Source organism: Hesperophylax consimilis, chromosome 21 (genome assembly GCF_061612785.1).
Source record: "Hesperophylax consimilis isolate HC1 chromosome 21, BYU_Hcon_1.0, whole genome shotgun sequence".
NCBI classification, from domain to species: Eukaryota; Metazoa; Arthropoda; class Insecta; order Trichoptera; family Limnephilidae; genus Hesperophylax; species Hesperophylax consimilis.
Genome location: NC_142856.1, coordinates 10,360,931 through 10,623,354, shown reverse-complemented (window position 1 = coordinate 10,623,354; position 262,424 = coordinate 10,360,931). Strand labels below are relative to the sequence as shown.

The following is a 262,424-nucleotide window of genomic DNA, read 5'->3' as shown; positions in this document are numbered from 1 at the left end:
AATGAAAAAATCTGGAATTTATAAATTGAAGTGTAATGATTGTGGTTTCTTTTATATAGGAAAAACTTCGAGAAACTTTGAAATAAGGATTAAAGAACATATGAAATCTTTAAATAATAACAGTTTCTCGGAGTTTGCCAACCATTTGTTGGAAACTAGTCATACTTTTAACTTCAATACTGGAATAGAATTAATACATTGTAATGTCAATGGCATCCAGTTAGATAAACTAGAAATTTTAGAGATTAGAAAGAGTGTGAACGCAAAATTGAATATTATTAATAATCAAAAATTATTTTTAAATGACCCAATATTAAACCTATTCCCTTTGTAAATTGTTCCATATTGCCTCTCTTTCCCCTATCCGTTTTATCTTTTCATTGTTGTCATTGTTTTTGTCTATTATTTTTTAATGACACCATTGTCTATGTCTATTATTTATCTATTGACACTATTGTTTACGTCTATTATTTATAATTAGTTTTATCAAAAACCCTGAAGAAGTGAGCGTTGCTCATGAAACATGTTGGTAATTAAACAATAAAAGTGGTTAAAACGAAGTATTTTATTAATTTTTAATTAAAATGGTGCCACAAAATAAGTTTGCTGAGTTAGAAGAAAAAATTAAAGTGTTATTTTTACTAAAGAAACGATTCGATCGAATATAACTTAAAGAGTTTGTAACATGGCTTGCATCAAAGCAATATTTTAACCAAAAGTTTCCAAATTATTAATATTAAATTACCTACTGAATCCACGAGAAACAACATGACAAAGGCAGAACCTTATGAAGCGAGGAAGCCATTAAGAATTTTATTTGATCAAGCAATGGGCGTAATAATATGCCGTGAGCTTTTCGCGGCAAAATCGTGCATCCATTTTCCATTTTCAGTTCGCAGCGGGCAGCCGCCATGGCCGAACGCTTTTCCCGCTCCTTATCCGCGGCCATTACCGCGTCGGCGCACTACCACTGCCATTATAACAAAAATGGAACAAAACTGTCACATTGACATATAGGTTAAATTTCGCGCGAAAAATGACAAAACACACATTAATCTATGTTTATAACAAGTTAATTACATTCTTTGACGATTAGAGCATGTTTCTGAGTTCGGTGCATCGCGATGAGCGCGTTTTTAACAGTTTTCGGAGCTTTTGTGATGTAAATATATGTAATATTATGTTGGGCAACTGTCAATGTTCCCGTTGGGTTTTTGTTATTGTGATTTTTGTTTGTGTTGGGTCCTTCCTGCGCCCAGTTTCCGCCGTGGGACACTCGAAAAAGCACAAAGGTGAGTTATTTTAGTACCATTGTTAAAAAAACGTTCACATTATTGCAATAATTATGGGACAAATTCGAGGAAAACAGAGTACTTCCATATTGGGTAAGTGTAATTTTTTAACACATTTTTGTGAAAATCCTTTGGTCCTACCTACCGTTAAGCTAAGATAGCTAACATACCTACCTAAGCTAAGGTAGGATAAGGCTGTAAGATATTCAGTCCCCGATATGATTATAAAGTGTTGTCTCATAAAGGAAATGAACGGGAAGTCTAATGAGAATCACTGGTTTTTGATAAATTTTAGGTGCCTTCTTGGGGTGGCCCGTTACCTTTTAATGTTGGCAACATCCTGCTCAACTTATCCTTATTAATAGACAACCAAAACTGCTCCTTACCTTGAAAGCTATCCATTGATGTATGTTCCTCATTGACGATAATCTTGTGTTTTCTGAAACTGCCTTATTTCTCTTCGGCATTCCTTCGGCTTTTCTTCTATCTGACCAATTTTGATCTCCTCTGTCAGGAAAGTTCCATCGTGAAGTTTATTTCGAAGTTGTTATTAATTTAACTATTTATCATGTCAAACTGTAATAATCATTCCCGATCAATGAATTCCGAATTGGCTCACGGCATCAGACAATCAGAGGTCCTTGGGGAGTTGTTACAATCGGACAATCTGCAAAAAGCTATCTGATGGTTGTGCCTCCCACCTCCCTTCCTCAGTACAATTGAAAATTAATCAAATGGCCTAAAGAAAGAGAGCAATTTCCACCATCCTATCACCTTTTTATAGGATTGTTAAAAAACCCAGAAACGATAATAGTATTTTCAAAATATTATCTCCTTTTATTAAAACGTATCTGAATAAAATTTAAAAAAAAACACTAAAATGTCTTATTCATTGACACATTTTTTAATACAATTTCTTTAACATAAGTTCTTTTAAGTTCGAAAATAAAAATAATTTCTGAAAAAATTAACTATTTTAGCGACTTAAATTTTTTTTTATGTAAATCAAATTTAATAATGTTACTGCAAGTATTTTAGTTTTTTTATTATTGTGACAGCTGTTTCGGCGTCCAAGGCCATTTTCAAACTGTAGTTAGGCCACGTTATTTACATGATTCATCATTCTGGCTCTCTTGATTAAAATTCAAAAGTTTTAAATTTAGGTAGGAACCACTTTCCACTTAAAACCAAAAACTTATATATTGTTAATTCTGAATTTGAAATATGAGATCGACAAATTTGAAGACTAATAATTAGGTCCCAATGGTCGAGTGGTTACAGATGTTTTCCCGGTAAGACAGAGACCCTGTGTTCAATTTCCAGTTGAAACCTTTATCTTTTTTAATGTTGTTTCATGTTTTGTTTAGATTTGTTAGTATTGTTTCTTCTTTAACAAAAAAACTTATGTGTGACAATATTATTAAAAAGGAAAAATAATACAGACATTCTGACAGACGGTTAGTTTTAAGGAAATGCATTTAATTTCACATGAATTACGTACATAATAACTAAAAACAATATTATGTATAACAAGGAACAATAATTTCACTCTATTTGAATCTATTTATAAGTGATATTTATGTCTAACAATGGGCCACATAAAATTGTATATTTCCCCTCCCCTTAGAAATATTTAAATGCCACAACTCTGCTCACAAGTACCTACCTACCCTTTTCCCCTCGTGTTTATTAAACCACCCTCGTCAAATAAGTAACTTTATATGAGCTAGTATTACATTGCAAGCATATTATGTATCACCACTCGTTAGAACTTTGCAACCCTCTACACTAGCGATCAAATTCTTGTAAAAGTAGATATTCCATCGAATATCTTAGATTCAATAGAATATCTCAGATTCAATCGAATATCTCAAAATCATTAGAATATCTCAGATTCAATCGATATTCAGATTCTATAGAATATCTCAGATTCATTCGAATATCTCAAAATCAATCGAATATCTCGGATTCAATCGAATATCTCAAAATCAAACGAATATCTAAAAATTAATAGAATAACTCAGATTCACTCGAATGTCTCAGATTCTATAGAATACCTCAAAATCAATCGAATATCTCAGATTCAATAGAATATCTCAGATTCAAACGAATATCTAAAAATCAATAGAATATCTCAGATTCAATCGAATATCTTAAAATCAATAAAATATCTCAGATTCAATTGAATATATGAGATTAAATGGAATATCTCAGATTCAATCTAATATCTCAGATTCAATCGAATATCTCAGATTCAATCGAATATCTCAGATTCAATCGAATATCTCAGATTCAATCGAATATCTAAGCAATAAATCTAAAAAAATCGACAATGTTGCTCTGTTACTCTAAAATAAAAACCCTGTCCATCGACCATGATAAATATTCTTTTTAAATGCCTTATTCTCTCCGAGGTAGGTATTCACCTTTTGGCGCGTTTTACTACACAGATAAGTGAGTGAATCTATGTTCAGTCTCCAGTTCATTAAAAAGAACTTAAATTGGTCTAAAGTACCAAAATGAATCAACATTATTTTTCGCTCAAGGACAGTTATTTGTCAATTTTTAAATAATTTAATTCATTTTCGAAGCAATTTATTTTGACCTTGCCACCAGTTATAGTATATGTATAACTGGAAATTTTGATCTATTTGCCTGTTTATTGTAATTTCACGGTGCCGTTGTGTAAAATAGATTATTTTCCCATGGCTAAATCATTTAATGCCTGTGTAGTGTGTACTGTGTTTGTACGTCATTTTGTCAGCTGATGGCATGCTCAAAGACTTCTGCTACTATTTAAAATTACTCCCACACGTACGACCCATATTTTAACGTCATCTGATCCAGCGTTAATAATGTACAAACCCTTAATATATGTTATCTTAATAGGTGTATTGTGTTTCTTTAACATTTCTTTCTAAAAAACCCGTTTCTAGAAACCGTTTTAATCAAATTTTCTAGTTATTAGACTTTTAATCTAGGCACTTATGTCTAAAATCTTCTGCATGGTATAAACAAGTGCAACAGAATTCAGGTCTAAACTAAAAACTTACCTTTTTAAGATGTCATACCCTTAAATTAAATACACCATTCCTGAGAGAGAGTCAAATTATATCCAATTTTCCAATTTTGTCCCAAATCCTGTATCTAAATTTCGCTAATAAACAATTAGTTAATGTTAATGAAGTGTTAATCTTAAGTGTCCTACCTGGTAAGTATGGTACTGTATATTATCTCCATATATAGTTAGCAATAGCACAGATCATTCTAGAAATGTATTATATATTTGTACAGCGCCCTTGAGGTGATTTTGCACAAAAACGGCGCTAAACAAATCATCCAAATATTATTATTATAAAAACAATTGTTCTTAACAGGAATGCTCGATTTTTAATACTATATCAATCTCAAACTCAATCTCTGCAACTATACATAGTCCACTTATATTGAAAAAGGTTAACTTATTCAAATCTTTGCAACTATACATAGTCCACTTATATTGAAAAGGGTTAACTTATTCAAATCTTTGCAACGATACATAGTCCACTTATATTGAAAAGGGTTAACTTATTCAAATCTTTGCAACTATACAAAGTCCACTTATATTGAAAAAGGTTAACTTATGTTTAACTAGGTTGCCTAGGTTGGTAGCTAAGTATACACGCGGGAGCATGCCCTTACGTGTATACTCCGAAAGCGAGGACTTCCGCCTATCATAACGCGCCAATCAACAGAGCGACTCAACTACGCATTGACCATAGACATTTTCAACGTCACTTAGAGACTGTTCAGCAACTATCTTTTCACAAAATAGTAAAACTGCCCCCGTGACCTTTTATATAGGGTTTTCCAATAAGAGGTGTTATGTGTATTTAATTGCGGCCATAAAATGATTTCTTATGGCCGGAATTGGATGGTATTGATCTGGACAACGTTTACTTTCAACAAGACGGCGGTACGTGCCACAAAAGCAACGAAACCATTGATCTTTTACGGGAAAAATTTCCGGACCGTGTTATCTCTCGAAGAGGTGATCACAATTGGCCACCGAGATCTTGTGATTTAACACCTTGTGACTTCTTCCTTTGGGGCCACGTGAAAGAGAAGGTCTACGCCAACAGCCCAGCGTCGATTCAAGACCTCAAAGATGGAATTCGTAAGGCTATCGAGGGCATAAGGCAGTCACTTTAGCACCCTCTTGGCAGCGATTTGGTTATGGAAAATTTCATGAAAATGATATGATCCTGTAAGCGTGGTCGTGATGGTCATTTGACTGAGTTATTTTTCACTATTAACGGCATACCTTCCTTCCTCTTTATAGTGAAATAAACATTCGATCATTCATATTAAAAAAATGGCATTTTTCTTTGAATATCAAAATAACACCTCTTATTGGAAAACCCTATACTTACATGTACCTCAAATTTGTAATCTTCTCCATTATGTATTGGTACACACCCGTTTATGGAAAACATAAATAAATAAAATAAATTCCTTCTTAATAATGGTTGTAATTTATGGTTTGTGCAGGTAGATCGAGTTTATAGTTAATACTCGTACATTTTGGAAATGTATACTTTTATGTATTTACATAGAATGAGTTTATTAGTATGTTTAACTTTACTATTACGTCCGCTATCGTAATTTTACCTATAAATAAACGTGTAATACACAAAGAGGCGTGTGTGTTGTGTGTGCCAATACTACTAGGACTCCGTTATGGGTCGTTTACCGCGATTTTCCCTTTGTGAAATCCAATGAATAAAAAGAGCCGTTGACATTCCCTTTGGTATTTGGTCCCGACTGGCCCTTTGTTGCCAACCTAATTTCATATAATGCTGCCAAATTCGTAGCATTTTGTATTTCAAAGCCCGGTTATGTTGGAAATGTATTTGTTGACATATCTGAATGTCATATTAATGCCGATATCTCATGTATAATTGTTTTTAAAACATTGTTTTATTGAATTAGTCGTGAATTTTGCTATTCTTTTTTTTCATTTGAATTCTATTTAAAATTTCTTTTTAAATAATTAATTAATTTATCTTTATTTTCATTATATCAACAATTAAAGTCATTTGTTTATTTGCACATTTGTATTTATATTTATTTTATCTCATTAAAATCAACAGTTTGCAATAACGGTTGGTTTGTTCTTGTGAAATGTACTTAACTAGAAAACCAGTTAAAATATTACCTATTTTACAAATACATTGCATTTAACAAAATAATCTATTAACAAATGAACATGTATTACATGTATATAATTATACACAAATTTGGACTACCATAATACGGAGTGGTAGTGTGGTTGTCGAAAAGCTTGTAAAAAACTGTATTCAAATATATTTCGGAGACTTAAGATTTTGAATAAACGAACATTTATATAGATTTTCTTTCTGTGCGTATTATGTTATTTTCTATTGAAACGGTGTCAGTACTGTCCAAAGTAAATGGGAGTCAAGCTACCATGTAATTGTATTGTATAAACCCGAGAGGCTCACGTCACAACATTTTCAAGGTATGGGCCGAGGGTACTTGACAAAGTTTAATCCGGCTCTGTATAGAAAGCAGATCGATAGTATCCAGTATCGATTTGAGTAATGATAACATCAATCCAACTGATCACAGTACATTGTACCCAGTTATTTCTTACGAGGGTGAACCGGAACTAATGCTTAAGTTAAAAAATAGCCTTCAAATGGTCCCCACACGGAGAAAAATGAGTCCATTTCCCAGTAAATATTAGTCTATTCAGAATATATCGGAACACGTGTTCATGCAGGTGTCATCTTTCTAATAAATATAAAAACGAATTGTTACAATATTAGAATTTTTATGAACACCTGTTCCGATATCCTAATGACATATTTTTGTTTTACCGACAGTTTATTTGGAAACATGTCAATTCATTCGTTAAAGACTTGCAATCCCGTTTTTAACAGGTGTATGAATGATTTAACCAGATTTTTAATAAATTAGCAATATTTTATCTCAGTAAATTTTCTACTTGCATGACCCTTCTGTATTTCTGCTTTGTTGTGTTTTCCTGCATAGCTTTTCCAATTATGTGTACCATAAAGATTACGGTTCCATAATAAGTCAACACAGTGAAAATTCAACACACTTTTAAAAAGTGATATAAAGTCATTAGAAACGATGACAATTTTTTTAACCTAACCTAACCTAACCTACTTAACCCAGTTAATAAAGTTTTTGATTCATCACTTTCCATGACTTTATGTAACTTTTTAAAGATGTGATGAATTATCATTGTGATGATTTATCCGGTCACCAAAGATTACTTATATTACTTGCTCATTGACTGAGCGAAGCCAAGCCATTTATCTCGACTGTTTTGCATTTCGAATATCTGTAATTTATTTTATTTTTTAAAGAAATACAAACATTCCCGGGTCAAAAATAACCTGACAATATCTAAAAATCGCCTACAACCACCGTAGTTAGCGGAAAATGTTGCTTGTGTCGTGATGGAGGACTTAGCCTGCCGACGAATTGAACTCACGACACTTGGGTGGGACCCAAACGCGATGCCAACTCAGCCGTTCATGTTTGTTTTGTTTTTAATTGTTTCTATTCCGTTTCCGATTTAAGATGGTTGCCGTTTAAATGGTTCTGTAAAGATTCCATTTCATATGTGAAATCGTCCTGTTTATTTTGAAATCTTTGTTGGTATTTTTTCAATATTATAGTATCTACCTGCATGAAGAATGTTTTAAAACAAACAAAAAATTGTCATTGAGATATTTACGTTTATTTGAATAAATTGTATAATTTCATTGAAGAAAAAAAGTTATACAAAACAAAATTATTAAGTAACCAGGTTATTCGAAATTATACAAAGTGTACCTTCTTTGTCATACCAAGCAGTGGCGGCGCGTCACTTTTGGGTGTATCGAGTGCCAAAAAGATTTCCTGAAAAAAATTCCTGAATATCTTCATACAAAAAATCTAATTTTCGAAAAAAAAATAATTAATCGTTTTCAGCTACAACATATCAATAATGTCATTTTTTGTAATATTAGCACTCTAGTACGACAAAAGTCACGAGCCGCCACTGATACCGAGGAACGAATCACATTTAGTAAAGTGAATTCTGATCAAAACCTTGTACTGTACTACCGCCAGCATTAAATTTGCTTTTCCTTTCCTCAACACGCTCATGGAAGAACATAAATATATATTATTAAAATAAATATAAGACCGTTTATGTCCAATTTTCCAATTATGTCCTGTGCGTGCGAACCATATCTAAATTTCGCTAATAATATAAACAATAAACAGTGTTAATCTCAAGTGACCTACCAGCTAACTATGGTATTGTATATTATCTCTATATATGGTTAGTAATATCATAGATCATTGTAGAAATGTATTATATATTTGTACAGCGCCCTTGAGGTGATTTTGCCCAAAAACGGCGCTACACAAATCAACCAAATATTTTTCCGACTTTATGTCCGGGTTAAATCTTCCCCATAGGAAAAACTAAACCCTTCCAGGCCCGCGGGCTATAATGTGGCCCGCGAACGAATTATAATTGGCCCGCGTGAACCATTTTCAAAAAACCCGCCAATCCGCCAATTTGAAAAAGTGTCGCGGGCCTGCGTCCGAAATGGAATCTTGTAGCCACCCCCCCCCCCCATGGAATTCGAAAAATTGTTGTGGGGAATCACATATGATGTTTTTGGGTGCGCGGAATTTTTTCTCAGTGAAGTTCCGTAACAACCCCCCCTCACCATGGATTTTAAATATTTGGTGGGGAGCACTCATTTCGAACTTTTTTGTGAGGAATTATGTTTTATGGAAATTCTCTAACAACCCCCCCCCCCTCCCATGGAAATAGGAACCGTCAGGTATTCAGTGGCCCGCCAGTGATTCAAAATCGTCAATTTGGCCCAACTGTTAAAAAGGTTGGGCAGCCTTGATCTAGTCAATCCACATTATGCAAGTGCATTATATAAGCAAAATAAATACAAAACAATACAAAACAATACAAGAACAACACGTCAACTCACCAGAGATCAAATGGAAAAATAATTCCCCGACTCCAGATATTTTCATATCAGAGTGTTCGGCTCGGTAGAACTCCTAACAGGGCCTATAAATCCTACTGATCCCTCAACATAAATATTTAAAAAATCTTTTGTTATCCTACATGTATTCAAAATGACCGACTTTTGCATCTTTATATATAATTTTTTTTGATAGATCTAATACGCCTAAATTTTTAATTAGAGAGCTAGGTATAATGCCAGTAGCCGAAATAACGAATGGTAATATTTTTATAGTCTGAGAATGCCAAAATCTTTTTATATCATTTCCTAAATCTGTGTATTTTCTTATTTTTTCATTAACAGATTTTTGAATATTACTAGAATTTGGAATAGCGACATCAATGATATAAGTTATTTTTTAATTTTGTCATGTAAAACTATTTCGGGTCTATTATGACTAATCGTTCGGTCTGTTAGTATAGTTTTATCATAATATATTTTATAAAATTCGTTTTCTAAAAATGAATTTGGTTCGTATTCATAATATGGTATTATATTACGGCAGTCAATCAAGTTATGTTTAATTACCAAATTTTGGTGAAATATTTTTAAAACTTGATTGTGCCTAAATGTATACTCGGACGGTGCTAATATAGAACATCCCGATATTATTATTAATATTAAGTACCTACTTACAAGTGTTTTGATTTCATAAGAGAAAATTAGAAACGTACTCTTTTGGACGCGAGCTCATCTATACTGTTGACAGAAATGCTAGCAATACTAATAAGTAGAAATATTGTAAGTACCATTCTATTTCTTTACTCTTTTTGCTGTAAACTTATAATTTCTTTAAAAAAATTGTGAAAACCGTCTAACTGAGAGCATGATTAATGAATTATTATTAGGTATTAAAATACTGTAATTAGAAGATTTGCAGTAAAAATCAATTACTGTAGATACAATTGAAATTATAGATTTTTAATTTGGGACCTAGCTTTTGTTCCCCCCTTTTTCACATCAAGGACACAATAGTATCCACCTTGCCGGCGTGAACTCTAGCCGACCTTTTACTCACGTCATTCAGGAAATCCTTGCCCACGTGTAAAAGGTTCCAGCTATTGTTCCTATCTATCTTTGCCTAGGTGTAAAAGTTCCGGCTATTTCTCCTATGAATACTGAGTACTCGTACGGTTTTTTTTACCATTGACAGTCCAATATATTATTTATGATGTTTCACCTGGTAGGTTATATTATAGGAAGTTGATGATATTTTTACACTATGGTTGATTACATTTTATGGTACTTGTATAAGATTAGTTCCATAAAACTAGTAGTTTTGTGAACAGTTATGTAGACTTCGGATCCAAAAAACATGTTTCTAATTTTCTCTTATTGAATAAACAAAAAACAAAATTTCATCTAAAATCGTTATCATACCTACATACTAAATTATAAACAATATAATATTTTATTTAAAAAAAATTAAGGAAGGAATTATACAATTTGTCCAAAGTAACGTCACTCGATGACAATTCTTTTTACAAACTTTCTTACGGCAGGTAGGTACCATGATATTGAAAAGTTAGGTCAAAGTTAACCATCTAGTCAAAGTAAGGCTTGCTTGGATAATAAGGTGGATGCATCAGATGTTCTAAAACGGAAACGGAACGTACAAACAAATTTACAGACATATGAAATGCCAAACGGTCGAGTTAAAAACGATCTTTTTTATGGAAAGACTTGATACATGTCATTGAATTTATAAAAATAAAAATACAATAAATATCACATTTCTATGGTTGAATAAAACATAAAATTAAGGTGTACATTTACTTTGAAGATAAATTATCTATATAAAAACTAAAAATAAAATGTGAAACGAAAACAAAATTAACATTGAATGTTCAAAGGATGTTTTGACATGTAAAGTGATTAAAAATTTTAATAATCGTTTTGAATCTTTGAAAATAAACATGTACGTAGCTTTATAAGAACCATAACTCCATCACGGGTCGGTTTGAAATGAACATCACTCGCGTACAGCAAGAATGCGGGCAACGGAATTACGCAATACCGCTCCAGCGCTGCACCGACCCGTGTACGGGCGCCAGAAGAAATATATGGAACGTAGCGCTCTCGGTATTACGCATTCTTACTGCACTCGGTTTATGTTGATTCAAAATAATAAGACAATACGTTTTTTAGAAAAAGGAACGTAGAACGAAGGAAAAATCCTCCGAAGCCATTCGACAGTTAAGATAAATATTTTAGTAGTTACAACAAAGGAAGTATTTGTCGAATTTAATCTTTTTATGACAAGTGGCAATATAACTGCTTTTAACGGACATGTCGAATACTAAATCGATATGGTTTGTTTAAGTTCAAATCACTCCAATCGATTCAGTAGATATTTAAGGTCAAATGCTCAAATCGACATTATTATAAAGGTCAAGTTTTAAATTAAACATCATCAATAAAGGCATGTCTAGTTTTTTTCCACAATACTGATTGTACTTGACTTTCTTGCACATCTTTTGTGAATAAATAAATAAAAAATAGTCCCGATTCAAGAGAAAGTCGAAAACCTAAATTACAAAAAAAAACTAAATTGATTATAACTTAAATGTCAGTATTTTTAAAGCACGTAGTCATAGTAAAATATTTTTTTCTAATTTTTTTTTTAAACTCTCCGTAATGGCCCAATTAGAAGTACACGGAAAACATGAGTATAGCTAATTTATTAAGAATCTTTTCATTTTAATGGTAATCCGGTTAAAAACTTTTAGTAAATTCTTAATATATCAGAACACGTGTTTATGCATCTGCTTTTGCCTTGATAATATGTAATGAAAAAATGTGAATATATTAGGATTTTTATGAACATGTGTTCCGACATCGTGATATATTCGTATTTTACTTAAAGTTCATCTGAAAACCTACTAATTCATTCGTTAAGGGTCTGCAATCCTGTTTTTTACAGTATTACCAATAATTTGATGCGATTTTAATAAATTAGCAGTACTCATTTTTCTTCGTGTGGTAAGTCAGTGACGTCACATTTATACTTCGGTTATCAATCTCCCTTTCCGATGACGTCCCGGATGGTACATATGACGTCATACCGATCGGAAGCGTTTTTTTTAATTAAAATTTTATTTTAACTGTAAATAAATACTTACTTTGTTTTTATACAGTAGTCTCCACCACGTCAGGAATTTAACTGTGATGTAACCTGATAAATGTAGTACTTGCAGATGATATATTTATTGTACGAATAAAAATAATATGTTATAAATTAGATACAATTAAAATAGATATGTATTCAGAATTGCGTCTATATTTTTCATCACATTTTGGGATGTTTCTATAAATTTCTTTTTTTTTCATTTGTCTAAAAGTCCATAGTAAAATTCAACAGGTAAAGGAATTTAATCTACTCCAGCGAATGCTTAGTGTGTGTGTGTAGTAGGAAGTGTATGTGTGTGTGTGTTTGTAGTGTTAACTACAATAGGTTAGTATGTACAATAGGCTCTGTCACACGTACAACGTACACTTCGGAGCGGCGCACAGTGGGCTGAAAATCGACTTTCATGGACATAGAGACTTGAATTTTCAAGGGTATTTTTTTGGCTAGAAATGGATTCTGCTGATCATTAAAAATATGGCGCTTTTTTTTTTAAATCCTCAAAGTTGAAAAAGAAACTTTTTTATGTTGATGATTCATTTTAATGCTAAAATGCTTTACATATGAGTATGCTTTGTCTTGTTTACAATATTTTATTTACACCGCAAGCCTACTCATATGTAAAGCATTTAAGCGCTAAAATGAATCGTCAACATTAAAAAGAGTTTTTTTCAACTTTGAGGATTTAAAAAAAAAAGTCGCAAGTTGCGCCACAATACGAAGTATGTTAAAAAAATACAAATAAATAGTAGTATATCTGTGTGTAAGGATATAATGGCCAACCTTATGATTCCAGAGATAACCTCATTTTTAATGTCAGTGCTATACAAATTTTTCTTAAAAAAATGATAACTCCTTCATTTTTACACGCAATTGCTTCATACAAAATTTTATAGCATAGTAATAATCAGCAGAATCTATTTCTAGCCAAAAAATACCCTTGAAAATTCAAGTCTCTATGTCTATGAAAGGCGATTTTCAGCCCACTGTGCACAGTGTTTTGGCTTGTAGTGTAAATAAAATATTGTAAATTTGACAAAGTATACTCATATGTAAAGCATTTAAGCATTAAAATGAATAAATTTTTAGAGACACCCGGGTTCTCCAAGTGCTATACATTGCGTTGGTTAGGAGTAGGCTTGAGAGTGGGTCGGTGGTTTGGAGCCCACATCAGGTGAAGTATTCCCTCATGTTGGAGAGAGTGCAGAAGAAATTTCTGAGATTCCTCTACCTGAGGGAGTATGGCTACTACCCGTGGCTCTATCCTACTGACTTTCTCTTGGGCATGCTCGGTATGAACCATCTACGGGTCAGAAGAGATGTGCATATTGTATCACACTTCTTCAAACTGATTCGTGGATGGTTAGTAAATCCGACTATCATGGAGAGTATTAGTCTCTATGTTCCTGATGGTTATCTCCGTCACCGACAGCATAGACTGTTTTATCTCCCGGCCTGCAGGACTAACTTGCCAATGGTCATGCCGGTGGGGAGAGCAGTCTTGCTGTTGAACAGAATTAATTCGGATATCGACATATTTAGCATCGGTGAAGCTGCCTTTAAAAGGCAAGCTCTATTGATGCTGGTATAGTTTATACACCGCTAACTATTATGTAATACCATTTTACAAATATACTTAAAAACGAAATAAAATGTAATTTTGTAATGTTTTTAAAGGAATAAACAAATTGAATTGAATTGAATTGAAAAATCAACATAAAAAAGTTTTTTTTTCAACTTTGAGGATTTAAAAAAAAAAATCGCAACTGCGCCACAATACGAAGTACGTCAAAAAATACAAATAAATAGTAGTATATCTGTGTGTAAAGATATAATGGCCAACCTTATGATTCCAGAGATAGCCTCATTTTTAATGTCAGTGCCAAACAAATTTTTCTTATAAATGATAACTCCTTCATTTTTACACGCAATTGCTTCACACGCATATTTTATAGCATAGTAATGATCAGCAGAATCCATTTCTAGCCAAAAAAATACCCTTGAAAATTCAAGTCTCTATGTCCATGAAAGGCGATTTTCAGCCCACTGTGCGGCGGTACCACGCGCCACTCCAGGCCGTCGCACAGAAAGGACACAAGCACACATTGACTTTACTTTTCTGCGCATCGGCTTGGAGTGGCGCGTGGTGTACTGGGTAGCTCCGAAGTGTACGTCTAATGTACAATAGTTGGTACAATCGGACAGCGAGGTGACCGCAATGGCGGGCAGGTATTTGGGCGTGGAATTGTACCGGACTGATTGACGATCCCGATAGTAGGTAATAATGTTCTTTGTCCCCGGCGCTAAATAGTTAATGTACGAAGTTGGTACAGTTCCCAAAACCCTGGCTTTTATGGCCTTTAGAAAGCAGATCGGACTAACCTCTTTAGAACATAATGATATGTGTCAAATTAATCGTCATTATCGATGTTACTTCTTCTGAACGCCTCAAGGAAACTCCAGCCGTCTCCTATATTCAATAATTAGATCACAATGGACCTCGTCCTAACTCAAATTTAGATCTCGCGACACTTCTTTGTCTTTTAGGTTTATTAAGTTTCTTTGGTGCTCACACGGAGGAAACTTACTGACATAAAATAATGTAAATTTATTAAAAATCTAGTCAAATTATTCGTTTTCCTGTTAAAAACGGGACTGCAGGCCTTTTAAGAAAGAATTGACAGAGTTCCTAACTAAGTGTCAGTTAAAAGCAAATGTTTTATATGTTTTTATGAGGACTGCGGAAAACGTCTTCATACAAATATTGATATTGATATTGTGACAGTCCCTTGTGATATTTATTAGGAAAAGAAAACGTGTTCTTGATTTTTTCTGAATGATTAATAATTTATCAGAAAATTTGCATGCTATCACTTTTTTTAAAATCAATATCTTCTATCTTCCATCCATGTCACATGTCCATTTCTCTATCAATATCTTCTATCTTCCATGAGTGTTACGTGTCCATTTCTCTATCAATATCTTCTATCTTCCATGAGTGTTACGTGTCCATTTCTCTATCAATATCTTCTATCTTCCATGAGTGTTACGTGTCCATTTCTCTATCAATATCTTCTATCTTCCATGAGTGTTACGTGTCCATTTCTCTATCAATATCTTCTATCTTCCATGAGTGTTACGTGTCCATTTCTCTATCAATATCTTCTATCTTCCATGAGTGTTACGTGTCCATTTCTCTATCAATATCATATATCTTCCATGAGTGTTACGTGTCCATTTCTCTATCAATATCTTCTATCTTCCATGAGTGTTACGTGTCCATTTCTCTATCAATATCTTATATCTTCCATGAGTGTTACGTGTCCATTCTCTATCAATATCTTATATCTTCCATGAGTGTTACGTGTCCATTTCTCTATCAATATCTTATATCTTCCATGAGTGTTACGTGTCCATTCTCTATCAATATCTTATATCTTCCATGAGTGTTACGTGTCCATTTCTCTATCAATATCTTATATCTTCCATGAGTGTTACGTGTCCATTTCTCTATCAATATCTTCTATCTTCCATGAGTGTTACGTGTCCATTTCTCTATCAATATCTTCTATCTTCCATGAGTGTTACGTGTCCATTTCTCTATCAATATCTTCTATCTTCCATGAGTGTTACGTGTCCATTTCTCTATCAATATCTTCTATCTTCCATGAGTGTTACGTGTCCATTTCTCTATCAATATCTTCTATCTTCCATGAGTGTTACGTGTCCATTTCTCTATCAATATCTTATATCTTCCATGAGTGTTACGTGTCCATTTCTCTATCAATATCTTCTATCTTCCATGAGTGTTACGTGTCCATTTCTCTATCAATATCTTATATCTTCCATGAGTGTTACGTGTCCATTCTCTAACAATATCTTCTATCTTCCATGAGTGTTACATGTCCATTTCTCTATCAATATCTTCTATCTTCCATCCATGCTACATGTCCATTTCCCCATTCTTCTTGTAATGCGATGGCTTTATACGTGCCAAAAAAGTTCATCTGTAGTCGTTACCACGACTTGTTCAATATACCATACGGCAGAACAGATATTCTAGTACAGCATAGCAAGAGGAGTGGTGCTATCGAATGAAATTTTTAAAAAGAGAAATATTTAATTACTCTTTAAATAACCATAAACTTTTTTGCATATTACCTTCATTAAAACAAGAAATTTTGTAGGTACTGTAAATAGATAATTAATCTGTCGCACAATAATTTATGCAAATAAAAAAAATCAACTATAATGCATCTATTTTAAAATGTCTTTAAAACATACAAAAAAATATTAAACCTTCCTACCCAGGACCTGTAGTCTACAACTCTACCAACCTCGCCACATGCCGATCGGGTAGGAACGACATTGTCATCCGATTTCAGAGAAATGCGTCTATGTTCGCGTGTGATTGCCACCAAAAGTTGAAAGAGTGCATTGTCATCGACAACGAGTCGAGTGGCGAGTTTTCGAGTTGTATGGGTTAATTTCCACTTAATTTCCATCAAGATTTGCATTCATACATTACCGAAATCAAAAGATAAATGCAAATAGATTTATTTAAAAATATGGTAAAAATTGTCCTACGAAGCGTAGCCGTTCCAGTTCAGTTTTATGATTATTGTTAACTAGAGTCTGTAGGATTGGAGTTTCGATTTGTAGACAAGTCCTATCCCATCTAATAACATTTATTAAAATACATAGTTGATGTGACATCAGTACCTGACTATCTCCCGTGACAGTGACGCGTGAGGGCCAATAGAGCGTGATGTGTGACGGGCAGTTGGGAAATGTGTCTCCGAGTCACCCCGCGTACCGTGTTGTCACCGGTCACCACGGAACACGGAGTGACCTGCCCCTCGCGCACGGAACACGGAGCACTAAACATGTTCCGTGTCCTGTCCGGCGTTGTATCTATATTATAATAGAAGTGGTCCAACTTGTTACTCCGACACCGGTCCAGTTTTGGTCTACTGCGTTGTTTCCTGTTGGATATGACAATACTCCACACACTCAAAAAAACTTCCTGATAACAAAATATTGATAATTTATTGAAAATCTTTTCAAATTATTCGTATTTCTGTTAAAAAAGGGATTGTAGGCCATTAACGAATGAATTGAAAGGTATCCTAAAAACTTTAAATAAAATACCAATGTGTTTTCACGATGTCCGAACACGTGTTCAGACAAGTCCTAATATTTTTGAATTTCGTCCTGCACAGGTGGATGAACACGATGTCCGATATTATTACGAAATTACTAACACTTTACCAGGAAGCAGCTTTCAGTCCCGTTTTTAACAGGATGACTAATAATTTTAAGAGTTTTTCAATATTTTAAAATTATTAAAATTATTTCTTTAATGTTCTAAAATTTACGTTTTTAAATAGATCTACTTGAATTTCACTTTTGCTTTTTTGGAAGTGGAAATTTACCCACTTCCCGACATCCGATCAAGCTGAAACTCGGCAGATACACTCGTTGGCAATAACAATGCATTCTATCAACTATTTGGTGGCAACCACGCATACACACCTGGATATAAACGCATTTCTCTGAAATAGGATGATGTTACAACAGTTAATATACAAAATAAATGTTGGTCCTACCCGATCGACATTTGGCGAGTTTGTTAGAGTTGTCTACTCCAGTTACTAGGTAGAACCATTTTTGTGTTTTAGTCGATATTTTAAAATAGATACAGTATTATAGTGAAAAAGCCTTTGTTTAAAGTTTAATGTTGTTTTAAATAATATATAAAAATATTATTAATATTCGACTTGGCTCGGCCCTTACTACCCATTGTGTTATCCTACTGTTTACATGCTAACCCAACAATTACGTGAATGGCTGTCTGACAATGTTTTACATAATTATTATCTCTTGTGGCTTTGTTTACATATTCTAGCATGAGGTAGTTGTGATTTGAACCGTGAGTTGAAGGAATAAACATTTCCTAGTAATAATAGTAATACGTGTTTTATTATCTTTTTTGTAACAAATAGATATAATGATATCCTCACTGGGATCTCCCGTGCTGAGGACTGCATTTACATATTATGAAATTTTAGCATTATGGAAAGTATAAAAGTCATTATAAATATATTGAAAAGTGTTTTTTTCTGAAATAATTATAAATATATAACAAGGTGTTTTTTTGTTCAGTTGAGTTGTTTCGGTTTCAGTCTGTTTTTTTGTCAGTATGTTATCTATTTCTGATCTCCCTATGTTTTGCGTCTAACTTTTTATTTTAGATTTAAATGTTAAATATTGTAGTGAGTTTTGGATGAGAGTGGGATTATGTTGTAGAATTTTATACCATAGTATAGCATTGCTTAGTATGTTTTCCATTTTTATGTTTTCCAACTTTATTACCAAACAGAAATTAATGCTTCTCACTTAAGTTTATCACCGTGTTTCATTGTTTTTTGAAATTACCAAAAAAAAACAAAGTTAAGTTAAGTTAAAAAAATTAAGTTTTTCAAACATATTAATTTTAGATATGATCTGAGATTTTCACGGCCAAAAGTATTATCGTGATTAATTTTTGGGATATTACACCAAAACTAAACGCAGAAAATCACACGAAATTTAACACTTGAAAAACGGTCTCACCTATACATACATAAACACACATGCGCATCACCACAATCTACACATTTGACCTGATGATGGACACTCTAACGCTGATAGAAATGTTGGCTAAACTGGCTGGCTGACGAAGTAACCCAAAAATTATTTTACTTCTAAATTTAAAAAAAATTGTTTGATTTTTGCCGAAAAATTGTTCGTAGCAATAGATCAATCGTTTATCAATATATTTCGTCGATAATTAAAATTTGTGAATTATAGATACCAATTATAATTATTTAAATTCTGACAAGAAATCTCAATTTCATGAAATAAGTCAACATTTTTCAGGATACATTCTAAGTTATCATTATGTGTACCTACTGCAATTATTTCCTTGATAAAAAAAGTCGATTCTATCATATTTTTGATAACCATTATTTGTCAATCAAGGTAAGTGTTAAAAAATTTCCAGTAATTACACGGAAACTTTGAACACGGAACTTCTCATTCCCAGTGGGTAGTCGGTCAACGACCCGCACTTAACCCAATGGGGGCGATATTACTACACCTGATCGGAGCAGACAAACAGGTGGAAAGAGAGGGGGAGGGGATGGTGAGGTGTTGCGGCAGTGAGCAGTGAGTTGTAGCGATGAGTCGTTCATGAACGAGCCGCACAATTGATCTAGCTCTTTATGATAAGCCGTATTTGTACGACTCCCGGTAAACCGTATCACGTCTCAATTGAACGGTTACTTTTTATTATGAGATGTAAGAAAAATAGTGCCATTAAAATTAAGCATGTATTAATTGTTATTACGTAATGAGAGACGTTAACGGCATCTTACGGCTGTCAGGCTGTCCGACATCTGGACTTGGACATGTAGGTACTAGAGGTGGATCCTGTGAGTACTTTTCTTTAATGGGTACAGTGAGTACAGGTACAAAAGAATACCGGTTACAAAATACTCAAAAGTATTTTATACCCACCTGAGGATTAATTAATAATAAGTAATTTGTAAACTGTATTCAGATAATTTCTGCCCACAACGATTCCTTACACATTTTCAAAATATTTTTGAATTCGTGCCCCCCCCCCCCCCCACGAACTGAGGATTAATTAATAATAAGTAATTTGTAAACTGTACTCAGATAATTTCTGCCCACAACGATTCCCCTCAAATTTTCTACGTGAAATTGATTCCCCCAATAATTATTCGAATCCATGGGGAAGGGGTTGTTAGATAATTTATGAAGGAAGTAATTCCCCACAATATTTTTGAATCCGTGGGGGAGGGGGTGTTAGGCAACTTCTGTAAGAGTTTATTCCCCACAAAAATTTCAATTTGTGATTCCTTACATTATTTTTTCAAATCCATGGGTGGGGGAGGGTGGCTACGAAATTCCCTATCGAAAAATTCCCCTCATTTTTCCTATTAAAATCCTACTAAAATTACCTGTTAAAAATACCTAATCAAAATACCTATTAAAAGTACCCACTAAAAGTAGGTACCCATTAAAAGTACCTATTAAAAATACCTGGTAAAAGTACATATTAAAAATACCTGTAAGTAATAAATAATTAGTCCAGTATAAAATACTTGTGAGTATTGTGGAACCAGGTATTTTGGAGATTTGTCACAAGTACAAAGTATCGCATGAAAATACCCGGTACTTTTACTGGGTACGATAAATACGCCTCTTCTCTAGTAGGTACCTACTCACATCTACTAACCATCTAGCATCTTTCGTTAATCGTTCGTACGCTTACCTATTGGGGGAGTCGTATCGGGCGAGCCCAGAATTCTTATTGCTCATACTCTCTGAGCTCACGGCTCTAGTTCAATTGAGCCGTCGTTCAATTGAGTCGAGTCTTTGAGTCGTGGCTCCCGCTCTTAATAAAATGAGTTATGTACCATCGCTTGTGAATAGCTCCAGACTTTCTATACACGAAGGAATCGGACATGAAGTGTGTTGAGTGTGAATTATTAATTCGCGCCTTGATGCTGTCCATTTCGCTATAATTTTGTAAGTTTCCTGTTTAAAGGAGGGTAAAATTAACGTGAACCTGCTTGCGCATTTGTCCGACTTGTGCTTACAGTTTCTGTAACAAAATGTAGTTATTTAACAAACAAAAAACTGACGACCCAATGGAATTACGGTATTACCATTAAGAACCGATCGATCGCAAAGCAAAATTTGTTCGATCCATACAATTATGAAATTTGAAAATAATTATATTTACATATTTTAATTTTTTAACAAAATAATATCCTAGACATAGGATAAATTGGTTTTGCTGTATGAGTGCGCTTATCTTATGTATTTTGTAGTACTAGTGGACCCCGAATAATACCATTTAAACCACTATCTAAACAATCCTGGCACTAATTAGAACAAATTTCGAGTTTTGCGAGCACAAAAATAAGTAGGCTGAATTTTTATGTATTTAGATTAACCCTTCATTTAATGTGTTGTGATAATATGATGGGAAAGGAAGTGAAAAGTGGAGGAGAAGAGAAGGGGAAGATTTGGAAGTAAGTATCTGGCTATTCAGATATTTTATTGTCACTAAACATGGCCTAAGAAATTTCAACTACAAATTAACAACTTTTCGATTCTGCAGGCGGCTACTGAAAGAAACTCGTAGGTACTGCTGTATTGATATGATTGTCCTTATTGTTTATTCATATTCTTCAGATGACATATCCTATCGGAGGTTGGCTATCATCACGGCAATCTTCACCCTTCTGCAATATTATAATCCGTAGAAGAAATGGCACGGTCAAGCGAAACATATACATGAGTTCTTGTTAACAGTCAAAAGAATATGTATTAGACTTGCGAATGTAAATGATGAGTACGTGCCGATACAGAGTTGTGTGGCAGTCCATCCAATCTGCCTACCTCTGCAGAGAAACGGCGTGATGGTTACCTCATAGTATTATTATTATTATTCAAATGACTGTACAGTTTTGGATAGTTGTAAATGGAAGTGGCGCCCTCTGTTATTTTCAAAAAGAAGCGTTGATGTTTTCAAACTTAGAATGCCGGTTTTTATCGGCTAGTTCAGTTAATTACTTATTTAATCCGTATTCTCTTTGGTCATAACTTCTAAGCACTCGGTCAGACGAAGAAGTTCAATTATCAACTCATAACTTATTTTATTCTCCCCAAATTTTCTTTCCTCGTTCGTGAACACTAAAACAAACTATGTTCTACATTATTTTTCAATATTTTTTCCGATGTTCAGAATATTTTTGTATAATTTATTCCACATTTTCCCGTGCCAGACGGCGACAAATCCCGTCCCCGGCCGAAAATTTCCCGGAAAATCAATCGTTCCCCTCGACCAGAGACATTCCCGAATTTCCCCGGATTTGGGCACCGGCTCGCGGCTGGCACGGACCGGCACGAAGCACGAACTCGACTCCCGGCGCGCAGCAATGAGCGGAGGTAGTGGTAAGAAATAGGAAAAGAGTGGATCCGTGATAGCCAATTTACCTGATTGAATGCTTAGGCCCGTCGTGAATTTGTGGGGGGGTAATTATTTTTTGGACACGTCACGCAAATGCCAATGAGTTAGTTCTATTATGTAATCACTATAGTGTATTGACTTTCTTTAAAATTTACATTAGGCTGATTGTATAATATTTTTGAAAAAATGATACGAATTTCGATAGTGATATATTTTGGAAAAGGCACTAAGGGCATATATTTTTTTTTAATTGTAATAAATCTGATTGTGTGATGCGTCAAAAAAACTCTCGAAATGTGAGTTCCGGCGATATGAAATTTGCACTTGCAATTTTTCTGTGGGAAATTTTTTTATCGTCGTAACTATTTTTGGGCACAAATAAATTTTTAAATGTGAACAGTTTATTTAATTATTCTACCCGTCAAAAATCACGGGCTATTATAATTACAATTTGGAAAAAGACAATATTATAATAATTTTCTGTTAAAATATTATATTATAGGTAGGTACGTGACATGAGTATTGAGGCAATTCAAGAGACATATTAAATCATTTTAAAGAATTATTTTAAAAAATCCTGCGTCTTCGTAAGTGCTATATACATTGAGCTAACAGTTTTACACAGCACTAGTCCATTTTTAAACAAATCTCCATACAGCGCACGAATAATTTTTTTTCAGTTTCGAAATAGTTTTACAATGCCATCTTGTCGTTGCATCTAAAAATCCCATGAATGTTCATTTTATACAAATTCTGTTGTGTTCATTAATGATTCATTAAATAAATAAAATAAATATTCATAATTCATTAAATTCTCTGCTTATTAAAAGTTATTTCAAAGTCCTAAAATGAAAAATAAAATGTCGGGAAGTTTAATTTGCACCTGTCAAAAATGTTATTTTTCGGCGCGTTACCTAAATTATAGTAAAAGTAAAAGTAATGTTTGAAATTGTAACTTATGTGATTTTTAATACTAATTCGGTTAGAGTGATTCATAACAAATAAAATAAATAGAATTTTTATTATTCTAGGATAATTTTTAGTCTTATAAATTACGATTGAAAAATTATTTGCCACGTGAAAAAACGAACAAGCGATTTTTTGTTTCCTCAACTACATTATAAATTTAAGAAAATATGAATGCGTAATGTTATTATAAATATAGCGTTTCAAACCTTGTTTTCATTTCTATTGGTTTTTAAATACAAATTTCCTGTAATAAGTAGTACCACTTTAAATAATTTTTGTTAACATTAAGTTAAATTAAATCATTTACATTAAATTTAATTTAATCATTTCCATTAAATTAAATTTAATCATTTGCGTTAAATTAAATTAAATCATTTGCTTTAAATTAAATTAAATCATTTATATTACATTAAATTAAATCATTTGCATTAAATTAAATCATTTGCATTAAATTAAATCATTTGCATTAAATTAAATCATTTGCATTAAATTAAATCATTTGCATTAAATTAAATCATTTGCATTAAATTAAATCATTTGTATTAAATTAAATCATTTGCATTAAATTAAATCATTTGCATTAAATTAAATCATTTGCATTAAATTAAATTAAATCATTTGCATTAAATTAAATTAAATCATTTACAATAAATTAAATTAAATCATTGGCATTAAATTTACAAACTACGCGTTTGGGAATTTAATGATTTATTTTTATTTGTATAAAACCTACAAACTTAAGATAAATTACAAAATATAGGTAAATTCATTGACTTTAAACGACAGTTAACAGTTTATCTGTTTTCTTATATTGATACGAAAACAGCTCCGAAGATTGATTCAGAGGTATGATTTTTTTAATTAGCGTGGGTGGGCGAATTCAAAACCAAGCGTACAAAAATCTCCAGCGATCAACGCATTTTATCGTAAATATCTTAGCGCTCCAGTGGCTAAGCAAACAAGATCTTGTTAACAAATATCATTTTAGAATAATGGATAGGGCGACATAAATGTCATTCAAGGATACGGGTCAGTGATGAATTGGGGAAAATGGGGATTGCGTTTCGGGTTGATTGAGGGGGAGGGGGAGGGGGAAGGGGAGGGGGAGGGGAGAGGGTTTGTCTTAAAAATCAAAAATAAGGCTTGTTAGAATCGTGCAGAAAAGAAAAAACAATATCCTAGTTCCATTGAATTGAAAATCAACGGAAACTAGTCGTATCTTGATTTAAAAAAAAGTCATTTTTCCCCCTTTACATTTAGGCGTTCAAATATGGTTTGAAAGGGTGATATTTAAATAAGAATATTAGAGGGAGCGGGCTAATATAAAAAAACTATAATAACTAGATTTTTATTAGACTTGTCTAAGGCATTTGATACCGTATCCCACGGTTTACTCTTAAAAAAACTCAGTTCAATGGGTATTGTTAATAAATCTTTAGATTGGTTCAGAACATATCTTGAAAATAGAACACAGAGAGTAATAATTAATGATCACATTAGCTCAAATAAATCAATTGTATATGGTGTTCCTCAAGGTAGTGTTCTGGGTCCAATTCTATTTTTGTTATATATTAACGACCTCTGTAAACTGAAATTTTCTGGATCTTCAATTGTATTTGCAGATGACACTGTCTTGGTGTTTGCTGCTGACACATGGAATGAAACGTATGCTAAGTGCGAGGCAGGATTAAGGGCAGTCAAAAATTGGCTTGATCAAAACTTGTTAACCTTAAACATGAACAAAACTAAATATATTACTTTTAGCATTTCCTCTGTAAATCAACCATATTTGGAACGTTCATTAAAAATACATTGTTGTGTGCAGGAGTGTAACTGTCAATCTTTGGAAAGAGTAGACAACATCAAATACCTGGGTTTAATTATTGATAAAAATTTAAAATGGAACAATCACATTACTATATTAAGAAACAAAATAAGAAGGCTAGCCTACATTTTCAAAAATCTAAGAAACATATTGGACAAAGTTACATTAAAAACTGTATATTATGCTCTTGTTCAATCAATGCTTTCATATAATGTTGTCTGTTGGGGTTCTTGTAACAAGACTACCTTAGAGCCTTTGAATGTTGCGCAAAAATTAATTTTAAAAATAATGTATAAGAGAAATTTTATGTATCCATCAAAGTTATTATATAGTGAAAGCAAAATTATGACAATAAGGCAGTTGTACATAATACAGGCTCTCTGTAAATTTTTCAACAACACTATTACTGCTAAAAGATCTCAACAAGTGCGCCGCACTAGAATGGGTTCTTCTTTAATGTATCAGGTATACCAGAACATCCTTCGGACAAAGGAGTTTTTCATATAAAGCTCCGTTGCTATATAATATGCTTGGAGAAAATATAAAAAACTATAGGTACGTTAAATTCATTCAAGAAAATGGTCAAAATCTCCGTACTAGCTGAGAGTGATGATTTTGGATCACCCATGTTGTCGCTTATATCATAATTCCTTGTGGAAGCTCTGTTTCGATACAATCCTTATTTACTTACTGCGCATGTACTTATTTACTTCTAAAATAACTTTTGGTTATTTATTATTATGTTACTTATTATCTACTTAATTATCGTATTAATATTTACTTTAATTATTGTCTAGCTAAATTATTTACTAACTTACTTTTTATTATAATATTATCTACTTACCTATCGGTTATTATTTACCTATTTTTATTTAGTTATTTTTTCTTATAATCTATTATTCATACTATCCATGATGTTATTGTTAGTATGGTTACCCTATGCTTGTGTCTGATAAGCCAGCACAAGTACCTTGTACTTTAGTTAACAGAAGAATATTATTGTTGCCAACTTACCTACTAATGCTTCTTTTGTTGACATTTTGTTTTTTATTTTTTTCATACATTTGTTACTAAAATTTTGTTTATTTTTGTCTACCGGTCTCGAAACGTCCGTGTCATAAACTTTTCTTTTTTGGTTTAAATTTAATTTAATGTTGTTATTATTTTAAATTTACATATATGTATTTTTTTTAAATGATATTATTGTAAAGCTGCTCATCTTGATACAGGAATGCCCTAGTGAGATGTGCAGAGCATGCTTTTTATGTAAAAACTGTTTTTTGAATGAAATAAATAAATAAATAAAACTAACTGATGATCAATGACTCGCTTGCAACAAAGCAAAATCTCTCGACAGTTGCATTTAAAGATACCCTGTGAATTTTTTCATGTCTATAACATATTTAATACTTTGCGATTTTTTCTATCGAGGGAATTTCATATAATTAACGTTTCGACATAACAAATGTACTTAACGAAAAAATTGTTATAAATCGGTAGCAATTGGGTATGCGGAAATTGGGTACCTACGATTCGGGGCGTCATTTTCAGAATATTACACAAACTCAAGAAATTCCTTTGCCTGTTTCCATCGCAGTTCTTCGAGATGGACCCAAGGATTTTATTTATTACATAATAATTTTCACTTCATATATCTTCAGTGGTTTCATTCTTTGTTTCCCTCCTTCATATAACCTGGGTCTCTACAAGCCTAAGTTAAGGCAAAGCTTAAGGCGATGCCATACGTAGTAATGCAAATTCATGTTTTTTTGGTTTGAAAATTTGATCACTTAGAAATGTTTTAGATGCTTTAATTAAATACTGCGAATAGAACACATCTTGGCCTACTACTGATGATCCAGTATTTTTTAGATAAGTCTTTTAATAAGCCTAGAAAACATAATGTATCAGGCCTAAAGAACTGTTTTAAAGTTCAAAATCTCCTACTTACGAACACATTTTCGGTTACGGATTTATTGTATAATCTGGCAAATTAAGTTCTTTATAAAATGATCGTAAAACAATTAAATATTTGTGCCAGAACGTCCGCAAAATAAAATAAAAGCCACTTTTTGGCCATGTTTTTTTCTTGTACTTATCAAAAAAGTCGGATGGTGTTGAACGGGAATTTAAACCTTATCGCCATCTACATAAGGGGTGTTATTGTTAGCGGCTTGATTCAAAATGTCACACGACGTATGGCATCGCCTTAATGCCAAATCACTATTTTGATTAATCTTTATAACGAATAACGTACATTATGAAAATCATAAAATATGATTTAGTTAAATTGAAGATTTTCCTATCGCTTCGCTTGGTTAGAATACAAATAAAAAAATAATTACTCAACAAAAAATATAAATGCAAACTACTACAAAATTTTTTTTTCAATAGAAATGAATGAACGCATAAAGGAAACAACTTTAAAAAATATGCTTAATAACTAATATTGTCTGTGACAGTTTCACTTCATTAACTTTTTTGCTTTCTTATAAAATTATTTACAAAATAAGTAAAAACCAGTTTTGTGCTTGAAATCGAACGTTTATAGACTTCGTTTGTCAGAGATTTTAATGCCTATTACCTACGAACCAAGAATATACACATTTTTTGCTTGTAGCTTCCTCTTAATAAATACCTTTCTGCAGCCCCTACCACGCTGCCCGATCGGGTGGCGATATAGTGATATAGTTGCCCAGATAGGGGCGCTCAGCAAAAAAACAACTACTTCCTGTATGAAAGAGACGGCACGAGAAAGTGAAAAGAAAATTCTATAAAAATGGTTGTCAAGTGTCTCTTCTTCATCACCTCTTCTCGAAATAAAACATTGTGTTAATTACAGCCTTTTATTTCGTCATCCAAATGCATAGTACAGGGTTTTCCAATAAGATGTGTTATTTTGATATTCAATCGTAAAAGATCAATGGTTTCGTTGCTTGTGTGGCACGTACCGCCGTCTTGTTGAAAGTAAACGTTGTCCAGATCAATACCATCCAATTACGGCCATAAAAAATCATTAATCATCTCTCGATAGCGTAATCCATTCACCGAAGCCACCGAGGTGGAAATGGGCCTCATCACTCAAGATGATTTTTCGATGGAATTCTAATATATTAATGAATAATAGTGAATTTTAATAAATTCAATGCGTTGTTGAAGCATGTCAAATGTCAAAAAATGACAGCTTCAAAAGTATTATCTACCGAAATAGCGGGCTATTCAAAATAACATCTCTTATTGGAAAATCCTGTATAATAATTAAAATTACACTTTCCAATATTGCTGTCTGACTCGGCTGACCTCTTTTTATATGTATTTCAAGAAAGACCACTCTTTTCTCTCAACAATAATTATTGTCTGTTTCGTTTAGCCCCCGTGCACATAGTGGACGAGGATGTGCCCGAGCTGGACCAGCAGCTGCTGTCGGCCCGGAGCTACGCCCTTGAGGACTTCTTCTGGACAGGGTCGGGGGACGGGGCTCCGCCACCGCAGGGCCCCCCTCAACCGCAGCACACCACCACGCTGCTGGCCACCGTGTTCCTGGACAAACCGGGACCTGATGTGAGTATTCTGCAGTCAGTGCAGACCCCATATTTTTTTTATTAATCTTTGGAAAATCACCATTTGAATCTTATAATTTTTTACATATGTATATGCCAAAAATACAACCAATTAGATTTCCTCCTTATGTTAAGACATGAATAATTCTATTCAGAAAAGAATCATATGAAACTAAAACTATATTACCTATAATAGGAAGACAGGATGTACCTAAAACAAAAATATAAAAGTTATATCATGTCAGAAAAACACTCATAAATGGATTTTTTATTTATTCAGCTCACAATTGAAAATCTCCAATTTTGATGTTATGTTGTTGTGATTATTACGACATAGTCTGTTCAATCAAGAATTTTGTTTACAATTTGTTTTGCATTGATCCACTCTGAATAGGACAGAAGAGCGTGTGGAGCGCGCAGGTTGTTACATTAAATTAGACCCTGTATATCTTCTTCTTCTGGTGCCCTCTCATCTCACAGGTTGACTAACCTATGATCAATCTGAATCCAACAGACATATCAGCTTGTAGTAATAATAGCAATAGTAAATAAATTGGTGTAGTACCGGTCACTTACGTTTTAAAACCTGAAATGCTGCTGTATCTTTCTGGACCACGTCTTCAATCACCTTTTCCTGGATTATCAAGAGATTATCACCGTAGGTACTTGGCTGCTATGCTGTTGTTACTAGTAATAAAGAATTCAGGCATAATTAAATTATCCTCGTTGTAAGATGACGTTACTATTTGAACAAAATTGGAGACCATCTTACATTTCAGTTTCTGGACCGTTTCATTTATACATGCGGTTTTGCTTAATTTGATTTGCTCTCTCTGTTTGCAGGGGCGTCGCTAGCTTCCAAGCTAGGGGGAGGGCAGCTTAATTTTTTATAGAGCTTACAGGGAAGGAACAAGGAAGGAACTAGAAATATTTACATACAAGCTGACATGTACTAGGCGTTGCTAGGGGTTATAAACATGGCCGTCTTAAACCGTGAAGGGGTCTATGGGCATATGAGTTTGGGGACCCTTTTTGAAACAATCACAATTTTATCTATAATGTTATTGAAGGTCCAAGACAGTGCTATGCCACTTAATCGTGTTTTGGAGATATATGGGCATCTAAAAGTCTAAAATAATTGAAAACATACCGCTATTTAAATGTGTAGATTACTACATACAAAAAAATATTTAAATTTTTTTATTAGTGTCTATTTAATTACAGGTTTGATGAGAGTTACAATACATGATAATCTATAATATTTCATCTGTTTGTTCTTAGTCCTCCTCACTAGATAGTCCTGTGCTGAGGCGGACTGGAAGATTTCTTTGATTTTCTGTTATTTAGTTTCTATGATGTTTTTAATACATTTTCTAGTATGTCTGCATTAATTTCTTTCACCCATGTTTTGATTTTTTCCTTTATCTTATTATCTTTTCTATCTTTTTCAAACTTGGAGGAAGGATGTTGTAAAGTTTGGTTGCCAGATATATGTGGTTTCTTTGGCCAAAACTTGTCTTGAATTTTGGAACATCTCGTATATCCCTTTTTTGAGGCTCTTGTATCATGTATCCGAGTTTCATTAGGAGATTTTCTGTTTTTAAAATTATGAATTAAAATATTCTTGGCATATATTTGTTTTAAATTTAGAATGTCAAAACACTAAAAATATCTTTTGAGGGGGTTCTGATGGGTAATTTTAGTATGGTTTTTATAATGCTCTTCTGGGCAATATCTAAGTGGTTAATATTATTTTCTGTAGCAGATCCTCATACTAGAATTCCGTACTCAAGACGGGAATGATATAAAGCATAAAATACTTTTATGATATCTTTCCTAGATAGTATGTTTCTTAGGTTTTGAAGAAATATACAAGTCTCGTAAGCTTTTTAGTGATTCCATTTATGTGTATGTCCCATCTATGGTTTTCGTCTATTTCCACTCCTAGATACTTAATAAGAGCATTCCACACATTAGTCCCAGTTCCACAATAACCTCGTAGCCTCTAGAACTATGGGATCCCCAACTGGAGTAAGTGACGTGTACTTCCTTGCTCCTTCCCGTAAGCGCCATAAAAAATTAAACATCCTCCCCACCCCCAGATTGGAATCTGGCGACGATCCCTGGTCTTTCCTATCTTCCTAAATTTCAACATTATATTTGTACCTATAGCTTGTAAGGATGCTCTCTTCAACACTCGATGGCATTTTCTATAAAAGTGTGTTTATAAATTAGTTTTAAAGTTCATACAGCATATTTTATTTTCTCCCTTCCCAGCGCCCCCCATCCTCATCAGAAGAAGAAGAAGACTGCGTCACCGAGTGCCCCATCTCCCCGGGCCCCGCGGGCTCCATCAACCCCACGGGGGCGGGCCCTGGCGCTGGCCTGCCTCCACCCGACCAGCGCTACTGGCTGCTCACTGTGCTGCGGGCCCCCACGGCCCCCGCCCTGCCAGACCTGGACTCCAGGCTGGCCAACCTGTATAGGAAGGCGTTTTTGAGGTTAAAACACATATTTACCTATTATTATTTTGTTTGGCTTGGTTTTATAATTTTTTTATTTTATTTTAGTTTATTGGAGAAACAGTTTTACAATTTTATATAAATAATTACATTTTACATTAATTAGTGAAGTTTCCACATAAAATTCATGTTACTCGTACATGTAGAAAAAAACATAAAAACACCTAAATGAAAATAACTCAGATATCTTATGGTACGTATACATTTGCGAACTTAAACGCGAACCGAGCCACGAATTAGGGAAAGGAATGAAGCATCTGCAAGCGGCGTTTCGCGTATAAGTTGAGTTTCAGTTCGGCAGTTCGGCTCGCGTATGTATACGTAGCATTAGATATCTTACACACAGCAGAAGGAAAGAATACGTAATTAACAATTTGATTTAATTTTCTCCAATATGCATTTAGTAAACTGAACAATTAATGGAAAATATGTTTTGGTTAGTCCTGCCGCTGAGAGATCCGTTATAATCTCTATTTCTGTTACAGTCCCCTCAGCTCAGACTTATCTGATATTGATTGTAAGGTGTGTTAGGCATAGATTATAAGAACAGACTTAATGAAGTAACGAAAAATATACAGAAAGTTTTTGAAAATGATGTTTAGAAATGCCATTGAATGGAGAATAACGTATTTTCTTTAGTCATTGAGAAATGCAAAAAATGTTCGTATAAATTTGAATGGAAACAAATGTGCCATCGACTTAGTACCTTTTGGTTCTAGATCGTTTAGCACGCGGTCTGTCTCTTACTGAAATTGAAACTTACCTGAAATTGTATATCGGCATCCCATTTGAATTTTCGTAATAAACAGAGTTTTGTATGGAAATATAGGCCCCGTTTAGCCCTATAATAGGATCACGAAACACGCCCACAAGGCGCTTCTTGTGTTATTCTTTATTCTATGGATAAAATAAAAATGAAACAATATTATTAAAACACGTAACATAATGTAAAATAGGAACTAAAACAATACTATAAGACAAATAACTAAAACTACATCACCTACGCTACTTTAAATTGTAGATTTCAGCCAAGTATGGATTATGATTATTTCTATAACAAAAGTCAGTAAATATTTCAATAGTACCCTCAAAATTGTTGTCCAGATCATGCATCCTATTGGTTAGTGAGTGTGTCTGATAGTTGGATGTGTATGTATTGCAGAAGAATGTTGCATTTTGTCTTGTGTTCCTACCCGGAAAACGGAATTTTATAGTGGCGATGATGACAGGGTTGTCAATTAAATTGTAAATGACTATATGTAATACAACCAGGTCTTCAATGAAATGTAATAAGTAGTAAACTAAAAAAAATACGATGTTTATAAGAAAGAGGAATCAAAACGGATGGTGATGATCTGGCTTGTAAGCCACACAGACCATCAGGGAATAATTAATTACCTATGAAAAAAATGGGTTGATTACAAAATTCACTCTGCAGGAAAGGTAACAAATTGTCATCCAGCCACCAAATACAAAAAAAAAACAGAGAACTCACCAAATATATCACTCGCATTGAGATTAGCAGCGATTCCTTAATCTCCAAATTCGGCAGCGGACGGCAATCAGCACAATAACACATTCATTCGCATCATGAAATAATGATCTGTCACGACCAGCTGTCAAGAGAGTAGAATTTAGAATAAAATTGAATTAACACCTTGTACTTCTAAAAGTACTGTCACTTTTTTGTGACAAACATATTTAAATCTTTTAGTCTTTAATCCACCAAACAGGAATAGTGGTGCCCTCTTTTGTCAAACAATATAATTCAGATGAATCCAGCTGCTGCACAGATGACTGTATTTCATTGTCACTTTACCTGCAGAGCAAAATCTATGCGAGAATACCCAGAGAGGTCTATAATATCACTATTTTTAATTTTAAGTTAAGTAAGTTTTAGTCTACTGCTTCTTCAATGGATCTATTAACTGTAGGTATAGGTATATTTAGTCAAATTTAATTTAATCAATTTTGAGGTTGTATGTATTTGTTAACCATGTGAGAGTTCTAACTGCTCGCAGCCAGTGGCACTATGGCATCGGCAAATTGGGAATGTTGTGAAGTTAAGTGTAAGTGGGGAGGGATAGGAAATGGGGTAGAGGAAGGTTGGAAATTACCGGGATATTTAGATCTGGTCACAATTTCAATCATGTAATCACGTTTCGATTCTGAATGGTGGTATTTTACTAGGGCGATACTAAGAGTATCTACCAATATTGTGAAGCTTAAGGAAGTATGACTGGAAAGAGGAAGGTTTGGATGTATCTGGCTATTCAGATCTAGCTACTAAACAAAATGGTCTCTTACCAGGACGATACTGAGACAATGATAATATAATTCAAACCAAAGTTTGAGTAATATTTTAAAGAGCACTTAAGTAAGCTCAAAAATCAATCATCTTGTCCTACATATTTGACATATCAAACAACTCAAAAGACTGCTTCAATATTTGAGTAGTTATTTTGATACTTCCCAAACCAAGTGCCCTACATCCACTCCTTACTAAAGTACTTCCCATGTGATGTTTGGTCAATATTAGATACCTGCCTTGTTTGATGGCTCCAGAAACAAACTTCAAACAGGATGATATTTTTTATATAGTTACCAAGTTGTTATATGGAGCACCTATAAATATTCAGCACTTTAATCACATTAGTTAATTAAATTTATGTAAAAATAAATGAACCAATGGACCCACACAATAGCGGCCAAATTCTTGTAAAATACAATATCTAAAATTCAATCGAAGATTTAATCTATAAATCGCTAAAAATTAAAAATACCACCAAGTATCCTATTGTATATACATTTTTTTATAGATTACCAATCTACTTTGTATACTTTGAGGTTGCTGAAAATGTGGAAATGTTCATTATAACTTAGTATGTATTGTTTTTAGAAGTTTTTTTTTTCATTTTTACATGAATTTGGCCACTAAAGTTGTAACATGGAAGAAATTTTTCTATTAGAAAATGACACGTTGGGGCCATAGTAACGTAATTTGAGAGCAAAGCAAAAATTACAAAAATTAACAAAGTAATTGTAATAAAAGATAATTACCAAACAATGAGATGACAAAACCAGATTAGGTTTTCTATAAGACAGGATTGCATTGTTAAAGAATAAAAAAATTTAAAGTTAACAATATTTATTAATTAATAATTAGAATCATGAGACTCAATAATATTAATAAACGATTATAATAACTCAAGGCCGTGTGCCAGGTCGAAGAACGCTAGCAGCTAGGAATTTAAGATGTAACATTATGAATTCGCAAAAGTGACATAAAATACCAGGAGATTAACTAACCTGTGATAAAGTATAGGGCGCCATGCGGAGATGATTAATCTCTACAAAATTTAGTAGTAATTTTAAGAAGACAGTGTCCAGTCAAATAAAAGTGAAACTAACTAACGCAACCGTTTCCGTCCGAGATCCCACGTCCAGTCCTTTCAGAATGTCTTCTCCGGCTGCTTGCCCGCTTGAAACTGAAGTTCACGTTGCCGGCGAAAACCCATCTCTCTAGCGTTTAAGTCGTCTTCCTTTAGTTTACGACAGCGACAACGTTAACAGCTTAGTGTTGGTGATGCCAGCCAGCAGAGATAAACGTAATAGTTCTATCTTGCAGGCGAGGCAAATATAACTGTTACAACGTTAGTAGTCGTTAGTATGAAATACATTTCCAAAAAGGATAAAATATACATTTCTTATTACAGGCAGCAAGAAAGGCACTTAGGAATAATACCCACACCACCTCCAGGAACAAGAAAGAAACATCAAATATCGGCGCATCATTTCGATGAAAACAATAATTCTAGCATCGAAACTCATAACAAAAGTGATAATCATTTCAATATCTATACGACCACTAGTAACATAGGTTTAAACACTGAGTTCAGTACTTCACCTCAAGAAGAAGAAATCTTCGAAGACATTGAAGACAGTTCGATATCGACAAACAGCGATCTAGATTATTCCGTGGACATTTCGTTTGAGTATGTTACCAAGTATTTGGAATCAACACCGTCTAGTGTGCTGAGAGTTAAGCGTTTAGCCGAGGGTTGGGAGAAGTCACCCGATGGTTTGGCCAGCAATAGAAGCACTGAAGCAAATGTATCCAGTGAAGTGGTGAAGAGAGATACTTCTAAAAATGGCCAGCCCATGGTTGAGGTCTTCTTGCAGAATATCACAAAGGTAATATAATAATTATTTTTAGTTAGAGATTTAAAGTAGCGAGTACTTTGTGTAAAACACGCTGAATGAACTATGTATATTAAAACCATTATTTGAATGAGTGCTATGCATAATACTAATATTTGCAATATGATGGTTATTACTTTAATATTTGATTCATATGCTAGAATTTTTATAACAATGAGCAGTAAATTATAGTTGTAATGTTTTAGGAGGGCAGCGAAGAGTTGAAGGTGGTCTACTGGGTGTCGGTGGGAGGAAGACCGGTGCCGGCAAGAACAGCGGCTAAGGATATGAAGCTGTTGGCTGATTCAGAAGTTGTAGCTGAACTTGGATATCCCATCACCACCAAAGCAGAGCGTAAGCTTTTTTATATATTTTCTGTTGCCACATCTACACGATGTCCGATGTCATATCAAATGTTCGTAAACGTATTCATCTATTATCTGATAGTGATAGTGAATAAATTTTGTTACGAATCTAATTTTAGTATACATTTTTTTACACAGTATTGCGTAAAACGTATCCAATGTGTAAAAAGGGAGTCCAGTGTATATATATCGAAATGCTCAGTTCTCTATTTGATTTAGATTCACTAGTTTTTAGCTTGTACTACGAGTTCCCGGACACCATGTATATTCATTCATATATCTTAAAGGGTGACCGGATAAATCATCACAATGATAATTCATCACATCTTTATAAAGTTATATAAAGTCATGGAAAGTGATGAAACAAAAACTTTATTAACTGGGTTAAGTAGAATAGGTTAAAAAAAAAAAAATTTTCATCGTTTCTAATGACTTTATATCACTTTTTAAAAGTGTGTTGAATTGTCACTGTGTTGAGTTATCATGGAACCATCTTATAGATGGACAAATTTATGTCTCAGCACAAATGAAGATAAAAAAATCACTAATTTCTGCTACACTAATAACACTAATTTTAGGTATTTTTTTTATTTTTTTTTATATTTACTCCACACAGGAGGCCCTGAAGAAAATAATTTCCCTCAGGGCCTATGTCATCTTTGGGGATGCTGTGTATGGGGATGCGATGTCTCAACATCCTGTATACCGCAAGCCATCAGTAATAAACATAATTGTTTTTAACTTATTTTCAGCGTATCTCAAGTTACCCGAGCACCTGAATGGGGCCGCCCGCGCTAGCAGCATGCAGGACACGTGGCTCATCGTGGGCGGCATCATCCTGGCCTGTATCCTGCTGCTGGTTGCCGCCGCCTTCCTGGCCTGCCACCTTGGGGGGCGCCGCAAGGGCTCGGGGAGCAGTCGGGTACTGCGTGAGGCCAGTCGTACTGAGAACAACACCACGGGCAAGGAGAATATGGCATACCAGGGGGAAAAGGATGGGAAAGTATGAATGCACGTCTTAAGTCCATTTCTTCTGTATTTTAATCTCTACTTTTGTCGTCGCTTCACTGATGAACCAGGTTCCTTGATTCCTGTACGGTTCTGTGCCGCATAGAGAGCCACAAACTCAGATGTTTCCGGACATCTGTGGTACTTGATCGCTCCAACACATCGGTGATCTTCGTCTGCTTCTCCCGCCGAACACTTTACGAGCATCTCCAGGTTTGAGTTCTCAGTTTGGAGAGCGACAAATCCAAAGTAACTAATGATACCTTCTAGGCAGACTGCCTAGTTCTTCCAGCATGGGTAGATAGCTCAATTAATTTCATACTAGATTCATCCCTGGACACAATACTTTGGTGCTTGTAATACCACCTAAAACGCCAGCATACCCTTTAGGTGCAGTATGATACCTTATGCCGGCCTTATAGGCGTGCCTATATAATATATAGACTGGGCCATAGGAAATACGCATAATCTACCGGTACGAAACTTGATCACTGCATGGGCTTGGTTATGACACTAGAAATATTACTTTTCTTTTTATTTAGCATGTATTTTGTTCAAATATAACGAGAAACAGTTTTTTACATTTATAAAACACTTACCTGGGGGTTCAGGTCATCTCTCAAGGAACCATCAAAATGAAAACACTTTATACAGTTATACTGATATACCATTTACTTTACAACAAGGTTATGCATAATATTACTAAATTAGCTTAAAATTATTGTATGGAACAATTGTACGCTGGAAGTTACTGGCTCTGTTTTATAACTTTGTTAGAGGTACCATATATTTAAAAGTGCTTACTGCTCTGCATCACTGTACACTGATGTGGGACGTTTGTGTTGCTTCTCTCGTGTCATCATCACGTCGTTCAACCCTCTACAGTAAATCTGCATTCCGCCTTGTGGGTAATAACTACCCACACAGCGGACGGCGGCTCGTTTGCTCTCCCACCTGAAGTCCACGGCTCTCCGCACTGAAGTGAGGAGTTCTCCATAACTCAAGTACAGTCCCGCTGTGTGTTACCGCTACCCCTGTTTCATCTCTCCCCCTCTTCTGAAGTTAATCATTCCTTTTATGGGCATGATTTTTGCGATAGCTCTTGTTGCTCTTCAGTCGATCACCATATAAGGTGATTCTTCTGATTGCACATGACGAAGGCATATTTTACAAAATATTGCTGCGTGGTCGATGTGATGGTGTATCCTCTATTTGTAGTCATAGGGATACTTGATTAAAGGAGGATATGGGTAGTTTTGGTACAAAAAATACATACTTTATTTTTCCATGTATTATTGAAACTATAGAAAAACAATAAACACACCTAAGAGTTTTTTAATGTCACTCAACCTATTTTTATGATATTCTTGTTTTACTACTCAACTGCGCTTTTGTTCTAAAAAAATAAATATTTTGTAATATGTTATTTCAGTTGGTGAGCGTGGTGTCACCGGGGAAGCAGAAAGGCACGCAGGTGACTGAGGAGCGTTACGTCAGCCCGGCACGCCGTTATGTACGCGGGCCTCACTACCTCGTTAACAGGGTCAGCTCAGCTGAGAGTTCAGCCAGGTAAAATTATACATACATATATTAATGATTTTAATCAAGAATTCTTTACCTCAGGGAGTATAGAAAGTTTAAGTAATGAACCAGATGAACCACGAAGTCGGCATTATTTACGGAACATAAATAGTTAACTGTTGTCACCAATCAATCCACCTTCTCGACAACTAGCTCTAGTTGGTCCCTGAATCATAATAATTTTTCTTTTGCACATGCCTCTACTATTCTTGACCAGAGTTAATCGATTATGTTCATGAGCCTGCATAGCTAACTTGTCTACGCTGGTGGGGAGAGCAATCCCGTTGAATCCAATCGCTTCAGATATTGACATATTTTCCATCAGTGGGATTGACTCTTTTATCTTTAAATATATACAAACTAGTTTCACTACCTTACTTCATAATATTATGGATAATATATGTAGATTATATCCTTAATTTTTGTCAAAGATGGAATCACTGTTTACAACACTTAACAACACTGCGTTTTAGTTTATCCCATCCTCCCTCTGTAGTTTATCAATAAAAAGACAATTTACTTTATAAGACGTTTATTGTGGACTTCTTACATGTTTAAACCTTAGGAGCCGGAACCCTGCATTTGCAGTAGTGAATAATTGTGCCCATGCACATTACGAAGCAGTGCAATTGCAATGCTGACCTTAGATATTCATTTTGCCTTTGGATATGACTTCTGCTGGGTTTGTTCACAACACAAACACAAAAATCAAAACGTAACTTTATCAAGTATGGTATTGTCTACATGTTGGCCTTTACAAAAATGTATTTTTATTTATTGAATATTCTTGCCGGCTCCTGCGGGTTAAAGGCTCGTGTAAATTGTGTCAACATTGTCATCTTATAGGTGGCGTTGATACATTTCTACCAACTAACGGAATACATAAATAACATCATTGTGGCTTTAATTTCAGTACATCGAGTGGCTCAGATCTGTCCCAGATGAATGCCACCTTGAGGCAGAGACAGAGGGTGTTTGAGCAGCAGATGCAGAATGAGTATGCTATTGTCAACAAGAAGAATAAAACTAAGCACAGAAGAATACGATCCAAAAAAGGTACCTTTTAAAATTTCCTTGGAAATATCACTAATGGGTTTACACTTCGCAAATCTAAGTCTTCCATCATTAAAAACCTGCATTCAATACAAAACACTTAAAATAGTGTTAACTATGTTTAGTGAGCAGATCTGACTAACCAGACACCTAATGAACTTCTTTCCCTACTCTTCCCCCCTTCTGACTTTACTTACTCTCAAATTATCTCTGCCTCTTTTGAGTGTACACAAAGTTACAGTGTTTATTTCCAAAATATTAAACTTCGTCCAGACTGTTCGTCCGCACAATGCACATGAACCATTACCAACTAGCAAATAAATAATGAAGCAGTCAAAAGGGTAAAATAAAGTTTACGTAATCATTTGTAATAACTAGTAGTTTTGTGAACGGTTGGTAGACCTTGTGCCCAAAAAGTAGGTTTCTAATTTTTTTCTTAAATCAAAACCAAATTTCCTCTGAAATCATAAGATTTGTAAGTAGCTACTTAAATACCTACCAACTTAATTAATAAACACCAGTGGCGGCTCGTCTACAGAGGACTTTTGGTCAATGACCACCCAAAATATGCTGCAATGGTTTTAATATAAATAAAAGATTTAACAAACTACCCGATTATTAATTTATTTTTAATAGCATATTCGTACAGTAATAGCGAGTTTCAGTGCCATCTAGCGTCCAAATGAGAAGCTACTGTATGCACCTAGCGTGGGTCACATCAAGTTTTGTCCCTAAGCTATCTACTTTCTTTCTCTTTGGTATACAGACAAAGGAGGTAAACACTATCATGTCTGACGTATGCTTAGTATCATACAAAATTTATTTTAAAGGGATTTTCGGACATGACCATGGTGAGATAGAGATATCTACGACCTAAGATTATTAAGGTATTAGAGGGAGATGTGAAAAAATGTCAGTCGTAAGTTTTTAGTGTTTTAGAACTTGAATATTAGTTCACGAAATTGTTTATCCATTGTTGACGTAATTTGCGCAGAATCATTTAAAATGTCAAATTCTGTGGATATCATATTGAAAGAAATCGCAAACAATTAATTGATTCATGACAAACGTATTCAAATAAAGTGACAATTAGTTTATGTTACAAGAGAGAAAAATAAAGTGGTTAAAAACAAAAGTTATCATTTTTATCAGTGCGTTTGCGGGTGCAATAAAATGAATATATAGGTACTTTTGCTTTCATTGTTTTTTTTTTAAGTCTACTGATAAACAATGGACTGAGTTTAAAACTTTTAATAGGAAAAAAAAACATTAATTAGTAATATGTGTAAATAAATAATCTTAAATTATTCAATATTGTACTACCGGCTTCACAATAGGTGGGTACCGGCAAATTAATTACATACATTGGCGTTTTTATAATATTCATTACGCATTAGCAATATGTATTAACATTTCATATTAATTTTTTTTCGATTGACCTTCCACTTCTGCAGCCGCCTCTTATAAACACAACAATTTCAGAATTTAAAAGAGTATTTTTACTGAACCATTAAAATGGTAACCGTCTTAAGTCGGAATGTAATAAACAAATTCACACACAGTTGCTCAGTCAATAAATTCGGGCCTTTCTATTAATGTTCAAGTATTTATTAATTTACTTACTAGTTGGGAACGGCTTATGCACTAGTTTCTCTGCGTCTAGACGACACCATTAAATTTTGTTGTAACAATCTTTCCAGTGGGAATAGCAGATTACAGCCCCCGCGCCGTGAGCCCCGAGGATATACGGGGCGACGGCTCCCTGCAGAGGTTCCTGGTATCTGGGCCCCCCTCCCCCGCCTCTCCGGGGGCCACCAGCCATGCCTCTTCCTCTTCCTCCTGCAGCAGCGTGGCTGTGCGACGGCCCCGAGGGGTGGTCAGCCCTACGTCTTATCTATCCATGCCGTCTGTCAAGTCCTTTCCTAGGTAAGGAATGTTGTAACGTGTTGAGATTACATTTACTTTACTTCTAAAACAACATCCCGTCTTTTTAAACGAAAGAAAGGAAATTTCCACCTAAAGCAGGTAGGTACTGCCCATTTTTTGTATTTTGTTTATTGGCAACTTTCTTCTTTTAATCGCTTGAGCGCCGATGTATCCAAATGGATACGGCTGAGCAATCAAAAATATTATTTCTCTGAGCTATTATAGAGAAATTACTTATGGTAATTTCATGCTATTTTATCAATATATAAATACATTATCTGGTAATACGGTACAATTTGCAGAAATATTTTTTTGCCAAAAAACAAAATAAATAAGTTGTTGTTACGAAAATAGAATCAGCTGGCAATGGCGAAAATTTTGAGTCAGAACACCCAAAAGTTAATAAATGTCGGTTAGTAATTAAAGTTACTGCGTATTTATAAGCATATTATTAAACAAAATAAATCAGTTTTGGCTAGATGGGAAAAATATGGATTACAAACAATATTTTACAATGTACTTTATATGCGCCTAATATTATATAATTTCTCTAAATTAAACAGTCCTTTTCTTTTAATATTTGTTCTCCTGAACAAAATATTACAATTTGTAACTTACAGTTGATATGTATTCCTAGATGTAAGTTAGGTTGTTTAAAATATCTACAGAATAATGTACACATAATTTTTCCCTATACGTTATTATGTAGGCACGTGTGAACATACTCATAGAGGTTCTCAGGCAACTAAAAAAGACGTACGACGTTATGTGGGAACGGGCTATTAGAGTAAAAACACTTTAAAATGTCACAAAATACAAAATATTGTCAGTATTATATAAAAATAAATTATATTTGCATTTCAGAAACAATGCAGTGGAACCTCTATCCAAAGTGTTGGAGCCCCTCTGCGTTAGACACTTGGACATGGATTCACCAGTCCACCAGACTAGAGCCGACTCATATCACCGACCCCACGACCCATCAGTCTTCAATCAGCAGACTAAAGTCACCAGGAAGGGGGACAGTGGCAACCAAAGGGAGGGAGAGCAGCGGAAGAGCTTGCCGAGCATCATGAAGAACACTTCGGGACTAATTCGGCTGGGCAGCTTGGACAAGGATCCGGGAGTCGTGAGTCCTATGGTCTGGGATATGCATAAACAGAGAATTAAAGGTAATCTACTTACTACCACCAAGTATCTAAGTACCTATGAATCTTATGAGAAAGACACTTATCCCCTTACTAATAAACTTTTTCTAAATTTTACACAAGTGATAAACAACCGTTTACCCCACATAAATGATTGTTTATCAGTTGTGTAAATTTTTTTTTTTTTTTACTTTATTTATTTTCATTTCTTTACTTATATTATACATAATAATAGACAGTAAATAATAACATAATATACAGGGTGTATCGGCACTAACCCGACAAACTTTAACCAGCTATTCCTTAGCACATTTGGAGTAAAAAATGTTATGGGCACTTTGCTGTCCGGTAGCATTTTTTTTTCAATTAAAAACAAAAAATTTCCACACTACATCACTGTCATTGGCTTTGCGTTTCGTGTTCAACAGCTGTTATAAGCAAGTATGTCAAAAAGCGTCTTCGCTCTTTCGCACACACTAAATAATAATAGTTAAAAATGAGACGAATGGTGCCGTGCCATTTCGTTGTGATGCTAAAAGTGCGCCAATATAGGTACACACATGCATTATTCAACGGAATTCGAATAAAATATTTGCCAGATGGGTTTTCAAACTTTGACAAAGGATAAAACAGTGGTGACATGTGGTGAAAAAATGAATAGTAAATTTTTTATTAAAAAAAACGTTACCGGACAGCAAAGTGCACATAAGATTTTTTACTCCAAATATGCTAAGGAATAGCTGGTTAAAGTTTGTCGGGTATGTGCCGATACACCCTGTATATTACCAAAATTGTATACACAAGAAATGAAAACCCACTAAGGCACTGCCTGAGTGTGGGTAATATAAAACCATTACTATATTTCAAGTACCTAAGTATAATATAAATAAGTAGAAAAAGTTTTTTTTTGTTTGTTTATAGTTATTATAAAAGTAAAGAGAAAACATTATGTACAATAGTTTATAAAGTTTCAGCAAGTGAGTTGTAGAAAGGATTAATAAATTTATATAAAAAGCGTTTCAATATCTGCGTCATTCAGCCATAATTTTACCTCCTTAACATATTCTATTGTTTTATTTATCATTTGAGTTTGTAGTGGTAGAAGGTTAAATGTACGAGGACCAATGAAACTGCTATGTGTCTGCATTAATTTAGTATTTGTTTGGGGGGTGTAAAATATATTATTTGTTCTTTTGCTCATTCTGTTTTCATTTATTTTGAAATAATTTTTGTTTTTAAATAAATATTTCATTGTTTGTAATATAAATAATTTACGAATGCTAAATAATTTAGATTCTTTGTATAATAGGTCGGTCGAGAATGTTTTATTTTTGTTATATATGACTTTAATTATGTGTTTTTGAATTATTTGTAGGGGCTTAATAAATGTATCAGGTGCACCACCCCATCCTATTTTGCCATAAGTGATTGCAGATTGCACCAGGGAGAAGTAGATCATTTTCAATTTTTGAGCATTTAAAATTTCCTTGAGTCTATAAAATATGTAGGTAAGATATCTTAGTTTAGAAGTGGTTTGATTAATATGTGATTTCCAGAGATGTGCTTTATTTCAAATAAATCCATTTCAAATGGAAATGCAAAATGGGTATTTTGCATTTTAAATGCTTTTCTAAAAACCATTTTGCATTTTGCATTTTAAATGCTTTTCTCAATGCATTTTCCATTTTAAATGCTTTTTTGCAACATTCTTCCTACTATCTCCACTCATCTTTTTTTCATAAGCGCCAAATATCAGTCGGTCCTCAACTTCGCTATGAGAGATAATTTACATTTGTCAATTGAGTGATACCATTACAAAAAATACTGATTCAAATACTGAACATGGCCATGACGCTGTAATATTAAATGTTAGATAGCAGTTTTTATGTTTTTACGTTGGCAACATTAGTCCCGCGCAAATTTTTTGTGGTTTCATAATCTGTAGTCGTGGTGTTTTTGGATTTACCATCATGTAATATGTTTGTTCTACATTGATGTCCATTATTAACCCTCCGTCGGGCGCAGCCGGCCTCAGAGGCCAACAAAAGACATTTTTTCCCTCTCCAATTCTCAAAGGCGGCCTCCCGCCCTTCCCTCATTTTACTCGCCTAACTTTAGGAACCTTACATGGCGCCCGTCTTCAGTCGTCGGTCTTTACGCAGCTCACTTACACCTTACACTCAGCTTCACAGGCCGCCTGCGCCCGATTGCATCACAATTTCGAAGGTGACCTTTTTCAGGATATTTTTATTTGCAGTTGTTCATTATACTCAATTATGCCTGTTCTGTATGAAGTTTATCAGTATCTTGAGAAATAAGTTCTGTATGGGACCCTGGCCTTTCAGGCAGAGTGCACCCGATTGAATTATAATTTCAGTTTTAGGCATTTTATATACATATGTTTCTGCCGAAATGGCTAGAAAAGATGATCTCTCTCAACGCAATGGTGCTGATGATATGGTGACGTTTCTTCTCGATGATGATGCTTCTGAAGATCCAGCTTTGGTTGAAGATTTAGGCGATGAGAGCGACATCGGACAACTAGCTCGGCGAAGTCTGAATACAAGTGGAATGCCGATTCAGTTGCAAACTCACTTCCAATAAAACACATCCCCTACAACACCTCAAAAAAGGCAAAAGTGTGGAATATGCGTGTTTGAATCAGGATTTAGGAGGATGACGAATTACGAATGTTTAGGTTGTCATCAACCGATCTGTTTACTCCACGTAAACGCGCTGTGCCAAACTTGTTTTTCGGCTGCTGATTTGGGAACCTCATCGTCCATATCTGGCTACGGCTGCAGTCAGTAGAGACTACCACCTACCTTACCTTTAAATTTTTATTACTTTAAAACTTTTATTACTTTTATGGAGCTCGGTTTGAACAATTATTTTGAACACTGTTTTTGGAAAATTGTTTATTTTAGTTTATGGTTGGTAGTGTTTAATAAACTGGTTATTTTGTGTTATATTTGGTTTAATTCCTTTCTATAGATCCTAGTAAAGACTACCCGACAAGTATTTTGTATTAGAATTAATATAGTGGAAGGTGGGGGCTAAAAATATATTGGTGGCCTCTCAGGCCGGGTGCGCCCGATTTCGGTTCGCCCATAGGTGTGCCTGACGGAGGGTTAAATGACAAAATTGTTTAAAAATTCTATAATTATTTTAATTGTTTCAAAATGCATTTTCAATGCATTTTGAAAATAGGTATTTTGCATTTTGCATTTGAAATGCTTTTCTAAAAACCATTTTGCATTTTGCATTTTCAAATGGAAAAATTTTGACCCATTTCCATTTTGCATTTCAAATGGTTTTGGGTACCCATTTTGCACATCTCTCGTGATTTCCAATTTAGATTAATATCTATTGATACTCCTAAATATTTTATATTTTTGAAATTAGCGAGTTCGTTGCACAGGAAGCACATTTCGTGATTGCAAGTTGTATTATGGATTCTAATTTTAAGGTTGTCTTTTGGTTTGTTTTTTATGTTTTTGTAAAAAGGTAAGTAAAATGTTTTGCTGTAGTTTAAGACAAGTTTGTTGTATTTTAACCATTTTGAAACAAGTGAAATACATTCAGTTGCTTTCGAAAAAGTTTCTGTCCAATTATTTCCATCCACTATTATTGCCGTGTCATCGGCGTAAGAAACAATTTTACCAGGGATGACAAAATTACATAAATCATTTATATAAATTAAGAATAAAATCGGGTCAAGCACAGTTCCCTGCGGAACTCCGTTTTTTATCTGTGTCTCTGAACTATAATTATTCCCAATTTTTGTTTTTTGTGTTCTGTCTGTAAGATAGTTTGATAGTAGTTTTAGTGTGTCTTTTTTGAAGCCCAGTCGAGTTATTTTTTTAATGAGTAAATTATGATTAACGGTGTCGAAAGCTTTTCTTAAATCTAGGAATATGGCAAGACATTTCTTTTTTTTATCGATAGACTTGTAAATATTTTTTGTCAATTCATATATGGCATCCTCAGTGCTTAAATCTTTACGAAAACACATTTATTAGTAAAGGGGTCAATGTTTTATTTACTTTTTTTTCATTAACTCCACACGGCCTATGTCATCTTTGTCAGGTGGTGTGGAGGGTTTTTTTAGGAAAAGGAAGATATGGAAAGAAAAAAGGTATGAGGGGTGGGTAGGAATCTGGAGGTCAGTGTGTCCAGGAGTGACGGACCTATGAATCCATCTCTCCCACTATGGTGCAGTCCGGTGGAGAGGCGGCAAGCGGCTTCTCCCGATCCGGCCCGCCACGTAGCTGATGGGCAGAAGCACCGCCGCCAAGACCTAGATAAATCTCTGCACCCATGCACCTCTGATCAAACGTAGCAAACTACTTGGGGGTGACCTACGGAAGAGGTATAAAGGATAACGCCGAAAACCCATTTTATGAATTCCAGTTCATTAGCATCTACCAATAATGATTTTCCTTTTAATATTCCAGACAGCAACATGGACCCCAGAAACGAGGCAGACCCGACCAGTGGCGCCAATATCTCTAAGATGCGACAGCGCTTCAGTGAACTAGTGGACGATGCCTTTAGTTTATTTGGCAGTGGAGCCACCACCCCCAAATCTACCGGGTCCGCCCGACCAGAGACGGTGGTGAAGAATCTGCCCAGACCTGATCAAATGCCAAGTTCACTGGACTTAGATACGGCCAGGAGGCATTCTACCAAAGAAGGGTATGTTATCACCATCAGTCATCAACCAAGTATTATCTAGATAGGGCGTGCCAACTTAAAATTAATGCCGAAACCAAAATATTGGTTCAAGAAAATATTTATCTCGCAGTCGAAAGATCGGAAGAAGCATTGCTTTTAGCCTTTTTTTATAAGGGCGGAGACGGTTTACATATAGTTCCCGTGAGCACTTAGGCCATAGGCCCATTGTGCTATCTCCCATTTTACCTCAATCCTTTAACAACAACCCAGTCCCTTTAATAAAGTTCCCCAGGGTTGTCATTGGGTATGTGGCTATGTCTTCTGGTTCTACTGTATGTCTCCCCAGGTATCTGAGCCTAGTTCCCACCAGGGCAGGACATTGGCACCAAAGGTGAATTGGAATCTATGTCTATATCAATATCTGCATGTGTCTCCTGAGATGGCAGTGTCCCATTAGTAGTCCTTTTTTTTTGATCTGCACGGAGCAAATTCGTCTTCCAGCAAGTTCATCTCATGTGGGTTGTGAAGATCATTTTTGAAACACGAATTTGAGATAGTTAGTAATTTTTCAGTAGGGGCTATCGCGGACTCTATCATCAACAATTTAATGAATATTGAAAAAAAATATACCTCACAGATGGCGTAGAGGCGGCATATCGATTAAAGTAATAATTGATAAAAATCTTATCTTTTGCTACAAAATGAATGATCTTCATTTTGTAGCAAAAAGCTTTTTGAAGCTTGAACAACAAGTTTACATCAAGTTGGGTTGTTAAGTTCATCTCTATGCCTTGTGACGCAATGCCTTTCAGGCCTGCTATTGGTGGATAAAATTAACAAATTTGAACATTGGATTGAGCAATAACTTTGTGCTATATATACTCTGTTTATATTATGGGGAACTTACATTTGTATTTAGGCTTTCGAAGCGAGGCATCGGAATTCGATGGGGAGTTGTGTTATGAAATTACTCTTAGGTAATGTTATTTTAAAGCTGTCACCAATCTTCTCAGTCACCACATTTTCACTGATATCCTAGTTAAAATTATTATTATAATTAGCTTATACCCAGGTACTTAAGTCATTTATTTATTTTAAAAAAACAGTATGAAAACTAATGCATTGCAAAACCTATAAAGAAAATTACAAAAAAATAAAGTTAGCTTAACAAATAAAGTCTATTCCAGATGTATTCATCTGGAATCTCAACTCTTATTAAGAATTTGACTGAATTTAAACAGGCTTCAAAAACAAAATTATTTAAAAAATTTAACCATTTATAAATCTTAACTTCTTTTCGATATTTTATAATAAGCCATTTTCTAAAACCTCCGGTAATTGTTTGCTTTTGGTTGCCTCCTTGTACCTTTTAAAATGTCTGTTCAGAAGATTCTGATTTCAATAATTTAATACAATATTCCTCCTAGAACTAAGGCTATGTCCTCCCTTTTTCATTCTACTTCCTCCCCCCAGTTCCTCTAGCCTAACAACTTCCTGAAATCGGGATGCTATATCCAAGGTTCCACTGGTTTCGGGGTAGAAAATCTCTGGAAAATAAACCAGAAAAAAATAATAAAATAATATATTACACGAGACAAATAGGTACTTTATTGGAAGATTTTTACTTCACAGAAATTACCCAGTAGGAGTGCACGCATCTGAGGCGAGATCAGAACGTCCTCTGACTGCCTTGCCTCCACGCCCTCCCCTACCGAGACAAGGAACTGCCTGGGGCTCCACCACCATGGCGCCAATGGTGAGAGGCTTTTGTCATTTAACCCAATAAAACAATCAAAATTCAAATATATTTACCATTCCAATGAACGATTTTAGACATTAAAATTGGTAACTTTGCATCAGAGCTGTTTAAATAGTTGAGTTGTCATAAAATACATAGTAATATTGTGCAAAATATCAAACAATGTAGCAAAGTAAGCTGTATCCGTATGTGAAAGGAACGGTACACTTTCACTTTTTAATTATTATAATGATCGGTGATAGAGCACTTAGAAGAGGTTTCTTTTTTTTTGTTATTGTTAATTTCAACGCCAAAGTTTGTACATGATGTAGGGATAAAGAATAAAATAAGTGTAAATTTAAAAAAATTCACAGGGTTTCCTGTTCTGAGGCGGTTGAACTTTCACTTGTGAAAGTTCTATTCAAGTTCTGTTAGTACTGTGAAACATCCAGCCCATGATGAAATAATAACGAAACTTGAATAGAACTTTCACAGAATTTGAATTTTAACTTGAAATATGATGAATTGTTCAAATTCTGTGAAACAACCCGTCCTTGTTTAAGTTAAGATTATTGGCCACCTTTAAATTTATTCTAGGAAATGCCTCCAGTCCTGAGTCTGAGGATGTCCACCTACGTTTAGGCCTTTCAACACTTCTCACCGGTTTCTTTTAATTCCATTTTCTTCTTCAGTCCAGGTCAACCAGTGCGGGGGCACAACGCCGCCCAGGAGCGGGGATAATCGGGCACGATCCCGCATCACTGTCTCCCAGAGACCCGGCTCTGCCGCTGCTGCAGGCTATCAGGACCGAACTCGGCAAACTGCCGGGCACTAGCGACGCATAAATAAGAACAAGTTCAGAACCTTGGTGTCAAATAATATTATGTTATAATAAGAAAGCTATAAACCCTAAGATTTAGAGTACAGATCTTTTCAGAAAGTTGGGGTGTTCCAGACTCCTTTAACATACGAATGTTTAAACACCGAATCTGAGCCCGTTTTCGCTATTCTGTGAGCGTTCTACCCACCGGGCTATCGAACCAAACCACCTTATACAATTCTGATTGGAGTTCTTAAGTTCGTAAAAAGACATTTGGTTTAATATTTTAAATTGGTTGAAAAAATGATTATGAAGTTTGTAAGAGTGACTCTTTGTATGTAGTAAAGTTATGTTGTGTGTTAGGTAGATGACTTCACTGATTTTAAAGTTGAATATTGTTATGTTAATTATTTGTTTAGAGCAAGATATATGGCGAGAAACAAAATGTGCCTTGTGTTTTAAAGACATTCTTGAATTAGAGTTTTAAAAACAATGTCTTCATTTTATTGCAAAGAATGTACATATTATAAAATTTTAATAATATGAATATACCCTTTTTATATTAATATGTAACCATTTTTTGTCGGTTTTATGAAACAGTAATGTAATTTTTTTTATTGAGTGCAATTTTTATTTCAAGTATAATAGACAAATCAATATAAATTCCTTATATTGATGCTAATTCCCTGGTAGAATAGGCCCTCTAAAAATGACATAGACCGTAACTTCTTATTCACCATATTATGTAAGATACATATTGTGTTTAACAAGATCAGCAGCCATCTTGGCTGTATTGTCCGGGCCTTTTATACAGGTGACATTAATATGTTGTAGTAATGTGTTTTTTGCTTCAAATACAGACTTTTACATATTCTCAATTTATATTACAAATAAAACCAATCAAAGTGTTTAAATCCAGCTCCATTTTTACAACATTGTAACTCAATAATCCTTTTCTTCCATAAATATTCCGCAACCAGGTTTTGCCCCGAAAACCTAAAAATAAAGTTAATTAAACATTCCATTTGTAGTTTGCTTTAAAAATATAATAATGACATAAAATAGGAAAATCCGTCCATAGGAAATAAGAGAGTTTTTATAATACAATAATTTATTAATCCGTCCGTGTTAATGTGATACAATGTAAAATTTTAGATTGTGAATTAAACATTTACACAAAATTGTGTTTTATTCAAAGTTTGAAAATTAACATACCTCAATTGAGGAGCTGAATGCAATACAAGGCCGGCCCTAAGCCAAACGGCGTCTGGCACAAGTAAAAACCCCTAGGGCGCTGTATAAGCTGTTAGGTATTATCAGCGCCTTGGTTTCTTGACTACTCGGCGTCTTGGCAAATCAGCGTCCAGAACAAACTGCTCTAATTGTGCCTGCACAGGGCCGGCCCTGATGAGTAGTATTCACTTGCAACTTGTGACTAGTGTCCAACGTTTTGTGTAAAATGCAGAAGTAATATTTGCATAAGGTAAGTAATAAGGGATTGGAGATACCAAATAGGCGATGTGAGTAAAAACAGGTCATCTGCATTAAAGTTATTATTACATTCAGCTCTTCAATTATTATAAATTTTAGACATTTTTATTGAAATTTTTTTGTGGTACCTATACACATGCAAACTTATAAAGAAAGAGAGCGGACTGACGGTCAGGTAAGGAATGGGTAGTGATAAATCTCACTTATACTCGAATGAGACAGTCCAAAGTGCATGATGACTGACATGAACTTTATTAACCCTTCTCTTACGGTGCAATAAAATCCCTCGAGCTCTGGCGCTGTGTACTAGTAAACAGTCCTAACACATCGCCCTTGAAATTATTAACCCTCCCTTATAGTACTATAAAATCCCTCGAGCTCTGGCACTGTGTACTAGTAAACAGTCCTAACACATCGCTCTTGAGATTATTAACCCTTCCCTTACGGTGCTATAAAATCCCTCGAGCTCTGGCACTGTGTACTAGTAAACAGTCCTAACACATCGCTCTTGAGATTATTAACCCTTCCCTTACGGTGCTATAAAATCCCTCGAGCTCTGGCACTGTGTACTAGTAAACAGTCCTAACACATCGCTCTTGAGATTATTAACCCTTCCCTTACGGTGCTATAAAATCCCTCGAGCTCTGGCGCTGTGTACTAGTAAACAGTCCTACCACATCGCCCTTGATATTATTGTTTAGAAAAACGGCGCTACACAAAAATACAAATCAACAAGAATATTATTGATTACAGTGATCACCTGCATAGACGTCTACTGGTTTTGATAAAGGGTGTCAAAATTTCACTTGCCCCAGGCACCATTTGGTTCAGGGCCGGCTCTACTGGCAAGAAAGGGTTGAAAGAGCCTGGGAGGTTGCCAAAAGAACAAGGTTAATAAGCAGTGCAGACTGTCTATGTATCAATAATAACAGTACATATTGGGCAAGACAATAATATTAAATAAGGTACATAATTATGTAATTTATTTTATAGAAATATATTAAAAAACAAACATAAAAATAATTATGACTGTGATAAATTTTAGTTAACAAAGATTCATTAGATTTTATCTAAAATGTGCATAAATTTTATAAGAAAGTTTTTTTTCATCGCTGGAAGATTTACAAAAAGCATTCTCACATTCTGTAGATTTCGAATACGGCATTTAAAAAAACACTGAGCTTTTTTGCTAAGTGGCCCCCACCTGGAGGATTGGTATAGTCAAGAGGAATGCATCTTGCAAGTAGGAACTTCCCTTTCTGGCCTGTAAAATAATGAATTAACTTATTACAAACAAGGAAATACAATCAGATAAAGAAAAATAAACTTTTGAGATTGGGAATGATCTCAAATTGGCTAAGATGCCAAGTTGAGTACTTACTTGGTTACAACCAGACATACTTATTATAACGCTACATTCTTGGAGGGATGGGCGATTTGGTCCCCTCCTCTTCACACAACGAAGTCGTTGAACAAAAGAACGAGGTGAAAAACAAACCATTCTCTTGCAGTAAATGCCAAACGTGTTAAAATATTGGGCACGAGTTTGACATAATATCTTCTAGCTGTGTGTCGATGCAAAAGGGATCAAAGACGCTAGTTCTTCAGAGCACCTCCATTGAAACACCGGTGTAACAAACACAGCATTTCCACCTGACATTTATGTCCAAAATATTGCAAACCGTCGGTTAAACCTTTTGGCCTAAGCCGTTTTCAGCTTAAAAACATTGCCTAAAAAATTTAACAATAATGTTTTACGGTGTTTCCTTAGTCATCGTCTTTAATATTATGGTATAAGTCAAAGTTTACTGTGACAGATCGGTGCTGTGATGCTCGATCTACTGTCGCAGATCGATCAGAGCTCTGAGGTCAAGGGGTTAAAATAGGGAAATCTACCAAAGGGATTTCCATTTTTGATTCTTTTTCAGATATCATTCACACATTTATTTTTTTATCTGGTACAACAAGTTACCTGCCACAACTCAGTCCCTAAGACATTTGCTAAGTGTTAAGTCCAACTTACCTCTAAGAATATATTGGTGATGAATTCATTGACTGTCTCCTGGTTCTTGCAAAGCTGAGCCATTTGATGGAGTTTCTGCGAGTAAACTGCAGCCACCTCGCCAATATGGGAGGAGAGCACTGCAGTAAGCCTTCAAAATAACAATTGTCAAGTTAGTCCCTTTTTACTTCTAAATGGATAGATACATAAACATCAAATTACTGATCTCATATACAAGGTTGTATCGATAAGTATGTACTCGAAAAGACAGATTATTATTAATTTTTTTTTTAGAATGATGTGTTTGTGTGATAGCTTGTGGAAGTGGACAGTAATAAATTTTTGCAAAAATGGAAAAAAATTAGGTTTGTGCAGTGAACACATTTTATGTTTTAACACATTTGCTACCAGGAACTTTTGTTACCATTGTTGGGTCACTGATTTCAAAAGTCGTCGGAAGAGCTGTGAAAGAACCCCATTTTGCCAAGAAATATTCTGGTTCACACGCATCTGTTGCAATGGCCAAAATCCATGAATTGGGATTTATATTATTATAATTTCATACATACTCTTCTGTTATTCTGACTCCTGATATGGCCTGACTCAAGTATTTGATTCTCTTGATTGTGCCATGTCTCCTTCAGGCATTCCCGACACCATTACACTCCTTTCTTTGTACATCCATTCTGCATGCCCAAAGCATTTTTCCAGATTTCCGCATTTTTAACACGGTCCTACATCTTTAAAATTAGTTCGCAAATAGTGAAATATTCATACTGTGTCAAGCCGTCTGCTTCATCCGCAGTTGACCTCCTCTCCCTCACACTCAGCAGCGCCGTGGACTTGTGCAATAGTTGGACAGAGAGGGCGGAGCACCGGGCCAAGTTGCTGATGGCCGAGTGAGACAGCTTCTCCGCAGCCTCTCCCATATCAGGTATCTCTACCGGTGTCTGGGGTTCCGTTGGGTCGCTCTCCGGCTTCAGGGGCTGGCTGCTTTCCACGAGGATTTCCTCCCAACACCTGAAATGATGATTCAAAATAAATATATGTTATGTATATCGCCCATACTTCAGTTGTCATCACTCCCTCTTTCTCATAAACTATGCTTCAACAAAACCCAAGGATTTTACAAATAGGTATTATCTCATACGTATTTCTCAACCTGATTTGCGCAGCTGTCACATATCGTCGCATTAATTCGTAGAATACGTAACCACCAAATTTAAAATTTTACAGGAGGCACAAAAAACCTCGTAGTGAAAAAAAATGAAAGACGGCTCATTCTTTTTATTTATGTTTCGAACATATAATATATTTCGAAATTTATTTTCAATCATTAAACTTTTGTAAGTTAAAGCTTTCTATTTCAAATCGGAGTTAGGAAGTTTACATAAAAACCGAGAATGGAGATACGTATTTTACAAAAGATACATACTTTTCTGCGAACAGTTTTATGAACAACCTAGCGGAAAATTTGGGAGATAGGAATTTTCCATTCAAAAAATAAAACACAACAATGTATGCATATGTCGAGGCAGTCTATTTAGATGCATTTTAATGATTTTAATGATGCGGAAGGTTATCGTAAAAGGAGTGGTAATCCTTTTCTAATGTCTGTTTTAAGTCTTGTAAATGCTGGTACTTTTCCTTCCTTAAGGGATTAAATTTGACTCTCAAGTGAAATCTTCAAACTCTGGAGATCATTACAGATTCAGCGACGGTTTTGTGCTGGGTGAGATCTACACTGATCGGGAGTAGTCGTGTCAGAGATGCTCGTTAAGTGACGCTTGGGGTTGATGAAGGAGATTGTAGAAGAATTTGATCTGCCATTGTCGATCACCCTTGTTGTCCTGTAGAAATAAAACTGATGTACTTACTAGGGTTTGCAAGGCCCGGGCAAAGAGTAGCCAAGCGGGTAATCTTAATGTTGTGACAACCTGGAGTCGCTTGGCAGTTGATGTTACTCATTCCGATAGGAAATGTTTACTCACATTTATCGATTGCGGTCCAAGTAGATTTGCCGTGTGGCGGGAAATCGAGTCAGATAATGCAGCTTCGATTATCAGACATTTGGAAGAAGTGTTTCGGGAAAGAGGCCCGCCCAAAGTAGTTCTCATGGACAATGGTACTGCATTTTATTCCTACAGTGTTACAGATAAGTGTAAGAGATGGAATGTTCGTCAAAGATTTCGCGCGGCATACCGACCAGCTGGAAACTGTATAGTTGAACGACATCATCAAACAATAAAGAGAACTGCAGCCAGAAGTGTAAGCGATCCCCTGCAGGCAGTGTTTTGGTACAATCATTGGCTGCAAAAAGTCAGGATGATCAAGGTGTTGCGCTGTCTAGTATAGTTCACACTTACTCGTGGAGACACCCTTCTGCGCAAGTGAATATAGAAGAGGAAGTATTGACTGAGTTCTAAGTGGGCGATCTTCTTGCCGTTAAGCCAGTAGATGGGAGATGCACATCGTGCATGGAAGGGTGACAGGACTTACTTCAGTCAACAACATCGAAGTAGATGGCATACCAAGACATGTGCTTGACCCGCGGAAGATGCCTGACAGAGAACGGACTGTGCCTGAGGAGAGACGAGATGGAATTGCCGCACGTTCCACCGTCAATATTTTGGGTTTGTTTGAAGAGGACAGTAAAGAACCGGATCCGGATATGCATCAGGAGGAGATCCACTTGCAAAGAGATGGTGACCTTGAAGAAGAGATAATCACAGAACAACGACCTATTAGGTAGGACGCGAAGGGCTCCGGGTTAGTTAAATCAATTCGTGCAGTGATGATGACATCAGGAGGGCATGTGGTGATAAGCAGGTACCACTGTAAAAGTGGTGAACGCAACCGCAGAGGCACATAAAACAAGAGAGCTACGGCAGAGCGTCACACGGTGCAGAAGACGTCAGTTTAGACTTCAGATACAAAACACTATTCGTGACTTCACAATTAAAATTAAGGTTATAAAATGTTCAAAATTGATTAATCAACTTATCTCAGTTAATTTCACGGTAAAACTATTACACCGTAAATAAATTTCCTCAGTCAAAAACACAACAAGCGTGCACGGCTCACCGGCCAATACTGAATTAAGGAGTTACGAAGTATTCGCGAGTAAAAATGGCACCATGATTTTACGCAGTTTCCTAATTTGTGTTTATCTAAAAGGTTATTTTTTTTTTAAATTTTCGAGTTTTACTAGTCGATGCGGGACTAATTTTAACCCCAGATGGCATTAAAAACGTATTTTCGAAAAATTTTGAGTTACGCAGTCTACGAATTAATGCGACGATATGTGATCCATCGGCGAGCAAATTTTGCATATGTGATCCATGAATACTGCCGAAAACGTGCCGTGTGTTTGGATAGATTTTGTTGAAAAGGTTAAAGTGGCACTGACAGCTGCTTTTATCAAACAATACTAAAATGCTAAGTTAAGTTAAAAAAAATAACCCTTGGTGGAACACAAAACTGTAACTGATAAAACACCGGCTCTGGCAGTTGGGACTCTTGTGCAGTATTCACATTTAAAGAAAAGATGCATGAAAAGAGGTTCTTCTTACTTCAAAATGGCTTCAAAGCTGAGTGGAACTCCCAGGTCTTTGGTAGCCTCTTGCAGCTTGGCTCTGAAGGTTTCAACATCGAGTTTTCCATCGCTGTCATCATCTTCATCATCGGGGTCCGGCAATTCACAGATTTCTATAATAAACAATAAACAAAATATACAGATAACATTGAAAAGATTCAACGGAAGTTTCTAAGGTTTATAAATTGCATATTCCTATACAAAACATAAATTACAATTACCTCTTGGATAAAATGTCTCTATTGAAACTTTCAGAAAGAAGAATAAGCACAGATTTAATACTGTTACAAAGAATACTACATTTTAAAATTGACTGTCCCGAATTACTTCAATGTATCAATATCCATGTTCCCAAAAAATCATGCCGACATTTCTTACCTTTTTACTTCAATAACACCAGGACACTAGCTTACCAAAATTCTCCGATTCCGAGACTTCACAATCTCGGAAACATATATTCTGATCTGGGTGATATATTTCATTTGAAAACTAATCAGTATAAATGTTGTATATTCTATCACTTTTATTCTTCTAGACACAAATAGACCTATGTACCCATATAACTTCTCCGCTTCTACTATTATGTTTTGTTGAATCTTTTAAACTCAATTATATGCGTGAGGATTCATTTTTGCCATTATGTTTACATTCTTCTTTATTGTATTAATTTTTAAGTGTTTACTCTGATACAAAATGCTTGTATTTTTTTTTAAAGAAAAGCCCACTAGGGCGTGTAATAAATAAAAAAAATAAACCTTACGAAATAAAACAATTTTTTAATATTTTTAGATCTTTAACGTTCCTGAGATATGTAGGATAACGGTTGTACATGGCACATTCATCATACATTTTCTATGAAGTAGCGTAGCACTGAGGGCAGGGTTCATTCGCAAACATATATGCACCCGTAGCGACGAAGAGGTTAAAGTGGATATTGTGAGAAAATAATGTTACCTTTGACTTGATTAAGTGTTTCCTTCAATTCAATCAGCTCCGTCCCATTGGCTTTATTCAACAAGGTCTTTATCTTCATATCACATTGCCTGGAGAGCATTTCCAAGGCTTCCAAATGAACCAACCCTATAATTAACAGATCATTATTTATTAAAATATCTATGAAACCAACTACACAAAAAGATTGACTTGAAACTAGTTTTTTTCCTAAAAACATTGAATTGGAAATAAGCATGGCACAAATAAAATTGTCATTTGTTAACCGAGGTACTAAAAATGTGTACTTAGTCATAATTAAAAATGTGTACTTAGTCATAATAAAAAAAGGATATTGGTCATAATTAAAAAGTGTACTTAGTCATAATTAAAAATGTGTACTTAGTCATAATTAAAAATGTGTACTTAGTCATAATTAAAAAAAGTGTACTTAGTCATAATTAAAAATGTGTACTTAGTCATAATTAAAAATGTGTACTTAGTCATAGTTAAAAAGGTAAAAGCTTCATTGATTTTATTGACGGTAAAACCATAATGATAACCTATTTATTTATTCAATATTTTGTGGATTCTCATTATAGTTATAACAAGATTAACCCCTCAGGCCTTTGGCATATTCTGACAGAAGGTTGGAGTATTTCCGCTTTGCAATAAAATCCAAATAAATGGAATATTTCTGAATGTATTCGAAAACTAAAAACTGTTTTGAAAGGTAATGAAATACACTTAAAATTTTTATTTTTAGAAATATATAATTTTTGAAACATTAAAATTTTTTAATGCAAACATAAAACAAAAATAATAGCTTACTTTTTTTGTAACTAAAATTACTGATTACGAAAAAATATATAAAAACACACAAATTTTATTAGCACGCACAAATGTATAATTAAAGTTATTGACACCTCTCTTTTTTTGACATTTTATATAAAAATTATTTTAAAAAAATTCACAAAAAGTTTAATTTTTTTTTTCAATTTGATCGGAACCTTTGCTTTCATAAAGGTGCAAATTTTAATTATTTTGTGGTTAACTTCTAGATTTGAATATAAAGCATAGTGTTTTCTCTTTCTGACACCGTTTAGATCAGAGGTTCCCAAACTTTTTTGCCCCGTAGACCACTGGCCAGATATTTTTTTTCCGTAGACCCCCTGCCTGCCGAATATTGAATTTTCCTAAAACTATTAACGTCCCGTGTGATAATCATTTATTTTTTTAGTAAAAAGATTCCCTTCCCTTGTCTGCCCAACAACCGGGTGATGGTATAGTTGCTCTGTCTTTACATTGTGCAGACAGGGGCACCCTTGAGAGGTATTACACCAAATGAAAATGAAGCAGGATAAGCAAAGGAAATTTCTTTCTGTAGCTGACCCTACAGAACTACCCCTTAAGTTCTTTGTCAGTGCTTATTCCGGTCATTTCTTCTTATCACATGTTTTCCAATTCTTCAACGTTCCATTTCGATAGTCAAAATGTCCTCAAACTTAGTTTTGAAGTCTGTGTAAAGTACATTTAAATGTTGAACGTCATTATTAACCTAGACGTTTTTCAAAAACAACTGAACTAGGAAAATTCGTGGCTTCCAATGTGCAATGTTTTGCTTGAATATATTAATTCTGACGAGAAAAGGAACGTTGACTCTATTTATATACCTCAATTAACAACTTTACGAAATATAAAAATACAAATATCAAATAAGTAATTTCTTAGCCTCTTATATTTGTGTTCTAGCAACTAGGTCTATTGTGTCATTTACGGAACTCCTAAATGTTGACTTGAGGTAAATGGAGGTTCGCTCGTATGTACCCCCTTTTGAATTTCGTGGACCCCCAAATTTTTCTCTCGCTGACATAGACCTCCAGCAAGCCGATATCGACCCCTGGGGGGTCCGTATAGACCACTTTGGGAACCTCTGGTTTAGATCATATTTCTCATTATGACAGTATAATAGTAAGGGAGACACACAACTTGTTCCCAAAAGCGAACAAATAATCCTGAGGGATTAAACATTGTAAAACAGCTGGGGTAGATGTAAAAAAAAATTGATTTACTTTAACAAAATTTTCTTGTTTTTAATAAAATTGTATATCCAAATAATTTTAATCATTTTTTATTCGCTTTAGACTGGGTACCAAATGAAATAAAAGGGTGGTGTATTGTGCCTATAAGACATGAATCGTTTTTCTTTATGAAAAAGACTGAAATTTGACCTTCATCTCTGGCAATAATAATACAAACCTTGAAAATCATCAAACAGAGCTTCGAATCTCGGTGCTGTCTTATTCCTGTTTCTGTCTTCATCCTCTGACTTGGGGGGTCCTTCGTCCACCCGGTCCTTAGCCTCTCTCAGCAGGGTGGACAGTTGCACCCTCCCCCCCGGCTCGTCTCCTTGGATCACTCTCATAGTCCTTTTGCCGATCTCCTCGAGAGTGTCTAGACCTCCAGAAACCACAGCGGTGCCTGGAATGAATGAGGATTATATTATAATTAAATAGTTAATAGTAAAATTAGTTACAATATCTCCAAAAATGACAAAGTTTCGAGATGTCTGCCTCCTGTTTTAGTTTTAATGTTCTTGTTTTGTCCTGTCCTGCTGTTATTGTTATTCGTATTGTAACGAACAACTACCGTCAGGATCGACGCCACGACTTGCTCTGTATTCCACACGGCAGAACAGACGTTTTGGCCCAGCATAGCATGACAAGAGGTATGGTGCTGCTAAATGATACCTCTAGGTCTCTTGACATTTTCAACATTGGCCTTGAAGATTTCAAAAGTCATTTTAGGCAAGAACTCTAAAATATCAGATATTGTAAAATATTTAATTTGAAGCTTTGTATATTTCATGTGTATTGTAATAGGATTACATCAATCTGTAATGCACAAAAAAAAAAAAAAATTCTAAGTTTTGTCATGACTTTGTACAAACAGTATATTTAGTGTTATAATATTAGATCTGTATTGGGTAAGGCACACTGTAGGAATGATTTTAAGAACATGACCACTAATAAATGCTAAATTACCGTTTTTAAGTTTGTTATAGTAAAGCGCACTTGAAGTGAAATGACATGTTATTATTATTAAATCTTTGGTATTTTCAAAAAATTCTAAAAGTTCTGTCCTCAGCGTGCTCTAATTAATATGATACATTTATAAATAACATGAAATTTTGTTGTAGGAGACAAACTCATTGTCTCAAGTTAGAAAATAATTTTTGCTTTATACAATACGGAAGTTTTGAAGATAGGTTAAAAAAGTTTACGTAATTACGTAAACTCTGAAAATATGTAGGCATTGGTAATAACTGAGACTTTTCCAAAAGGTGACCAATTCTTAAAAACTATGTATATGGTTTATATCGTTGTGATTGTACTGGACACCTACGCCAGTGACATCGACTGTAAATGCCGGTTTCCTCTCGGGGGTACCTTGGGTAAGGATTTGCAAAGAAACACAACTTGCGAATGTCGTCGGACAACTGACTGGTTGTGCCAGTTGTTTGCATATTTATTGAGTTCAAATTCAACACGTGTTAATGTACAGCAATTATATTACTTATCTCTAAACAGAATGCATGAGAGCATTAAGGAACCAAGAAAAATAACCAAATTTTAATTACTACGGTTAAATCCCATTTGACACATGATACGTGTCCGGTGATAAGCTTCAAAAGGGATTCAGCGTCGTTAAATGCGTGATAACAGTAAATATTAATTTCCTTAATTATTTTAATAATTATGTGTGTACATCCACCTGCTGTCTGGTACACTGATATTACATCAGGTGAATTGGTCATGTATTAAGAATGCCAGAAGACCGAATTCCACTAAAAATACTAATAAATGAGATTTCAGAAGGAAGATGTCCAGTGAATCGCCCAGGTAAAGTTGGGAGAAGCAACTCCAGAGGTTGTGTGAGGAAAGGCTGAACCCACTATGGATGGAGGCCGCCGAAGTAGCACAGGACAGGGACACCAGGAGGCGCCTTGTCAAGGCGATGGTTTCCCAACCCGAATAAGATAAGGTGAAAAAGGTGAAATGAGAATATGAAATAATAAGTGATATGTATTCATTTACCTAATTCGGATTCATTGTTTAATTTAGTACTGCAACATAATACTATTGCTATATGTATTACTATTATTTGCGGAACAAATCATTTCTTTCTAATAATCATTTCTTATACAAGAAGCAACAAGTATTTTTGTGCCTTTTAGTACACAGTACATCGATAGCAGTAGAGTTTTTTTGTGCCCTTTACGATACAAACTAAGACGGATTCATAAAAGTTGTTCTATCTCCTTTTGAATTATGGTGAGATACCTATATGATTTAACTCTTTGCACTTGGCCGTATCAACTGTTGTTACGGCAAAAAGTCTATACTCACACGCGGCTGTATCAACAGTTGATACGGAAACTTTGACGGCCGATATCCCAGCGCTCTTTCGTCATAAATGAATTTTTTGCTCACTTGGACATTCGTAGAACTATCACGATGCTGACATCTACAAGAATTTCTCAAAAATAAAAAATTTCATAAAAAAAGATTGATAATCAAGTGCGCCTCTTCGCGCCTTTTAGTCCTTTAGTTTACATTTTTGTCAACGGATGGCGTTAGTACTAGTATGTCATTCACAACTTTTCATAACTAAAAATGATAAGTGATCATGGTGTCTCACTTGTGTCTATCAATGCAGTGGCCTAGGTAAACACACGCCGAGTGAATGGGGGGACCACATTCAAAAGATATGGTACGTTTTTGTATGAAATTTTATGTTTTTGTTTTTATAAACATCTAAGAGTGTTGACACACGAGGATTTGTTTTCATATAGTGGAGAATAATCTGTTCTGTCTATATAGTCCAATAAATCATGCCAGAATGATATAATTTGACATTTAATTGCGTCCATAGGTATTTGAAAATATGTACCGCGTACGGGTATAGATAAAACGGAGCAAATTAACGCGTTTAAAAGGTTAAGCATTGTTAGAAAGAGGCAACACCAGGCTTTGTATTTTCATTTCAAAATTTAGAATAGGCACTTGCAAATAATTGTAATATATTCCAAAAAGTCAACAACCGTGATTGCTTTCATGTTACTTGCAAATATTTGTCAAAGTTTGTGAATTTTTTATAAATTATTTTTATATGAAACAAAAAAAAGTGGTGACAATAATCTTCATAATTGTACAAATGAAGATATTTTTTCGTTTTATTTAAAATGGTATCTCTAAATAGTATAAAACAAATATGATTTAAGATTTTCACGGCCAAAAGTATTTTTGCTATTTGTTTTTGGGGTGTTATGCCGTGTCGCGCTAACTCTTCTTTAGCCAACGTTACAGTACAAATAAACAAAAACAAAAAAAAGTATAAAACAAAGTCGCTTTCCGCTTCTGTCTGTTTGTGCGCTGAGTTCTTCTAAACTACGCAACGGATTTTGATAGGGTTTTCGCCATTATTTAGAGAATTTCTTCCGGATACATGCATATTATATTTATAAAAAGTTGATTTTTTGTAAAAAAGTTGTAAAAAAACATATTTTGGGGCGCTTACATTGCTAACGCTGGCTAAATCTTATAAGATACATAAAAATAATGTACTAGAGAATTGTATATCTTAAAAAGTCATCCCAACCTCCAAACTTTACCCCAAACAATTTATAAGTCCCCGGACAACGCCGGGTGCAAGTCAGCTAGTTTTGTATAAAATGGTATGGTAAAAGAATCTTTCATTTGCTTTCAAAAGAAATGTTATTTCATTTTGGGATAGATTCAAAAACAGAAAATCTATTTTTAAATTAATGTCAACCGGGAATATTTGTAAATTAATAATTTCTCTGATCGGTCATTTAAATTGACTAGACGACAAAATCTGAAAACATCCAATGGGTTTTAAACTGGATTAAAATCAAATATAACAAAATCCTCAAGATGACATAGGGAAAATGTTTTTCTTAGGGTTTCCAGTGTGGAGTTGATATTTAAAAAATATGGTGAAATTATATACCTGTTGTCTCAACGAGCTTTGTTACACTGGAAACCAGTTTACCGAACTTGAAAACTCCGAGAGCATTTGAATCATCGACATCTTCGGTTGATCTTTGCTGTTGAACAGACTTGGTTGAATCTTCCTTGATATTGTCACAACTGGTGTTATCTTGCTGGCTGCTTTCTGTTTTGTATTGTTCCTCCTTCAGTTCCTTCTCGATCCTTTCCCTGGACGCTCTCTGTATCCGTACCAACTCTTCAGGGTCTGGTGCCCCCATTCCAGACTCTATTACATTTGAAACTGTCGTGAAACCCTGAAACACGAGAATAATGCAATTGATGGATTTTACAAAAACAGCTTATGTCGTAAATGTGATAGTTCTACCTAGGTAACATAGATGGCTTTAGTTGCTAGTAGCTCATAGAGTTTATAGAGTTATCCAAGAGATGTCTCTAGCATATAGGTTTGCCCCTCCATGTTCAGAAACGAGGTGGGTAGCAATTAGGTTTCTAGCAACAGAGAGAGGACGTTGGCCTCCAGGTCGTGCTACACACACCTTCCTAATTATAAGAGTTTTTAGTCTAAATAAAGAAAAATTGTTTTGTTGTGAAGAAGGCCTCATATTTATCAAGAACCATTCACAACAAACTGGAACAGCCGGTAGGAAAGGACATTTCAGATAATTAGTAATATTCATAGATTTAAGGTATCTTCAATGGTACCTTCATAATAATACTTTGTTAATGATAAAAAATACTTCTGATAACTGAGAATAGCTACAAAAATATATATACGCTCTAATAAGATGTTAACCCATTGGCATCCGAATTGTTTAGCTAAAAAATTGTCCTTCACATCCGAATTAATTTTGTACCAAGTTTTAAATCTGCAGTGGTGTACTAAATCTTACATAACTTTTAAACTAAACATGAAAACGAACCAATTTCTTTTAATTTACTTGTGCATTGAATCAAGGTATATAAAAAATATATGCAATGTTTAAAAAAATAATAATAATGTTATTAAACGAGGATATAAAAATATTTTTTTACAAAAATCAATTTTTTATCTTCATTTCTTTATAATTGGATTAAGAAAAGTTGTACATTAATCATACTTATTAAAATTTTTTTTTTTTTTCAATTTGGGATGATGTTAGCCGCCCACTACGCGTTTTACGAAAAAACTTGTCAATTCCCGAACCACACGCCATTTTGAAAAAAATTCAATGACGCTGAAATATAACAAAATTTCAATCGTAAATATCAGGAAAAAACTGTACCAACGGAGTCCTGCCAATTAGTACGAAATGAATGTTTAATTATCTCCAGAGTGATTGGCATTTAAAATTTTAAACACAGATGTTACTAATGTATCCCTTTTTCGTTTTTAAGCCGACAGACATCAGACCCTCAGTCGTTTGATTTTAAGACACATCGCCGTACACACGCCGGGACGGCGTCGTTTGAGGCCAATGGGTTAAGTATAAAATGAATGATAAATACATATATTATGTATGTATATATATTCAAAAACATTTTAGACATTTTTAGACTAGTTTGTTAGTAAAATGAGATATTTTGTTCACAGACCTGAGACACGTGAGAGGTGAGCTGAGACACTCCGCTGGACAACAGGTTGGCCCCCCACCCGCCCCATCCCCCCCAGCCTCCCCCACTCCCTCCGGGGGTGGTGTCCCCTTGTCCCAGCGAACTCAGCCTGTCTGCCAGGGCCTTGTACTCTGTGTCACTGTGTTGGACGCCGCTGTTCGATGAAATCTGGAACGAGAGTAACATCGTACTTATGCATACTCTGTTGGTTATAAATAGACAAAAATAGCATGGAATCAGTAATGGTCAAACCGCTGGAGGCTTTCATAAACAATGGACGCACGTAACAGATATTTGAATTAGTGTTATTTTACATAAAATAATTTTTTTAATGTGATATAATAATATATGTGAGTCGTGGAGTTGCAAAACCCACTCTTGAATTATTTGGTGATTTCGAGATGGTTGTGAAAAACTGTTTGTATTTATTTATTTTTCAAGGGAGTGGGAAAGGGACTGCGATGGGGCATTTTTTCAAGGGAGTGGGAAAGGGACCGCGATGTGGCAATTTTTCAAGGGAGTGGGAAAGGTAGGTACTTCCCAACCTTCCTCTTTCCCATCTCCTTCCCTCCCCCACTCTCTCCAGTCTCACAACACAGGTCAATCGGAGTAGCCATCAGTGGCGGTCCGTGACTTTTCAGTTATGACTTACGTTATGACTACCAACATTTAAATAAAGGCTTTATTTATTATCTGCTGATTCTATACAAACCAAAGATAATATGGTATTAATAACAACATGGTCCTGCCGCTGAATGCTCTGTTGTAACTTCTCTTTCTGCAACATGCAGTCTTTGCGAGAAAGAGGGAGAGGATACAATGAAGCTGTCAATGGTAAAGTATAGATAGTGATAAGATAAAAAAATAATTGAAGTGGGGTCGCATACTTAGGAAAGTTCATCAATATATTAATTACAATAATACAATTAGTCACACAGAAAGAAAATTGACAAATCAAATAATAATATATTGTTATGCTTACTCCCAACCAACTCATGTCAATTATATCATGCTGAAATCATTACAAAAGTCCTTGTAAACAATGAATTGAAATTCCTTGTGAATTATGAACAATGTCATCTACAAAAAATATCTCAATCTTTAGAACATAACTAATGAGATATTAGTTATAATATTAGATATTAAATGGTGAAATCTATGTGAATTCATTGGCTTTAAATGAAAGTAATCAGTTTGTATATTTCCATATAAATATTTGGAGGTATGATATTAATTAAATCGAACGGCCAAATCGAAAACCGAACACCCAGAAATCTCCATCGCTCGAGTGGATAAAGCTCTTTAAAGTTTGGTGTTGCTTTATTCATAAAAATTTAAATGATTACAGTTTTTTGTTTTCTACAGCCACCATACTAGAGACATGCCCATATTATGGTAGCCATATTTCTTTAGATTACAATGTTAAGATGTTAGGATAGGGGCCGTTCAAGTATTATGTAAGCACTATAGGGGGGCAGGGGGTCTTTGCTTTGCTTATTTTTGATGACATGGGGGGGTGGGGGGGGTCGAGATAGTGATTAGGTCAGCACTGTTCAGCAGTAGTTATTTGTTTTTACACATTGGCAACCCACACATTGTCTATGTTTGAAAACCGAATACATATTCGGGGATTCACACAAATAATGAATACGTTTATGTACTCGCTTAAAAAACAGAATACATTAACAGAAAAATGCATAGAGGTACCAATTTTTGCGTGAGCATGGGAGGGGGGGGGGGGAAGAGCTTTGCTTACTTTTGGTGACAAGGGGGAAGAGGGGGTAAATAATTGTAATAAATCTGCTTACGTAATACTTGAACGGCCCCATATACAGAAATAAGAGAGAGAAAAAAAGATATAAAAATAAAAATAAGAAGAAAACATATGAATATAATGGAATAAAAGAGCAGTTAATTTAATTTAAACGAGACATTCTTTGCAATAGTTCCTTCCCTTTACCAATAGCCAATTCTGAATATTTTTTATATAAAGATGTTCAGTTTCCGATTTTCTAGTATCTATACTAAGTGAATTGAATATCTTGGGAGCAATATAGGAAAATTGTCACTGGACAAATGCTGTTTTTTATTAAAGTTATCATATCTTCTAAGTATACCATAATATAATTTTCTAACAAAACAAATGGATGTTCAGGTAGCATATCTAAAAAACGCTATATATTTCCTGTTCTCGAAAACACTATCAACTTTCAACGTGGCATCAAATACGAATGTTAATGAAATTAGAATGTAAATGCATTATTTTTTATCTCCCCTGACATGTAACTAGTTTTTTTTATTACAGTAGATGTGCTGAACTTGTGTCTAAAGGTATGACAGAGACATTCGTGAACGAGATAGCATGATTATAGCAACGTATAATGGGAGTGTCTGCTTTGTATCTTTTTTTTTAATCGTCACCTTTCGTTAGTAACTTGTGGCACAGTGTATAAATTCTACCAAAAGAGCATATTATTTGACTGGCCTTCAAATATAAATTTACTCTGTGATTGAGCTCTATATCTCAAACGAGCGATGACCACAGTAATTGAGTTTAAAAGTGCTATTTCAATAAACTGTAAGTATTAACTTCTCAATCACTAAAAGTACCAATCGGATACGAAAAATTTGTACCCGTTGAGCGCCGCCTGTTTGTGGGATTTTTACCCTCGGCACACTACTATTAGGTCTCAGGTGCTCGGCATTTCAAAGTTCAACCCCTCAGGCTAATTTGTTCGCTTATAGGAACAGCTCATATGCTCTTACAGAAATTGTTATGTCTCCCTATCATGGTTAGAAATATGATTTATTCATCCATTTATTTATTTTCCAAGCTATTTTGTGCGGCCCTCAATACATTTAATATCAGGAGGTTTACAAAATCTGGCATTCTATATCACGTTAATTTGAGATTAATTGCGTCTTTGACGTACAGACATTGAAACCCGAAGAGGAAAGTCGTTGTCGTGTCAACATCAGATCTGGTATAAGAGTGTTGCTACTGCACACGCTAGATCTATCACCAAAAAACAAAGATATGACAGACAAATATGCGCGCAAATAATTTTGCTCGTGGCAACACATAAATTTTTGACAGCTCCAAAGTTAAATGAGTCACAGTCACAGTGTTGCCAAAAAAACGGGGGTTGTGGGTTTCATGATATTTTTTGTCATACCAGTCAGTGTTGCCAACGAAGGCGATTTATCGCCATTTAGGCTACTGAGAACGAGAATCGGCGACGAAAAGACTTATTATGACCAATTTATGACATTTCATTTTGACGTTTTGTGATTTGCTGATAGTATTTTTGACGGGTATTTTTAGTAGCTAATTTTGACCGGTATATTCGATGGGTATTTTTGATGTGTATTTGTGTCCGGTATTTGATATAATATTTTTTGCGACGGGAAAAATGTGAGGAATTTTTCAAAATGGAATTAGCTACCCCCCCCTCCATGGATTTCGAAAAATTGTTGTGGGGAATCACATATGATGTTTTTGGCTGTGCGGAATTTTTTTTTCAGCGAAGTTCTGTAACAACCCCCCCCCCCCCAATGGATTTGAAATAGTTTGTGGGGAGTACTCATTTTGAATTTTTTTTGTGGGGAATTATGTTTTACAGAAATTCTCTAACATCCCCCCCCCATGGATTTCGAATAAAAGGGGGGAATCAAGTTCACGTAGAATATTTGTGGGGAATATTTGGGCAGAATTTATGCGAGTTCATTAGAACACTGATACTAGTATAGTGTTGCGGCCCGCGTAGCTTTACAAACATATGAATGTGGCCCGCAGAAGAGAAAGGTTGAGTATCATTGATCTAAACGGAGTTAAAAAGAGTAAACACCATGCTTTATATTCAAATCAAGAAGTTAACCACATATAAATTAAAATGTACACCTCTATGAAACCAAGGGTTCAAACCACAAATTCAGAAAAGATTATGAAACTTTTTGAATTTTTTAATAATTATTTTTATGTGAAACGAAAATAAAATGAGGTAACAATAATTTTTATAATACAACATGTGCTTTTTCGTTAGCAGTAATTTTAGGATAAATGTACAGAATAGGGACACGGTTAATACGTCTATCAGTTAGATAACAATGAGAAGTGAGTATTTCAGTTTCCGTAAAAGGAAAATAATGCATTTTAGTCGATATTTAGTAAAAAATAAAAACGGATAATTTGACGTCTTTTCTTCACGCCATGTTTTGACATAATAATTTGGTAATTATACGGGATCACTGGCCACACTAAAACTCTTTTGATTCACATTAATGAAAGGCCACTATTTGCATTTGGGAATTTTTTTAATTTTACCATTCCAATTTACAATTAAGTAAAATGAAAATTCATTGTTTTTAGGATGACAGCTATTTAGAATAATTTCTGCCCAACCTTACCTTACCTTTTCTTACTTTACCTTACCTCACCACACCTCACATCACCACACCTCACCTCACCACACCTTACCTTACCTTACCTTACCTTTTCTTACTTTACCTTACCTCACCACACCACACCACACCTCACCTCACCACACCTTACCTTACCTTACCTTTTCTTACTTTACCTTACCTCACCACACCTCACCGCACCTCACCTCACCACACCTTACCTTACCTTACCTTTTCTAACTTTACCTCACCTCACCACACCCCACCTCACCTCACCTTACCTTGTCTTACTTTACATTACCTCACCACACCTCACCACACCTCACCACACTTCACCTCACCACACCTCACCTCACCTCACCACACCTTACCTTACCTTTTCTTACTTTACCTTACCTCACCACACCTCACCTCACCACACCACACCTCACCTCACCACACCACACCTCACCTCACCTCACCTCACCACACCTTAACTTTTCTTACTTTACCTTACCTCACCACACCTTACCTCACCACACCTCACCTCACCACACCTCACCTCACCACAACTTACCTTACCTTTTCTTACTTTACCTTACCTCACCACACCTCACCTCACCACACCTCACCTCACCACACCTCACCTCACCTCACCTCACCGCACCTCACCTCACCACACCTTACCTTACCTTTTCTTACTTTACCTCACCTCACCACACCTCACCTCAAAACACCTCACCACACCTTACCTTACCTTTATTTTATTTTCAGAGTTTCGCCAAAATCGTCCCTACATAATATGCACAGATTAAATGGTTACAACCTCTCTTCTAGCCCCTCGTGTAGTATCAGGAACATATGAAAATATCATTCACATAAATTATTGCTAATGGCTATAATCCCATACAATGAAAGCGATTTTTCATTTCACTTAATTAAAAATTATAATGTTAAAATTTACAATTTCCCAAAAGAAGAAAGTTTTCTGTGTTCATAGATGGCGTTAAATAATTTATTTTATTCAAATACGCTTTTTACGAAACTAGTATTACGAAATTTAGTATTAATTTTGACCGGTCGGTGGCCGAGTTGACATCGCGCTTGGGTCCCACTCAGGCGTAGTGTGTTCAATTCCTCGGCTGGCTAAGTCCTCCATCACAACACAAGCAACATTTTCAGCTTACTGTGGTGGTAGTAGGAGATTTTTAAATACTGTCAGGCTATTCGTAACCCGGGAATGTTTGTCTTTCTTTTAAAAAAAAAAAATTTTAATTATGTTAATTTAAATTTAAATAAATTAAGTTTAAATAAATTAATAGTTTTGTTCGTTTAAAAATTGAATTGTTTCGAGAAAGGCATACAAATACAATATTGTACCGATGATTCAATCCAATATTGTATTTGTATGCTTTTCTTGAAAGAATTGAGTTTTTTTACAGACAAAACTGTTTATTCATATTCGTATTGCGTACGTACAGGGCGTAAACAAATAATTTGTCTTAATATTGTAAAGTAATACCTTGCAAAACGCATATTTGAATAAAATAAATCAATTAACGCCATCTATGAACACGTAGAATATAAAGAGTGTCGCATTTAACCTTAATAGTAATTAAATAATTAGGAATTAATTTGGGCATGTAGAGCGAATGAGCGAAGAAAGGAGAATAAGGAGAATATACGATGCAAATGTGAATGGTAGCAGAAGTCGGGGACGCCCGAGGAAGACATGGCACGACCAAGTGAATCAGATACTTGAGTCGGGCCATGTCAAGAGTCAGAACAATAGAAGAGTATGTATGAGACGATGTATGAATGTGAATGAGGCAAGGAGTGTGTGCCAAGACCGAGTTGTTTGGCGGTCCGTCCTCTCTGCCTACCCCTGCGGGGAAAAGGCGTGATGGTTAGTTAGTTAGTTAGTTTAAATAATTAGGAATAATTTTAAGAACATGACCACTAATACTAAATTACCGTTTTTAAGTTTGTTATAGTAAAGCGCATTTGAAGTGAAATGACACTAAACTGCACTATATAAATGCCATGTTATTATTATTAAGGTGAATCAAAAGGTTTTTTTTTTTAATTTGTATTAACCATAGATTAAATATAAAAATCAATGCTATTAACCCTTTAAATGCCGAAAGGTATTTTGCTTGGACGTACCGCCAGGCCGCGAATTTTTTAGCAAAAAAAAAAACTTGCAGTTGCTTCGTTCCATTCCCATAAGTTGAGGTTCAGTTCAGCAGTGTATTGGCGTAATATGTCCTCATCGCCCTTGAGATTATTTTCGATATTAATGTTGGGTCATGTCAAGCAGGGCCGGCCCTATGCGGGCACAACTGCCAAGGCGTCAGGCCTTGATAATACCTAACAGTCCCGACACATCGCCCTTGAGATTATTTTCCATATTAATGTTGGGTCATGTCAAGCAGGGCCGGCCCTATGCGGGCACAACTGCCAAGGCGTCAGGCCTTGATAATACCTAACAGTCCCGACACATCGCCCTTGAGATTATTTTCCATATTAATGTTGGGTCATGTCAAGCAGGGCCGGCCCTATGCGGGCGCAACTGCCAAGGCGTCAGGCCTTGATAATACCTAACAGTCCCGACACATCGCCCTTGAGATTATTTTCCATATTAATGTTGGGTCATGTCAAGCAGGGCCGGCCCTATGCGGGCGCAACTACCAAGGCGTCAGGCCTTGATAATACCTAACAGTCCCGACACATCGCCCTTGAGATTATTTTCGATATTAATGTTGGGTCATGTCAAGCAGGGCCGGCCCTATGCGGGCACAACTGCCAAGGCGTCAGGCCTTGATAATACCTAACAGTCCCGACACATCGCCCTTGAGATTATTTTCCATATTAATGTTGGGTCATGTCAAGCAGGGCCGGCCCTATGCGGGCGCAACTGCCAAGGCGTCAGGCCTTGATAATACCTAACAGTCCCGACACATCGCCCTTGAGATTATTTTCCATATTAATGTTGGGTCATGTCAAGCAGGGCCGGCCCTATGCGGGCGCAACTGCCAAGGCGTCAGGCCTTGATAATACCTAACAGTCCCGACACATCGCCCTTGAGATTATTTTCCATATTAATGTTGGGTCATGTCAAGCAGGGCCGGCCCTATGCGGGCACAACTGCCAAGGCGTCAGGCCTTGATAATACCTAACAGTCCCGACACATCGCCCTTGAGATTATTTTCCATATTAATGTTGGGTCATGTCAAGCAGGGCCGGCCCTATGCGGGCGCAACTGCCAAGGCGTCAGGCCTTGATAATACCTAACAGTCCCGACACATCGCCCTTGAGATTATTTTCCATATTAATGTTGGGTCATGTCAAGCAGGGCCGGCCCTATGCGGGCACAACTGCCAAGGCGTCAGGCCTTGATAATACCTAACAGTCCCGACACATCGCCCTTGAGATTATTTTCCATATTAATGTTGGGTCATGTCAAGCAGGGCCGGCCCTATGCGGGCGCAACTGCCAAGGCGTCAGGCCTTGATAATACCTAACAGTCCCGACACATCGCCCTTGATATTATTTTCCATATTAATGTTGGGTCATGTCAAGCAGGGCCGGCCCTATGCGGGCGCAACTACCAAGGCGTCAGGCCTTGATAATACCTAACAGTCCCGACACATCGCCCTTGAGATTATTTTTCATTAAAAAGGCGCAAAAAAAATACAAATCATCCGAATATTACAATGATCACCTACCTAGGAGTCTACTGATTTTGACGAGGGGCGCCTTAATTTTACTCGTGCCAGGCGCCGTTTGGCTCAGGGCCGGCCCTGCCTCTTACTCCGTTTATCTGGATTTTATTGCAAAACGGAAATACTCCGACCTTCTGACAGAATATGCCAGGAGTGCGGCAGAATACTGAATAATTACTGATATTTGTAGCTTAAGTTCCACCATGAAGTTACATACATATTTTTTTAACTTACGTGGTCTTTCGGATCCTCCTCTCCCCAATCCTCAAACCCATCGTCCCAGCCATCTTCTTCCTTGTCTTTCTCTGGTTTCACACTGAGGGAGGCGGATTTAACATTCAAATAATCTTCGGACTTCTTAGAATCTTCTGACTTAGGATCTATATCGAAATCATTCCAGTCATTATCCGACAAATCCTCCTCTCGTTTTAGTACAATGGGCGCGCTAGACGTATTTACGGATGATTTTAGTTCTTCTTGTGGTTTTTCAACAGTAACCTCTTTCTTTATTTCACTGGTCGACTGTTTGGCGGGTTTTGACGAGCCAGCCTGAGATTTTTCAGCGAGTTTTACTCCCAATTTCATCGCCTGTTTGGGTTTTCTCTCAACTGGTTGTCTTATAGGTCGTTCTTTTTTCTTCTCTCGGTTAGACGCTACCCCCGCACTGGGTTCTCTGAAATCGTCATCCGTCGACTCTGTTCGTGTTTTCTTAACAGTATTATTCTCATTATCCTTTGCGGACAATGTTGATTTGACAGATAATTCGTCAACATTGCCTTTTTGTTCGGCTGTTTTTTTGTTGGTGGGTTTATTTATATTGACATCCAGATCTTCATCAGCACTTTCGAAGTTTTCACTGTCCGAAGTCGTCATATTTGAAACAATGTTTTTTTCCAAAACAGTTCCAATAAAATAAACAATATTTTTTGATGAATTTACGTGTCCAATGACAGAACGATGACAGTATATGACGTATTAAGTGCTTCTATGGTTTAAATTTTCTATGGTTTAGATATGTATGGCCACACTCATATCTGGGAATGCTATTAAGTACCTACCTTAACAGCTTTCGGATTGCCGCGGTTATTTAAATTAGAAAACTGTATGATTTATTATTATTTTTTATTGAATTTTCGTTTGCTGTATCGCAGGGGGTATTGATCCGAACCGATCCGAACACCGTACGCACACAAATGTATTGCTTGCATATAGCGTTTTTTCAAAATTGTCATTCGACTTCAGAAAAGAAAATTCTATCAACCTATATACCTACTTGATGTTCCAAAAGAATAAGTAGTTATAATCAAGTCAATAGGCTGTTCCTCAGTGACTTTTCGCAAGGACATCACTGTCCTAATTATTATATGAATGTGTCAGTCGCCTCAACTTTGATTGTTCATCCTATAAATTAGATTCCAAAATTACTGTTTGGCGTGTTTTTTCTCCCTATACACAGCATGAACCTGAAAAGGTTTATTGGGTCCATTGTATACAGTGACGCGGTCATGTCATGTAACTGTCTTGAATTTGTAAAATCTGTATATTTTTGTGAAATATTTAATGTTGGTCAATTGCTTGGTTTGTAATAACAACATCGTTTTTTATCGCGGTAAAGGTACTTAATTATTTAATTTATTCGACCGTTCCAACTAACCACGTCGGATGAGCAAATTGGTAACTTTGCATTACAGCTGTTTAGTTGCCAAAATATATATTTTTAGCCGATTAAATACATAGTAATTTATGCATAATATTATAATTTTATCGAAACAAAGCTAATGTATATAAATTTCATGTGCTCAAAAGATTAGAAATTTAGACACTAAACACAACTAAACTCTAATAGTTAATTCTAATAAAAAGTTACCAATTTGAAAATCTGTCATAGTTTAATGGGATCTAAATAATATTTGGGACCTTTGAGGAATCGAATTGGAAATTTTCATAAATAATTAAAATTAAATAATAATTGTTCTTTTTGTTGACTACTGCCATCTATCGATCTAAATAAGAGAGTGTGAGGAAGTTTTCTACTATTTTGACATACTTAGTAAAAAATATACAGCTCGGTACGACCATGGTACGACCTTTGCTAGTGGACGCAATTTTTTCTTTTAAATTCATAGATTTTGTGTTTCCACAAATCTACACTAGAGAGACTTCACTGACTGCAAAATTACCCTTATCAAAATGTACTTGGCATAAAGCAAGGGTGCCCAACCCAAGGCCCGCGGACCAAAAAGTATCTTTGGAGGAAATTCAACTGACCCGCGGCTCTCGACCAGCTTTCGTAATAATAATAAATATGTACATTTCATGTATTTTCAACCCGAAAATACGAGATAATTATTCCGGTAAGTAGTTTTACCGATATTTTTGAAAAATAGTTAATAGTTGGCGTATAAAAGTTTCAGAAACACAGTTCTGTATTTGAAATTTAAGCAAAGAATGGTCCGACTTTTGGATCACGAAACACGCCCACATCGCGTATCCTGTGATTTGTTTTGTGTTTAGTTGGGTTATCATGAGTACACATCACCTGTGCCCCCATCCTCATAAGGTTGGGCACCCTCGGCTTGGTTGCGCGCAGAGCAGATAATGCAGATAGGAGTAGTATGTATAGAAGGCAGTGCAGTACAGTACGGACTAGGAGTAGAGTAGGAGATCGGTCGGTAGGAGTAATGGCAACGTCAAAGGCAGTCGCCGATACATGGCCGCGCGCACCGGTCGCCGTTCACCGCGCGGACTACTTGCTCGCTTGTCGCTTGCTCGCTCGCACCGCGCACAGGGAATAGAGCGCCGACATTCCTCCGCCGGCCCCGCCGCGCGATTGGCCGAGCGCCGTGACGTCACGCACTATAACGAGCTATTCCGTCAACATGGCCGTATAGCTAGTTTCGCGTGTGCCAGTTCCTATTCGGTTTGAATGGATTTAATCAGTGAAATATGCCAAGGAGAAGAAATGGTGAGATACCCTTACCCGACGGTTGGGATTTCGCGAGGGACTACGATGGAAAACTGTATTTTATCGACCACAACAGCAAGAAAACTACGTGGATCGACCCGAGAGACAGGTAGGTTCAGTGTGTTCACCCCGCGGGGCCCCACGTCACATTCCAGACATGTTTTGTGTATCTGGCGGCCGATTCGGGCTCCCAGGGGCCCTGAGCCCTCGGGGGGAGTCCCGACTGCCCTCGTCTTCCTGTTGTGTCATTCCCCAGGCCAATCCGCTATTGTTTATGTGTTAAATCAAAAAACAAACCTCGAGTTGCGGCGGAGGTGCTGCCCTCGCACTGAAAGCACGCGAGTTAGGCCGTTGATTTCACACAACATTCTTGCCTCGTATTTTCGTAGCGATAAATAGGAATATTGAGTTCTGTAAACACGGGCGGGCGCATTCCTCAATGCCGCTACCGCTGCTGGTAGCTGCTAGCTGCCTCGACTTGTGATCAAGTCCGAACCAACCGACATCAGGGCTGTGTGCTGTGCTATGTTCTGCTGCATTCCACTCTTCTACCAGCCAGTTACCAACTTCTGTTACTGGATGTGGCGGCCGCTCGGATATTGCTCAATAAATGTAATTGACTCATCAAAAAAATTCACGAGCTAATGGCTCCAGGAATGTCAATGTTTATTATTTAATGGTCGGTTTCGCGTGAGTCAATTCGTTCACTATTGACACGGTACTCTTTAGAAATAACACTAGGTATATGTTTGCTAAGACTTCATTGCGCGATATTCAACGATTGGAATTCAATGTGTAAATAAAGCTCTAGCAACATATTTAGCTGATGAACAATAAAATGTAATATAGCTGAATATTATTTATTCGCCATATTACAAAGCTAGCTTTTTCTTTAGTTAACATTCTAACTTATTTTCGCCAATCATCAACTTAGCCTTGAATATTATTGACAACGTATATTATAATATATCTCTGCTGTCCCAACAATGTGCAAATTGGTAATTTTGCATCAGAGCTATTTAAAGTTACGTGTCTGTTTTGATATATCGCATAAACCATGAACCCCTATTTAATTGTAAAAATACGTTCTGGCAACCTTGATAAAAGTTACCAATTTGCACATCTGACATTGTTCGAACTAACTGTACGTTAAATTGTCATTATTCATTATAATATTTAGAAAAACTATCACAAACATTTAAATTCGAAAACTCATGCAAACATCTTTAATACGCATTCGTCTGGCACAGAAAGAAAGTCTCCAATTGTTTATAAATGTATAAGGACATCAATAATTATTATTGAGGACGGACATTGCAAAAGCCACATGTCAAACTTTCACTAGTGTTGCCCATAAATAATATTATTCTGTCGTACCCACGTGACATAATTATTTACGAATATAATATGCCAACCTGTTGCGTCTCCAACCATATTTTTAAAATGACAATACATGTAACACGAATTAAATTGTATCTTATTATGGTTTTTAATGATTTACTATAAGTTTTATGTATGTACATTGGGCGATGGATTAATTGGGTATTGTTTTTTTTTATTGAGACCAGATAATCTATGAATTTACATTCTATCTATTACTTTATCTGTCACATTGTTCAACAATAAGACCTTAAGCCCCCTGCATACCCAATTTTTACCGATTTATAACAAGTTTCTCGTTAACTCTTTAAGATCCAAAAATAATATTATTTTGCAGATAATAAATATATATTTGATATGTCGATACGTTTATTACATGAAATGCAAAAATGAAAAAAATCGCAAAACACGTTTTGTTCTGTTATTTAATATGTTATAGACATGAAAAAAATCACAATGTATCTTTAAATGTAACTAAAGCATTTATCGAGAGAATTTCGCTCTATTTCTTTTTTTCAACATTTTCGATCAATTATTATAGTTTTTTTAATATTAACGCGCTCCCTCTAACATGCGTATTAACATATCTCCCTTTCAAACCATCTTTGAACGCGGCGATGCCATACGTAGTAATGCAAAATCATGTGTTTTTGGTTTTAAATTTTGGTCGCCTAGAAATGTTTCAGATGCTTTAATTAAATACTGCGAGTAGAATACATCTTGGCCTTTGATATAATCGAGTATTTTTTAGATAAGTCTTTTTATAAGCACAGAAAAAAATTATGTAAAGGCCTATGAAAACTGCTTTAAAGTTCAAAATCTCCTACTTACGAACCCATTTTCGGTTATGATTTTATTGTATAATGTGACAAATTAAGTTATTTATAAAATGATCGAAAAAAAAATATTTATGCCTGAACATCCACAAAATAAAATAAAAGGCACTTTTTGGTCATGTTTTTTTCTTGCATAAATCAAAACAGGCGGATGGTGTTAAGCGGGAATTTAAACCTTATCGCCATCTACGTAAGGGTTGTTATTGATAGCGGCTCAATTTAAAATATTACACGACGTAGTGCATCGCCTTAAGAACAAATATATTTTCCCACGAGCAATGTCGGATGTGCAAATTGATGAAAAGATCAGTTAATTGTTTTTTTTTGGATTTAAGTTGTATATGCATGAAATAATAAGGTTTATACGTATAATATGCAAAATATCATAACAATGCTATTGTTCTTGTTCTGAAAAATAATATGGATGTAAATACGTAACTTTTAACAGGTTTAATGCTGTTATCGATTTGCGCATAAGACATTGTTAGTAACAGTCGAAATATTCAAAAAAGTGTTTTGAATTTCGAATCTTTTCAGAATACGACAAAGTCGTACGAATTTAAATAGAAATTATAATATATAATTTGAATGTACATAGGTCATTTTTTACAGGTGAAAGTGGGAAATAATTCAAAGTTTTAATATTGAAGAATAAAAACATGGCGAGATTTTGCATTGTCAATACCAGCGTCACGACATTCCATTCTTATCAGTTAATAATATTTATCTTTCGTCGGAAAAATGGTCGTGGATATTGAATCATCACGATTATTATAATAATCATTACAAGTGGCACATCATTACGCTATGAAATAATTAACATTGATTTAAAAATATATAAATGTGCGTTGTTTTTATCGTTTTTGGCAATGTAAACAAACCGTTTTGTAACAGGTATACATTGACGCATGTAAATATGTATTTATAGGTTATACGTAAGCTTCCACGTAATTTATTAATTGATAATTAAGCAATCAATTGATTAACTTTCTTTTTTTCTTCAGCTTTACAATTGATTTGAGATTTTCCCGGACAAAAATATTAGCATGATTTATTTTTGGGGTATTTGGGGTTTCCTCCTTTAGCCAACGTTTAGGATAGCTTTACAGTGTCCATCATCTGATTAAGAGTTTTAATTTTTAATGTACATTTGTTACCTAGTTAATGGTGAAGAAATGCAAAAAAAGAGATAATCTTCCTTTAGTGACTAGATCTGAACAACCGGATACATCCCAACCAACATCTAACTCCTCCAAAGATAGATGATTCACCTCTCAGGATTGCCCTGGTGAAAGAGCAACATTCAGGACCGTAACGTTGCTTGAAATTGCTTTATTTATGTTTAGTGATCAGATTTTAATAGCTTCATTTCCTCCAGCTTCACAAAACTACCCACAGGAATACTGTTGCTTATATTAATTTTATAAAACGTCTCTGGGCTGAGTATTGTAGGTTATTTTATAAAGCTCCCTTTACACTTATATACCACTCCAGTTAGGAGTACTTCTGTCCCGGTGCGACAGGCACACCAAGTGCGTTGATTTGCTAGAACTTGGAACACCTAGACATTCAATTTGATATACCAGCCCATCAAGGTAAGGGAAACAAACCAAGTTGTGAGATACTAGGAGGTGGCGTAATCGCCTTTCTGTAATTTTTCAATAAATTAATCTAACAGTATACAGGCAACTCGCATTGGAATATTACTATTTAGATAAAATGTGGCGAATTGCTGGCTGCCTAATGGACGAGTGCAAATTCCAAATGGATGTCTATGGACCACCTGCTTGAGGATAGGACGGAAATTGGAATTTAAACAATATGTATTTATTCTACGCGTTAACTTGGGCCAATTATAGTAATGTGTTTTTTAACAAAAATATTACGGGTAAAAAGGGGTGAATAGAACGGCGAGACGGACTTTTATTTGTAACATTTTTTTATCGTCCGTTCGAAAGATCGAAAGCATTACTTAGATAAAAATGGATTTCCACGTAACGAAGTATAAACAATGGCCGCCATGATGCGAGCTATTTGTAAGAATTTTTGTGAAGTAATTATTTTTCTAGGCATCTGAGAAACGTACTTGGAAATTCTCAATCTGCTTAGCGTCGCGTTGTTTTTCCATTGAATTCCGCGTTGAAACATGGAATTCCTGAGAGCAGGATAGTAGTTGTACTTATTATTTATAATGAAATAATGATACATTCATTTATAATGAGATTAGCGAGTTGATTGTACTGATATACAGTTTTAATCTCTATGATAATTATTATCTATGATCCTTGACATTGTGTTCTGATTAGTTATCTGGTTTAGAAGGACGTTTCATTAGTACCTACCCAACTTCAATTTGTCAATATTACAATCTCCACTTCTTTTTTAAATTATTATTGTATTTAATATTTCCAATAATCTTTGGCATCAGTGCATATTTAGACCCATTTCCCCATGAATGCATATTAGAACCTTATTAATCGTTAGTGCATATTTGAGCCTTTTTGATCGTCAGTGCATATTTGAACCCCCTTTCGCCATAAATGCATATTTGAGCCTTTTTAATTGTTAGTGCATATTTGAACCCCTTTTCGCCGTGAATGCATATTTTAGCCTTTTTGATCGTCAGTGCATATTTGAACCCCCTTTCGCCATAAATGCATATTTGAGCCTTTTTAATTGTTAGTGCATATTTGAACCCCTTTTCGCCATGAATGCATATTTTAGCCTTTTTGATCGTGAGTGCATATTTGAATCCCTTTTCGCCATGAATGCACATTTGAGCCTTTTTAATCGTTAGTGCATATTTGATCCCCTTTTCACCATGAATGCATATTTGAGCCCTTTTAATCGTTAGTACATATTTGAACCCCTTTTCGCCGTGAATGCATATTTGAGCCTTTTTAGTTGTTAGTGCGTATACCCATTTACGTCATGAATGCATATTTCACCCATTTTATTCATCAGAATAGAGCTGCATATTTTTACACCTTTGTACATTGTACTCTTTACTTTATACATTCTACAATACAAATACATAACATTTTTTGGACACTTTCATGTTTTTATGGTATATTTTGATATTGTTGGTGCATAATTGAATGTAGGTACAGGCATTTTTTGTGTATATTTTATAATCCGATGTCTTTTGATCATTAAACCCGACTAGAACCATTTCAATTCTGGCAACTTTTCGAATTTGTAACAAAAAACACAGTGTCTTTGGTTATCTCTTCTGGCGGACACAACATTACACACCGCATTGACAGCTAGTTGGGTAGGTGTAGGTACTGCTGCGGTACCTATCCACGTCCTTGACATACGCCGCGGTGCGTACGGCCGACGTACGTTGTTCATGTGCCCCTTTTTGTTGTTCGGCCCGGGGTGCCCAGGACAAAACAAATAACTAGCGGTGTGCGTTGATAATTACGCGGACCGCATTCCGACGGACCGCGAGCCGTACAGCTCGATTTTCAAAATGTACAAATTGAAAAACGAAAGTTGGCAGTCTTGCGGAGGTACCTACCCAACTACCTACTGCTAAATGATCGAGGAAAACCCCTCGCCTGCTGTTTTTGACAATAAAAAATAAAACATTCCACTGATGGTGATGAAAATGTCAATAAAAACACACAATTACTTGTATATTAGTACCTACATAGCGAATAGAATAAGTGATGGTCTTGCCGATGAGATGTTACAAAAGTACCACTGGTACATTTATTAGTTATTTCATAGTGTCAATGCAACGTTTTTTTTTAGTGTCTGTTGCATATTTATAAAGTTCCAATGAAAATTGTCGGATGTGAAAATTGGTAACTTTGCATCTTTCCGATAAAATAAATAGGGGTTTATGTACAATATAAAACCGACTGTGCCTTCAAGCCAATAAATAAGCTATATGAGACGATATAAACGAATATTTACAAATTAATATAAGTAATTAAAAATCTGGAAGCGTGCGATATGTGAGTAGTAATTTGTTTTTTTTTTTAAATATTGCAATTTAAAATAAATTATTAGTGATTTGAGGGTTGAGTAATTTCATCGACGGTTTTCTCGAAAGAAAATAAGAAAAATGTTCTACTTTGAAGACTATATAAAAATCAGTCTGTATGTTTGTGCTCTCAAAACTCGAAAAGTAGTCGACCGATATCGCTGAAAATTTTAATGCTTGTTGTTATTAGTATCAGGAGAGTAGTTTTTAACAGTAACATTGTGGTATGCAGTATTGAATGGTGGAAAAAGTCGGAGATGCCCGAGGAAGACATTACGGGGTCCACTAGTTCTATATGAAACCACTGAAAAGTAACATTCCCCAAAAATTTGTCTTGAAGGTTTTTTTTCCAAAACACGGAAGATATCAAAGCTATATTTCTTGCGCTCAAAAACCGTAAAATGTAGACACAAAACTTTAAGGCGATGCACTACGTCGTGTAATATTTTAAATTGAGCCGCTATCAATAACAACCCTTACATAGATGGCGATAAGGTTTAAATTCCCGCTTAACACCATCCACTTGTATTGATTTATGCAAGAAAAAAACATGGCCAAAAAGTGCCTTTTATTTTATTTTGTGGATGTTCGGGCATAAATATTTAATATTTTTTCGATCATTTTATAAATAACTTAATTAGCCACATTATACAATAAAATCATAACCCAAAAAGGGTTCGTAAGTAGGAGATTTTGAACTTTAAAGCAGTTTTCATAGGCCTTTAGATTATTTTTTTTTGGGCTTATAAAAAGACTTATCTTAAAAATACTCGATTATTTCAAAGGCCAAGATGTATTCTACTCGCAGTATTTAATTAAAGCATCTGAAACAATTCTAGGCGACCAAATATTCAAACCAAAAACACATGATTTTGCGTTACTACGTATGGCATCGCCTTAAAACAGTTGCGACAGTCCATTTTTTGCAAATTTTAAAACCCTTTAAAGTGCCTACTGTTCAGAGAAAATGTCAGAATTGCAATATTTTAATAACAAATTTTACCTTGTGGTCATCTTGCAATGTCCTTGTAGTATTTTAATGCAGCAATCGTTTATTACCGTTATGGCTTTCTCCACACACACAATAATATATCTAATTGGACGATTATATTAGTAGCTACCTTACAACGGGCAGACTATAATAATATTACATTCTAGTTGTATGGTCAATAATAATAATTTGATACTTAATGTAACACTGCACATCTCTAATGTCTGTTTCTTACATTGGAAACTAGCTGAACTAGTCTTTTCTCTATTTTATAAATATAATATGCATATTATATGATATATAAACCTTCCGGAAGAAATTCTCTAAATGATAGTGAAACCTCTATCAAAATCCGTTGCGTAGTTTAGAAGAACTAAGCGCACAAACAGACAGACGTGGATAGCGACTTGTTTTATGCTATTTAGAGATGTAAACCTTTATGTATTTGGATAATTTGCTTGTGCCACTGGAACTGTACTCGTACCAGTCATGTGTATTTTGAAGCCATGAATCTTGTACTGTTGCCTATTTATTACAACAAAGAAAATTGTATTGTGGATTAAATTTAATTGAGGTTGAAAAGCACATTTAAAGTAAAAGAATTATAAATACGGTCCTTACTAATAAATGTGTTTTAAATTTTACACAACTGATAAACGACCATTACCATATATCAGGGGGTTAGTCTAAACGGAAAAATACTGAAAAATAACATTTTTTAATACATTCTTAGGTATATTGTTTTCATAAATATGGATGGTATACCTTGCAATAAATAGGTATACACACCAATACAAAACGCATGCAAAGAAATTCCTTTATTTGAACTTTAAACTTTTTAAATTACCTTTTTATTGCTTTCTGGTGGATTTTTTTCCCAGATTTTGTTGCCCGTTTCTGATTCTTGTTATTATTCAGCACTATATCCTTTTTGTGTATTTCTCAAAGACTCGAGAATAGTACACGAGCCGTCAACTTCCACGAAAAAATATGTTAATTTTCGTCCATCAACAAAAGCATTCGTCTTTCGGGGAATCGTGAACTCGGTGTTCTTAATTTGAATAATTCAATAGATAGAAGTAGGTACCTACCGTAAATCTTTATCTATGGCTTGTTTGCGAGGGAAATAAAACCTACAAATTTCATTCCTTACTCAAAAGTCCGTAATAAATTACCACATAATTTTGTGGTGGTTTGTTATATTGTAGGCAGCCTACATAACTTCTGAGAGTTTGCTACGTGCGTTCATAGTTTTCATATTTTATTAATTTAATCTGATATTCTCTGTGAGAAACGTTAAAAGTTCGAACGCTTTCTAGAAAAGAGTTAGATAAATTCCATATACCTAATCATTTGTTAGTTATTAGATTAGTTATCACACAGTCGAAGTTCTGAGGCAAAAGATAAAAAGTTCATAACCTTACAGATTAAATTTTCATTATTTATTCATACAGCGTTGGATAAATTCCACAAAATTAGTTGTCAGTTACGCAGCCTACATAAATTGGGCTTTATTTCATTTTGTAAACTTGTATGGAAAAATTTGTAATGGGATTACAAAATCACTATTTTGATTAATCTTTGTAACGAATTGGTCTACATAATGAATACCAAAAAATATGGTTTAGATAAATTGAAGATTTTCCTATCGTTTCGCTTGAGTAGAATACAAATAAAATAATAAATTACTCAATAAAAAATATAAATATAAACTACTAAATAAAATATTTTTTCAATAGAAATGTATGAACGCGTAAAGAAAACAACTTTAAAAATACAGTATAATAGCTATGATTATCTGCGACAGTTTCACTTGATTAAATTTTTTGCTTTCTTGTAAAATTATTTACAAAATAAATAAAAACCAGTTTTGTGCTTGAAATTGAACGTTTCTAGACTCCGTTTGTCAAGCGATTTTAATACCTATTACCTACAATATAAGGTATAACAAGAATATACACATTTTTGGCTTGTAGCTTCCTCAAGCGCACTTCAAGTCATACTATTTAAAAAAAACATTGTTAGACTATTATTATATTACGTTACCAATTCATTATATTTTATTTGCGAGGAACGTCAAGTTTTCATGCATTATTCAAACATAGTTAGATAAATTCCACAATCAGCTCTCAGTTCTTACGTAGTTAAGATATTGAATTTCAATCTATATTAGTTATACTATCTAATGTTCTGAAGTTATATACCCGAGAGATTAAGTTTTCATTCTTTATTCAAAAAGAGTTGGATAAATTCCACAAAAATCAGTTGTCAGTTCTTACGTAGTAGTTCTGATGTAGTTAGTTCCCCGCGTTGCGTTGGGAAAAATAATAAGCCCGAACCGCATTTGTCTATGGTCCCCTATTCGTAGATTCAGTCGTAAACACAAATAGCCGTGTGTGTGTGCAGATCGGAATGCGGGCGTATCAGCTTGAGCATGTAGTGGTGCGCAACTCACAAACACCTGTTAAGCGTTCACCTATGGAACCCCGCGCCCATACTAACTCTATACCAGTCTATACCTATATAGCCAGCCAACCAACCAACCAACTACCTATACTGTACACATCGCGCCGAGCAGGCTAGAAGGAACGGCCGTTTGATCGTAGTCGAGATTTGTTTGACGTTATTAAATAATATTATTTTAGTTTTTCATGGCAAAAGTACTATCGTGATTAAGTTTCTAGTTATTTATTTTATTTATTCATTTTCGGGAAATCGACAGTTGTCATTTAATCAGTTTGTACACAAGTATTATATTGTAAAATAAAACCAATTATGGATTTCCTCCTTGTGACTTCAACTGAGACATCATAATATGGAATAAGTTATTTAAATTTGTGAGAAAGGAATATGAATTAAAAAAAATTATACAAAACAAAAGATTATATAAAACGAAAAATTTACAAAACAATACATTTATAGCCATGGAGAGAGGTTGTAGATATAAATCAAATCATAATAGAGATATAAACAATAGAGACATAAACATTATTCACAAACCGTCAGAGAAATATTCTTTTATGGACCTCTTGTATTTGGTAAGTTCGCAACTGAAAATATCAACCTTGGATAATACGTTATTGTAATTATTGCATAGTCTGTTCAGGCAAGAATTCTGCTTAGAGTTCGTTTTGCTTTGATCAACCCTGAACAGGACATGAGAGCGTGTTGAACGCGCAGGTTCATTGAATGGAATCTTGTTTAGCAACTCTGGGCATTGAATATTATTTTTAACTGCTTTATACAGGGATAGTGCATCCTTATGATGCCTCCGTTATTATGCAGTGTTGTGTTTCCTCCTTATTTAGCCAACGTTTCGGACAGCGTAACAGTGTCCACCATGGTCAGATGATCAGGCAGACAGATGAGGGCAGAGATCTGCTTTGATGATAGACACTGTTTCGCTGTCCGATACGTTTGCTAAAGAACACGGCGTGATAACCCAATAATTAGTCACGGTAATTATGCGGTAAGAGCGCTTATCTACTGATGCGAATCAATTTAATCCCAGTTTATGCCTACTACAGCTTAAGGCTTGAATTTGATGGATTCAAATTTTGAATATCACGTGGTGTAATATATTATTATAACTTTTCCGACTTTATCCAGAAATTCCTGAGATTATTTCTGGCGCCGTTTGGTTCAGGGCCGGCCCTAAAATTGATTCCAATGCATTGAATAGTTAGTTACTACAGATTTATAATTCCAAGGTCACCTTTTATATGCGCTGTTTTCTTGAGTTCGTTGAATAAACCATTTGCATCAGGAGTGTATATAGTTGCATTTCAGAGTCTCTCCGTTGGCCTTCAGTCCTCAGTTCTACCCGTTCTGCTCCAATCCACTTCCACGCAATCTATTCACGTCTTCCCCGGTCTGCCTCTGGGTAGCTTCCACTGGGGTATCCGCATAGTCACAATCATCATACTCTTTACAACCATACTCTTTGGTCACAATTCTCTAGCATTCTTTCTTCGCACATACCCCCGAATTTGGGATGCCGTGATTCCTCTGGCTCTGGGCCGTATTCACATTAAAAAATAAGATTTATAATACATTGTGTACGTGTTTTCGTAACCTGCGTTGAAAAACGCACCTTAGAGACAAATATACGTACTACATGTGTTTATTTGTGAATGTGTCTGTGAACTTTCAAGGCGTCCTGCATTTTGCTCGTATTGTTTATTTTCCACGCCGAGCCACAGAACGGTCCGCGCAATCCGTCAAAACGAATAGTAAAATAGATCCACCTAACAAAAAAAACTTACCAAAACAAACGCCTCAAAAATCCAACCGATTCTGCAAAAAAGGTATTATTTGCTAAGTGGCGTGTGCTTCTCTGATTTTTTTCTCGCGCCGAGCCTCACATTCTTGGACTGGTACACAGCCGCTAATGTAGTGGAATTGATTAATCAAATATGTACATTATTTTAGGAATTTTTCGCATGTCGCAATGTCTGCCCGACCGGTACGTACAGCGCTAAATTAATTTCACCTCATAGATGAAAAAAACACTTACAAACAAATTAAAACACTCTCTGGATGTTTTTGATAGCCAGTTTTTGGAGGACTTTTGCAAGGAAATCTGCATAAAAGCTTCGGGAGTTAATATAATCATATGTTTGTTGCAGATGACAAAGAGAATGGATGTTACGATGAGGAATTAATCAGATTTTTTTTTAATTACTCCACACTTGTTTTGGCAAATATCGACGATATACGAGTAGTAAGTAATTCGTTTTGAATAAGAATAATTATGGAGTGGTTTTAAATTCGATTCAAATCCATTAAAATCCACGTCGATATTTGCGAAAATGGTTCGCTGCACCATATTCCCCTTTCTAGCTTTCTGGAGTCCAGCTTTAGCTCAAATCTAGTCTTGTTGGACCTCACCCATCCAAAAATATCCACCAGAGGAGGGTGTTTGACAATTCCAAATTAGTACAAAGCTTCCATTAACCAAGGATCCACGGCCTTGAAAGCAAAAAGAGATTTATTTCGTTAATTATTTCTCAAAATGGTGACCCAAACTTCCGATTTTATATGGATGTAAGTTTCACACCTTTGCATCTCAGTCATGATATGGAACAATCTTCTACAATGCCACTGTTGTCATGATACGGAACAGTTTGAAACGTTTGCATCACAGTCTTGATATACAATGCTAATGTTGTCATGATACGGAACAGTCGTTTGCATCACACTCGTGATATACAATGCTACTGGTGTCATGATATGATACAGTCTTTGCATCACAGTCATGATATGGAACAATCTTGGACAATGCTACTGTTGTCATGATACGAACAGTCTGATACGTTTGCATCATTCAGTCATGATACGGTCATTAGTCGTGATACGGAACATGGCAGTCTTCTACGACGATAGACGCCACAGCCCGTGGAGGTATTCTCCGCTGACTGCTGCGGGGAGCTTGGGGCGGGGAGGGGGACAGACGAACCCGTCCGACTGCTTTTCCCTGAGAAAAATGCAAATGTGAGAATTCCCTTATAGAGCCTACGCTGCTGTACAAGTACGCTGGTGCACGTACAGTGTACACGCCGGCACATAGTTGCTTCCAACTAACTACAGACTATCCGTGTTCCCCGCGATATTACATAGATATTACGGTTTTTCTCACTGCCACATGTACCAGTCTACTAACTAGTGCAGCGTTCTTACAATGCTCCCATAGGTTCATCTCCTACCTATCGCATACACTATTCTCTCTTTATCAGCTCTGAAATCAAGTTTTTTTTTAATTATTACTCTGTCATGGCGGATGGTAGCTACTACCTGTTACCTACTAGCTACTACCGGCTACTGTTCCCAACATTTAAACTTGAAGAAGTTATTTAAGTTCTAACACTCTTAGGTATCTTCTCTTGGGATCTCTTTTTCAGATTGGATGTTTAGATACATTTTGTAAAAGCGCCCGTCACTAGCTCGCCGAGTCGTTGAATACAAATTGGATTTGGCCGATTCTCGGTATGTTAAAAAGTGTGTATTCCAGCTGCCGGTTTTTAGGATTTTGCTTCATTAATATGTGGCAAACATGGTGTCGTTTTCAGGCTGTGTCTTTCGTCAAAGCTGGAACCCATTTTGTTGATTGCCTATCATTTGTGACAGTTGAAAATCAAATATATACATATAGCATACTCCAAAAATGTTTCTTTTTTGTGGCATTATTATATTTTAAATGCTTTTTTAAGACTGGGATACTAACTGAGGTTTGTGAAGGCTTCTGTATTTGAGTCTGTAATCAAGATACCCTCTTGTTTAATATTATGGGAAAGTATTTGCATTCCTTCCGATCAGAGGTCGCTAAAGGACGAACACTCGGTAACATCTTTCCGCTTTGATGTCGAGAAATGTCTGGAATTTTAATTAGCATGTCCTCGGATTTGATTAATTATCCATAATTATAATAATTAATTGTACTCTGAAATGTTTACGAGAGATGGCAAGGCTGACAGAGATATCGAACGAAGGGTAAATGCAGGTAACTCCATTAATGGAGGACTGAACGCAGTTGGTGCTAATAAAGAAGCGTAGCTATCAGTACACAATGGAGTGCTGGTACCTACCCTGATGTATGGTAGTGAGGCATGGAACTGGCACCGGAAAGATGAAAGTAGACTGACTGCTGTATAAATGAGATCCGTAAAGAATGCAAGGCTGACGTAAGCGTAACGAGTAAGATTATGAAAGGGATGCCCGAGGAAGACATGGCACGATCAAATCAGTCAGAATAATAGACGAGCATGTACGAGACCATGTATGAATGTGAATAAGGCATTGAGTGTGTGCCAAGACAGAGTTGTTTAGCGGTCCGTCCTCTCTGCCTACCTATGCGGGGAAACCGCGTTATGGTTAATTAGTTCGTTAGTTAACAGAACAGTCATCGAGATATTCTGTAAGTCGAGTTAAGGCGATGCACTACGTCGTGTAATATTTTAAATTGCTATCAATAACAACCCTTACGTAGATGGCGATAAGGTTTAAATTCCCGCTTAACACCATCCGCCTGTTTTGATTTGTGCAAAAAAAAACAAGGCCAAAAAGTGCCTTTATTTTATTTTGTGGATGTTCAGGCATAAATATTTAATTTTTTTTCGATCGTTTTATAAATAACTTAATTTGCCACATTATACAATAAAATCATAACCGAAAATGGGTTCGTAAGTAGGAGGTTTTAAACTTTAAAGCAGTTTTCATAGGCCTTATACATTATTTTTTTGTGGGCTTATAAAAAGACTTATCTAAAAAATACTCGATTATTTCAAAGGCCAAGATGTATTCTACTCGCAGTATTTAATTAAAGCATCTGAAACATTTCTAGGCGACCAAATTTTAAAACCAAAAACACATGATTTGGCATTACTACGTATGGCATCGCCTTAATTAGCAACTCTTCAATCCGCGATTTTTAGTATTCTAGTGTTTTTTTAGTATTTTTATTTCTTCAGTAGTTTTATGTCAGCCGGATGACATTCCTGTATATAATCGTTAATTAAATTGTACGCGGATTGAATTACCTCGTCACGAGCGGGCATTTTAAACGTCGACGTGTTTTTTCTGCTAACCGACAACAGGTTTTAATTGTCAGATTTACATTCAAACGCTTTATTCGCGAATCACGAATCTCCAAACAATGTTCTTAACCCATTTCGCCTGGCGTCTTTTTCATTCATGCCTCGCCGAAAATCAAAAGCAGCGCGTCATTGTCGTTAGTCGAACAGTGACTTTTTCAAAACCGAATACAGAGTACCGGACCAATTATTACTCTTTCAAATTGGTGAATTTTTATTGCTTGCTAAGGCGATGCCATACGTAGTAATGCAAAATCATCAGAGATCTGCAAAATGGGTACCCAAAACCATTTGAAATGCAAAATGGAAATAGGTCAAAAGTTTTCCATTTGAAAATGCAAAATGGTTTTTAGAAAAGCATTTCAATTCAAAATGCAAAATACCTATTTTCAAAATGCATTGAAAATGCAAAAAAAACAATTAAAATAATTATAGAATTTTTAAACAATTTTGTCATTTAATAATGGACATCAATTTAGAACAAACATATTACATGATGGTAAATCCAAAAACACCACGACTAAAGATTATGAAACCACAAAAAATTTGCGCGGGACTAATGTTGCCAACGTAAAAACATATAAACTGCTATCTAACATTTAATATTACAGCGTCATGGCCCAATATTCAGTGTACAAATGTAAATTTTCTCTCATAGCGAGGTTGAGGAACGACTGATATTTGGGGCTTATGAAAAAAAGATGAGTGGAGATAGTAGGAAGAATGTTGCAAAAAAGCATTTAAAATGGAAAATGCATTGAGAAAAGCATTTAAAATGCAAAATGGAAAATACCCATTTTGCATTTCCATTTGAAATGGATTTATTTGAAATAAAGCACATCTCTGAAAATCATGCGTTTTTGGTTTGAACATTTGGTCGCCTAGAAATGTTTCAGATGCTTTAATCAAATACTGCGAGTAGCATACATCTTGGCCTTTGAAATGATCGAGTATTTTTTAGATAAGTCTTTTTATAAGCCCAGAAAAAATGATGTATAAGGCCTATGAAAACTGCTTTAAAGTTCAATATCTTCTACTTACGAATCCATTTTCGTTTATGATTTTATTTTATAATGTGGCAAATTAAGTTATTTATAAAATGATCGAAATTTTTTTAAATATTTATGCCTGAACATCTACAAAATAAAATAAAAGGCACTTTTTGGCCATGTTTTTTTTTGCATAAATCAAAACAGGCGGATGGTGTTAAGCGGGAATTTAAACCTTATCGCCATCTACGTAAGGGTTGTTATTGATAGCAATTTAAAATATTACACGACGTAGTGCATCGCCTTAACTCGACTTACAGAATATCTCGATGACTGTTCTGTTAACTAACTAATTAACCATAACGCGGTTTCCCCGCATGGGTAGGCAGAGAGAACGGACCGCTAAACAACTCTGTCTTGGCACACACTCAATGCCTTATTCACATTCATACATGGTCTCATACATGCTCGTCTATTATTCTAACTGATTTGATCGTGCCAATCTTATGTTTTTGTTACGGGAAAATATTATTTTTCTAAATTATTGCGGGAAAGACTTCGGGAGTCTGATCTTACAATTTTCATGGATGTCAACTGTTGTGGAGTAGGAACGCCCGCATAAAAGTATTCTGTGAGATGTATTGCTTTGGCGGTGTTTGATGACTAAATCTGAATAGCTAGGTACTTCCCAGCCTTACTCTGCCCCTCTCATACTGTTCGTCACTTAATTCAACCTCACAACATAACCCCGATTGAGAATGCACGGAAAAAACTTACCGATTTTAAATATTACAATTTTTAAATCTAATTACATTATTCTTATTTCTGTTGAAAATGGGACTGAAGACATTTAACGAATGAATTGGCAGGTTTCCTAAAAAGCTGTCTGTAAAATACAAATATGTTATTAGGATGTCGGAACACATGTTCATAAAAAGCATAATGTTTTCGCATTTCGTTCTTATATTTATTAGGATAAGCGCACCTCCAAGAACACGTGATCCGAAATATTCTGAATTTACTGATATTTTGTTGGGAAATGGCGTGCTATCATGTTTTAATCAATCAGCTGTAGTTATTTTTTATAAGTGTGTCACAATCCTACTGGCTCCGGACAGTCGGGAGTAGTTGGGACTCCTGAGCTGTATTCGCATATAATATAGACGAAATATCCGAATATCGATATAATTAGAAACCCTCACCCGTTTTGGGACTTTTAACCTAGCCATGCCGGATGGCTCCATTTCCAAATATGTGCAATTTTTTTTTTATTGGCCTGCTGAGGACTTGCGGATATGTTTAAATATTTTCAATGAGGTTAGTTATTCCAAGTAATACCTATGACTAATCCTATAAGGACTGAATGCATTCGTCAGATTCCACGATGGACTTTACTGAATACATAATCATGCTAGCTAAACTAACCCATACAAACATGGATACTGTAATGTATTTGCCTTTAATGACCCTTTATATAGTAATTTTACTGTGATATCGGGATGGCGGAATATTAGTCAATATATTGTAACTAACACATTGGATGACAGGTGACAATGAAGAGACACTGGATAGCCTTGCAAACCGTCTGCTGTCTCTTTCATGCAAAACTTTGGTCGCACGTTCATTATTGAATAACATTTTTACATATAATAATAATAATATTTGGATGATTTGTATAACGCCGTTTTTGTCAAAAATCTCATCAAAGGCGCTGTACAAATATCTACATTATTTCCTTGATTCGGATTATTTGATCGACATGAAAGTACTCCGAATAAACGTAAACTGTAAATTCTCGAATAAATTATCGATTCCTTTCTTGGGCCTATGAACAGTTATTTCTAGAAGTTTAACCATACGGAGTATTGCTGATTTATTAAAATTCCTGTTAAAAATGGGATTGCAGGCCGTTTCCTACTAAACTTTTAGTACATTCATAATATATCAGAACACGTTTGTATATAATATACAATGGCGGAATTCGTAAATATTAGAATGTTTATGAACACGTGTTCCGACATTGAAATAACACATTCGTGTTTTATTGAAAGTTTATCAGGAAACCTGTCAATTCGTTGGTTAAAGGCCCGCTATCCAAGCCCTTTCCATCCTGAAATATCGACATTACTACAACAAAATAATACATTTAATTTATAATATTAATTTATAATATAATAAGCATGCAAATTGGCGACCAAAAAATAGTCATCGTGCTCATTTGAATAGTTTCCATTCAGAAAATCCTTTCTTTTATACATAATATACGTGTGCCAACAAAACTAACAAAAAAACAGAACCCACAAATCATCTCTGCCAGGACTGACTGAATAACAAAAAACCTTTGGAAAACGCTGAGGAATGTCGTTCGGCCAGCAAAAAAACACGCCAATTTATCCTCAACAAATGAATCACATCGCAATAATAAGAATAATAGTCGATTGTGATATTGTGAATTCTTCGGGTCTTATGTCATAGTGCCACCGGCCAGAGGTCCATCGCCAATGAGCCAGTTGCATCGTATCGAAGAAAAGTGAACAAAAATTAAGAAAAAAAACCTACCCAACCTAAATCTTACCTTGCCTAAAGCTTACCTAACCTAACCTATTTTATCGTAATTATAATAACATGGCATTTATATAGCGCAGTTTAGTTTCATTTCACTTCAAGTGCGCTTTACTATACCAAACTTAAAAATAGTAATTTAGTATTTATTAGTGGTCATGTTCTTAAAATTATTCATTCAGTGTGCCTTACCCAATACAGATCTAATATTATAACACTAAATATACTGTTTATACAAAGTGATGACAAAACTTAAAATAACAATAACAGTAGAACAGGACAAAACAAGAAGATTAAAACTAAAAACAGGAGGCAGTTTGTGCTCAGAAATGAGAATCTTCTGAGCAGACATTTTAAAAGGTACAAGGAGGCAACCGAAACCAAACAATTACCGAAAGTTTTAGAATATGGCTTATTATAAAATATCGAAAAGAAGTTAAGATTTATGAATGGTAAGATTTTTTTAAATAATTCTGTTTTAAAGCCAGTTTAAATTCATCCAAATTCTGGAGATTAGTAAGAGCTGAGGGAAGTCTATTCCAGATGAGCAGGCCTGTTACACTAAAAGAGCGATCATAGTATACGGCTCGATTTGACCTAGAAAGTTCGATTTGACGATTACTAACATCTAGATCTGCTGACCTTGAGTAAGCTGTCTATTGCTTAAGTTTTGTCGGACACATAGTTCCGATATATAGGCGGTTCTGTTCTGTCATTGTTCTGTTTTATCCATTTACCAATATTTGGGGTATTATCAAAACCACCTCAACGCTGGCCAGGACACTGAACCATGTTGGTCTGGTATTTACATAAGATCCCTCTATATAATGATGTTATTTATTGGACTGGGTTGCAGTGTTTTTGCATTGACTTCAGATTGATATGTCTAAGGACGGGTTGTTTCGGGGAATTTGAACAGTTCATCAAATTTCAACATTCATTTCCGGGTACTGTGAAAGTCGTATTCAAGTTCTGTTATTATATCATCACAGGCTAGTTGCATGACAACACTGAAATAATAACAGAACTTGAAAAAATCTTTCACAGAACTAGGAAATTAACTTTGTAATTTGAAGAATTGTTCAAATTCCCCGAAACAACCCGTCCTAAGTGTTTTTGGTATTGTGCTTTGATGCGCTTCCTACTTTACCCAAAGTTTTAGACAGTCTGGCACGACCATGTTCTTGATCATGACAGATGTACAATAATATTTACAAGTGTAAAGTCACTTGTTTGAATAATCGGCTCAGAAAGATTTTTGAAGCACTAATTATTTTTTGCTTTTGAATATTTTCTAAAATGGCTAAAATCCTCAAATTTACTGTAAATTTTTACATAATGTCACTGTTAAAATAAATTATCCTTATTTCATGTGTAACAAAGATGATAATTTATTGAAGTCGCGCAATATGCGCAGATTACACGTGCCTGTTTAATATATAAAAAAAATTCTGACAGCTGAAAATTCATGTAAGAGGCCCATCAGCGGTAGTCGATAATCGACAGTAGTTTGCAATCGGCTGTAGTCAGTAATCGGCAGTAGTCGATTCGGCCCAGCACAATGGGAGGTCACGCGTGTATTAAATAGTAAACAATGCAATAAAGGAGCTACCCATACTGGCAAAGTACAAACTGGCCGAATTGGCATTGCGTTTGGCTCAGGGTGACAGGCTGCAAACAAACCTTCAAAATTCAAACGATTGTGTGCTCTTCCCTATTTGTACAACTCCATAAATTTATAATTATTATTATTTTTAATTTCAAGTTTGAATTATTTAAGGGTGATTCGAACTTGTGCAACTCCATAAATTTATCATTATTCCTTTTTTAAATTCTTGTTTGAATGATTTAAGGGTGATTCGAACTTGTGCAACTCCATAAATTTATTATTATTCCTTTTTTAATTTCATATTTGAATTATTTAAGTGTGATAAATAGTAGAATCATTTTATCAAGATTATTGCTTGTGTAGTAGTGTACTGTACTGCAGATCTATTGCCGGGTAGGGTAGGAGGGACTGCGGACGGATGTTAAAAACTATTTCGAACCAATTTGAACCACCAGTGTGCAAAAGTACCCATAAACGGGCTCTTGACTTTTTAAAATATTTTTTTCTGTACATCTATATTTCTAAACTCTACACGTCATGATTGAGATGACGTTCCAAGCTTAACATTCAACACAGTTGCATTTAATCAGAAATTCCAGACAGAAAAAGCTGTGCAAATTGTGTTTTTGTTGCTGCATACAAAAATATTTCCTGCTTAAATTTTTCAATCTTTCAATTCAGAATGGTGATCCTTTACTAGGGCGATACTGAGAGTATCTAACAGATGAAGCTTGTGTCTTTCGAGTTGATTGACTTTGGTCAGTTCGTCAGTTGTGCTTCTGTGGTTGCAGCCAGTCCGATGGCAATACATACAATACATTAGTCGGTACATGACATCCAAATGCTGCTACGCCGCGCATGTCCAAGTTTATTTATTGCGCAACTGCACTGCTAAAATGTGACGGAATGTCTTACGGCCGAGTGACGACCTTACAGTCGGGTCGGGTTACAAGCGAAAATTGTGAAAATATTTAATAAAACACGTCTCGTTTAAAGCAGCAAAAATCTCTCGACAAATGCTGAAGTTACATTTAAAGATGATTTTGTTCATATCTATAACATGTTAAATAACAGAACAAAATGTATTTTAATAATTTTCGGAGCATTCTTTGTGATTTGTTTTCTATTGAGGAAATTTCATATAATTACCGTTTCGGTTCTACAAATATACATACATTTTTTTAAGGAATTTAAAACTCAAAAGTGTTTAGGATAACTATGTTATAAATCTGTAGAAATCCGGAATGCCTAGGCTTAATGGTGCCGACAGACGTAGCTATAAAAGATCAAAAGATATTTGGCTTGGCGTATTTCGGCATATCGCTCGCCGTACATTTCCAATTGAAATGTATGGCGAGCGATATGCCGAAATACGCCAAGCCAAATAACTTTTGATCTTTTATAGCTACGTCTGTCGGCCCCCTAACAGGCGATTCCTGACATTTTGGTCTCCGGTGATATTTTTAAAAATGAAAAACAAAAATCTTCAGTCCCCCTATGTTATGATTGTGTGTATGAGTGTATTATCTGTATAATGTGTTAAGCGACATATTTTATTCATGCTTTTCAAATCAATCACTTTCCTCATTATCTGATTTTCTGATTGTGTTATTCCCTAATTATTGCTAATTAAAGATAAGCATCGCATACTGCATGTAACTATTGTACTTCAATATTAACCCACAACATTACACAATAATTATGAAAAAATAAACCCTAAGAAACTATATTTAAAAATATATGTTTTAATCCTTTTTTTATTATTTGACTGAGGATTGAACCTTGCTCCTCAGGGATTAGAGTCAAACGCGCTAACAACTGAGCCAAATCCCAATTGGGTCGGAACCACATTTATTTCGTATATTATCTGCAGTAATGTCATCGATTTTCAGCGTAAATGTGTATATATCCGCTTGTATCTACGTGATTGCCAACAGAAATAATGCATTGCCACCAACAACGAGTCCATCCGCCGAGTTTCAGCTCGATCCGATGTCCGGAAGTGGGTTAATTTCCACATCCAAGATTTGCAATTTTGGAAGTGTAAGTGCAAGAGTAATTTATTTTTTTATTTGTATTCTATTCAAGCAAAACGATAGGAAAACCTTCAATTTATCTAAAACATATATTTTGGTATTCATAATGTACACCAATTCGTTCTAAAGATTAATCAAAATAGTGATTTAGCATTAAGCTTCGCCTTAACTATCATACTAGACTCATGCCCGTATTATGATAATCGTATATGATTTTTTTTCCAGTAAAATATATTTTTTGAAATAACTATAGATTTTTTTTTCGTGTGAAACCTACATGAGTCCCAATTGTTCCCAACCGTCAATATATATAGATAAATTACCGAAACTCAAAATCCTTACGTTAATTAATTTTAATAAAAACTGTTTTGTCAATGACTGTATTTAATTAAAATTAATCGCTGTACATATATAGTAAATAATTCAAAACGAATTGTTTTAAAGTTTTATCCGTCCAACCGTTTGTTTGGTGGTTCGTATTATGTATTTAAAGAGCGCATTATAACATGCACCGGGTTGGTCAACTAGTTGGTTGGTTGAGTACATACCGACAATGCGCGTGACAGTTGACAGTTGGAAATTTGTAACCTTGGAAGTGCGAGGGAAGGTTGCGGCGTGGAACACCGCATTCTAAAGGTTGATTGTATTCTGACAGCTCAACCCTCAAAGTGCGATAATTTGTTATTCTTTTGTGTCTTACAATATGATGTTTTTATACACTCTTTTATTTATAATATTAAAATATGATGTTTTTATACACTCTCTTATACGTATTTATAATATTAAAATATGATGTTTTTATACACTCTTTTATTTATAATATTAAAATATGATGTTTTTATACACTCTCTTATACGTATTTATAATATTAAAATATGATGTTTTTAAACACCTTTATACGTATTTATAATATCAAAATATGTTGTTTTTATACACTCTTATACGTATTTATAATATTAAAATATGTTGTTTTTATACACTCTTATACGTATTTATAATATTAAAATATGATGTTTTTGTAACTCTTATATGTATTTATTTTTTTAAATGCAAGTACATAATACACGAAAATCCAAAGTGCCAGTGGCATGTGATTATGTTATTCCCTGTTTTGGTTTGTTATGTGGTTGATGGGAGCGGGAAGGGGAAGGAAATGGTGAAGAGGATGGTTTGGAGGTGCTGGGGTACTTACGTGGGGGTAACACGGCTAAAGCCATTTCAAGCAATGATTCGTTTCTGAATGGTGTTCTTTCACCACAACGATACTGATAATATGTAATCACTGCGGAACTTTGTGTGAATATATCAACTGTTTTAATTAAATTATATAAGTGAAATTAGTAACGTTATGATAGAACATTATCAATGTTATTTATTATTAACATGCCAACCGGTTTCGGCACAGCTGTGCCTTCGTCAGGAAATTATAAACTAATTCAACACATGAGCATACGTAACGAATCTGATAAAAATAGATTAATGTTGGTGCAAATATACGACAGGAGGGGAAAGCAATAATTAAGGATCAAACGATAGATCAATTTCATTAACAATGATTTTATGCTTATTTTTAACCTTTCAGGCGAATTTTTTCGCTTTTGTGAACAATTCATATGATCTCACCACAAATCGTTGTCTTGCTTACTGTTAAATAATAATAATAATAATTGGATGACTTATATAGCGCCGTTTTTGTGCAAAATCACCTCAAGGGCGCTGTACAAACTTATAATACATTTTTCTACAGTGATCTATGTTATTACTTAACTATTTATGGAGATAATATACAGTACAATACTTACCTGGTAGGTCACTTGAGATTAACCCTTACTTAACATAAACTAATAGTTTATTAGCGAAATTTAAAATTGAATATAACTGGACTTTCTCTTAGGAATGGTATATTTAATTTAAGGGTATGACAGCTTAAAAGGGTAAGTTTTTAGTTTAGACCTGAATTCTGTTGGACTTGTTATGGATCTTAGTTCCGGAGGGAGTTTATTCCAAGCCTTCGGCCCAGATACTCCGAAAGCGCGATCACCAAACTTAGTATGTATTTGGCTTGCGCTTAGGTTCTATCAGTCTGCCTACAGCTGATGAGGGGTGATGCACAGTGGGCTGAAAATCGGCTTTCATAGACATAGAGACTTGAATTTTCAAGGGTATTTTTTTTGGCTAGAAATGGATTTTGCTGATCATTACTATGCTATAAAATGTCGTACGAAGCAATTGCGTGTACAAATGAAGGAGTTATAATTTTTTTAAGAAAAATTTGTATGGCGCTAACATTAAAAATGAGGCTATCTCTGGAATCATAAGGTTGGCCGTTCTATCTTTACACACAGATAATACTACTATTTATTTGTATTTTTTTGACATACTTCATATTGTGGCGCAAGGTGCGATTTATTTTTTAAAAATCCTAAAGTTGAAAAAAAATCTTTTTTTTTTGTTAATGAATCATTTTAATGCTTAAATGCTTTACATATGAGTATGCTTTGTCTAGTTTACAATATTTTATTTACACTGCAAGCCAAAACACTGTGCACAGTGGGCTGAAAATCGCCTTTCATAGACATAGAGACTTGTATTTTCAAGTGTATTTTTTTTGGCTAGAAATGGATTCTGCTGATCATTAATATGCTATAAAATTTTGTATGAAGGAATTGCGTGTACAAATGAAGGAGTCATCATTTTTTTAAGAAAAATTTGTATGGAGCTGACATTAAAAATGAGGCTATCTCTGGAATCATAAGGTTGACCATTATATCCTTACACACAAATATACTACTATTTATTTGTATTTTTTTGACATACTTTGTGTTGTGGCGAAACTTGTGATTTTTTTTTTAAAAACCCTCAAAGTTGAAAAAAAAACTTTTTTATGTTGAAGATTCATTTTAATGCTTAAATGCTTTACATATGAGTATGCTTTGTCTAGTTTACAATATTTTATTTACACTGCAAGCCTAAAAGCATTTAAGCATTAAAATGAATCATCAACAATAAAAAGGGTTTTTTCAACTTTGAGGATTTTTAAAAAAATAATCGCACCTTGCGCCACAATATGAAGTATGTCAAAAAAATACAAATAAATAGTAGTATTATCTGTGTGTAAAGATAGAACGGCCAACCTTATGATTCCAGAGAAAGCCTCATTTTTAATGTCAGCGCCATACAAATTTTTCTTAAAAAAATTATAACTCCTTCATTTGTACACGCAATTTCTTCGTACGACATTTTATAGCATAGTAATGATCAGCAGAATCCATTTCTAGCAAAAAAAAATACCCTTGAAAATTCAAGTCTCTATGTCTATGAAAGCCGATTTTCAGCCCACTGTGTGATGTTGCGGTGAGCTATCTGATCTAAAAGGTGTTAGAAAGAGAAAACACCACGCTTTATATTCAAATCGAGAAGTTAAAATGTGCACCTTCATGAAACCAAAATTTTATAAAATATTTTTATATGAACCCACAGAAAAGTGTGGTGACAATAATGTTTGTAATACACTGGTCTAATAAAATAAGATAATTAAAAAATTTAACATTTCGAAAATATATGTTTTATTTCTAATAATAAAATATGAGAGCGTATTTCATCACCTTTCGGATATGTTCAGAAATATTCCATTTTCTTACAAGATTTCCTTATGTATTTGCCTAATATCTACTGAACTGACATTAAATTATGTATAGTGGCATTGCATAAGGCGGCAATTTCTTCGGTATTTCGTATTCAAGAAGATTACGTTTAGAATATTTGCAGTTTTACGATGAGAATTTCCGGCGTTATTTCCTTAAAGCGAACTTTTGAAATTCCTTCTTGATCTTTTTATACCTCGCCAGAACAATGGAGTATTATTATTCTTTGGGTATTGCTATCTGTATAGAATCTCCTCCGATTGGATGAAAGTACGTTTTTTCCTGCGATCGTGCGCATGCGTGGATCTCAGAAATGCCATTGGAATTTTAAAGGAGTTCCCGCACTATTAGATAATAATAAGCGTACACGGTGATTAGAATACCATGAACTAATTTATAGGTGGAGAAGAATCGTTTCTGATTTAATAAAAGTTATTTTTTGTTACCTACCTACTTTCAGTCTACCTTTCTTGCAGTCTGAAGAATTCCTTGGAAACTAATAATTTATTTATATAATTTATTTGTTGTATTTTAAATATATAAAAAGTTAACTATGTCCTAATACAATCCCTATCAGATCCGATGGATTCCCGTGCTTCTCTGCTTTAATTTAATTTCATTTTCAATTTAATTTTTAATTTTTTTTTTAATCTCTTTTTATTTATTTTACTATATGTAAATACTATCTGTACTTATATCCTCTATGGGATGTGTGGGATTGCACTAACCTCCCCACATCCTGGAATAAAGAATTTATTTATTAATTATATTTATACACATTTATTGTTTAAAAAAAACAACAATTTTATAATAAATCAATCACATGTTTTCGTAATCAAAATTTAATATTTTTTTGTGTTTTTTATAATTTTATTTCGTCTTGTAATTCGCCAAATATCTTCAAACGACTTTTGTCTATAGATCACCTTTTTCTTAATTTGTGTTGTTTTATGCGATTTTTATGAGTTTAAACTCGTCGAAGTGGTGGAACTATAGCATCCCTAATTTGGGGAATGTTGTGAGGCTTAAGTGTCGTTGGAAGAGGGTGGTTGAGAAATAAGGATCTAGTCACTAAACATAGCTAAAGCCATTTCGAGTATCGTTTCAACTCTGAACGGAAGTCTTTCAGCAGAGCGATACTATGCTATGTGTACTATGTAATACTGTGTTTAAAAACGCATATTATTCCTTCGGTAGGTTTTGAAACCGTTCTACCTGGATCCCAGAGCCAAGGAGCTTACGGTTCCTTTACAGAAGTGGTAATTTAGAAGCTGCAAAATAATATCACGATCTCCGATCTCTGAAATAGCGAAATAAAATTAATGTACCTACGTGAATTTTTATCTCGTAAATAATATCGCAGTAATAAAATGTATGGCGAACGGCTGCTCTGCTATTGACAAACAAAATGTAGGTAATTCCAATGGACTGAAACGTCACGCCTAAAATTATCATTATCATCGGAATGCGGCTCGAGTTGAATGTTTTCAAATCTATTATTTAGATAGGTACCTGCGCATTGTTTTGATACTGTTGGAGTAATCCTAAATCTCCACACTTTGTACCCAGCATGCCTGGGCTTAAATTTTATATTTGTAGGCTTATGTAATGGGTATGTAAATGATTTATAATTCAAATTCCATGTGATTTTCAAGTTTTTGTTTTGATGCTGTCGAAGTAATCCTATATATCCACACATTGTGTCCCGCGTACTTGGGCTTGTATTCTGTCTTTGCAGACATAAAAACATGTAAATAATTCCAAATAAAAATGAAAAATGTTTTTAATTTTGTGCGTGCGCAGTAATCCAAAATCTACACATTTTATATTCCGCATACGTGACAAATTCTATGACTTGTCTTTTGTTTTGATTCTGTGGAAGTAATCCGTAATACAAAATCTCCGCATTTTATACCATAAATACTTGGGCTTGTGTTGAATCTCTCTGAATAGAGAAATACCTATTACCTGTAAGTAATTACAAACTCAAATTCGATTTGTTTTTGTTTTTATTTTGTCAAAGTAACCCATAATCCAAGATCTCTGCCCTTTTACCACGCATACTTGGGTTTGCATTGTATTTTTCTAAAAATTATCTCTAGAGAAATACCTATCTATGTAAATAATTCCAAATTCAAATTCTGTGTGTTGTTGTTTTGCTACTGTCGAAGTAATCCGTAATCCAAAATCTCCGCCCTTTGTACCACACGTACTTGGGCTTGCATTGCATCTCTCTGAATAGAGAAATACCTATGTAAATAATTCTAAATTCAAATTCCATCAAGTATTTTATTTTGAATCTGTCGAAGTAACTCGTTATCCAAGATCTACACACTTTTGTACCCCGCGTACTTGGGCTTGTAATGTATCTCTCTGGATGTAGAAATATGTAAATAATTCAAATTGAGATTGTATCACCTTTCCGCAACGTGTCTCTCCAAAGGTTAAATACTCGCCGGTGGAGATGGGATGAATGCGATCCTAGAATAGCTTAGCTTGGGTTATTCACAGAGGCAGTATAGACGGTTTACGAATTTAATGTACCATCTACATTTTTTAACATCACTGTATAAAACTAGAAAATTACTTCGTCTTACCCTTCTCCTTTCCCACTCCCTTCAGCTACACGGATTGCCATTGACTCTGAGCAATTTAGACTTTTGTGCGATATTCACGTTAAAAATGTACACATTTGTTTTAGAATACTTAATCCCCCAAGAATTTGTTTACAAGATTATGTTGAGTAGTAATCTTATCACTTCATATAAAAACAGTCGTAAACAATTTTACTACACGTGAGTGAACTCGCAGCAAACGAAGGTGACCAATATTTCCTTATCCAACGGAACGACAATAAATTACTACTTTACTACAAATTCTTATTGTATCAATTTTTATGGTGCCGCACATTAAAATATCTTAGTAACTACGGCAATAACCTAACAATAAACAAATCAATGTAATGTTATAAAAAGTATCCTATATGTATTATAGAGGCGTACAAAACAGTCCATAGACAAGTCTGTGTTATGTCCCCAAAAGTTAATGAAGTATTTTTTTTCGTATCTAAATAGGAACAAATTTCTTTTCTTTCTTCTGACATCGCGACGTTCTTAGCTTTACGGCAAAGATACGAACTCTGATTGAAAATAGGAACCGAAATATTGTGACGTCATATTGTTGCCTAACTATATTCACCAATGAAAAAGTCTAAGGAATAAACTGCTAATAAGTTGAACATTTATGGTTGTTTGATATTTTGAATATTCGAATTATCTCGAAGTACGCCGTTCTCGTGTAGTTTTGACGTATTTAAATATATTGTTTATCCAATATTAGCAAGATGTTCGTCAGTTTGTGACTGTCATTCATTTTTTTTGTATAATAAGTAAGCTCCGAATGAGAATTGTACTGTCTATATATTGGCATATCTATGGTTAAATAAAGGAACAATTTGTTTCATACAAAAAGCCCGAAGATATCGATCTAGTGGTTTATTAATGCTTTACAGTTTACAGTCTCTATGGAATGCATGTCTTATATTGTGTTACTACGACAACGTCAGTAAAATTAATTATCTATTATTCATAACACAAATAAACGTAATATCGCCAAAAAACCACAAGTTTCATTGCAGTGAAGTTTCAATAATTTTTCTTTGTCATCTTTATTGAGAGCAATTTTTCATCGCATTCCAAGAAATATGATAATTTTTTTATCTGCCACAAACTCATCGCCAGTGTCAATTGTGACATTTGACATCCACGTGGTCTTTGTCGTCACCGTGGTGGCTATATTATATACTGGCTATGTGTATAGAAAGTGACATTTCTTTGTCCGCATATCCGCATATTTCACATAGTTTTTCCTTGTGTCACGCAACATACGCTGCATGCGCAATGCGCTTTGTTTGGGTCGTAAATCTGTCCACCCTCGCGCATTCCTTCTCATTGTCTAACATTGCGATTTTATGTTCTTGTTTTTTTACCACGCATCTTATTATAATGTGTTATAAATCACTTAGAGTTGTCTCTCTCAATTTAATTTATATATTTTTTAACGTATTATTTTTAAACAATAATTATTAGCCTGAAACCAACAATCAGACTCTACAAGTCGGCTAATTCAAAACCCGCCAAATGATTGAAATTGGTAGAGCACCTGACCGGCAGTCAGAAGGTTTCGGGTTCAATTCCCAAAATCTAAAAATTAATCAATCCCAAATATTCTCAAAATATTTTTTCAATTTATGTACCTAGTTGTTTCAGGCTAATAATTATTGCTTAAAATAATACGTTATCCTTTGTGCTATGTATAAATAATCATGTCTCTTAAATATTAGTTTATCATTAAAAAATAATAATATTTTTTTATGTCAATTCCAAACAGGGGGCCCAGAGGTAAGTTTGAGCCCCTGCTGTAAATCATCCCACTGTGGGATTATGTTCATATTTTCTTGATTGTGTTCGTGTCTTTTTTATATCTTCTACATAATCCGCGCTACGATATATAACATCATCAATCATTTTGTTCAGTGATTTTGTAATGATAAGCGATTAAAAAATGCATTTTCACTTTCTAGAACAAGGGAAATCGGTTCATTGCTCTGCCTCTTCGTTTCACGCCATCACCGTGAAATTTTCTATCGGTCCAATGGTCTGATCATTCCCCCCTTGGTGCCATGCGTGTGCACCAAGTCGTGGACCTCGTCAGATAACATAGGTATACATCTAATGAGACTTTATGAGCAGGCATTCCGTTGATAGATCCATTGATGGCTAGTAGGACCACAGATAGAAAATAGACAAGTGGTTTTGAAATTAGACCAAAAAAATCTGCAATATTCGGCGACGAACTGAATATGTTAAAAAAAGTTGAAAAGATTCGTTTTTAAAAAGAATTGATATAATTTTAGATGAAGGCAATTTGTGACCGTATAATCTGCATAAAATTTCTAAAAAAATAATGTATTTTCAATAAAATTTTGGAGAGTTACGTTTCCACTTTATATGTTTAAAACACATTGGTAATCTAACAGTTCAAAGCATTTTCACAGGTCTGATAAATATATTGTTTTATGCTTATCAAAAAATATAACTTGAAAATAGTTCTGTATCAGCAATCAGCATTTGGGTCAAGAATTGTCATACCCACAGTATTTAAACAATAAAAAATATTATGTCAATAAGATATTGTTCAAAGTTCAAACGTTTTAGGTACATTATATAGATTTTTATTAATAGTGTCGCTCTGTGAGAGATCGAAGCTAATACCAATGCGTGTATGGGTGTTTAGTGTTCGTAGGCGGCCGCCCAAGTGTCTCCCGAGCCCGCCGCCCGCCCCCGCCCTGTCTAGGCTGCCGCCCTCTATTTCAGGACTGCTATTTGCTCTCTGCACTCTGTCAACCAACCAACCAACCAACCGACTCAACTAATGCCGTTTCCGACGCGCCACTGCGGTGTATTCCTCGGGATTGTATCTAAATGTATAGGTATGCCGCCGATAGATCTGTTGTAACCTCTCATTCTTTTACTAATGAGGCATGGAACAGAAATATAGATAATAGACACAAGGGAGATGGGCCATGAATCATCATTAGGATTATGCAGTTTGGTCTTAGCTCGGCGACTTTCGGTACGCTTTCATGCCATATCTCCCTCTGTTTCTATTGTTTATGGCTGCATCGTTGGATTCGTTGTTACCTCTCACTCTTTCCTATACATTTATTTATTTGCGTTATAAACCGTCTTGCCGTAGGAAGGTCATACCATTGATCAATAAAATAACCATTAAAAATTGAAGACCGAAAAAATAGAATAACAATTTAATTTTCTTTTTAAATCTGGTATTTACAAAAAGTGTAATTATGTCATCTTCTATCTTCGTCGAACTTCACAGCGGTGCTGCCAAGGTCTGTTATCTATGTGAGGATATTGTGTCAGCGCTTCATTAGCAGCAGACACATACCTGGACGGATGACGAACCTCGTGCCAGCACTGTTGGTGGACGCGGTTTACTCTCGCTGCAGCAGCTGGTCCAGTTTCTTCACCATCTTCGTGTCACCTGTTCCTGTCCTTCATTTTACTTAACTTCACTTTATTTTTGTAATATCTGCATCAACTGTAAAGCGCCCCTGAGGTGATATCTCACAAAAGCGGCGCTATACAAATTGTCCAATAAATAAATACCTAGCTACCCAGGTTTGCATTTAAAAATTGATGAAAATGGATTACTATATTACAATTTGTTTAAATTCGGTAAAAAAGCCATATAATTTTATTGGTTTTTAACCAGCGATGTCTGGTCCTGTATGCATTCTTTGTGGTTTTTTCTCAGAATTACGTTGCAAACTAACTAGGTTATAACCACCTGTAACACGAGACGCGTGTTTCATTGTTCACAAACTCGCTACGTGTTCCCTTGTCTACTGCTTGGGACACACTTTGACCTCTCTTGCACATACATAAATGTTTAGAGAGTTGTCTAGGTTCCAGGCTGAGTAGGGTCATCAGATCTTAAGCTGAAAGAGGACAATCTCTTGAATTAAAACAAAAAAGGTTAATTTGTTTAAAAATAGAACAAAAATCTCATATTATGTGCCATCACATTTCAACACTGTATTGTTACTGTTGCTTTGACATGGAACCCTCTGATATTAATTCTTTGTTTTTGAAGAGATTACTCTAAAAATCCACGTCCTTCTAATCGTACCTATTCTTTGAGTAGTATGGCCTTGTCCGCTGAAGAATAAACCGATAAAACTGTGTTGCGGGCGTGTCCATGTGCCCGAAGTAAGGTCAACCTTTCTTTACTTCTGTATACGATGAAATTGATCACACATTTTCAAATATGGAAATTCATTCTTGAATAGGTGATTAATTTCATTGGCCTGTCTGGGGTTTAGCAGTCGAAAGCTCTAATGGTAATTTGGCGACATCAGTTTTCTTTCAAATCGGTATAGATCACGTTTCTATGGATTTTTCTATAATTATTACGAAGATAATATAGGATCGTATCTAAAATGGGTATAGGACATTATACTTAAGTGGAAGAGGAGAACCTTTTCTTCCTTTGGATATTATTTGGTAGCCCTGTTTCTGAGAAATAATCGAAGTACAAATAACGCAGAGTTCGTGACGCATTGTAAAAGTTTTGAACATGTCGTGTTCGTAGAGAGAACATATCACATGTGATAGGACACGCAGCTACCTGTTATTATAGGCGTACCGCTGATAGCTCCGTTGCAACCTCTCAATATTTCTTAGTGTGAAGAGATAACCACCGTACGATGCTCATGATAAAACAATGTAGCTATGGTCTTGCCAGTGAGAGCTCTGTTGCAATTCTGTCTTCTCTCTGATACACGCTTTGTCGATAAGAAAGCGGGAGAGGTCACACCGGAGTTATCGCGGTGTGCTTTAAATGAGAAGAATTTATCAGGAAAGCCTAAAATTATCAATTCAAAGCGTAAACTTCAGACGCACGTTATATTTATCAAAGCCATAATCAGCAACCAACCTGTTGTATGAACGGGACGCGCTTATAATTCGGAGGAAGCTACAAGCCAAAAATGTGTATATTCTTGGATGACCTTATATTGTAGGTAACAGGCATTAAAATCGCTTGACAAACGGAGTCTAGAAACGTTCGATTTCAAGCAAAAAAACTGGTTTTTATTTATTTTGTAAATATGTAATTTTATAAGAAAGCAAAAAAGTTTATCAAGTGAAACTGTCACAGATAATCTTAGCTATAATACTGTATTTTTTAAAGTTGTTTTATTTACGCGTTTACACATTTCTATTAAAAAAAAATTTTTTGTAGTTTACATTTATATTTTTTATTGAGTAATTATTTTTTTATTTGTATTCTACTCAAGCGAAGCGATAGTAAAACCTTCAATTTATCTAAAGCATATTTTTTGGTATTCATAATGTACACCAATTCGTTATAAATATTAATCAACAGTGATTTAGCAGCTTCGCCTTAAATACCATATTGCCAAATCATAGTTTGTAAACGTCAAAAGCGCAACATTCGCGCCCCTTTTCACTATACATACAATTAAACCTATTTTCTTACGAGTGATTTTTACAAATTATGCATTTTATTTTTATAGTCAGTCGTAAAAATAATTAATTAAGTCGCTAACGTCTGTCGCAGGTACACACCATAGACCGTCAATGGTACACTCATTTTAATTATCGGTCCGGATGGCTGGAGCAAGCCAAAGCGTGGGCTTCGGCGCCAGTCTAAGGGCACTTATTGCAATGTGGTACACAACCTACTCCCTCGAGGAATTCAGTCGGTGTTATTGATATTGACCTTTGCATATAAATGCGCATTTTGACCGACTCATTTATTATCAGAAATGATTGTGCAAGATGTATTTGACATGCTTTACTTTTCGTAAATCGGATCAAATTCTTCAGTTGTGTACATACGTAATTATTATTTTATGATAATAAAAATAAGTAACAGTAAAAGATAGAAATTTTTTTATATTCTCAAGACATCAAAAAAAAAAACATCAATATGGTCCAATATTTTTTTACAAGTGAGAAAGGGTCGTTTTTCTCTTCAAAACTCTTAAAAAAAAACTCTTGTCGCAGGTTTACGTGACTTTTAGCCTACTAGGTCAAAGCTGAAGCATTTTGATAATCGGTTCAAAAATGAATTTTAATAAATGAAAATGCTTTATCATTTTATCTGAAGTGAGGAAAAATTGACATTTCTTCCGGTGCGTGGATATCAACTCCCACGCTTCGATATTTTATGAAATGAAACCGTATTCTAATTCAACATTGTATTTAATAAATTTAGTGGTTAAAAGATAGCATTTTGTTTAATTTATTCTAAATATAGCAAGCCACAATATAATTACTTTTTACAAACATTCGAAATTATTAGTCGCATGCAAGAAGAAATAAATAGTGACTTGGGTGGTATGTTGTGGTGTGATCCCAACTCGTTTCAGTCTAATGTAATGTCCGATAGCTCAAATTCCCACGCAGTGTGCTGCCGGTCTTACGGAGAAGACATAAATCAAACATCGGAACAAGTAATTTGTTGTGTGTAGCAATTTGTCCACATTTACCACTGTGCGGTTTATCGGACCTGTTACAGGTCCCGAAGACAAATCGCTACCAAAGGTGAAGAAAAAACATCGAATTGATTCGAAGTCGTTAATGAGAAGACGACATTAATTTGTGTCGAATTAAGTGGAGCAGAACTTTACAATATTGTCTATTCAATTAATCAAATAGGTAGGTATTTGTTTTTTTTTTTAATTTATGCATATTCACGGGCGTATATTTAAAGGTGGATTTACTGTCGGGGCGTGTCTTCCTCCTGGAATCGCACTAATTAGCATAGTCCGTGAAAAATCACGGATAGTTTTAATTCTCGACAAATCAGTTCAAATTTTGAAAATTGCAATTTTTATGTTAAAAAGATTATATAATAGCTTACGTTTACCCGGCATTGCTGGGGGTTATCCTTAGGATATAGAAATATACCATCGCCAACTTTTCTGTAGGCCTGTTCAAGAAATACAATTCCATAGTACATTATTTTTGATTTATCTCATAAGGTTTAGCCAGCGTTAGGTTAGGTTAGGTTTTTATACACTTTATATACACCACTAATTTAATCAAAAATGATTGACGTATTTCAAAACCAATGGTTTCTTCGTCGGGATAAACGCATAGTGAAAATTAACAAATTTAAGAATAGACAAACAAGTACGAGTATGTATAGCCAAATAAGTACCTATAGACAAACATATTACAGTTAGCGGCGATTAATTAGTGAAATTCAATCTTTATTGCTTTATCACTTTGTTACAATCAGTTCCAACACCTCTGCCATAAGTCACCCCAAGTGGTTCACCACGATTTGGTGACTTAGCAGGGTTGCCCGGGTTCGTGAGGTGAGGTTCGTCCTGGTCTTGGCGACAGATGCATCTGCTCACCAACTGCGTGGCAGGCTGGATCGGGAGATACTGGTTGGGGGAACCTTTTTACCTCTCCAGACTCTTTCGGAACATCCCATCTCCTTGCACCTCAGTGGGAGGGATGGATTCATACGTCCGTCACTCCTGGAGACACTGATCCCCAGATTCCTACCCACCCCTCATTCCTTTTTCCTTTTCGGAACTTCCTCCCCTTATTTTCCTAAAAAGACCATTCTCACAGCATCCCCAAAGATGACATTGGTCCTGAGGTGAATTATTTTCCTCAGATTCTTCTTTGTGGAGGTAATGTAACAAAAAATAACAATGAAATAACAAAAAAATAAAGAAAACGACATTTAAATTCAAAGAAAACCGAAATTATTGTTCTTCATTTTCAATGAATGTCGATCTTCTGACATTCTAAGTAAATGACCGAACATTTTCTATGAAGAATAGGATCGCTTGCTTCAAATAAGATCCTATTTTGTAACTCCCGGCTCCCCTCTCAAAACTCTAATTTCGGGAGTTTTTTTTTCATTTTATCAAATTTTATTTCGACTGGGTGCACCCGTTTGTGTAGATAGCTACTGGGTGTGCCAGGTGCGTAAGACCTAGGTACATAATTATTTTAAAAAAATGAACTACGTTATGGATAACTTTATTTGCCTATATAAGAATTTTTAAGCTCAGTGCCTCGTTGAATATCACTCTTATTTGTTCAATTCAACTACTCAAGATAAGACGTACACAAATAAAGTTTTAATACTGAATATCCCACATGTTAAATATATACATATTTACCAACTATTATCACACCAGATTAAAATATCTTTCCTAATTATTTCAAATCAGAATAACCTTCCCTGTAAATACTAGTTGAAGTGTCTTTGAAGCACTTCAATAGGATGATCGCTTCGAAGAAATTGATTTGGCTTTTTAAATTTAATAATTTTTAAGTCCGCATGAATTTATATGATGTCTAGAATTTAGGATAGAATGTTTGAATTACTCACGCCGATATAAGTTAGCAATTATTGACGCGAATATCTAATCTCATTTCAACGCAATGCAGTATTTTCCATAGTGTACCCAAGAAGATTATGACGTAATTATTAAATATCTCAAGATAAACGATTTTTTCCACGCCGTTATTGGATTATTGAAGTTATGACACATTTAATTTTTTACGATTATAATCATAGTTTTTTAATGTGTTAGGTACCACGAGCGCTTTACAAAGCTGTGAATTAACCTCAATTACCCTAAAAATAAATAAAATGTATTCAATGTAGATAGAAATACACTGAGGGACTTGAGAAAAATGGGCACTCTAAAAAAAGGAGACACTTGCAGCTGTCGGGAGTGATAGTACCAAGGACTTTTCTATTCGCTATAGAAGATGCGAATAGGATGCAGCCAATCAATGGTGCCAGTGTCTCTGATTGATGGGAAGAACGTGGTACTAATACTAAGTCTAATACCTGGTGACTTACCTGAATGTTAAGTTGTGGAACCAGGAGACATCGCTGAACAACCCTAGTGAATTCTTTATCTATGGTGCCAAGGTCTCTAATTGATGGGAAGAAGTCTCAGATACCTGGGGACTTGAATATCAAGTTGTGGAACCAGGAGACATCGCTGAACATCCAATGACAACCCTAGTGCAGACTGGGTTAGTGTCAAAGGAATACGGTAAATCAGTCAAACATCGGAACTTGTCGTGTGTTTCAATTTATCAACTTTTACCACTGTGCGGTTTATCGGACCTCCAAGGGTACGTATACATTTGCGAACCGTACCACGAATTACGGGAAAGGAACGAATCAACTGCAAGCTGCGTTTCGCGCCATTTGCGATTGCTTCGTTTCTTTCCCATACGTTGAGGTTCAGTTCGGCTCGACACGTACCGAAGACAAATCGCTACCAAAGGTGAAGAAAATACTGTTTTTTTTTCAAATTGGGGTTTCAAGAGGCTGTTTAGGTTCCGTGACTGAAAAAGTTCGAGAAATCCTGGCTTAGGTCATATACATATATATACTTAATAATAACAATCGTTAAATCGCCTTAAAGCTACTCGGAAATTACAAAAATAGACTTGAATTATTATTCCTGTAAATTCAATAATTCATCTTTCAATGAACTTAAGTTGTATTGCCTGAAACGATGTACGAAACGGGGAACAGGCGAATTTATATGTCTGCCTACTCAGATAACGGAATAAATTGAATTAATTATGTATAAATATAAATAATTTACTCCGTCGGAATTTTGACCCCCCGACCTCTTCTTCCTCCCACTCGACCACCACATTATTATGGTGGATTTACATACTTCATTCATGTTTCTAGCCGGTCCAAAACGCTGACAAACATTTTCTCATGTTATATTATGTTTGTGGGTTTATTTAATGATTTCTACTTTCGATTTACGATCAGAGCGTTCTAGTGCTCAAATTGTATATCTTTTTGGGACCCAAATGGATACCACATAAAAAATAATTATTTTGTTTAATCCGTTTAGCAAATTAAATTTAAACAGTCAGAGATTCTTTTAAGATTCAAGAATTGAAATGTTTTTTCATTGACGTACATATTATACATAATATCAGTAGACAAACATTGGTTCCATAGGCAGGAAGATACAACTATCTATGCTGATGCTGTCTCTGATAGACATCAGTAACGTGAATACTTTTGATCATCTTCTAAATAGAGATTTTGAAACAAATCTACAGCAGTGTAAAGAAGTGGGTTGCGGCACGGTCCTCCCGTGTAACTGTTTCAGACCCGACCTTTGTTGAGAAACGGTTTTTATTTTTTATTGTAATAATATGAATAAGGGTAACAAAATAAGCATTAGAATCGCAACTTGTCTTTTTCTCTGATCATTTCCTCATTGCTGAGGAACGTGACCCTAGCTCCAATTTCCCTGGTAAACCAAGCTCCTCCACTCCTCGTGGTCCTACGCTGCTTGTAGAGCCAAGTTTCGGACATGGTGGTATTTGATCACTCCAACGCATCGGTGATCTTCCTTAACTTCATGAGTTAGTTAGACATTGAGTTTCTCCAGGTGTGAGTTCTAAGTTTGGCGAGCAGCGTATCCAAAAGCCAAAGTATCTTATGCTACGTATACATACATACGAGCCGAACTGAACCTCAACTTGTGGGAAAGGAATGAATCAACCGCAAATGGCGCGAAACGCCGTTTGCAGTTGCTTCGTTCCTTTCCCGTGATTCGTGGCTCGGTTCGCGTTTCGGTTCGCAAATGTATACTTATCATTAGGATATGCTGCAGGTAGACAGTTGATGGTCTAATATGGATCCAGAATGGATTTATTGGACCATCTGGCTCGATGGAATCCTGAGAATTTTTCTCCAGCATCCCATTTCCGTTTATCCGCTTCCTTTCGCTGCTTCCAAGCTGCTTTTTTTCACATCGCATTGTCAAATATATCCATATTATTTGTATAATTTATCACATTACGGATTTTCCGATTATGTTAAAACTATAGAATAAAGAATAGATTAGACGGACTGGCTCCGGATTCACCTTATCCACATTAAAATATGAGGTGTTAACTTTATCTAGAGGAATTTTCATATCTTGTCACCATTGTTTGCACGGAGATATCGATAGGTGCGTATCGCAATATCCGATAATTAAAATATTTTATGAGTTTTACTGTGGGGTGAATTGGAAGTATTCATTCGTCGAGAGCAACAAAAATAATTTATTCTCACTTTTAATCATTTAGTAATTTCATTCCAAATACAATTAATAGTGGAATGTTTGTTTTGTTTTTGTGTTGTAATTTCCTTACTACGAAACCTTTATGTACATTAAATAAATAACAGATAGCCGAAACAAAACTTTTATTTACCATGTCAATTGATAATCTGTTACAGGTTATTTAGGGCCTTTAGTAATGTTCTTCACGTGGTTACGCGAGGTTAGATGAGTGGACAAGTGCGTCTAGTTCTCACCTAGATGACGTGGGCTCTATAATTCATCTGTTTGCTTATTTCTCTATCATTGCACAATCATCATATTTTGCGTATAATGATGATGGTAGTAGGAGTTTTTCAAACAATATTGTCAGGTTATTCGTAACACCGGAATTTTTGTTTTCTTTTTAAAAAAAAAAATAAAATTAATGTGAAAACTGCATAACAAGCTAACTATGGCTTCCTCAATTTGAGGAATGTTGTGATAATGGGTTATTCAGATCTGATCACTAAACACGTCTAAAGCCATTTCAAGCTACGTTTCTATTCCGAACGTTGCACGGAGAAAACTTACTGAAATAAAATATTGATGATTTATTAATAATCTCTTCAAATTATTCGTACTCTTGTTAAAAACGGGACTGCAGACCTTAAACGAAAGAATTGACAGATTTCCTAGTAAACCATCAGTAAAAGACGATTTTTTATGGCGAGGTCGGAACAATAAAAATTCTGTCTTTTCACATTTCGTCATTACATAATAACAGGATAAACGCAGCTGCATAAACACTTGTTCCTATATATTATGAAAGTACTTGTAGTTTATTATGAAATGGCCTGCTATTTTAACAAGATTTTAATAAATCAGCAATACTCATTTTTCTCCGCGTGATCTTTCACCGCCATCGCTTGTAACGGTATAATATATATATGTATATATATATATGTATATATATATATCGTCATCCTTCGTTATCGTTTTAAAACCAAATTCCTCTTCTGCCAATCAATTATTTTGATTATGTCTAATCGTAATCACCCAATAATGCTCATAAATAGTCTAACAATCTCAAGTGTTTTTGTCCTAGTACCTATATTAAATTCACCTAAAACTATTAATTGGCCATTCCACTTGAAACTTTATTTCCTCCCGATAAGATGAACCTTCACCCACAAACGGAATTCATTCGGAATAATAACAATTGTTACTAAGTGCTGTGGTAATGTAGTTATCCATATTTGTACTAAAAAAATCATTGCTACTTAATCGATGTATACATTTTGTAGATTAGTAACATTTACCTACAGTGTTACGTTATTGAAATTTCTATGGTAAAGATATTTTGGAAATATTTTTTTTGAACATAAATATATTTAATTGTAATTTTACACCCTTAGTTTAGTGGCTGAAGTACCCATTTTCACATAAAGTGCATCTCAACGAGAACTACAGGGTTCTCCAATAAGAGGTGTTATTTTGATATTCAATCGTAAAAGATCAATGGTTTCGTTGCTTGTGTGGCACATAGCGCCGTCTTGTTGAAAGTAAACGTTGTCCAGATCAATACCATCCAATTCCGGCCATAAAAAAATCATTAATCATCTTTCGATAGCGCAATCCATTCACCGTAACTGTTGATCCAGCCTCATTTTCGAAATAGTAAGGTCCAATGACTCCGCCGGACCATAAACCGCACCAAACAGTCACACGTTGAGGATAGAGAGGCTTTTCAACAATAACTCTTGGGTTTTCCGAGCCCCAGATGCAACAATTTTGCTTGTTGACGAAGCCACCGAGGTGGAAATGGGCCTCATTACTCAAGATGATTTGCATTTGATTCACTCAAGTGAATTTTAATAATTTCAATGCGTTGTTGAAGCGTGTACCGTTCAATTTTTATTAATGGCGTAGTTTCTACTTGTCAAATGTCAAAAAACGACAGCTTCAAAAGTAACATCTACCGAAATAGCGGGCTATTCAAAATAACACCTCTTATTGGAAAACCTGTATGACGCAAAAATTAAGCCGCCGCCGGTTTTTTTGGAATTTTTAATATTTTTTACAAACATTACCGTGTTACGAATAACCTGACAATATTTGAAAATCTCCTACTGCCATCACAATAAACGGAAAATGTTACTTGTGTTGTTGCTTGTGTTGTGGTGGAGGAATTGAACACACCGCGTCTGGGTGGGAACCAAACGAGATGCCAAATCATTTACTAACCTTTGATGTCAGTGACCTAAACCCTTCTTACTCTAAATAATAAATGACATATATGTATATTAGCATATAAAAATACGTTTTTTTCAAAAACAATAAATTATAAGAGAGCCTATGGCTTATTGTCCAAAAGTCGTTGTTTGTGAATAGGCCACTCTGGTTCTCGCGGCCTCAAATATGAGCGGATTAATCAGCAACGCTCGATCGGTGAGGTCTGGCGTCACTATATTTGCACAGCTTTTTTTGTCTGGAAGTTGTAGATCAACTAAACTATTTTATGCGCCCGTTGTCATTTCCATCAAGAGCTACAGAGCTTTGAAAAAATGATTGAAGTAAAATTGATTTGTTCTTTGTGGACCCTTAAGTGATGTGTGTTTGTATGTTGTTTGTTGCAGATTTACGAAGCCACAGACGTTTGCCGACTGCATCGGTAATGAACTCCCCCTCGGCTGGGAGGAGGCGTACGATCCACACATCGGGGCGTACTACATCAACCATGTCAACCGTAAGTAGAAGTACCTACCTACTCAACATAATCACAACATACACCGTCACTGCTTATACATTTCTCTTGGTTGCATCTCGCCTCTTATTACCTATTAACCGGTGTATCCTTTTCATCTTCTGGTGCCCTCTTCTATCACCAGGGCAATTTTCTGCACACATCCTCTTTTTTCACTGACAAATATTGGAAATTAATCTTCGTATCCTAAAATTGAGCCATGCTCAAACATTTTTAGATGTTTTACTCTTATTTTTAATTATTAATATTTTTATGGTAATGCGCAGTGAAAATTTAATGATGTGAAATATGATTAATTTATTAAAAATCTGGTCAAATTATTCGTTTTCCTGTTACAAACGGGACTGTAGACCTATAACGAATGAATTGACAAATTTCATAACAAAATATTAGTGGAGCACGAATTTGTTATCAAGAAGTCGGAACACTTGTTCTTAAAAATACTAAAATTATATTTATTCGAACAAGGCCACCTGCGTGAACACGTGTTCGTATATATTCTGAATGACTAATATTTTGTTAGGAAATGGTAATGCAGTCACATAACAGTATCTTGATGAAAAAGACGTACTCATTTGGTCTCCGTGTGGTCCGTAATCTGAAGTATTCAAGCCATAGATCCATTCTCAGACGGGAGCCCAGTCGTCTTTCTTCCCATTGAGGTGAGACATATTGGCACGTTAGATTAGTTGAATCTGTGTTTATTCATCCTCTTCATACTTCCTATAGCTTTTACTCTATTTCGTTGCCAATACTCTATCTAGTCCCTTTAATCATTGAGGTTATCACCGGATTTTCATGTCTCGCAACATGTCTTACCAGGTGTCTGAGCCTTCTTCCCACCAAGAAGGAACATTAGCACCCTAAATGAATTGGTGTTTGCTTTTTTTGCTTTAGTTCCTTTAGTTCCACACAGACGGCCCTGAGGAAAAAAATATCCTTCAGGGTCTATGTCATCTTTGGGAATGACATGAAGGGTCTTTTTAGGGAAAGGTATGAGGGGTGGGTATGAATCTGCCGGCCAATGTGTCCAAGAGTGACGGATGTATGAATCCATCCCTCTCACTTCGGTGCAAGGTGATGGGTCGAGTCAAGTCACCAAACGTAGCGAACCACTTTGGGTTACCTATGGCAGGGGTGTTGGTTATCTAATAAATGATTCCCAGGCGGCGGTACCCATACCCGTGTCCCAAATTGTAAGTCCCTAATCATCTTCACATTTCCTACAGCCTTTTTTAAAAGAGAGACAAACACTAGTTTATAAATAAACCTATCAATCTTTGAATTACTTTCAACTGTATTCATTTAACAGTAGGCCCAATCCAATGCCTTTAATAAAGTTCACCAGGGTTATTAATGGGTGCTAAGCGATGACCTTCGCGAAGCTTCTTCTCATCGAGTTGGGCATTGTCACCGTAAATGAATCATCGTTTCTTCATCCTCTGCAAAGTTCTGCAGTTATTGGTGCTTTCCACTTCTAACAGCTGCATGTATCCATGGTTGTTAACAATGCGTTCTACTTGCTCCATCAGTGACTTTCTATCCATATTGAATAGTTGCCTAGATCGCTAGTGAGCGCTTTAGATATTCTCTGCGAATCATACAATGTTATATAGCCACACAGCTAGTCCTAGGTCAGCGTGAATTCCTTACTTCATTATAAATGTCTGATCATTGTAGCTTATAACGTTGTAATCGATATCATTATAATAAAATAACACTCATTGTAACAAAACGCGTTAAGCCGGATACATCGCCAACGCGATCCCCGGATCAACACTGTAACATTAATTGAATTATAGTTTTTGCACACCTCTTTACGCCTAAAGTTAAACAATTGAATTTAATCAATCTTCTTGAAATTGATCCGCATTGTATCCTGCAAAGAGAAATCGGGTCATGTAACTTGTGCCCTGTTCAGTGTTCACATTGGAAGTAAAAAAAAACCTCGAATCTTTTATAGCCAGTGACTATCTTTATATCTGTAATGTTTTTTAGCTTTCAATCTTTGTGTTCAACATTGAAAGAAGGCAACAAGCGTTGAACACTAAAAACGTTGATTTATTATCTGATTCCTGTATATCCTGGATTATTTTTAAGACTCGTTGCTGTGTATAATACCAGCTGATTAAACTCTAACCTCCTTCACATCCCCAGATCACGTGATTGTATATTTTCACTGCCAAAAGTACTACCGTGATTTATTTTTGGGTTATTATGCCGTGTTGCGCTTCATCCTTCTTTAGCCAACGTTGGCTAATAGATAACTAAATACACATACCTTCACTCCTGGTCCTACCGGAAGAAGTACTTCCGACTGGTGTTGTACAATTGTCCTAACTGACTATATAGGCCAGTGCAATTAGCGCCAAAAAGGGGGTCGCGATCGAAGTAATTCCGGTAGTCCCAATTTTTTTATATATAATATAAACTGATCTCCCGATGTAAAATCTGAATTTCCGACCTTGGCACACCTGTGCTCGCGCCGCCATTTTGAAAAAACTGGCCGAAATCGGGCCAAAATCTAGTTTTTCCCAAATATCTCATTTCCAATGCAAATTTCGGCTAAAGTATCTTTACAAGTATAATAGAACATAAAATGACCTACAACTTTTGTAAAAACAAATTTCTTCTATCTCTAATAGGTACCGAGGTAGAAAGTCGTAAAGGTGCGTATATTTTTGAAAAAACAAGTTTTTTGCGCGACTAGCTTTGGTTTTTTATAAATACCTCGTTTCCAGTGGAATTTCATGAAAATTTTATTGATACCAATTATGTAGATAATAAAATTTTAAAAAAGGCTGTGCAGTTTTTATGTTTATATAGTTTTTTTTACCGATATAAAGAATAAACAAATCTAGGTAGGTACGCACAGAAAATCAATCACGGTTTATTATCACGTTATTAGATTTTTGTTTGCATTTTTAAATACATACATCTATAAATTTACTAGAGGGCACTTCGGTATGGGACTGCTGGATTCGTTTATCTGCATAACATTTGTAAGGGTATCGAGTCATTCTGTGGGATCGAATCAGAAACGTCAGAGCAACATGTAGAGATGAGGCCTACAAGAATTAGGAGGGATGATCGAGACGTTCAAACTCTCATTGATTGGTTTGCTTGCCATGAACCATTTCCTAAAACAAACGTGATTATGTCTATTAGCAGTGGCACAATCGGGGATAGCAAAGTCACTTGTCACACGGCTGAAAAGATGGGGAAATTAGCTATGTCTAAAGTTATCAACCAGAACTTTGGAAACCTACACATAAAACGTAATAATAATAATAATAATAATAATTGGATAATTTGTAGAGCGCCGTTTTTGTGAAAAATCACCTCAAGGGCGCTAATGATGCGATAGTTTCTCTTGCGGCGGTGACCAGCAGTGTCAAAAATCAGGGTGTGACTATGGCAATAGATCCATTAAAGCTATTCCATCGTATGTGTATTGCCAAAAAGTCTGAAAGTGAACTTAAAAAATATTTTAAATATGAACTCTCTCCTGTACCATTGTCTCTTTTCTCAGAAGAAGGCATGCGCAAAGGAACGAAGTCTATATTTAATCATCATTCAACCCTCTACCAAATAATACAGAACTGGGAAGCAGTAAAATACACGTAATTGATGGAGGATATTTACTGCACAAAGTGGTATAGGGTCGTGCTCAACCTTTTTCAGTAATTTTCCAGCAATATGTCAGGTATGTACAAAATCATTATGGAGCCAATGCAGTAGTGGTATTCGATGGATACCCAGATTCTATGGAAAAGAAAAGCACTAAAGGGGTGGAAAGAGCACGGCGTGCCAGAGTTACAACTTCTGCTGAAGTTTTGTTTTTTGAAAGCATGCACCCACAAGTGCCACAGGAAAATTTTCTGGGAAATGAGAAGAACAAGTCTCGTTTTATTTCACTACTCAGAACCTCATTTGCACGATCCCACGTAACGACAGTACAAGTTGAAGAGGATGCTGACGTTCTCATAGTGAACACAGCAAATTCATTGTCATTTCAACATGATGTAGTCATAATCGTTGGTCAGGATATTGATCTGCTGGTACTCCTCACAGCTCTCTCACCTCCCAACGTATATTACCAAAAAGTTGGAAAAAATAAATCACCTAACGCGTTGTACTCGAACAAATGTTTTAAACACCTTGAAATAGTTGAAAACATTTTATTCCTTCATGCCATAAGTGGTTGAGATACAACTGGAGTTCCGTTCGGTCAAGGCAAACACAAATTTTGTAATATTCTTCTCAAAAACCACTCAGTGAATGAACTTATTCGTGTATTTCAAGACCCAAAAGCAAAGACAGAAACAATCACTTTGGCTGCCGAACAACTATTTGCACTTTTGTATGGCGGCAACGAGAAATCAAATTTGGAAAATTTAAGGTACATCATTTTTGTCAAAGGAGTAAAAAAGAACAAATTCAATTTATCCAGGCTACCACCCACCAAAGATGCAGTCCAGCAAGATGCTTCAAGAACATACTTGCAAGTGCAGACTTGGCTTGGTCACGATAAAGATTCGACTGAATGGGGGTGGAAAAAGGATGCTGTTGGGTTACTTACTCCAGTAACAATGTTGAAGGAAGCTGCACCTCAGGCCTTGCTGAACTTCATATCATGTCAATGCAAAAAAGGTTGCGCTGGAAAGTGCACTTGCAGAAAGTCGGGTTTGAAATGTTCCTTACTCTGCATTCATTGCAATGGCAACTCCTGCGAGAATGCTGTAGAAGCCTTTGTTGATGACGATGACGAGGAATATGATGACCCAGTCGCCACAAATTTGGGTGATGAGACAGATGAAGAAGCTATTCAGGGCCAGAAGTAAGAAACTATAGTCAAGTGCTCGTACTTCTGTCTAAACTGATCTACCATTAATTTTATTTTTTGTTATGCTGACAACTTAACTAATAAAGAAAAGAATGTCAATAAATGTTAATTTCACGAAAATACCAATTTTTTATCTTTTTTATGTACCTTATCATCTTAATTGTATTAATAATCTTAAATGTATGTTGTGATTACGTTGATAGGCATGTCAGACCAAGCTGCGAGCACAAATGTAGTGGCTTGGCCAATTTTAGTGGTCTTCCCATTGGGAATGTATGACGACCGATATGCTGAAATAGTCTATCTACTATATTTATATCTAGGTCTGACACAGGCATGACGATTTTTGTCAACGTATATGTTCTTAGAACAATAATTGTTAAAGAAAAATAAAATCAAGGAATGCCAAGTTTAAAACACCTAACCTCTGTTTCAATTTTTGGCCTGGTTTTGGTGGATTAGAGTTTGGATACGTAATAGAGATAAAAAATATAAATTATATACCTATTTCTTTAACGAAATTTTATTTTCTACAAAATTATTATCAATAAATTTTTCACAAAATTGTACTGGAAACGAGGTATTTATAAAAAACGAAACCTAGTCGCGCAAAAAACTTGTTTTTTCAAAAATATACGCACCTTTACGACTTTCTACCTCGGTACCTATTAGAGATAGAAGAAATTTGTCGGATCAAAAGTTGTAGGTTATTTTATGTTCTATTATACTTGTTAAGATACTTTAGCCAAAATTTGCATTGGAAATGAGATATTTGGGAAAAACTAGATCTTGGCCCGATTTCGGCCAGTTTTTTCAAAATGGCGGCGCGAGCACAGGTGTGCCAAGGTCGGAAATTCAGATTTTACATCGGGAGATCAGTTTATATAACATATAAAAAAATTGGGACTACCGGAATTACTTCGATCGCGAATCGCTAATTGCACTGGCCTAATAGATTGCTCTAAAGTCTCCTTGAAGACTTCTTAATGAACCTTCTGACTCCAATTTTGGACAGGCCTCACTCATTTTTTTTAGATTCGTTTATCCTTTTCGACTCTCATCCATCCGAGGTGTACACACTTGCCCTTAATAACTAAGGACGTTTCCCTAACAGGGACGGCGATAATTTTTTGATCTGATTAACCAGAAAAGACGACAAGGGGATTAGTAATTTTCAACGATTTTTTACAGAAGTTAATTTGAGGGTGTTAGTGTAAAATTCGCGATGTTTTGATTTCTTATCAAAGACAAGAAGATGTGATATACTTGGAAATGTTGACTTTATAAATTAACAATATTTTCATTTAGTTATTCTTTTTCCCGCTCATAGGAGATGTCTCACGCTTATAATTTGTCAGTTTGCGTAACACCGCTACACAAAAGCGTGCAGATGTCTATAAATAGGGCGAAATACAGATTTAGTTTTCCGCGAATCTTTTGTGCGTTTCACATTCCACAGCGCGTATCATCTGCTCGCAGCAGCATCCCGTACATACATTCACACAGTCCATATTTACAAGCCATACATATCGTACGTAAAATCTATATAAATTATCATACATACATACCCAAGCACTTCCCGGTACGATTCTTATTTCACGAGGACTCAGAATATTATATCTATTTCCTTTCCGAAACGCGTCATTTCCTCTTGATTTTATTAATCAAATAATATGACACTGCGACTGGATATCATCACTGCTGTCAGAAAGGTGATTCAACTTGAACCTTCCAGTATTCTACGCATTAAATTTGAGTCAGAAGATTGCAATTGCAACTGTCGAATTCCTAAAAAAAATATGATCTATTATAATCTCCTGTTTCACTTTAGGAGTAAAAAAAACTCCCGGCTCTTTTTTCATCCATTGACAACTGCCGTGGCAATGACGATCATTGTGAACACAACTAATCTAATAAAGTTGAAATCCTTATTCAGAACTAGACCAAACTACATAGAATAGAAACCCACATTTTCTTTATGTTTCTTTATAAATAATATGTTGTAATTTTCTTAATCTATAATATATAGGTATAGCTACTAGCCAGGATTATAAATGCAATTCTAGTTTTGTACCACATTCCTGATTACAATTAGCTTTTTTATAGCAAGCTCGAAAAAGATTCCTGGAGATATTTGACTCTCTGTTTGATGAGCTTCAACGGGTTATTATTATGGTCCCTCCGTTCTAACACCTTTCTGATACATAAAATCATCGTTTATGAAAAAGAGGGAGAGATTATAGCGAATTTTTTATCGGTATTGCTTTTCCTGTTGTTTTGGGTAATGTGGATTCCCTTTTTTCAATATTTTTCAACGACTTTATCACATTTTGGCTTTCGTTTCCGTGTTTCATCCCCCACGAGTTGGTTGCGATCGGTAGCGCTTTTGGGGAATGCAGCCAGCGCGGTGGGAATAAATAACTCCTTTCCTAGTATCGCGGATATAGAATCGCGGCGCTTCCCAAACTATATCATCCGGACTACCAACGACAACCAGCAAACTGAGCAAACCAAACACTAGTACTATTATAGATGTATCACTGATAGCTCAGTTGAAACATCTACCTATTTCGCATAAACGACGCGTATAACAGGAAGAAATTCTACAACGGAACTCTCAGCGATTGGATCAGTGGGGGCTTGTAGATGGGTGGTGCGCTAAATATATTGCCAGTCTATCCCTACGTCAGTTCAGGGGCTCTATTCCTGAATCGAGGGCGCTCGTAATCGCCGTCGAAAGTACGTACGTTGGTCGTCGTTGCTATTCCCGAAATTGGTCGAAGGTACATACTTCGACGCCAAACGTCAAAAGTCATTCCACACAACAACTACTGGGTATAACCAGTAGAAACAGGGCAGCGAGTGGTAGGTTGTTGGCGTTTCTATGGAATTGGCTGTCAAAATCTAGTCTAGCTGTCAAATTTTTTTTACCGGATTTTTTGCGCGGATTCCGCAAATGTAAAAGTGGGTGAAAATTTCCCACTTACTAAGTCTTTATCGGAGCTTACAAGCTCAATTAAGAGTTGCTTTTGGCAATTTGTAATATGTCCCGCAGCCATTTCTGTTTTGAATAACGAATAACTGTTGTCTGTTTGACAGTCACACCATAGAAATCACAAAAACATCAGGAACATAGACAATATTCACAGGGGTGCCAATATAATCATCTCTTCTACCAACTTCGACCGTTCGACGCTCAAGAATACGTAAAATTGAAACATTCGAAAAAGTTAGTCGCGACGACTAGTAGTTTTTCACTCGAAGACGGCGCATACGAAAACGATTGATCGTTTAACTCCAGAATCGCAGGCCAGGTAAACCTTCAGCTGTGAAGGGCACCAGAAAATAGCAATTGTGAAGCTTATACCTACCTGCTGGAGTGATCGGTATGCGAGCTGGAAATTGAAGTGGCGCCATCTCGCCATAGTAAGTTTAAGAGTCATCGGCGAGCGCCGTTCACGTTTCGGGGAAATTTCAATACTACGGTCACCATCCACACTTTGCGCGCTTAGAAAATTGGTGTTCCCGGGTGACGTTTCTCGATGAGCGATATGGGATTCGCTCGCATCACGTGACTTATGACTCGTGATAAATTCGACCGGTTGAATTTAACTTAATTTTAATAGTATTCTTAGAGTAAAAATATAGTATTACTCTTATTACTGTTATTTCATTACATTTTTATCAGTTAGTTTAGTTATTTGCGGTGATACGTTTATATATATTACGGTTGATAATTATTATTTTTAGATTGACTGAAATTTTGGGAATGCGTTGCTCCAACGCTCCTTAGAGCTATCCGCCACTGGACAGGCCTATACTAGCGAATATATATTCTCAATTATTTTATCTTTTAGTTCAATACTGCATTAGCCTTTGTATCTTTGAGATTTTTAGTGGAAAACGAAATTGGATTAAGTCTTATATTGTTTGGTTTTTGAGATATTGATGTTTTTTTAATCCCAACTGTCCAGAGCCAGTGTAAATATGGCATTCCTAATTGAGGTATGCTGTGAGACTGAAAAGGGAGTGGAAAAGTAAGGAGAAAAGTTAGAGTAAGGTTGAGAGGTTCAGCGCCCTTGAGGTGATTTTTCACGAAAACGGCGCTATATAAATTAGCCAATTATTTTTTTATTTATTATTACCTGGTTATTCAGATCTGATAAATAAATTGTACTTATTGTGGCTTTTTTAAAGGTCTACTCAGAATATTCTCATTTCTAAGCACAAACTGCCTCCTTTTTTATATTATGTTTTAGTTTTAATGTTCTTGTTTGTCCTGTACTATTATAGTAGGTATATTATAGCACCGTTGTTGTTATTTTTTGTTTTGTCGTCGGTTTGTTTAAATTGTACATTTAGTGTTATATTATTAGATCTGTATTGGGTAAAGCGAACTGTAAGAATAATAGAATATTTTATTTTTTTATTTATTGGAAAATTTGTATAGCACCGCTTTTGTGATATATCACCCCAGGGGCGCTTTACACGACCACTAATACTAAATTACCTTAATTTTTTTTTTCGAAGAAAATTTCTTCTGTAAGCTTATCACTTTGTGATGTCATTATTTATTAGAATAATACACAAATAACTTTGTTTACATCAATTTAATATATATAACCTCTACATGTTTCATGAACAATGTTACTCTCTGTATATACTTGCTCCTGATGATGTGAACATTGCTCATGAAACATGTAGAGGTTATATATATTAAAGTAATGTAAAAAAAGTTGTTTGTGTATTAGTCTACTAAATTACCGTTTTTAAGTTTCTTCTAGTAAAGCGTAAGCGTTTAGCTTGAAGTGAAATGACACCACAAAACTGCGCTATATAAATGCGATGATATTATTACCAAACACGGCGAATACCATATCAAGCAAAGTTTCAATACGTTCAATTTTATTGAACGTATTGAAACTTTGCTATACTTATTTAATTGTTATCATCATTTATTTTTAAGGGATGTATTTATTTCGAGTACTTACCATTTCTGATGTTAATTCGTTTCTTTACCCAAATCATTGTGATTAATTAATAGGCGAATTTAGTGTTAAGTATACAAATGTTGGGTTAGGTATTCGGTAACCGAATAGCTCAGAAGATGATCAATTCATATTTAAGGTGATTTTCGCACGAAAACAGCGCTATACAATTTTTTTATCTTTTCCGATTTTATCTTCCTCATAGGAAAAACTAAACCCTTCCACACAATTTTCCACAAATGATCATCTGGTCAATCAACATTATGCAAGTGCATTATATAAGCAAAATAAATACAATACAATACAAGAACAACACGTCAAATCACCAGAGAACAAATGGGAAAATAATTCACCGACTCCAGATATTTTCATATCAGAGGGTTCGGCTCGGTAGAACTCATAACAGGGCCTATAAATTCTACTGAGCAAAGTGGTCATAACATTTTTTACTCCATATATGCTCAGGAATCGCTGGTTAAAATTTGTCGGGTACGTGCCGATACACCCTGATGACGGATTTCGTCAATATTGTATTTACATGGGGCTTTATGGATCGGATAAAATCATCGGTAGTTACGCCTATCGATCCGACATTGTAAAGTTATGGTTTTCATTGTTTCGTTACATATTATAATAATATTAATAATTATTGAATGTCAGCTTTCCCGCAGTTATAGAACCCTTGGGACGCGAAGGACAGCCTGGTGGATGGCCGGGCGAATTCCTTTGAGCAAATACTTCGCAGGTCATATTTAAGTTCGCGACTGACATGAATGTTTCACTTTTGAAATTCATACAACACTCGCGATGTTTTTATTAACTCCTTTGTGAATTCGGCCATAATAATAATATATACCTGCGTGAATCCGGCTTTATGATTTTTTTTTGTTTGAATACCGCTCCTGATGGAAATAAAATTGCGAATAAAAATTATTACTGTGGGGGTTATTTTTGCATGTTAACGGGTTATCTACATAAATAATGCGTATAACTAAGGTACTCATATATATTAGAGGATTAGAGTGCCTATAGCAAATGAAGTTAAATATCACGAAATTAAGCCATATAAATGTACTAGGCGGCTAGTAACTCCCAAATAATGTCTTGTATTAGGTATAGGTATAGATAAACCATATAAATGTATTAGGCGGCTAGTAACTCCTAAATAATGTCTTATATTAGGTATAGATAAGCCATATCAATGTATTAGGCGACTAGTAACTCCCAAATAATGTCCTGTATTAGGTATATATTAGCCATACAAATATATTAGGCGGCTAGTAACTCCCAAACAATGACTTGCATTAGGTATAGATAAGCCATATAAATGTATTAGGCGGCTAGTAACGCCTAAATAATGTCTTTTTATTAGGTATAGATAAGCCATATAAATGTATTAGGCGGCTAGTAACGCCTAAATAATGTCTTGTATTAGGTATAGATAAGCCATATAAATGTATTAGGCGGCTAGTAACTCCCAAATAATTCTTATACATATTAGGTATAGATAAGCCCTTTAATCTCAGAAGTCAAAAGTATTTATAATCGTTTCGTTGACAGACATAATGAAGTAATTTTTATTAATATGAATACGAAGCGATTTTCATGTCGCATTCTTTGCCCGTTGGAATTTTGTACGAGTGGCGACCAGATGTAGGCACAAAACATAATATTATTTGTTTTTCTTTGCGGTTTTTTACCTCTGAGAGAAAAAGATGAACTGCAATCGTTACAGACTTTTACTCGTTTTCGTAATTGTTACCCACGGATAGCAGTGCGTCATCTTAACCACAAAACAGAAAACGTGTTTTTGTAGAATTACAAAAAGAGTGAGCTCTACCGTCACGAAATTTGCACAGTTTCACTATCAGTTAGTCGTCTTTCACGGAGGGTACAATATGTATCACCTTTTAATAATGAAAGTGGAAAGAATCCAAATAGTGTCAGGTTATCAATATCTTTGACTGTTAATTTTTTTTTTTGGATGTCTCGAACTGACATCATGAGAATAGAGACTTTTCTGTGTGTAATTTCTAGGTAAAGTAATTTCAAGTTGTAACATCATTTATATAAAGACGCCACCATCAACAAACATATTATTGGTTTGGGTCATTAGTTTGTTGAGTGTAACTCAGGTTCAATGAACTTATTCGAAATTGGAACTGTTTTTGTCAAAAATTTAGACAAGATAAAGTACCTACCTATAAATTGAAACAGAAAATGATTTGAATTGTCAAATCCAAAATTGGAACTGATATGTCGAGAATTCAGACAAGCGATTAAGAACTTACCTACAATGTAATATTATTATTAATATAAAAAAATATTCTAATTGTATATTCGAAATGTATTCGGGTTTGACAGGTAAAGTCAGATTTCGTGATTTTTCAAGTTTTTGCGCTTTTTTAATTTTCAAAACAGCATTGTTTATTTAACGCACTAGACTTACTAACACAATACCCGTGATTTTTCGAGTCTGTGCTAGTTTTAAATAAAATTACAATTTCCAATTGAATTCAAATGTGAAGCAATTATTATTTAAAAACCTCAACTAGGTACATCTTTTAAAAATCTCAAAAACTTCTTTAAAAAATCTCAACTACATCTTTTAAAAATCTCAAATACATCTTTTAAAAATCTCAACTACATCTTTTAAAAATCTCAAATACATCTTTTAAAAATCTCAACTACATCTTTTAAAAATCTCAAAACATCTTTTAAAAATCTCAAAACATCTTTTAAAAATCTCAACTACATCTTTTAAAAATCTCAACTACATCTTTTAAAAATCTCAACTACGTCTTTTAAAAATCTCAACTACATCTTTTAAAAATCTCAAATACATCTTTTAAAAATCTCAACTACATCTTTTAAAAATCTCAAATACATCTTTTAAAAATCTCAACTACATCTTTTAAAAATCTCAAAACATCTTTTAAAAATCTCAAAACATCTTTTAAAAATCTCAACTACATCTTTTAAAAATCTCAACTACATCTTTTAAAAATCTCAACTACGTCTTTTAAAAATCTCAACTACATCTTTTAAAATCATTCTCACTGATTACTGATTAGCTAGCGGTGAATTTAGCTCAGCAGTTGAGCATTAGTACTCGTACCTTTTGATTTTGTGTTACTTCCTGATTGGGTGCGTTATTCATATGAACACTGGGTGGGTACTGGGTACCTACCACAGGTGTGTGCGTGTTGACAGAAGGAGTCCCCAAGGTCACATTCGTGAAATAATTTAACCAAAGGTGCGGACTGATTAACAACATAGGAAGTTATGTTATGATTATGGAAAACAAGGTGCAATGAATCCATATCCTTATAATAATATTTACTAGCAGTTAAAAACCCGCTCCGCGGGTTTTTGCTGCTAGGCCCTGCGGGCGGCACTTCGTTGGGCTTCGCCCAGTTTGAGTGATACTAACAGTTACATTTAATAGGTAGATATTAGATCAATGGGTAGATATATAATAGAAAGACATTCTGAACCATTAAACACCCCTCACCCCAAAATAAATCTCGTCAATGAGAAAAATGTTTCCTCTTCCATACCACCGAAATGATTTAATTTTTAAATCGAAACTTAAATTGCAAAATATTTATATGTAATTTGAAAATAAAAAAATATCAACATATTACAATATTACATATAACTTTGGTAAAATAATATACTCTTACCAAAAGACTGTCAAAGTAATTACATTTTTTTTAAAATATATGAAGAATTATTTTATTGGGATAAGTCCTAAAAATCTACATATTTGGGTGAAATAATATTACGCTCTTACCTAACGATTGTCAAAGTAAATACACCAAAACTCTCTTAATTCTTAGGCTGGAAAACCTTACAGGTGGGATAAATTGAGTCAAAAAACAAAACTTTTTAAGCAAGTACAATTTATTATACTTTTATTTTTTACAATCTACAACATAATATTATACACTTTCATTAGGAAAAAATCTCTTTATAAACAATATTATCCGTATACCAATCAGTCAGAATTTGTATAAATAACGATGACTGCGCTCAAACTGTCCATGAGAAAATACTGGTTCAGGAAGTAACAGTCCACCCCGTTCAAAAGTTTGTCCTTGAGATTTATTGATGGTCATTGCATAAGCTAATTTGACTAATTGTAACATCCGACAAAGTGTTTTAAATTCTAGGAATGAAATGTACTGTACCTTTTCTGTTCCCCGTAATGATTTTGGCTTGAATTAAGTTACAGCTGAAATTTTTATAGCACCGCTTTTGTGAGATATCAGCTCAGGGGCGCTTTCCGTTGAAGTACATCCTCATTGATAGCATAAACATGACTATTTTTAGGGCACAATATGGTACGTTGACTCATCACTAAGGCATCAGGAGTTGTATGTGTCTCACTGTATATATAGTGAATAATATCTTGACAAATATTTACATTGGGAATAAGCACAGATGATTCTAATGTTCCTTCTACCGAAGGAAGTTTGCCATCTTCCAAGTCCAAAAGCCATTTAGAAAATATATTTTCACTTTCTAAAGCTCTGACATTTGTTTTTAATTGAAAAGTTTTCAAATGGTACCAAAGTATGCTGCTTTTTATGCAAGCGGCAATTAATTGTCCTCGTGAAGTACGTCGACACACTGGAAGGATCTGACGAAAGTCTCCGCCCAAAACAATAACTTTGTTACCAAAGACAGAATCACTTCCCATGATATCACGTATAGTACGCTCAATAACTTCTAAAGCTACACCTGGTGCTTCATCCCATATTATAATATCTGCTTCCGTTATAATTTTCCGATTCTTTGATGTGACCTTACATGTTGTATTGTCCTGTAAATTGATGGGTAAATTAAAAGCAGTATGATAAAACTCTTTTACCTTTTCGTCTTAGAGTGTGAATTAAAGTTTAGTAAAGGTATGTTTTCCATGTTTCGCCTGGGCCATCAATGAAGAAACATTCATTGTCATCATTTTCATGTGAAAAAACTTATTCAAAATAGAATTATATGCTTGAAGTTGTACGTCATTGAGTTTGGCAGCCATCAATTCACCTAAAGTGTTTTCAGAAATTACATTAAAATCAGATACTTGTCCAAAACTGCAACTTTCATCAGGTTCAGGTAAGCCCTGCATTCTGCAAGATGAATTCTCCTTCATAAGAATATCCTGTATGTTTAAAAGACAAAGATTAATTAATAGCTGTTTCTTCAGCAACACCACGATGAAAAAAATCTTCAGCCGAAGATCGAAGGGATACATTGTATTAAAATTAAAACAAATAGATGTCTAAGAATTTTAGGCATCAAATACAATGAAGCCTCCGTCATGCACTGCGTCCATTCTCGTATGTCATCAATGATGTTGTCGCCTCCCCGCTGTCGCCTCGTCCACTTTTTACCAGCTGAAAAGACATAGTTATTTGGTACATCTTGATACAGAATAGAGCGTCCCTCAATATCTTTAAGATTTAATTGGAACCACGCTGTTAAAGAGGTGTTCCTTGTAGATGCTTCCCTAAGAGCCTGTTCCTCCCGCCCCTCTACAAAATAAACAGATTGGCTGTCGGGTAAATGTAAAGCCAGAAGTAAAATTGAGTGAGATTGATCATGTATAGATAAGTGAGAAAATCTCTAAAAACCCAGTATAAATAAATAAATACTATCCAAAGAGGAACAAATTTCAACATTAATATGAGCATCATATTTTTTGCTAAGGAATGCATTATATGGAACAACAAATCGATTGTCGATACGTATATCCCGAACAACGTGATTTTCAGAAAAATTATCACGTATCCTGTACTCTGGGTAACCTGCGGAATTATTATCAGTAGCATCTTTAAATGATTTGGGGAATTTTTTAGAGCACTTACCGTATACCATGCAGACTGACCTTGGATTAAGTACGCCACATGGTCCATGAATGTTATTTTTTTAAATAATATGGTACAAAGCCGTTCTTCGGATGGGGTAGTTCTGCAGATACGGCATTATCAATATCAGAAGCTGTAATAAACTTATCTTGGCTGCAAAGTGTAAACACACCATGTAGATGAGGGAGTCCTCTTTTTTGCTGATCAATTACAGAAGTATACACCCAACAAATTACCTTTCCAAAAACATGTTTCTCAGTCATATCATGAATAAATTCCTTGACTTTTAGATGGAAAACCTTGGCTACTATATCAGGCCTGTCCGCGGCCGATTGATAATGTTCCAATTCGGTTGGTATTTCTGTCCATTTGGGATTGCATGTAAAAGTTATGACGACGACAGGACGACCAAATTTACGTACCATTGCCATTGAAACTTGATAAAGTTTATTCACATGGCGTGGTCCACCAGTAAATGAAGATGGAAGAATGACTGTATTACCTGCACATACTCCTCTATCAGTGGCTAAATTTCTTACATGGTTTTGCAAACCTTGATAGCATTCCACTCTGAGGTGTCGTTGGTTTTTCCTAATGTAATCTAGGCGACCAGATTGGTAAATAATGTAAGCATGAATTAAATACTGTTGAAAAAGTTTACCCGCATAATGGATTGGATTAAATATGTTTCTTCGCACTGCTAATTTACTTGCATAAAACTACATAGCAGTTACAGTATGACATTGAGCAGTACAGAAATCAGCATGATGCTGAAAGCCTGGAGTCCAACCACATTTACCTGATGGAAATAGTAGTGGGAAAACCATGGGATCTAAATGCTTTGATAAAGTTGCCATCCTTTGAGGTCCTTCAACATTTTTAGGTTAAACAGCGATATCTATACCCGATGACAAATTCCCGTCTGTCTGCTACGTAAACCATAGCGATATCGTGAGAACTGGTTGGAGCATTGTACCTCTGATGAACGTGTAAATAATAGACGTATATCTCTCACCTGCCCACCCTCAGCCGCAATGCGTATTTCTTCTTCCTCGACAGCTTCTTTTAGTTCAATCATCAATTATTTGCATTATATTTTTATAGCAATCGGCATAACATGGATGACTCATACGCACTCTAACAGCCTCATCAGGATCATATAGATAAAGCTGAGCATAGGAAGGTATTTTACCTGCAACTTGTATACTTCTGGAAGTCAGATGATAAACCTAACCAATTTTTTTAAAACAATATGGACCATTACCTGGGATATTAGCTATTTGCGCTCCAAATGAGGCAAATCTATACACTGTATACATCAAGTAGCATTTGTATTGACAAACAAAATTCCTAAAGTTTTTAGATTGACTACAATCTCCTGTCAATCATTCGTGCTGGAGGATAAGCTAAAATTTGTAGTATATGGCACTTCAATCGCTTGGTAAATTTCCCTCTCATTCGAACATTCCGAAATTTGACCAATTCTGGTAAAATATTGCCCACATACCTTTTAGCCATAGTAATTAAATTGAAATAATAATCTGAAAACAAACATTTCTTTTTAGCGATTCACAGCGATAGTTTTTAAAAGAAATATCTACGGTTATCACGTCAATAATAATTCTGTAATTATCACATATTAAACATGACAGCTGATGACAGCGAATGGGGTCGGTGTTGTAATATCAAAAAAATAATTAATTACGTATTTAAGTATCGAGTGGAACTGGTTATTTTTTATTTAATTTATGATGGTGGATTTATAATTATAAATTATATTTATTATTTATAATTATTTATAATTATAATATATCTCACATTAAATAATCACACTGACATTGTACATTGCTTGACACTAACTGGCTATAAAAGTTTTTTACATTTTTTCCATATACGCTGGCAACACTGAACAATCTGTCTTTCGCGTGAATAATGATAAACGTCAAATTTTAATACGTAATTGTGGATAATTTTTACTGTAATGTAATGAATCCAATGGATTGTCAACTTTCTAAAACATATTTTCTTCGATATTATCCAAAAATTATATGAGCATCGTGTCATTTTCAAATCGTGCCTTAATTTTCAAGTTAGCGGAATTTAACTGAAACAGACAATTTAAATTTGACCAATGAGAGGGCCTACACCGTCCAGACGCTAGAGTATTAATAATATCAGATTACTAGTGGAACCCGCAATGCTAATGTCTCGGGCGTCTCCAATTTCTCCCACCATTCACTACTGTGTACCACATGTTACTGTTAAAAAACTACATTCCATCGACTACATTCCGGTGCAGAGATATTGCGTTAAGGCGATGCCATACGTAGTAATGCAAAATCATGTGTTTTTGGTTTGAAAATTTGATCGCCTAGAAATGCTTTAATTAAATACTGCGAGTAGAATACATCTTGGCCTTTGAAATGATCGAGTATTTTTTAGATAAGTCCTTTTATAACCCCAGAAAAAAATAATGTAAAGGCCTATGAAAACTGCTTTAAAGTTCAAAATCTCCTACTTACGAACCCATTTTCGGTTATGATTTTATTGTATAATGTGGTAAATTAAGTTATTTAAAAAATTATCGAAAAAAAAAATATTTATGCCTGAACATCCACAAAATAAAATAAAAGGCACTTTTTGGCCATGTTTTTTTCTTACATAAATCAAAACAGGCGGATGGTGTTAAGCGGGAATTTAAATCTTATCGCCATCTACGTAAGGGTTGTTATTGATAACGGCTCAATTTAAAATATTACACGACGTAGTGCATCGCCTCAAGTATTCCTAAGGCATCCCCGACATCTTCTAACTTTGAGCGATATCGGACGACTATTTTTCAAATTTTGCGAGCACAAATATGCTGAATTTTTATATGTTCAGATTAACTGACGTGATGCACCAATGATTTGGAGTAAAGTTTTGAAGTTGTGAGCTCTAGGAAAACATCGACCTTTCTCTATTTTCTGTAAATATATAATTTGCATTATTGAACAGTCGAACTTGGTTATAACGGCTATAGTGAGTTCACGGCTTATATTGGCTATAGTGAGTTCACGGCTATAATGAGCAATTACAAAACGATATTTTAGTTCAGCCTTATCAATTGTTGACTGTTATAACGAGGTCGATTCACTGAAATACCGAGAAAATAATTTTGTCAACACAATTTATGAATACATGAATTGGTCGCTGGGTCTGAAAAAATAATTGTGAATTATTCAAGAATTATATATAAACCTTCCGGAATAAATTCTCTAAATGAAAGTCAAACCTATCAAAATTCGTTGCGTGGCTCGGAAGAATTAAGCGCACAAACAGACAAAACTTTGTGTTTTTTCGGCCAACCCAACATTAGGTATAACATAACCTAACACTAATAGTAACCACATCTGAATAGCCAGGTACTGCCCCAACTCTTTTCCCTCCCCCACTACCACACTCCAATGGGAGATGCTGTATTTCTGCTGGCTCCAAACGGATGGGAGCAGTTGGGAGTCTTGGGCGTTATTCACATAAAAAAGTTCTTTAATTAAGTAATTAAGGAGATGCTTATTCTGAAATGTCCTTGAAATTCGGTAGTGTCCACACAATCATTATGCTCTTCTTGATAAGGTTGAATTTATGTCACACATTTTAGAGGCTAAGATGTATTCATTTCAATTATTTTTTATTATCTTTATATTTAATTCGATGAAAAAAAAATTATACACCCTTATTGTGTATTTATGATTTTGAGGTGACGTCATTTTCTCTTCGTTTATGTGAGACCAACAATGCATAACCGCACAATGTCATCTCCAATTTTAAGATATTTTGTGAGGCTGCAGGAAGCGGAAAGGTAAAGAGATGGGAAGGGTGAAGGTTGGGAAGCACTGTTTTCGAAGCTATAAACTAGCAATTGATACAAATGCCTAGCTGTTGAGTCTCTCGTTAGTATGCAGGGCAGGAAGTGTGCGGATATTAATTAGCATATTGCGTGAACCGTGAACGCCTTTGACGGCTATCATAAAATGGCTGAAGGATGTCAGACAGTTCAATATTATTGTAAACTATTGTAAATTGTAAACACTTTCTCGGCTTGATTTAATACGGCAAGGCATTATTAGGTCAGTGCGTAAGTTATAATTATTTTTAATTTCTTTATTAAATAACGGTCCTGCCGGCTGAGCAGTGCTGAGTTGTAACTTCTCTTCTAAAGTGTCAGCTACACTACTCGCTTCGACGCTTCGAAGAAGTCCTCGACGAAGTTAGCCGAAGTTCGAAGTGCGTGCCCACACACTCGTGCAACTTCGCGAGTAACGCTTCGAGTCCTTTGACTCTGGCGCATTTACCGACAACAATCGGAAGTCGGGCGAAGCGAAGCGAAGTGAAGTTCGTGCCCACACTATCGTATTCGGTCAACTTCGATCAACTTCGCGAGTAGTGTAGCTGGGCTTTAATAATTGCATCGTTTATACATATATAGAAAGATAGGTTAAAATGGAGCTATCAGCAGGTGTCTTTACATTGTAACAGACACCGAATGTAATCTAAAAAGCAAACCATTGAACACTGCTTATTGTAATAAATGGCGTGCGTAGCTTTGTCGAGTTTGTTGTAAGCATGCAAATGCAAAAATGAATTTCATCGAAATGACAATTAAACACACCTTCAAAAAGTGATTTAGAGTCATTAAAAGTGATGAGACAAAAACTAGGTTAAATAGTTACCTATGTAACTTATTTAACCTAGTTTTTGTTTCATCCCTTTTCATGACTCTATATCACTTTTTGTCATTTTGATGAGTCACCCGGTCACCGTTTGTATTTATGTTTCGTCAACACCTAACTAGGAGAATCTGCACCGAAGTACCGAAGTTGCTTCTGGCATCTGTTTTTCCTCCTTCATATAATCCGGGCTTTTTCAAGCCCCGTACTAATAAAGCCATTTTTACAGCACCTAACTTAACCCGCCTCACAACGCTGCCCAACCGGGTGGCGCCATAGCTCCCCTGCCTTTATATTATACAGTCAGGGGCGCAGTGTTCAAGTTATGATTGTTTGCAACGAATTCCACCATTATTTTATAATAATGATAGGATTATTTGTATAGCGCCGTTTTCGTGAGAAAATCACCTCAAGGGCGCAAAATCTATCGCATATCCATCAACTGTTTCAGCTGCAGTAGTAAAAGGTGTGGAGTTTGAGGTAGGCTTGCCAATGAATCACTTTCAATGTGTATTGATGTTGTTTTTAGATGATTGACAAGGCTAGGTTTTATATCCACCTGCAACCAGATATCGCCATAAATTCGTTGTACACTGTACACTGTACCTCATCTAAATTATTTCACCGTCTCCTGCATTTGATTTGGGAAACTCCGCAGCTGTGAGTGGACTAAACTGTTCTGCTTGGTATGCAGCGCGCGTTTGATAGGCGGCCCCTTATTGGCCGCTGCATGCCTCCTGACACTCATTGTGCATACTAGCATTTTGAACAAAGTTCGGGCTTCATATTGTACCCACCTGCTGCGTCATTTTTAAATTTGCTTGTCATCACATTTTGTTTCGGATATCAATACTACTCTACTGTAGGATTTCCTGTTCGCGATTAGAACTTACTACTTTCTTTGAACTATTTAATATTGAATTTCGGTGTTCGTATAATATGATAAGTTCATCAACAGGTGTTAAGGGACGTACTTGACTTACTCTAACCAGTGATTCCCGACATTATTTGGAATAAAAAAATGTTAATTAAATTTTAGAATGTTTTTTTTCAAAACCTACCAAAAAAAAATCTTCTACGTGTCGTCACCGGTCACTCAGCCTAGTAACCGACCAACCCCTCAACCCGATCCTGATTGTCAAAAGTAACCCGATTTCCAAAATTTTATTTATTCCAAAAATTTCAGGAATCACTGTTTAAAAGAAGTCAAGTACGTCCTTTAACACCCTGTATAATTTCATCAATTCCGGATTTTCTACGGTGGGAATTGAACTCGAATCCATGGACTCAAATGGGTCGGGGTCGTCTATGCGTCCATCACCTGAAGAATCAATTTTATAGCTCCGTTGTAATCTCTCCCCCTTTCTCTACAACTGAGCTCTCAGCGGCAGAATCACGCAAGAGAGTCGATTGACAGCTTTGCGAATGACCGTTGATTTATTAGATAGTTTTTCTGAGTTTCCACATGTAAACGAAAGTTTTATTGAAGAAGAACCAAAGGGAACTGAAACAGCTGTTTTATGCACCCCGAAACTACCCGGGTAAAAATGAGTATGACTGATTTATTAAAGTCCTGTTAAAAACGTGACGGCAGGCCATTTCCTAACAAACTATCGTTACATGCAGAATATATCTGAACGTTCACGCAGCTGCGCTTATCCTAATAAATATAAAGACGAAATGCGAAAATATCAGAATTTTTATGAACACGTGTTGCGACATCCCCCCATATTTGTGTTTTACCGACAGTTTGTTAGGAAACCTGTCAATTCATTCGTTAAAGGATGCATTAAATGCAAGATTGCATTTCCGGTTTTAACAAAAATACGAATAATTTGACCAGTGATGTTTAATAAATTAGTTTTCTTTTAATAAGTTTTTATGGATATAAAAATCCCGTTAAAAGAGAAAAATGATCCTGTTAAAAGAGTAACACCATGCCAACTTTCTGATAAAATATTAATCATTCAGAATATATCGAGAACACTTGTTTTTTTCTTACTACGTATCATGACGGAATGCAACAATGTCAATATCAATATCGGTATTCGCCGTCCTCATAAAACATTCGCTTTTGACCGATAATTTGTTAAGAACTCTTTCAATTCATTCGTTACAGGCCCGCAGTCCCATTTTTAACGGGAAAAGAAATAATTTGATCAGATTTTCAATAAATTAACAGTAGGTATTTCATATCAGTAAGTAGACGAAGATTCTTATAATGTGGGGTGCGGACTAGGCGACGACTGTCGTTCGGCATTCCATGCAGGGTACCTACTCGGTAACTCTGTACCGCAGGCTGGCGGCTGGCGGCTCGCTATATGCTCGTGGGAACACGCGATACAAGAACAATACACTCTCCCCTATCAGATGATGTATAATGCATAGATTCGCACGGTACAAGCAGGTACTGCAGTGACTGACGTTTATATTCATTATTTATCATTGTAAGCAACAACATTTGGATTACTACAAGTTTTTTTAGTAAATTCATATCAATAAATAAACAATTATAAAATATTTATATTGTTTCGCAGATGGTCTGCATAGCTTTAGTAAGCACTCAATTCATCATAGCTCCATTGCTATCTACCATCTTTCACCGTACCTCCTGCTTCGACAACAGCCCTGTAACTTTCCTTAATATTATTTTTTTATCTTTCATTTATTTTTATTTATTTTTCGCCCGTAGGGGCTTTTACATAAGTTAATGCGGTATAATTTTGACGTGATGAATAATTTAGAAGATAAGAAAGAAATAGTGAAAATAAAATTAGAAAATGACAAAAAATACAAGAAACATAAATTTAAAAAATTCATATTGGCTTACAAAGATACAAGCATAGGGTTAGAATAGGTTTTTGATATGATACATAAAATTCACCAAGTTAACATTAAACATACCAATATCACCCAAGTATTGATTTCCCATAGTGTGAAACCGCTATTTATTTTATTTTATTTTTTATTTTATTTGGGATACCAACAGTTTACATTAATAAAAGCATAATAATAATTGAGTTACAATAATTAAACCATTTACAGGTTTCCACATAGCTATTGTATACAAGTGTAGTGATTCCGAGATATTTACTAAGGAAAATTACATTTCAGGAGACAAGTTATTTAGGGGGGAATAGGGAGGGGGTAGGATGGGGGTAGGATGGGGGGGGGGGTCGGTTAGGTTGAGGTATAGTAATAAAAATTAATATAGTTAATGGAGTGGTGGTTGTATTAGATGGTATCTGTAGTTATTGTTATTGTAAGGTATCGAGAGAGTGTTTGTGGGATTTTAAGGAGTGTGGTGCAGATTTAAATATGTCAAATTGTGAAAAGTGTGTGTTAAAAGTGTTGGACGCACGATAGATGAAAGAATTATGCTTAGAATTAGTGTTGCATCGAGGGGGGCTAAAAATCATGTTTGATCTGGTTCGTCTGTTAGGAACTCGTATCTGTATTCGTTCTAGGAGTTCTGGGCAATCAACAACGGACCTGGCTATTTTTTTAAGAAAGAATAAGCAATGTAGTTGCGCTTATGCACACTGCGGTGGAATAGAGCATTGTGTCTTGTTGTTCTTGTGGGTATGTAAAGTTTATGAGTTGCAAGATTATATTTATTTATTTATTGCGTCTCACTATATGTTTTTTCTCAAAAAAATAAACCTCACTAGGACTAAACCTGTATCGAGGATAACAATTTACATTTGAGTGAAGCAAACATAGAGTAATCACAAAAAAGTAATAAATACTAAATATTTCAAAAATAAAGAAAAAATATGTAATAGTATTAGATGAGTAACCAGATGGGTAATTTGACAGTATATTGTAACAATTTGAACCATAACTAATCAATAATCATTATTTCCAAGAAGAAAAAAGTAGATAATCAAGACAGCTAGGATGACATTCAGTTTTTAGCAAATGGGACAACATCAACATAAGGGTTGTAATTTGGTGTTTGGCGATGGGTAGAGTTTGTGAGTTTTATAACCATGTGGTTCCAACACATCATTGTATTCAACTCCCCAGATATCTTTTTTATCTATTTTTTCCTTCATCCACTTTACGTTTCCTAATACTAATTGGTCCTTTCCACTCCCAACAGCTGGTGTCTCTTCAGTCTTTTCTATGTTATAATAATATTAATAATGTTTGGATGATTTGTATAGCGCCGTTTTTGTGCAAAATCACCTCAAGGGCGCTGTACAAATGTATAATACATTTCTACAATGATCTATGTTATTACTAACTATATATGGAGAGAATATAGAGCACAATACTTACTTGGAAGGTCACTTGAAATTAACACTTAATTAACATTAACAAATTGTTTATTAGCGAAATTTATATACAGGATTTAGGATGTAATTGTAAAATTGGATATAACTGAATTTTCTCTCAGGAATGGTATATTTAATTTAGACCCGAATTCTGTCGGACCTGAAATCTGAAATGTATTGCAGATGTAAGAATCTATAGAGTTATTTGTGTATTGAAAGTATGGAGTTGGGTTTCGGCTTTCAAGTAGTCAGGGAGAAGGTTGAAGATTTTAGGAGCTAAGTAAATGGCATTGTCTTTGTGTATTGTACTGTAGTATTTATATTTATTTATTAATTCAAGCCCTTTTTCGGGGCTTTTGCATACGAATATTAAGAAATATACATTATTTATTGTACATAACTGAATTGCTTCATTAACGACATTTTATATTTATTTAAAGATAAATTAAAGATTTCCACTGACTTGGTATAAGTGTTTCCCTCCATAAGTATTCTGGGCAAAGAGGAATACATATGGTAGTTATTCCCAGAATTTCTGCATTTATAACTAAAGAATATGTCTTTTTGCAGAGGTGACGCAGTTGGAGGACCCGCGCTTAGAATGGCTCGGGGTGCAGGAGGCGATGTTGCGGGACTACCTCACCACCGCACAGGATGCGCTTCAGGTAAGAACTCCTTCCAATTTGTATGAACTTGAAATTGCTTCATCGCGTAGGTAAAAAGTGATATTTATTTTATTTTGTGAAGCTCAAGTGCAAATTTTAAAATGTACCAGATTATGAAGAACAGTGTGCAATCAAACAAAACTGTACATTTGTTCGTATTCGGGATATAAAACAATCGTGTTTATCATAAAGAAAAATAGGAGTGAGAAAGGAGGCCTTTGGGATAAACATAAAGGTGTTTCAGTATGATTTCACAAGAACGATGTGCAATCAAACAAAACTGTACATTTGTTCGTATTCGGGATATAAAACAATCGTGTTTATCATAAAGAAAAATAGGAGTGGGAAAGGAGGCCTTTGGGATAAACATAAAGGTGTTTCAGTATGATTTCACAAGAACGATGTGCAATCAAACAAAACTGTACATTTGTTCGTATTCGGGATATACGTCATTTGTACTGATGATCCTTTCTGTTTTATCTGTATTATAAAAAGTATGTATGTATAAATACACTGTGCCTGGAAGCTTACAGTACAAGCGGGAAACTGGTGAATCTACTTCACAACAAAACAAAACGCAAAGTACTTTTTTCCTTTTTTTTCGTTAAAAAAAAACTTTTGGAGCCGGGTCTAGACTACGACGCATTTTTAAGAGATTAATTGATCGCTGATATTAACCTCCTAGCGACCGATATTTTTCAAATTTGTCTCTAAAAATACCAACTTCGGATTCGATTTACCCGAAAACGAGGGCTAAAACAAAAAAAAAATTATACCTACCACAAATCGACTCCAAATGGGATTTAGATTCAGCAGTTTCGCGCTTGTACCACGTTTTTCCGGACACCGTGTATACGTTGCTCCATCTCGATTTTTGGCCTATCTAGAAGTGTTCAAGAAGATTCTAGATAAGTCAAAGTATTATTTCGGACGATCAAATAAAATGATGATTTTGAAGTTCTTGTAAAAAGGAATCCGCTTATCTTTGAGTCATAGTGAGTAACTTGCATGTGAAGTAACATCGGAATTCTCTTCAAGGCTAGGTTTGGTTAAGACAGTTAATAATTTGAAAAGTATGAAATCTGCTAATTAGTCGATAAAGATTTGACGTTGCATTTCTTCCCATTAAGAATCTAGGTGCATCCCACTTTATGAGGCATATTATAACAAACCGGTTTTAGTATGAGGAATGGCAATGCTGGCCGTGGCGCCACTATGGCCGACCGTCTACGGGAATTAAAATACCACGATAATTAAAAAATTAAGCCTCCAAGTTCCATCGCGGGCAGACGTCTGTCGTTTCTTACTAGCTTCAGGTAGAGATTGCTCAACTTTGCTCTGCATTGCGCATGCGTACATTTGTCACCACTCTTGTTAATCGATGTGCATTTCAATTATTTGTATTTAACCACGCAAATAAATAATTATTGTTCAAATCCGCATTTTAGGGTTTTCTCTAAGGTTTTTTGACAGCTGAAGTGTTGCCTGTCGTCTACCACGATATCCCCATTTGGGGAATGTTGTAAGCCTTAAGAATATGAGGATGGAGAAGGAGATGTGTAAATAGGTATCCGAGTATTCAGATCTGATCTTATCAATAAACACGACTAAAGCCATTTTAGAGCAACGTTTCAATTCTAAACGGTGGTCTTACACCAGGGCGATACTGACAGTATATTCACTCTGGACTGTTATCCCGAGCCCTCTGCCATCTCGATATCCATAGCTAAAGTGTTCACAGTCGTCGTCGTCACCCTCCGATGCGTGGATGTTATCCAATAGTTCAACAACACTACGTGAGCTGTGACGTCACAGAGGAGCCTTTCTATCGGCCAACCAACAAACTAACCAACCTCGCAGCAAGCCACAAGTGTCCATTCTACTTGCGGACACCTCGCCGAAGGGGAAAATTCTCTAAAACATTTCGTGACTGGTGAAGGCGAATGGATCTTCACTTTTCGTTTTACGCTTGTGGCAACCGCCTTTCATATTTGCGCTGGAATGCCATAGTAATTGCTACACATGGCCAGCGCGTAGGCATTCAGTATTCCGTACACAAAATCGCGGATAAAAAAATAATCGTCTAACTCTGCGGTGACCTTTCGAACCGTCGCGCGTCGCTTTAAGATATGCTCTCGGCTATCTATTTGTAAAATTATTATTTGCAGATCCGTGTTCGAGGTATGCTGTTTATGGTTAGCATTCTTTACTTTGTAATTTACAGGAGAAAACAGCCGAGAATTATGCCAATTACGTGATTATTCGCATGCTTTATGAAATAGACTTTACGACAGGACCGTAGCGCTTTCCCTGTGGGATTCCTTCCAATTCAATTCGAACACATTGCTTCAAATAGGTTCCATGACGTACTTAAGTATAGGCATACCGCTGAAAGCTACGTAGTAACCTCTCCTTCTTCTCATTAACGACTCGGTAACCGGGATGTTACAATGGAGCTCTTGATGGCAGGACCGTGGTTATTCCTTACCACGAGTTGCCAAGGGCTAACGCCTAATTTGGAGGACAGATTAAAATAATGTGAGGTTAGTTTTAATTAATTAATGATTAAATTAGTGATTAAATTAACGAATTAATGACATTCACACTTCACACAGCGGATTTGATTGCGGTCTGGTATCTACCAAATTGTAATCAAATATAATGTATACGTGCCCATGTTTGTACACGAGGTTTACCTTCCGAAAAAACATTCTCTTCTGATATTTATTTACTGTAAATATGGTTTAAATAAACATTTATTTGATAGTCACAATCTAAAAATATTGACGTATAGTGTGAAATTAGGGTGGGGATGAAATTAACGTAAATGCGTAGTATTTATTCTTGTTTCTTTATTCTATTTAACACCCCACTAAGAGAAGCTATGCCGAAGTTTTCAATATACATATGTTTAGAATCATATTTTTGCTAGCGGTATATATATTTTATATTATCTTTATGGTCCTGTCACAGGATACCTCCGTTCTAACCTACCTGTTATACAATTCATACATGTATGAGAAAGCTGGAGATGTTACTAGCCGAGTGAAAAAATGCGTCTGGTTCGAACGCAGGAGTCGCGGGTTCAATCCTCTGCGTAGTCAAGTCTTCAAATCATTGCACAAGCAACTTTTTCCGCTTATGATGAATTCAAATCTTATTTGACTTATTTTATTTATAACATTACATACATGTTTATAGCAAAAATGAAAAGATATTGCAATAACTGTATAAGTATATTAAAAATAAGTACAAATGTTATTATGAATTGTAGGTCGATATTAGTTCCTAGCTAGGCAGATTGCCCGTTCTAAGGAACCTAATGCATCTAAGGAACCAACTTGCCTCAGTTTTTTCCTATGTCCAATGGGGGGAGGGATTTGACCCCTTAAACGCTTCATTATATACGTCCACGAGTTGCCTCGTTTATGAGAAAGAAGAGAGGTTACCACTTACAACGGATCCATCAGCAGTCTTTTTCGTAATTAAATAACGCGTATTATTTCTGCGTAGGAGTGCAGGTCGTGGGAGGCGGTTTTCTAAAATATTGTAACGATAGATAAAATTTAATATTGTTATTAATTTGTTTGTACATTTTTCAACTGGTCAATAGAGGTTTGTTAGTTAGTTGGTTGGTTGGTCTCTATATTATTGGTAGAGGTAGAGGTAGAGGTAGAGGTACGTGCTGATTGTTGAATGACGCATTACGTAATGGAAATGTTACCACGTCCACATTACATTCAAGGCGCCCAGAGGTATGCAAAGGTGTTACATAACACCTTGGCATTATATTATTATGGTGCATGGATGTTGCACACTAAATACTCGTACTTTATTATTTTTTTATTTACTGCTTTTTGATAAATTTGCGCAGGTACAATGTACCGAGCCATTTATGTAAATTTAAAGTTCCTACGAAATTCCTGTTTTTATGTAACTATATATGGAATGCTCCATGTATATATATTTGTATAAATGTATGTGTATGTGTAAGCATATATATGTACCCGCCTCAGAACAGAAATCTTCTAGTGAGGCGGGTTGCTTTCATGTTTGTAATTTTGATTATGTTATTGCAATAAACGCCTGGGTTGCCGGCAATTAAAATAAAATAATTAAGGTGGTCGATTTTAGAAATTTGTTTTTGGGTGGATGTTAGAAAATATTACAATAACTTAAATGTGAGGATACAGGATGTCCGGGGGTAAAGTGCGCTAACTTCGTGATGTTATTCTACATGACGGTAGAAGTAAAAAAGATAAAAAAAAATTTCGCATACAAATTTTTTCCATGTAAGAATATTTATTTTCCCATACAATCAATTGTACTTTTTTTTTAACCTAAAAACTCCTTCAAAACATTTTTTTACTTGTAATATCATTTGGAATTACCCTCCGAAGTCCCGGACACCCTGTATTTAATTCGCTGGGAGCTGCTATGCCGAAACATGCCTTTTGGAAGATGTCAAAGATTTAGGAATAAACGCTGTCAAAGGAACCTTGGGTAGCAGTCCATAATAGAGTTTTTATAACAACACCGATATTATAAAGTAAGATAGACGTAGGCAGTAATGCATGGAACTAGTCATAGGAAAGACAACATGAGAATGCAGTACAAATGATTTAATCTTAGTTTTTCCATGGTTAGTCCGTGATTTAGTCACACCAGCAATCCTTCTGGTTCTTCTGAACTTCCTTTACTTGCGGAATGCCGAGAGTCTGGTGAGGGGAAGGACTAGGAAGGGGGTGCAGGATGACATTCCAAGATGGCCGCCGGATGAGGTGATCGCGCCGTGAGAAGAGTCGCAGCCGTTTCCGGTCGCGTGTGTAGAGGCGGCAAGAGGGATGCAAAAAGGCTCGGCGGACATCTTGGAAAGGAAATCACGACAATGTACAGCGCAATTATTGTTCAAGTTAAACCAGAATTATGACATGAGCATCATTTTACTACGATGGAATGCACGCAACTATGTCTTAGCACACACTCCCTTCATGCATACATGCTCGTATCTTTTATCTACATTCCTTGCTTGTCTCGTACAAAGTCTTATGTTACGCTAGTAAAAACCACAATGGCGCTTATTAGCTGTTAGGTATTATCAGCGCCTTGGCTCTTTGGCTACTTGGCGCCTTAGCTGCTCCAATTGCGCCTTCAAGAGTCATTACAACCATTACGACTGAACTTGGTATTTGATTCACATGATCGTGCTGTCTTTCTAGGTATTCTAGGGCCTCTCCCACCTTCTTGTCTGATGAATGTTCTAAAGAAATAGAGTTTGGTCCTTCTCGAAAGCAGTCCCGATTAGAAGTGCTCAGGTTTACTCCTCAAAAAGACCCTCCATGCCTCAAGTACTTGATTCAATTGAGCTTGCTGTCTTTCTAGGTAATCTAGAGCCTCTTCAACTTCTTTTCTGATGATTGTTCTATAGAAATAGAGTTTGGTCCTTCTCGAAAGCAGTCCCGATTAGAAGTGCTCAGGTTTACTCCTCAAAAAGACCCTCCATGCCTCAAGTACTTGATTCAATTCAGCTTGCTGTCTTTCTAGGTAATCTAGAGCCTCTTCAACTTCTTTTCTGATGATTGTTCTATAGAAATAGAGTTTGGTCCTTCTCGAAAGCAGTCCCGATTAGAAGTGCTCAGGTTTACTCCTCAAAAAGACCCTCCATGCCTCAAGTACTTGATTCAATTCAGCTTGCTGTCTTTCTAGGTAATCTAGAGCCTCTTCAACTTCTTTTCTGATGATTGTTCTATAGAAATAGAGTTTGGTCCTTCTCGAAAGCAGTCCCGATTAGAAGTGCTCAGGTTTACTCCTCAAAAAGACCCTCCATGCCTCAAGTACTTGATTCAATTCAGCTTGCTGTCTTTCTAGGTAATCTAGAGCCTCTTCAACTTCTTTTCTGATGATTGTTCTATAGAAATAGAGTTTGGTGCTTCTCGAAAGCAGTCCCGATTAGAAGTGCTCAGGTTTACTCCTCAAAAAGACCCTCCATGCCTCAAGTACTTGATTCAATTCAGCTTGCTGTCTTTCTAGGTAATCTAGAGCCTCTTCAACTTCTTTTCTGATGATTGTTCTATAGAAATAGAGTTTGGTGCTTCTCGAAAGCAGTCCCGATTAGAAGTGCTCAGGTTTACTCCTCAAAAAGACCCTCCATGCCTCAAGTACTTGATTCAATTCAGCTTGCTGTCTTTCTAGGTAATCTAGAGCCTCTTCAACTTCTTTTCTGATGATTGTTCTATAGAAATAGAGTTTGGTCCTTCTCGAAAGCAGTCCCGATTAGAAGTGCTCAGGTTTACTCCTCAAAAAGACCCTCCATGCCTCAAGTACTTGATTCAATTGAGCTTGCTGTCTTTCTAGGTAATCTAGAGCCTCTTCAACTTCTTTTCTGATGATTGTTCTATAGAAATAGAGTTTGGTGCTTCTCGAAAGCAGTCCCGATTAGAAGTGCTCAGGTTTACTCCTCAAAAAGACCCTCCATGCCTCAAGTACTTGATTCAATTCAGCTTGCTGTCTTTCTAGGTAATCTAGAGCCTCTTCAACTTCTTTTCTGATGATTGTTCTATAGAAATAGAGTTTGGTGCTTCTCGAAAGCAGTCCCGATTAGAAGTGCTCAGGTTTACTCCTCAAAAAGACCCTCCATGCCTCAAGTACTTGATTCAATTCAGCTTGCTGTCTTTCTAGGTAATCTAGAGCCTCTTCAACTTCTTTTCTGATGATTGTTCTATAGAAATAGAGTTTGGTCCTTCTCGAAAGCAGTCCCGATTAGAAGTGCTCAGGTTTACTCCTCAAAAAGACCCTCCATGCCTCAAGTACTTGATTCAATTGAGCTTGCTGTCTTTCTAGGTAATCTAGAGCCTCTTCAACTTCTTTTCTGATGATTGTTCTATAGAAATAGAGTTTGGTCCTTCTCGAAAGCAGTCCCGATTAGAAGTGCTCATGTTTACTCCTCAAAAAGACCCTCCATGCCTCAAGTACTTGATTCAATTCAGCTTGCTGTCTTTCTAGGTAATCTAGAGCCTCTTCAACTTCTTTTCTGATGATTGTTCTATAGAAATAGAGTTTGGTGCTTCTCGAAAGCAGTCCCGATTAGAAGTGCTGGTTTACTCCTAAAAAAAACCCTCCATGCCTCGGGTATTTGATTAAATTGATCTTGCTGTCTTTCTAGGTATTCTAGGGCCTCCCCAACTTCTTGTCTGATGATTGTTCTATAGAAATAGAGTTTGGTCCTTCCCGATTAGAAGTGCAGGTTTACTTCTCAAAAATACCCACAATGCCTCAAGTATTTGATTTTGTTTATCGTGTCATGTCTTCACCTTACACTCGTTTCTTCGTGCAGTCTAGTTCAGAGGGCCGACTGGAGGTTTAGTTGGTGAAACGCTAGTTACATATATCGTTCTCACTTTTTCGGTATGCCATCTAGGTTGGGTTATCTTGTAGTTGCGGTCCATCTCGACACATTTGTTCTATTTAGTATCCCCCCTCCGCTAGGTACAAGATTGCTACCGGAAGGCGGCAAACGCGTTTCAAACCCGAAAAGCACGTTTTGAATACACGAGTGGTGTAATTCCGATCTCTTCCGACCACTCCGCACAGTGCAACCGACCAACCAACATACATACATACCTACCTACACCGTACATATCGATACTACATTTCAAGACGGAAACAAGTCTAAATAAGTGATATTCATGTTTTTAATGAAATTGCGTGCATAGCTAGTAGATAGAAAAGGATCTTATGCGAATATTCATACAGTCAAAACATTGTTTCTGATTGGATCTTTTCTGCAGTTTTGCTGAAATTGTGAAATCTTTGGAATTCGGAGAATGCGTGAGAGCTAGCTGACTTCGAGCGAAAATTGCCTAATTGTGCATTGGTATTTTTACGTTATACCATACAAGAATAAAAACAGAAAAAGAAATCGGGAAGGATTTGACTATTTAGATCTGGCCACAAATCACCAGTTGCATCAGCTTTTATAAGATCATTTTAATGATTCTTTTATAATTGATAAATACTTGGAGCAGGTGATTGAGTTTGTGTATTTGGGAATTATGTTTTCGAGAGATGGAAAGGCTGACAGAGATGTTGAAAGAAAAGTAAATTCAGGTAACTCCATTAATGAAGGATTGAACGTGGTTGGCGCTAGCAAAAAAAATGTCCAAAGAAGCGTAGCTAGTAGTTCGCAATGGAGTGCTGGTACCTACGCTGATGTATTGCAGTGAGGCATGGAACTGCCAGAGGAAGGACGGAAGCTGATTTTAGAAATGAGATCCCTGAGTCGTATATGTGTTAAACCATTTATAATCGACTGAACAAATATGGAGATTTGCAAAGCGTAATGAGTAAGATTGAGAAAAGGACGCTTAGATGGTTTGGGCATGGAGAGCGAATGAACGAAGAAAGAAGCGTAAGGAGAATATATGACGCGATCGAAACAATACATAATATTGTTTGGAACGACCGCGACGCTTCAATGGTGCGGTAAAAAGTAAAACCACCTCAACCCAGGCCAGGACGCTGAATCAAGTCATTGAAATGGAAGTCATACTTGAATCAGTGCAAAGGAGGCGGTCCGTCTGACGATTTGTTGTTAACAGGCCGATTGCCATCTCTAATGCATATCTGCAATTTGGCCATTCTGAGTCTGTTCTACATGTATTTTAATCAAGTTTGCTCTAATGAGGATGTAATTTATTATTTTATAAACCATAATAACAACAACAAACAAAAATAGGTGGATCTTATAGAAATAAGAGGCCGAATCGATTTAATTTCCTGGCCTGGTTTGAGATGGATTTGGAAGAAAGGCAGCGCATAATACATATATGTGTGAAGATTTTTTTTTAAATGTCACCATGCTGCAAAATTACATGTTAAATATGCGTGTATTATATTATACATGTTTTACTCGAAGTTATTTCAAGAATCCATGGTTAGTCTGTCGGTAACGATATGTCACTCTGTATAATACTGAGTTACCCGTTGCTCGGGCCTTTATCGGTCTATTACAATCTCATCCATTAAGCATTATTAATCGATCTGCATTTTTCAGCCTCGATTTCGAACTCAGATATCCCTAAATGGCCCGTAGCAATTTTAAAATATTTGTATAATTTCAAACAAATAATAATGTGTTCAGCGCTTTATTGTGATTAATACACATATATTTTTCCGCACGAAACAGGGTTGCCCAAAACTAACAGCATATCAATATGTTATTAATTTGATAAGATGTTAGAGATTACATTATAGTATGATGGTCCTTACTTAATTAGTTCTGGTTTAAATTGGCAATTCATTGGATTTAAAGATTAAATATGTGATATGAATTATTTACGATAGCATCTTGGATTTTATTTAAACCGATTTCGGTTGAATTTAATCCCTCCTTAGTTTAGAATGGTACATGTGGCAGAAGTCGGGGACGCCCGATCAAGACATTGCACGATCAAGTGAACCAAATACGCCCTACGCGGGCGCAATTGCCAAGGCGTCAGGCCCTGATAATAGCTAACAGTCCCAACACATAGCCCTTGAGATTAGTTTTCATTAAAAAGGCGCAACAAAAAATATATATCATCCGAATATTATTGATTACAGTGATTACTTACCTTGGCGTCTACTGGTTTTGACAAGGGGCAATTTTGAAAATATACTCGCTCAGGGCCGACTCTGATGTCAAGAGTCGGAATAGGGGAAGGCTATGTATGAATGTGCTGAAACAAATAGTGTGCCAATACCGAGTTATTTGGCGGTCCGTCCTCTCTACCTACTACCAACCTGTTTGTTAGTTTACATTGGTTTTATAATCAGTTGAAAAGTGTTTGTACGAGGTTCGGGAAGGCTGATAGAATTTGAACTATTTTGGCAGTCGTGAAAGTTGTTAACTAGCAGTCCATAACGAAGTTCTAGTACCAACAAAGATGAAAGATAGCGAATGGTGGAACTGTCAGACGTAGAACAAAATCATACTAAATTACGAATGAAAAAATGCGCTTAGATCGGATGATGACACACACGCAAGTGGAAGAAAAACAAACCTACGTCCTAGAAAATATGGCATAATTGAATAAAAAACGAAAACCGTTTAGCGTAATTAGGAGGTTAACTGAACTGAAAGCCCTTATTGATAGCTGTGAGTATTAGCGCCCTCCGGTCGGGTAGTAGTCTTAAATCTTCACCTCGTTCGCGTTGGAGTGCGATCCGCTTGCGAGCGGTTCCTTCTTGCGTCCCTGCTCCCAAGGTGGTTTAATGTGCACACATATTAATGGATGTATTTAAATATTAATCTCTTACCAAATAAATTCCAATCTTCCCACGTCTCAATCGGTCGACATTTGGAAACCGCGACCGGTTGTTATCCAATGCGCGTTACTTCGCTGCGTTTTAAATGTTTAGGTGAAAATTCAGGAAAAGGCGTCTACTTTAGTCTGGGTGTGTTTTTTTTTTCAATCTAGATAAAGGAAATTTATGTATTATGAGATGAAACAATAATTTATTTTTTGGAATAACTTAGGGAGTAAAACCTCAAATTGTAATATTTAATTATTGAAGACAATATTAGCGAATCAGAAAAGGATACGGTCACATCTAGGTGTCGAACCCAGGACCCTTGACTTGCCGGGGCACCGCTCTACCACCGAGCTAATGGCACCCTATCTCCTTCGGTCATATTTAACTGTATCATACATACTTCGAATAATAACTACCAACATTGTCTTCATTTTTCTCACCGCACATTTTTATTAACAATTATTGAAGACAATATTCGCTAATATTGTCTTTAATAATGAAATAATATTTGTATGTTTTATCCCTTTTAATCATTTTTATTTTACAGTATCTCAAAATGTTATTAAATTTATTCTTATCTTGGACTGCTCTACATTTAGCCACCGAATATGTCAGTAATTAGTTAATGAATTTTGTTATTGTTTGTGTTTTTTCCTCATTGTCGTATTTGTTTCTGTGAATAAACATGATTCGTCATTTTATATGTCTGTTGTCTGCTATGTTATCATATCCGTGACTCTGATTACATTTGGTTAATGAAATGATTCATAATAATAATAACCTACAGACTTTTCCCTGTAATTTTCAAGTAAATGAAATGGCCTAAACATTTATTTAATTAAAATGTCATTAAATAATATGAAAATGAAGTTTGTAAAATTAGGGCTGTCGAGAATCTGTGCCGATCACTAATTTCGTAAACATCCATTCAAATTTGCATATAATTACATGCAAATTTGCATATAATTACACATTTTGTTGTAGTCGAACTCCTTTGTTTTCTACAAGATAATATCATTAAAATTATTTTTTATAGTTAATCGAATATTTTCAAAATGATTTTATACAAATTGATTTTCTGCATAAATTTGATCGATATTACACCAAAGTGTTTCAGAAATTTTTTTGTAATTTCGAACTTTCATTGTATTTGTAACGGCAATGTATTAATGACAGGAACATGATTAAATTAAATTTAATGAAAAAAGATCGGCGGCCATCTTGGCTGTCATGGTCTTGGCCTTTTATGCAGACTGTTTTGGCTGTACATATTGTCCTGCCGCTGAGAGCATCGTTGCAACGTCTCTTTTTTATTACATGTGTCGTTTATGAGAAAAGCAGAGATATAAAACAAACCTATCAGCGGTATGCCTAAGACCACTTTTTTATCAAGTAATAATAGTACAAATAAATAGCTACAATACCGCGAGCCCGCCTGTTAGAAGCGCTGGGCTGTGGAATGCGCGAGGAAGGTTGCGCAGTGCCCTTGTATGGCCGCTGCGTGACCGCCTGGCGAGCCAGCGAATGTTCAACTTTTTGCAGCAGGGATCACGAGGTTTTGTCACCCGTCCCGCGCGATCATAACGTCTAACATGCGCGGGAAATTTTATTATTTTTGATTATCTTATTTGGAAGAGTTATGAGTTTTAGTTCATAAGGTGGTCTATTCCAAGCTTTAAAGCCCGATGATCTGAAAGTTCAATCTCTGAACTTAACCTACTATCCGTTCCTTCGACCTTCCAGTGACAACGGAATGCAATGGCATAGGTTTATTTTGTTTGAGCATCATCTCGTGTTATTGTTTAGCGAATTCCCAGTAATTGCATGAATCGCCCCAGGGCAGTGCTACCCGGCGGATCTGGAGTATAAAGGGGCCGGCCACACAGCATAATCGAGGCACCCGGTCCAACCAAATTGAACTGCGGTAGCTGTTCCCCGTCCCAAGGTCGGGCTGCGTCCTTCCCGGTCGCAGCCGCAGGTATTTTTATTGAGGCGACTGGCGAAAAAATGCGCGTCCTTCGCGGAATCATCTCCTTTGTTTTTGTCGAGAAAATTAAGTGATTTTTAATCGAGATGTATTTTGCGAAATGACCTTGAAATTCTTTTGCAGTGGCCGTATTCTCATTGCGATTAGATTGAAATTGCTTCGTCGCTTCGACCGCCTGTTTTGAATTTCGGGAGTGGCCATATTCTCATTGAAATTAAGTTAAATTTGCTTGTTCACGTCCACTGACTTCATATTAGTTCTAGTAGCTATTTGGTTGATCGCTTGTCTCAAACAACCTACCTATGTAAAAATGAGACGATCGTATTTTATTTGAAGTGCGAAGTTAGGGGTATAGGATAACCATAGAGTAGTTGTTGGAAAGTACAGTAAAAAAAGCTAAAGCCATTTCAATCAACTTTTCTATTCTTAATTGTATTTCTCCTCAGGGCGATATCTGGACGATATCTTCGAGTCTGGAATGAGGTGCAAATATTTTATGTACTTAAATGTTGGAAGAACCATCGACCAACAATATCGATGCGAACGACCTATTTCAATTTAAAATATAACAGAGAACATTGTTGCTTTATTTATGCAACAATATTTTAGCGCCTTTGTTTCGTATAGGGAAAAATTCCTAACAAAATCGTAATCGTCATCTAAGAATCCGCCCCGTTCGATTAATTCGAAACATTCGATTAATTCGAAACATTCGATTAATTCGAAACATTCGATTAATTCGAAACATTCGATTAATTCGAAACATTCGATTAATTCGAAACATTCGATTAATTCGAAACATTCGATTAATTCGAAACATTCGATTAATTCGAAACATTCGATTAATTCGAAACATTCGATTAATTCGAAACATTCGATTAATTCGAAACATTCGATTAATTCGAAACATTCGATTAATTCGAAACATTCGATTAATTTATTCGATTGTGCCCATCACTATAATACGGGCTCTTACTGTGTTAGTGCTTTCTAGGGCGTAATGAAAAATTGAGAATTCAATGCGCAATGAGGATTCGCAGGTGATCTGTTTGTGACCTTGCCGAAATGTCACTTGTAATTCGTTGGGAGATAACTACTGTTAACGAAATAAACGCGACAAACGAAATAAGCACAGCTGAAAACGATTAGTTGTTGATTTATAAGCAACAGTCACAGTTTACCTGTGATACTATTTTCAATTCATAGTACGTACATATTTAAGTACTTCCCTTTATAAGGATAGTCAAACATTCCGGGTTACTAATATCCTGACAATGTTATTTGAATTTCTTCTGTGTATCGTTATAAGCGATATTGGAGGACTTAGTTATGATTGGTTGAACCCGCATCGCCTCGGTGGTTACTGGCTACCCGACGCTTTTTACCATTCTACTACTAACCGGACTTTATTGGGACAAATCAACATTGCATGCATACCTACTATAATTAATTATTATTTTCAATTTATATCTTTCGCGAGAGTCATATTATAACAGTTTGTTTTTAGAGGTTTTGCGTTTAGATACTGATATTGATCTGAAAGAAAACTGATGTCTCCAATTTACATAAGACATATCGACTCCTAGGCTCCATATAAGCCGGTGAAATAGAATATCTGTTCACGAAACAGTTTCGGTATTGGAAAAAGCTTCAGTTTTTCCAGGGAAAATAGCTTACGTCGGGTACAGCGGATTCCCCCACAAAAATTTTCTACCGGTTAATCTCTTCGGTAGTGTAAGTAATGTGCAGATATTTTACAAAAATTGCGCTGTATAAATTAGCCAAGTATTATCTATCTATATATGTAAATACTATTTTTTGTGGGTAGCTTTGTTTCATACAAATGTACAGTTTTATTCCGAGATTGATGAAATTTTGCACACTTAACCTTCAAAACAAGAGGAAGGTCACTGTCTCCATGAGATTTACTAAAACCACCCCATTCCCTTTTCCCACCCCTTAAAGCAGAATTTTGCTCATTTGTCGGACAGTTTAGCTAGTTGTACCTACATATTGCAGAGATTGGATGATCTTCGGTTGCCATCCGTATGGCTTGTGGCGAGCGCGAAATAAAGATGGCGCTCTGGCCAAACCGGTTTTGGCGTACGTGTTACCGCCTCGGTCCATTCATGAAACTGGCGAGCCTTCTCGGGCCCGGGCTGCTCCCCGCCTGTGCTGTCGACTCGACGTCCGTCCGAGGAAGGAGTGTCGTCTACTTTCAGATGGGATTCATTCGAGATTGCACTGTAAAGTGGTCATTTTAGTCGTTCAATCATCATCATCCACAGTATACCCAGACAACATCTGGATAGCCAGGTGCTTTCCAACCTTCATTTTACCCATCTCCACTCTCTCCAGCCAGGAGCCAGTGGGATTAGATCATCCCTAATTTGGGTATGTTATGAGGTGGAAGAGTGTGGTGAGGGAAGGAGATGTTGCAAAGAACCTAGCTATTGAATTCAGATCTGGTCACCAACCACGGCCAAATCCATGTCAAGCAACGTTTCTGAATAGTAGTCTTACGCCAGAATATCTCTAAATAGTATGAAACAATTTCACTATCCGCGTCTGTCTGTTTGTGGGCTTAGTTCTTCTAAACTATGCAACGGATTTTCATAGGGTTTTCACTATTGTATACATGCATATTATATTTATAGAAAGTAGAGAAAAGTCAGTATATCCTTAGAATTCACAACCTCAAAACTTTATTCCAAATCATTCACAACCCCGTGCAACGCCGGGTACACGTCACCTAGTTATATACAATTAATTCTTTGTGATAAGAAGGATGTAATAAATAAGTTGTATAAAAATATTATCGGGCGTTTACATTGCATTGTAAAGTTGGCCTCTCAGAAGCTGAGCGTACTGTACAGGGCCCGCAGATACTTTAATAGTACACAACTGCTGACCCTGTACACATCGCAAGTGCGCCCTACTGTCGAATTTGGCAGCCATCTCTGGTCCGGAGCCCCTAAATACCTGAAAAAAACCCTTGACTCTGTGCAAAAACGGGCGGTCCGTTTGATAGATTCCCCAATCTTAACAAACGGACTGCAATCTTTAGAGCACAGGCGTCAGGTAGGTATGCTGTCCTTGTTCTATCGGTATTACAATGGAAGATGCTCTGAGGAACTAGCGTCATTGATCCCTTCGGCACCGGTGCGTAGTCGGGATACACGCCAAACGCGCGCCCAACATTTGTACACAGTTGACACTTGTCACATGAGAACGGGTCGCTTCTACGATTCGTTCTTAAGTTCAACAGCTCGGCTGTGGAACGAACTGCCGGCCTCTGTGTTTCCTCCCTCCTACAACATGGGACTCTTCAAGACCCATGTTCACTCCTTCCTCTCCACAAAAAGACCCTCCACACAGCATCCCCAAAGATGACATAGGCCCTGAGGGAAATTATTTTCTTCAGGGCCTCCTGTGTGGAGTTAATATAAAAAAAAAATTGCTGATTAAACCTTATGAGATACATCAAAATAATGTACTACGGAATTGAATTAAAAAGGCCTACAGAAAAGTCCACGATATATATCTCCTAACGATAACCCCTAGCAACGCCGGGTAAAGCTCCCCTTTTCATATATACTAGAATTGTATACAATATCTGGTCTTCTCTCTTATGGAAATGAGGATACCGCAACTGGTCGAACGCTTGTCGAGTTGGGTTTCCTCCAGTTGTAGTGGGTCTCCGGCAGCATTCCCGAATAATTTGTTATGATTGTTTCTCTCTGTGTAACTATGTATGGCTGTATAGAACTGTGTATCTGTGTTGACTGTGTAGAACTGTGTAAAATTATTTAGAAATTTTAACTGTGTGAGATATCACAAATCGTTATGGATATTACTCCACCAACGGCTTGAGTGACCTTCGCTTTATATAATGATGAATAATAATATATTTAATAGAACCAAGAACAATAGGTGAACCTTGCTGCAACCCGCTGACACATAGAAATGCGAATTTTACGCAAATGTTATAATTATTGTTGTTTGGTGTGGCACGATTTAGGTCAGATGATTTGCTCTAACACATTTTATACCTATGTGTTTATAATTATGAGGATAGAGCGCCGCGGAATCTATCACGGACTTAATGCTTTCTTTATATTTCTTCCGGGTACAGGCATACCGCTGATAGCTCCTTTACAACCTCTACCTCAGTCTCATAAAATACGCTTATAAAAAGGACAGGACCTTAAAGCGATCCCTGCGGAACTCTTCTCAGTAAATTATGAAACCTATATCGCGTAATTTGGCTCTCATTCCTGGCATCAAGTATTTTTCACATAGGGACATTTAATATAGTTGAAAAGCCATTCCCAGTGTGTGTACCTGGCGTAGGTTGAAATTGCACGTTATCTAAGTACACCCAAAGTACACGTGGTAGGCAAGTTTAGTACCGACTAATAAGTATGAGTGTGTAAAAGTACCCAACGGGCTGATGGTTATATTATTATTGTACGTAGGCGCCTGCGTGGGACCAGATCACCTGTTGGTGTGACGTCAGTTGCACCTGCGTACGGGGCGCGGCGGTGGTCAGCAATCAGCACTAAACATTCGGTGCCTAGAATCTAATCAAATAAAGTATATTAGTTATTATAACGCCCAACTGGCTTTTCTTAACTGTTTTAGTAGTCGTAAAGCGGAATTGCACGGTTTGACGTATAAAGGTCTACAAACACACATCTACGATCGAACCGACCTCCTTTGTTGCACCTCATCCAGTTCAAGATTTCTTATCGTAGACTCATTGATTTTCCTCTCAACATTTCCAATATTGAGAGGAAAAATTTCTTACCTTGGTGGAGAGTTTGTTGAATATTTTTGGTCCAAGATAGGTTTGTATTTTTTTGCTACTTTGTGGTAGCACTCGCGGGATTGTCAAATAATCATTTCTCATATCATATTGTTAGCTTTAGTCAATGATTGTGAGGTTATTTGTAACACGGGGATGTTTATCTTTCTTCATGAGTTGCATAAATATATACATTTGTAAATCTATACAACGTGTAAGGTTGTCATATCAGAGACAAAAAAAAACGAATAACTAAATGCTTGTGTAAGCATAATGTTTACTGTGTAACGTACAGCTCGCATGTGTGTGTGTTTGTGTTTATTCTATTATATAGTGTGAAGGTGCCATTGATTGTGTGCGAGAGTACACACACACAACGGCTGGCAAATAAATAAATAAAAAAAGAATTCCTCTTCGGGCGGGTAACACCGGTGGCTGGACTGCTTCAGAAAATAATGGTAAAAAAACAGCCCGTAAAAAAGAGCCGGAGGGAATGAGAGAGAAGACACACGGAGATGGACCCAGAGAGAGACGAGAATGCTTTTATTGCCCATATCTAAAGGACTAAAGAATGTCGAGGGCAACAATGGATTGGTCAAAAATACATGTTTTTTTTTAAAATTTATAACCTTTCCCGTCCATGTGGCTTATTGTGCCGGAGTCGTGTTATATATTTTCGGGGCTGTAATATTTAAATTTATCGCGCGTGTAATCTCTATCATTGACACAAATACCGAACTTTCAAAATACTATTAATTTCATAGTATTGTGTGGAGTATATTAGTAGTCCCCGCGTCGGCACTTCTGTGTTTCTAGAATTTATTATTATTCAATTAAATAACAGGTACCTACGTATAATCTCTTTGGAATAATAAGTTAGAGGTGTCCAAATATTAGAAATATACCTATCGTTATCTAAATAATTTTATTAAACTAGCAGAAGTATGATGCAATAGGTTCTAGTCCATTTCGTAGAAATATTTCAACGACCGATAACCCCAAAACTGTAACTATGCAATACATATTATGTATTATATTTATAGAAAGTAGAGAAAAGACTAAAACATATATTTTCGAGCGCTTGCATTGCTAACATTGACTAAACCTTGTGAGATACATCAAAATACTTTTCTACAGAAATGTATATCGTAATAAACCCTCCGAAAAGTCTCCTGAGGATAACAGGTTACATGTCAGCTAGTCTAATATAACCATAACAAAATGATTAAATAATGATTCAATATTTTGAAAGGGCAGATGGCCTAATTATTGAGTATGAGACCATCGTAAGATTCTGTCGGTCCCAAAGACCAAAGACTGGACATGTTGAAAGAATGCCAGATGACAGTGCACCAAAAAAATTGACCGTGGGTCATAATTACCCCGGTTGAAGCGACCTAGAGGATATGTTGTGAATAATAGTTGGACTGGAGTTAAATGACGAAGAACTGCAGCTATTTGAGAGTATTTGTGGGATCCTACATCCAGCCCCGGGATGTAACACTGTGACGATGATGATTTGGCCTAATTTGCCCAGTAAAAAGTCGTATTCGATCCTACAAATATATACCAGGAGGATATAAACAAGCAGAGATAAGGCGGCCAGCGTTCCAGAGTCAGGTACCAGGTACCTACGTCTGCCCAGATACCGCAAACGGTAGCAGTGCGCTTCTGCAGTCTGCACCCAGGCGAGGTTGCCTGCCCCACGGCGAAAAGAAACTTACCTTTGTTTATTGGACAGACGTAGCAGACTGTTCATATTATTTTTTTAATATAATGTCAGTCCAACCGATGAACCATACCCAAAGGAAATAACTTCCATATGTTATTGGGTTGGAGTGTTTCTAACTCTCGTCACATTATGTAAAAAAATAACATCAAATCGTCGATCACCGCCATTCTTATTTTCTTAACCTTCGAATGGTCCCTTTTGAACACCGATTATCGGCCCGTTTTAGTTTGTGATCTAATTGTGATCAGCTGACAAGCAATAACGATCACAATATGATAAAAAAGTTATAACTGATCAACGAATCGGCGTTTAACCGGGACCCTAAAATTTAATTTCACCCAATGTCTACTTTTTATGGTCATATAATTTGAAATACCCAAACATTTTTTTATTATTTTTTGGAGTTTTCCATCCATTTCGCTATATGGCGCATTCTGATTTTGAAGGCAAATTAATACAACAGACTGAGTTTCACATCTGTGCCGCTGATAGCTCCGTCGTGACCTCTCGCTCTTTCTCGTGTAAAAGATACGCTTAGCTGAAATAAATATATATTAAAACGGATCTCTCGGTGGTAGTACTAAAAATAATTCTTTTACATAGAATCTAGAACGACAAGCTCTCGTGAACTTTGGACAGCTTCTGTCTGGATTTTTCTATGACAATGCACCTATTTCAAACTCACCACTGAGTTATGGAGCTTTGAAATACGTACTATATAGGGTGTGTACGTCGACGTTATTCCTTGGAGGTTGATGGGCCAGCTCAGGAAGGACCAAAACATCACAACATGGTTTTAGTAAAATGTTTTTTGAGTGCCGCAGTTATAAAATTCCATATTCTGTTCCCTGCTTATTGATCACAGTCCAAAATAAAACCAACAGTGCCTAAACCCTTGAAAAACAACTGATTCATGAATTACTTAAAAAAAAGTTCGACTCCTCGTAGGTTACAACAAGAAAAAAAGTTACGGTGTTTTTGAAATGGTATAATATTTGCTGTTATTTTAGAAAAAAAAAAGTAATTGATGTTTTGTTATATTTATTGATTCTTCTATGAGAAAATAAGTTTTTTTTTCGGTAATAAGAATTTTTGTTTAGCTCTGATAGGTAGGTACTTTGTTTAATTATGTAATATTTTGACGGGTGTCTGTCTCGAGTTTGAATCCGTTAAACTGGCCAAATAGATACAATTTAATGCAATAAAGTGTTAGTAACAACTAGTAGATTTTATTATTATAAAAATGCCGAATTAAAAAAAAAATATATATATTTTTATGAGTTTTTTATCCCAGACGCAAACCTTTTCTCTGCATTTATAAGTGGTAAAATCGACGACGCTTGTGAGACGGGCCGTGGCTCTGTGGATAAACGCTCTCCTCCGGAACGGTGGTCGCGTGTTCGAATCCCACTCAAGGAATAATTCTAGGTTCGTTTATTTTTCAAAATGTGTATTAATTGTTTCTACGCACGTGCAAAGATGGTCGCCATGTTTCCATGGTGGTGGCTTCCTTCGCTAACGTGCAAGATGAATTAGGAGGATTTCGCTAACACCGCCTTCATACGTGGCGGGGTCGGATAGTAGACCTCATTACATTTTTTTATTATTAAACATACTAATTTTAGTTGTCGGTGCATGCATGTGTGATGTGATATATTTCTGTGTAATGCGTAAAAAATTTCAGTTTCATGTACTTTTAATTTTCAAAATTGGAACTGATAAATAGTATTAAATCATATCAGACAAGCGATAAAGTAGATATCTAAATTATTTTATTTTTTAATTAATAATAATACCTACTTCTATATTTGAAATGTGTATTTCTTTTGTTTACATCTTTGACAGATTTAAATCTGCATAATGATTTTTTAAAGTTTTTTCATAACGGTGCTCATTCGAATAATACATTTCTGATTTTTCAAATTATTTTCGAGGCAAATATTTTCTATTCTAAATTCTCGTAATATTTCACGGGTTTCGCGCTAGTTTATTGCATTTATAAGAGCATAATAAAAATATTTATAAATTATAAAAAAAATAGAATTTATTCATAGAGCATTAAAATATATGTATATATTTGTACAGCTCCCTTGAAGTGTTTCTTCAAGAAAAACGGCGCTATACAAATCACCTAATTATTATTAAAATTTGTATTGCGAGCTGAAATCATTTGATAATGCAAAATTCAAATAAGATAAAATACTACCTAGTACTAGAAATGGCGAACAGATAAAGTTGTGCAAATTTTATTTCGCCAGATTTCATAGCTCATGGAATATTTTGTGGTAACCGACAAGGTTGTCTGCCAATTGTTAAGTTAAGACCCCGTAGTAAGCGTTCAAAGATGGTTTGAAAGGGAGATATGTAAATACTAATGTTAGAGGGAGCGCGCTAATATTCAAAACCGATAATATAAAACACGACTCGTTTGAAATGAGCAAAAATCTTTGGACAAATGCTTTAGTTGCATTTAAAGATACACTGTGAATTTTTTCATGCCTATAACATATTAAATAACAGATCAAAACGTGTTTTTAATAATTTTCGGTGCTTACTTTGCGGTTATCTTCTTTATCGAGGGAATTTCAATAATAATAATTGGATGATTTGTATAGCGTCGTTTTTGTGCAAAATCACCTCGAGGGCGCTGTACAAACTTATAATACATTTCTACAGTGATCTATGTTATTACTTAACTATTTATGGAGATAATATACAGTACAATACTTACCTGGTAGGTCACTTGAGATTAACACTTAATTAACATTATCTAATTGTTTATTAGCGAAATTTAGATACCAGGATTTAGGACATAATTTGAAAATTGAATAAAACTGGACTTTCTCTTAGGAATGGTATATTTAATTTAAGGGTTATTATCTTCAAAAATAACTTTTTTTGGCATTTAAAAACATAATGAGTTATAGAGACACTTGTTAGGTCAGTTAGTTAGTTTTTTTTGTTATAAATCGGTAGAAATTGGAAATTAAGATGTAGGTATCGTATCAACGAAAAAAGTCTTATAAACATGTGTGTAATTAATTAATTTATTTATTTCTTTCTAAATGGATGATAAGTGCAAGTAATACAATGAGTGTGAAAAAATAATCAGTAACTATTATTTTTTTGGTAAACTAATGTTTTAAGACAAGATTTTTTATGCATAGCACAAAGGGTAACAATTATTTTTATAAGCAATAATTATTATTAGCCTGAAACACACATTGTAAAATCTCCTGACAAAAGATACATGACGCCAACGGGACATGTATCTTTTATCAGGAGATTTTTCAATGTGGATGAGTGTTTCAGGCTAATAATTATTGCTTATAAAAATAATTGTAATCAGTAACTGTTTGTAAATGGTTAAATACCTTGTAATGTTTTGTGAACACCTCACTAGAAGAAGGAAAATCTGTGCTGAGGTGTTCGCATGTTATAGATAAAGTATTATTTATGTAATAGTATGTAGTCTATTGTTTCTCTATCTGCACGGGCATACTGAGGTACAGCAACGCGTGGCGGGATACAGCTAGTTTGACATAAAATTGCATCATATTGTAGTCCTTGTGGCCCGTTACACAAGGTCGCTTTTGTCAAGGACGCTCCGAAATCTTTATTTCCATACATCCTCCTCCTTCATACACGAGTATACTATACAACCTGTGATCTTTACATTAATAATGCTGTGCTAATGTTTATAGCGCTATTTTTTTATGAATTAATATTGAACTTCAAGAGCTCTGTACATAATAATAAAATATCGTAAAACTATAGGCAAACTAGCTCTGCTAACCCGTTTCATTCTTAAGGACATTTCAGCTTTAGTAGAATGAAACACTTTTTTTGGTATCTTGTCTTGTTTTTTGACAGTCAAATAATAATGAATATTTCAAAGTTTTAATTACATAAAATAATTCGACGTCACATGGATTTAACGAATGAAATCTGGTATTTATGAAATTATAGAATGTGGAAAGGTTCAGATTTGTGAGAAAAACTGTAAAACATTAATAAATTTTCATAATATTGCAAAAACAATATATGACAGAATAATAGGTAGGAATTACAGGATGGCTCTCAAATTCCGACTATTTTCCCACGACTCTAAAAAACTAAAACGCGTTATGATTAAATGAGATTATCGCCGTCTATATATTATGATTCCTAAGCTTTATTTGATTTCGTAATTATGTGTGTAAAAGTTTTTTTTATGTTTTGTGTGTTGTCGCTTACGGCGTTCTGTACCTTAACCCGCTTCACACATGTACACCTGTCTGTACGTATACAGTATACACGCACACACGCGAATTGCTCAGGAATGCGTTCCACTCGTAACATTCCTTCATACTACTTCCCCTCTCTCTTTCCCACCCACTGCAGCCGCAACCTCGAGCGTCAGATCTCTCTGTCTGGCGCACGTGCTCGGCGCAAGAGGGAAAGGGACGTACTACATCTCTCCTCGAGCCCAATTTAAATGAGGCAGCACATTTCTCGGAATCTTGTACAGAGTTTTTTACGAAACTTTTTCTTGCTTGTAATATGTAATTTATTATGAAACATATATTATTTTTATTTATAAATAATCATGTCGAAAAGATTGTGCGAAACAACTATAAATAATAAACCACCAAGAAATATGAAATGATTTTAATTATGGATTCTTTAAGAATCTCCTTTCATGTAATTTGGGCCTTTTGTAACACTTCCCTTTCGCTCGCACGTCCTCACATACCGCCAGAGTGAGATAAACAGTTTTATTATTGGCGCTGGATTCCAACACCATTCTAAATGTCTCTCTCGCACATTATAACGCGGTATCAATGCGCGTGAAAGAGAGGGAACACATTGTCAGCGCTTACACCGTTTTAAATCTTCACCTGAAATTAAATTAAATTAAATTAACGAATTACAAATTAGCATGAAAGTAAATTTTTATTAAAATTGAATCATTGACAAATAAAGACAGCTAAAACACACAAATTCTTCTAAAATTCACCTTTTAAAAATTTCCGTTTTCATGGCATGACGGCATAACACGGAAAGAACATACTTCAATTGTCTGAGCGTAGCGAAGTCCTGTGACTCAACCACTTTGTATTACGTCTGTCTGTAAATTTGTTTGTGTGTTCCATGTCCGGTCAATCCTGTCAAGATGATAGTACCTTTTATTCTGTCTGAGCACATGAGAGTTTCGAGCTGTCAAGTCGGAGTTATCAACATTAAGCTAGTCTCACACGAGCGCTATACTATACTCTTATAATATCTGTGGACTTGGCCTATCCGCAGTAACGGTATGCCGTGGATGGCAACGGAAATGTAATGTCAATAGTAAAGGCGGATAAATTTAACGTACAATCATACAATGTGTATTATACAGGGTGTCCGGGGTTAAACTTCGGGAGGTGTTTCTACATGATGGTAGAAGAAAAAACGATAAATAACTTTTTTGATTATTCCAATAATTTTTCCATAGAAAAATATTTATTGGCCCGTACAAACAATTCCACTTTTTTTCAACCAAAAAACTACCTAAAAACCGTGGAATTTAAAAAAAAAAGTATCTTTCTTCTGAAATCATGTAGAATCGACCCCCGAAGTTAGCGCACTTTACCCCCGGACACCCTGTATAATATTTGTTCTCTGCGTTCAAAATCCTATATTCTCCAAGCTTATAAGCTTTCTAATAAAACATTGTTAATCTAATGACCTGCCAGGTAGGTTTGTTTTCTGTATCTAGGCAAGAAGTGTGTGCCAAGACCGAGTTGTTTGGCGGTCCGTCCTTTCTGTCTACCCCTGCGGGAAACGGCGTGATGGTTAGTTAGTTTGTACAAAATTAGATATAGCCTAGGAAGTTAAGTTTGTACAGCGCCCTTGACGTGAATTATTCTATATAAATAAAAATATAAATGTTCGTTTGTTCAAAATCTTAAATCTCTGAAAGTTCTTCTCCGATTGCATTGAAATATTGACACAGCGAGGAGAATCTGTGCTGAGTTTTAGATAAAGTGTTATTGCGGCGACCGGATAAATCATCACAATGATAATTCATCACATCTTTAAAAAGTTATATGAAGTCATGAAAAGTGATGAAACAAAAACTTTATTAACTGTGTAAGGTTAGGTTAAGTTAAAAAACTTTTTTTTCATCGTTTCTAATGACTTTATATCACTTTTAAAAAGTGTGTTGAATTGTCACTGTGTTGAGTTATCATGGAACCGTTATTGCATATTAGGTTATCATATCCCTTTGTTTCTGTTATGCATGGCGTGACAGATAGTTAGTTAGTTAATTAGGTTAGTTTAGTCGCCAATCTCGAGGCTGACACGATTAAGTAGAGCGATGATTCACTGTTCGGCTCGCTGGAGAGTACAATATCGCCCCAGACTGAACTGAATACCTGGATTCTCCTGGCGCCATTCTCATTTTGCTTACGCCAATACTTCGTCGTCAGACAACTAGTGGCGCAAAGAAAGTTATTCCCACCGTCTAGAATTTAACCAACTAACGCCTTTTCTCCTAAGTGGTAGGCAGAGAGGATGGACCGCCACATGGCTTTATAGTGACACACGCTCCGTGCTTTATTAGCGTCGTCCACACCAATAGAAAATGGTCAGATACTCTAGATATATGGGTAGAATAGAAAATGGTCAGATACTCTAGATATATGGGTAGAATAGAAAATGGTCAGATACTCTAGATATATGGGTAGAATAGAAAATGGTCAGATACTCTAGATATATGGGTAGAATAGAAAATGGTCAGATACTCTAGATATATGGGTAGAATAGAAAATGGTCAGATACTCCAGATATATGGGTAGCATAGAATATGTTGGCAGTTTTCACAGTAATTGAGGTGTCTGCTAGGTTACCTATATTCATATACATTATGTATAGATACTAGTTATTATAGTGGTTCGTACACCGTTTTCTTTGTCCTGTGTTCCCAGTCAGTTTGTTGGATGCCCTTTATAATTTTATTTATCATACAAGAGTAACGGTAATATGGAGTGGAAAGAGAAGATGGGCAAGCTAAAGGTTGGCAAGTACCTGGTTATTCAGATTTGGTCACAAAACACGGCTAATGCCATTCAAAAGGTCGATTCTGAAAGCTGGTCTCTCATTCGGGCGATATAATTACAGTATATAAAGTATTTATAAATAAAACAAATAAATGCAATTGCTGGATTTAGAATCCGCGATATCTGGATCCTGCCTTAATAATAATCATGTTTGGATGATTTGTATAGCGCCGTTTTTGTGAAAAATCACCCTGCAAGGGTGTTAAACTTTTTATGCTATGAAATTCGTTAAAATCATCTTATGGTTGTAAAGATTTATGTTCAATAATGATTTAACGCAATGCCTCAATAGACAAGTCAGCCAGTACCTACCCTATAACCTCGCCATTGCACTGTAAGAATTATTAAGAATACCACAGAGAGCTCCGTCGTGAGTTGTGACCCCTCTTTCCGTTACACGGGTCGTTTATGACACAGAGGGAGAGGTCCCAACTCCCAACGGACTTATCAGCGGTCGCCTCGACCCGTCGCAGGTTTCAGGTCTCGTCTCTCTGATATTATTACGATGAAAGTAATTTTTTATACCTGGACCGCTCCCCCCGCGCAGCCCCTTCCTGCCCCCCCCTCCGCCCGCGGCCCTACGCGGGATGCCGTGCGAGAGATGAGGCGAGACCCGAAATGGCCATGGGCGCAGCCGGAACCATCCGCATTCTCAAAAATGATATATTCCTGCGTTGTAATCAAAGTCTACTTATTAGATTCTAACACGCCGGTTCAGCATTGGAATAGTTGAGCCGGCATTGAAGGCGTTTAACCCATATCTACGCTGATATAAGTCCACAATTTCACTATTCCGACTTTACGCGCCGTGTAGTATGTATACTTCGGATATGAAAGGGAAACTTTGTTTATTATTTAAGATTTATTTATTTATACCTATACGATAGCCTACATATCGTAAGATGATTATAAAGCTCGGTTTCATGACAAACAGAAAAGTGAATAAAAACCTAACCTAATCTATTTTTTTTATCATGTTCTGGTTCGTCGGCGTTCTATTTTATCCGGTTATGTTATTGAACAGATTTCTAAGCTACCAGCTGCTTATGATTGTATTAAATTTAACCTTAATCTAAAATGTTTCACTTGGTTACAAAATCATATTCTAAACTTTGGCCATGTTTTTAAAGATTTTTTTTAGTGAAACCGCTTTTCATCTTACTGTATTTTTAACGTGGAAATTGGTATCATTCTATAAGAGCTGTAAAGGTGTAAAGTATTTTACAAATCAGTTAATAGTGGTTTAAGATTATATCTGTTAAATAAAACAATATTTAGTGAGTTGTCAGTGTTGTTGGTTGTTAGTGTGTAGTTTCGGCTCCGCCACTTGCGGGTCCGCGGCCCGGGTCCGAGGGCGCATTCTTTCGGTTGGCATTCCTCTCCGGCCGCCAGTCGGACGCGCGCACACCTGCACCTAGCACGCAGCCAGCGGCCAGCAGCCAGCATCCCGTCTCGGTCCAGCCAACAGCCAACAGTTCTGTGTAGTGGGACCCGCGTCCAACAAACAACCAACCCTAAGTGCTCTCAGTGTCAGTGAATTAACATGTGCCACAGTTAAACTAAAGATATGAATACCAATCTGAATAAGTTCACAACTATCGGGTGCAGAGAAATGTCTCAATGCTGCTCTTCAATCGCTCCCTCCAAAGCCATCCCGAACGAAATTGAACTGGTTCCTTACATGAAAAATAGAATTTACGAAAACACTATGTGTAACGGCATCTCCGCCCCCGGGGCGGCATGCTCCAACGATCTGAACCACAAGAAAGACAGCTCCAGAGCCGCTTGCGGGTGCTATTTTAGCTCCAGCTCTTCTAGTATATGGCAGCCTATGGCGACCTACGCTAATGACAAGCAGCAAGCCACCATGAGTCGAATCCAGAAGGCCGTGTCGAGCCCGTGTGAAACCAAGTGCCACTGCTGCAACATCAGACCAAGGAGTTCTACCATATCCGGCGAGAATATCTACTCCGCCTACAATAATCCTTACAGGAACATGAACGCGGCTATGACAAATTCCACGAGTCGCGTTAACGATTTCAACAAGGCGAAGGCTCGATGCAACGGGGCTCCGGGCAAACCCTGCAGCTGTAAGGCTGGCAAGGGCACCAAGGCCGGTAAGACACAATACTTCCGCGTCAAAGACCTGACCTACAGGAAGCCACTCACTGTCGCAAAGAGAGAGTGCCAATGCGCCACCTGCAAGGCGCAGAACTCCGCCAAGGAACCCTACAACCGAAAGGTCTGTCTGGACGGAAGGGCCGGGCTGTGTAACTGCGCTCTCCCCCAGGAAGTCGGCAAGCCTCACAGAGCGGGCACTAGCATGAGCACTTCCCGTAGTGGCTCTAGCAATGGCTTCAAGAAGAAGCATGCCGCCATGGACAGCGTGGACAGCGTGGACGGCGCCGACTCGACTCTCCGCAAAGCCGCCATCGCGGAGAACATCCTAGAGTACGAGATCTCAGCCCTCGAATACGGCATCTCCGTGGTGGAGGGCTCCAGAGACGCCATGGACTATGGTCGAGGTCTGTACGTTAAGGAATTAAAGGAAGCGGAACCCAAATACCAGAACGTGAGGCAGTTTGTGGTGGAGGAAAAACCGCAGTACGCTAATCTCGAGGAGATGACGCGAATGTACGGGGATAGACTGGGCCCCGAGGGACAGAATTTGGAAGACGAAGTTTACTACGAGAACCTGACTTCAGTCAGACACAGCATCAGAGGGATCCGAGATCAGAACGCGGCCACTACCAGGATACTATCCGCTTCCGCCAACAACCTGTGCTTCTACAACGACGTCAACTTCTACAGCGGCACCTTCCCTCAGTACCTCCAGAAGGAGATGAGGGGAGCATCGGGTCATGCGTTACCTCTCTCCAGGAGTCACGAGGAATGCTCCAACTCCACCGTTATGGAAATAGTAAGGAACCTTCATCAATCCGACTGTGATATTGTTTACCTCCAAAAAGTAGAATTCCAGAAACCCGGCGATAAGCTCTTAGCGCGTAAATTTGATTACCTACCGGTTTTTACCGTTGCAATAATTACCGACCTACCACCGCAAATACGCGGATATACTGCGAATTATTATTTCATTCTTCTTATCATCGCGCAATGGCAATGCTCGATATTTCACTGAACAAACCAATTACATTTGCGACCATAAATCATCAAATAAATATGTTTTGCCTCTTCTTAGCGAGTTATTGGCGCTATTTATCACTGTATATACGAGTACACATATTATTAACTTTTAAAATCCGCACACATTTTGCATTGTAAATTTCGAATTGCCTAATTCTTAAAAGTAGTAATAGTTAGTTGATAAGTGATAAAGGGAAAAAGATAATTAATTTGTGCGGCAGGTGTGCCGACTGCCGGGCCATGTTGGATACATATTGGCCTAAACCTTTTCGGATTTTCGGGCCTTTATTGTATTGTTCCTTTGTGGGAGAGGAATGCGCACAAAAACTGCGCGCATACCAGTCGGGGAGGTGCGATTTGCTTTATTTATTGCATTCTTCGCAGTCTAACGATTGTATTCTCGTTCTCCCGAAACGTGAAGTCCAGTTTTTTCTTCTATTTTTACAATCGGAAATATTTTTTACGATGGTCATATTTTATCTGCCTCGTTTTGTTGTTGAGGACCTATTCTTCTCGGCTTGCTTTTACTATCATAGTACCTGCTGGCTTACTACGAACTATAAAATACAACCGTCACTATTTGCTTATTCTATTGCGTACAATGCGTAGTAAATAGCTACACTAAATAAACCGGTAACTGGACAATTCAACACAATGACAACTTCACACAACTTTCAATGTGATATAAAGTCATGAAAAGTGATGCAACAAAAACTTGGTTACGTAGGTTAGGTTAGTTTTTTTTAATCGTTTTTAATGACTTTATCACTTTTGGTGTGTTGAACTGTCACTGTGTTGAGATTTTATTTTACTTATTTTATTTTATTTGGAAAATCATGGATATCATATTAAATCTATATAAATAAAAATGAAATAGATATCATATTAAATCCTATATAAATAAAAATGAAATAGATATCATATTAAATCTATATAAATAAAAATGAAATAGATATCATATTAAATCCTATATAAATAAAAATGAAATAGATATCATATTAAATCCTATATAAATAAAAATGAAATAGATATCATATTAAATCTATATAAATAAAAATGAAATAGATATCATATTAAATTTATATAAATAAAAATGAAATAGATATCATATTAAATTTATATAAATAAAAATGAAATAGATATCATATTAAATTTATATAAATAAAAATGAAATAGATATCATATTAAATTTATATAAATAAAAATGAAATAGATATCATATTAAATCTATAAAAATAAAATGAAATAGATATCATATTAAATTTATATAAATAAAAATGAAATAGATATCATATTAAATCTATAAAAATAAAAATGAAATAGATATCATATTAAATCTATAAAAATAAAAATGAAATAGATATCATATTAAATTTATATAAATAAAAATGAAATAGATATCATATTAAATCTATAAAAATAAAAATGAAATAGATATCATATTAAATTTATATAAATAAAAATGAAATAGATATCATATTAAATCTATAAAAATAAAAATGAAATAGATATCATATTAAATTTATATAAATAAAAATGAAATAGATATCATATTAAATCTATAAAAATAAAAATGTACGTTAGTACAAAATCTTTTCTTTCTTCACCGATTGCTTTGAAATTTTGACACAACGTTGCATTTGAATACGTGTGTTTTTATATATTATATAGATGTCACCTATGACAGATAAAAACATACTTTTCTTGAAAAAAGAATCCATCTGTTGTTTCTCTATCTGCACAAACAGACTGAGCTACAGCAACGCGTGGCGGGGTACAGCTAGTACATAATAAAACTTGTTTTTATCTCTAAGCGATAATATTTTTCCTCATAGCTTCTATTCGCAGTCTCAAATATCTTCATACGTACGTAATGGTTTTTTTTTCTGAACGGTAATCTCATTTTCCTCGTCTCATTTTAGAGTTTATGATAGAATTTTTTTTCAATTTTGGTAATAGGGTTTTGATATAGATTAAACAGATTGATAGCCGAGTTGGCAAATGCGTCGGTTTCCTACCAGGCGTCATGGTCTCAATTCCTCTGCTAGCTAAGTCCTCCATCATTACTCAATCAACATTTTCAGCTTGTAATGATGATAATAGGACGTATTCAAATACATTTAATCAGGTTATTCGTAACCCGGGAATATTGGTATTTCTTTTTATAAGTGAACACATTATTTATTTATTGTTTTTGTGTTTAATTCGTAGAACTCCATTTAATTTTTTTTTTAAATTTAATTAAAATCAAATTTAATAATATAATTTTTAAGTTCTGCAAGTACTATTATTATATTTTTTCTATTACTTATATTATTAGGATATCAAATTTAATTAATTGATGTTTTAATGATTTTAACCGCCAAGGCCTAGACATTTTGAAAGTATTTTGAAAATATTTTCGCATTATATTTGATTCCAGGTAAATTCGCTGTTTTTGAACGTATTTCAAAATAAAATACTGTTCTCTACACATGCAATTCAAAATATCATAATTTCGAACACAAGCAAATATAAAGTTTTTGAATTGGCTTATCAATGGTTTTTATCGTGTTAAGGCGATGCCATACGTAGTAATGCAAAATCATGTTTTTTTGGTTTGAAAATTTGATCACTTAGAAATATTTTAGATGCTTTAATTAAATACTGCGAGTAGAATACATCTTGGCCTACTAGATAATCCAGTATTTTTTAGATAAGTCTTTTAATAAGCCTAGAAAAAATAATGTATCAGGCCCATAAAAACTGCTTTAAAGTTCAAAATCTCCTACTTACGAACGCATTTTCGGTCACGGTTTTATTGTATAATGTGGCAAATTAAGTTCTTTATAAAATGATCTTAAAACAATTAAATATTTGTGCTTGAACGTCCGCAAAATAAAATAAAAGCCACTTTTTGGCCATGTTTTTGTTCTTGTATTTATCAAAAAAGACGGATGGTGTTGAACGGGAATTTAAACCTTATCGCCATCTACATAAGGGGTGTTATTGTTAGAGGCATGATTCAAAATGTCACACGACGTATGGCATCGCCTTAACTATAATTACCGCTTTACACCAAACTAAAAAAACATATTTAATTAGACAAAGGTATTATAAAATTTATTGTCCCTTCGCTTTTTTTTTGTTTGATACAAAAATATTTATTTAAAATTTGCAAACCTTTGACAAATATTTTTCAAAAATTTTTAACTTTTCGGGATTTTTTGATGGAATGTTTTTTATTTACACTGAAATCGCGGTATTCTCTCTTCTAACACTGTTTAAAAAATATTTTAACCGTAATAAAAAATGAGATAGCATAACTTTCACGAGACCGTGTCAGGCTGAGAGATATATCTCCCAAAATTGCCAAAGGCGTTAAAGTCAACACCTTGTATTATTTTGTTAGGATACTAATACCTAGGGCCTAAATTTAAAACTAGTTAATTATTAAGGGGGCTAATCAAGTGAATTATTTTTTTTATATTATCATTTTATGTAAGTTTGTCAAATTATTATATAGATTTATGATAATGTACTTATTTATTTGACTAAAAATGGAAAAGAGAAACTTTTGGTACAAGTGAAAATTGGTGAATACATAATCATTTGGAGTCGATTTTGTTGTGTAACTTTTTTTCGTTTAATTTTAGAGTAAACCGAGTCGGAAATTTTTTAGGTAAAATTATTAGCCGTCTTGTTTGGATTGTATATGTGATATTGTAAATGTATGTGTATATGGGTTTGAGTTGGTTATAATGTATGTTTGTTTGTTACAGGCGAAGAAAGAGATGTGCGAGGTGAAGCAGCAGAGGCTGTGGCTGGCGCAGGACGAGTACAAGCACCTGAGCAGCGCGCTGACCGCCCTCGCCACCTCCCGCACCAGCCTCTGCTCCACGGGCAGCGGGGGCAGCGCGCGCTACGACCCCGAGATGCTGCGCTCCGACGTAGCGCTGGCCAGGGGCCGCGTGGCCCGCCTGCGCCGCGAGCTGCGCCAGGTGCGCGCGGAGCTCTCCTGCACGCAGCAGGGCGTCGACACGCTGCACTCCGTCGAGCAGAAGATCAACAGCCAGCAGGGCTGCTACAACATCACCGAGGCGCAGGCCGTCATGACCGAGCTGCGCAACATACAGAAGTCGCTCACCTCGGGCGAGAAGGAGAAGGCCGACCTCATGCAGTCGCTGGCCAAGCTCAAGGACGACCTCACCCGCCTGCAGCTGGGCGAGGTCTCCCCTCCTCCCTCCGCCCTCGCTCTCCCCCACGAGAAGCTCAGCACGGCTTCCCAGACAGACCTCTGCGCGGACCTGGTGCCCATCGGGACGCGCCTGGCCGAGATGGCCCGCATGCGGCTGCAGTACGACGAGTCCAGGAAGCGGATCCAGCACATCCAGCAGCAACTGGCGGACCTCGAGGACAAGGTGCAGCCGGGGCAGGCTGAGTCCGACAAGGACAGACTCCTTCTCTTCCAGGAGAAGGAACAACTGTTGCGAGAACTCAGGAGCATCACCCCGCGCACCCGCTCCAAGCAGGAGATGACCGACATCCAGCTCGAGTGCAAGCGCCTGGAGCAAGACCTGAACAACGCTCTGGAGATGTCCAACAGGTGCATCACGGACCGCCTCCGGTTGCACGATCAGAAGCAAGCGCTGCTCCAGCAACTGAGAGACGCCTTGAGATCCATGACCACATTAGAATCGCAGCTGAAGAGTCTATCGGCGAGCACCTTATCTGTTTCCAGCAGTTCTAGTCTGGGCTCCCTGTCTACGACCAGTAGCAAGGGCTCCTTGAGCTCGGGGCTCAGCTTCACTGACATCTACGGGGGCCCCCAGTGCATCTCCAACCTCTCCCCCATGGACAAGCCCATCGACATGGTAGATGTTCATAGAAGAGTCGAAAGGTAACAAACGCTTCCTACATATAATATGTAAATATTGTATTTCCATAAACCGAGATAAACCATGTTTGAATTTAAATCTCTTTTGATTTTAACCTGTTTCAAGTAAATATCTTTCTAATGTTGTAAGGTACAGTTGCCATACTAACACATACAAAATTTGATTCTCCTTAGTAGAGTCTAGTTTATAACTAATTTGAGATACAATTTGTTGGTTTTGTGTTATATTATGTTCTGAATAAGCGATCTAATAGTGTGACTCTTCCAGGTTACTCCGAGGATCTTCGTCATCAGGATTAGCGGCCTGTTCGGGTTCGCAGCCCAGCTTGAGCCCGCGAAGCAGCTTGAGCTCTGTCAGCCCGCCCATCTCACCTCCCGCCGCGCCCCCACCGGCTTACGACCTCCTGGCGCTCCGTCCGCAGACCCTGGACAGAACGCACCTGGAAGAGCGCCTGGCCGAGCTGCAGGAATTAGAAGCTTCAAATAGGATCTATATCTCCAATTCCGAGTCTTCCGTCGCTGGGAGGAATGAGCCTCCGCTTTCACCAATATCAGAGACCCCACCCCCACTGACGCTGGAGCAAGAAGAACTGCTCCAGTCCACTTCTGGAGCCTTGTCGGGGACGCCCAGCTCAAGCGGTACGTTGTCGTTTTGTAAGTAAACTAAGTTTCTAACATTATTGTTCTTAGATGCAAATAAACGTTCTGTCTGTAAACTTGTGGCTGTTTATCCACTTTCTTATAATGAATATTTTACTTTCAGGTACGAATAGTCCGTCAGTTTCGGCGGCAGTCAGCGACGAGTCTGTGGCCGGAGACTCGGGAGTGTTTGAAGCTTCTTGCAGACTGCGGGATGCTCAACCCTCTTCCTCTGCCGGTAAAGCACACTTGTTACTTCTCAGGCGGTGTTTCTAACTCTGCCACATTTAATGACTATGATGTTCTGTTGACTGTGTGATGAGTATCTGACTGTGGTATTGTGTTGTGTTACAGAGCTGACGGCCCAGGTGCAGATCAAGCTGCAATACTCCCTGGAAGAGCAGACCCTCTACGTGGGAGTGCAGAAAGTCCGGAATCTCCAGGCGCTTGCCATCAAGGACGATGAATCAGTGTAAGTCTATTTATTTAATTGGAGGAAATATATTATCGAAAACAGTAAAAATGCAGAAATGAAACTTTAAACAGCTCTACTGCAAAATTACAAATTTGCACATCCGACTTTGTTCTTCGGGACCGTCTAAATATTTCTTCCGGTTGGATGACACCAGAATTTGTTTGTGACCGGATTATTTGGAATAAGTTGTAAGTCTAGTTGTTCTGGATGGTATTTTAAAGTTTATTGGTTTGAGTGAGTCAGGGACGTCGTTACAGTTATTGCAGACTTTATACAGGGTCATGAGGTCAAGGTATGTTCGCCAGTTAGAGCGAGTGGATACGTTATATTTCAATTGTCTTTTAATGGTCTATCATTTCAATCCTGGTCTTGAATGACTCCTATATAAATTATTTGTTTTCTTGTAGTTATATTCGAGCTGTGCTGTTACCTGCCGTGCGCGAGGCTGGAGCTCTCCTGCCAGCACCCCTGCGCCTGCCCCTCCCCTTGCCCTCGCCTCTCCTGAGGCAGCAGACCCTCAGACTTCAGGCGTGTCGCAGACAACACTGTTTGGTAGGCAACGCTTTTACCTATTAACTATAAGGTATTTTGCAATTAAGGTTTGGGTATTTCAAACTCGACAATCCCTTTTCAGTTGTATATCAAATTGTGATCAGCCGTCAAGCGTAATTGTCATGCTGTTGTGCTTGACGGCTGCTCGCTCACCAGTTGATAAAAAGCTGAAATTTGCTGTGAAATCGGGGGTTAACAGGGACCGTTCAAATTTGTAAAGTTTAAAATGGCTCAGATTTATTGATTTGTGACATCATTGAAACACCCCAACAGAAACAAGGCAAAAATATACACTAAAAACAATCTGGCAAATCCTTTGCTTACGACTAACTAAATTTTGTTAAAAAAAAAGAAAATGCAATCATTTTATATATCGTCCAAGTCTGTGATGAAAACTAGCCAACTATAAGCAAACCGCAGAGGGTAAGCATGCAATCCGAGCTCGTCAGCTCGTCGAGTGCGCTGTTCCTCCGCTGGGGTGCCATGAAAAAACTATCCTATGGCGAGAGCGAATTACTTCTGAGACCATCCCCGAATATTGATTTTATTACATGATGTAATGAAAGCATACTGACTTGTATGTCTTGTTTATTTGTCCAGGGTTTTGCGCAAGTGAGTCTAGCCGACTTTAGTGGTGACGCTGTGTCAATACGCTGGTACAACATCCTGGCCTTGCAACCAGAGGGAACATCAGCTGGGGCAGAACACGAAGAGAGCTCTGACGAGACCCTCATTCCTTCGCAGACCAGCACGCTCACCCGGAACCAAAGTGGTGAGTTCTTTTTCCTTATATTGCGACAATATGTCACTTGATGGTCTGACGCTATGTTAACAAGTGACAGAGTGGTAAAAATGGCATGGACAATGTGGGCAAATCCATAACATAGATAACCTTACTGTTATATCCTAGATCGGCGTTTAATGGGGGACCTTTCATATATCAAAAACAAAATGGCTATTTGATGACAATGTTACATTTGAATTTATGCGAAACAACTGGGCCTAAGTCTGCTTATTTGTTAAGAAATCCGCTGCAATAGTCACTAATTATTTACTGTGTTGTTTGGCAGGTGGTGAGAGCTGCGAGGTGGCGCCCGTGGGCAGCCCGGCGTCATCGGACGACGAGGACGAGGACCCAGACCAGGACCAGGACCATGAGGAGACGGAGGACGCCCTGTTGCTGCTGGGAGCCGGCCAGTACCCGCACATTCAGCAGATCCTGGAGGAGGAGCAGTATCTGGAAGAGGACCAAGTAGTTTGCCCGGTGCTGGCGGCTACCGAGGAGAAGGAGACCAACACCGAGTGTTGCGTGGTGTGCCCCGACGGTGGCAGACGGCTGCTCTCGGCTGACGATCGCCTCGCCATCAAGCGATCCCAGACCTTCTCGCCCACGCCACAGCTTGCCAAGAACCACTACATCTGCAGGTATTTAACACCTCTTCTTTGGTTCCATGACAAAACAGAACCTCTCTTGTCCTCTCAATACCTTCAGCCGCAAATGCCGTAGTACCACTGGGAATACCATACAAGACTCCCTACTACTTCCACGGTCTGAAGCCGTTGGGAATATGGTGAGGCTGAAGGTATTGGAGATGGGAAGGATCCAGTAGGCGAAGGTAGAGGAGTACCTGACGTGAAACCTGGTCACCAAACAAAAAATGTTGTGAATATAGGTAGGTTGGTAGGTAGGTTATCGCTCGTCTGAATTCACACAATCTTCAGTTTCAATTTTGTAAATTTCAAAGCAAAGTGTTAATTACACAATATATTCTATGAATATTAACAATTTGCAGGCTGAACCGCTCCGAGTCTGACTCGTCGATGCCTCTGTATCGACGTGGCGCCCACACGGCTCTGCCTTTCGACCGGCACGCGGCCGCACGGCGCTCACTGCGCTGGGGACGCGCGCCTACCGCGCCTGCGCCCCCGCGGGGTTCCTCGGGCCGGGGTCGCGCTCCGCGCACCAGCCTCGACCTTGAGCTGGACCTGCGGGCGCAGCACACACGCCTCAGCACGCTGCAAACAGAGATACAAGGCCTGAAGGACCTCAAGCAGAAGTAAGTCTAATTCTATTAATGTCGCCACTGACATAGTACCTTTAGTACGCGCTCTATCTCTCCTTGCCTGATGTCTTATGTCGTCATTTCATTGAATTTGGGATCATGAAACACGCCCGCATGGCTTGTATTCTTCTTTATTGTATGTCGGATACCAATATGTATTCAATTCAATTATTTTAAAAATATAAAGCCGCAAACGCTAGTAACTCGCTCAAAAGCATGCCAATAATGGTCAGTGTATCAGTGGCATATGTATTGTGTTGCTGCTAAAGCTAGTTGCTTGTATGTCGTTCAATCGCACGGGGTTCTTAGTGTGCAGTGGTAAGCAGTGTGAGGTGAGGGTTGTGCAGCATGTCTGAATGCACTCTGCCAGTAGCTAGCAGAGTGAGCACGTGCATGCGCAACTTTGATGCACATTGATATTTTCACGACCAAAACAGTAAAATATTCTGAACTTCATTACGCAATATCGCAGTTTCTTATTTCTTTTGGGACCTCCATCCCAGCCAGCTGTGCACACAAAACTAGAGATGTGAGTTGCTAGCATGCCTGTAGCTAGTGCGTGTATACTGACCTACAACTATGCAATTAGTTAGCATGCCAGATATTCACCAAAAGCATGCGGTCTAAAGGTGCCAGTAATAGTCGTACGAAATACCAAAACATAAAAATAGGTAGAAAATAAATAGAAAACGATAAGATTGCCCTACCATGACAATTGACAAGTTAGTCCTTCAGGCTGGGATATAAAATAGTCTTATGTTTTCCATGACCAAGATAACAATCAGGAACAACATAGCACGATCAAGTGAACTAAATACTTGTGGCGGGTCAAGATGTCAAGAGTCAGAATAACAAAAGAGTATATGTGAATGAAGCAAGGAGTGTATCTGTACCGGACAGCAGATGGATATACCTAAATATTTATTAAATAATCAAGAAAATGAATATTTGTCTGATGTCACACATTTTACGATGCCGACTCCTTTGAGGCTTGTCTCGTACGATGATAAGATTTTTAATCACCGCACACGTGTCATATCGCCAGTTCAAGGATGAATTACTCGCACGACAAACCGTGGGACCTTAGTAATTAATTCTTGGCGCTGTGTCGCCTCATCATATTTCTGTTTAGATATAAGAATAATTGCTCCACATTAACACGTGTAGAAATTGTTGAAGTCAAACCCAATAAATACGCAAACAACTGGCCCAACCAGTCAGTTGGCCAATGACATTCACAAGTTGTGTTTCTTTGCAAATCCTTACCCAAGGTACCCCCGAGAGGAAACCGGCATTTACAGTCCATGTCACTGGCGTAGGTGTCCAATACAGTACCAATAGAGTTGTGTGGCGGGTTTGTTGTAATCAGGGTGGTTAATTTGTTTCAGGATGGAGGTAGCGCGCGAGTGTGGCGACTCGGCAGTGGCGCTGTGGGCGGCGGAGGACGCGGCGCTAGCGGGGCTGTGCGAACGAGCGGGGGCAGCTGGGCCAGGCGAGCGACGCGCCGCAAGAGCCGTGCAGCGCGCCGCGCGTGACCTAGTGCGCCTGCGACGCACACGCAACCCGCGCGGCCGTCCCGACCTCATCACCTTCAGGTACGCATTCATTATTCATGTCTGTTTTTCATTGTCCTTTTTCAGCCAAATTTATGAGGCTATTATTGAATTTAACTTCAGAAATCAAATCATCTTTATTTTGAAACTTTAACCCCTCTATAAAAAAAGAAACTTATACATGACATAATACTTCAATGTAAGATCAAAAATGATACTAAAAATACGCTTGAACATATCTAACCTTAACATAATATTATTTATACACGGTGTCCGGAAACTCGTAGTACAAGCGGGAAACTGGAGAATCTACACCACATGGGGAACCCAAATAAACATAAAGTTTTTTGATTTGAGCATTTTCACCAAAAAAAAAAAAAAAACCAAAAAAAAATATTTTTCGGCTATTTCAGGGTTAAAATTTTTTCGTCATTCGATCTGAGACCCCGATGCAACGGAGAGAAATTATTATTACCATAGTACTTACAATATGTAGCGATGTTCCGATCTCCAATTCAAAACACAAACGTCACATAAATTATTTTAAATGTTCACCGTTAACTTCCAAGCACAGTTGGGTCCGTCTGATGATTGATTATCGCACTATTTTAATCATGTCGGAGTTAATTTTTACCTCGTTGAAGGCTTGATGGTAAGTCTCAAAATCAAAACATTAAAAATGTACAACTGTTTTCAAACACTCACAACAACTTTCCAACAATCTTCAAGTATAACTATCAAAACAATAATAACGCACATTAAAATACACAAATTTCGACCACAATTCGCTTTTATCTAATTAACGAGAAAACTTCTTAAAGCAAAATGCAATGTAAACAGTGTAAACATTCACAAAAAATACGGCCACCTGCGGCGTCACATTAACAAAGACTAAACAAAGACCTACCTACAATTTACAACAGAAATAGGACATCTGCTTATCGTGGGTCTCTTTCCTTCATATGTGAGTTGAACCCAGTACACTAGAGAGAGCTTTATTTTGCGAATTTGTCAGAGATAGGTATGCATTTTAGAACAACAGATGTTTTAACCCTCCAGAGCGAAATATTTTATGATTACACCTTACACCGGATTAAATGAAGGGAGATTTCAAAATAATGCTTTAAATCCGGGTTTCTTTATTTGTTTTACTTTTAAATAGTTTTAATTAGTTGGGTACTTTGATCTTCAGTAATAATTCATAAAAATTTGATAAAAAAAAAATCAACTTCTGACTCGATTTACTCGAAAACGAAAGCTCAAATCAAAAAAATTATAGTACAAAATCGACTCCAAATGTGATGTAGATTCACCAGTTTCCCGCTTGTACTACGAGTTTCCGGACACCGTGTATAATATGTACTATTGTTTTCAAGTGTAAGTGTAATGCGAAAATGCAAACAACAAATATGGAGTTCATATTTTGCAAAGGATATAGATCCAATAGAGCAGTGGTCCCCAACCTTTTTATCGCTGCGGACCGGTCAACGTTTGATAATTTTATCGTGGCCCGTTGAGGGGGGGACGTAGATTGTTTAAATTTTAGATTGTTATGATTTAGTAATTTTAATTTAAACATGCCTTAAAAATAATGAACAGTTAAACCAAAAATGAATATAAAGTGAAAGGACATTTTGACTCAATAGATGATTTAAGCTTATTGTGAAATTAGATGTGAGAGCGCATCAGCAGAATGCTGCCTGCTCATTAAATAATAATGTGTATTTTTGTTACAGAGAGAAGATGGTCTTTTTCACCCACCACCAATCCAATGTCCCCGTCCTGCCGTGTGAAGACGACGTGCTGTCGGAGCACTCCTCTGACACCCTCAAGAGGTCGGAGATGGGCCGCCTCAGTCAGGAGCTGTCGCGCCTAGACTGTCCCTCGCCCCCACCGGACGAGGAGTCAGATGCCTTCCACCTCCAGGGCTACCAGGTGCGGAGGAGCGGCCGCTGCAAGAATGTGGTGGAGAAATCTCAGATGCCAGAGGAGGAACCCTCGGCGGAACCCGCGCAAGTGAGAGACGTTCAAGTTAACGGGGAAGTGGTGGAGCACAGTGGCGGTGCCGAGAAAGCCCAGGACGCGGAGAGCGGCAGGTTCCAGTATGTGGTGGACAGAGTGCTAGGTGTGCAAGTGTGAGGGAATACAATTGCCTCCTGTGAATTATCAACTTTGGGGCGGCCAGCTGACGGTTTGGACGCACATGTGAAAAATCTCATTTTCTTTAAGAACGATGCATAATATTTAACTAGCGCCGAGAGTTCAATCGTAATTAGAAATACGCGCGTGGAAGTGAACTGCCAATCGGTATATTTTTATATTGACGCTATTTTGGTAGACGTATCCATTTACCATTCTACAATGTTGGGTCCTCGATCCACATGCTGATGACGAAGTATATACCAAACGTTGTTACGATCGAAATACAAAACTTATATTTGTGCCATAAAGGTACGGTATTCTGTACGCGAGAAACACGTTCCGTTCAATTCTAAATTTCGAATTTGCGTAATGAACGAATTGTAAATATAGATTTTAAGGATTAAATTGTTTTTCTGGACACACGCATTCCCAAACACCAACAAACATACACATACATCCACATAAACACGGTGTCTGTTCTAGCAGTACTAGCAGTTGTAACAGAACGCGTTGTGCATTATTCACACATGGTTTAGTGGTGCTGAAGCCACACTGAGACACTCGCACGCATTCCCAAACAGACACTGGGCTCTGGCTTGAGCTGAAGTTCGCTAGTATGAACTGACGACTAAAGTACAGAGCGGTAAAGCCAGCAGCGATATTGGAGTATTGTTACACAAGTGATACTGCTGAACCCTAAACATGTAAATTATTTTGATACGGGGACGTTTGCAATTTGTAACAAACATTAATTTTAAGTAAAAATTTTATTCTAGTACGATTTTAATAATATATCACATTTTTGTTAGAAAATGTCTATTGTGTTCAGTAAGGTAATGGAGGGGCAGGGATTGTTAACAGAAGGTGGATAAGAAGCTGCATATTTTTCTGTTCTAAACCCACCGAAGTTATTTATGGTTAAATAATTTATAGTTGTTAAATATTTTTCTGTACATGAAGGAGTCCTTGTGTGTTATACACACATATGATATGAATGTTAAACGGCCAAATATTTTCACACGAAAATTATTATTCTATTTCTCGTGCCTCAAAATATCAATATTTTTAATAAGATTTATATACAATTGTTGAATTAGCCTTAATTGATTGAATTCCATCCATTTCAGTGCCTTTAGCTGATAGTTGTGATCTTGTTGATGGTGAAACTTTTCCTTGCGCATGCAAAACAAATACCCATTACATATATGTATCTCCAACAGAAACAAACAAACTCCTTTTGACCCAAACTTGCCGTAGCTCTAGGCCACCCCACTGGCTGAATTCCATTGCTCAACAAACCTATCTAATACAGATTAGTTCTTGCATTTGGAGACATATTATTGTTTAAATAAGCTTAATCCTGCTAATTGTTTTTACAACAAAAATTCTGGACCAAAATATTGTGGACTTCTGCAAAGTATATTTAGTTAATTCTCACTAAAATACGCTGGTTTAAAAAAAATCTAAATTATGTTATTATTTTGGATTTTGGAAAGGGCATTTTCTTTTCCTCTCTACGGAGATAACAAAATGAAATTGTTATAAACATGGAAAATCTGTTAATAAATACTTGGTACAAAAACGAAGGGAAATTAGTTAATAAGTTTGAATCTGCAGATGAATTCATTGATTGCCTTTGTAAATAAATACTTTCTTCCAAATAGATGAAGTCTATTTCACACTATAGACTGAACACCTACTTAGTCAACCATTCATTACTTGTCTGTGACAATTGATTATTTATTTATTTAACTGATAGTAAAGGGTATTATATAAAAACACTTCTTTCCAAACTTTTTTATGTGCAAAGTCTCAAAGCATTTCCCTTATAATGTATAAATGTTATATTTATTTGTGTTTTTTCCCTTCTTTAATATATATATACATTATGAATGAGTATCATTTGGGAGTTCTCTTTACGATGATTGTCCCAAACGAATGCTTTGTGACATTTTAAAATTAATTTGGGCAAATCACAGTAAAGAGAGCTCGAATGTAATTTCTATTTGTTGTAATATATTAGTGTACATACTAGCATTATGTAATTGACTGTTCTCGCAAGGCGAGGGCTGACGTCTAGACGTAGCAATACTTATTACTAGACACGGAAAAATAAAACTCATGAATTGTTATAAACTTGTTTTATTTATTTCTTAACTTATAAATTGTAAGAAACAATTAATGCATTAATACTCTGGGGGGGTTTTACATCACCTCCCAGTAAAAACCTTTGCATTCTCCATGGCACCATGGTGCCTGAGGGTAAGTGTTACCGTTGATTGCGGGGTAGATCACAGATCACCAGTTTTTTTGTTTTTGTTTTTACATTAGCTCCACACAGGAGGCCCTAAGAAAAAAAAATTCCCTCAGTGCATATGTCAATTTTGGGGGTGCTGTGTGGAGCGTCTTTTTATGGAAAGGAAGTTCTGGGAAGGAAAAAGGTATGAGGGATGTGGGAATCTGGGGGTCAAAGTGTCCAGGAGTGACAGACATATGAATCCATCCCTCTCTGCGGTGCAAGGCGATGGGTCGAGAGAGTGCAGCTGGAGAGGTCAAAAGGTCTCCCTCAACCAGTCTCTCCTGATTCGGCCCGCCCCGCAGCAAGGTGGGCAAACACATCCACTGCCAAGACCTAGACAAACCTTCACCCCATGAACCCGGATACCCCTGCTAAGCCACCAAATGTAGCAAATCACTTTTACTTACCAATACCCGCCTCCTAGGGTCAGTGGCTGAGTTGACATCGCATATGGTTCCCGCCCAGGTGTTGTGAGTTTTATTCTTCAGCTGGCTAAATCCTCCATCAAGACACAAGCAATGTTTTCCACTTTCTGTGGATGGTAGTAGGAGATTATCAAATATTGTGAGGTTGTTCAAATCCCGGGAGTGTTTTGTATTTTTTTTTTAGATAAAAATTGTCGAGTAGAGCATATTATCTGTTACATATATCACCGCTGAGTAAGGTTGCCAAGTGTCAGTTTTAACTGCCATGTTAATCCTATGATTAATTACTTGACAATTATGATTCAATACTTTACTCAAAGGAAACGATACTGGCAAAAAATGTTAAGTTAAAAAAATACAGTGTGTGGCAAGCCTACGCACGACGGAAGTGAAACTTTTAGTATTCTTCTCTCTCTCTTTTCATTTCATATTATTATTCAGAATGCTGTACATTATAGTTTTAAAAAGCATAAATTTATTTATAGGCGTGTTGTTAACAAATGAACGTTTAACTAGATTCCTAATATTGACATATTTATGTAGCATGTGATAAAAAAAAATTAAAAGTTATAAAAATATGGGATTCGAACCCGGGTCCTGCATAACGAGTGTCGAACGCTCTGCCTCTAGACCGCGAGGAGAGGTATCTTGGGCGACGAGAATCGCGTATACAACGTGTACTCCTCAATTGACTTGTCCTTGACTTGTCAAATTTTCGTTTTCAAACACGGCAAATGAATAATATCACATAACTTCTCGTTAACGCTTTATATAGGGTCGAATCGAAGATATATCGGCAGTATGAAGTCATATCTGTCGTTTTTCAAAATATTTCCGTATATTTGTCCGTTTTGGAAAAGATCTATCGTGTTTTAACAGTCTCATACCCATATGGAGTCTGAATTTGAAAAACATTTCTAAATTTTGAAAAACTCACTTACGGCTGTGTTTTTTACTAAAAAAACTTGTCACGCACGTCTGCGAGGGTAATTAGTCGCGTTATCGGCCTTGATTAGTAATTTTAATGATTCAAAATAAAAATAATTAATCATAATACCGAGCGACTCTACCGGCTCGATTTGTTAGCTATATTTCGACCAAAATATCATATGGGTACCGACCGTTACTTCTAGCCAATTACTCGAGTGAACACCTGCCGGTCTAGAGTCTCACTAAATGGATTTAGACATTTCGGGAGACTCTCGGTTAAAATTAACAAATTTATGTAATTTTTTACTACATTATTACAAATCATGTAGATATCTTCTTATATGTATGCCTGACAAAGTCGCAGCACGAGAGCATTTTATCACTTTTCCTTGTATTAAAAAAATCACAAAAAGAAAAAAAAAAATTAGTTAAAGCGGGGATCGAACCTCGGTTCTTCACGACGACAGTCGGGCGCTCTGCCTCTAGACCGCGAAGCTGAGTTTGGAGAGTGACCTAAACTAGGTATATAATATTAGCTAGGCTCCTATAATGAAATGATCACGGTTTTTCATGACGGTCATGAGTCGGTTTTACTCCGGTCCTCGAAAATGCATAATGCGCGTAAAGAAGTTTCACTTCAAAATTTGATGTTTTGACTTAAGGAGAAGCTTAATGCTAAATCACTATTTTGATTAATCTTTATAACGAATTGGTGTACATTGTGAATGCCAAAAAATATGCTTTAGATAAATTGAAGGTTTTCCTATCATTTCGCTTGAGTAGAATACAAATAAAATAATAAATTACTCAATAAAAAATATAAATGTAAACTACTAAAAAAAATATTTTTTCATTAGAAATGTATGAACGCGTAAAAGAAACAACTTAAAAAAATACAGTATTATAGCTAAGATTTTCTGTGACAGTTTCACTTGATTAACTTTTTTGCTTTCTTATAAAATTATTTATAAAATAAAATACCAGTTTTGTACTTGAAATCGAACATTTGTAGACTCCGTTTGTCAAGCGATTTTAATGCCTATTACCTACAATATAAGGTATACCAAGGATATACACATTTTTGGCTTGTAGCTTCCTCTTAATAATGCGGCATTGTGTAGTTATTTAAGTTCTATAAACTGACAGAACTCACTAAGGACGGGTTGTTTCACAGGATTTGAACAATTCATCAAATTTCAAAGTTGGTTATCAAGTTCTGTGAAGGTTCTATTCGGTTTCTGTAAATATATATTCAATGTAATGTAAATAAGAAGTGCATTGACAAGAAAGTAAAGCAGTCAATTTGAAACAAGTTCCTGACAGACAAAAAGCACAAGTAACTTAGTGTTTTTTCCCAGTCAAACAAACATAAATTAACAAATTATTCTTATAATACACTGCAATTGAATTTGATAAAAAAGTTCTAAGTTGGTACTAAACTTAAATGCTTGTTTTCTCAAAACAGCAATTTTAGAGCTAGTGTGTTTTGCCAATACCCACAATGTGTGAGAAATGTGGAGATCCGCAAAGAATGCAAGGCTGATGTAAGCGTAATGAGTAAGATTAAGAAAGGGACGCTTAGATTAGACAGATTATAGAGCGAATGAACAAAGAAAGGATTGTAAGCAGAATATATGACGCAAATGTTAATGGTAGCAGAAGTCGGGGACGCCCGAAGAAGACATGGCACGATCAAGTGAATCAGATTCTTGAGTCAGGCCATGTCAAGAGTCAGAATAATAGAAGAGTATGTATGAGACAATGTATGAATGTGAATGAGGCAAGGATTGTGTGTCAAGACAGAGTTTTTTGGCAGTCCGTCCTCTCTGCCTACCGCTGCGGAGAGTCATATAGTATAGTTCTGTATATAGAAGTCCTTGCATACAAAAAATTATGTTCTTAATTTTCCCTTAATAAATCAAAATTAAAATTTGTAAGTACAGGGTAACCACAGATAACGGATTTAAAAATTACCGGATATTTCCTGGTTTTCCTGAGCAGTTTTTACATTTTTCTCGATTTTATTAGACAGGGGAATTACTTTCAAAACTTTATTTTAGAAACATACAAAAATTTAACTATATCACTGAAATAATGCTGTTTTTTTTTTGTTAAAAAAAAAAAAAAAAAATGATACGTTAATGTTAGCTCATAGGGTTGGAGCTGGCAACACGGTATCACAACCTCATACATAAGCTCACATTTTAACACAACCTCAAATAACACATCTGCCCTGATGACGGACACTGCAATGTTGTCCGAAACGTTGGCTAAAGAAGGAGTTAGCGCAACACGGCATAACACCCCAAAAACAAATAACAAAAATACTTTTGGCCGTGAAAATCTTAAATCATATTTAATGCTGTTTTTGTGCAGATTCATTCATAAAACATGTTGTCCTATTCATTAAAATACATATGAACTTATTTGTCTTTAAAAGTGTTCAAGCTCACTACAGTCAAATAAAATGTTTAACTTTTAATTATTGAAGACAATATTAGCAATTCCTAAACGAAAATCAGAAACAGAAAAATCCGAAAAAGATACGGTCACACCTAGATGTCTTCAATAGTTAAATATCCCAATTTCAGGTTTTACTCGCTAAGTTATTCCAAAAAATAAATATTCATCCTATACTTGCAGAAAAGTCAATAGATGTCGCACATTAAAATAAAAAATAAGATATGTATATCTAAAGACGCTGTCTAGATTGCATTTAGTTCGGGTTGAATCTTGCGATCATACATAAAGATAGTTGCCAATAAAAATGTGCCGTGAGAAAAACGAAGACAATGTTGGTAGTTCTTATTCGAAGTATGATAAAGTTAAATATGACCGAAGGAGACAGGGTCCCATTAGCTCAGTGGTAGAGTGGTGCCCCGGCGAGGCAAGTGTCCTGGGTTTGAGTCCTAGATGTGACCGTATCCTTTTCTGATTTTTCTGTTTCAGATTTTCGTTTAGGAATCGCTAATATTGTCTTCAATAATTAAATATTACAATTTTTTGGTTTTATTCACCAAAAAATAAAAAATTTTAACGGCCAATTTCTAAAAAAATTCTCCTTATCACATAACGCTGTTTTTCCACTGGAGAGCATCTGTTACAATATTTCACTTGAAGACACCTGGATCCGGATCGGAAGAGATTGGATAAGGGGGACCCTTGGACTTCTTCAGTCGGACTCTCTCGACCCCAACACTTTGCATCTCAGTGGGTGGATGGGTTCATATGTCACTCTTGGACACACAACACCCAGAATCATATACCCATCCCTCATATATTTTTCCTTTAAAAAGACCCTTCCATACAACATTCCCAAAGATGACATAGCTCCGAGGGAAAATATTTTTCTCAGGACCATGTGGAGTTCATGGAAAAAATCCCAGATATTCTAAAAGTATTCATAAATTCCTAGACATTTCCCTGATCATTTCCGGTTCGGTAAAATTCTCTGATAATTCCCAGTTTTCCAAGTCTATGGCCACCGTGGGGTACTTTAATACCTAAACAAATAAAGAATTATAAGATTTGCACAAAGAAACATCAATATCTCAATTAAAATCCTTTTTTAAAACTTTCTGCATATTCCGATTTGTTAACTCGTAGTAGGATCCTTGCTCATGCGAACACTGCCAGAATGAATAGGTAGTATCCAATGTGGCCACCATCTTAAACCGGAAACAGAACACACAAGATCATAATTGTGACAAGATGAGATTGATACTTAATTCAAGATTTGCAAAACTTTTAGGACGGGTTGTTTCGGAGAATTTGAACAATTCGTCAAATTTAAACGTTCATTTTCGGGTTCTGTGAAAGTCCTATTCAAGTTCTGTTATTATATCATTGTAGGCTAGTTGCTTGACAAAACTGAAATAAAAACAGAACTTGAAAAAATCTTTCACAGAACTTGAAAATGAACGTTGAAATTTGATGAATTGTTCAAATTCTCCGAAACAACCCGTCCTTAGAATCCCTTGTGTGTGGTACGAGAGTGCAATACTGTTGAGTTGTTCCGGGGCTGCGGTCTGATGATAGTCGATATCTGATGATATCTGTAAGGAGAGGGCACCAGACGAAGCCCTCCTCCCTTTAAACTTTACCTAGATGGTCAATTGGATAATCTTGTATTTTTCGTTCTTCCTAATATGATATGAACAAGATAAAATATTTACATATTTATTGGAGTTTATTTTTGTTTTGATATAGTGATAGTTCTAGTACAGTTTCACAATTCTTGGTAATTTGAAGAACTTCTAAGTTACTAATCAAGTCCAGAGCATTTCAATGATGGGCCTAGAATACGAGCCTCATATGTAGTATAAGCGGGAAACTGGTGAATCTACATCACATGGAGTATTTCTTTAAATTTGCACAAAAATATTCCAATGGATTCGGATTCGATTTCAGAAAAAAAAGTTATACCACAAAATTGACTCCAAAATGGTGTAGATAAAAGATATTAGAAGAACGAGATATGCTATGTTGACCGCCGGACTGTAGGCGGAGTACTACCTAATTAGGGTACTTTGAATACTATCGGGATGTGTACGCACAGAAATCTGTTCTATGCATTAGTGCGGATACCTTAGCGTAAGCGAAGGTGTGCAGTAGTATTGGTGAACAAAACCGGCGACACTGGGCAAAACAATTCCACACAGTATGAACTGCTCATAGCACATCTCGTTCTTCTAATATCTTTGGTGTAGATTCACCAATTTCCCAATTGTTTCACTAGTTATCCCGATATGGTGTAGATTCACCAGTACACTTGTATTACTAGTTTTTGCAAAATGGTGTACATTCACCAATTTCCCAATTGTACCACTAGTTTTCCCAAAATGGTGTAGATTCACCAATTTCCCAATTGTATCACTAGTTTTCCCAAAATGGAGTAGATTCACCAATTTCCCAATTGTATCACTAGTTTTCCCAAAATGGTGTAGATTCACCAGTTTCCCAATTGTTTCGCTAGTTATCCCGATATGGTGTAGATTCACCAGTACCTACACTTGTATTACTAGTTTTTGCAAAATGGTGTACATTCACCAATTTCCCAATTGTATCACTAGTTTTCCCAAAATGGTGTAGATTCACCAATTTCCCAATTGTATCACTAGTTTTCCAAAAATGGTGTAGATTCACCAATTTCCCAATTGTATCACTAGTTTTCCCAAAATGGTGTAGATTCACCAATTTCCCAATTGTACCACTAGTTTTCCCAAAATGGTGTAGATTCACCAATTTCCCAATTGTATCACTAGTTTTCCCAAAATGGAGTAGATTCACCAATTTCCCAATTGTATCACTAGTTTTCCCAAAATGGTGTAGATTCACCAGTTTCCCAATTGTTTCGCTAGTTATCCCAATATGGTGTAGATTCACCAGTACACTTGTATTCCGCGGCAAGGCTTATCACCGGAGTATCTAAATACTCCCACATTTCAGAGCATCTCAAAAATCTGCACTGGCTCAAATGTCCTGAAAGAATCCAGTTCAAGGTATGCTGGATGGTATTTAAGTCACTTAACGGAATGGCTCCGGCTTATTTATCAGAATTGTGTATTCCAGAAGATTCCAACTCCCGACAGTCAACCCTTAGGTCAGCAACGTCATCAGCTATCGGAAGGTTGAAGGAACCAAAGCGCACACCAGATACTAAGTTCGGTGAGCGTGCTTTTGCCGTGTCAGGACCTAAAGCCTGGAATGGACTGCCACATGATTTGAGAATGATCGCAGACTCGACAGAATTTAGGTCTAAACTTAAAACGCACCTTTTCAGACAGTCGTATCCATAATTTCAGAAACGTCCACTTTCACAGTTGACGGCAATTTACATTTAAATTAACAAAATGTAAAAAATACTAAAAATAAAATAAAATAAATAAAAATAATAATTAAAAATAAATAAATAAAAATGATAACAACTAACAATTTGTAGGCTTTTAGGACAGTTAAAATACATTTAAATTAAAATAAAAACTATAGCAGACTTAAGATCATGCGACGACCAGTGTTTTTTGATATAGTGTCCTATGCGTGCAGTTCTATCTTTTATAAGCATAAACTTTTTAATATAAGTGTGTTTGTTGGAAGTGACTTGCCAGGTAAGTATGTTTTGGTATCATTTCTAAATAACAAATGTAGATCCTAGGAAATAAATTGTACAGCGCCCTTGAGGTGATTTTTCACAAAAACGGCGCTCTACAAATTATCCAATTATTATTATTATTATTATTATTACTAGTTTTTGCAAAATGGTGTACATTCACCAATTTCCCAATTGTATCACTGGTTTTCCCAAAATGGTGTACATTCACCAATTTCCCAATTGTATCACTAGTTTTTTCAAAATGGTGTAGATTCACAAGTTTACCCAAAATTGTGTAGATTCACCAGTTTCCCACTTGTATCACTAGTTTTCCCAAAATGGTGTTGATTCACGAGTTTCCCGCTTGTTTCCAGTTTTCGGACACCATCAAAATAATATTTGGATGATTTGTATACTGCCACTTTTGTGAAAAATCACATATTTCAAACTGTGCGTTTGGTTTGGTGTCCAGGTTTCAGAAAAAGAGTAAAAACTTGATTAGCAAACACGGAACAAAAAATAATTTTTTTTATTGTTGGTAAATTTATTTTTTAATACGCTGGCAAGTGATATTTACAATTCAATGACCTAATTTTGGGATATATAAAATACATTATAAATTGTATGATATACAAACATTAAAAAATCCTAAATATTAATTATTAAAAATTATTTTAACAAGTAGGGTTTTAGGGTAAATGTAACGTAATTTATAATCTACGCGTTCATAGAACACGTTAATTAAATTATTTTACGAAAATACACTTTTTGAGCTTTAAAATGGAAAAACGAATTATTTGTTTGCGCCCGTACGTACGCAATATTGATATTGAATCACCGATACAATATTGTATTTGTATGCCTTTCTTAAAAGAATTGAGTTTTTATGCAGACAAAAGCATTTATTCATATTCATATTGCATATGTACGGCTGCAAACAATTTACTAGCATGATATGCATGTTCAGAAATAATTAAGTTTACGATATTTATGAACATGTACATTATAACGTACGTTACTTTTAACCTTAAATACATTAATAGCTTACTATTTATTATCATTACTTAGCCACCATAATATACAAACATAGATTATTTTTATAAGCAATAATTATTAGCCTGAAACACTCATCCACATTGAAAAATCTCCTGATAAAAGATACATGACGCCAATGGGACTTGAACCCGTGTCCTTTCGATTTCCGGTCGACAGCTCTGACCACTGAGCTATGGCGGCTTATCTCTTATCCGCGAAATAATTCAATATATACTAGTGTTTCATTCAACAATTACTGCTTACATTTTTTCACCTGAAAACAACCAACTGATTTTTCAATGTGTTTGAGTGTTTCAGGCTAATGATTATTGCTTATAAAAATAATTGTTACCCTTTGTGCTATGCATAAAAAATCTTGTCTTAAAACATTAGTATACCAAAAAAAAAAATAAACATAGATTATTATACAATTATACAAAGATTATTATAAATAGGCCAAGCCACGTGATGAGAGTATAGCTCATGTGTGAAGTCTCAAGTCTCAATCTCAAGTCTCAAGTCTCATGGTTAGTCAGCCACAGTACATTGTTGACTATTACTGTACTGTGTGTGAGACTAGCCACAGTAATAGTCAACAATGTACTGTGGCGAGTCTCACACATGAGCTATACTCTCATCACGTGGCTTGGCCTATAACCATTTCGCCTGCCATACATTCCCATGCTTAAGGCGTATTAAGGCCGAGTGTAGTTTTTTATTAATTTAAAATAATGATTATATTATTAAGCAAATCGATTATGATAGTGTTTTCAACAAGTAAAATTTTTTTTATACATTTTTTAAATTAACATAGGCTTAGTAATTATCAAAATCAAATCGAAAATATGACCTTTTTCAGACCGTAATACGTGCGTTTTAAAAAATACTATTAAAGGCTAAATATCGTCAAAAAATACCTGAAGGGGTTTTCTTTAAACGTACGAAAAAAAAAACTAAAAAATAAATAAAATAGGTTCGTAGTTTAATTTTTTCATAAACACTAATTGTACTTGTTTTTAAAATGCAGATTATAAAACTTTGGATACGTTTATTTAACAAAACTAAACGATAAATTATTGGTATTATATTTTTCCATTTTTTAAAGTTAATTTAATATTTTTTTATACTACAATTTAAGAAAGAACACTTAGATTTTTAAATTACTTTTAAAATAGGCCGTCTGCTGGCGCCTATTTGAAATTTTAAATACGGTAGAACATCGAACTAAAAGCTTCTTTTAAATATCCCAACAGATGGCGCTATCATGGTTCGCTATCGACTCTTCCCATGTCCATAAGCCAATATTCAACGTATAAATCGGTTTCAGTTATTCAAGCCAAACGGCCACTGGCTTAGGTTATGCTATTCTGTACACTATACTGTAAAACTCTCGCCTCGAAGTTTACGGGATCGAATATCGGAGTGGGCAAGTAAATTTTATTTGGTTAATTTGTGTTATTCACAATTAATGAATTAATATACGTATGGTATATGCGCGGTACGTTCCATAGTGAAAGATACTCTCAGTATCGCCTGGTGTAAGACCACCATTCAGAATTGAAACGTTGCTTGAAATGACTTTAGCCGTGTTTGGTGACCAAATCTGAATAGCCAGGTAGATTCACTTATTCAATAAATAATACCCGTTCTGCGGTCTAAATTTAAATAATGATTTGTGGTCTTTCATCGGGGCGATACTGACAGTATCTAACGCTCTGGAAAATGCCGCAAATATAATACTTATGTACATTGTGAAATAACACAAATTATTAAAATAAAATGTAGGTTGGAACTCGTGCACGCCAAGATTGTAACCCGCGACGTCGCGGAGGTCGTCATCCTGTTGAGTCGGGCCATATCTCGATATTTATTATTGTTTTTGTAAATTATTCTAAAAAAACATGAATGAAAAGACCAAACACAAATAACCTGACTGCCATATGTTGTGGCTAGAGTATTTTGAAAGTCTAAGCGAGCAAGCGTAATTACTAGTGCCACGTGATTATGGTGCAAGTGTGAGTCAACGCTCATAAAGGTGATCTGACGGTCAAACCCGGCGTGCGCAAATAAATTTTTATTTGTTTTTGTTATTTCACAATTAATACATTAAACATAATATAAAGTGTGTTTGCAGCACGATCCAGAGTGAAATTTACTCTCAGTATCGCCCTGGTGTGAGACCACCATTCCGAATGGAAACGTTATTTCTAAGCTTTTGCCGTGTTTAGTGACCGGATATAAATAGCCAGGTACTTTTCTACATTTGTCTTCCCCATCTTCTTCCCCTCCCCAATACCTTCACCCTAGTACTCAGATTGGGGATGCCACAGTCTCGCTGTTCCAGACGGGAGCGGTTGAGACTCTTGTGCGGTATATAAAAAATATATGTTTTATTTTTTTGACATCCAGAAACACACCAGACCTGACAACAAACTGTCTATTGAAAGTGAGAAGTTTGAATGAATATCTTGTTGCATCTTGTATACAAACGTACCTACTGGGCGCAAGCGTGCGACAATTTTTTTTACACCGATATCCTTAGTAAAAATGTATCATTTCATAACGCGCCAGTTCGCTCCATTGCAGAGGGCGGTCGGACATTTTTAGGTCGGGATATCAATTTACCGTCCACTGTAAAACAACTTACAAAAATGTCCACCCGCGCAAGGCGCTTTTTAGTTCTGAGTGCTGAGTGGCATTGTTGTAAATGAACTGAATGTTGCCAAATCTGGCGTTTTGCTTCACCAAGGACTGTTGAATACAAGCGAATTTCGGGCCAGATGGCGTTTCTGTGGGCCTTAGAAAACAATAATGTTATTTATAACGGTTATTGTTGACCGAGGTAGAACGAACACAGGTACTCTGTTTTTTGACCAGATGTAGGTATATTTTTTACAATGCGTACATCTGACGGCCGGCGTAGTCCGGTGGTGAGGCTTTGGACTCCCATTCCGAAGGTCGCGGGTTCGAACCCGGTGTACGCAAATAAAGAAGTATTAGCATTTATATCTGAACCTAGATATTTATTCTAGACCACAGAATCAATAAAATTTTATTTTGTTAAAAGTATTTCGGTATTTAAAATTTTAAGTACTTAAAAAATGATTTATTTATATTATTTCATTTAATTCATTGTTATCTATTGAATTTAATGTGTTAATTATTGTGCATAAAACTATGTAAAACCAAATGCCAAAATGTTTTAAATAGAGATATACATAATTAAGAAATTGGCACATACATCATCATACATGTCATAATATGGAAAAACAGGACTAAAGATATATGAAGAAATAATAATAATATAAGCGATTAGTCATAATAGACCCGATATAGTTTTACATGAAAAAATTTAAAAAATTAACTTATATCATTGATGTCGCTATACCAAATTCCTGTAATATTCAAAAATCAGTTAGCGAAAAAATAAGAAAATACACAGATTTAGGAAATGAAATAAAAAGAATTTGGCATTCTCAGACTATAAAAATATTACCATTCGTTATTTCGGCTACTGGCATTATACCTAGCTCTCTAATTAAAAATTTAGGCGTATTAGATCTTTCAAAAAAATTATATATAAAGATGCAAAAGTCGGTCATTTTGAATACATGTAGGATAACAAAAGATTTTTTAAATATTTATGTTGAGGGATCAGTAGGATTTATAGGCCCTGTTAGAAGTTCTACCGAGCCGAACCCTCTGATATGAAAATATCTGGAGTCGGTGAATTATTTTCCCATTTGATCTTTTGTGAGTTGACGTGTTGTTCTTGTATTGTTTCGTATTTATTTTGCTTATACACGGTGTCCGGAAACTCGTAGTACAAGCGGGAAACTGGAGAATCTACACCACATGGGGAACCCAAAAAAACATAAAGTTTTTTGATTTGAGCATTTTCAAAAAAAAACAAAAAAAAATATTTTTCGGCTATTTTAGGGTTAAAGTTTTTTCTGGTGTTTAGGGTTGAATAACAGATGTTTTAACCCTGCAGAGCAGAAATATTTTATGATTACACCGGGTTAAATGAAGGGTGATTTCAAAATAATGCTTCAAATCCGAGTTTCTTCATTTGTTTTACTTTCAAATAGTTTTAATTAGTTGGGTACTTTGATCTTCAGTAATAATTTATAAGAATTTGATTAAAAAAAAAAATAATAAAATAAAAAATCAACTTCAAACTCGATTTACTCGATAACGAAAGCTCAAAAAAAAAAAATATACTACAAAATCGACTCCAAATGTGATGTAGATTCACCAGTTTCCCGCTTGTACTACGAGTTTCCGGACACCCTGTATAATGCACTTACATAATGTTGATTGACTAGATGATCATTTGTGGAAAAGTGAGTGGAAGGGTTTAGTTTTTCCTATGGGGAAGATTTAACCCGGACAACAAAATCGGAAGCATAAAAAAAGAAATGTCAGGCTTTCTGTAAAAATATTAAAATACATACAATTAAATTAAATGTTACCTTGTATATATTCGTTTATATTCTAATTAAATAAATAATACAAAAAAATAGTGCCATCTGGTAACTGAAATTCATAACTTTTATAACGAAGATTTACATTACCGCCATCTTACTGTTTTCAGGCAAACGTTTTTAAAATAAATTCTAGTTAGAAAAAATATTGTTTTGGAAATGAACAACAGAGTTCGTGTGTGTCGAAAATAGTTGATTTTGTCAGGTATACAATCACTCTTAACCAGCGACCGAGAATTCGAATTTCGTCAAAAGACAGTCTCGCGATCGGACGTTTTTTAGAACGAGACAGAAATACCATATTCATTCCACTGCCAGCCGTACACTCCGCACGGCGGTCGAAACCTACAGCATGGTTCCGATGAAATAACAATTATTGTGTTTGAATTTTCGGTTGTAGCTTTCTTCCTAATAAGTAGTTACATACATATTTGTAAATTATACGTCGGAGTGCGTAAACATAAATAAATACAAATGCAGTGCGTTGACATAGTAGGTACAAAATAGGTAGGTATTTTTTTTTTAATTTTATTTTACATAGGTTTTACAAAAGTGATTAACATTAAGTTTGATTGTAAAAAATCTCTCGTCTTACATATTTATCCGTTTGTAAGATAGGTATTACCAGTAAGTTTTATTTCCAATACTTAAAGTAAGTATATCAAAATAACCTCGTTTTTTTTCTTCTAAAACAAGAAGCTCAATTCACAATATGACATTATGAAACTGACAAAAAGTAACACTAAAAATACTAAATATGTTGAATTATACCAATGTAATAGGGAATTGGACAATAGAATAGAAATTATTAACAAAAACATGATTTGAATCGCACATCACGAATCAAAACCGTTATTTTGACGGGAATCATATACGCATAGACTAAAATGCGGCATTTCCTGCTCTTTTGTAGCCAGTTAAATATATTTATATGAGGAAGATTTCGAAACAGAAATTGTACAGCTTAATGTTTAACTAAGAAAATTTTATTACAAATAAGTTTACATGGAAATGGAATTAATCTCCTTCGAAGTACTGTGCTTGACTAGAGATATACTTATCCCAACGTTGAATCCATGACTGGAAACATTTTACCACGAGTTACCCGACACCGTGTGTACAAGGTACTGTTGCATACGTGTTGCTCGCGCAACGCCGGGTAGTAAATTATGGTTTATGATTATCGCGGTAATTACAGTTGAATCGGTCACCGTAATATACCATGCATTTCCCGACACCATAATAGTAATAATAATTGGATGACTTGTATAGCGCCGTTTTTGTGCAAAATCACCTCCAGGGCGCTGAAATCACCTCAAGGGCGCTGGTATACAAGGGTATGGTTTTGTGCGTGTAACTCGCGTAATGCCGGGAATTATTGATATTTTATAATTACCGCGATATTCACGGTTTCAGTCACCGTAATTTCACCACGAGTTTCCCGACACCGTGTACACGTGGTAATGTTGCATGCGCGTAAATCGCGCAACACCGGGTAGTAAATGCTTTTTTATAATTACCGCGGTAATTAGAGTTGAATCGGTCACAGTAATATACTACGCGTTTCCCGACACCATGTATACAAGGGTATGGTTTTGTGCGTGTAACTCGCGTAACGCCGGGAATAATTGCTAGTTTATAAATACCCCGATATTGACGGTTTCGGTCACCATAATATCCATGATTCACAATATATTGTAGGTATTACCTATTTACATAATAAAATAATAATAATATTAATGTAAATTACACATACCGACGGAATTTTAGAGACAATATTTGCTTCAGAATCACAATCATTCGTCGGTAGGTGATTATTTTCCCTGAAAATTAAACAACACAAAATTATCGCTAAATTTTATAAAAAATATATGCGTATTCTGACTGATTCGTTTGAACGACCCTGTAGCATATAGAGTAAGTACAATGTACAAGGATAATTAAATATGACTAACCCTTTTTTTTCTGCAAATATTTCTCCCATGTACGTGTTTGATGACGAAATTTTTGTTTTCTTATAAAACTTTTGTCCGATAGTATTTTTCTCCCCATTTTTAAACGAGGAATTTCGTTAAAATGTTATCAAGTAGACTGACGTGGAATAGACGTCCGCTCGCCGCCCTGTCGCAGCGGGGAATGATAAAATTTCGGCTTGCACCGAGGTAATCAGAAACAACGAACAAACAATAAACGCGAATCGAAATTAATTACTATTATATACTTTAAGAATATATTTCTTGGTCATAAATTATTTTTAATGTTTCAATAATATCATAGTAAATTATTTTTGTAAAAAAATCTCAACTATACCAATTTTGTAAGGTCATAAATAAATAGTCAAATTGAGGGATTTTCGTCACAAAACGCGTCCTCGGATTTATTTATTAGTAATTTTATTTGAAATAAAAACAAAATTCTTATACATACATATGATAGATAATTTATTGATTGTTTATACTGAATTATTATATGATTTAAAATATTTGTTGTATAATACAACTTCGCCTTTGAAAATTCAACAAATCTGCGCATCGTCCAACGGTAACACTTTATTATGGTATGAAAATAATATTATTTTTCAAAATTTAACATCTTACTTTAATAGATAAAATAACGATCTTTCGAAATCGATTTGTGTTTTTCTCTAGAAAAGTGTCCATACGTCTAAAACTGGCCTCAAAAATGCCAAATTTCAGGTCAAGTCTACCTATTTCGCCTTAAAGCTGGAGTAATGCCATTGGATCCATCAGCAGTAAGAACTGAGCCTGCGCTTTCTGGTTACTTGGGGGTAAACTGTTGAGCAGGGGCATATAAATTAGGTCTAGCCTTGAATCCGTAAATGCCCCGATCCATTTTCTCATATAAAAAATGTTGTGGCTGAAAGCTCAGATCTCATTGGCTTAGAGTTTGACATCTCGTTCTTTACTACAAGGTCTCTTGTAACAGAACATAACAGTATTATAATAGTACGGAAAAACCAGGGCTGGCAAAAAGAAATAAATATTTTTTCAAGGTTGCCACAAATATTTTTTTTCAAAGTTAAAATTTTTTTTTTTTTTTTTTACCTTATCAATCAAGGTGTCCACAAATATTTTTCAGGGTTGCGAAATTTTTTTATTTTTTATTATTTTTAAATGGGAAAAAGGTACGCACTATATTGATGTGTTTCTACTTAATTTACTTCTTTTGGGTTTTTGTTTTTTTTAGAATTGTCATAATATTTTTATAGAAGTTACGGCCACCGTTATTTTTCTATATTAAGTCGTGTATAGCTTCTAAAGTCACCATGACGACTCCGATTCCGAATGTGAACAACGCAAGGAGGAGCTAATTAAGGAATTAACAAGCGCGCGCGTTTAACAAAAAAATAAAATCAACCTCAAACACAGATTTTGAGGGATGTGATTCAGATAGTGACTCGCACGTCGAAACAACGGGTAATATTTCGGATGTGGAATTAAATAAAGAAACAAAGGGGAAGGTTAATTTAATAAACCAAAATAATTTATAAGGATCAAAATCTCTATGGTTTACATGGCAAGTTCTCTAAGTAATTGCTCCAGTAATAACAGTGATTATTAACAAAATAAAATAATCTAACCTTACTTAATTACAACTGTGAATAAAGTGATTATAAAACTGTGTTTAGTGTTACAAATTTACACGTTTATACGTCCGTAAACTGCAAAAACAAGAACAAATAGTTACAGACTTGACAGCTGCAAGCAACTATTACAACAATAATATTTTCAATATCAGAAGTAACTGAAATTAACATTTAATATGCCTCTTTTCGACAAAACTCACTGTGCTCAGTGCAAAAAGGCAACAAACATTGAAAAAGACATACGTTGTGCAAAATGTAGTATGTATTTTCACACTACATGTAGCGGCCTAACTCGCGGCGAATTAGTCATTCACGGCGAAGTCGGCACATACTCTTTCGTTCATATGCGACTTCTGTGTCAAAAAACGCCAAAAGCTGCCTCTCCTCAGGATGAAAAATTAATAGAGAAGCTGAGCGCCGAAGTGAAAAAACTACTTAAGTGTGAATTGACTGATATAAGCAAAGCAATCGATTTTTTCTCTAAAAATATTGATGATTATGAGGAAGAAAAGAAAAAAAATTACCAAAAAATAAAAGAAGTACAAAATGAAAACAAAACTTTGAAACAAATGGTCAACAAAATTCAACAAAATGCTCTTAAGACGTCTATAGAAATCCAAGGATGGAATTAAAAGAAAATGAAAATCCTAACATACCGGTGGAACTCATACTGAAGAAATTAGAGTGCGATGATCTACTTCTGCACAACAACATTGAAAACTGCTACTCAACAAAAAAATCAATCACATTGAAATTAAGAACAAAAGAAGCTAAAAACAGAATACTTTCCCAAAAAAAGAAAGTTGGGTATTTTACTGCAAAGAATATGAAATACTCTTCTTCTGAAACAAAGATTTACATAAATGAGAAGCTTACGCCCGCCAACAACCAACTTCTTTGGCTAGCAAGATCTACAAAATCTATGGGTTACAAATTTGCTTGGACAAAAAACGGAAATGTATTACTACGAAAAACCCAGGATTCACGAATAATCTACGTGAAGGACGCGAATGATATTCCACTACAATAATTTGGACCCCATATAAAAAAAGACAAAATTAAATAAAAACTTCACACAAAATGGCTTACGCAGACAATATTGTTCCTAAAACCCAAGAATGCGATAACTTCATTGAAAGAAATGCAATTTTCGAAGATACTAACTTCAACATGCTGAACATGAATATAAGAAGTATCCGGAAACACTATGACGAATTCTGTATCCTTTTAAATTCTCTATCTTTCCAGCTAGATATAATAATACTTACTGAAACCCAAATGCGAGAATGTGTCCCTTTCAGCTTACCCAACTTTAATACCTTGTCAATACCCTCTAGACATACCTCGCATGATAGCCTTACTTTATTTTATAATACTCTATCTTTATCCAACATAAATGTAAATATACAAAAATTCCATTACTCTAATGCTGTCCATGTAACTTTTACTTTAAGGGGAAAAAATATTCAGTATTGGCTATATATCGATCTCCCTCTTTATCCACAAATCTATTCATTCTCGAAATTGAATCATTCATAAATGAAGTTAATGTGAACCAATTCGATTTTTCCTTCATTGTAGGAGATATCAACATAAACATACAAAACGCAATATTAAATCCAACTGCAAATGAATACTTGAACTTACTGTATACCAAAGGTTATCTATCTTACGTGAACAGTACCACTAGGCCTAATCATCCAAATGATTCATGTTTAGATCACATATTCCTCAAATCAAATAAAAGTTACCCACATAGATCTGCTACCTTCAAAATTGACATAACAGACCACTATCCGACCTTCTATGGTCATTGTACTGAAAAATTACCCAACTACACAGATCACATTAACGGTCAGCAAATCAAAACCAAAATTAATTACATATCTCTAGACATCTCACTAACAGCCGAAACATGGGTCTCAGTGATGACACAAATATATCTCTAAATAACTTTTATGATATAATCCAAAACCATATTGAAAAATGTTATGAACCATTAGCAGCACCAAAAAGTAAACACAGACACATAAAACCATGGATTACAAGTGGACTAATAATCTCAATTCAGCATAGAAATAAACTGTTCAAATCTTATAAAACTCATAAAAAGCATTGCCTATCCACCAATGAAACACAAAATTACAACAAACGTAACCATTATATTATATATAGAAATTATCTAAATACTCTTATAAAAAATGCAAACACCGGTATTACTCTGAACAACTACAAAAAGCACATAACGACTCACGAAAAACATGGAACATCATAAATGAGATCTCAAACAGAAATCAAAAAGAACACAAAATTCATCAAAAAATTATAACTGAAAATAATATCATCTTTGATAATCCTAAAGATATTGCAACCAATTTCAACCACTTTTTTACAAACATCGCCTCTACCCTAATTGACAATAATCCTTCTCTTAGCTTGCACTCTCAGCATGTACCCCCAGACTTTCTGAAGACTAAAAATTCTACCTTCGAACTATCCGAATTTCCCGAAATAACTGAACTTGAAATCGCAAACCACATTGACAATCTAAACGCTAGGTCTGCAAATGGCCCAGACAACTTAAGTAACACTACAATTAAATCTATAAAAAACATATAATCAAACCATTACACCATATATTTAACGCATGCATCAGAGATAGTATTTTTCCGAATAAATTCAAACTAACTAACATCATACCAATACACAAATCAGGACCTAGATGTAAAACAGACAACTACAGACCAATCACATTAACTTCTCAATTGTCTAAGCTATTAGAAAAATGCATTAAAAAACGTATCGTCGATTTTCTGGAATCAAACTCACTCCTTTCATCTAACCAATATGGCTTTAGAACTAAACTAGGTACTGATGATGCTATATTTAATTTAACCAAAAACATTTATTCTAACCTGGACTCAAACATCAAAACTTTAACCATTTTTTTAGATTTAAAGAAAGCCTTTGACACAGTCAACCATAGAACTCTCTTAAAGAAAATATCCAACATTGGAATTAAACATAAATGTCTCATGCTGTTACAAAATTATATATTGAATCGCCAACAATGCACAAAAATTGGAACATATTTGAGCAATTTTGATTTAGTAAAACATGGTGTACCACAAGGAACTGTATTGGGGCCGCTACTCTTTCTTATATATATAAATGACTTATGTAATATTAAAATACCTGGTAAAATTTTCTCATTTGCTGACGATACTGCAATAACAGTCCAAGGAAAATCATGGGAAGATACTACTAACAAAGCTAACAAATGTATTACTATTGTCAAAGAGTGGCTAGATAGAAACCTACTTACCCTAAATTATGATAAAACTATTTGTATTCCTTTCTAAAACACACATAAGTCGGCTCCTAAAACCAATCTCAATTTGAAGTTTCATAACGTAAATTGTAACCCAAACACATTCTGTAACTGTGAGGAGATGAAATCTGGAAAACTTATTAAGTATTTAGGTGTAACTATAGATTGTCAACTTAAATGGACCAGCCATATTGAAAAAAACTGTTAGCAAATTGAGATACCTAAAATATATATTTAAAAGAATGAGTAATGTAGTAAATATAAAAACCATGAAACTAGTTTATGACTCACTAGTTCATTCATCTCTTTCCTATGGAATAATTGGCTCTGGCGGAACTTTCAACAATCATGTAAAACCACTAGAAATTGCACAAAAATCAATTATTAAGATAATGTACCAAAAGACAAAATCCTATCCCTCTAAACAATTGTTCCGAGAAACTGAAATTTTGGACCTTAAGCAGACCTATAGTGCTCAATGTCTTAAATTTATTTATACGCGACCAAACAACTTTATTAAAAATTCAAATCGTGCCAGCCAACGACATGGCGCTTGTGAATATGCTGTGTCTCACTGCAAAACCAGGTTGGCCCAAAGGCATATTAGTTTTATTGCTCCAAAAATGTATAATTCTTTATGTACAACCTTTAAAAGGGACACGTGTGTAAACCTTCAATCTTTTAAAAAGTACATCAAATCTTGGCTAAAAAACACTGAACTAGATATTTTTTTCTTATAAGTTTTAGCAAAGCTATCTGTAACATTTATATCCATGTATACATTATTTTTTATTATTTCACATACATACAAAACAGCGGATATATTTTATTGTTTGTAATGCTTTGTCTGCTAATTCACTTTTTAAGATGTCTTCAAAAACTAGTATTTAAATTATTTTTTGTGTTATTTTAAAACTTTTACATGTTACATGATTTAGTTTCTTGTATTGCATCTCTACAGTAACTCTTTTAAAATAACTTAAATTTATATTTAACACACTTTAATCGGGAAGAGTAGTTCTACCCGTTCGGTCGATTGATGCTTAACGTCGGGAAGGGTAGTTCTACCTTCTGCGCCCGCCTCATTTCAATGGCAGAAAAGAAGAAATTATCCGATGTCTTTATATGAATATTATATACCAATCTCTTTGTAAAGGTCCCAACTATACGTACATAATTATCAAATTGTAATGCAAGTCTTTTTTTAATATTTATCTTGGAGTCTTTTGTGTACATCGATATTTCAACTAAAATGACCTATATTATTTAAAACTTGACACTTGATAGGTATTTCATTTGAAGATCAACGAAATAAGTAATTTAGATGACATATTCTGTTATTCTAATAATTCAATTCTTGGAATGAGGGTTTTTATGACCATGAAACCCGAAACAAATCTCTCTATCTCTGTTCCGCACCCACTCAACTCCTAGGTGCGAGCGAGCGCACAGTGTCTGACGCGACTAACAAAAGCAGGTATCGGCAAACACAGTTAGGCGGACCCTAATAAATATTTACAAGACAAGTGCATGTCAGTTTTTAAAACGCAAATTGTCGTACGGTTGTGTTCTGAGGAGATAATATTTATATTAGCTTTTTCAAACCTTTCAAAATGGATTCTGAAAATTACGAAAGTGATGACGAAATCGTTGCAGATAATTTATCTGCCTGTTCTAGTAATTATTTGCCTGAATTCGATAGTGAAAGTGAAGAATCTAGTGGAAGTGAAGAAATTCCTTGTAGGAGAAGAATGTCAGTGATGCCATTACAGTTTAGTGATTCTGAAGAAAGTGATATGGAGCAAGAAGGAGAAGAGTGGTCTCGAATAGATAATCCGCCAAATATCGAATCATTTTTAGGTCATCCTGGTGTTTGCGTAACACCAGCTGATTCCAAAAGTATTATGCAAGTAGTAGAACTATTTATTGGAAATGATTTGTTTGAAATGATGGTAGAAGAAAGCAATCGTTACCATGCTCAAAATGAATCAAGATTCAAACAAACGAACAAATCCATCAAGTGGAAGCCCATAAACATTCCAGATATGAAAAAAATGTTAGGATTGATTCTGCTTATGGGTCAAGTGCAAAAAACTACGAGACAAGATTATTGGTCTTCAGACCAATGTATCGAGACGCCCATATTTTCTGAGCCGTGATCGTTTCAATCAAATTTGGAGATCTTGGCACTTTTCAAATAACCAAAACATTACCGATTCCAGCGACCGCCTTGAAAAAATTCGACCCGTTTTGACATATCTCATCCCAAAATTTAATTCTGTTTACAAGCCTCAAAGGGAGCTTTCTCTAGATGAAAGCATCATACCGTGGCGGGGAAGGCTAGCATTTAAAGTATACAATGCGTCAAAAATAATTAGATATGGTATTCTCGTGCGAATGGTTAGTGAAGCCCCTACGGGATATATTTGCAATTTGGAAATATACTGTGGGCAAGGAAAGCGACTAATAGATACAGTTGAAACATTGCTTAATCCATACCTAAATTTGTGGCATCATGTATATATGGACAATTACTATAATAGCGTTAAAACTAGTGAAGTGTTGTTGAAACATAAAATAAGAACGTGCGGAACAATGCGAATTAATCGAGGTTTTCCCGAATGCCTTAAAAACGTAAAACTCAATCCAGGCCAAAGTATTTTCCGTCGAAAAAATGATGTGTTATTGCAAATTTGGAAATCTAAGAGGGACGTCAGAATGATTTCAACTATACATTCTTCGATCATACTTGAAAGCGGCAATATCGATTGGAAGACGAAACTACGAATCTGGAAACCACAGAGTGTTATTGAGTATAACAAATATATGAAAGGAGTTGATCGTGCAGATCAGTATCTTTCGTATTACTCAATAATAAGAAGAACCAAAAAATGGACTAAGAGAGCTGTGATGTATTTATTGAATTGTGCTCTGTTTAATTCCTACAAAGTTTACAAGGCCTTGAATGCAACCAAAAGACTGACTTATAAACAATTTTTACTTAATGTTGCCAAATATTGGATAATGACCGAGATTTCTGAAACTGATGCAAATTTTGAGGAACCGAGACCATCCACTTCACAATTACAAAGGAAAGTCTTGAAAAAAGATCCTCCAGGGAGATTATCAATGGACACGAAAAAACATAAAGCGATAAAAATTGTCACCGGCGGTAAAAAGAAATATCCCCAGAGACAATGTCGCGTGTGTTCTGCGCACAAAACGAAAGGTCTGACGAGTTATATGTGTCAATTTTGCGACGTCCCTCTTCATAGGGGGGAATGTTTCACTAAGTATCACACCGTATCCAAATATTAGATGAACAATTTTTAGACGTGAACTGAAACTGATTAGATAAAAGTGGTTAGAAACTAAAACCTAATAGTGTATGGTGAAAAACAATAAACAATATTACGTGAGCAATACGAGAAGCATTCTACCGTAAGTGATTATTTTAAATTTCATTTGAAAAAATAACCAATATTATTAGCATGTTCCGATGGTTTTGGTCCGCTGTACCGTGCGAGGAGCAATTGTACACGTGGTATTTCAATGGGTAATAATGTGTTACTTTGACGATACTAGAGAAGTGGCAATTGTTTTTGTTTTTATAATGATTTGGGCTTGGTGAAAATATAATAATTTGTAATTTTATTAAATTGAAACCTAGTTTATACTTAAAAAATTGAGCCCTAATGACACAACAATGACTTTGTTTTCGATTTATTATGTTGCATTAGAAATAATACTTGGTTTTCGGCTAGAAATTTTATAGCTTGGGTATGCTGAGTTAGTATGTAGAAAATTTTATTGAAATATTTCCATTATTTAAGAAGATATAGCGATTTAAAACAAATTACACAAATTCGCGCGGGACCTTTATTTTCGCCCGTTTTCAGCGGTCAGCCGGCGAAAAAATAACCCGATCAAAGTGTGTTAATATTGTATCTCCACTTAAACCATAGAAATAAGATAAAAATACTTATAATATCCACACTCAGGCTTCGCCTTCGTGGGATTTTTTTTTATTATGTACATTTATTTCAATATTTTTTATACATTTTTCAATATTTTATGTAACCATGTATGATTAAAAAAAATTCAATAATAAAAAAAAAAAAGATTCTTCATCGCGTGGACTTGGGAATTGGGATTACAAGTTCGACGGTAAGTCCTGTGTCCGGAACTTTCTATTGTTATTAGACAAGCGTTGCAGATCAATGGGCATTGCTCAAGAAGAGATAGTGAAATCTTTTAGTGAAATTTTAGATGGTCTTGCCTTACTAAGGTATAGGTCTATTTACACTCCAGATTTAAAGTGGGATGACTTATCCAAGCTATTAATCAAACAGTTCGAGGGAGAGGGTAAACAGCTAGAATTAAAGGCAGAACTATTTAATTTAAAACAGCCTAATGGTATGTCTGTTTTTGAATTTAAATTGAGAATGAAAGCTCTTAATAATAAACTTGATGCCAAACTGCCCGAGGCAGAACTGTTGCCATTGGCAATGAGAGGGCTACTCCCGTTATATGCGGATTTACTAGCGGCTAGGGATTTTATCTCTTTTGAAGATCTTTCTATGGCAGCGGCCAAGTTAGAAACACTATCCGAAGCTTCAATATCTTCTTCTGCTAATCAAAAAGTGGTTGAATTACCAGAAAAATCTAGTAACTTTAGAAAGTTTTCGTCTTTCAATCACAAGGCTAGCTTCAATAATAGCCACAATACTTCTTTTCATCAAAAACAACAAAGCCCGCAGAATACGTACAAGAATGTTGTTTTCACGCGTAATACGCCTTCTCCTCCAAATAATAAAATTATTTGTGACTTTTGTAAGAAAAGTGGACACAAGGTAACGGAATGTTGGAAAAAAAGCCTCCACTTCTAAAAATGCTAACGTTGGCACCGTACATACTGGTACCAAGAATCACACTAAAAAAAAACTAGCTTGGAGTCAATCTGGACACGCCCCTCCCTGTGCGCAAAGGGAACGGGAGTGGCAGAATTGGCTCCGACTGGTTCGTCAGTTTTTGCCAACACCGTCTTCTGGGGTCGTCCATTCGTTAATATATATATTAGATAATACGTTTTCTGCTCTCTTAGATAGTGGAGCAACAGTCTCTTGTTTAGGGGGAGGTAGTTTTAAGCAATTTGTAGATTTAGGCGTAGAATTAGTAAAAGTTGATTTTAAAGTTACAACAGCTGACGGTTCGAGTCAGTCTGTTCTGGGTACTTTAACCTTGCCGGTAACGTACAGGACAATCACAAGGGAGGTTGTCTTTTAGGTCATCCCATCATTATCACCTGATTTTATTTTAGGAGTCAACTTTTGGAGGCAGTTTCGAATCGCACCGGAACTGTTTCCAGAAGTTCACGAACCTGACCATGAGGGTCACCTTTATGAAATAAGAGCAATACGGCCAGCTTCTTCATTATTTGTTTCTGAAAGTAAAGATTTTTCGAAAATAATTAATAAATTTGAATCTATTTCTTACGAAAGGAAAGGTTTGGGTTTAACTCATTTAGTAAAACATAAAATCGTTACTAATGGTCCGCCGATTAAGCAGCGCTACTATCCTCTGTCTCCGACAAGACAAAGGCAACTTGACGCGAAAGTGGACGAGATGCTAAATTTGGGAGTAATCCGTCCCTCTCTTTTACCTTGGTCTAGCCCAGTTGTTATTGTACAGAAGAAGGATGGGACAGGGAGATTTTCCCTGGATTTCAGGAAGCTAAATAATGTCACGGTCAGAGATAGTTACCCACTACTTCATATCGCACGTATCTTGGACAAACAAATAGAGAAAAAAACAAAACAAATAGAGGTTCGTGTCTTCGCTAACACATCAATTTGCATTATTGTTTTGCTCCGTCAAAAAATTAAACTTCTCCTAATATAACCCTTTGTATAACAGAAAACTGAGATATAAGGTGATTGAACAGCATTGCCCTTTGGCACTGTTAATCAAACATTGTGTGAATTGCCTTAAAGTTGAAAGATTCGTTAACTGAAGAGTTGCGTTCGTCAAATGTCAAACGTGTTAAAGTTTATTGACGTGAACTGCGTAGAACTGAAGTGTTGCTCATGAAAGTGAATTTGAAATGATCAAAAGTGAACAATATTAAAACAAAAAAGTTTAAAGTTGTTAGAAAATATTAAAAATAATCAAAACCACTAAACAGTATTATAATCTACCGACCTACGCAAACCTTCCACACCTTTCACAAGTTTATAAGAGCGTAATTTCACGGGTTCACGCAAGAGGGCCGTAGCTCTGTGGATTGACGCACCGATAGCGCCTTTGTTAAGTAGACCACGGTTCGATCCTCAAACCGGCGAAAAAAAAAAACTTTTTTAAATTTTAAATTAATTTTATTTTAATATAATAAACCGGGCTGCAAGAAAGCTATTAAACCATGCCTAACTGCTCAATATGTTCAGAATCAGAAAGAACGACGTTTGTGTGCCTAGTATGTAAAGAGGCATACCATCTCCTCTGCGGTGGTGTAACAGAAACTGCATATCGGCGCCTCACTCAAGAACGTCGGAACCAGCTTAAATGCAAGAAGTGTATTACCACCACAAAGTCACCGATTTGCGATGCCTCCAGTGGCGACATACCTACAGGAACTGAAAACAGCGACTTTATCAAGAGTCAAAACGCGATGATTGCGCAAAATAATAAAATACTGGAATCAATAATCTACATGAGTAAACAATATGAAGATATTCTCTGTCGCGTTCGGGATCTTGAAGACAAAAACTTAATACTCATGAAACATAATTCCTCTCTAGAATCCCGAGTTGAAATTCTAGAAGACCAACTCGAAAATATTGAAAGAACAGCAAGAGCGAAAAATGTGGAGGTGCGGGGTATCTCAGAAACAAATGGAGAAAGCTTGAAAAACATAATTCACAACATATGTAAAACTATCAATTCAAAAGTGGATACCTCAAACATTGAAGCGGCCTACAGGACCACGCAAAAACATAAAAATGGACCGATAATATTCAAATTCACCTCTAACTACTAGCGAGACCAACTATTATCGGACCTTAAGGCTTTTCACAAACAAGCATCCTGTCCTGAAGAGAAACTTAATACGTTGAACATGGGGATTGCCGGACCGAGCCCACCAGTGTACATAGCAGAGCATCTGACATTTCGTGGAAACCACTTATGGTATCTGGCCCGCCAGGCGACAAAAGAGAAAAAATGTAAATATGCTTTTATCAAAGGGGGGCAGATATATGTACGTCGAGACATCGGAACAGCTGCCATTCTTGTTTCTAATTCGAAAAAACTGGCACTACTCTCAGAAAACAAAAACATTTAAAATCAAAATGCTTAGAATTTACTTTAGTAACTATTATAACTATTTAGATTTACCAATTGTTTTAATTTTTCTTAATTTATTTTTTCCTAGTTCTATTAAAATCACACACTTATGGAAACATTGTTTTTTCCCCACATTACTTGGAATTTTTTCTTCTTATCTTACATTATATAAAACCTTAAGCTCATCATATAATAGCTATTGCTCAAAGAGTACATTTAATTTTTACATACACAACTACAGCTCTTGTATTATTTCTTTATCCCTAAAATGTCAGAAACGCTCTACTGGTGTCAACATAAATAACTCAAAAGTTTTCATTCTTTTCATTGCCTTTCTAAACAATAATTACAGTTTTAACATATCCAAATTTAAATCAATTATTGTATTGTACTATTTTATTATTCCTTTTGCACTCAAGCATCACAAATATTTTACTGATGTCAAAATCAATTACCTTGTATTTTGTATTATATTTATTGCTTTGTTAAACAACATTTATTGTCGTAACATAACCAACTATAAATCTCTTACTATGTTCTATAATTATAGTATCGCTTATGCCTTGAATTATTACACATGTTTAGCTACTGTCAAAATCAAGAACGTTAAATTTAATGCAAAACAAATAAAACAAATAATGGAAGACATAACAGACTTACCAGACAACATAACACCGATTCTATGTACAACTACTAATGACACTGAAGTAGTACGTCAATTATTACTAGTGAACTCTACCCTTACGATATTCTCTATGAATATAAGAAGTATAAACCAAAATTTTGATGAACTCTTAATTCTTCTCACTCACCTTGCCTCAGATTTCGATGTAATTGTTTTGAGCGAATGCTGGATTAAAGAAAATTTCGTCCCAAAAACGATAAAAAACTACAATCACTATAATACACTACAAAACCAAACTCAAAATGATGGCGTTATTGTTTACATTAAGAACCACATCATAAATTCAGTCAAAGAGGTCACAATTAAGAACGCAAACTGTCTTAAAATTCAACTTGATAATCATATAACAATCATTACTGTATACAGATCCCCAAGCACACATAATATAACCCCATTCATACAATCTCTGCATGAAATTTTAACAAATATAGAACACCGCCAAAACACCTATCTTATTGGTGATCTCAACATTAATATAATCAACAGAATGCATCCTCAAGCGAATGAATACCTAAATACACTAAATTTATTAGGATATTTGCCAGCCGTCACAGCCCCAACCAGAGAATCAGATTCAAACATTAGTAGTTGTATAGATCACGTCTTTGTTAAGAGTAAACTAGGCAGCAAATCCATTGTATATCAATCAACTGTCACATATCACTATGCAACCACCACTTCCATCAACCAAAATATTCACAAACTACCTCAAAATACTCTCCCTCAAAAAAAATATTTCCTATGACATTCTCCTAAATACTGTCTCTAAAGAAAACTGGGAACTTGTCTATTCTTGTACCGATACCACTTCTGCATGCGAAATATTTACAAATACTTTACAAAACCACTTGGCCGATGCAACATCATACACAAAAAGTAAAAAAAAAACAATCCGACACAAAACTCAAACCATGGATCACTGCAGGTATTCTTCACTGTATCAGAAAGCGTGACAAGATTCATAACTTCTGTAGAAAAAATCCCAACGATTATGATTCACTCATATTTTATAAACATTATAGAAACAACTGTAAAAAATTATTAACAGTGTTAAAAGAGATTACTACAAAAAACAAATCAGTGAAGCTACTGATGACAAAAAAAAATTTGGAATATCATAAAAAATATAGCCAATAGTCATAAAATCGACTCACCCATTGTTAAAATTAACATAGAAGACCAAACAACTCATGCCAATTCCGAAGCTGAAAAAATATCCGACCATTTCAATAAATTTTTCTCCAATATCGGACATAAATTAGCAAAAAATATTCTAAACCAAAACACCGTCTCGGAGAAAGATCTTGCAAAAAATATACATGTCAATAATCTCAGCTATAACCATTTTCACTTCACTCCCACCACTGAACTAGAAATAATAGAACTTATCTCATCTCTTAAAAACAGTAACTCTGCCGGGAAAGATCAAATTTCAACAAAAATTATTAAACACATTCAAAAATTTATAGCCCCACCTCTTAAACACATTATCAACTTAAGCTTTAAAACTGGAATATTCCCTAACTCTTTAAAACAGGCCACAATAATCCCTATCTTCAAAACAGGTGATAAATTATCTGTTAATAATTATCGACCGATATCATTACTCAGCACAACTTCTAAAATTATAGAAATGCGGTGAAACATAGACTTTGTAAGTTCCTTGAAAATAATAAAATATTATCGGATAACCAATATGGCTTCCGCAAAGGGAGGAATACCTCTGATGCAATAGCTGCTCTCACAAAAATTGTTTCCCAAAATCTTGACAAAAGTCGCAAACCACTTGCTGTTTTCCTTGACCTCGCAAAAGCATTTGATACGGTTTCCCATCCCTTACTACTTAAAAAACTTCAACAGATCGGCATTACAGGGATAGCCTACACATGGTTTAAAAACTACTTAGCAAATCGTACACAACAAACCCTTATCCAATCTGACAAAATATATATGAGCAAAAAATTATCCATGTCCTATGGGGTCCCTCAAGGTAGTGTACTAGGGCCAATTCTATTTCTCATATATATCAACACACTATGCACTATGAATATTGGAGGCAAGATAATTTCATTTGCCGATGATACAGTCTTAATATTTGAAGATGAAACATGGCAATCAGTTACAAAACTAATATTGGCCTAACAAAAGTTAAGCATTGGCTAGACACAAACCTCCTCACACTTAATATCGACAAAACACAATATATGACGTTTTCCATACCCAAACATAGCTTTCCCAATAACTGCCCCAAACCTACCATTCACTCGTGTTCACTCAACATACAGACTCCTGAAACCTCACCTAATATTCAATGCACGTGTTCAACTCTTAAATCTTCAAAGGAAGTTAAATACTTGGGAATAATAATCGATGACCAACTACGCTGGGAAACCCATATAAAAGAAACAACAAAAAGACTTCGTAAACTCTCCCACATATTCTGCTCTCTTAGATCCGTCTTAGACCTAACGACTCTAAAAAGCGTATATTTTGCCCTTTTTCAATCCATAGCAGCATATGGTATTCTGGGATGGGGTGGCTGTGCAGAATCCGTCACTAATCCAATAATTACAGTACAAAAACTAGTTCTCAGAATTATATTTAAATGTCATCCCACCTATCCCTCCAAAATACTATTTACTAAAATTAGGGTCTTAGATATTCGCCAGCTATTCATTAAGACAAGCTTATGCTACATACGAAAAAATGACTTGCTAGTGAAATATGATTTAAGATTTATATAAAAAATATAGCCAATAGTCATAAAATCGACTCACCCATTGTTAAAATTAACATAGAAGACCAAACAACTCATGCCAATTCCGAAGCTGAAAAAATATCCGACCATTTCAATAAATTTTTCTCCAATATCGGACATAAATTAGCAAAAAATATTCTAGACCAAAACACCGTCTCGGAGAAAGATCTTGCAAAAAATATACATGTCAATAATCTCAGCTATAACCATTTTCACTTCACTCCCACCACTGAACTAGAAATAATAGAACTTATCTCATCTCTTAAAACAGTAACTCTGCCGGGAAAGATCAAATTTCAACAAAAATTATTAAACACATTCAAAAATTTATAGCCCCACCTCTTAAACACATTATCAACTTAAGCTTTAATTATCAACTTAAATTTCAACAAAAATTATTAAACACATTCAAAAATTTATAGCCCCACCTCTTAAACACATTATCAACTTAAGCTAAAATAACACATCTGCCCTGATGATGGACACTGCAATGCTGTCCGAAACGTTGGCTAAAGAAGGAGTTAGCGCAACACGGCATAATACCCCAAAAACAAATAACAAAAAAAGACTTGCTAGTGGCTCCTCAACACCAAGTAAACACCCGCTTTTCATCAAATCTGGGATGCGTGGTCCCAAAAACTAGAACCTCATTCGCTCAACGACAATTCTGGTTCATGGCCCCTAAAATATACAACGCGTTGGACAGGGATATAAAATGAACTAATACTATATCCCTTTCTATTATACGTGTCCAAAACTGGATATTTGAAAGGGGACGAGCCTTTTTTAAAGAATACACGAGTTCCTAACTTTTAAACCATTATAATAAAATTATAAATCTGTATATTTATGTATATATGTGAATACACATTACGTTTGTGTGTGTTCATATATAGATGTGTATGAATGTATTTATATATGCATGTATGTATGTCTGTGTATGTATATGTGTTTAAATGTATTTATGTATATATATATATGTATATATATTGACCTCTTCCCGTAGTATGTTGATCCAGTAAGAAGTTGTTAGACTAAGTTGATCCACCTTTAACACCATATAACTTGGCAATTATAGAGTCGAATATCGCATGAAATGACTGTGAGATGGTACCGTTTCAAATCAAAATGACGTGTGTTGCTTGAATTGTTTATAAGAAATGTATGCGTATTTAGATTGAAACGAAAATTTCGCAAAAACAAATCCATAAAAAAATCATAACTTAGCAGGGGTACATGGGTTCATAGGGTGAGGTTTGTCTAAGTCCTGGCGGCGGATGTGTTTGCCCATCTACTGCGTGGCGGGCCGGATCGAAAAAGAAACTGGTTGAGGGATACCTTTCGACCATAAAAATCCAAAATGGCGGCAAAAGGAATAATGTTATGTAGGAAATTTTGAACCTGTATCTTTTGATTCCTGATTACGCTTCGTGACTTAGTAAGGGAGGCCGGGTTCTTGGTTATAATGGGTAATTAATGGATGATTGGACGCGGTTGGAGCTAACTAAAAACTGTCCAAAGAAGCGAAGCTAGCAGTCCACAATGGAGTACACCCCATGAACCCGGGCACCCCTGCTTAGTCACGAAACGTAGTAAATGATTCATTAAAGTTACATTTTTGTTTAATCAAGTTCAAAAGATTTTTTAAGCATGGATTTGACGTTTGCGAAAGTTCCATTTGAATATAAATACGCGTGAGGTAGTCTATCCTCTTTAAGTACAAAGTCATTTTCATAGAATATGCATGTTCTAACAGAATCTAAAAAGTACCACAACGCGCGCGAAATACAAGTTACAACGCATGCAAGCCGTCAAAATTGTCAGAAATATATAGATCAACAAAATAAATCGTGTAAAATGTATATGCGACCGAAAATTGGGCGTTGCTTACAGCTAAATCTCGATGACACAAGTTGATCTGTAGGGATTTACATGTGTATGCCAGCTTGGGTAATGGATCAACATATCCGGGGTGGATCAACAAATGCAAACGGATCAACATATACCTGGCGTACCGTCGCGCGAGATCAACATAGTACGAGAGGGGATAAATATATATATATTTTTTTTATATATGGATGTATTTATGTATGCATGTATGTATGTCTATGTATGTATGTATATGTATATATATCTGAGCATCTATATATGTGTATGTATGTATGTTTGCATGTATGAAAAACATACATTTTGTTTTATATTTTCCTTAAATATGTTTTTTTTTTCTTCCATATTATGTTTTATTTTTTCTTACTACAACATATGATTTTATTGTAATTTATAGCATTATGACTACCACAACACGGGCATAAGCCTAGTGTGGGAGTTATTAAGTATACAAAAATTGGAATTCATAAAATTCACTGAATAAAAAAAAATAAAAAAACATTGGTGGCGCAAGATACGTGTCTTCAATACACTTGAGCAAAGCTTTTTGGCAGGTAGCGCTGGATATAGACTCTTGCGAGAAAACGGCATTCGTCGTCCCAGGTCGAGGACTCTTCGAATTTACTCGTATGCCGTTTGGGTTAAAAAACGCACCCTCTGAACTCCAAAGACTGGCTGACGCTCTTTTTGGACCTGAATTCGATGATAACGCTTTCTGTTATCTGGACGATTTAATTTTAATCTCGGAAGATTTTAATTTACATATCAGACTACTTAATAAAGTTTTCGAAAGACTGAGAGATGCGGGTCTCACAATAAATCAAAAAAATCTGAGTTCTGTAGATCGGAGCTTAAGTACTTGGGGTATATAGTAGATTCACAGGGGCTTCGCACGGACCCAGTAAAAATTGAAAGTATTAAGGATTTCCCTATTCCAAAAAACGCGAAAGGAATTTGAGCTTGTCTTGGCCTTTCATAGTATTTTAGACGTTTTATCAAAGGCTTCTCCAGTATAGCCGCTCCGTTAACAAAGCTTACTGGATCAAAGAACGGGGTTAGTAACTTTAAGTGGACTCCAGAAGCGGATAAAGCGTTTAATGATCTAAAACAAGCTCTTATTAGTGCTCCAGTTCTAAGCTGCCCAAATTTTTCCGAACCGTTCGCGATTCATTGCGATGAATGAAGCTCCGTTGGTGTTGTTCTAATTCAAAATATAGACGGTCCCGAACACCCGATCGCGTACTATTCACGTTGTCTTAATACCCACGAACGTAACTATGGCTTCACAGAAAGAGAGCTTTTAGCGGTATTGGATTCTGTCACCCATTTTAGACCTTACATAGAAGGTGCACATTTCACGGTAATTACAGACCATTCGAGCCTGAAATGGCTTGGATCCTTGTCGAATCTAAGTGGTCGTCTTGCGCGTTGGAGCACTCGTCTTTCTCAGTTTTCCTTTGACGTCATCCATCGTAAAGGTACGCAGCATATTGTACCAGACGTACTTTTTCGCATGGATCTCGCGCTAATTTCGGATCTTGACTCTCAACCTACGTCTGACATATGGTACCAAAATGCATGGCAAGGGTGCCAGGATTTTCCTCAAAGATTTTCGAACTTTCAAATTAAAGATAACGAATTGTATCGCCATACAAAAACTCAATTAGCCTTACGGGAGGACACTGCTTGGAAGAAGGTGATTCCTCAGGAAAAAAGGAAAGCTATTATTTCAGACTCCCACGAGTCGACTCGTTCAGGTCATCCAGGAGTTTTTAAAACGTATAAGGGTCATTCCGCCGTTTCGTTCAAATCGCATGTTCTTGCAAAAAAGTCATATGAAAAATAATGTTTTTCAAGAAAGTTTTATTGGAAAATGTAGTTATTTAAAAAAGGAAAAAGTAGTATTTACCGGATTAGGCATTTGTTACTTAATAACTTTATGGTATACAAAAAACATGCTAAAATCTCATTACCTTCCCCGTGTAAATGAGGGACCTGTAAATTGATCAATAAATAAGAACATTTTACACTAGTAAAATCACTACATTCATTAATCGACCTGAATTTACAACTAATTTTGCATATTTATTGGTGTTTAATTTATTTTTAAAGTTACTGTATCATAGAAAGAATTGAGATTTTGTTTTTGTCCAGAAAAAATCGCTGTCGTCTTCCGCCAAAGCGGTAATTAAAATTGTGACCGTGTTTGTCACTGTTCGTCAGCTGTACCCCACCCCGCGCCTCCGTTACTAATCAGTGTACCGCTATATCTGGACGGGGGAGGACGTGCGTCGCTGAATAAAGAAATATCTGCGATCTCCGTGCTCGAAAACGACTTTGTCACCGACCAGGCATCATTACCTTCCAGCATTTTTTAAAGTAAGTACATGTTTTAAAAATTCGAATCATGAACCTATAAACTATAATTAGTCGGACTATTTTTTATTGAAACATAAAGATTTGTAATGTCATTATTAAGCGAGTTATTAAGGAAAGATTGTCAAAACCTCATTACCCTCCGTCTCATTACCTTCCGTATCGTAAAATTTTTTGCCGGATGGTAATTTAGAGGTGTGGAGGGTAATGATAAATTTGTAAGGGTTATTTTTACGTGCATCTGGGACCATGTTTGGGGGTTCATAAAAGTTAATATTATCAATAAAAGCAGTTTCTTGCGTTCTAGCGTCGGACAATTTCAGTTTTGGTGAAATACATATTTTCGTTTTATCTATTTACTGATATGGAAAAACAATCTGTTAAAATTTACCCTGCGAATTTTTATTTGAAAATCGATTTTTTTATTCAATGATATAATTATAATTATTCAAATGTAAACGAATAATATATTAAACAAATGGTTTAACTATTCCCCTACAGTCACAATTATTTTCATTACTTATCTTCATTACTTCAGTTGTCTATTAAAACAGATGAATTTTTACAAAATTTCAAGTTTCTAAACAAATCCAGATTTGAACAAAAATCTATATAAAGGGCATTATTAAGAGTCCAACGCAAATTTCTTGATTAAAAAACCATATCATTACTGTTAGATTTTAAATCATTTAGGGAAAAAAATATTAAACAAAGATATAAAAGTAGTGTAACAATTTTTGGGCTCTCCTGTAAAAGTAACGAAATTGAAATTATCCATATTTGTTATTCAACTTCTCACTTGATCCGATACTTATGATAATTTTTCTTTATTATTTGTTACAGGCTAAACACCATAATCCACAATGGCAAAGTTAAATAAAAAACTGAAAAAAGAAGAAAAGTTATCCAAGGACAGGCTGCGTAGGCAACAAAAATATGCTGAGATTAAAAACAATCCGGAACTGTACAGTCTTCAGAAAGCGAAAGAAAAAAAAAGATACTTAATGCGAAAAGCGCAAAAAAAGATTTGCAGCATTGAAGATATGAGTGAAAGAGCCCAGAGAGAGCAAAGACGAAGATGGCGAAAGAACTCTGTAAATTATTGGAAGAAAAAAGAGGAGCAGCGTAAAATAGAAACGATTACAGTAGAAAATATGCCTCCAATTCATGAAAATGTCAAGGAAGTACCCAATAATGTGCAAAATACTCTAGATCCTGACCCTCTCGCAGTCGAGAATGAACAACAAATCATTAAAAAAAATGTGCGTGGTCTAACGAATGTTAGAAAATTGAGGTATAGATCATTGAAAATCATTAAGACGTTACAGGACCAGATAAGCAAACTCAGGAACGAGAAAAGAAACGAACAAAAGAAATTGAAGGCGTTGCAGCTACAAAACGTAAATAGACCAATCGAAGATACAGTAGAGAAAAAAGTAAACGACATAGTTAAATACATCCCAATGAATAAAGTCGAAGATGTAAAAAAGAAATTGTTGTTCAGTGAATCGCTGTCTCGAGGATTAAATGAAAAATACAAGGCTTTAAAAAAAACAGAGAAAAGACAGTTTGCGAATGAAATACTGAGAGACAAGAACAAGCTAAAGAAATATAAAGTACTCAGTAAAGTTCCCTTTCAAATCAGAAAGACTTTAGCTGAAAACAAGAATAACAAAACAAATGAAATAAAACGGAAGATACAAGATTTTTTTAAGAAGATGTAAATAGCCGGGTAGCTCCCGGAAAAAAAGAATTTGTGAAACGCAAAGGTTTAAAAAAACAGAAAAGATATATTACAGATAACTTCAAAAACCTCCACGACAAATTCTGCAAAGAACAACAAAAAATCAGCTATTCGACTTTTTGTAAATATAGACCCTACTGGACTGTTTTCCCCAAAAAAGAACGAGACACTTGCCAATGCAAACTTCACTGTAACGTTGATCTTCTCATAAAAGCTCTGAAGAAAGCAAAGATAATTGTAGAAGGATCAGCGACAGAAGTATTGAAAAGCCTGTGTTGCGATACTAATAATAAAGAATGTCTAGAAAGATCATGTAGTTCATGCAAAAATAAAACATTGAATTACGGAGAATTTAATAACAGCACAAACATTAACTACTATGAGTGGACAATAGAAAAACAAACCTACAGGGGAAAGGATGGAATCCAGAAAATGAAAACCATAACAACTAAAAAGAAGCTCGAGGACAACCCTCGTAAAATAATCGAAAAGTTAGATGCCACCATGGATGTTTTCTTAAAACACACACGAAACATCGTAATGCAGTACTCCGCTATCAGAGAATTGAAAGATAATCTGACAGACACGGAGGTTCTCATACATGTTGATTTTAGCGAGAACTATTGGTTGAAATACCATGAAGAAATTCAGTCCTTTCATTTTGGTGGCAGCCGAGGACAAGTCTCTCTTCATACAGGAGTACTTTACTATGTAGACAGCCAGACGGGTCTTCCTTCAACCAAATCATTTTGCACGATGAGTCGGTGCCTCAATCATGATGCTTCAGCTATATGGGCACATCTAGTACCTGTTCTGAATATGGCGCAAGATTTGGTTCCATCGCTTGCAACGATTCACTTCTTATCTGATTCGCCATCTAGTCAATATAGGAACCGCTACATTTTCTATATGATAACGAAGTTAATAGATCAAGTTCCTAATATCGAGAGGGTCACATGGAACTACCAAGAGGCGGGACATGGTAAGGGGGCCCCGGATGGCATCGGAGCGGTTGTGAAGAGATCTGCAGACAACTACGTGAAATTTGGCGGAGACATCGGTTCCTTTGAAGAGTTTGCTGAAGTTGTCCGTCAAAATGTTCAAAACGTCGAATTGACTGTCATTGCAGAAGACGAAATATATCGGAATAAATTTCCAGAAAAACTTCCCGGATTTAAAGGAACAATCAAAGTACATCAGGTGATTTGGTCTTCGTCGTTGCCATACAGTGTTGTTTTAAGAAGCCTCAGCTGTTTCAGTTGCCAACACAGCAATCTGCAATCAATGTAAGCACAGCAAACATCTGGGAGTACTGAATGTAGAAAATGACGAAGCCTGTATAGATGTCACAGTTGACATGAATATTGAAAACTTAAGCCTACAAATTGACTCGCCTACTATTTTCAATAATATTGATGACAATATGCTATTGAGCGAATTCGACGGCTCCATGTTTTTGGACGATACTATTGCTTCAACGCCAGAGCCTGCTAAAACTATAGAAAAGAAATGTAAAGTGAAAATACTCTCAAACGTCCCGTTCGACTATCAGCATTATTCCCTTTATAAAAATAGTACGCAAGAATTCAATCCTTTCGATCAATGTGAGTTCGAGAAGTTCATCCGATCCCTAAGAGTAGAATATCCTGATTTCGATGAATCAAAACAGCAGTCCCCCAAAACTCACCTACCCGAAATCGCACGTGTTCGACGGGCCGAGAAAGAGCCCTATGTATGGGTTGCAGCATCCCCAGGAACGGCTACGCGCTTATAGATAGCTGGAGTTCATGGATGTGGCCAGGAGGAGTATATCCACCTTTCCAGAAAACGGATCACGCTTCTACGGAGTTACGTCCGCCGCCGAATGGGTGTGCGGGACGTTCCGTCGCTTCTCCCCTAGCTCAACAGATTAACATAATTATATAATTTTGACTTACCCCAAAGACCGACCAGTTTTTAGCTATCTGTATCTAAACTATGGGAGAAGCGACGGAACGTCCCGCACACCAATTCGGCGGCGGACGTAACTCCGTAGAAGCGTGATCCGTCTTCTGGAAAGGTGGATATACTCCTCCTGGCCACATCCATGAACTCCAGCTATCTATAAGCGCGTAGCCGTTCCTGGGGATGCTGCAACCCATACATAGGGCTCTTTCTCGGCCCGTCGAACACGTGCGATTTCGGGATTCAAACTCCAGAAATCAAAAAGAACGAAGTTCCCGATTGACAGCCATGCATGGCACAAAATATAAATCGCGTAAGATCCAATCCTACGCAGGATTGACCGTTACTTTACGGATTCCCGTTCAATCATATAACGGCGGTCGCGTGGTCCGTCCGTAACAACTTCCGTCCAGCGAGATCACTATTACCCACTTCGGGAATGGTTATTTTACGGTCACAAAAACGTTTACCGCCGTGCCCGTAAGCAAAATCGCACTCATCGACGACAAAAAATAAGGAATTACATTCCGTACAGTTAATTATTCAAAAACGAAAAGCACTGCGACCATCGTCTGTACAGTCTACCAACCCACACGTTGACTGTCCAGCCAAGAAGTGTTTTGTTTTTCTGTTTCCGCCCGGTACAGATTTTAAATTTTAAATTATGATTCGAAATTTTACCAAAACCAATACCAGCGACAATCGCCCAGTTCCTAACTAGGTTAGAGAATCGGCGAGGATAAATGTGATGATGCAGAATAAATTAATGAATAAAATATTAAAACAAAAGGAGTCTAGCCCTGCATCATAACAGAACTTTGATTTGAAATAGTTTTCCAGCAAAAACTTTCACAAGAATGATCTCAAGTTCCTTAAATATTATGTTCCTATTTAGATGTAAGACCTTTATCTTGTACTTATTAGTTACATATGTTGTGTTTGTTTTAAGTATCTCTGATTTTATTTTAAACTGCATTTCAATTATCTTCTGATTTTTTCTTATTTTTAATTATTATTTTTATTATTTCTATTTTTCAAATATTACAATGTTTGCTTAGGAATGTGAAAATTTTGTATTTCTTGTGTACAAACCTACTTATAAAACGTAATTATAAAGAATTTGACTATTCCTTATAATTTCTGGGTAAGTAGTATAAAAGGAAAATTTTAGTTGTGTTGGGTTTGATGTTCCAGCTGCCTTTTCTTAATTTGTATTTTGATATTTTTTTCCATTATTTTTTAACAATTCATACAGATATTGCAAAAGCATAAGTAAGCAGAACTGATTACGTATGAAAAAATGTATTTCTTGTCTCCAATGTTCAAAAATCTGAATAAAGCATTTAGTTTTTCACTATAATAGGTTTTTCTTCTTTTTCCTAATCCGCTCACCACGTCAAATGATACTTAGCATGATTTGAAATCTATTTTATTATTCAATTTCTATTCAAATTTCATTATTCACAGACATTTTAAGAACCTTAAACATGTTCACTACCATCTATTAATATTTCATTACCAAACTTCATTACCATCCAAATTTTTAAATTACCATCCAACAGTTTTTCATTACCATCCACACCTTCATTACCTTCCATCAATTTTCTTCGAATCCAAGTGTCGCACAAAGGTGCCCTTTTCACTTTTATACATCTGATAGGTACGGGAACCCATTTCTATAAAAATATATAGTAAAAAGGCAAAAAAAAAAAATCCGCGGAAACAGGCAAATTTGAACGAAACGGCGGAATGACCCATAAAATGTTACAACTTCGCTATTTTCGGCCGAACATGTACAAAGATGTTAAAGAATTTATTAGTCATTGTACTGTTTGCAAAGGGCATAAAATCAGCACGGCACCACCGAACGGTTTATCTTCTAATCCGAAAAAAGTAACAAGGCCCATGCAGATGTTATCTTTAGATTTGGTAGGACCTTTGCCTCGTAGTTATTCAGGACATACGGTAATTTTAACTTGCGTTGATGTTTTCTGTAAATTCACGTGGTTATTTCCGCTGCGCAAACGCACCGCGGGAAGGATAGTAAAGAATTTAGAGGAAAATATTTTCCTAGTACACGGTGTACCGAAAACTACTATTTGTGACAACGGGCCCCAATTCATCTCAAAGGAATTTAAGGATCTCCTAAAGAGTTATAATGTTCCACCCCGATTTTATAACTCGTATTATACTCCTCAGAATAATGTTGTCGAAACATACAACCAAACTCTTGGAACCGCGTTGTCAATCCTGGTGGAATCAGACCACCGTAACTGGGCTAAATTTCTGCCACAGGTTAAGTCCGCAATGAACAACACTGTTAATTGCGCGAAAAATTATACACCGTACTTCCTTATGCACGGCAGGGAGCAAATTATCGACGGAGATTTGCACCGTATACCTATAGATAATGGGGACATTAACTCGGAAAAAGGAGCTTCGCCTTCCGCTTATGCTCAAAGGCTACAGGGTCTAGCAAACATATACAAGCAGGTTTCAGACGTTTTGTTCAAAGCCTACAAGACGGGTGCAAATCGTTACATCTTACGCAGAAGAAACGTCACATTTCAAGTAGGGGACGTCGTGTGGAGACGAAACTTTGTTCAGTCCAACGCGTTAAATTACTTCTCTCAAAAATTGTCCCCACGCTTCGTGCAAAATGTTATAATAAAGAAGAAATCGGATTTAGTGTATACCCAGACAGACCTTACAGGAAAAGTATCTGGCGATTTCCATGTAAAGGATATCGTCAAGACGGACAATGTTTCGGTATAAATTCTTTTCGAACATCAGTGCCTCCAAAGGTCTGGCCATCTTTCGTGAGGATTGATATTATTAATAATTAAGAACTTCGGTTCCTTATTAGAATTTCTAAGCACGGAAAACTTCACCGGCCTGATCAACCAAGTTCAAGAATTCCCATGCCATCTGACAGACTTTGGTCCTGCCATAATTTTATTTCGGAAGAAATGTGTAAATACCTCGCGAGGGCGTTTTTATATATCTGGTATTGTTAATTATAAGCTACTTGCTAAAAACCCTTAACTATCAACTCCGGTATGAATGCTCGAATTGAATGGATTAGAAATAAACCTTATTAGAATTAGTATCCACTAAATGTTATTAAGTACACGACAGACTCCAAGTGAACAAATGAACACTCATTTAAAAATATTATGAATTTTGCATAATGTAATTGGCTAATATATCTTAACATGTAGTATGTGTGAGGATATAACATCTTGAAATGTAAGGAGTTACATTCCCACTGTCTCTTTCGTTTCAGGATGGTGAAAACAAAGAAGCATTGTCTACAAATTACGTGCTTGAACACTGGTTGTTCTCGTTTCATCATTAATATGTAAACGGATATTTTTGTCATTGTTTTACAGTAAATGTCTTGATGGATCCTGAAAATATATTAAAGACTGCACCAAGCGGTGCACTAAACATTTAATCTCCTAGTGATAAAATGGAGCTGTTCGATTTATTGCTGATGAAACAAGACATAACTTCCTTGTTTTCCTTTATACGTCCGGTTCTGACTTGTAATGTGGAACGATATCCCACCACCGATCCTTCCACATTTTAAGCCACTTCGTTGATATGTTGATCCTTGAATCATATTTTCTTTCATTTAACCTTAAGACCAGAACATGGGGAGATGTACTGAGACCTCTCCTTATGTTCTGAGTCAAATTTTTCTCGATAAACGTTAATTTTATTTATTGTTGATCCATTTCATTCTCAGCAGTCATGTCTGTATACACACTGGTGTTACTTGTTACAATTAATGTTTCAATTTAAAATTTTTTGTATTAAATCTTGCTATTATGTAAGTAACCTGGGATGTTCCTTTCCTATTGTTATAGAATTGAAATTATGAAAATTATAAGTTTGTATTACATACTTGTTGGTATTGTCCTGCAAGACTTACTATTATCAACTTTGTTGAACAACGGTTTACAGAGAAAACAATAGGTTGTTTCATACCACATCGATTACGCCTTCGTTATTGTTGGACGTATATCTAGATCACTGCACTGTTAATAGTTGCATATCAGTTAACCTGTTTACACCTTCTATATTGATGGATGTATACATAATTATATTGGCACCATTCTTATGCGATGGTTGTTGACTGCTTAACACTCTTGTGGAATTAAGATTGTGTATTTTCATTAACTGCTCTTTTCTCTTATGGACACCCCCATACGACCTAGTTAGGTAGCATAGATAGAAACATCGACAAAGTGTTTTCTTATCTCCTATGGAGAAGTAGAGTCAGTGATAAGTGAAGGTTGCTATGCTCCCTAAAAAGTGTTGCCTGACGGGCTTATAACCCTATTTTGGGTCAGTGATGTATTATTGCATTTGGTTGTATAAAATGAATGTGAGAGACACTCAGGTATTATTTAAGTTATAAATGTGGCGTCCGTATTATTTAAGTCTTACTTTTATTGATTATATACTGATTATTATTATAAATGTAACGTCGACGGTTGTCCATGATGCTAAGTCAATTAGTCTTCAACCAGCATATTCACGCTGTGGGTGTTTGCGGATCCCGTTCACGGAACATTGGTTGTTATGTTTAGATTAAGTTTTTTAAGTTTAGTTCCTACAAATTTATAGATATTTAAGTAAGAATGGCTGCACCACAAACCTGTTCATCCTGACTTACGTTCGATGAAGTGCGACCGGAGTTGCGGCACACCCATTCGCTTTTCTCACTTTGGTTTAATTTTTGGTCTATGAATACTTCCTATTGATGATTATTATCTACTACTGATATTTATTGTAACTTTGTTCTTCTGTTGTAGTAGACCCTTGGACCGGCATAGAAAGAATAGGATTAGGTTATTTCGACAATTTTACACGTTTGAGGGCAAAAATTTGGTGGCGAGGGGGGTAATGTTATGATGCATGGCTAGATTCCTTTTGTTTTTATATTTTATTAATTAATTTGTTCTGCATCATCACATCTATCTCCCTCGTTTCTCTAATCTAGTTAGGAACTGGACGATTGTCTATGGTAGTTTGGAAATTTTTCGTGCGGCGGGCCGAGAGCGACATCTGGGCCTGGCCAAAAATAAGGAACCACTTTTAGCTGGGCAGTCAACGTGTGGGATCGAAGACTGGGCAGCTGATAGTCGCGGTGATTTCCATTTTGGAGTAATTATTTGTATGGATGGATTCCAACCCCTTTTTGTACCGTCGAGTGCGAGTTTGCTTCGGGCACGACGGGATTCGTTTCCGCAACCAGTAAAACAACCATTCCCGATGTGGGCAATGGAGATTTCTTTGGAGGAAATAGTGTACGGGCGAACCACGCAACTAGCGAAATAAGTTGGAGCGGTAATCCATAAATAAATGATCCATCCGGCGTAAGATTAAATGATATACAATTGTAAATTCGGGCTACGCAAAACCGTCAAGCGGGAATCTCGTTCTTTTGGACGTTTGATGTTTGGAATTCCAACCGCACGTGGCCGGCGGCCGAGAGAAAGCTACTGGCATAAGTTGCAGCATCCCCAAAACCCGGATACGCACGCATTATTAGTTGAAGATTGTGGATGCGGCCGGGAGACATATTTCTGCCCTTTTGGAGTCCCGATCCACGCTTCACGGGGTCACGTCAGCCGATGGATGGAGCCAGGGGGACGTTCCGTCGCTTCGCCATCAAGGAAAACACAGTGTTTGGTAATAAGAGACGTAGTGACTCGCTCTCGTAGTGTAGAGTATGATAACGGATACAGGTCGGTCTTGGGGTAAGTCCAAAATGTATAATTTAATAAATGATTCTGTCATGGGTTGCAATATTCTGTTCTAGGGCTCACTAGTTAAATATTATGTTTCTCAATACATACAAAAACAAACCATGCACTGCTTTTTATTTTATGTACTATGAGAGACCATCCCTAAGAACAAACAGGATTCTGACACGCGACCTTGGTTGCGAACTTCCACACCTGAGATTATTGTGCATAAACATTCTAGATGATTAATTATAACCTAGATTGGCGCGTTCTATCGAACAAAGTTTATACAACTAGTATTTGTACGTCGAATTGAAAGGTAAGGTTGGTACATATACTCCTCTGTTTAGTTTAATTCAATCCCATCTAAATTATCTCATAGAAATACGGGGAAACACAAACATCACATATCTAAACGAAATTCAAATAATACAAACTAAGTTATAAAAAAACTTTTTAATTATAGACCAGATACCCCCACCAAAAGAGTATACCAAGAAACTATCTTACTTAAAATTAGAAAACTGTAAGAATACAACATATGCCTATCAATTCACAAAATCCAAAATGGCCTCATACACACAAATACTTCATTTATGAAAACATCACAAGTACATGACCACCACACAAGACAACATAATAAATTATACACAAATTCAGCAAAGACAGAGTGTGGTAAAAGAAACATAGGCCATGAGGGTGTACACATATATAATCTCCTTCCTGATAGCCTGACAACCGTAAATAGAATAAATATATTTAAGAAAAAACTGTTTGCCCTCAAGATCAATGAGCAAAACCAAAACGCTCTTACTTAAGAAAAATATGTTACTTAAGTAGTAAACCATAATTATTAATATATATATTATTTTTGTTTTAATCAATGTACACTTAAGTTAACAAAGCGAAATATGTATTTCTTTTAACTTAATAAATAACAAAAAAATAAAAATATATATATTATTTGTACCCTGGGTCAAAACCCGCCTAACAACCCTTCACCACATTAGGACTACTCCAGGTCCTCCAGTCGCAGAACGACCCCGCCGCCTTGCCCCTGACAAACGGGCCAAGAAGGAGTTCGAGACCATTGTCCGATTAGGAATTGCCCGGCCTTCTGAGAGCTGTTGGGCATCCCCACTGCACATGGTCCCTAAGAAGGACGACCAATGGCGACCATGCGGTGATTACCGCGGATTGAACGCCAGGACCATACCTGACCGGTACTCAGTACGTCACATTAAAGATTTCGCCCAGTCGCTGAGGGATACCAAGATATTCTCCACAATAGACCTGGTACGAGATTACAAACAGATTCCTGTAGCTCCTGAAGACATCCCGAAGACAGCCACATCCACGCCGTTCGGACTCTTCGAGTTTCCAGTCATGTCCTTCGGCCTTCGTAACGCAGCCCAGACGTTCCAACGTTTCATCGATGAGGTCACCAGAGGATTGGACTTTTGTTACGCCTACGTCGACGACATCCTCATTGCCTCATCATCAGAAGAGGAACACATGAACCACCTCAAGGCCTTGTTCCAGCACCTGCAGGAATATGGGGTGGTCGTTAACGCTAGAAAATGTCATTTTGGTTTGCCTGAAGTCAAATTCTTGGGGTACATGGTGTCTGGTGAAGGCACTACACCCCTGCCAGAGAAAGTCGACGCAATCAAAAATTACAGTCGGCCTGAAATGGTGAAGGATCTACGACGCTTTCTGGGAGCTCTCAATTTTTATAGGAGGTTCCTCCCCAGAGCCGCAGAGACGCAAGCACCGCTCAATGATTTCCTCACCGGAAAACAGAAAGGCAAGCAGCCCATATCCTGAACAGCAGCGACCATGGAAGCCTTCGACAAGTGCAAGGAAGCCCTTGCTCAGGCGACTTTACTAGCTCACCCAAAGTGCGAAGCCCCCCTATCCATAGTCAGCGACGCTTTTGACACCACAGCTGGTGCCGCACTCCAGCAGCTCATCGCAGATCACTGGGAACCGCTGGGTTTCTTTTCAAAGAAATTTAGTGCGGCTAAACGAAAATACGGCGCTTACGACAGAGAACTCCTGGCCATCTACCTTGCTGTGAAACACTTCAGACATATGGTAGAGGGCAGGACGTTAACCATATTCACGGACCACAAACCCATCACTTTTGCCTTTCATCAGAAGACTGATAAATGCTCCCCAAGGCAGTTCCGATACCTTGACTTTACTAGCCAGTTTACCACGGACATTCGCCACGTACCTACCCATCGTGTGTGTGGCAGTGAAATACACTCCACATTAAATTTACTTAAAAACGAGCGATTTGCAAGAAAACTTTACAAAAAGTGTTTCAAAGTTTAATTAATCTTGTGTTTGACGTATCAAGACAATTAGAACTCTGCATCATAGTGAATACTGTATTATATTGAATCTATAATCAAAAATATTCCAGATAAATTGTCCATAATTAATGACAATCTAAACACGCAAGCGCAAGCATAAGTGTAATCGGTTCGGTTCCCTATTAGTTGATAGTGTCGTCATCGACGGCCGGCATAGTCCAGTGGTAACGCATTGGACTGCCATTCCGAAGGTCGCGGGTTCGAACCCGGCGTGCGCAAATAAATTTTATTTGATTAATTTGTGTTATTTCACAATTAATTAATTAAAATAATATATAGTATATTTGCGGCACGTTCCAGAGTGGAAGATACTACCAGTATCGCCCTGGTGTAAGACCACCATTCAGAATTGAAACGTTGCTCCAAATGGCTTTAGCCGTGTTTAGTGACTAGATCTGAATAGCCAGGTACTTCCCCACCTTCCTCTTTCCCTTCCCCACTTACCTTCAGCCTCACAACATCCCCCAATTGGGGATGCCATAGTCTCACTGGCTCCAGACGGGAGCAGTTGGGACTCTTGTGAGGTATTCACCATAAAAAAAAAATCTCGTTTATCATTGGTTGAAAGTGTTGTCATCATTGCTTAGTGCTCCATTGGTTGTGGCAAACAGGCGCTACTGCGGAATAAAAACAAACCAACGATTTCAACTTGTCATCGCGCCTCTAAATTCGCAAATTAACCAAGTACAATATGAGTAAACAGCGAAAAATGCAGAAATAAACAGTGACATCGAGTGACACAGACGAAGATGATGTTTCTTCAAACAAATTAATCAAATATATAGATAAGAAATTTCAAGAAATGAGTGAAATCTTTATTAAATCAATTGAAGAACAATTCAAAAACGAATTAACCGACCTCAAAACATCGATTGACTTCTGCTGTACTAAAATTGACGATTATGAAGCTAAAGTCAAAACCCTTGATTGTGAAATAATAACCTTGAATGAACGTGTAAAGATGTTAGAATTCAAAAACAATCTAAGGGATCAATGGGACAGATCCTGTAACATTGAAATCAGTGGAGTCCCGACCTCAGAAAAAGAGAATCTAAACGACATTATTGGCAATATATCCCAAAAAGTAGGATTCCCCATAAAAAGAGAAGATGTTGATTTCATCCATAGAGTTCGTCAATGGCCTAGGTCAACGGCAACTCCCAAAGTCACACCCACACCTACATCTACGTCCAACATTATTCTACGTCTCCTTCGACGAGATTACAAGGATGCTTTGCTGACAGCTGCTCGACGCCACCGGACCCTGACTTCAGCAGAAATTGGTCTTCCAGAAGCAGCCATGCGCATATTCCTCAACGACTACAACTACCTCACGCCTTCTAACAAGCTACTGATGAAGAAAGCCAGGGAAATTAAAGCTGAAAAACAACATCAATATCTGTGGACAAAAATCTGCAATATATTTATGAGAAAAAGTGACAGCTCTCCTGTCATTCGAATTTCCTCTGAGGCTGAGGATATAAGCAAAATAGCATGACTCTCTATAAATACCGTAATAATTTCACTTATATTATTCAAACAAAATTTCTTTTCATTTAGTTTCGCATTTTAATTTTATTTCACTTACATTATATCTAACCGTACCAAGTACAAGTACCGGAATTATATCGCCCGGAACGCACGTCTTTTTTGTCGCACTTCAATTTTGTTTCTGTTTCCTATTATCAGCGCTTGATAATAACCGAAATGGGTGACAGTAATGAAATTTTGATTGGGCTTCACCTACTAACGAAAACGATTGAAAGTTTGAGTGACAAAATGTTGTTTTTTGGAAGGGAACAGAATTCCCTTAAAAATTTACTGACAACGTATGTCGGTAGTGTTAAAATGTGTAAAACCGCAGGTCCGGTCCCCCCGGACCCGCGCGTCTTGCCCACCGCGCCTGCCACTGCCGCACAAGCGGCCACAACTTTACTACGCTCGTCCCCCTCCGCCCCTCAGCTCTCAACGGGGCCCAGCGACGTACAGCCAAACAGAGCGGCTAGCCCACCACCTGCCATCACCCAAGCTGCCTTAGTCGGCCGCCCCAACGCTCGTAAGATTACCACGAGATCTGCTACAAAAAAGGGCAAATCGGAAGTAGACCCTCAACCGGCTATAACATCTGCTTCAACGGCATCCTCTGTTCCAGATCCATCGGTAGGGACTCAAACTACCGAAATTGGTCCCAAGGCCTCGACCTCTTCCTCCTATGTTAACCGCTCCACCACCGGGCATACTTCCTCCACCTTCGAGCCGCCAGTCAACAATACCAGCGATTAGAAGAAAGTGACGCTTAGGAATAAGAGACGTCCTATTCTACGAGGTACCGCTCAAGAACCTACCGGTCTGGTTGCCGTCGAAAGGCTGAAGTACATTCATGCTTGCCAATTCGACGCCAGCACCTCAACCGATGACATTGAAAAATTCCTGTGTAATACTGACAACACTTTAAAGTGTGACGTTATCAGACTACCGTCTCGGTCTGAGTACGCTTCGTTCCGTATCGGGATCCCGGAATAAAAAATCGCCACATTTATGGATCCAAACTTATGGCCAAACCATATTTCGTTCAACGAGTTTTCGATCAAACCATACCAACAAACCATAGCCCTTCACAAACAAGAAAGGAACGGAAAGTAACATCTACTCTATCCGTTTACTATCAGGACGTGAGGGGGTTAAACTCAATCTGTTTTCTCGATGTAATGTCGATGTACTAGCAGTGATCGAATCCTGGCTAACATCAAGCGTATACGATTCTGAATTATTCCCCGAGAATTACACCGTCTTCCGCAGAGACCGTGGTACACGTGCCGGGGGTGTTCTTCTGGCTGTGCGCTCAGAATCTGTTCTGCGCGCTGAACGAATATCTTCGATGGATCTTCCTGACGTTGAATCGCTTTGGGTCAAATTAACATTAAATTCATCCACTATATGTATGCGTCATTTATATACCACCTCGTTCATCAGTCTCAATTTATTCAAGCTTTTTTGATAAAATTGAAAGTGAATGTAATCTTTTCCATGGAAAAAATATTTTATTATTAGGTGATCTAAATCTTCCGTCTTGCAACCCTAGTGTCTTAAATATATATGACTATTTTAAGTGCTTTTATGGTCTCAAGGAACACAATACAATATGTAATGATTTTAACAACACTCTAGACCAGAGGTTCCCAAAATTTTTTGCCCCGTAGACCACTTGCCAATTTTTTTTCCCCGTAGACCCCCTGCCTGCCGAATATTGAATTTTCCTAAAACTATTAACGTACCATGTGATAATCATTTATTTTTTTAGTAAAAATATTCCCTTCTAGTTGTATAGTTGCTCTGTCTTTACATTGTGCAGACAGGGGCACCCTTGAGAGGTATTACACCAAATCTAAATGAAGCAGGATAAGCAACGGGAATTTCTTTCTGTAGAAAGAAAGCCCTACAGAACTGCGCCTTAAGTTCTTTGTCAGTGCTTATTCCGGTCAGTTCATCTTGTCACATGATCCGATTCTTCAACGTTGCATTTCCATAGTCAAAATGTCCCCAAACTTAGTTTTGAAGTCTGTGTGAAGTGCATTTAAATGTTGAACGTCATTATTACCCTGGACGTTTTTCAAAAACAAGTTGGGGAACTTGGAAAATTCGAGGCTTCCAATGTGTAATATTTTGCTTGAATATATTAATTCTGACGAGAAAAGGAACGTAGGCTCTATTTATATACCTCAATTAACAACTTTAAGAAACATAAAAATAAAAATATAAAAAAAGTAATTTCTCAGTCTATTGTGTCATTTACGGAACTCCAAAATCTTGACCTGAGGTAAATGGGGGTCCGCTCGTATGTACCCCCATTTGAATCTCGTGGACCCCCAAATTTTTTTCTCGCTGACAAAGACCCCCAGCATGCCGATATGGACCCCTAGGGGTCCATATAGACCACTTTGGGAACCTCTGCTCTAGACTTTGTACTATGTAGTGCTGGAAACTGCTACAAATTCTGTTGAAAAATGCTATGATCCTATTGTAAATGAAGATAAATTTCACCCATCGTTAACTATAAACATATGTTATGCTCCTCCCACCTCTAATCCGGGTACAGATTCTCCTCAGGTCAGGGCAGGGGTTGGGAATACCTGGCGCTTTCACAAAGGAAACTACCAGGTATTATACCAATTGTTATCGGAATGCTCGTGGCAACCTATCTACCAAAACTCAACAGACGTGAATACTCGTACAATAATAATAATAACGCAGACTACGCTCAATTCTCACATTACCGTAATTTAGTTAAACGTGAGATAAGAAACTCTCAAAAAATTATTTAAACTCCATCGAACATCATATATATCATAAGCTTCAGATTCCAAACAGTTTTGGACTTATGTAAAGACGCTTAAAAAATCAAAAAACGCATTTAAATCTATGAGATTTGATGGCAATGAATTAAATACGTATGATGATATTTCATACATCTTTGCAGATATTTTTTTTATCCTTCTATAATACTGTCGTGATCTAGTAAAGCACCCTAATATATTGCTAATTATTCAGAAGATGGTCACCCGTTATAAAATGACAACACCTGCCGCTCGAGTCACCGAGGGACCCAGCGGACACGCCGGCGACCGAAGCGCCATTCTGTTCTTGAGCGTCGTATAACCAACACGTTGATATCCATTCAAATCACTTTCCCTCTAAAATGTTATTCGTAACCTTCTGATTAATAAATTATTAAACGTAGAAGTTTCTTTTATTACTCCGAATAAATGACCCCGCAGCACCGAGTAAGTATCCTGGCAAACCACGACTCCTGCAACATGAAACTTCCACATCTGGTGACCCTGACGTGATACCTCGTATAACATTTGTTATGAAAATATTTAATTTGAACATAACAATTGTAATCAGGTACTTATTACCACTTCGATTATTGTCGCCTGATTACATTTTGGGGGTGAACTTTTGGAAGCAGTTCCAAATCGCGCCGGAACTGTTTTCAGGAGTGCCCAGCGCAAAACGGGTAGAACAAATTAATGAGGGCAATCCGGCCAGCCTCATCGTTGACTCCTACGGAAAATAGAAGTCTATTAGAAATAATAAAAAAATTTGAATCGATTTCTTTTGAGAAAACAGGCTTAGGTAAAACTCATCTTGTAAAACATAAAATTGTTACCACAGGTCCTCCAATAAAACAGAGGTATTACCCTTTGTCGCCTGCTAGACAGAAACAGCTTGAAGCAAAAGTGGATGAGATGTTGAAATTAGGAGTTATCCGTCCCTCGCGTTCTTCTTGGTCTAGTCCGGTATTGATTGTAACTAAAAAGACGGTACGGGTCGTATTTGTTTGGACTCGCGGAAAAGCAATAACGCAACAATTCATGATTCCTATCCCTTGCCATATATATCAAGGATCTTGGATAAGCTTGGCGGGGCAAGGTACGTCTCGTCCATTGACCTCTCCAAGGCGTTCTGGCAGATTGCCTTGGATAAAGACTCCTGTCTGAAGACTGCATTCGTAGTTCCTGGTCGAAGACTATTCGAATTCACTCGTATGCCTTTTGAACTCAAAAACGCACCAAGCGAGCTCCAAAGACTGGCTGACGCATTGTTCGGACCTGAATTTGACGAAAATGCTTTCTGCTACTTAGACGACTTAATTTTGGTGTCAGAAGATTTTCAGTCTCATCTCAAATTATATAATTAAACCGTGTCTATGAACGACTACGAGACGCAGGTCTAACCATAAACCTAAAAAAATCGGAGTTCTGCAAAGCTAAGCTCAAATATCTTGGCTATATGATTGATTCTCAAGGTCTTCGTACGGACCCTATAAAAATAGAAAGTATTCAGAACTTCCCTGTACCCAAAAACCCAAAGCAAATACGAGCATTTGTTGGTTTATGTGGGTACTTCAGGAGATTTATAAAGGGCTTTTCAAGCATTGTCGCCCCTTTTACAAGACTCACGGGTTCCAAGAACGGTATCAGCAACTTTGCGTGGTCCCCAGAAGCCGAGAACGCCTTTGGAGATTTAAAAAAAGCCTTAACTTCAAGCTCCGGTTTTAAGTTGCCCGGATTTCACAAAACCCTTTGCTATACATTGCGATGCCAGCTCGGCTGGGATAGGCGGAGTTTTGATCCAAACCATAGATGGACTAGAACACCCCATCGCTTATTATTCGCGTTGTTTAAATTCTCACGAACGCAACTATGGTATTACGGAACGCGAAATTTTGGCTGTGTTAGATTCGGTTACACACTTCAGACCGTATATAGAAGGTGCACATTTTAAGGTTGTCACCGACCACTCGAGCTTGAAGTGGTTGGGGTCTTTATCTAACCCTAGTGGCCGTCTCGCACGGTGGAGCTCACGATTATCACACTTTTCGTTCGATGTAGTTCACCGTAAGGGAACTCAACACGTTGTACCGGACGTACTTTCGCGAATGAACTTAGCTATACTATCAGGAACTGTTCCTAACCACACCACTGACGAATGGTATATAAAAGCTCGGGAAGGTTATCAAAAGTTTTCACAACGGTTTCAAAATTTTCCAAGTTCGTGAAAGCGAATTATTTTGTCATACTAAGACTGATTCAGCTCTCTGCGAAGATATAGTGTAGAAAAAAATTACCCCTCAAGAACATAGACAGGAAATTTTATCAAATATACACGAATCCTCTCTAGCTTGTCATCCTGGTGTCTTTAAAACGTATAAAAAAATGCAGTTACGATACTATTGGCCTAATATGTATAGAGACGCCAAACAATTTGTGAATCGTTGTCAAACCTGTAAAGCACATAAGATTAGTACGGCCCCTCCTAATGGTATATCCTCAAACCATAAACGAGTTACAAGACCTATGCAAATGTTGTCCTTAGATTTGGTAGGTCCTTTACCTAGAAGCTACTCTGGTTTCACAGTAATATTGTCATGTGTAGACGTCTTTACTAAGTATACTTGGCAATTTCCGCTGCGCAACGGCTCCGCGAAAAGCATCGTAAAAAATTTAGAAGAGAACGTCTTCCTTGTTCATGGAGTACCGCGTACAGTAGTCTGCGATAATGGCCGTCAATTCATCGCGAAGGAATTTAAAGAATTACTACGTAATTATAACGTACCACAACCTTTTTACAACTCACTATATACTCCTCAAAATAATGTAGTAGAGCGTTATAATCAAACATTGGGAACAGCACTATCTATTTTAGTTGAATCGGATCACAGGAATTGGTCTAAGTTTCTTCCTCAAGTTCAATCAGCTATGAACAATACTGTCAACTGCGCTACAGGATATACTCCTTTCTTTTTGATGCATGGTAGGGAGCAGATTATTGACGGAGATCTCCACCGTAATCCACTAGCAGATGGAGATATCAATTCGCGGAATGATGTTCAACCTGAAGCGTATGCTCAAAGGTTAGATAAATTATCGGCAGTGTATGAACAAGTCTCGGATGCACTTCTTAAAGCCTACCAAAAGGGAGCTAATCATTACAACCTACGTAGAAAACACGTTACTTACCAGGTTGGGGATGTGGTTTGGCGTAGAAACTTCGTCCAGTCGAATGCATTGAATTACTTTGCACAGAAGTTAGCTCCGCGATTTGTTAAAAATATAGTTGTAAGAAAGAAATCAGATCTTATATTTACGCTGGCAGACCTTAATGGTAAAGAAACCGGAGACTTTCAGGTGAAAGAAATCGTGAAATCGGACAATATACCTTTATAGTCCTCTTATCTTCAGTACCTTGTAAGGTCTGGCCATCCTTGCAAGGGCTGACATCGTTAACTGACTACAAAGTGATCAGACCATTAAATTCGACCTCATCAATCGAATTGTTGTGGTCAGTATTTTGTCAATATGTCAAATTCTATTAAATACCTCAAATTATATGCCTCCTAAAGAGTACATAATTATTTTTTAACTCTGGTTTAAAACCCGAGTTGGGAAAGGAACATTGGTTCAGTATACACATATAAAATTAAATTTAAGTTAAATATATATTTATATACCTCTAAAAATTAGGATTGTGGATGCTTGCACATGGAAACAAACTCGTAATTTTAAATTTAAACTTGGCACATTTTAGTTTTAACTTATTTTTACCTCTGTCTAATTTTAAGTCATGTCAACTTGGAATATACGACGATATTGAATATACCCTCTTGTATTCCAAGTATAAAATATTTTTTTTGGTTTATATAGAAAGCTTGAGAAACTATAATTAGAACATACAGAAGTGACAGCCCATCATTTCTTTATGTTCCGTATTGTAAACCTTGGGAAACTATAATCAGAACATACAGAGACAACAGCCCATTATTTCTTTATGTTCCGATTTTCAGTTTTTAAGAATTATGAGATTTCATGTTATAAGAATATTCAGCACTTCTTGCTCAGTTGCCTGTTTTGGCACTACTCATATCAATTGCCTAAAATTTTTGTGTTACATAAAAATTTTGAAATATGTTATTACCGCATAAGCTAGTATTAGAATAATATAATGTAAAATGATATTTGTTTTCTCCTTCTCGTTTCCCTTGTTTGGGGATATTATTATCACGTCTAATTTTGATTAGCGTCGTGAGCGGCGCATAACAATCTACTCATATGTATAGGTTTTTATGAAACCTTGATATTTGTATATATCAAACAATTAACCTTACCAGTTGAACCCTCCATCAAGGGTCTACATAACTTAATTTTGGCACCATTCATTGGCAATGGTTGTTTACTTTTGGCACCATTCATTGGCAATGGTTGTTTACTTTTTGGCACCATTCATTGGCAATGGTTGTTTACTTTTTGGCACCATTCATTGGCGATGGTTGTTTACATTGTTTCATTTAAGTATGATCCAAACTATATTCTTTATATAAAACTAAGGTATAATGATTAAACTCTTACTGCTGTATAACAGGTGTAATAATCATCACCCCCAAAAGACCGAAGTTAGGAAGTATAGTTAGGGATATTCTTCGAAGGAAGTTTTTTTTTTCCCAAAGTGGAAGTAAATTCAGTGGAAAGTGTAGATGGTAGATGGCCATCTGAAAGTGTTGCCTGTTGAGGCTCTTAATAAAAAAACAAAAAGTGTTTTCGTAATAAGTGACGCCTAGTGCATATATAATGTCATAGTATATTAATAAATTTATAAGGTATTTTAGTATTGCGTATTATAACCACTATATTTATAAGTTAATGCCTTGTTACAGATGCCACGTGTACGGTAGTCCTTGAGGAAATCAGTATTACAGCACCCAGCATCCTATATGCTGAGGGTGTTTGTAGACCCCGTCCACGTATCACCTTATTGAAGTGTGTTTATTTTTAAGTTTTATCATATTAAGCTTTGTTTTTCCTGTTTACTAGCACTTCTAATGGTTGCGTCGCGAATTCATCCACCATGCCTTGCGCATGATGGGCGCGATTGACGTTGCTACACAATCATTTGCAAGTTGTCTGTACGCATTTCATGCTTATTAATCTGTTATATGTTTATATATATGTACTTTGTTTTACATTATGCATTTCTTTTCTCTTTACACATGTATGCTGTTTGTTTCAGTAGCCCCCATCAGACCAAGTTACTAGTCAGTAGTATAGGGATTTTTTTTTTTAGTTTGTTTTGTTTTTGTTTTGTGTTCGAGGGCAAACACGTTCGGAGCGAGCGGGGTATTGTTATGAAAATATTTAATTTGAACATAACAATTGTAATCAGGTACTGATTACCACTTCGATTATTGTCTATGGTTTTTTTTGACAGCCACATATTAACGCAACATAGGAGGAAAGGAATTATTCTTGCGGGATTTGGCACTTACCTAAAGGGCCCAGTTGGGCTCGGACTCTGTCGGAATGTCAAAGTGCCAAGTTGATAATCCTTGTGAATTTTAAAAGTTGAGCGGAGCAAATGCTCGAATAATTTAATCCAGGCATCTGATCCTGGGAAACGCGGATTATTGCGTTCATGTGCAAATCGCGGGTAAATACGATTAATGCGCGACTTGAATTTGAACCCGGGAAAGTGAAACGCGTGTCAATGGACACCGGGTTGCGAGACTCCGTTCGAGAGTAATCAACGAAAAAGGGCGGCAATCCTCACTCGCTTCGTACGTAATAACTGTCGGGAGCAGGCAGTAATTATCGATTTGTCGGATGGGTTTCATTGCATTTTAGTCTAAAACAAATTTCAAATGAAGATACTAGATTGATTATAAACTCATTAAAAAACTCGTCTTCAACTGGCTTGGACGATATATCAAATATTGTCTTAAAAAAACTTGTATCAGAAATAACCACTCCCTTAACAAATCTTATTAACCTAAGCATCCTAAAAGGCCGATTCCCCGACAAACTAAAACACGGAATCATAATCCCAATACATAAAGGAGGCTCTAGAGCGGACATAACTAACTATCGTCCAATTACATTACTAAATTCACTATCTAAAGTCTTAAATCTAAAACCTTGAACAAAATAACATACTATCACTCAACCAGTTTGGATTCAGGAAAAATAAAGGCACCTATGAAGCCTTGGTAACAGTTACCGATTTTCTAAATGAAAATTTAGACAAGGGATCAAAATGCATATCAATATTCTTAGACCTGTGCAAAAGCATTCGATACTATCTCTCACTCTAAACTTTTACAAAAACTATCTAATATTGGTATAAATGGTGATGAACTTACTATTATTAGCGATTACCTGTCAAACCGAAAGCAAAGTGTGAAAATCAACAACTGCAATAGCAATTAATTACCAATTAGCTACGGCGTGCCTCAAGGAAGTGTTTTAGGTCCTACTTTGTTCTTAATATACATAAATGAATTATGTAATCTTCAAAATAGATGCCAAAATTGTAAGTTTCGCTGATACGATTCTCCTCTTCAAATCAAGCAATTGGAATGATGTATACATAAAAGCTAACATGGACATAACTGTGGTTAAAAGATGGTTAAACGATAATACACTAACAATGATTGTGACTAAAACTAAATATATTGAATTTAGTATTAATCCTTCCTTAAGAAACCCAGAAAATCAAATTAAAATATGTGCTTGCAACCTGACAAATACGATAATATGTGATTGCCCTTATTTAGAACAGGTAACTAAAATTAAATACTTAGGTATTATTTTTGACAGCAATTTGAAGTGGAAACAACATATAACCACTACAGCAAACAAACTTAGAAAATTCATTAACTTTTTTAGACAAACTCGCAACTTTCTCAACCTAAGCCAGCTCAAAACAATCTTCTATGCACTTTGTCAATCTTTATGGTATCAATAGAGTATGGTATCATAGCATGGGGAGGAGCAAACGCTACCGCCATTGATCCAATATCTAAAGCTCAGAAACTTATAATAAAGATTATCCTCAAACTACCAATCACAAGCAGTTCGGATGAAATCTTTAGGAAAATCTGTGTTATGGACATAAGGCAACTTTATGCCAAAAACATACAAACATACCTCTTCAAACACAAAACTACTTTTGACAATATCCAAACTGCTCGTGATACTAGAACCAAAGGAAATAATTTCTTACAAATTCCTTTCGCTAAAACAACTTTTGGCAAGAGAAATTTTAGATATTTTGCAACAAGGCTATATAATGCTCTCCCACTAGCCATTAGACTGAACGAATTTTTTTTGAAATATAAAACAGACATCAAGTCTTGGATTATCAACCAAGACAGATCCAAGATCAAAAATTTTATAAAAATCCCTTCATAAGTATGTACTCCAACTAGATGCTGATTAACAAATTAATCATTTATTATTATTATTTATTATTTTTTATCTTTTTCACAATGTCATTTATTGAAATGTATCTAATAATAAATGTATAAATATAAAATGAAATATTTTATGTATCAAAAAATATGTAAACATTAATTTATGTATCAAATACGTCTGTCTCGACACAGGTTTATCCTAGTGAGACAGACATCGAAAAAAAACCTGTAAAAAAACTTTATATTGATAATAAAAAATAAAAAAATATGTATATATGTATATATATTTACAGGGTGTATCGGCACTAACCCGACAAACTTTAACCAGCTATTCCTTAGCACATTTGGAGTAAAAAATGTTATGGGCACTTTGCTGTCCGGTAGCATTTTTTTTTCAATTAAAAACAAAAAAAAAATAAAATTTCCACACTACATCACTGTCATTGGCATTGCGTTTCGTGTTCAACAGCTGTTATAAGCAAGTATGTCAAAAAGCGTCTTCGCTCTTTCGCACACACTAAATAATAATAGTTAAAAATGAGACGAATGGTGCCGTGCCATTTCGTTGTGATTGTAAGTGTGCGCCAATATAGGTACACACGTGCATTATTCAACGGAATTCGAATAAAATATTTGCCAGATGGGTTTTCAAACTTTGACAAAGGATAAAACAGTGGTGACATGTGGTGAAAATATGAATAGTAAATTTTTTATTAAAAAAAACGTTACCGGACAGCAAAGTGCACATAAGATTTTTTACTCCAAATATGCTAAGGAACAGCTGGTTAAAGTTTGTCGGGTACGTGCCGATACACCCTGTATATATATATTTGGGGACGGGATCGCCTATTACCCACTTTACCACGCACGCCTTGTAGGCAACGCGAATACTTGGATGGATGGTCACCGGAGGCAATTGGAGAAGATCTGTTAGTCCCTGGGCTGGAGACTGAACGAGAGACGGAGCTGGCGGGATGGTCGCACGCGCTGAAGCAGTCGTGGACCCTTTGAGGAAGGCGTCTCCATCCATCCACAGCATTAGCTAGTTAGATAGGGTTTCGGTATACGGTCTGTGATGGGGGGTAAGTTTTTATAAATACATTTTCTGTAAGAAAACCACTTATAATGGAAATAGAGGTTATTTTTCATACTTTAAGAAATTGCTTTTCATTGATACACTTCATCAGTTCTGCTTGTGAATAAGCACTTTATGCCCATCCCCGAGGAGGGTTTCTTGTGTCTACCGCAGCGCTCGGCATACTTTGTCACCGACAAAGTTTGGCGTCCTAAAGTTTCTTACGGAAACAAAGCTGGCCACTGTGTTGGATATAAATTATTATGTAATTACCCACGTATCACATTTTTAAATTTCAAACATCGCCATTTTTTTCTTCTTCGAAACACGTTTTGGTTCGGCACTCGACCTTAAGGACAGTTTCCTGGGACAATTTAGCTAAAACTGACGCACCTTATGAAAACTTCTCCACGATCCGAGATCTCCAACTACATCGTCGATCTACCTGCCGTCATCGGTCCGGATTCAACCTGCAACGGACAACCTCGGAAAACTGATCAGCTTCGATAACCATGATCCTGACACGTAAATCTGAGATTTTATTGTCAATACTTGTTTTCAAACGTACTTACAAAACATGGCTTAAATAATTTGTCACAACATGTTCCAACATATTTTGATTCCAATTATGTGCAAACATTCTCATACATTTTTTTGATTGAAATTAAGCGTAAAGTTTTGTCACATTAAATCAAATTCTTACTTGAGATTCTGAAAAATAATATGTTACATGGTCTACCGCATTTCTAAAAAATTATATTCACAAATAGCACCTTGCAATTCTTTTAACAAAACTGTACAATAATGTTACATTCTATGTGTTAAGATTTCAGGTACTGAAATATTAATATTGATGCTTGTCACCCTAATGGTGTGGCAACATTTATTTTGTGTTAGCGATTGCCGGGGCAATTTCGTATTGCCACGGATTTAATCTTTCTTCTCTTGTTACCATCCGTCTTGGGCGGGTCGTTTTTGGCAAAACGGCAGAGCTGCCAGGTTTTCACTTACATGTGGTTTATAAAACCGCGGAGAGAGATAGCAATATTGGGCTCACCGTACATGAGCTGCCCTACGGGTCTTCTTTATTGTTTAAATAAAGACCAATATTCAAGAGCTGGAGTTATTATTGAAGAGTTACTCCAGTCACACTTCCCTTTGGAATCTGGTGGTACCACGCCGGATTGCTCTGTCAGGAGAGTGAAGTTGAGATCCTGAACATTGATCCATTCGAGCCGGATTATTGTTATTTGGATTGATCCATTTGAGACGGAAGATCATTATTTGGAGTGGTCCAGTCGGGCCTCATCATCATCGGGAGTGGTCCAGTCGGCGTCCTCATCACCATCATTGGATTGATCAAGCAAGCCTCATTACGACGCTCGCATGCACAGCAAATCAGGTTGTAGCCTTCCTTTCATTGTCCTTTCAAATTCCATTTAAAAAAGCTAAAAATCTGTGTAGATGCCACATTATTTCGTATTGATTATATCGAATTATATTCGGGTGTTCATAATCAGATGCTTTCAAAATAGCATAAATTTGTTGGTGATAATAATTTTTATTGTTGTATTCTGCCGAATAACTTTGCTTCTGCTTACCTACATTTCTAGCCACGCGTTTGCAAGCTTTGTCTTTGCATGCCATAGTATTGTAATTGGTTTCTCTATAATCCATAGTATTATTTTCGTCAAACGTCAAACTGCCGTTTCGAGTTGTGTATTAAGTTTTTATCAGATTATTGTGTTATTCGTTTCTAAAAAATGGAACTCGACAAGTTGGTTAGACAGCGCGGGGTGTTGAAAGGTTCATTAACGAGATTTGAAACCTATTTAAGCAATGAGAATGATATTAGGCCCAGCGTATTGTCGTCGAGATTAGATGCCATCAAACCTTCTCTGATAGAATTCTCCAAAATTCAGCTGGAGATTGATTTATTGAATAAATCAGAAGATCATGACGCGAGGGATAATTTTGAAGGTACATATTTTAATGTAATTGCATTAGGACAGGAAATATTATCAAAATTTAAGAAGATTGAAAATGTCCCGATTACATCAGTAAATTTACCGCCAATATCAATACCCATTTTTTCAGGCGACAACCATAAATGGTTGACTTTTAAAAACTCGTTCATTGCCCTAATTCATGATAACAGTAAATTAAATAATGTTCAGAAATTTCATTACCTTATTAGTTATGTGTCCGGAGACGCACTTGATTTGATTAGTTCTCTAGAAATAACCGGGGATAATTATAGTGCAGCCTGGACGATGCTCATTTCAAGATACGAAAATGTCAGACTTATAGCAAATAGACATTTGAATTTCTTATTTAATGTTACACCGTTAAAACGACAGAATCATCATGAATTGCGAAATTTAATTGACCAAGCAAACATTCATTTGAGAGCTTTACATAATTTAAAGCTTCCAACAGAGCATTGGGACACATTAATTATACATATTCTAACCTCAAAGTTAGATAATCACACACGTGGCCTGTGGGAATCCATGGAGTGCGATAAAGTTTATCCTACGTTCGAGCAGTTTAGCAATTTTATTTCACAAAGGTCACAGATCCTGAAAACTATCCAAGGTGATAATGGTAATGCAACAGAACTACTACTCTTGTAACTACACTATATTTATATAAACTTATCGAACTCATTGTCCAAATTCCAATAACACCGTAACTATATACTTGAATTGTATCTACTTAACTACCTACCTATATCTGTTATATTTTTCTCAAGTTTATGTATTAGTTTAACCTATGTTCTGTAAAATATTCAACCGACGTACTTTGTACAATAAACTTTGCTTGCTTATGTTTATAAAATAATAACACCATAACAATAACCCTACACATTGTTATGTAAGTTCATACTCAATTTATTATGCTATGTAATTAAAATATTTTATAATGCTACTGAACAACAAAACCCATAACATGTATATGTAAAAGCCTTCTAGGCGTTAATAAAATGAAATAAAAAAAAATGAAATAAAGAAAGCGGAACCAGTTGCAACAAAACCAAAGTTTTTTAATTTTAAGGAAAGGAATTCTACGAACAAGGTTACGTTAGCGTCAAGCAACGTTAATTGTATGCTGTGTAATGACAGCCATTTCATTTATTCTTGTAAAATATTTGTTAACAAAGAACCAGCGGCACGAAGAAAGTTCGTTTCAGAGAGCAATTTATGTTATAACTGCCTAAAACCGGGGCACCCTTCAAAGGTGTGCAGGTGGAAGGAAAAATGCAGTGTTTGTGATCGAAAACATCACACTCTGTTACATATCAATACTGATAATGTACAAGCGGGTACTTCATCTGGCAAGGGTCAGTCGGAAGCACCAGTAAATTTAGCATGTCATAGCGACATGAACGGGCGAGAAATTTTACTATCTACCGTAATAGTAAAAATAGAAGACGCGTACGGTGGAACACACAAAATACGCGCACTTTTGGATTCGGGTTCAATGTCTAATTTTATTACAAAGGATACTTGTAAAAGATTAAATTTGCATTGTACAAAATTGAACATACCTGTTTCAGGTTTGCATAATAATTTAATTCATGTAAAGGAAACAGTTGACATTAAATTTAAATCATTATGTTCTCAATACGAGGATGAAATATCTTGTTTGGTATTAGATGAGATTTCTTGCAATCTTCCACAGACCGTGATTAACCCAAAAATGTTGAACATTCCAGACGGTGTCCGGTTAGCTGATCCGCAGTTTTACCAGCCAGTTTCTATTGATATGCTGATCGGAGCAGAGATTTTCTGGCAGGTGCTTCGTACGGATCAGATACAGTTAGGAAAGGGTAAACCTACATTGCATCGAACGGAGCTAGGCTGGATAATATCAGGAGCTGTACAGAGTCGTCATAATACGAGGCCAGTTAAAGTTTGTCATATTTCATTAAATTCTTTGCAGAACCAAATAGAAAGGTTTTGGAAGGTTGAAGAAACCGAAAATAGTAAGCATCACTCTCTGGAAGATAGTGAATGTGAAAGGATTTTCGAAGGCACGCATAAACGCGATGCAAACGGTAGATTTGTAGTCAACTTACCGTTTAAATCTAACCTATCTCAATTAGGAGATTCATTTAGTATTGCTAAAGGTAGATTAGCGTCAATGGGAAGGAAATTCTTAAGACAACCTAGTTTAAAGGAACAATACTCGGAATTTATTGATGAGTATCTTGCCTTAGGTCACATGAGTGAATGTGAACCTCCAAACGCGATGAAATTACTTATTATTTACCACATCACGCTGTATTTAAAGAATCAAGCACAACTACTAAAATTCGTGTTGTTTTTGACGGGTCGGCTAAACCCGCTCGAGGGATTTCTTTGAATCGCGCTCTAATGATTGGGCCCACCATTCAAAATGATATATTTTGTCACTTGGTATTTTTCAGAAAACATCAATATGCAGTCACCGCAGATATTGCAAAGATGTACCGCCAAATTAATATCAACCCGGAACACAGAAATTACCAACGTATATTATGGAAAAGGGATGCGGAGGATTGTTTGAAACATTATACGCTAAACACGGTGACATATGGTTTGGCTCCTTCGCCTTATTTAGCAATACGTTGTCTGCACCAGCTAGGTAATGACGTTTCATTTACTCATCCATTAGCTAGTAAATCCCTTAAGGAAAATTTATATGTAGATGATTTTCTTTCTGGTAGTGATTCCATTGATACTTGTCACTTGCTTAAATCCCAAATCATTAATGCGCTTGCTACAGCAGGCATGGAGATTAGAAAATGGAGGTCTAATGCACCTTCAATTAATGATTCTAAAGATAATTTGGAATTATTGCCAAATGAATCCAATGAAGCTAAGATTCTAGGATTAATATGGGACACCAAACTTGATGAGTTGACTTATCAGGTAGAAAACATAGACTCAAAGTTAGAAGTAACAAAACGTCAAGTTTTATCATTAATTTCAAAAGTTTTTGACCCTTTAGGACTGGTAGGCCCAGTAATCATTGTCGGTAAGATAATTATGCAAAGATTGTGGAAGCTAAAAACATCCTGGATGACAAGCTACCCAATGACCTTTTATTGGCCTGGCAGACTTACACGCTGAGTCCCAGTAAAGCAAATCATATTCGGGTACCGAGGAAAATTTTCTGCTTCAATAAAAAATCTTTTAGCTTACACGGTTTTTGCGATGCATCTCAAGTAGCATATGGCGCTTGTCTGTATTTAAGATCTACCGATGAACACGGCATTCACCAATCACAGTTAATATGCGCTAAATCTCGTGTAGCCCCACTAAAAAATTTATCGTTACCACGTCTTGAGTTATGTGGAGCACAATTATTTGTTAAATTAATGAAGCGGGTGACGGCAGCTCTCCAAGTAACTGTTGACACCACTTTGTGGTGTGATTCGTCAATAACATTGGCTTGGATTGCAGGAGAACCGTACCGTTGGACTACTTTTGTTGCTAACCGCGTATCAGAAATACAACGTGAAGGTGATGGCGCTATATGGCGTCACATTTGTTCAACTGAAAACCCAGCTGACATAATTTCCAGAGGAATAACATCTCAGCAGTTGAAATCATCTTCATTATGGTGGTCAGGACCACCATGGCTCACGTCCGACGAGGATAAGTGGCCACGTTCTACATTTTATACTCCCACGGAGTTGCCAGAAACGGCGAGGATAGTTTTGGTTACTAGTAGTCCTGTCGATTGGGAAATATTTAATAATTATTCTTCATTAAGACGACTGAGGCGCGTAGTTGCTTATATGTTACGTTTCATACATAACTGTTCTAAACGAAAACCGATGCGGGTCGACGAGCTTTCTGTAATCGAACTGGAACATGCCATGCATGTATTGATTTTGAACGCTCAGCGATTCGCATTTCGTGATGAAATAGCCTCTTTGAGTAATGGAAGATTTGTTTCTAGGCAGAGCAAGGTAAAGGCACTAAATCCTTTTATGCAGGATGGGTTATTGTGTGTTGGAGGTCGACTATCACAATCTGATATTACCTCGGTCTCTCAAAAACATCCAATTTTGTTACCACAAAATCATAAGTTGACTGACTTAATAATAACCCATCTGCATTATGAGAATTTGCATTTAGGATGTAATGCTCTGCTCGCATTACTGCGTTTACGGTTTTGGCCAATATTTGGTAAAAACGCAGTAAAGCGAGCACTGCATAAATGTATTGTATGTTTCCGAGTCCGTCCGCGCGAGTGTCGCCAGCTCATGGGTGACCTTCCTGCTGACCGATTCCGAATCCAAAGACCATTTTATGTAACCGGCATAGATTATGCAGGTCCAATTTTAATTAAGTCTGGTTTAACCAGAAATGCTAAGAGTGTAAAATCTTACATATGTTTATTTATTTGTTTTTCAACGAAGGCAATTCACCTAGAATTAGTGACTAATTTAACTTCAATGGCATTTATGAATGCATTGAAAAGATTTATAGCTAGGAGGGGTAAACCCTCACGACTCTTTAGTGATAATGGAACTAACTTTACAGGTAGTTATAGGGAACTTACTGAACTATTTGATTTTTTGAAGGCATCTGATAAGGAAATCCATAATTTTTTAGCCCAGCAGAATATTAGCTGGAGTTTCTTGCCTCCCCGCTCACCGCATTACGGTGGACTTTGGGAAAGTGCAGTTAAAATGACCAAGTTACATTTAAAAAAAGCAATGCGGTCAACTGTTTTGACATACGAAGGCATGAATACCATACTAATACAGATTGAGGCTTGTTTAAATTCCCGTCCTCTGACTCCATTAACATCAGATCCAAATGATTTAAACGCACTCACTCCTTCACACTTCCTTATTGGCGACAACCTGTTAGCATTGCCTGAGCTTGATATCCATCATCTGCCTACAAACAGGCTTAATATTTACCAAAAGATGTCTACCGTTGTTCAATCTTTTTGGCACAGATGGAGCCGGGAATACCTAGCAGAATTGCAGAACTGAGTCAAATGGCAAGAAGGACGTCAACGCAGTTTACAGCCTGGTGACATGGTCATCATCAAAGACAACCAACTACCTCCGCAGTACTGGAGGATGGCGCGAGTGACGGAGATCCACCCTGGTCAAGACGGACGCGTCCGCGTCGTCTCCTTGAGGACGGCCAGAGGTGTCACCAAAAGAGCCGTGACACAGCTCTGTCTACTTCCCATGGAGGATCCTTCCTCCAACTTGGATTAAGAACCAATTACAACACTAAAAGTGATGTTATGTGTGAATCAAAATGCCGTCAGGCTCAACAGTGCCAAGTGATAAGCTATTTTCTCAGAAGTTTCTACGTTATTAGACTTTATTTTTTAATGTCAAGTCTGACATAGGGTTATATACGTTGTTATAAGTTTTTTTTTGTTATTATTTTGATATCCATATATTGAATATTGTTTATTTTTGTATGTGAACTTGTTGGGTAAATTCTGAGTACCAATGTTGCAATCTCTTCCTACATTATTTTATGAAAAAACGACTATTCCTTATGTTACGTATATAATCGTAACAAAGTAAGAACTTCTCCTTCCCCACATAAAAGGAACTGTGTGGGATGCGCCTGGCAACACTTTTCTTCAAGGTGGCAAGATTGGAATCGGAAGGAAGGAAGCGGTCATTCTTTATCTTTTGGTTCAACGGCTTGGAGCACCGTGGAATCATAAAAACGACGGATCACAGCCTGATCGCCATTTTCAACTTACAAAAGGCAGATGGATTAAAATGGCAATCTAAATATCCCGGCGAGGATAACTCTAATAAGACCAATGGATTGGCAATACAAAGCCACACTTCAAATCCTCAAGTAAGATGTAAATTTGCCTACCCTCCGCTAATTCTGGAACCTCAGATAATATTCATAATTGCTACCTGCTTACCGATGAAATGGATTCACAAGGAGAATCCATTTGAAGCCATCGCTCGCCCGAGCGGTATAATTATTTTGACAAGATGACATCGTACCTGGAAGGCGCAGTTCGCAATAATTTCAAGACTTGAAATGCCCGAGTAACGTATTAACTTCTTGCCCAAAGCTAGATTAGGATGTATAACACTTCTCTGTACTTTGTGCGACTCATATCTTTAAATTATATCTATCTAATTTACACTCATAAATTTATCTTCTTATTACAATAACCTAACCTATGAATGCCAGCACTCGTTGTCCACTTAAACCCTGAAATTCCATCAATGGTTTCCTGTTTCCCTTACTCAAACAAAAAAACAGGTGGCGCTCAAGATAAATTCACGCCAAATGTTAACTTCGGCGTTAACACTTAATACTCGTTTTGGGGCGGGAATATGTTAAGATTTCAGGTACTGAAATATTAATATTGGTGCTTGTCACCCTAATGGTGTGGCAACATTTATTTTGTGTTAGCGATTGCCGGGGCAATTTCGTATTGCCACGGATTTAATCTTTCTTCTCTTGTTACCATCCGTCTTGGGCGGGTCGTTTTTGGCAAAACGGCAGAGCTGCCAGGTTTTCACTTACATGTGGTTTATAAAACCGCGGAGAGAGATAGCAATATTGGGCTCACCGTACATGAGCTGCCCTACGGGTCTTCTTTATTGTTTAAATAAAGACCAATATTCAAGAGCTGGAGTTATTATTGAAGAGTTACTCCAGTCACACTTCCCTTTGGAATCTGGTGGTACCACGCCGGATTGCTCTGTCAGGAGAGTGAAGTTGAGATCCTGAACACTATGTTCTTAAACTATAATATTCATTACATGTACAATATGCATTTTACGAAAAGGTTTGCGTCTTGATTTTTTTTTTTGCTAACTTAAGGAATTCTCACATAGATGTCGACAATCTGCTTTTTAAAATTTCCAGCATAATTCTAAATTTTCATAATCTTTAGCGTTTGCCAAATTATTGTCTTCAGTGCTATTCGGATTTATGTTGAAATGACCTCGGATAAGAACACCTCTACGACAAGCACATCCACAATTGAAATTCAAGATCAGGCAGCAAAAAATATTCGCACCACCATGGAACATACCGACGATTCAAGCTCCGCAACAACGATTAATTATGTCTCGGTTATACTACCACCGTGCTGGAGAGAAAACATCTCACTATGGTTTGTGCAGGCAGAAGCACAGTTCATTAACTCGCGTATCGAGGATGATTTTACCAAGTATAATATCATTATCGCAGCGTTGGACACATAAACGTTACAATGCGTGAGCGACGTAGTGACGCAACCACCTACCTCTGAAAAATACATCAACCTGAAAGCAGCACTAATAGACCGACTTAAAGACTCTGCTGAAAAACGCCTCACTAGATTACTGACCGGCATACAACTGGAAGACAGGAAGCCTACCGGCCTATTACGTCACATGCTTGAACTCGCAGGACCTACCTTGGCGGACAGCGCAATCGTACGTACTTTGTGGTTACAACGCCTACCTCAACATGTGCAAGAAATACTTTCAGCACTTCCTGACAACGACATCAATCAACTTGCCACAGCTGCAGACAAAATCTTAGATGTCTACCAATCTACCGACTGCAGCGCTGTTGAAGACCACAATAAACCAAGCACTTCTCGTCACGAACCGTATGAAACTTCCACATCTACAAATGAACATTCTTTACTGCTACAACTTCAAAAACAAATTGCCGCACTTTCGCGTGAAGTATCACAGCTACGCAAAGCGAGAAATGAGCCCACACCCAGCTATCAAGGACGAAGAAACCAGAGCCCCCGTCGTAAGCATAGCCGCTCAGGATCCGGTTCACGGAACTCATCTCCCAATTGGAATCGAGATGGAAAATGCTTCTACCACGCTAGATTTGGCGAGAAGGAATACAAATGCAACAAGCCTTGCACTCATGAAAAAAAGAAGTCGGGAAATGAAAGCGGAATCTCCCAGTAAAGGCGTGTGAGATCCCGAAAACCTCTTGTCGTCTCTCCATCTACGATCTGCGAACATCTCAGAGATATTTAGTGGACACTGGCGCAGACGTTTCTGTAATTCCTAGAAACATTACAGTACCCAAAGGCAACATAACTTCCGACAACTGCCCTTCAACCTTATATGGAGCGAATGGAAAACCGATAAAAACCTACGGCACGAAAACTATCGAACTCTACTTTGGCCTCCGCCGCACTATGAAATGGCGTTTCATCGTAGCCGACGTCTCAAAACCAATCCTTGGCGCAGACTTCCTCCATCATTATAACCTCACTGTTAACTTGAGAAGAGCTAAACTTGAAGATCAGTCTACTGGACTAAAAATCAGAGGAGCTACTTATAGAGGACCAACAACTGGCATCGCCACAGTTTCCTCAGCACAGAGGTACCACGAGATATTCAACAAATACCCCACTTTGACTAGGCCTTCTTTGCAGATACCGGATGCAGTCAAACATTCTGTGACGCATTGCATCGAAACTAGAGGCCCACCAGTAACTGAACGTGCACGCAGATTAGCACCAGCGCTCCTCGAGGCAGCCAAACGCGAATTCAAGTTTCTCATGGAACAAGGAATTTGCCGCCCTTCCAAAAGCAACTGGGCCAGCCCTTTACACATGGTAAAGAAACCAAACGGCGACTGGCGTCCATGCGGGGACTACAAATTATTGAACGCCAAAACTTTGCCTGACAAATACCCAATAGCCCAGCTTCAAGATTTCGCTCATAAACTGGCAAAAGCAAAGATTTTTTCAACCATAGATTTAACGCGAGCATACCATCAAATACCTGTAGAACCTGAGAATTTCCCGAAAACTGCAATCATCACTCCGTTTGGATTGTTTGAATTCACTCGCATGCAATTCGGATTATCAAACGCAGCTCAGAGTTTTCAACGTTTCATGCACGCAATAACAAGAGACCTGGATTTCTGTTTTGTTTATCTAGATGACATACTAATAGCTTCAGCGGACGCTGAAGAACACAAAAAACATCTAGATATATTACTTAAACGACTAGCTGACAACGGACTTGTCATTAATGTACAGAAATGCCAATTTGGAGCCACATCTGTGAACTTCCTCGGACATACAATAACTTCGGAAGGCATGACTCCAATCAAGGACAAAGTCCAAGCTGTGGCAGATTTCCAACTACCTAAAACAGCGAAAGATCTACGTCGCTTTTTAGGTATGTTAAATTACTACCGCAGGTTCCTGCCGAATTCTATCAACACCCAAGCAACATTGTACAACTGCACTGCCGGGTATAAAAAGAATGATAAGAGGATCATCACCTGGAACCCGGAACTAACTGAGGCTTTTGAGGAATGCAAAAAACAACTTGCGAACGCAGCTTTACTTGCGCACCCCGACCCAAACGCTAAACTGGCAATGATGGTTGATGCCAGCGACAAGGCGTTAGGCGCCTCACTACAGCAGTCAGAAGGGAGCACTTGGGAACCGCTGGGATTCTTCTCAAAAAAGTTCACACCTGCACAGCAAAAATACATCACTTTTGACCGCGAACTGACCGCCGTTTACGAATCCGTGAAATACTTCAGGAATCACGTTGAAGGCCGTCACTTCATTATATTCCCTGATCACAAGCCAATCACCTTCGCACTGAATAAAAAACGCGCGTCTAGCTCTCCCCGTCAAGAGAGACAGCTAGATTACATAGCGCAGTTCTCAACCGACATAAGGTATGTTTCTGGACAACATAACGTAGTTGCGGACACACTATCTCGTATAGAGGAGATCAACAGTCCCACTACAATTGACTACGAGCAAATGTGGTTAGAGAAATGCCAACCTGACGGACAATTCAAGGCTAACGATGGCAGTACCCTCGCTCTACGTCAAATGGTGATTCCTGGCACAGACACTCTATTGTGGTGTGATATTTCAACAGGTCACGTACGACCACTAGTACCACCCAGCATGAGACAACAAGTGATCGAGAGCGTTCATAATGTTTGCCACCCCGGTATCCTGGGAACGGTGATGATATGAAGGTTTTTTATCCTATCAGATGTACTGCTGACTGTCAAAAAATGCAAGAGGACCTAAACCGTCTTAATATTTACTGTACACAGCATACCCTTAAAATTAATGTTAAAAAATGTTTCGTTGTGAATTTCACACGAAATAAAAATATCATTATAAATGAATATAATCTGAACGGCTCAATATTAATCAACAAAACAGAAATTAAAGATTTGGGAGTAACATTGGACTCTAAGCTTATTTTTGATATTCAAATAGACTCAGTCACATCAAAAGCCTCAAAAATGTTAGGATTCATTCTTAGGACATGTAAAAAACAAAAAAATAAAAACTTTAGAACAATGAAAATCCTATATTTTGCTTATGTCCACAGCTTACTAGAATACGCGTCACAAGTTTGGAACCCGCAATACATATCGTATGTGGAAATTCTAGAACGTGTTCAAAATCGTTTTCTACGATACTTGGATTTCTGCAGCTACCGCCCACATCTAAGTCACCAAGGTTCAGCAGCGTACTTCAATATACCATCATTAGAAGCTCGAAGAAGCTCGGCCGATGTACTTTTTCTTCAAAAAATAGCTAGGTCCGTTGTTCATTGCCCAGAACTCCTAGAACGAATTCAGATACGAGTTCCTAACAGACGAACCAGATCAAACAAGATTTCTAGCCTCCCTCGATGCAACACTAATTCTAAGCAGAATTCTTTCATCTATCGTGCGTCCAACACTTTTAACACACACTATTCACAATTTGACATATTTAAATCTGCACCACACTCCTTAAAATCCCACAGACACTCTCTTGATACCTTACAATAACAATAACTACAGATACCATCTAATACAACCACCACTTTATTAACTTCCTTTATACATACCTCAACCTAACCGATCCCTCCCCATCCTACCCCCTCCCTATTCCCCCCTAAATAGCTTGTTTCTTGAAATGTAATTTTCATTAGTTAATATCTCGGAATCACTACACTTGTATATAATACCTATGTGGAAACCTGTAAATGGTTTATTTACTGTAACTCAATTATTATTATGCTGTTATTGATTTAAATTGTTGGTATCCCAAATAAAATAAAATAAAATATTAAATCGACTCCTGCCAGCAATCACAGTATTAGAAAATTTTTCGTACACAAAGACCTACCTGTCACCACGCACGTATTCCTGAGAACGGATAGTGTAAGAAAACCTCTACAGAATTCATATGAAGGTCCTTACAAGGTAGAAGTGCGCGACGACAAAACATTTGTCATTTCAATAAGAGGCAAACCTAAACGCGTCTCCATAGACAGACTCAAGCCTGCTTTCGTTCCGGTCGAAGAAAATGTCACTATGGACACACCTGTAACCAAGACGACAACTCGCCCAGGTCGGCAAGTACATTTTCCAAAGCGATTTGGATCGGAATAAGCACAAAAAGACATTTCTATTTGGCATTTTTTCTATAACTCATGATAGAAATTAATTTCTAAATTTCGCCTAGCTTTCTCTTGCAAACCATATTCTCAAAGTATATATCTTTTTTTTCTTAAAAAATACTGCAAATCAAACAATATTAAATTTACACATTTTTGATGGAAATTTGACTTTAATATTGTTTGTTATCAAATGATAGAATCTAAAACTTAGATAATTATTATGTATTCACGTGTGAAATATTTTCTATACGATGAACACAAATCATCATGTAAACCGCATAATTCATGCACCTTAAAACGTATAACAATTATAAAATAACTCTATGTTCGTATGAAAACTTTTCACCGCTTTATAGCATTTATATATGCATTGCTACTCGATTAATAGCATCAACCGTCATCACAAGTGTGATCGACTACCAATATAATGAGCATATTTCATTTTTTTCTAACCATGTACCAAGGTACTTTTGTGTACTTTCAAATATGCTTCTCTGGACGTATAAGGCACTATATACTTCTAGAAAACCATATAATCGAAAACTTCTGTTATTTAATATCTCTTTATTATTTCTTTCATGCAATAACAGTAAACAGCTGATGATGTATGACTTTCCTAACTAAGGAACATTAACCCACTTTGTCATACGTATATAAATAAAAAAGGTTATTCGACTTTTTGTCTCCAAAAACACATATTTACATACTGATGACAGACGTGTTGCATAGTTAATTTAAAATTACCAATTCACCGCTACAGATTAGCGTAACACATTATATTTCTAATACCATAATGAACACCTTACTTAGGTTACCTTATACATGTACCTACTCCTTTAATTAAGACAACTGTATTATTTATGCTTATATTGCTCTAAACATTTCATACTCTAGTTATAGCTCACTATACATTTATATTTTATGTCAAACAAATATTGTTCTAAACGCAGAAATGTTTCCTAAGCTAATTATGAATACATATTTTCGATTCAATTATCATGTACAGTGCTAATTTCAAGTTTATCATAAATGATAGGATTAAATATTTTTATATTCTATTATAGAATAATTTCATGACCAGCGCTACATAGTACGCACTCTGCGTAAAAATCATGCAGTTGCACTGAACATAGTTCAGCTTACAAAAATTTCACGATTTATACAGTGATTTAAACCACAAACTGGAATCAAACTTTGATTTCCATGCACCACAAAATAATGAACAAATGCTCCGAGCAATTAGTTCGTCGATGCACCTGACACCGCAAACGCGGAATATTAGCAAACTTTTAGTTTAAAGCTATTTTGTAAATAATTTAAAACTACAAACAACTTATTGTAATTAAACTTAGCAATAATACCTATAGTTGTTATAAGAAAGCTAATACCAGTAAACAAAATGTTATGTTTTCATTTTATCACATATTTTAAATATTGTATTAGAATAAAGTACTCTTGCTGACCATCTATCTTCTAATAATTGTTAAGCCAACAATGCCTTCCAATGTGTTCCTGAAAACGTTGCAACTTTAAACGCTTAAAAAACAATTTGTCATCTCACCAAGTCCAATCATAACTTCTCTGAACATTTCTTACTTTTCTGGACACATTAGAGGCTGCTCACATTCTGACTGAAGGTGCCTCAGTCAGGATATGATATATATATAAATTATTACACATAAATATATTACACACCGAT

The 262,424-nt window shown here is 36.1% G+C and overlaps 3 protein-coding genes across 6 annotated transcripts; 2 read left to right on the top strand and 1 right to left on the bottom strand.

Annotated features, from left to right (window-relative positions):
- The first annotated feature begins 19,617 nt into the window (after positions 1 to 19,617).
- On the top strand, positions 19,618 to 49,962 carry LOC149413607 (uncharacterized). Its single transcript, XM_089644435.1, has 14 exons — positions 19,618 to 19,683; positions 22,361 to 22,529; positions 28,710 to 28,900; positions 31,177 to 31,400; positions 35,138 to 35,615; positions 35,828 to 35,975; positions 36,739 to 36,989; positions 38,427 to 38,563; positions 39,489 to 39,631; positions 41,329 to 41,554; positions 42,419 to 42,748; positions 47,179 to 47,400; positions 49,012 to 49,135; positions 49,810 to 49,962. Exons 1-14 carry the CDS (start codon positions 19,618 to 19,620, stop codon positions 49,960 to 49,962), a joined length of 2,862 nt encoding a protein of 953 aa, XP_089500561.1.
- A 1,094-nt stretch (positions 49,963 to 51,056) lies between these two features.
- On the bottom strand, positions 51,057 to 74,668 carry LOC149413606 (protein FAM114A2). Its single transcript, XM_089644786.1, has 9 exons — positions 73,920 to 74,668; positions 65,563 to 65,748; positions 63,989 to 64,283; positions 60,215 to 60,436; positions 57,980 to 58,105; positions 57,003 to 57,138; positions 54,208 to 54,450; positions 53,452 to 53,581; positions 51,057 to 52,692 (listed from the first exon to the last, which is right to left on the bottom strand). The coding sequence occupies exons 1-9, from the start codon at positions 74,556 to 74,558 to the stop codon at positions 52,618 to 52,620; spliced, it is 2,052 nt and encodes a 683-aa protein (XP_089500912.1). The 5' UTR covers positions 74,559 to 74,668; the 3' UTR covers positions 51,057 to 52,617.
- A 1,643-nt stretch (positions 74,669 to 76,311) lies between these two features.
- kibra (WW and C2 domain containing protein kibra) lies at positions 76,312 to 187,549 on the top strand. Of its 4 annotated transcripts, none has more exons than XM_089644587.1 (13): positions 76,312 to 76,759; positions 118,580 to 118,689; positions 143,971 to 144,065; positions 176,875 to 177,992; positions 178,258 to 178,628; positions 178,753 to 178,866; positions 178,983 to 179,100; positions 179,511 to 179,655; positions 180,256 to 180,427; positions 180,726 to 181,080; positions 181,449 to 181,712; positions 183,107 to 183,313; positions 185,008 to 187,549. In XM_089644587.1, the coding sequence occupies exons 1-13, from the start codon at positions 76,632 to 76,634 to the stop codon at positions 185,408 to 185,410; spliced, it is 3,600 nt and encodes a 1,199-aa protein (XP_089500713.1). In that variant the 5' UTR covers positions 76,312 to 76,631; the 3' UTR covers positions 185,411 to 187,549. The 4 variants fall into 4 exon arrangements, with proteins under 4 accessions (XP_089500713.1, XP_089500712.1, XP_089500711.1 ...); XM_089644586.1 differs by having other exon boundaries at positions 178,258 to 178,643; XM_089644585.1 differs by lacking the exons at positions 76,312 to 76,759; positions 118,580 to 118,689; positions 143,971 to 144,065 and adding an exon at positions 171,366 to 172,889.
- Positions 187,550 to 262,424: the final 74,875 nt, after the last annotated feature.

Bases quoted from the DNA above. Each gene is read 5' to 3' on its own strand.
- LOC149413607 (XM_089644435.1), top strand. From the start codon at position 19,618: ATGGGGGCGATATTACTACACCTGATCGGAGCAGACAAACAGGTGGAA. The intron at 31,401-35,137 runs GTTAAAACACAT...TTCTTATTACAG, and splicing joins TATAGGAAGGCGTTTTTGAG to GCAGCAAGAAAGGCACTTAG. The intron at 39,632-41,328 runs GTACCTTTTAAA...CAATCTTTCCAG, and splicing joins AAGAATACGATCCAAAAAAG to TGGGAATAGCAGATTACAGC.
- kibra (XM_089644584.1), top strand. From the start codon at position 171,537: ATGAATACCAATCTGAATAAGTTCACAACTATCGGGTGCAGAGAAATG. The intron at 180,428-180,725 runs GTGAGTTCTTTT...GTTGTTTGGCAG, and splicing joins GCTCACCCGGAACCAAAGTG to GTGGTGAGAGCTGCGAGGTG. The intron at 181,713-183,106 runs GTAAGTCTAATT...AATTTGTTTCAG, and splicing joins CTGAAGGACCTCAAGCAGAA to GATGGAGGTAGCGCGCGAGT.
- LOC149413606 (XM_089644786.1), bottom strand. From the start codon at position 74,558: ATGACGACTTCGGACAGTGAAAACTTCGAAAGTGCTGATGAAGATCTG. The intron at 64,284-65,562 runs GTCTGTGAACAA...CTCGTGTTTCAG, and splicing joins TCACCTCTCACGTGTCTCAG to GGTTTCACGACAGTTTCAAA. The intron at 57,139-57,979 runs GTAACATTATTT...TGTTTATTATAG, and splicing joins AACACTTAATCAAGTCAAAG to AAATCTGTGAATTGCCGGAC.